General features: G+C 35.1%; 14 protein-coding genes and 2 long non-coding RNA genes across 37 annotated transcripts; 9 read left to right on the top strand and 7 right to left on the bottom strand.

The window, feature by feature from the left end:
• Positions 1-4,081: 4,081 nt before the first annotated feature.
• LOC106155060 (aryl hydrocarbon receptor nuclear translocator homolog) lies at positions 4,082-18,638 on the bottom strand. Of its 4 annotated transcripts, none has more exons than XM_087002374.1 (14): positions 18,465-18,638; positions 15,774-15,810; positions 15,275-15,343; positions 13,628-13,785; positions 11,375-11,454; positions 11,119-11,211; positions 10,619-10,766; positions 10,045-10,254; positions 9,563-9,746; positions 9,079-9,185; positions 8,695-8,845; positions 7,532-7,835; positions 7,097-7,157; positions 4,082-6,569 (listed from the first exon to the last, which is right to left on the bottom strand). In XM_087002374.1, exons 1-14 carry the CDS (start codon positions 18,505-18,507, stop codon positions 6,295-6,297), a joined length of 1,920 nt encoding a protein of 639 aa, XP_086858500.1. In that variant the 5' UTR covers positions 18,508-18,638; the 3' UTR covers positions 4,082-6,294. The 4 variants fall into 4 exon arrangements, with proteins under 4 accessions (XP_086858500.1, XP_086858503.1, XP_086858501.1 ...); XM_087002377.1 differs by having other exon boundaries at positions 10,060-10,254; XM_087002375.1 differs by lacking the exon at positions 13,628-13,785 and adding an exon at positions 12,969-13,126.
• A 6-nt stretch (positions 18,639-18,644) lies between these two features.
• Positions 18,645-32,468, top strand: LOC106155062 (homer protein homolog 2). 4 transcript variants are annotated; one of them, XM_087002384.1, is made up of 9 exons: positions 18,645-18,809; positions 26,621-26,777; positions 27,165-27,296; positions 28,196-28,345; positions 28,620-28,726; positions 28,967-29,123; positions 29,608-29,724; positions 30,272-30,352; positions 30,641-32,468. In XM_087002384.1, the coding sequence occupies exons 1-9, from the start codon at positions 18,805-18,807 to the stop codon at positions 30,839-30,841; spliced, it is 1,107 nt and encodes a 368-aa protein (XP_086858510.1). In that variant the 5' UTR covers positions 18,645-18,804; the 3' UTR covers positions 30,842-32,468. The 4 variants fall into 4 exon arrangements, with proteins under 4 accessions (XP_086858510.1, XP_086858506.1, XP_086858508.1 ...); XM_087002380.1 differs by lacking the exon at positions 18,645-18,809 and adding an exon at positions 22,193-22,367; XM_087002382.1 differs by lacking the exon at positions 18,645-18,809 and adding an exon at positions 24,380-24,674.
• Positions 32,469-32,696: 228 nt separating this feature from the next.
• On the bottom strand, positions 32,697-41,670 carry LOC106155064 (ubiquitin carboxyl-terminal hydrolase 3-like). 2 transcript variants are annotated; one of them, XM_013529692.2, is made up of 14 exons: positions 41,396-41,670; positions 39,499-39,559; positions 38,891-38,977; positions 38,509-38,592; positions 37,687-37,765; positions 37,341-37,432; positions 36,990-37,094; positions 36,311-36,424; positions 35,929-36,149; positions 35,675-35,725; positions 35,092-35,210; positions 34,371-34,490; positions 33,717-33,790; positions 32,697-33,561 (listed from the first exon to the last, which is right to left on the bottom strand). In XM_013529692.2, the coding sequence occupies exons 1-14, from the start codon at positions 41,481-41,483 to the stop codon at positions 33,354-33,356; spliced, it is 1,503 nt and encodes a 500-aa protein (XP_013385146.2). In that variant the 5' UTR covers positions 41,484-41,670; the 3' UTR covers positions 32,697-33,353. The 2 variants fall into 2 exon arrangements, with proteins under 2 accessions (XP_013385146.2, XP_086858505.1); XM_087002379.1 differs by lacking the exon at positions 35,675-35,725.
• Positions 41,671-42,667: 997 nt separating this feature from the next.
• On the bottom strand, positions 42,668-56,581 carry LOC106155065 (beta-hexosaminidase subunit alpha). 3 transcript variants are annotated; one of them, XM_013529695.3, is made up of 12 exons: positions 56,119-56,581; positions 55,533-55,645; positions 55,194-55,304; positions 53,382-53,483; positions 52,589-52,697; positions 52,153-52,357; positions 51,869-51,955; positions 51,280-51,352; positions 48,667-48,838; positions 45,998-46,088; positions 44,711-44,815; positions 42,668-44,156 (listed from the first exon to the last, which is right to left on the bottom strand). In XM_013529695.3, exons 1-12 carry the CDS (start codon positions 56,522-56,524, stop codon positions 44,090-44,092), a joined length of 1,641 nt encoding a protein of 546 aa, XP_013385149.2. In that variant the 5' UTR covers positions 56,525-56,581; the 3' UTR covers positions 42,668-44,089. The 3 variants fall into 3 exon arrangements, with proteins under 3 accessions (XP_013385149.2, XP_013385147.2, XP_013385148.2); XM_013529693.2 differs by lacking the exon at positions 48,667-48,838 and adding an exon at positions 47,482-47,668; XM_013529694.2 differs by lacking the exon at positions 48,667-48,838 and adding an exon at positions 49,878-50,049 and having other exon boundaries at positions 56,119-56,576.
• Positions 56,582-56,774: 193 nt separating this feature from the next.
• Positions 56,775-69,426, top strand: LOC106155043 (protein-lysine N-methyltransferase SMYD4). Its single transcript, XM_087002373.1, has 17 exons — positions 56,775-56,984; positions 58,270-58,420; positions 59,060-59,155; positions 59,553-59,676; positions 59,927-59,989; positions 60,199-60,265; positions 60,888-61,008; positions 64,474-64,598; positions 64,910-65,015; positions 65,256-65,316; positions 65,502-65,650; positions 65,898-66,331; positions 66,622-66,695; positions 66,837-66,955; positions 67,457-67,631; positions 67,916-68,029; positions 69,066-69,426. Exons 1-17 carry the CDS (start codon positions 56,830-56,832, stop codon positions 69,323-69,325), a joined length of 2,394 nt encoding a protein of 797 aa, XP_086858499.1. The 5' UTR covers positions 56,775-56,829; the 3' UTR covers positions 69,326-69,426.
• Positions 69,427-69,497: 71 nt separating this feature from the next.
• Positions 69,498-89,815, top strand: LOC112041946 (uncharacterized). Its single transcript, XM_087002385.1, has 9 exons — positions 69,498-69,658; positions 70,448-70,542; positions 71,071-71,140; positions 84,246-84,306; positions 86,686-86,881; positions 87,453-87,661; positions 88,026-88,087; positions 88,469-88,623; positions 89,092-89,815. The coding sequence occupies exons 2-7, from the start codon at positions 70,535-70,537 to the stop codon at positions 88,073-88,075; spliced, it is 594 nt and encodes a 197-aa protein (XP_086858511.1). The 5' UTR covers positions 69,498-69,658; positions 70,448-70,534; the 3' UTR covers positions 88,076-88,087; positions 88,469-88,623; positions 89,092-89,815.
• Positions 89,816-92,533: 2,718 nt separating this feature from the next.
• Positions 92,534-94,444, top strand: LOC106158610 (uncharacterized). The gene is made up of 2 exons (XR_001237927.2): positions 92,534-92,804; positions 93,877-94,444. It is a non-coding gene; the product is annotated as an uncharacterized LOC106158610 (long non-coding RNA).
• A 1,149-nt stretch (positions 94,445-95,593) lies between these two features.
• Positions 95,594-105,576, bottom strand: LOC106158609 (uncharacterized). The gene is made up of 4 exons (XR_001237926.2): positions 105,453-105,576; positions 99,262-99,381; positions 98,645-98,708; positions 95,594-97,897 (listed from the first exon to the last, which is right to left on the bottom strand). It is a non-coding gene; the product is annotated as an uncharacterized LOC106158609 (long non-coding RNA).
• A 1,432-nt stretch (positions 105,577-107,008) lies between these two features.
• On the bottom strand, positions 107,009-136,515 carry LOC106158612 (uncharacterized). Of its 9 annotated transcripts, none has more exons than XM_087010883.1 (36): positions 136,369-136,515; positions 136,187-136,263; positions 135,291-135,348; positions 132,123-132,197; positions 130,399-130,447; positions 129,107-129,132; positions 127,936-128,008; positions 126,755-126,827; positions 126,151-126,251; positions 125,710-125,819; positions 125,129-125,191; positions 122,593-124,030; positions 122,172-122,340; positions 121,537-121,671; positions 118,918-119,775; positions 118,226-118,338; positions 117,779-117,871; positions 117,412-117,536; positions 117,156-117,249; positions 116,888-116,989; positions 116,386-116,520; positions 115,982-116,062; positions 115,694-115,843; positions 115,230-115,334; positions 114,848-114,983; positions 114,503-114,633; positions 114,027-114,105; positions 113,698-113,859; positions 113,122-113,234; positions 112,461-112,849; positions 112,075-112,174; positions 111,640-111,762; positions 111,171-111,304; positions 110,762-110,913; positions 110,294-110,458; positions 107,009-108,665 (listed from the first exon to the last, which is right to left on the bottom strand). In XM_087010883.1, exons 1-35 carry the CDS (start codon positions 136,452-136,454, stop codon positions 110,298-110,300), a joined length of 6,069 nt encoding a protein of 2,022 aa, XP_086867009.1. In that variant the 5' UTR covers positions 136,455-136,515; the 3' UTR covers positions 107,009-108,665; positions 110,294-110,297. The 9 variants fall into 9 exon arrangements, with proteins under 9 accessions (XP_086867009.1, XP_086867033.1, XP_086867011.1 ...); XM_087010907.1 differs by lacking the exon at positions 110,294-110,458 and adding an exon at positions 110,011-110,036; XM_087010885.1 differs by lacking the exon at positions 110,294-110,458.
• Positions 136,516-137,893: 1,378 nt separating this feature from the next.
• On the bottom strand, positions 137,894-147,030 carry LOC106154932 (uncharacterized). The gene is made up of 16 exons (XM_013529495.2): positions 146,752-147,030; positions 146,002-146,111; positions 145,589-145,786; positions 145,160-145,290; positions 144,748-144,856; positions 144,388-144,560; positions 143,860-143,988; positions 143,545-143,641; positions 143,136-143,302; positions 142,868-142,963; positions 142,261-142,335; positions 141,866-142,001; positions 140,425-140,540; positions 139,581-139,772; positions 138,836-139,418; positions 137,894-138,560 (listed from the first exon to the last, which is right to left on the bottom strand). Exons 1-16 carry the CDS (start codon positions 146,766-146,768, stop codon positions 138,397-138,399), a joined length of 2,493 nt encoding a protein of 830 aa, XP_013384949.2. The 5' UTR covers positions 146,769-147,030; the 3' UTR covers positions 137,894-138,396.
• A 1,156-nt stretch (positions 147,031-148,186) lies between these two features.
• LOC106154933 (uncharacterized) lies at positions 148,187-156,490 on the top strand. 2 transcript variants are annotated; one of them, XM_086999634.1, is made up of 6 exons: positions 148,187-148,697; positions 149,410-149,485; positions 150,847-153,910; positions 154,574-154,633; positions 155,142-155,263; positions 155,909-156,490. In XM_086999634.1, exons 2-5 carry the CDS (start codon positions 149,446-149,448, stop codon positions 155,245-155,247), a joined length of 3,270 nt encoding a protein of 1,089 aa, XP_086855760.1. In that variant the 5' UTR covers positions 148,187-148,697; positions 149,410-149,445; the 3' UTR covers positions 155,248-155,263; positions 155,909-156,490. The 2 variants fall into 2 exon arrangements, with proteins under 2 accessions (XP_086855760.1, XP_086855761.1); XM_086999635.1 differs by lacking the exon at positions 155,142-155,263 and having other exon boundaries at positions 148,190-148,697.
• A 561-nt stretch (positions 156,491-157,051) lies between these two features.
• Positions 157,052-205,128, bottom strand: LOC106154930 (nuclear pore membrane glycoprotein 210). The gene is made up of 43 exons (XM_086999633.1): positions 204,925-205,128; positions 203,916-204,055; positions 203,585-203,716; positions 202,950-203,052; positions 202,553-202,703; positions 201,779-201,908; positions 200,985-201,113; positions 200,722-200,790; positions 200,360-200,466; positions 199,888-200,028; positions 199,524-199,664; positions 198,888-199,040; positions 198,436-198,544; positions 197,972-198,055; positions 197,454-197,599; positions 196,559-196,670; positions 196,266-196,325; positions 195,843-195,963; positions 195,351-195,453; positions 194,807-194,999; positions 194,276-194,382; positions 193,839-193,943; positions 193,067-193,168; positions 181,988-182,116; positions 181,617-181,744; positions 181,223-181,352; positions 180,958-181,020; positions 180,513-180,692; positions 180,185-180,265; positions 179,462-179,593; positions 178,811-178,966; positions 167,198-167,289; positions 166,636-166,995; positions 166,389-166,473; positions 166,049-166,181; positions 165,416-165,549; positions 165,033-165,174; positions 161,689-161,832; positions 160,817-161,070; positions 160,287-160,509; positions 159,806-159,931; positions 159,454-159,561; positions 157,052-158,937 (listed from the first exon to the last, which is right to left on the bottom strand). The coding sequence occupies exons 1-43, from the start codon at positions 205,089-205,091 to the stop codon at positions 158,807-158,809; spliced, it is 5,736 nt and encodes a 1,911-aa protein (XP_086855759.1). The 5' UTR covers positions 205,092-205,128; the 3' UTR covers positions 157,052-158,806.
• Positions 184,924-193,412, top strand: LOC106154934 (angiopoietin-4). The gene is made up of 4 exons (XM_013529499.2): positions 184,924-186,134; positions 189,114-189,266; positions 189,594-189,720; positions 191,995-193,412. The coding sequence occupies exons 1-4, from the start codon at positions 185,405-185,407 to the stop codon at positions 192,329-192,331; spliced, it is 1,347 nt and encodes a 448-aa protein (XP_013384953.2). The 5' UTR covers positions 184,924-185,404; the 3' UTR covers positions 192,332-193,412.
• A 168-nt stretch (positions 205,129-205,296) lies between the features above and the next one.
• LOC106154936 (adapter molecule Crk) lies at positions 205,297-211,922 on the top strand. Its single transcript, XM_013529502.2, has 8 exons — positions 205,297-205,657; positions 206,071-206,193; positions 207,342-207,498; positions 208,073-208,123; positions 208,478-208,606; positions 208,894-209,019; positions 209,480-209,560; positions 209,758-211,922. Exons 1-8 carry the CDS (start codon positions 205,623-205,625, stop codon positions 209,908-209,910), a joined length of 855 nt encoding a protein of 284 aa, XP_013384956.1. The 5' UTR covers positions 205,297-205,622; the 3' UTR covers positions 209,911-211,922.
• Positions 211,923-212,716: 794 nt separating this feature from the next.
• LOC106154938 (uncharacterized) lies at positions 212,717-217,491 on the top strand. 3 transcript variants are annotated; one of them, XM_013529508.2, is made up of 6 exons: positions 212,717-212,981; positions 213,369-213,580; positions 213,878-214,181; positions 214,556-214,840; positions 215,221-215,433; positions 215,912-217,491. In XM_013529508.2, the coding sequence occupies exons 1-6, from the start codon at positions 212,755-212,757 to the stop codon at positions 216,771-216,773; spliced, it is 2,103 nt and encodes a 700-aa protein (XP_013384962.2). In that variant the 5' UTR covers positions 212,717-212,754; the 3' UTR covers positions 216,774-217,491. The 3 variants fall into 3 exon arrangements, with proteins under 3 accessions (XP_013384962.2, XP_013384960.2, XP_013384959.2); XM_013529506.2 differs by having other exon boundaries at positions 213,872-214,181; positions 215,224-215,433; XM_013529505.2 differs by having other exon boundaries at positions 212,718-212,981; positions 213,872-214,181.
• Positions 217,492-218,660: 1,169 nt separating this feature from the next.
• Positions 218,661-221,494, top strand: LOC106154929 (uncharacterized). 2 transcript variants are annotated; one of them, XM_013529493.3, is made up of 4 exons: positions 218,661-218,890; positions 219,602-219,816; positions 220,123-220,248; positions 220,493-221,494. In XM_013529493.3, exons 1-4 carry the CDS (start codon positions 218,661-218,663, stop codon positions 221,161-221,163), a joined length of 1,242 nt encoding a protein of 413 aa, XP_013384947.2. In that variant the 3' UTR covers positions 221,164-221,494. The 2 variants fall into 2 exon arrangements, with proteins under 2 accessions (XP_013384947.2, XP_013384946.2); XM_013529492.3 differs by having other exon boundaries at positions 220,123-220,302.
• The last annotated feature ends 8,857 nt before the right edge of the window (positions 221,495-230,351 follow it).

Genomic DNA, 230,351 nt, shown 5'->3' with positions numbered 1-230,351 from the left:
ATGCATCAAATCACTATAGACTAATGCCTTCAAATTATTTAAGTAGCCTGGTAGGCCTACTGGTAAGCTTACTGTGCATATACGAAATTTCGGTCGTTCCATAGAAGAAATAAATACATAATAAGGTTTATCTACGATTAAAACAGATTTCTAAGAATGAAATATAAATTTGTAGTATTTTTGGTTTTAAATTTCAGCATAAAATTACGTTGCATTTACGTTGAATTGTGAGGTAGACAACGTTGTTTTGGCTAAATGCCAAATGCTCACGTCAGTAGATGACGTTGGTTGGCATTTTGCCAGTAAAATTGTTTTGGCAACAGACCTATGCACGTCTCTTTAAAATATTTTTCATATCCAACTAAACTAAGTAATCAAGTATTCTATCAATGACAACAATACTGAGTTTTGGTTTTCCGAATTATTTCTGTTATTTCACAAAATTTTCAATTGAAACATTTATCTAAAAAAGAAATGAAAGCGAGAGACTATTTTGTTTTTCGGATATCGTCAAGGTTACTGACAGATTATTACGCCATAGTATATAAAGCCAGCACGCTCCACGAGCGTCAGTTGACAACGAGCTTGCACAGTGAACAGACTTACGTCACTTCACAGCGAATTTCTAAGCAGTTTCAACTGTCAGTAGCCTCAGGCTTTCACCTGTTCTACATCATTTCACCACTGTATCTTGAAAGAGATATCGGTGAGTTTTTCTGCATATTAGATCTATGTATTCAAAATTCCATTTTTTTAGAAATTTGATTTTTTGATTTTCTGACCATGTCTTATTTCTGTTTTCAAAAAAAAAAAAAAAAAAAAAAAAAAAAAAACGGAGAGAATTTTTTCTCATTTGTTTATTTTATTGATAGACTCACCTTTGATCTGTTGGATTTTTATTTGGGTGAAACATTTTTTGCTAACTCTCGCATTTTAGTGAGAGGTAAATAAAACCCCAACAATTATGCCCGAACATGTACTACATCTCACATGCACGTCTCTGTACATTTACAATGACATAAGAATCAACAAATAGTTATGTACAGCAAAGATAATTCTTGCTCCTTTCAGACATGTGTACTTCCACTGTATCCACCCGTTGTAGGACCCACTACCACGCATTTTATTGCCCATGTGGATGTGGTGGCATATTAAGATCCAAAACTAAGGTATCAAATACAAAGCTAGCCACTATGGCTTCAACGCTGTTTACCTTTGCTAAGAATGTTCTAGAAAAACCTACGGTTAGGTCTAGAATCCCTGTAGCAGTTAACGGGTGTCTCCGTTCTACTGTGAGGGCTCACTGCCCAGTAGTTGTAATCCAAAGAATACATAAACCTAGTCGTATTCCTGTTGCTACTAAAGCTTTGTATGGTGGTGGTGAGGGGAGAAACGAAAGGGGGGAAATTATTGTGGCTGATCCTCTGTGGAGGATGAGGGGTAGGCGTGCTCGTAAAACACCTATGCCTAGATCTCTTTTGCGTTCTCCTTGGCACCCTATCAGTTACAGGCACACTTCAAGAAGTGTTGCCGATGCTTTGGAAAAGACAAAGTTGTATGGCACCGCTAAGTTGTGTAGTGAGTTTATACATCCCAGTAGAACTGGTAGAATTATGGGAAGTAAAAGTAAGAAAGACATGGCAAAAGTTGCACCCTCTTCTAAAAGGCGCTCAGCCTTTACTAGATTTGTATTGAGAATATTTGGTATGGGGTAATATGTTAGTACAAATACCCCTGTTTGTATATATCTTTTCTACTGTATATATATATTATGGCATTTAGTTGTTTAGAGAGAACATTTGCAAATTTACATTATCAATTTCAATATTTTTAGAATTCTATACAGAAAGATTTCTGGCAACCTTTTTACGAATTCAATCCTTACATTTGTATACAACTTCCTTTGTAAACACTTTGATGACTGTGTGGAAGATATAATATTTTGGATATCTTTGCATAAAACTTTTAGACTTTCTATTTTTTAATCAAATCTCTTAAACAAATATTTTAGAAAAAAAGGGCATTTAAAACAAAAACTTTTACTGGCTAAATATTATTTTTGAATTGGATTTTTTATCATCTTTGATGAACAGCAAAAACAATATTGTACATACTGGAGAATTTATGATCATATAATGCAGTAGGATCCATAATAAAACTAACTAAATAAATAAACAAATAGTTTGAAAAAAAGTGAACAAAAGAAAAAATAAAGAAAACCCTGAAATAAAATTTGAAATAAAAATAAGAAAAGAAATTCTTTCTGCAAAATAGATAAATAAATACATAAAGAAAGAAATGAGTAAATAAATAGATAATTAAATAAAAGTCTAAAAATTAATGAAAAACAATGAAAATCATGAAACAGAATTCGAAGTATGAATAAAGAAGTAAAAGTTGTCACATTAATGTTTATCTCCTTTATCAAATAAGATCATTTTGGTTTCATGAAGTAACATGTAGTGTTTATGTTATTTCTGGTTATCATTGACTACATACTCATTAGAACATCTCTGAGGAGGATTATGTTCTTGTTGGTGCTGGCCACACTGACAGGAACATTTGGAAAGTTCATGATCAACCCTTATTGATTTTGGCCAAATCTGTAAGGTCATTGGTCATGATCTTTTCATCATAGCATGTGTTTGTGTTGATGTAGGGCCCCATCAACACCAACACTGCTATATTCCTCTGGAAGTGTGAGTATGTAGGTCTATCATCACCAGTTATATCATTTACTCTGGAAAAAAAAAAGAAAACATTGTCCACTCAATTATTGTTTATTAGTGAAAATAATGAGAAAGTTTTAAATGTAAGGTCAGAACTGATTAATGTGCGAAGAATATAATTGCTTTTTAAATTTCTTTCTCCATAATATTGCAATTTATCTGAAAAAATTGAATCATGCATAATAAGTAGAGTATAAAGCCAATAATGTTCCACAGGTATGCAGTATTTTGATAAATCTCCATTCTTACATGTTAATATTATGCTCCTGAACTTTATTAAAATCTATCTTCCACACAGTCATTTTCTTGTGATTTGTATATATACAACTGTTTTCATGTTCTAAGGAACAATTTTTACAATCAGATTTTCTTGTCAATTGTAATACAGAACAATACTAAAATATGAAATAAAATATTTTGTCACTCACCATATATTGTTGTTGTTGGTAATGTTCCTCTCTTTCTCTCTCTCTTTCTCTCCTCTCTCTCTCTCTCTGTCTCTTCTCTTTCTCTCTCTCCTCTATCTCTGTCTCTTCTCTTTCTCTCTCTCTCTCTCACACACACACACACACAAGTATAAACAAGCATAAACATACAGGCACTCATACATAAGCAGACAATATAAAGCTTGGAAAAAAACTTGCATGTATCTATATCTCTGTATTTTAGCATTTAAGAAAAAGCAGCTTTTACATCTCCAAAAACTATCATTAGCTTTAATTTTTCACTGTTTATTCCTTTTTTCATGCTCAAAATTTGTTTTAAGGGTTAAATAACTTGTGGGAGAACAAAGTTTGGACAGACATGGAAGTTTGAGTTGGAATACTTAAGTTTATTGCTTTGTCTGTGGTACTTTGGAGATGAAAAAGCTGCATTTTCACCTGAAACATGCTAAGCCTCCACTCGGTACTGTACACACTCTACAGAAGCTGTGGAAGACATTTGAGAAAATTTTGTGAGTTCTAATTTTTAAGAATATTGAAGCTCCTTCCTACCTGCACAGTGTGCTTAGCCGAGTCCTATAGAGACAGACATACATTTCAGAAACCTGGCAAAATCTCTTTACTTCACCATAAAAGACATACATTTGCACAATTTAAGAACGTTTATGACCTTTCCAACTTTTTCATTAATAATAAATAAAATTTCACCTTGGGAATAATTTTGTTCATAATAAATAATGTGAACCAAAAATGTGGACAATTTACAATTCTAACACAGATTTCATCTGGTGGTGGCCTAGCATAGATTTTAACATTTTTAAAAACTTTTAAAAACTTAATTTAAAAACTGTGCAAATTGTCTGTTATTTCAGAGTGACAGAATTCAGTGATGAAAAATAAAACAACACAAATGTTTGACACATTTATTTATAGAACAACTACAACATTACACATTTACAGTTTTCAAAGCAAATATTTTACTGCTGTGCAGAATATAGTTTACTAGTTTTAATGATAGTTTATTTCACAACCTTTGATTAATTCTTCCATAATCCTATTAAAATATTTCCTATCTCATTTTTCAAAATCACTTTAAATTGTACCTAAATGCAGCATTTTACAAGAAATATTTCAGAAAATGGCATTGAGATGTAAAATACAGCACCCTTACGAGTGCTCAAATAAGTGCTCGAATACCCCCTCCCTCCCATCAACTACTTCATAATTCATAATTGTTGTTTGGACAACAAAAAACTTGTCATCAATTCTTAAATTTAACATATATATTTTAAGGGAAAAAGAAAGAACCAAGAGAAATGACTAGCAATTTATACAAGGCAATTATAAATAGTTCACTTCCCCCGGCACCCCCCCCCCAAAAAAAAAAAAAAAACAACATTTTATTGCTTGACATGGTACCTGAACTTATCAATACCATTTCTTAAATTGACCCTTAACATGATGCAATCATTGATAGCTAAATTAGTCTACGACCAATTCAAACATCACCTTGCCATCTTTCTTGAATTACGTAGGTAGACAATCCCTAGTCTTATAATAATTAAGAAGTTTCATTTATGCTGTATCAGCAATGAAAATGCCAAGGTGTACACACCATGATGTACAAACACTACCAGTATTAACCACCTGTACAATTGGTACAATACCAGAACAAGACTTGTAAAAATAGACATTTGCACCATGCACGTCCAACAATGATACACAGTTCCATCAATATGTAATAGCACATTTCAAAAAATGTGATCTCCTGATTACTTTCGTTGTTTATACTAAATTTAAATACAGGAAGCATTAAAGACCACACAAAACTGTATATATGCTTTCTCTTGATTTTTCATAAAATACATACAGCAAGATTATGCTAAAATGCCTTTATGTGTAATATATAATCTGGAAATAGACACCACAGTTGGCATATATTAATATATACGAACATAAAAAATTCAAAATTAAAATGACAGTAACAGCATGCTGACATATTTTTCAAAAATGAAAAACATCAAATCAATATCATTGATTTTGATATTTTATATTTTTCACAAATGAAAAATATCACATCAAAATCATAGATAAGTCTATCATTTTCCATGATAACTGACATTTCAAGACCAGAAAATCTACAATGGTAAATCACAAATATCTGAAAAATTATGCTAGTTGCCCATTTTTCTAACTATTGGATATTTATTTTGGATAAGCAGCTGTTTTTAAAGAATTCACACTAGTAAGGAAGGTTATATGGGAAGGTATCTTTGGCTTTTCCCAAAATTCACCACAACATCTTGAGGTGTGGGTGAACAAAACTAAAATAAAGCCATGACTGTTACTAACTGCAATCTTCATCTGCCCTGTGGCTCGACAAAACAGACCTGGCTTGTCAGTTGTAATTGCAAGAACTTTTCTGATAATAACTTTGACATAACAGGCAGCCCTGGCAAATGAAAAGAAACGTAGAAATGCTATTTGTCAATGATGGCATTAACATGTTTATGGCAGATGCTGCCAATAAAAAGAGAGCTGTACATAATATATATATGCACCCACACAAAGGATTTGTACATGATAAAATGACAGATTAAAAATGCACCATATTAAGAGTTGGACAAACAGCGAATACATAAAATTAGATAAAATGTACAATTTCCTTCTAAAAAAAAAAAAAAAAAAAAAAAAAAACAAACAGTTTAATCTGACAACCATGAAAAAATAACAATAACCCTCTCACCTCAATATTATATGAATGGGCTGTATTCAACAAAGCAATCAATTTCAAAGACTGCTTTGTGGTGACATACAATATATAAGTTGTGTAATTATGCAACTATTACCAAAATAGTTCTACCTACACAATATCTCATAATATGTTATGTATATATATATAGCAGCAACCTTGGAAACAGGTTGTCGAGAAATGAGAAATATACAATTGTTTTAACCTCTCAGTGTCTTTCAGATCCTTTCTATTTCTGTATCCAATACATGATGTTAAAAATGTCATCAGGAACTACTTAAAGATTCTCTTTAGGTGTATCTTTGCTCTTCATAGAAAATGACCTTACATTATCCTAACACCCCCAACCCCAACACTCCAGCACCTAGATTTACTCTGTGAAGGTACTGAACATCCCAGACAGGTCCCCAAATTCTGGGTTAGTGGGCTCCAGCATGCGGAACACCTCCCCGAGCTCCTCAGGTTGCTGCTGTGGCTGCTGTTGTTGTGCCTGTGCTGATTGTGTGGCAGTCTGCTGAGCGCCTGCCTCGCTGCCTGCCTGCCAGTGCTGCCACAAGGCGGTGGAAGAGCCAGAGCCTTGGTAACTAGGGTCCTGCGATGTGGCTGGACGCTGTCCCGAGCTCAGCTGGGTGTATGATGGACCACCTGCAAAAGTGAAACAATTGTGATGATGACAATTCTTCAAATGTTTCCCAGAGAGATACCACTGCTTCACAACCGAAAGCTGCAAACATCGATTCAGAAAGATGTACAATGTACTAAACAACTAAACTAAAGACACATTACAGTGTGTGGGTGTTCAAATTGGAGTTCAAAACTTCAAAAACCTTATCTTTAGTGAAATTCTGTGGGTAAAATACAGTGTATATACAGACATCAGTTATTACATCCTCTTCTGGCATAATCACAACAGTGACTTCAAACTATTATAGCTCACTTTACACTCACTTCACAACTAATTTACATTCAAGCTGATGATGATGATAAATATCCTGCCTTTGGGGATAATAAAACCAGATCTATAACATGTCATCAGAAAAACATACATAACTAAAGTGCATATAGGAATAGCATCATAAAGCTAAATGTGTACTCTCAAAGGCTTTCATTATTACCTTATATTATACATATAGAATACATTAAGTAATATAGGTTTATGTGGCCTGTGTTACCTGGAGAAGTGCTTGGACTCATCTGGCTGTAGCCTGCACTGCCACTGTATTCTGATCCACCCTGTAACAAACAAAAATGCATGCAGTACAAGAAAGAAAAAACCCTTAAAACATATTCAGACTCATCAAAGAGGATTTGATGGATGTTGAGAAATAATATGTAACCCTATGTGAAATATCAATTTGGAATTCCAGCAATATTCCAAGGGACAGCAAATAATAACTTATTTCAAAAAATATAATCTGAAAAGATCCTTTTGGAATGGATCCTAGGACATATCCTCATATAAATGTCAGATGACACTATAAAGGGTGATATTACCCATTCAAAACACTCTATTAAAGGTGTAATACAGAGTCCAGCCATTCAGAACTGAAAGCAGACCTAGTGCAAAGGACTAAATCAATACCATGAACAAAAATCCTTCAACTTACCCTCCTATATAAAACCTGTGAGGGCCAGCTTCCCTGTTGACTAGTTGACGGAATCTGTGTGGAACTTTGGGGAATGTTGGAATAAGACTTGACGGGGGACCTGTTGTAACTGTAACTGCCAGGTACCATGCCCGGGTACACCTCCCCTGTGTACCTACTGTCCCCGGCATTTTGAGCCATGCTGCTGATGCCTTCCGAGGCCCCCATGCCGCGGTGGGGAGAGGCGAAGGTGTTGATGGTGGGGGTGGGGTCTGTGCTCTGGTCACCAGGGCTTACCTGACCAGCACTCTGTTGTTGTGAGCTTCTGGAAAATTCGATAGTAATCAAAATTACACCCTAAAATCTCACATTTAAAGCTCGGACCAAAAACCTAGTGATTAAAAAAAAAATTGATAAACTTTAAAGTATGTTGAATTTTTAGGATTTAAATGCTCAATATTTCATTCATTCCCTAAAATTTAATGGGAGATCTAATTTACAGGCAAAAAGGTAACACTGTATTGAGATGCCTTCATTTGGAAAACCTAAATACTTTCAATTTCTCAAAAATATACAGTAATATTCTGGATATTCTATTTAATTATATACATTAACCATCTTAAAATGCTTAAAGTTCTCTGTTCTTGCTTGGTTCAAAAGCTGGGGCACATAATTTCTCCAGTCAAGTACATTGTATTCTTAGACCATTTAAGCTAAAAGTTTCCCACTCTTGCTTGGTTCAACAGTTGGGGCACATAATTTCTCCTATAAAGTACACTGTATTCTAAGACCATTTAAAGATGTACATTAACCATGTTAAAAAGCTAAAAGTTCACCATTCTTGCTTGGTTCAACAATTGGGGCACATACTTTCTCCCTAAAGTTCATTGTAACCGGTTTAAAGATAGACATTTACAATCTTAAACAGCTAAAAGTTTTTTTTTCTTTGCTTGGTACAACATTTGGGGCATAAACTTTCTCCTTAAAGTACATTGTAACCTGTTTTAATGTTATGCATTAACCATCTCCAAAAGCTGAATGTTCTGTGTCCTGCTGTGTTCAACAATTGGTGAACAAAAATCCTCACATTTACAAAATAATCATCAGAAGAATTATCTACTGTACTCTTCTTACAGAGATTCATTTACCAACTAAACTCCCACTGGGATATTTTCTGTTCTTACTTGGCTAAACTGTTGGTGCACACAATGTACTCTACTTCATCTGTGTATGGGTTCTGGAAGCTGAAGCTGCTGGTTCTCAGCCACACCCACTCTCCATTTTTGGCCCGGAAGCGATACATGATGGACATCACCTGTCCTTTCAGTTTTAGCACTGGAAAAATATAATAAAAATGTCAATATGAAAACATTATTCAACATTCACTATATAAAGGTAATTCTGGATATGGTTTTTTCTTAAGGTAAAATGGTAATATCTAAGATAATAATAATAATAATATACAGATCATTCATCAGGGAACAAATATCTACACAATTCCATATGGATAACTTGTCTTATATGACTTGATGTGATTAAAGTCTCTGTTAAGTAAAAGCATGGTGTACCCTGTTCAAAACTGTCCTTCATGTGGCCCTTGTCTTCAGGATGGTAGAAATCATAGGCAGACTTGCCCAACAGGTCAACAGGCTGGTAGCCCAATAAGTTGGCCACTCTGAAACAAATAGAGCAAAAGTACATTACAAATAAATTGTTTTAATCAAATATACATGTGTGTGCATGTGAATGCACCCATTTCAAAGGTCTTTCAAAACTTCTATCTCAAATTAGTTTGATTGTACAGTTAATGTTTAACTCGAGGTTTGAGGCTCTCACTGTTATCCAATTCACAGGATTGCGTTTGACCCAAAACATCCATATCTTCAATATTTCTGGATAATGTACAATTAGTGGATGACGGAAAGTTAGTGAATTAGGAAATTACATCAGTCTCATTTAAACAGAACATTTTAAATTTGACTTTTGAAAAAAAAAAATTACTTAATAACCAATAGTAAATATGAAGCAAGACTTTGTCTAACACAATTGTACCTCTGATCTGCAAATGTAAATTTTCCATCAATACTATGTCTAGATATGAACTCTGACGTAGCATTAGGACCAATCAAATCACTGCAATTTGGTGTGCCCGTGACCTGAAGTCGACCAATTGCCACAAGACAACAATGGCTGCCACTATGGGGCTCATCTGTCTCTGTTCTTTCTATTTGCACTCCTGTAAAATAAAAGTATGACAATGTTTCTTTTGTATAAAATGCTTAATAGTGGGTTGTTGAAAATGAATAAGAATACACGAAAATTCATATTCTAAATGAATAAATTAATTATAGCTTTAAACAAGGATGTTTTATACAACCTACATTTAACAGTAAGATTTTTATGTTAAAATATAAAAACCACACTTTCAACAAACTTCTTAATCCATAACACTTTGCATAAACCAGTTATTTGTTAAATATAATTTGGAGACAACCACTTTCATGTGACATACAGCAAAGAGTAACATCAATTACCTCTGCTGAAATTACCTGCAGGAGGCCAGTTCTTGATGTAGCCTGTGATATGCACCACTGCATACTGGTGCCCGTCACCAGAGGGCCCTAGCGAGTTCCTCTGGCGCAGTCGTATGGCATGACTTGTGGTCATGGTGTCCACTTGAATGGCTCCAAGACGCATTCGACATATAAAGCCTCTGCGTGATCCCATACATAACCTCATGGAGGCTGGAAAAAAATAAAATGTGATAATGCGTTCGCTCTTTGGATAATACTAGTCAAATCAATAATTATAAGTAAGTGAAAAACAGAGCAGGAAGCAATAGCAATTTCACTTTCTTTCCCAAATTAGAAATCATTAAGCATCTGGCTTAAACATACTATGAAATACTACCAGACTGCGTGATTGATGATATAATATTTTTGACTTGCATAACATTGAACATCTAACTTGAAAAGTCCTTGAAATGCTCTCTGATAGCAAATGTTGGGCTAAATAGAACCTCTTTTTTTATAAAAACAATTCATTTCAATAAGCAGTGATTCAGTTCTTGCTAAAGATAGTGTGAAGATTGCACAAACAAAACCTTACACTGATGCCCTTCTTTCTTCACTGTTCCTGTTTTCAAGTCCAGTATACGCCCTGTGTTCTGGGATTCTGTGGTGGACAGTTGCTCACGCACCTTCTCCACGTCATCAGGGTGTACCAGGTCATAGAGGGTGCTGGTGTACCAGTCAGACTGTGTCAAGAGAAAAGTAAACATCTTATCTATATATTTGATACCTATAGGGTGATATTTCCACAGACATTTTTTAAAACAAACATCTTTTAGACATTTACTTATATTTACCAATAATGCTTTGATTCAATGGTCCTTTTGATAAACAAACCTTCAAAAAATTGGGCTGCACTGTCTTAAATGATGATTCACAAATGTAGGAAATACTTACACGTGTAAGTAACTAACTTCGCCCAAAAATGTTTCCAGGGAGCATTCTTTTAAAGAGATGTATGCATCTTATTTTAACATCAGCATTATGGGCATTAGAAAAGTGAGCCTCTTGGCCAAGTCAACCATATAGTTCACTAACCTGAGACTGGTTAAGTACTGGTGTGACGGAGTCAGAGACATAGATCACACGCCCTGTGTCACATTGAGCTACGAACAAGAAACCATCAGCAGCCTGAAAGGGAAGACAACATCCACAATTACATGTAGCAAAAATACAGTAATACACGTGTAGACTTTTTAAAAAATAAAAATCATTATAACACAGTCAACTTAAGTCAAATGCTAAACATATTTCACAATCCATACCAATTCTTTTTACATTTGAAATAACTTACCTCCAAAATGAGATGCTTTAATTCCTGATCTGTGAGGAAGGACGGCTTGTAGGAACCATCACTGCTAGTGTTGCCTGTTCCTAGGAGAGATCACTGGCATCAATATCATCAAAATCACAACACCCCCTTTCTGAGAAATTTAGCAATAAAAGTCATCATTCACAACTTGTGTAAATAATATATATTGTTTGAAATACAACTTTTATCTCTATATGAAAAAGTACTGCATTAGCTGCCTATGAAATTGGTGGTTTAAATACAAATATTTAGCTTATGTAACAAGAAGCAATCGAAGCTGCTCAGCACTGCGACTCTCACATTTGAGTTACTGCTCCACTGCTGCCTAAGTGATCACAATAACATTTAAAAATGACTGATGATAAGAGAAACAGAATAACTGAAAATTGTTTCATCTTTTTTGTAAGAGATCATTATTTGAAGCAAGCAGGAAATGAAGATTCATGTGGAAGTCTTAAACAATACCGCGTCAACATCTCACAAACAAATAAAAACATGTATCTTGTGTTTTATAATGCAAGATTTGTGACTTATCATCAACATTTGATATCTCAAGTGTGCTTTTGTTTATCCTAAAGCACCTACATGAAATAACAGAACATATCTGCTAAAAAATACAACCTATATCAAACACAGTAAGCAGAAGAAAAGACAGAGCCCACAGCTAATAATGAGAATTCTACTACATAGAAAACACCATCACCAAACTGCCAGAATACCCATTTCATTGTTAGTAATCATTTCCTTATATTCAGTGAAAAAAATCATATTCTGATACCCTGTGCCACATTGTACATGCACTTACATCAAATAAAGTAGTTACAATACAGTGGAAAATCACATACAGTATATACTTATATTCAACAGGCATCCCTTGAACTACATATTTTAACTTGTAGGATTTTTTTTTTCGTGTAAGATATCCATCATTCAAAATGATGAAGTGTTCAATTGCTAGATAATTTATCATAGGCTAATTAGCATATTGTATTACACAGCTACTGACTGAATGAAAAAGGTAATTGTATTTTTAAAAGACATTCGCTTTTTCAGGGATGGGAACAAAAAATTGTTAAAACAGAAGGAAAGTTTTTCCCTCCCTTAAATTTATCCACTTTTTATCATTTTTCATGAAATCAAACTTTCAAAATCATCTTTCATACAGAAAATATAATAAAACCCCAAATGAAGAAAAAGTCCCATCCCTGCTTAAAGTGCATGCAGTTTGTCCGATCTCCCCACCCACTTATATAAAGGAACTAAAAAGTGCAGTCAATTTCACATACCACTGTGAGAATTGGTAAATGTGTTCAATTTCTAACACATATTGCATGTAATAATGCTTTTCTATGCATAATAATCACATATCTGCTCAAACACAGAGCTAAAATACTGGCAAAAAAAATGTTCTCATGAATATTATTTTGTAGTGCTACCCAGACTGAGAAATGTGCCTTTATTAATTTTACAAAAGAAAACATATAGAGACAGAAGAACATCTAAACAGTCTTCTTCCAAAGCAAAACTGATAAGCCGTGAAAGTAAAATTAGATAGCATTTAAGAAACCACCATTACCTCGTAATGTTTTCATGTGTGCTGCAGCAAGCCTGAGGATAGTCAGCTTATCTGGTTTGCGAGCAAGTGTGCTACATGCAGGGACCATATCACACAGTTCATTGACATATGTAGCCATCTTGCTACGTCTACGCCTCTCTATCTCACAATGGCTTTCCCTACAAGAAAATTGACAGTGTTCCCCAAAATGCTCAGTATACTTAAAGAGACATGGCCAAGTAAAGGTGGCGGCTGAGAACCTGGGGGCCTTTTCAACTGAAATGAAATGACTCAACTACCAGGACCATGCCCCTGAGCCCAACAAGTGTGCCCAATTTTCTGGACTCGCGAAGCTCCAATTTAGAATCGTGTGACTGTGCGTAGGCGTCAGCAAGATGACTGACATATGAGTATTATTGAACAAATACAATGCTCTCCATTTATATAATTAAGACATTGCAATTTCTGCCTGTTGAACTGTTTGCCATGGTCTTGGAAGTTGGGTTACAGAATACATAGCATGCATGCCTCACACCAGTTATACACAGTAGAACAAATGACAATTATGAAAGCAGACTGATCCCTGCCCTGTATACATCCTCGGAAGCCCCAGCAAGACTGCTCATGCACACAACCATAGTACAGGCCCTGGAACCACTGAACAGGTGCCACGTGATTACCTCGTAAAGTTTTCATGTACGAGCCCGCCATTCGCAGGATGGTCAGTTTATCAGGTTTACGGGCAAGGGAGCTGCATGATGGGATCATATCACACAGTTCCGACATGTAGGCAGTCATTTTGTTACGCCGGCGTCGCTCAATTTCACAGTGGCTCTCCCTGGTGGGAAAAACAGGTCAATGCAAAAGGTAAAATAAAAGGGTATATCATTAATGCATGTATGAGATATGAACAAATCCTATATCTAAAACATATCTGATCATAAAGGAACGAAAAGGTATATTTCATTCAAACTTATCAAAATTGTTGCTGGTGCATGCCTGAAAAAAAAAATGATAAAAACTAGCATAAAATTCATATGAAGTAATCTACCAATGGCATATAACCAGACTGTACCATATCACCCCTCATAAACATCACATCAAATGCCTGCACACAAATCTAGGCTCATTTATCACACAACATTTTCACCAAATACTAATATATTTTTGTCTGACTGTGAAAAAAGTCATGTTAAAAAGTAATCAATTTTTCAATATTATGTTCAATTTGTTCTTGTTTTGACTACAGAGTTCAATTTATCCCACGTTAGGGATTAGTCCTACCCAGTACCAGCCTTAGCTTTGACCCATGGAAATACTGGTGGTTTTACAGTGCACATGTCCTCCTCCATATCACCAACTCCTCCTCTGCTATATAACTTATATCTCCAATGCCTACAGTAAGTTCCTTAATGCCACATATAGCACCAGTCCTATAGCATTAACTCAGTGGACACAGAGCAAGTCTGAATACACTATATTTGATGATTGCCCCTAAAGGGATCTATTAATGAACAGGATGGCACTGCATTCCCTGTACTCTTGAAGGTTAAATGCATACAATATGAAAATAATGACCAAGGAGGGGGCACTAACAGTGCAACCATGTCATCAGTTTTTTTTCCTTTTTTGAATTAGATTTATATAATAATATCTTTGGATTTTTTCATTTTATTTAAACAATATGGCAAAGTTAAATCAATTGTTGTTTATTTAACTAATTATAAAATAATAAACTGAAATTGATGCAATGGAACAGAACAGAATATAGTCAAAACACATCCAAATTTTGAAAATGACACAAAACTTTTATCAAATATTCAATAAAATCTGCAGTAAAACATGCAGCTGCAATAGATGTTCCACAAATGTGACTTTCTAAAAGTCTTCAAAACATTTTCCAAAGGATCCACATGGATTTAATTCACCATCCATTTAACAACTGACAGACTGAGCTTTACAAGGAAAAATTCCTCAGTGCCCTCCCTCGCCAAGTGCAGCGTCAGTGCTAATGTTTGATAGCTATGCCATCTCATGAATAAGTACAGCATTGGCTAGAATACAAAATAGTTCAAATACACAAATAAATTCCTTCTTTGAATATCAACAGTGCAACCTTCATATTCCTTAGGTTAAACTGTTTACATAATCGTATATATTTGAACACTCTTTCACTTTTCTCAAATTAATGCTTTAATAAAAAAAAAAAAGCCTCTTACCTTTCAGTAAATTATATAAATACAATCAGTGCAAAAAATGCACTGTTAGTCATACCAAGTTGAACCTTATATTTAGACAATTTCACATAACACAAAATTGCACTTCACCTGGCAAATCTTTCCTTGTCAACTGTATCTTGGTCTCGTGAAAAACCTTGGCTATCTTCATCGTCAGAGCTGAAGAGATTGCAGAAAACACTTAATTTAATTTAATAGCACTTATATGAAAATCCAGCATCACTTTAACTGTCACAATAATAAATCAAACCTTTGGTATGTACCAATGTGTAGCTGATGATAAAGGCAAATGATACCTTTTCGTTCTTGAGCCTTACTTCACAACATTTATAACTTTCTAATGATGGTTTTATTAAGAAAAAATGTTAATATTAAAATTTCATATCCATCCCTGTGCTAACCAATAAAAATAACATAATATGTATCAAACTATACATCCCCATACCACACTACTGAATAATTGCACTGTTTAATGATTTAGATTTTTGTCATAATTTGATAACAATAACTTAAATTTTGCTTAAGAAAAGATACCAACAAACTGTTAAGTGCTGCTATCTGGTGGCCAAAAAAGACATCTCTAACTTACCCTCCTCCAGATGCCCTCTTCCTCTTTTTGCCTCCATCTGAAAATAGGAAAAATAAATTTTACTAATGGTGCAACTTTACAGTTTCCATTAATCAATAGTTGAAAATAATTGTTTTTTCTCTCTAATTTCTAATAGGGCAAATCTGTACAATAACAATTTCATTCAATTTAGTAGTCCTCTTTATAGACTCTATGTTCTTTACATTGATTTTTATGCTATCAAAGTAAAATCTTTTGCAATCATTACCATTTCTATAGTGCTTTCATCCAGCCATTGATTTATATTTTTCATTTATTTCAACATTTCTTTAAAAAATCTTTGGGTTGTCTTTAAGATAAATTAATCAAAATGATTTAATATCAATTACAAACCAAGCATATCAAAATAAGAATGTGCATATTTTTCAAGATCAGAATCTGAGCATATTTGCAACAAATTACCTATATGAGTAATATAATAGTTAGCAAACCAATCCATCAGTCCTCAAATACAGTACCAGTTAATTTGTGAAAGCACTTACAACTGCAAATGATATCCATTTGCAAAATAAGTAATCTGAATCCTATTCAATAAACCTGATGACCTATCTTATTACCTGGTCAATAGAAAACCATCCATTTTCCTAAATCACCATGGAAACCTGCCCTGACCTCACGCTTCCACCCATATTATGATGATAGCATACTCATTCAATAATATAACTATAATAAGTATACAAATGTTCAAAATTGCTAGATTTACATTTACATACTAGTAAACACAAACGTGAAACAATTTCTGATGTATCAGTTACTAAGAATTAAGTATCATATCAATAAGTTATGACGTCGTTTTTTCAAAGGGTAAGACATTTTCATATTCTGTACATGCTTATGACTACAACTTAAATCCTTGTCAAGGATTTAAACCTAGATTTATTTGAACAAAAGAAAAGTAGCCGATCATATCACTGGGTCTGGTACATCAGTGGCATCTCTATTTCACAATTTACACCTACTTATCACCAGGATCCCATCAAGGAAGAGTTATCACCCACTCATAGGACTATTATAGTTATAAATAAAGACAACAGAGGTGAAGTGATACATGCAATTTAGTCGAAAACAGGCTCCAAATGTCTGTAGCTGAAGCTGAATACATTTTTTGGAAGCGTCCCTTACTTTCTCTATTTTAAAAAACTTTCTTATCCTTAACTTTAAAAACCTTCTTGAAAATATCTGAACATGTGTGAGGGTTAACTGTAGGTATAACAAATAGTGATACAATTTCAAAAGACAATATTTTAATGGTATTGCAATATTAGGTTTACTTTCTATTGAACAATCAAACTGGCTCCTACAACTAGGGAACAGACGGGCTGCTTAAGATGCTTTCTTGGTAACATCCTTAAGACTTAATATGTTTTAGGTGACTGCATTAGACAACAATTATAAAATGCAATAAACTTAATGCAATTTCTTTGGATCCCCTTTTCTATTTCGGTATTGATATCAATAAACAAGCAGAGTTATCTGAGCAGTGCATTTGTACAACCAGACATTTGTCCCCTGTGTTGTTTGAGTGCAATTAACCTAATTGTATACAGGCCTATAATTGACTTGTAATGACCTCTCTATGTACTGACCACCTGAGTGTAGAGAATATCCCATTATGTTAATTAGAGGCCAATTAGTTTTCAAAGGATTTTCTTAATATAACTAGATATGGATGGCAACATAGCATTTAGATTTTGAGCATGAAATTCAGAAATAGTTAAGGTACATCTCTATTTATGTTAATATGCTTGCAAATTCTGTCATATTAAATGTACTTATATTATTTTCACTCACATAATAAAAAATCTTAATTCTAATTGAAAAAAAAATATATCCCATCTACCATCTATTTTCTGGTCAGTTAGCCAGAACAGACATCTTCAAGTGGCTGTTAAATCTTTTTAAAGAAATGAAATTATTAACTGTGTTCAAAATTGAATTTCTAAATTAAGGAAAAAGGAAGAACTATATGCATCTGTTCACAAAGCCTATGGCAGATAAAGAGAATGGTCCGATGAACATACATTTTTAGTATAAAATTGTATTTACCAGCTAATAAATGGAATGGTTTATCCATGACAACATTCAGAAAATACTCAGTGACCAATAGTTTTACTTGTTTCTCTCCACATACAATTATTTTGACCAACAAAACTTAAACAAATACCAATGATAATGCCAAACACTAAAGCCATGACAAAGATGACCTGATTTACCTACATTTCAAATAGGCAGGCAAAACAATTATTTTTAGGTAAAGCTTTTGGCAAATTTTATGTGATATGAAGAATCGATGTCTGCATTTTCACAGGGATTCTGTCCCTACTGACAACAAAGCAAAAGACCTGCCACAGAACACAAAGACTTTGACCACATTCAACACGTTTGCATCAACTCAATAAACACTGGAGTACCAGATTAATCAGGCATGACAACATTAAAACATTTTAGTGTGAACAACAAACGGACTTACAGTCAAAATAATACTGTTAAAAACAAATCACATAATTTTTATGCATTTGGAAAGATGCCTAAATAACAGCAGACCTATTTTGGCCAAGCGGCCTCAAACCACAAGAAATCTGGGTCCAGCAAACAAGGCCTCCGGCGCTATAATAAAGGCAAATATATTGACTAGCTACCCTATATTCTTACCTAGAGCCCCTGGGGGCGCCGCTGAGGCAGCTGCCATACTCATGGATAACCTGATAGCACAATAAAGCTTTGGAGTTGTTGTTATTCAGCTGGACCACGTATTACTTCGCCAAGTTCCTGGTTATTTTGCTTCCTTGATCCCGAAATATTGTAAGACAACAATAATTCCTCCTCGAACGTACCATGCGAGAATATGCGAGATGTAGAACAACGCATGCCCTGTTGCTACAATTGACTAACTTCCGGGCAGACTGCCGAGATTGAGCTGAGGCTGATCGGTTACAAAAGTTTACAGTTTTTGTTGCTGAAGTTTGATGTGTTGGGTATGATAGCTTAAAACATGGGGTAAGTTTGTCAGTTGCCGCTGCTGGTTGACAGCAAATATAAGTAGCGATAGTTACTGCAGACGCCAGTCAATTTATTATGTGTGAATTTCCAAATTCCATTCATTTTATCAAAAATCAAAACAAAACATTGCTACAGTCACTGAGTCAGACCTCAGCAAATATTGAAATACTGCCAAACTTAAAGTTTGTATAACTACACTTTGGCATTATTACACTTTGGCAATTTTAAACACGATGTTATATAAAGTTAACATTTGCTGTATACTGTATATCATGTTTCTGGATTGCCTACTCTTCTTGCCACAGCTTATAATCGAAGTAAGGAGAAATATTTACTTGCATACCGGTAGATGAGAAAAGTGGAAATGATTGTCAGCCACATTATATCAGTATCTCTCAGACCCCAGCACCAATGCACGTATATTCCTGAAGGTACGGGGGGGGGGGGGGGGACTAATGGTAAAGTGAAAAATGTGAAAGTTATGGGGCGGAGTGTTCCAAAAGTACCAAAAAAAAATGGTGCTAAAGTGAATTATATTGGACAACTTCATCCCCCTTTTAGAATCCATTTCCTGCCCAATACCTGACTGCTGGGCTGTAAATCAATGTTTGCCGATCCTAATGCTTGAGCTTTCAAAAATAAGAAAAAAAAAAGAAAAAAAAAAAAAAATATATATATATATATATATATATATAGAGAGAGAGAGAGAGAGAGGGCCCAAGTTTGTGTGCACTGCTGTCACTGACAGACTTGTTTATCATTGAATCAAAAAGCTACATGAAGTGCTCTCTCTATGCTTTTATATTTGAAGAATAAAAGATGAAACCAAAGTGTGGCCAACACTTGATTAAGATCCATAGAGAAGTAGAAACAATAAAAGTATATATTTAAAAGTATATTTAAGTTTAAAACTATATTGTACATATTATAAAATGTCTCTGGGTCATACTTTCTATATCTACAAATCCCTCAAAGCTTTCCCCATTCAAAGTTAAAAAAAATGATAAACCAACTCAAATAAAGTATCTGATGTCAATATTTCCAATGGATTTGTAGAGGTTAGTATAAAACTCTGAACAAGCATGGCTTGAATAGGATAAATAAGTAAAACTGGAAATCCAAGAGCAGGGACAGGTTAATTCTAACTGAGTAGGACTTTATTGTTATTTAAAAAATTTAATTGAAGAAAATTAGATTTGTTGCAAAAACTTCAAGGGTACCTTTAAGTAAGGGTTCTAGGCAATATAAAACTTCATTTTTTCACACCATGGGAATATTTTTCCAATATGCCAGGAGATGAATAAATTGTGACACATTTTAATGTAAAAAATATGCACATTTGTTAAGGAAATGCTGCACTCACACAGAAATGTCAGTTTTAAATTGACAAAAATGTTCAGTGACTCCACGAGATTGAGGTAATGATAATAGAACCTTAGAAATCAAGTTTTTTTTAGATATTGTATAATTGGTGTCCTTTACAAAAATGTCATGCTTGTAGAATATTTGGCACACACTCATATTAAGCACATGCCACAGATGAGTTTATTAATATCTGACCTTGTTACTTTGACAAAATAAAAGTCACTACAACATAGAATGCCTGGTCACTGTGATGGAATTTTTGGCACCCTGTGGCACCATTTGTCCAGCTAATTCATATATAGATTTACTGTATTTGACCATTTTAAATCATGGTATGCATTTTGCAGTTTAATCAAGATAATGATCCGATTTAGTATATTTTTGTTTTGTTTTTGAGTCTTGGTAGACCAGATATAAAGTTAAGTTTTTTACAGTATGAACATTTTGTGTCATTTTTAAGTTCAGAAAAGGAAAATAAGTAATTTGGACTCAAGTGGTTTGGATTGTCTTAATTTCATATTTTCTGTAGATGTGTGCCTTTTTTGTCATAATTGTGCTGTGAACTTTTGCAAGTTTTTCTATCTAGTTAAGATGCATTATAAGATAGAATCAATTTACTAGTATGAATTTTTTTTTTTTTTTTTGGGGGGGGGGGGCAGACATACCATGATCAAAAGGATTTTAACAAAAAAAAAATGTTATTAGTCTTACATAAGGAATGTATCTTGAGTTTAAGTTCCCTCTCAAGACTGTTAAAAATGACCTCAGCCAAGTACTGTAGTCTGTAGAAATTGATGAAAAGATGGTAATAGAACCACTTAAGAAGATAAGGAATATCTGCATTCCTAATGCATGATTGCAATGTCTAGAAGATATTATCTGTAAACTGTGACTTATCTAATTGTGGGGGCTGCTTTTCTCTGTTACAGACTGAGTAGAATTCCACTGATATGATATCGCAGCTAAAGCAACTCACGCCTGACCAAGTGCCTCTATTTGTACTGATATATCTGCAGCCATGAGTAAATAAAGGGACAATTAATGAAGGGAGTCTGTGCTAAGACTTGGAAGGGAGGCAGTTGTATAGAACAAGTCATATTTAATTCATATTCAGCATGACTCACTAAATCATTCATTAATTAATTTGGATTTACATACATTTTTATTAAGAACACTTTTCACTGTAGAATTGATTGCACATTCTATAGCATCATAGATTGCTATCTTGTACCAGTATTGATAAACTGACAAAAAAGCCATTAGATTTTAGAAGTGCAAGATAATGTGTACTAGTACTGAAGTTCAGGTAAAGTGCAACTTGTTAACTGATTCTTATTTCACTGGCCATCTGCTGTAAATGCCTAGCATTTAGATGCAACCACACGTGTGTCACTCAAATTGCAATTAGCCCTGAAATACCGTAAAAGGAAAGCAATCATAACAAATTTATTGCTGTATGTTATATTTACTAGTAATAGTAAGCACTTTGAATATTTCTGAAAATTTGGGTAAATTCTGATGTAAATGCACATGTAGCCAGGTGACCATATATGTATGGAACTGCATTGCATTTTTTTTTTTTTTGAAATTATAAGCAGCACTGGTAAGCATTTAAATTGGAGTTCAAAGTAAAGTGAAGACCAAATATTCAGCTAGATATTAATATTAACTATTACAGCTGCCAACTTGCCAAATGAAAATATTTTTTATCGTGTTTTTTTATTTTTTTAATCAAAGATTTTGTCTTAGGCCCCATTACAATAAATACCATCAGTCTATTAAGATCGATCCAACTGTGCTGGGACTCTCACTGAATGCAATCTGCAACAGATTTACAAGTCACCTCCTAGTGTAAAGTGGAATACAGAAAAGCTGGTGATTACTAGTATATATATATATATGAATATGTTGGAAACAAGAGAAGGCATCTTCATCAGTTAAGCTGATTGCACTCAGTGAGAGTCCCCACAGAGTTGGATCGATCTGCATAGACCGATAGGGTCTATGGGAATGGGATCTCGCTTATTGTAATTTATTTGCTGTTGCTTTTGATTAATGGTCATTAAGTGGTACTAATGTTTTTAGCCATAACATTCCGACTCTCACTTGAAACATGGCTGCTTACGAGGAGATACAGGACGAACTGATCAGGGCCTGGGTCATACAACAGCAACAAGACAAGATGAAGAGGCAAGATTTGTGTTGGTGTCAGGTTGGGGTGTGGAGGAATTTCTCTTTTGAAAAATTATTCTGTTAAGGTAGATTGTGTCTCAGCTTATTATTGGAGGAACTCATAGTGTCTACATATATGGGAAACATGCCTCTGTGTATTTCCTTATCTGTAACAGGGGCGGATCCAGTGATATTTTCTGACAGTCTTCCAAATTATCTTTGTTGATCCATACTCCCATTTTTGACCATCTTCCAAAAGAAAAAATTAGATTACTGTCAATGTAAACTTGAAAATCTGACCATCTTCTGGAAGACCCAGAAGACAGCCTCAATCCACCCTGTGTAACTATGTTGATGTGTCCATACCACTTTTCTTTTTTTTTTTTAATCAAAGATAAATTAGAAAGATGATGCATTTGAGTACTTGTTCAATTTGACAACTTGAGTGTAAATTTAATGTTAATTTTGTGATAGAATCTGCAGTCTGGGAGATGAAAAAAGATCTTTTTGGAACTCAACCCCAAGGATACTGGGGTTTTCAATTTGTGGAAATACTGGAGGTTCTCTGGATATGCAGGAAATCTACAGTTTTTTGTTCAAAAACTTTTAACATAGCTACATTTACTCTTTGGTCAGTTGTTCTTTGTGAGTTCAGTCAAAATTATTAACTTAATGAGAAAGTGGGAATGCAAAGGAGCTGGATTGTGAAAATCTTTATTTCTAAGATCTTAAGAGTGATACGAATTTGATTGAAATAACAAGGATTTACCAAGTTGCATGTGGGCCCAAAATTGATAACTGTTCTTGGATTTGTCATTTTGGCAGAATATCCACCATTGTTTCAACATAATGCATTTAAATCTAGGCAGTGATTTTACTTGCCTTCTGGAAACCTTTTCTGCTTCACAAAACAATAGTTTCTGTTTTCACAATATTTATTGCAGATTGTTATATTGAACAGAAAATGTCAGCAAAACCAAACAGACAAATAAAATTGTTTCTTTGTTGGTGGCACACTTAATGCCTGATGTCTTTGGTCAAGTCATGCAAATATGTTGGTAAGAATGCTCTCTTGTAAAATTGGATGCTGTTTGCAGAAAAGCATCTTGAACGTTCTTGATAGCATGTTTGAATGCTTGGCGTAAGGGATTTTCAGGTTAGCTGATTAGAGATCTATACCTAACGGAATTGGGATTTCGTAAACCCCAATGTGCGTAGGTTTATTTGAAATGTGGTTAGGGGTAGATCTAATTAACTCTTGAGTATGCAGAGCAAAAATGTACCTGTTGACTGAGAAGTCATTTTTCATTCCTCAGCTGGTAATGCATTATTATAATGTGAAAGTGGCTCCAGTGGGCCATTCTTCACCCTGCCTGGGCTTATGACAGTATGACTATAGTTTTTGTTATGAATGAATAGGGTAAACCTGTTTATGCACACAGTAATGAGTATGATGAAGCAGTTTGTATACAGACAAAGTAGTGTTGCTTGTAAATGTTTTCCCTTTGTAAGAATAATTATAGGGCTGTTTGGAATACAGTAGTTAAGAGATACGATGGTGCACCATGCTATATAGTAGCAATATGAAACTAGTTGGCTCTTCATATTTTTTTCATAATAGATTTGTTTCATTTATGTCATTTCTAAAAATATTTTTTGCTATTGATCGAGTTGGTCCAGCATGGTTGACCATCATTAAATGTTTATCTATAATGGTGGTTTGATATGCTTTCCACCTGTTTTATGTGACAAATTATGCGAATGGCAATTTTATTGTGTTAAATTAAGCAGTGACCCAGTTAAAGTTTTTGTGACTTATTGTCTGACTGGGTGTATTGCCTGACACTTGCAGTTAAAGAAGGTTATTAAAATGGAAGTTCAGAACCGCAACATTTTATTGGGGTTTCATAAAGGTTAATGTACCCCGTTACTGGATATACACTTCCCAAGTGTTTGGCATTCCTCCTAATATGTTTATTTAATCAGTTGATTGGAGTTACGTTTTATAAAGAATTCTTCATTATTTTAGACATTGATTACCTTAAGGTAAAGGTAATAGTTGTGCAGCTCGAGTAATTCAATTAAAGAAAGGAACCAGAAAAAGCAACTGCTTGTATTGATCAAATAGCTTGAGGATCAATACCTGGCAATTGCCAATACTGGTGTAATTCCTTGCTTCTCCCAGGGCAGTTAATTTTTGATATAAGAGCTGCGGATAAGTGTTATGCTATTGTGGTGGAAGTGATATTATTACTGTCAGGAGCTTGTGAAGGAATCTGGGAGAATGTCTTCGTCAGAGTCTGAAGAAGACAGTTGGGATTGCCTGTGAGTGGAAAATACTTAACGTGATTACCTTCATTTTCCATTTTCATTTACTGCTCCATTGCTCAAAAATTTTAAACAATCTACTGTATGTCATAGTCTCCAGCAGCTTTGTCTAAATTGCATAAAACCTGCGTAAGTTAAAAAAATGAGGATCTTGGAAGTGTTTCTTACACAACAAAGATGTTATTTGGCGTGATATAGTAATAACAGTTGGAACAGCAGTTGTTAGCACGATCAAATGTGTTTGAATGTGTAGCTTAGTTCTCAGTTGTCTTTTTTTACAATACAAGTAGTACATGTTAACTGTTACCACATGGGTTGAATTTGAATCTCTTGGATTCATGAAATGTCACCAGTCTGGTATTGGATGTGATGTGCATCCTTTTGTTATCGTGAGGGACTTCCCTTTGCACCATGGCCTCCAGAGAACACTGAAAACTGATACTAGAAACTGCATGTATGTACACAAAGGCATGCTGAGAGCAGAGAGATGACTTTCTAGTATCTTCTGAAACTCAGGGTGCTTCTTTGTTTCTTTTCCTGGAGACAGGTCTCTGGGTGTTCTTCTGGGGTCTTTGGGTGTTCGCTTTGGTCTTAGTATCCGGCTTGTTTTTATATATGAGGTAGTTCACTGACTGAAATGAGTTTGGTGTCAAGTATTAAAATGTTGACAGAAATTCCCTTAATTGTAGAAGGTTTGTATTTGTAATGGAAACTGCCCGAAGCTTGATTTGAATGGAGGATTTTAATGAGTGCTATGAAGACAGTGGTTTGAGGTGGGCACAGATATGTTCAACAACTGGCAGATATGTTCGATGATGTTTGTAGTTATGCACACATGTCAGGTCAACTGAAGGAAGCAGGTGATCGAGCTTGCTGTATAATTAGTCAGGATAATTCCATTTGAATTGACCATTTGCAGCAGTTCTGATCCATTGGGAATTCAGTATTCGAAACATGTTTTGCAGATTCTGATTTAGATGATATGGCTTTTTTAAAGGGACAATCCTACAAAAAAATGAGAATAGGTGAGGTTAGAAACTTCACATACTTGATGCAAATTTAAAGGTCTTTAGAAATATTACTATTATGTGAATTGATATTGAAGACCTTCAGATAAAGATGATTTCATATGACATTTAGACTACATAGATTGTTTCTTATAAGTCATTGTCTTCTTGTACAAATTTTTGTGGCATAAATATATTGAGTGATGGGTAATTACTAACAGTAGGCATTATGCAACTTTAATCATCTATTATTTGTGAGCGTATCCTGTTGGCAGTTATTTCTGTGGATTGTGTCATATTTTGTTAAAACTTTCATGAAAACAGCAACATTTTTCACGGTAGTAAGATTCTTGTGTCCAGCTAGTTAGACAGAAGACCATTGTAAAAACTATCTCAGCCATGTCACTGAGTACAAGGTATGACATTGGGGAATTCTTCAAATTATATATGAATTACTATTTATGGATTGATTTCAGTAATGGGTTATTACATGGTATCTCCCTCAAGCTCCGTAACTTATTTCCCTTCCTAAAATTTTTGTCATTTCCATTTATGCCAGTTTGGCCCAAGAGAGTTGAAAACTGGAGCATATTGCTTGTTTTTTCTTTTTTAAATGGAGATGAAGATTAGATTGAAAATGATTTATGGAGGGGGAAAATGTTACAGACAGGAAAAATACTGTAGAATGGCCTGTTCTGCAAATTATCTGTTCCTGGCTGTGATTCACATATATTTCAAATATTCCCCAAAGATATGCATACAAACTACAGAACAGTCCATGCAATATCCAAAATCGATACATTTATTTCTATTATTCACTTTTTTTGTGTGGTCTAAACTAATCACATTTACAATTATTATATATATATATAAAATAACCCATTGCTCTGGATGATTTCTTAGGACTATTTAATTATTGTGAATGTATTTTTCCAGGGAGCAGCCCATCTACACCACCAAGGCTCATGTGTTCCAGATAGACCCCCAGACCAAGAAGAACTGGATGCCCGCCAGCACAGTGGCTGTTAGTGTAGCCTACTACTATGACAGCAACAGGAACTCCTACAGGATCATCAGTGTGGAGGGAACCAAGGTTAGTGATTCCGGCTTTGTTTTAGCAGTGTGCTATATAGATTTTCTTTCATTTTGAAAATTAACTTGTGGAACGTGCTAAACAAAAGTGCCTAGCATGGAAACCAAATCAAGCTTCTGTTATCCAGTTACCACCATTGTTAAAAATTAAATATAAGTATATTAATAAATTGATTCTTATTAAAAGAATAAGTGCTTGACAGCATCTTATTTTAGGCCATGAAAACATGAAAATTAACAGAATTCTATTATTTAAAATGATTTTTACTAGAAAACTTATTAACTGTAAAAGCATTTCATAAGTCTTTAGTATGAGAGATTTACAAATTATATTAAGAACTTTTTTTGACATCAAATTGGCAAGGAAAATTTTATCTTATTATTTCAGGCCATCATTAATAGCACCATCACACCTAACATGACCTTCACCAAGACATCACAGAAGTTTGGACAGTGGTCAGATCCAAGGGCTAACACAGTGTATGGACTGGGCTTTGCTACAGAGGCAGATCTTCAAAAGGTAGGGGTGGGCACTTCAGCAAATGGCCAATGGGCACCTATATAGAGCCTGCTACCTTGATATCCTTATTTCCTTGTTTCCTAAAAGAAACCCTTTTAAACCCAGGTCAGAAAATTTCCATCATGACATTGTTGATTAAACGCCTTTGTTTTTTTCTCGTGTTTAATCATAACAGTGACTTAATTGTGGCGTGTTAAAAGCTTCAACAAAACCCCCTGCTGTGTTGTATATCATTCTTTATATATACACTTTGCACTTAGCTTCCTCGTATGGGTTGTTTGCCACGTAGGACCTGTTCTTTTCTCTAACAATAAGTCGGGACTTCCTTATCATGACCAGATTGGTGGGTTGGTGAGTGTGGTGAAAAAAGCTTTGTGATGGGGGGGGGGGGGGGGGGGGGGAATGAAAAATCTGTACTACTGGTACGGCTGGAAGACGTCAGCTAGATAACCACATGGTCACACCCTTGATGTGACAATTATTGAACTTGCAATAAACTGTTCAGCACACAACGTAAGGTTGATAAGTACAAACTATAGACAAAGTACTATAGAAAAGTAATTTTCCTCTATGGGACAGCCAAGAAACATGCCCTGTGAAGGAAGGCTAAGATTTAACCAATGCTGCTTGTTTTATGCACTTGCCACCATTTTGGATACATGTACATTTGCACCAGAGAATTAACATGCTCTTAAAAAAATAAAAAAATAAAAAAATCCATGTAAATAATAAGATAATTGAATATTGACTCAACACTGATCTATATTTCCATTATTATGTCTCAAGATATTTTGCAAATCCATATCTCAGACTAAATTTACATTTACACCCATTTTTACTACTATTAAAAAAATTTAAAAAAGATAAGATTGAATGATTTTTTTTTTTTTTTTTTTTAGTTTATAGAAAAGTTTCAAGAGGTGCGTGAGCTAGCTAAGCAGACACCTGGTGAGAGCAATGGTTCAGGAGAACCCCACTCCCCCCTGGCCACCCACCCTGTACATGCGGCACCACTACATTCCAGGAATTCCAGTGTGTCTAGTAATCAGGTGAGAGAAAGGTAATTCTTTGACAAAGAGCACTTAGCCTGATGTAGCCAAGGAAAAAGAAAAAAAATTGTGAGGCTTATTAGGTTCAATATTAGGCTAAATCCATTTTTGCTAAAACTATTCAGCAGTTTGGAGAAAAAGTAGAATTTTTGTAGACTTTATCAGCAGTGAAAAACAATTTATATCCAAAAAAAATCCATTGAAAACTAAGGAAAAAAATGAGATTTAAATTACATAATATTAAATATTGAAAAGGGGGATGTTACCTTTTCAGAGTGATGGGTCTGAAAAACAACAGCGTTTGTCTACCTCCGGTCTTCCTACAGTTGAATACCAGCTCAAGTATGAAAATGACAGGCTAAAGATTGCTCTAGCACAGAGGTAACTACTGTTTGGTAGCATTTTTAGCAGTATCATTTTGTATCCCCCAAAGCATTGTGTAAATTCTTTTAACATGTGTGTTTTTGTTTATTTTTTGTGAATATATTTATATTGCATGCTTTTAGAGAAAAAATTTAATTTAGATGTATGAATGTGTTATACAGTTTTGGGTTTGTTTTGTGGGTTATTGGTGTAAATTGGTATAAGTCTCCACGTTTAATTGCACTTCTTTCATTTCAGCTCTGCCAATGCTAAAAAATGGGAAATTGAACTCCAGACATTAAAAAACAACAATGCTCGTCTGACTACTGCTCTGCAAGAAAGCACTGCTAATGTAGAAGAATGGAAGAAACAACTAGCAGCATACAAAGAGGAGAGTGCCAAATTGAAAAAACAGGTAGATTTGGATTGCAAGATTATGAATGTGGAGTATTTAATAGAGAGTAGTTGTGAAGTGAAAATGGTATGATAGGTAATAACATGAAACATTTCCACTTGACACTGGTGACAACTCAAAATTCGTTCACCTGAAGGCCTTGTTAAAAGGTCAGAATGTCTTGATCTATTTTCTAAGTAAAATCCAGTATGAGAATTACTCTTTATTATCTTAGTGTAATGAAACTGGATGAATCAAAAATTTAACTTTGATTTACAAATTGCTTTCAGTTTCCAATTTTTAAACACCATGTGCTTCATAAATCACTCTTTGAAACACGGGGTGATTTCCTTGGTAGCTTGTAACAGATTTCACATTTGTTGTTCTCAGTTACCGTGATACAGATAAAAAGCTTCACCTTGTTTATGTCATTGATTCATCAATATTATCTGTTTTGTAACTTAAAGATGAAAATGTTATCATTTTTTTGTCGGTATTTCCACAGACAATTGAGTTAGAGCAGACTGCTAATGATGAGCAAATTTCTGGGCTGCAGCAGCAGTTAAAGGAAACCACAGAACAACTGCAGGCTGTTGAACAAGAAAGGGACAGCACTACAGAGGTAGTGAATATAAATATTTATTAGATAATAAGCATAGATTATGATCTTAAATTGGCGAGTTCTATGTCTGACAAAACATAATATTGACTGGTAACATCATTGGAGGATGTTTTGACCAACGAAAGAAAAGGAAACACATTTTATCAATCAGATAACAACAATGGCGGATGGCAGGGATGTAACTTTGGAAGGACATAGATGTCTTGGTCTTTTATCTTTTTTCTGTGGTCTGCAAAACAACATATTGAACTTGGCCATAGCCAATAATTGAATAATAGAAATAGTATTCCTGTACAATGACAGACATGTTTTTCTTTGTCTTTTGTAGTTTGTTCAGAATATTGTCAGGGTCAGGTGGGTTTTAATGTTGGCCACATGTATGTTTGGTATGCCTATACATGAAAGCATTTCTAAACTGGCTTTGTACAACACAGAACCCACATAAAAATACCGCTTTCAGCCTTGTTTTATATGTTGTTGCACAAAGTTGATTTAGAATTGATGTAACATAATTTCTCCTTCAATTCTTGTTTCATTTGTGTTCAAGGAACTGAGAGGGGCACTTAAAAGATTAGAAGAACTTAACATTAGGGTGGAGCAAAATGGAAAAAATGAAGCCCATATAAAGGTATAGAAAGCTATCAAGTATAAACAATGTACTGGTATAAATCATTTTTTAAAGAGAGAGAGGGAGATACAAAGGTCCATTCACACATTTCTATTTATTTTGTTGGAGCAAAAAAAAAAACAAACTAATTTTCTGTCAAAAACTTCATTTTTTAAGTATTCATTTAACTGAGTATTATCTGTGTTATCTAAATATACTGGTTTGATATCTTACTATTTGTTTCTAGTGCTTTTGACCAATCAGGAAATGGGGATGCCACCTGATATATACTGTACTTTTGTCTTCTAGGACCTAGAAAAAGAGAACAGCACTTTGCGCAAAAAGGTGTCTTCCTTGGAATCTGAATTGAAACAGCTGAAATTACAACAGTCTAAAGACAGGCATGAATTGTTGACGTTACATAAAGATATTGGAACAAAATTACAAGAAGTTACAAAGTTGCATGAAAAATTGGCACATCATCCGGTCCTGAGTCAAAGTGATGCCTAGATGGTGGCAGTGAGGAGATTTGCCTAATACTTTTATGCAGTTATAATTCTGAAGCATGGGCTTCATGTGCATGCATTGAACAAGTTTTAAATGTTCCTTAATAATTTCATGCCATGTAGTACAGCAATGATGAAGCATATTTATAGAATGGTGAAGAAATTTGAGTGCTAAGAGTGCTGTCCAAATGGAGTGTCATTGTACTTGCCAGGGTATCGAGATGTTTGATTTATACATATTATATATATGTGTGTATACACTTTACAGTATTGCTCTTTAACTCAATCACAAGTTAAGTGCATTTTTAAAGTTATATTTATAGGATTAACAAATTTATTCTGTATATCCCAGTATCCATCTGAAACTGCTGATTGCAAACCTTTAATGAAATTAGGGTTCTAGTCTGCTTAAAATCAAAATGTTGTTTTAGGATTAGGAATCTCTGTTATTATCTTTTTTCTTTTGTTATATATGTATATATAGTAAAGCAAATGAAATGAAGAGGTTGATTTACATTAGAGCACAATATGCTGCTAGGCTTCTCACAGCTGAATAGGATGTCCTTACAACTTCAGGTGTCTTCTCATTCAGTTGATACAAATGGTGCATTAGACGAGTTGCATTTGTCAATAATTTCTTTACTGATACATCTCCATTTTTGACAAAGATGTAGATATACTTCTAATAGTTGTGACTACTCACATATCACACTTGGACAGAATGATAAATGCAGCATATCATGAACATTGATTGATGCTATAAGATATTTTGATGCCTGAACTTTTTGATATTCATTAGTAAAACTACTACTTTTGACAAGCCTGTATTACAAAAGAAACTAAATACCAGTTGGCTACTAGATGCTGAATGATACCAGTCCTACTCGTTTGTTAATAGCTGTTATCAATTTAGTTAAGATAATCACAGATAATGGAAGACACAGGGTCAACATGTTGGTTGGGTGATAAGCTCCTAATGTTTTGCCAACTATGACTGCATTCCAGAGTAATTTTAATCAGAATGTTAAATTTCTACGATGTTTGTGAAAATTTAAGGTAAGATGGTTTTTTAATTTTAAGAAATCATTTGTGTCATTTCAGATTGATGCAAGTCGATAAATTTTCCGTTTTCAACTTTCCTCAGTAGTTACCCACCCCTTTCTGGTTTAGATACAAACTTGGAAATATTGTGCATAAGAATACATATTTTAAAGGCCATTTCTCTTACTGTGTTTAGTCAATTTGCAATTTCAAGTTTTTTTTTGTATCTGGTAGAAATGCAAGTTTCATAACTTTTAATACATGGGGTACCTTTACAGCAGGCTACCTGATTAGAAAATAAGTGGCTTTAAGTGAATATCCCCCAAAACAGCTTCTGAGATTAAGTATTTAAAGGGATTTTATTGCTGCTATTGACTGCTGTTTTAATGTTCCCACAAAGCAGTCAGGTAGAAACAAACCTTTGCCTGTATAACAAGTTATCATATATATATATCAGTGTTATTTTACCAAGACATCATTTTTGTCTTATGTATGTGGTTAATATTTTTCTATGCAATGCCAACTTATATAGCAGAGTAAGTTGCCCTATACAATCATTATGAATAAATGTATTTAAATATGTAACTATATCATTTGTTTTAGGGAACTTTTTTGTGATTGTTTACAAATCTTTACACTCTACATAAAAGGAGTACATTAATTTGGTAAACTGCAAATTTGCCCCAAAGGTCTGTATGAGCCATGTATTAGATTTCACAAGGTGAAAACATATCTGCACCTCCCCCTACCCAATATGCTTTGTTGCAGGAGAGGTTATTAGGCAGTGTATTCAGACATAATAGGAACATTTTCTGAGACAGCTTTAGAAATATTTATTTCTTGATCTTTTAACTGTTGATTACTTTTGAACTTGTACTGCACAATAGCTTAAACTTAAGTATCCCTGATTTTTTTTCTACTTCATCATTGTGACAATGTTCTATAAACATTTACGTACCCTAAAAAACTTAGGAATCTGACGTACAAAACCATAAATACCATGCAAAACTGAAAGAAATGTGAAGCACAACACTGCCTGCTTCTGAGGTTTTAAATACAAATGCAGACAATGCAGTTGGCAAACAATGAATCACATGCATGTTCAATGTATATGAAACTAAATGGAATGTTGGCGGATACTGATACTAGACTTAGTATAGTGAATGAAGCAGACCTGCACACCTGTAACAGGCCAGGCAATATGTTACAGGCTGGTTCAAATCCTGGCATTAGTTTTTGAAAAAAAAGTTAACAACGATGATTAATAATTAAGTCTGTTTAAAGTAACTTTAACATGTCAAATCATGAGTTATCATGATATTCTCTATAGTTATTCCAGCCGATACAGTTTTTCTGTGTATAACAATTTCATGCAAACATTACCGAGAAAGTGACAGGGTTCCATCTAGCATCGTGAACATTTGTGGCCACACATAAATCTGTGTGTAAAAACAGCCCATTCCAATTAGGCTATTCTACTGATCTTCTTTTGTCGTCTCCTCGCCATTGCTCCCAATGTTCACCAAGAAGTCAGGTAATTTGAGTTCTCGGCGCACATAGAACAGTATGTATGCCTTACATTTGGCCACAGTCTCCTCCTCACACACAGATACGTTACTGTCATTGAAGTGGTACCAACGAGAATCGTGGTAAGCATAGGCAGTGTAGTGGCCGGAACCAGCCCTGGAACAGAATACAAATCCCTTACTTCAGATATCAGTGTTAGGTGAACCTGTTTCAACTAGACATAGTATGTTAAGGTTTTGACAATTTAAAGAAAATCTGTACTGAATATGTACAAGAGAACAGTGAAATACACACAAAAACAAATGTCTTACCCTGATCCATGATGAACAACTACAGCAGCTAGATCATACAGATTACTACCAGAGCAGCTGTTCCTCGTTTCATGCTGAAATAAATTTAATTTATATTACTAAATGTAGTACAAAAACAAAATCCATTTTCAAAATGACCATACTGTTGCAAATTTGTTTCGTAGATTTAACACAACTGAGCATGTGTATATTAATGTTACACTTATGCCAGAAGGAAACTGACTAAGTATAACATCACTCTTATTTTTACCCATGAATGCGAGGGAAATTTTGCCACTGCTTATCTGTGATAACAAAGTTACGTATAGCATACATGGGGAAAACTGGACATACTGCAGGTCCAGAGGATCTGCACTACAAGAAATCTGCACTCCCTCCTATTTTTGTGCTCGTCCAAACTCGGTAATTTATTTCCATTACTCTGTGTTCACAAGTGATTTATTTTTATGTACAAAAATCTTGCCAGTCCAGAAGACCAGCCATATCAGAAATCCTGCAGGTCATATGGCATTACAAGTGGTCATGACCTGTTGGACAGGCAGTTTCCCCATGGATGCGTTAAATCAAAAACACTGGTTTTGTAAATCATTGTGAATCTGTGAATATAGTGTTGTGTGTCTTCATATTTTTATGTACAAGAGAACCAAATCTCACCATGTTATTAAGCACATATTCATTCATGTCCAGACCATGTATAGGAAAATTGACCAAAGTTTCTAGTTTCACTCTATAGTGCGAGCTCCAGCGAAATCTTTTAATATGTAAACAAAGTACCTGAAAAGAAAAGAATGGATTCTTAAACATTTAAGTCTGAAATCATTGAATGCTCAGCCAAATTTCAGCTACATAAATATAAGTGTACATCAGAATGGATGAAAATTTTTTACAGTTAAGAAAGTGAGTAAAACTTTTCTCATTATGACCATGTTTGGATACTTTTCACTTTTTCTCTATATGTAAAACATATAAACCAGTTTTCTAGGTCACTCTGCTGATGTTCATTTGTGTTGCCTCATTAAGCTTTCTAAGGCAATTCATTCTCTTTAAGCATTAGAATCTTCATTCAAGATTACCAATTACAAACATGTAACTGAGATTTGCAATTGATATTATTAATCAAAAAAAAAAAAAAAAAGGTTTTGCTACGAATGACATTGCTCCTTATTGTTACCATCAACCTGGATTTTGACAGAAAATTAGAACCCTTGAATCTTAGAAATTTCTCTTATACATCATGCATAAAATTTTTCCAATTTTTGCCTTAGGCAATTATTTTCATTTATGCTGTGTTAAATTATTTCCTTTAAGCTTATTAATGCCAAACCAAATTTCCCTCCAAAGAGTTTGAGCAACAAGAAAGACACCAGTGACTAACATTTGGCAAGCGTCTTATCCAGAATTGTTTAGTTGACCGCTGTTTCCGTTTGCAAGTGCCGCAATTGTACAGTTCTGACTCCTCTAATTCTTCTACCTCAGTAAAGTGGGACAAGCACTCTGAAAAGATAACGCACTAAAAGAATAAGGTCAGCTGTTGATCAAGCAAAAAGTACATTTTTGTCACATTTTTAAAAATCTAGTAGATATTGGACATATATTTTCATTCTGCGGGACCTTTTTTCTAAGACAGTGTTCATATTGGAGACCCATTCATCTGTAATCAACTAATTCAAAACCAATCTTTTAACTTTGACCTAAACTGTTTACATAACCAAAAGACTATCACCAACAGACAAAATCTGGATTCTTTTTAAAATAAAATATCATTTTCACTTAATATTCAAATCACAAATATCTTCATTTTCACTTAGTATTTAATTCACAAATATGTAACGTGTACACAGCACTGAAATGTAGGTGTAGAATAGTTTCTAATAATAAATCATAATTGTTTCTAACGTATTATTGCTACATCTTTGTATCTGTCAAATGTTACTGCTGTGTATACTATCTAAACCCACCTGACAAGTTGACAAGTCCTTCCTTACAATCAGGAATATCTAAAGAGAGATCTGGAATGGCGGAAACCACAGCCCAATTTATCAATTTATGCCACGTTTTTAAAGAAATGTCTCCTAATGAATAAAACAACTATGAACACAAAATCTTACATAGATGATTGCTATACAAACATTCTAACACATTAACAAATAAAAAATTCATGTCCTTTTTTGTGAAAAAACATCCGAGGGGCACACCAACAGATCATCCTTACCAAGGAAAGGGTCATGTTTCTTGGAATCTGTTCCACATATAAGACAGTTTACTTCATTTTGAAGTAGACCACCAAAGATGGCAGTCACAATTGTACTTTTTCCTTTTGGTCCTATGTATGGACTGGAAGGATTAGGGTACGGGAGAAGAGTCAAAAGCTCTGTGTGTAAACGGTCCAATAAATACCGCATAAACTCATGAGCATCCTGTTGTTGATAACCCCTGAAATTTCAAAGAAAATTAATGTTTATGTTATTAATAAAGAAAATAGAGAATATTATTCAATAAAAAGCCTTGAAACTAAACTATAAGAAGTACATCATAATTACTATGCATTCCAAATATTTGACAAAATTTATGTTCATTCTTTCTTTCAAACATACCTAAATCTAGGCACTACTTTCCATATAACAGAAAAAAGTGACTCTGGGGAGATTGCAGACTTGTTCCCTTGCCACAGTTGTATCAGTGTTTTTCTTAGTTCTTCTACCAACAAACTGCAAAATAAATGTAAAAGTCAGTAGTTACTATTGCAGATTAATAATGTACATGTCAGATGGACTTACAAAACTAAACAGCAAAGGCTGTTACAGATGTACAGCACAGTGGTTGCATCATAACTGCATTAAGAGAACAATCAATGCAATTCTTAGTAATTTAAACAACGTATCAGTTTTCACATTTACAAATTTAATGATGCAATTCTGCAAAATGACAAGCTGTTAAACAGAAATGTGAAAACTGAGTATCATCTTTTACTCCATTCATAATTCACAGTATGCAGTATGTTTGTGGGAAAGTAGTAATATCAACAGATCGTGTTAAAAAACAAACTGACACAGGAATACCTTGATTTTAGCTAAAAGCACCAGCATAACAGTTGCTGTCAGGTTTACTATATGATATCAGTTTTCCATGAACTTATTTTTAGTCTCCTTTACATTGGTAGCAATAAAACAATATCTGTTTTGTATAATACTAATACCATTTTGATATAATGAAGATTAATTCAAAACTGTTGAGAACAAAACTTTTACAAAATAAATTACTTCAAAAACGTACATGTCATCATCTCGTCCATTTCTATACCTGGTCACATTTGCTCGAGGCTTCTTCTTTTCCAGAGATGGCAATTGTTTTATGTAGCCACAGAACTGCTGAATGTTACTGAAACACAATACATCACTTGAATTCAGTATGCCTCATGACAAATAAACATGGCCAAATAAGCATCAGCTAGGGTTGTATCTCCCAAGGAAATCGAGACTGATTCAAGACTAAACAGATCCATTAAACCCAGGTGTAAACTGTAAGATAAGCTGATTTTGTTTATAATGGATATCAGAGTTTAAATACAACCTATACCTTCAAATGGCATGCACTAAACATATTCTCAAATTCTATGATCTATACCTAAGCGACTGCAGCACAGCGTTCATAAAACACGTATTTCCTAGGTTTCTAAGTCCTGAAGTACGAGGTTTGATAGCTTTAGCACCAGTGTCCTGAAAAGCAAGTAAAAAATTGAAGCATAAAAAGTAAGATGATAGGGATTCATGTGTTGCTTCTTCGGGCAGTTTAACATATGATAGAATTTAGGTGAAGGAATAATCATTGGTAATATTCGGATATGCTACATTTGTTATCTCATAATTATAAACTGATATGAAATATGTACAAACTGCCTTTATTCCCCAACCCAAAAAATACATTAGACAAAATAACTCGTGAACATCCTACATTTAAACCCATTTCTTACTGTTTTAATTTTTTTCTTTTTTCCTTCATTTTCTGTTGATTCCAATGAGTCACGCCTCCTGTTCTTCACTGTGTGAAACCTAGGAGATGAAACAAAAATAAACAAAAATACAGTTTCTGCTACCCACTGTTCTAAAATTGTTCATTTCTGACATCGAACTGAAATCTTCTATATTACGTGTAATAAAATTTCAATTACTTAATGTTTTCAATATCTTACTTTGTTTATAAAAGCTCCCTAGCAAAGCTTTTTGACCCTTACACCCCATTTCCATTGATTTTTAGATCGATCTATCCCTGTGGGGAGTCTCACTAGATTACTGTCAGCTTGGCAGGATTAAGCGTCTGTCCCGCCTACTAAAAGCTGTAAGGGGGTAATTAACTATGGTGCCCGCTCGACTGACTGCAATTTAGCGTGAACCCCCAGGGAGTTAGGTCGATCTAAAACTTAATCTTTAGATCGATCTAAATCTCTGGTAAAGCACCCTTAGTGCAATAATTTTTTTTCTTTGAGTTCTCAAGTTCCTTAATCTTTTAAAAACAAACAAAAGTTAAAATTGAAGATGACCTTCAAGGAAGGATGGGACCTCATTGTCAACACTCACAGTAGGTGGTCCTCCCCATATCAGAGACAAAAGTTACTTTCTTTTTATTGAACTCTTTAATTCTGAATATGATTGAGTGCTTTAATTAGATTTTATCCCATAATGGCATACTCAAAGGGCTGAGAACCCTCACCAGAGACAGCTATTTACCAAGCACAAGGGAATATTATCTGATTAATCTTAATTTACATTTAATGCATATGTTGAATCAAACTTACTTTGCTACTGATCGTAAATGTTTCCTAAGTTTGTCTAGGTCTCCTGAATCGGTGTCATTGATAACAAACTCATCACAGGCATAGCTGAAAAACGTGAGCATTCAAAGCAAAACTGACTACAAATGTAGCAGTGGGGATATTGTTATGGACAGAATAAATTGTTTTAAAGTTAAGTGTTTTTGTGTAATACCACTTTAAGAATACATCTTTTTTACATGACCTGTAGTCTTGAATAATATTACAAATAAATTGTAAAAATTTACATCTTTGGTTTAATAATATGTGACAGTTGAGTGCTACTAAAGTGTGTTGCTAGAGAGATGAAAAGAATTCTAAGGTTTTTCAAGGTGCAGATTGCTTGGAATATTTTATCTGTTCTTACCAAAAGGCTGCATAACTGTCACAGTCCATACACACTGAATGCTTCTGTCGCTCCTCGTAATGCAGTTTGGCATGAGCATTGACATATCTGAAAATACCAACAAATATGTAACAATGCTGCAAATTCAATGTTAAATTTTTTTTTTCTTTTTAAGAGCCAAAATAAATACATAGATCTACATTAACTCTGGTAATGTGAAGACAGTTGTAGTTTTTGAAAATCAATAGTTCTGGATACTTTTCAGCATTTCTCAAAGGCTCATGTTACATGGGCAGCCTCTTATACTACAAAATATCTATGCTGAATTTCATAAAAGCTATTAATCTTGGGTTTATTAGCATATCAAATTTCCTAATTTGCACAGAAGAGAAAATATTTCTATGCATCATTTACATATAAATCAGAGAAAATGAGTAAACCTATTACTGCTAAATATGCCTGCTACTACCTATAACAGAGAAAAATGTCAGGCTCTTTTGCCACATTGTTATAATGATATTTTTTTTTTCAATTATTATCATCCACTGCATTGCATCTATCATATTGATTTGTTTAAATATACTGAGCACCAATCCCTTTAATCAAACACATGACTGGTTTCCTATTACCTTCCACAATGAACTGCTCCACATGTCAAACAAAGCCATGGACTCTTGCTTGTCTTACATACTGAAACATAATAAACACGACTTCAAACAGAATGTCCATTTTATATATAAAAAAAAAAAATTTATCTATTTTTTAAAATTCTTATTCATTTATCTAATAATGGAAACTGCAAAAGAATATTTTCATGTAACTATTATCCAAACAGTTTCCTTGTTATAGAGCACCATATTGATTTTCTCTCCTTCTTGGCAAAGACCAATAATAATAATAGGGGTCGAAGAGTCATTCAAGGCGAGACGGTAAATATCAAGACTGGCCACAGTTGATATATCTGCTATCATATATACCTCCCATTATCCCAACCATGATACAGAACCTTACAGACACTGCATTATTATTCCTGGTATTTAAAATCTTGACAATGACTCACAACCACTAATTTATTTGATCTTGCATTTTCAACATCAAAAATTAAAAATTTGTGTAAACACTGAAGTTTCAGGAAGACCAGGTAATTACAGCTACCTACTTTTAAAAGGTTCTTCCACTATAAACAAACTTTATGAGGGGGTGCACCGATAAGAATAATTCTTATTCCACCTGGAGTACTGGCAAGCCTATATTATAATCAATCTGCTGTAGTTTTACCTTGCAGAGAGTACTAAACAAAAATATTTTCCAGGAGGCTTATTTAAGATCAGGTCGGGCATCCTAGGCTAGAATATTTGTTCTGAAGTATTCTATAGACTGCTTCATTTGGCATCAAAATAACAGATGGTTGCAGTAATTATGCAGTAGCTGTGCATAAGGTGCTACACAATGCAATATAAGACTTGCTTCTTGTTCCCACTGCTGACTCCACATATTTAAGGGAAACAGAGAAGGTAAAATACAAATTTGGACAATAATAAGATCAAGGGAATAATGCAGAATGTGGCAAGAACATGGATATTATCATATATTTATCCTCAAGTGGCAGAAACAGTTAATTTAGCACATATGTCTTATGAATCTAACTGGAATGTTTTTTCCCTGCACACCTTACTCATAAAGGCCACCTATAAAACTTTGTTGCTAGTTATTTGTTACAGACATCTGCCAAAACAGCATGACTTACACACCTTGAAAATGTGATGTCATTTGCCCACATATGCAGCTACTGACCAACAATATCAAGTTTCAAAGAATATCCATGAGATTTGAACATGGAAATGCGCAGTGCAACACTGTCATAAATTGGTAATTCCTTGACAATAAGTAAATCTAAACATAGCATAGAGCCATTCTTTTTTTCTCCACTGAACAGAGACATCACCGCCACACCATTTGTATACCTTGTGGGATCCCAAATGCTCTCTATCTAATAGATTCACTTCATAGCCTGGAATCTTGAAGATATTTTGAACTTGACAATGTATGTGCCTGCAACCTCACAGTGTCAATATTCCTACCATACATTCAGACTGCACTGACCTCAACAAACTAACTCAAGATCATTCTATTCAGACCTAATGTCATTCATATTAAGACTGTGGAGAATATTATCTCCAACGTATGTACAAAATTATACAGTATCCAAGGCAAATACATGCAAGACAGGATATTCAAGCAGTAGAGCTGTACACACAATTTCATCATTTTCAAGTAAATAATTTTTTCTTCACACATCACAGAGAGATTTTCTTCATATGGAGCTCCCATCGACTCCCAGGAATATTGTAAAGTAGCGAACTTGTTAAATATCAGTCACATGATCTCTTGGCTACACCCATTTTCTGAATGCCATTACACAAAACATTTTCCATCGCACTACAGTGACGGTCTTCGAACTGAATTTCAATATGGTGACATATCGCAAACCAAATGCGATGCAGCTACCCCTTTTGTGGCATCTACCTGAACAGTGAAACTGGCACGGTGGATTTTCGTCTTTCATAGGGGGCGCTGTGATTTTTACATTTTCGCTCAAATGAATACACTCCATGTGTGTTGTAGCTGATTCCGTGTGACATTCAGGATGATTCTGGCACAGACAATGCGGGTATCCAATGGTCCGTGATTCTGTGCTAGAATGCACTGATGGGCCTTTGCAGTAATCGACTCTCTTTCTTCTAAGCCTTGCGACTCACTAGGTGAATGGGATTTATTGCTGGGGTCAAGAGTTGATGTTCGTGCGCACAGTCTGACCTTAAATTTAAGTTTTCGGTGGATTTAGGACAACGAAACATACAGTGTGATATAACCTTGCCTAGGTATTCTGTAGCCGTGTAAACTAAGTAAAAATTCTTGGTAGTACATATGCTGCATTGCTGATTATATGGAACTATTTTCGACGCGTATACACAAAGTGACCTCTCAATCAGGAGTAAAGAATAAAGCAGGAAGTCGCGTAAACTCTCGTCCCAAGCGTGATCAAAACATAAGGTTTTGTAGGAGAATGCCAGTCGTGGATTGAGCGCACTAAACGCATTTATCTCTGTCGAAGAAAAACGTTATTTTAAGTCAATTGTATAGTGGAGACCAATATATCAATAGTGAATTCTTTTCAACTTCAGTTCAACGTTGGAAACAGTTGGTAGGCGTTCAGCCCTAAGCCGAGGCACTCAGACGGCTTGGACGAAGACCTCAAGAACCAAGTTCAAATGGGATTTTGAAATTGATCGCAGCACAAACTGACCACTTTGATGAGGAATAAAATAATAATAATAATAAACCACAATGTACATAATAAAAAACAATCATAATTCATTAACCACTTAGTTAAAATTACTTAAAAGTATGCGCAAAACCATATAAGTTTTGAAATACGTTTTATTGTGCTGCCCCTGGAATCATGTAAAGAAGTCTTCACGAACCCCATAAATTATGTCAGGCCCGTAGCCAGGGTGGGTTCGGGGGGTTCGAAAGAACCTTTTGGTGGGAAAAGGTCCACTTTGGGTAAATTTTGATCTAGGTTTATGAAGTTTTTTATGGAAAAAGGTCCACTTTTTCAGAAAAAGAACCCCCCTTTTGAAATTGCTGGCTACGGGCCTGAATTTTCAATGTGTGAGTGGGTGGGGAGAGTCAATTTATAATGACAATAAACAGCAACTCTTTTTTGTTTGTTTGCAGTATATTATATGAAGACAATGGCTTTCTGACAGTTGATAAATTCAAGTTTTCAGTGTATATGACGATACTCTGTATTGATCAGCATTAATTAATACGTATTACAATTATATAACTGTTCTTGTACTAATACGTGTACAATGTACGTTAACAAGTTATGATTGAGTCCCATTTCCTTCATTTAAAGTACTTATAACAAATAACAAATGAATACATATATTTGTAAACATCATCGCTTAATTTCTAGCAAATTACATGTATATATATATGTATTACATATGTACAGTAGCTACATGTACTAAGTTAAAATGCTTGTAAAGAATCAATGTTTGCATCAAATTTAATTGCTGCTCTCAGAGCAACTAGGCAGTAAAGCTAACAAAAGTACAGACAGAATGTAATTAATAGAATGAAGCAAAAATGTCTCCAGCTGCAAGCATTTAGTTCTAACTTGATCTTTACATATAATGGTAATTCGCATACAGGGTGTTTGTTCAAACAACAATATTAATACAAGGCCAAAATATTACAATAATTATGCTAATTTCAGTTAAGATTGTCTTGCTGTAAAAAAGCCAATCTTGTTCATACAGTCTACAACATATAAATAGGTCTTTTTATGCTTCAGCTGCTTGAAACTTAAACAACTCAAAAATGTATAAATTGTTGAGAAGAAAGTGGTGACACAAAAGTTAAGCTGATTGTCACCTTGAGGTAGGTCAATGTCCTCTACCTGCTCACTGAGTAACATGGGAACATACCATAATACATTTTCAACATAATTTAATTAATAATAAAAATTATTATTTACTCAGTGTCTGTTTCTTTACATCTTATGGTGACAATGACTACTTTGGTAACCATATAAAAGCATTTACGGGATGCCTTATGTATGTCAGTGAATAAATTGTCTAAAATTCAAATAACTTGTTTAAAGATTAATGTCTTTCATTCTTTATTTTTTCCTTCCTCTTTTAAAAAAGCATACATAGGTATAAATTGTAGACATTTTGAAGGAAAACCTCAAAATTGAAAAAGAAAAACTGCAGCGGAACTCCTTGCACTATTCCGAATAATAGCATTTACATTTCAGATACATTATTTAATATATTAATTCCATTACACATACACAATTTAATAAAAACAATATATTCCTTCACAATATGACAAAGATGCCTATTCAATATAACAAGGAGGATTTCATAAATGATTTAAATTTAATTAATAATAAAGAGGAATATCATATTAATATGTGTCAAATGAAAATTTATCTTGAAAATCAGTTACTTGGTTTCAAATAAAGATTGTAAAAGCAGCTTCTACCATTCATAATGGGCATCTTCTTACTGGGCTTATATAAAGTTTTAAGCATTATTAAGAAAAGCTGATAGTCCTTCAGAAGTTTTAGAATGCTGATCAATTTTTCCCCCTGGAATGTGGTGAATTGTCTCTTATTTGATATTATCGGTCTGGTGCTACTGACTAGTTGACTTGCATCTCGTATTTGCAGAACCCAGGACCATTGGCAGGTTCAGCATTCAAACCTCTCCTAGAAGAAACATTTAAAACATTATAATTTACAGTTACTTTTATACATGTTTTATACATATTTATTATTTTTAAAATGTTTCTTTCATCTGTACTAAAAAACAAACTACTAGGAAAACGAGCCTTTGCAATGGGTTCACTGCGTTTTTTTCCAATACCAAACAAACTTAAATCTGTGATGCCAAGAATCTGTATGATTGAGGAACATTGATATATACATAAGTACTGCCCACTACAAGAAACACTGATAAGAGACTGGGTAATGACTGTGTGTGTGTGTGTGTGTGTGTGTGTGTGTGTGTGTACATACATGAGCAAGCATGCGTGATGCGTGCGTGTGCTCTTAGCCTGCCTTGCAGCTTAACTACATTCCTGCCCATATGCGAAATTACAGAGACAAAAAACTAGAAATCAGAAAATGGCTAAACAAAAAGACTTAATGTGCTAAAACATTTTGCTTTCACTATTAATACTAGATAATTAAATGGAGGTGAACAGAAAGAACATTTTTATTTGTATATATTTGAATCTTTGATATTGACAAATCTCTCCAACCTGAGCATCCTGCACCTGTGTTCTTCAATACGGGGTGCAGCCTCTGCAGTGTTGTTGTATTGCTTGGGACTCCACAGTCTCTCTGCTACAGCAGAAGCTCTGGGCCTGAAAAGACAAGGGAAATGTATAATGACAAGAAGCTTTCTAATTTCCGGATCAAGTTATGATTATTCTGATAATGTCAATGTTTCAGTGTACTTTTCTCTTTTTACTACAGGCACATCTTTCTTTAAAATTAAAAAATTGTACTTTTCTGATAACTAGCATCACTCCTCTAGACATATATGTACATGTGTAACATCGGTCCATGTTGATACTCGGCCTGTGATGGCATATCTTGCTGACCTATGGTGTCTGTTTATTGTTTATCAAAAAATTGATTGAGATTTTATTGTAATCATCTGAGGATAAATATTTCAATATTGGACTAACGTTTTTAGAACACAGCAAAAGTGTACTGTACAAGACTTATACTAGCTTTGCCTTTTCAGAAAGTTCAAAGCAGAGATGGAAAAACTCACTGTTGACAAAAAATATGCATCAAACACAACAATTTTATTAAAATTATTGCCTTTAACAGCATAAGTTGCACCCTGAGCTTCAGAGATAACTTGACACTAACCTCTTCACAATAGCCTATCTTCATCGTGTCAAGTTACCTCTGACCACATTCGATAGCCCCCGCCGCCCGCCAATCAAATTTAAAGCCCGCACTCAATGACTCATTGAACAATCTAGCCAATGAACGCGAACGAGTCAAAGCGCGCTTTGTTCAAATCCGGACCAATCAAAGATAAGGCTGAATATCAGGGACTTGCCGTAACCTGTGGGCAGCACGCAAAATACATCATCCCTCAGTAGATAATGATGTAGGGTCTCAAACTGCTCTGGTTTCAATTCTGATATCCTCATATTTTGCAAATAATCAAGAGATAACTTAACACATTATTTTACGTAGTCACTCGTAGGAGACGCCATGCTTTCTTTGTGTACGGTTTTGCACTCGGAACTACTCGGATGTCTCCGCACTCGACAATAACTTTGTTGTTAGTATGGAGCTTGCGGAATCAGCCGAGGATTGCCGATTGACGGTCAACCAATCAGCGTTTTCACCAAACTTTGGTGAAAAATTTTGAAACATGGATTCGATTGGCTTATCTAAACTAGGTCAAACTATTTTCGTCAGAGGTAACTTGACACGATGAAGATAGGCTATAGTGAAGAGGTTAGTGGCAAGTTATCTCTGAAGCTCAGGGTGCATAAGTTGCGGCTTCTAAAAGTACCTACCAGAGTCTAGATATGAGATTGGTTCCATCTACATACTCTCCCCACATACATGCTTCACCTCCAATAACAAGTTTCTTTTGAGCATCTGTGCCTACAAAAAAAAAAAAAAAAAAAAAAAGAATACTTCAAATTGTAACTGAAAATGAAATCTGGCAATGGCAATGTTGCTCAGATGATGACAGAAATGTATAAGAGAATTGTTAATTATCAAACTGCAAAATTATTAATTTAACTATTTCAAAAAAAATGGCAGCTTCATTATTAATAATAAAAAATACAAGTCAAGTTATGGATGAGTACATGTAAATCAAAATGTGTAGAGAAGCATTACATCTTATAATATAACAAATATATATATAAACACATTTCCTATATGAAATGATTATAGTACAAATAAGAAAAAATAGAGAAATGGCAGAAAGAGAAACTGGTGGCTTTTTAGGAAACAGATAAGAAACAACAGTCAAAGGGTACAATTATGCAATTCAACATGTTTCTCTGGTAATAGGCAATTTCATAACATTATCCTTCAGATCCCCATGATTTTTCATTACAATGCTCTCATTATAATAGCTCGAGGTAGTGGTTATGAGCTCACAATTTTTAGTATATCCAAATCAAACTTTTGACACCTAAGGCTCTCCATAGTAATACTGGAGTGTACTATTTCTCCCACTACAAAACACTACCGTACATATAGTAAAAAAAAGTGTCAAAGAATTTCTCTCACAACTAAGAAAGGCGGGCATTAGAAATGATGAAATTAGAATTCCAAGAATGAATTATATAATAGATGGTTAATAGTAAGTGTTGTTAACTCAAACATAGAAGAGTTATTTAAAGAAAAAAACATTCCACAAGCCAGCACACATTCATTAGAAAATAGCAATAGGAGAACCAACTGAAATAAGATACCAAGAAATGCAAATTTGCACTGAAGACAGAGTGTTAGACTTTCTGAGAAAATGACATGCATATAAGGAACTCAAGAAGCTGTTAAAAGAAAATCTTGCGAATTAATGATTTATGGGTGATAAATTATAAGCTTGAAAGAATCTAAAAGTATGGTAGTTTGAAATGAACATTTTTATTTTCTTTCTTTCTTTCTTCTTTTTTTTTACAGCTTTGCTCTCCTGTTTTGTATTTTTGCAAGCTTCAGAACAAATGGTAAGATTATCTTTTATTTCCCATTTTTTTTTTCAAAGTTAACAAAAGTAGCTAAAAAGGCCATCACATTATCGTGAGGGTGTTTTCTTTCCAAGAGGCAAACTGATATCAGATGCTTGTTATCATATACAGAATATATCATTTAAACCACCTATATCATGTTTCAAATTAGCATACTGTACTGTGGCAATGAGGATTATCAAGCAATTTGTTTTCTGAATCTAGAAAATTGCAATTATTGGCAAAATTTCACAGAGATTATCCACTTCCATGAAATAAAATGTATAATCTTCTTATCCAATGAACCCTGTCCTTACCCTGAAAGTCGTGTGGGTCACATGCATAATATTTGGGCCAGTCTACACCGTAGGAGATATCATTTAGGTACCAGCAGGCAGAGAGAAGGGCCCTTAAATTCAGTCCAGTAACTTTGCTCAACTCTGCCTTGTAGGTGGCTGGATTGTGCCTGTCCTTCCATACCTCTACTACAGTATCAGGGTTCACCTAAACAGGCCCAGAATAATGATAGTCAGGCCCGTAGCCAGAAATTTCAAAAGGGGGGTTCTTTTTTTTGAAAAAGTGGACCTTTTCCCATAAAAACTTCATGTACCTAGATCAAACTTTACCCAGAGTGGACCTTTTTCCAGCAAAAGGGGCGGTTTTTTCAAACCCCCCAAACCCCCCTGGCTACGGGCCTGATAATGGTGATAATAACAATGGTAAAACAACCTTCATTTTGCATGCTGTCTTCTCTGTAAGACTAGGAGGAGAAATGGGAATCCACTCTTCTTTAAAAAAATGCTAGGTAAAATGGGGTATGGGGTTGAAGATGTGAAGAAAAAAGCATTGTGATAAGCTAAATAACACATAAAAAGCAGGTCAACTTGTGAGAATCGCAGCATGAACAGTTTGCTAAAAAAAAAGCCTACTTGTGAACTAGATGCATTCTTTTCAGTTTTGTTAAGTGTGCAAAAACCTTTCTGATAAGCATTTTATTATCTATGAACTGGAATATTGCTTTCATATTTTTTCTTTGAGAACTCAAACTCAAAGTTTATGACAATGCAAAATATTTGAAAAAGGGACTTTTAACAGCAATATGTGACAATTTCCATTCTCCTTCCCTGATGTTTTAAATTCTATGCATATATGGGGTATATATTAGTTTGCTTCCTCTTTGTAAGCGTCTGGCAAATGGCTTTGGTAAAAGTGCACACTGGTATATTACATGTATTAGTCCCCAACACAGAGTATAAGTATCATTGTTAGTAGATGTTTAAAACCAAACAAAAAAATCCAAACTGTTCCAGATAAGAAAAATCCAAACTATAGATAATAATCTGAAAAATAATTCAAACAATTAAAACTTAAACCACAGTCTTGCAAGTCTTCAGAGAAGGGAGAGAGGCACACTAAGAGTGAATTTTTTTTTTTTTTAATTTTCAGTCAATTCCTACAGAAACCTTCCCATGAGAGTATTGCTGCGCCATATCTTAACTTACCATTAAAATTGTGGGGGTCTGGCCTATAGTACTTGGGCCAGTCAGTTCCATAGGATATGTAATCAAGATACCAAGGAGAGGCCAAGATAGTCCTTAGTCCTATTTGAGTCACTTTGCTCATTTCGGCAGGGTAACCACCTTTCCAAACCTCCACCACTGTATCAGGACGTACCTAAGCACACATGTATACATTTACCATACCCAGCTCACTTAAGACTGAAATTTTACTCCTGTTTTGTTGTTATTGATACAGTAATGGATAATATGATATGTAAAAATATTTGAAATGGTGAAAGTGTATTAAAATGGGACTTAAATTTTGAAAGAAACTGGCACAAACATTACATGGTGAGATGCTTCATATTTTCATTCATTGAATATCACCGATTTTGAAAACATTAACCGAAGAAAACCTCACATTTCCATTTATCACTGCTATAAAGAAAGATGATATTCAATAATTCTTTATATGTAAAATCTAAAAATTATGATTTTGTCATTGGTAATATTCAATTACAATCTGACACACTTTTTTTCCTTTTCCTAACTGCCCGCTATCCTCTAAAACACACATTTTGCAAATGGTTTTTGAAGTTTTTTATGTCCTCTACCTAAGATACTGGTCAATCACTCCTCTAACTTAACAAAGACCCCAGCAGAACCAACAGCCCTTTGCCTTAAACAACACCAAAGAAGCTAATCCACTGATTTTTTGATGACCTTTACCACAAATTCAACACCACGTTAACCAGAAACATCCTTCAATGAAATATATTAATGACGCAACTTCCATAGCATCAAGATTTTCATGTTGCCCAAAAATGCTCAAGTGTTTCAAATGCACACATATCACTACAAGAAGACAATATTAAGGATGGTTATCTTTGCTGACTATATGGTAAATAACAGCATTCAGGCCCTGACCATGACCCACCTCTACCTTTACCCAAAGGTTAACTACCCACTATAAATATTGGCAAATAATTTTTTTTTCTTGATCTTCACGTAGATTTCATTTTTATTTATTGATCTAACACCTTAAACCATTACCTGCTGCCTGCCTTTGAAAAAAAGAAGAAGGTGTATGGAGTAAAAAAAAAAGGTTTTTAGTACTTTCAGCAACCATGTGAAAATATCACTTCTTTTTTAAAAGAACACCGACAGAAAGCCAGCCACCAGAGTCCTGCCATCCAAATCTCTGTTTAACTTACCATTAAAATTGTGCGGATCATTTATATAGTACTTGGGCCAGTCAGGACCATAGGATATATAGTTAAGGTACCAGGGTGAGGACAAGATAGTCCTAAGTCCCATCTGAGTCACTTTACTCATTTCAGCCTGGAAGCCCCCTTTCCATACCTCCACCACTGTATCAGGACGTACCTAAGCACACACATACATTTATCACACTAAGCTCTTTAAGTTATTAAGAGCACTTTTTCAGCTGAAATTTCATTCATTTCTGTTTTTTGTTTGGCAAATACAGTTGAAAGATTATCACAACATGTATCTACCAGTACACTATATCCTGTTATTAAATCAAGCTACTAAATAAATACTTCATATATATTTATTCAGGAAGACTAATTTTTTTGTATCTTCCTGTCTCTCATCTCATTCACCAAACACAAGAAGCTTGGTCAAATTGTACTAATCATTGCATTCATTTTTTTCTATGGTCAAAACCAAAATTCAATATTCTAACAAAATTTGAATTTCTGATGACTGTTCAGTTAAATATCAAGATTAACTATTATAATGCTGATTACATCCAGTGACTAAAAAATACAATTAATTTAATGACAAAAAATTTTAACCAAATACCAATTCATACATCAAAAGCATCCATCAATTACCACAATATTTAATGAAGATAGTAATTTTGTAAAGTTTAACATACTAATTAAGCAAAAGGGCTTTCATAGGATATATGTCTGCCAAAGGAAAAAAAAGACAAGAAAAATTAAAATGTCAAGAAGATGGTCATTTAATTTTTGAGAGGAAGGAGGGTGGGCTAATGCACTTCAATGTTACAGATAAACTTCTTACACATGGCTGAAATCAGATGGCCTTCTAATTAAAATTATTTAATTTTTTATTATCCTTTAAAAAGGATGCGACTACATATTTGGATAAATGATTGAAATATATGTTTTTCCTTCCACTGTGGTAACATTTGACTTCACATCTGATCACAACTGCTAAAAACATTTTACTGATGAGACCTGATTGATGTCTGATTTAGATTAATTTTTTTTTCTAAAAAATAAATCTAATCTTAAATTAAATCAAACAAATATATAGATAGATTCCACATATGGTTTTACCTGTCTGCTCTGCCTCTGTGTTTTACTAGTAAAATTAACTTAACTGCCACCACATTTAATCTTTAAAAGATTTTTGTCATTTATTAAACAGAATAATATGAAAGTTACATCACTTTCAAATCAAATATTTCATTTTGCCAAAATATTTTAAAGATAGTTTACTTTTTCCATACAAAGACATCATAGCATGTAAGATAAAAACTTTAACTGGTGGCATGTGTAGACTGATGGCAGATGTGAAATATCCTACATATCCTATATATCCTACACATCCTATATATCCTACCTTGACTCCATTGTCCACTACTTCCTGCCATATCACATACCCATCCTGGTCCGAGGACACAATGTTCAAGATACTGGAAATGTAAGAAAAGCCATGTAAGTGTCTATCACAATCATCTATTATCGTTTTGCTTATTTAATAAACTAGGGACATCATTTCATCCAAATTATCCTGGTCCGAGGACACAATGTTCAAGATACTGGAAATGTAAGAAAAGCCATGTAAGTGTCTACCACAATCATCTATTATCGTTTTGCTTTTTTAATAAACTAGGGACATCATTTCATCCAAATTATCAGTCAGAGAAGACAAAATGGTGTCTTACTTATACCTACTTTTAGAGAATTTTTTTTTGTATAATTTTAAATTGTTGTAATATATGTATACCTTTGAGCCATCTTGCAAAAATTGAATTTCTTACATGGTTTGCATGGTATGATGTATTACAAATGTACTTATATAAAGTAATCTTTATAACTTTTGAGTACTGCTGACAAGTGTTTTTATGCTTCTGCAGTGAAATAAATATAAGAAGAATAAGCAGAATTTTCCCTTCAGTCTATACTCATCTTGTGCCTGGTTAACTCACTTTTGCATATAGTATTGCTCCAATTTTGAGTAGTCTGTTCCATATCCCATCTTCTGCATAAACTGGGTAACAGCTGGGTTACTTTTCCTGTGAACATAATTTCAAATTGGCTTTTTTTGATTAAATATGTACATTTTGAATTCTTCAAATCTTCAGGTTATTAGAAATAGGTCCAAGTATAAACCAGATGTGGTTTAAATAGTTTAAGGTAAAATCAATGATTTTGATAGTTACAATTTATCATTTTAAATTTTCTTTCTTAACCTGTGACCTGCCATACTGACCAGCAGTCAAATGACACCTCATCACCTCCTAGGTGGACATATTTGTCTGGGAACACCTTAGTCCATTCCATGACAATCACTTTCAGGAAATCGTAAGTACTGTTCTTTGTGGGATCAATGGGACCATAGGAGCCATCAGGCTGCCCACTCTTGTAACATGGGGTCAACAGACCTGGAATGGCCGGGCCCCAAGACTCACTGTGTCCTGAAAAACGACTTTCCCTTTGAGTTTAAATTTTTGAGTTTAAAAAAAATGTCAATCAAAATAGCAAACTAATGTTTTTTGTAAGTCTGAGCAAAAAATTCCATAGGATTATTTCTTGTTTTGGTGGCAATAGTGTTAGTGATGAAGAGGGGGGATATGGGTGGGGTGAGGTGGGGTGAAGTGGGGTGGAGTGGGTTGTAGAGGTGAAGCTGGTCATCTATAATCACTTACCAGGTGTGTCAAACTCAGGTATCACTCTGATTCCTCTCTGCCTGGCATACTCAATTATCTCAGCCACGTCCTGCTGGCTGTACACATGGGTGTGTGGGTCATATGCTCCCTGTAATAGTCACCAAACATGAACTTATGTCATGGTCCCAGTTCATGCAAAACTTAGGTCAGTTGGCTTTGCTAAATCTGCTAAACTCAAAGAGACAGCTTTAGTCAACTAAGTTAAAGCGGTCTTGGATTTAGACCACTAAAAGGGACCAATACATGAGATTTTTTTTCTTTATCAATTTAAATAATATGAACGTTAACATTGTCATATTATGAAACAATGGCAACACATCAAAAATATATCAGGGCTAATTTGCTTATTTGAGCTGAAAGCAGAGTTTTTGGGGATGAAAATAAATATTGCATTCAAAGAGGCCTCCCTTACCCAAAGAGCTATCAACATCCTTTCAACACTTATTTTATCACAACAATAAGTATCAGTACTGCAACTTGGGACCAGGAAGTTTTCTTAGAAGACTTACTTCTGAATTCATTTTTACACAATGAATGACTGATATCATGAATACAAATTGTGACCTTAAAGCCAAGCAAGTATTCCAGATGGTGACAGTAAAATATAATGTAGCTGTCTGGTGTTTATAGTTATACCTTATAGTTCAACCTTATTATGCTGTCTGCAAAACACATCCCCAGGCACTACATGCCCTTGAAACAGGTAACAAACACAAAATGCATAAAAATCAACACAATAAAACTAATAAAAGATAAAACATATCCTACTCACCAAATTACTTAGTTCTGGAAAGTGTCTGCTTTGATATGGAAAGGACTGGTCATCGACAATGTGCCAGTGAAACACATTGTATTTGTTGTAGGCCATGGCATCCTAGAAAATATTAGAGAGAAAGAAAAAACTGGCAAAGATGATTTAAAACAATTACTTCTTATACAAGGGTATTTCCTTTATTTCATAAAATGTATATCATGCCCTATGAAAAATTAAAATGATAATTGTGTTTAGATATAAAACTTGGTCATTATAAGGTCCATCTTATATTCAGCAGCTTCTCCACATGCTGTAGGCCTATGGTTATATCCCGTTCTGATCATTTTGCTGTTTTAGGAGTTTACAAAGTTTGCCCTAATTTATTCAGTTCTCAGATTTAATTTTACTCACATAAAATATTTATCATGTTATGCAATGATTAATACAATACTTCACAACAGCTCAAAGCTTAAAGAGGAAGTGTTTGCCAAATGTTTTCACCATTGTATATTTGTATTAATATCCATTATCTTATCATATATCAATATTTATCGTACAAAATTAAAAAGAATTAAAATTCTTATCCAGTTGTCAAACATAACACATGATTCACATGCTTTTCAATGTGATAGTAAAGCCCTGATGACTGATGCTAATAAAATACATGAAATTAAATTTTTATCAACAGATACATGGAAAAATTGAGCAAATATCCATTTCATATCTAAATTTCCATTTCATCACCAAACCAAATCATATTTGATCATTTTTTAATCTGATAAGAAAACAAAATGCTAACATGTCTCACAAAGTTTTGACAATGTTGCCCACATAATAAACACAGAGCTTCCAAACACCTGACATGATTTGTAATTGTAGTGCACACACTTTAAAATTATTCAAAGAAACTGTAAAACAGAGTTAAGATAACCTGTATGAGTGTAAAGGCACACTGCATTCTTTTACAATGACAGAATCACAGAGTGGAAATGCAACTAATGCACAACCTATGATAAGGGAAGAAAACTGGGTCTAAGAGACGGAGATCAATTGGATGTTTTTGTGTTTTGACATTAATTATATTTTTTCATGCCTATGCTATCCCTTTCAAGATATATGGATCCAGGCATTTCCAACGAAATTATATAAATGTTTAACAAAAAATACAGAAATTTTATAATAATAATAAGAGCTCATTTATGTAAGTTGTGAATTTTATGAAAAAAAAAGAAGAATGAAACATACACTGTGTACACAATATATGTTTCATTAAAACTAGTGCAAGAAAACAGAACTGCTGAACCTTATTGTTGAATGTGCAAACTACTACCCACTGCCAATGTTCATGGGCTTAAAATTACAGCTTAAGGTCAGGTATATGTACAATGTAACTGCATGAGATAACAAATAAGGGCATAATTGGTGGGCATTCAACATTTTACAGTTTAAGCTGTGAAAACTGATAAATACAGTTAATATGATATGCTCTTGAAAAATTACCGATAAGCCAACAATCATTTATAGCCTAAATGGGGCTGTGGGTGCCTGGACCTTTGAAGACGCCCACCATCATGTGACTGTTTATCATCCCTTCATAAAGCTGGACAAAAATGTTTTGCACTGAATCTGATATAAGCTAAGTTCTTAATGTGAGGGCCTTTTTTCTTTTCTTTTTTTAATATGCATTTGCACTTAATGTTATAAATGAATACATTAAATGAAGAACCTAACATATTTAATGCATAAAGAGAAAACTATATTCAGTATAAAGAATTACATAAAACTTATGGGAACATGTTGTGCCTTATATGTGATGATGGTTGCACTTACCAGATTTTGCAGAAGAATCTTTTTTGGAACAAAATGCCTTGAAGTATCAATAAGAAGTCCACGATGAGAAAATCTTGGGTAATCTTCTATCTTGGTATCATTGATAGTGAACTAAAATGATGCAAAAATATCCCACTGAAGTAAAACAGTTCAGGTATAATTAAAATTTACAGCATATATTTGCAAAGTGTTTTTACTGAATCATTTTAATACTTTGTGAAAATTTTAATTTAAAAAGTACTAGTATATATATATATATATCCCATAAGAAGAAAAACATAACATAAAATGTTTTTTTGTGTTATATTTCTCAGCTGCATGATTAGACTATCATCTTACCGTTCCATCAGGAGTTTGGTACACAAGCTGACTAAAAGTTTCTAGACCCCTCAAAGCACCCCAAATACTGCGAGCAGTGAGGATAGCACCATCACTCTTCACAAACAGCTGATCTGTAAAATGCACCAATGGAAATATGCTCAAATATGAGAAAATGTTGTATCTGCTTCTTTGTTCCCCTTATCATGAGTTGCTAGAGGATATTTTACCAGTTTCTTGTAAAAAAATAATAAATAAATAATAATAATAATATTAAAAATTTGCAAGTCTATTGGTATTAAAATTTTGGTTTGTTGATCCGCACGTTACATAACAGGGAAACTTTTCTTTTTGCTTATACTAAAAGTCTATTGGTAATGGTATTGAACTTTTGGTTTGTTGATCCACACGTTACATAATAGGGAAAATTTTCCTTTTGCTTATACTAAAACACTGTATGTAGCCTTTTAGGAAATATATACTGAATTTCAATTTCAAAGCTTTACAGTGCTGGTCTACTAAACTGATATCAGTTGAAGACAGGCCACAAAAATCCCAAAATTTCCTCTTACACAAAACAACAACTAACGCTAATTTTTATACATACACCACTCGTCCATATCCAAAGATGGGTAAATTTCACAGTCGTTTTCCAAATTAACATTTAGATATGGCAGCTCTGTGCCAACAGTCAGTTTAGATTTACTAATAGGCTTGAATCGTAACGCATCATCTTGTCGGCCAGGGTAGAAGATCACGTTGTAATATCGAGTCATAGCAGCCACAAGTGTATCGCAAGTTTTCCCTGTGGGGTTGATTTTAAAGGAATCACTGTTCAACGTGTACGTTGTCGGTGTGGGAATGTAAAGCTGTGGAATAGGCCACGGCTTCCCTTCGGACGATGCCACGGATTTTAGCGTTGTTTTGTATCCACGCTGAACATTACTGTAGCAAGCTGTCAGTAATAGCAATGCAGAAACGATCAACAGTTCTAGCTTCCCAACTACCGCCATCTTCAGATATCCGAGAGTAACCTCGCACCTGCTGGCTGGAACGTAAAAAAGTCACATGACAAGTCACATGAGTTGTTAAGTGCTACTCTTGAAAGTCCCAACCTGGCAATTATGTTTTTATGAGTTAAACCAGTTAAACCAGTTAGATAGTAAAATCGTCTGCTTAAGCTCCCGAAATATTACACGCGATATTTACTCTATGTTCGGGTGTGTTGGTGTTTACATTTTACAGCGTGCGGTTGAGACTATGCGTGACCTACACTGTAGTTATTTACACGTGAGTTAGTGAAAGGAGTAAATGCAGAATGGATTGGGACCAAGTTACAGGTTTTTCAGACTGGTTAAAGGTATTGGACTGGGCTTTGAAACGAACTAAGTGCAATGGAACGTGGCCAGGCTTCAAAGCACTTAATTCAGAAGAGGAAAAAGTACATTTTTGTTTGAAAAACCGCTTACTTGAGTACGTCAACCATCCTCTCACTCAAACGCACAAACTTACTCCAGTAGGGCCCTTGCCTCAGTTTTCGGCCTTACAAGCTCACAGTGAGGCCGAAAGCTGAGGCAAGTAGGGCCCACAAGTATTATTTATTATTAAGCTAGAGACTTGAACTTTTACACGCAGATAGCTATACACTTAGTATGAATAAACCGTTTAAATTTAAAATCATTTACATTAAAAATATTTAAGTTTTACTTACACCAAGGAGTTACAACAGTTATAACTCCTTGCTTACACTACGGTATGTCTTTGATTTTTTTTTTTTTTTTTTTTTTGACACCACTTTTAAAAGTGAGTCAAAAGTTGTCCCACTTGATGTTCAACCCCTAAATAATGCCATGGGAACTTAAATTTGTTACCCAATAAATAAAGAAGCTAGCCTTGAACACAGTTTAAATTTTGATGCTAGTATTTTCCATAGTGGTCAAAGTGAAAGAATATTGGGACATAGGTGAAAACTGTATATGGGGAATGCAAATTGATACAATGTATCTTCTAAAGCATGTGAAGTAGAACTTGACCACCATTCGCTGAATGGGGAACGAGTTAGGGGAGGGGTAACAATTAGTCTTAAAAAATAAATATTTTCCCAAATTCTCCAAAAATCTGACATGCCTGGAATAACTTACTCTTTGCATATATTTTTTTTTGCCACCAATTTTTTTGAAAAGTTCAATTTAGGTTTCCCCTTCAAAACTTTAATTTAAAACAACTGGCGCCACCTGGTATCATCTGTACTCCCCAAGTCCCAGCTAGTCTCCTTTATAAAGCTTTAATCAAAGGCCCCATTTCCATTTATACCATCAGTCTATGTGGATCGTCCCTACTGTGAGGGAACTCTCGCTGAATGCAATTGGCTTACCTGAATGACACACGTAGCTCCTCCTGGCATTAATTAGAATGCAGATAAGTTTATTATACAAGTATGTTTGAAACAAGAGGAGGGGTGTCATTCAGTTAAGCTTATTGGATTTAGTGAGAGTTGAGTTGATCCACATCAGCTGATGGTGTTTTGGGGAATGGGATCAAATTAATCAATCTTCAGTGTTCTAAACTGAACATTTCAGTCTGAACACGTGTCTCATCCTGTAATGAATTTTAACAACCTACCTGATAAAGAAATTCAACTCTTGTTCGAAGTTAATAACACTTTCTGTTTTTGCCAATATAATACAAGTATAATTCAGCTTTTGCCTGTCATGTGTAATATGGGCAAATGTCAATTAATTGTTTTACAATGTATCAGACAGGTGCCATGGATTGAACCTTACTTTGATCAGGCTTCATCGGACCAGAGAGTAGAGAAGTCCACTGCCAAGTCAAGAGCATACCGCGAAGAAGGCAACTTGAAATTCAAGCATAAGATTAATGCTGATGCTTTGCACTTATATACAAAGGTAACTTAAACTAGGTCTTAAGTCAGGCTGTTAAATGGCCTCTGGATTTTAAATTCTTAATACTTTATTCTAGTTATTTTGCTGCAGGTTTATAACTATGATAAAATATGTTCACCCATTATTAAAATATCTTATCTATCAAATTTCTTATATTGAGTGACCTTGTCATTGATACAGTCTCACACATCCACAGCATTCACTTTGTACCAATGGGGGGTCACTCTTTGATAGTCACTCTACATGTTTCAGTACATTTTCTGTAAGTATCACAATGTGGTACATGTAGTATCTTGTTAATGTTCCTAAGACCTCATTCCTGTAGACACCATCGTTACACTTAATATGTGGATTGACCAAACTCTACAGAGACTTGCTAAGTGCAATCAGCTTAACTGAATGACATGCCTCCTCATGTTTCCAATGTACTCATTAAATCATTAACACAGCTTTCTGTATTCTACTTAACACCAGGAAGAGGTTTGTCATTCAGTTAAGGTAATTATAGTCATCAAGAGTCTCCCCAGAGTTGGGTAGATCCACTATACTGATGGTGTCTATGGGAATGCGGCCTAACTGAGCTGGTGGCACATACCCATGAGGTCTGTATATCTATTGATTCTCCATATACTTCTATTTCAGAGTATCCAATATGCCCCCAGCAACAAATCCAGTCCAGAGTTGGCCCTGGGTTATGCCAATAGGTCTGCAGTTTTATACCACATGGGAAAGTATGAGGTTAGAAAACCTGCAGCTGTCAACTGACCATGCTGCTGACCAGTGGCTGCCTGCAAACCAGGGGATTTTATGAAAATTTGACAAGAAATATAATTCCAAAATTTCCATCTATCAATTTTTCTACCCCCTGAAAGACATATTCTGTCTGTAAAATGATGTGAAATCTGGCCCAAACTGCTATCTAACTGTTATCAATGTCATAATCAAAGTGTGTTTTTTAACTTTGCTCATATACAGTAGCAAGACCAACATATTGTAGTAGATATGTTTAAGAAAAACATTAGTGTGGTGACTGAAAAATGAGATGATTTGGCCTGTGGCCATTTTGGTTAAATTCATTCTAGTATGAACATTGAAAGTGCAAACAAGTTTTTAATTATTTTTGATTATTTTTCAGGCCTGCCTAAATGATATCAACCGAGCTTTGGACAATGGTTACCCACAGAATCTTACATATAAATTGCTTCACAGGAAGGCACAATGCCATTGTGCATTAAATAGAAAATTTGAAGCACAGACAGGTAATTAAAGACTTGTTTTTAAATTAGTTATATCTTCTGTTATCATTTTCTCCCCCTGTTGTTAGAATCTCTTTGGTAACCCACAAAGTTGTAAATTGATTAATGGACTTACTGAATTAGTAGTTGTAAATTGACTGTAATTGGTGGGTAAAATCATTCAAACGATTGGGTTTTTTACAAATTTCATTTACTTTTTAAAGAGTAGAATAGATCAGTTTAATTGTCATACACAGTAAGTTTTCCTTTTCAGCTATAGAGGCAACAAAAGAGGCAATAGCCGGCTTGGATTCAGAACTTGCCTGTAAAAGAAGAGGTTATTTGAAATAATTTTTTTTTTCAAAGTAGATTTGTATGTGAAAGATTGAAAAATTAGTTTGAAGTACATATTATCTACAGGTAAATGATTACTGGTTTACCTTAACAGATCTGAGAAATGAAACATTTTGCCACTTACATATATAGCATAATGTTAATGTGGTATTGCTTTCTTAAATGCTTAATTTTCTGGGTTTTTTTATTCAGATACCATTGTGAATGACTTGTTGCTCTTGAACAAGAAAGTGGACAAAATTTCAGAAAGTTACATGTGGTATGGGTTTTGTGTTATATATGCTGTTTATTTTATGAGTTAAATCAAAACAATTTCAGACAGTTGTATACTTTTATTTCTCTTCTATTGTAAGTTATATTTAATCATAGTGGTCATAGAAAAGAGCTGAATAATGTGATACCACATTTGTGATGTATGAGCAGTTAACAATGCACCAACCATTCAGGCACTGTCGCACCTAGTGTATAGCACAAAATATGAAAAAAATATCACAAACACATGCAAGGGCTTCGTTAGACTTATGACAGATTTGTCTAGAGTATGAAAGCAAGCGCTGTTGTGTGTTCACAAATCTGGACTGAGATAAAATGTTCTGAGCATGTTCAAAAACAATTTTGTATGCTGCTTATATCTTAATATTAATACTCTTGAAACAGTGATTTTGTGTGCTCAAAGTTGTGGGTATAATTGATGTCACATACAATACCCATACATATTTCTTTATGCTAGCTGTGACAGTGCCTTTAGTAGCAAATGTGTGCACAGTGCATTATTCTATAAGTATATTTTGGTAATGGTTGTATATTATTATAATGAAATACTTATTTTATTCCTTGAAATCATTTCTTTATAAATTAAGTAATATCTGTAAAATTTACAGCTCTGCAGCACCACCTGTGCCTGAGTGGCCGCCATTAAGCCATGGGCCAAATCCTGTTATCCTGCAGGCATCTGCTGCTGTAGGGTGGAAATACAATGAAAAACAGGGAAGATATTTGGTGGTGAGTTTGTCTTTCTTTATTACCAATACAGCCCAGGTGTTTATTTTTAAAGCCAAGCAGGAAAGAATTCATTTGATTTTAAGATTGTTAGCATGCACATTTCTGTCTTCTGAATGGATTTTTAATGTGTCCAAGATGCAATTCTGCTCCCAAAAGCATTTGTCTATGTCTGCCAAAATCAGATCAAGACTTTCTTGATTAACACCATTGTTTTAATACTAATTCACGGAATGTTTGGTATAATCCTATTAAAGTAAGCTTCTAGTAGTAATACATATGCTTTGAGAATTGCATTTTTCACATGAAAGTAATTCATACAATCTTCAAATGTACGATTCCTGAGCTTGGCGTACCAATACACTTTGTGACAATATGGATCATTTTGCCACAGGCCATTTTAAATTTGTTTTTAGCAACAAATGCATACAAAATATATCCCCTTCCTTTTGGTGCTTGTTGTGATAAGTCCATAAAACTACTGCTACTTGAATCACTATTTTCTTTTCTATTCCTTTCAAACTTATATTCATTTCAAGTGCTCTACATTCCTTTAAATTGTTTTTGCAACTACGCCAAGTTTCAGAAACTTTCACAGGTCAGAAGCAAGCTATCAGACACTAATGACAATAAATTCACCTCTCATCAATGCTGTTATATTTACCTGGTATCACATATTACTCTGTGCTCATTTGTTATTTCTAAAAAAATGTAGGTATTTTCTCTCTAATATTTCAGCTGAATCTTTCTCTGTTATTCTCACACGAATGGCTTGTTCTAAGGACTTTGCAGCTACTGTGACTGTTCTTTTGGCATCACTCCTTTCTTTTATTTTTCAACTCATCCTGGTCCATGGCTTTTGTGGTGAGCTAGCTTCTGTTGACTATGGATAGTAGGTTTGACTGTAGTTATTGACTGTATCAGGATATCTTTTACAACTATTTGAATACAGCTTTTTTTTATTATCTTTATTTTGAAAGATGCTCTGTAAGTTGCTGCATTGCTGGTCACTGAGGCCAAAAAAAATTAATTACTTGGTTCTCGGGCCACTTTTTTCCAAAACAGATGAGGTCGGGAGTTTTTTTTCCCTTTTTTTCCCCCCCAAAAAAAAGGTGAGGGAGGAGGGCTTTTTTTTCTTAAGTTCGGAAACAGGTGAGCAAGGTCTTTTTTTTAATTAAACGATGCTTACTTGGCTTTACTTTGGTAAAAATGCTCATCATTATAGGTACACTCATATCATTATAAAAGTATACTTGACACCATACTTTAGAATAGTACAATGAAAGCTTAACCAATGCATCATACATGAATTTGTAAGAGTAAATTTCTCTAGTATAAGTGCAGAGGCAAGATGACAAAAGATCAGGACATTTCATATTTTGCAATTTCTAGGATATAAACACTGCTGCTACACTGAACTTCTAGTCACAAATTTATTATAATGTTGCATAAAACTCTCAACAACTTTAAAACAATAATATGAATGTTGTTGAAGTTAAAAACTAAAAGTTATCAGACTTTGTAAATGTCTGTCTATACTGACACCAAAGTTATCAGTCAGTAATATTCACTGTCTGTATGTGAACTCAACATCACAACAGTGTACACAATCAAGTTTACACCAGAACTACGTTTTCTGCAGTTTATTTTTCTTCTCTTCCAAAACGTTCCATTAACATTTCTTAAGATGGATGATCTGTGCATCCATTACAAACAGGGTAATGACCATCTTCAGTGACTAGATTGTTTGCTATTCCACAGAAAAAAAAAACAGATTTGTGGAAAACTCTTTGAGCTGAAGTGAGGAATTTCAATATTACTATATGACGATCAAGATTTGCCCTAACAAAAACCCTTTTAAACAGTGCAGATATTTTGGGTGCTCTAGTGGGATCTTCTGGTATGAGATCCTGTAACACACTGAAACATGAATATTGGTACAGATCTAACACCTGGTGTAAAAGATCAAATTCTTGATCTTGTGGTCTCTCGCAGTCAACACAGTCCTCACATCTTGCACGCTCAAGCAGTCTGTGCACTGGGTGAAAAAGGGATCCAGTGGCCTGCATGAGCAGTAACAGATTTGTAGGGTTTCTTGAAAGACGACATATGTTCTTCTGTTGTTTGGGTACCAAACACTTCATCAAAGCTTCGGTAATGACCATCATCACCTATCTAGAATCAAACATTTTTGTAAAAAACAGACATGAATAAAACATATGTTTTAATTTAAAAATTTATACACAAATAATCCAGTTTCTTATTAAAACAATGTTCTAAAACAATAACAAAGTTGGATATTGAACATGGTCCTGATGATCAGAAGAAGCCTAACAGAACTGGGATGTGAAATGCACGTTCTCTTAAAGTTTCCAGGCTTGGGTCAATGAACCATAAGCTATTTGTCAATGCATGCGTGATGTTTTTCCCAGTTTCCATGTTCTGGGGAGTGAAACCCAAGCCAGCTTTTTCCAACATCTCCCTCACTTTATTAAACAAAACGCGTTTATTTTTCACTACTATGGGGTCTTCTGCATAGGCGTCCAGGAGAGACAACTTGCGGTTAGCTGCAAGAAACACGTTAAACGCGTTGAGTTTTCTCACTGAGCCAGGTACAGATCATCAGTTTCGGTTTCAGGAATAGAATGAGGGCCAAATGTAGATCTTGATTCACCTGCAGAGGCCATAATGGTACAAAATACTTAAAGACTTCATAAAGACATCTTTTCCAAACTCAAAATGTGCTTCCATGCATTTCCCACTTGCGCATGCACAAATCGTGATTCATTCAATGGGGTCAAATAAGTTGTCAAGTGAGGGTCATTCGAGTTTATTTATAGAAGAGAACTGCAGAAACCACTATGGAAAGACATCCAAGAAGTTTTGCTTTTTCCCAAAAAGTTTGATTTAATTTTCTGTAGTCATCCTTTTTTAAATAGCTAGTGTCTCTGCTGTTCATATAAGTAAATAAATAAATCTTCTAGCTAGTGGTAATACAAGTTAATGAGGATTTTACAATGTGTGATTAAGTGTTTCACGGAATGCAACTTCAGGTGTACAGTGCCATGCTGTCAAATCTCTTTTTCTGCTAACTTTTAGTGAACGGCAAGCTAACAATCATTTTATAACAAGAAAGTTTGTTTTTCAACTCTAGGTGTTGGTAGTTTGGGCTCAGGAACACTGTCTTTGGTTTCAAACACCATATTAAGATCTTTTATCTTTTTACTCCTGTGTAAAATGTCTCTAAGTTCCCTGGTCAGAAGGAAAAAGTCAATGGATGCATAGTAGAGCAATTTGTATGATTTTCATCGCCTGAAAACTTATTGGGACTTGGTCTTAGATGAGTGTGTGCATGTGTGTGTTTTTGTGTGTGTGTGTTTAATTATTATTATGCCTCTGGCCATTTGTGCACATACAAAATACATTTGTGCACTTTGAAGTTGACAGTACATCTCTTTGGTTTTAAAGGCAAACCAGTCAATTGCAGCAGGGGACACGCTGATTGTAGAGAAGCCATATGCAGCAGTTCTGTTACCAGACCAGTATGACACACACTGCCACCACTGCTTTACCAAACTGCTGGGCTCTGTGCCGTGAGTTAACCTGTACTGTGTGCCTTCTCCAAAACACTATACTGAAAAAAAAAACCACTTATAAATAGTTGAATATTAATTATATATATAAACAATACAAGTGTTGCAGTTTTGTTTGCTTTTGATCATTAACTCTAATTTAGCTTGATTTACCAGTACCATAAGTGTCAATTAAGGTACTTTTTAAAACTAGTTTTATGGAATACTTTCCAATATTAAGTATTACTCATATGGGGCTGTTTTTTTTTTTTTTTAATTATAACAGCGTTCTTTTTTGTCAGTTTTGCTGCAAAATTTTCTCTTCATTACAGCTGTCAGCAATGTGTTGAAGTGCAGTATTGCTCTGAGGAGTGCAGAGATGCATCGTGGGACAGTTATCATTGTATTGAATGCCCTTACTTGGAGATAATGCACTCTGTAAGATGAAACATTCTAAAAAATGTTGACTTCTTTTTTGATAATTTATTAGTATTAGAGTGCTGTAATCTGTCCAATTTAAGAAAATATAGAAATTATCAGCCAAGGAAATAATCAAATTGTGTATTATTTAGTCTGGGTGTTGATGTTAAAAGTGGTCAAAGGGAGTAGCAGTATAAGAAAAAGTGAAGTTTTTCACCTTTCTTACATTTATATATGTGTTTCCTCCTTTCTCTGTAGATTGGCATAGGACATCTTAGTTTTAGAGTGGTACTGGTTAGTGGACTGCAAAAACTGTTAGGTAGGTGTAAAATTTTGTTGGATTATTATTGGAATCTACATAATTTAGCCCTGAAAATCCTTTAATGCATGTCTTTGAGGGCATACACAGACTGGTTGAATCATGAACTGAAGTTGACAAATTTTACTCCTATAATCCACTACAATGATAATAACTGTTTTCATGTTACATATCAATCATTTTAGCATTCAGAAGATTAAGATCTCGCATCTGCAGTCCATCTGAAGCAGGACTATCAGAAAATGGTTCGTATGGCACTGACTATGAGACAGTGTACCATCTTATGACACACAGTGAACATATGCAGCCAGAGGACCTTTTTCATTATGCTTTGGTAAATATAATTTTCAGTTATTACACACACTGTCAAAATAATTTAATAAAAGGGGTAATTGTGCCACATCTGGAGAAAAGAAGTGTCAGATTTGGGTAGGAAGCTAACAATGACAAAATTTAAGTCTTTAACCTTTTTTGTAAAGCTTATAAAATCTCGATAAAGAAATATATTATTTTTTTTCTTTTTGAAAAAAACTTTCTATAAATTTTTGTTGTAAATTAAACTTTAACTTGAATGTTTCCAGACAGCGACTCTTTTGTTAAAATGTCTGAAGAAAAGCAATTTTTTCATGAAAGATGGCCAATCAAAAAATCTCTACAAAAACCAGACAAACCATGAAAATGTTGAAAGTCTTAGCACTCTGACATTGGAGAAAAGCATGAATGATTGCAGTGCATATTCTGCTAAAAATGAAGCAGATGGTCGTCCTGCTCAAGACTTAAGTAACACAAGGCAGGCCACTGAGATCACATCTGATGATGAAGTTTACATTGGTGGACTCTTATTAAGACATGTGCTTCAGCTGATATGTAATGCTCATGCCATAACAGAGCTTCAGACATCCTCCCTTTCAACAGAATCCTTAGTGGACAGCCTTAGTCAAGTGAGAATAGCAACAGCTATATACCCAACTGCCAGCCTTATGAACCACTCCTGTGATCCTACCATTATTTCAAGGTATATATTAAAATTGTTTGCTTACTTTAATAAACATTTGAATTAATATTATTTTTAATTAACATTGATTTCAATAGTCACACATGGTACACATATGAACATTGTATAATGTGCATGTTTTTAAGTACAGGATAATTGATTTACAGCTTGTGGAATATCTTCAAGTGGCCAGCTGAAAATTTCTTGACTTAATATTTTTTTATCATAGTATAAAAAACTTCTGTGAAGAATTTTTGATGCATATCTTTACAATTACCATTGAATGCTAATTTTTACCACTGCACTTCAAGTTTTCAGAATGACATCTTGATAGTCAAAGCAACCAAAGATGTAGAAAAGGGCGAGGAGATATTTAACTGCTATGGTAAGAATCTGTTATTGAAATGTTCCAAATAGCTATATTCTATCACATAAGGGTACTAAATCTCCCATCTTTAAAATTATTGTTGTGTTTTTTTTTTCTTATTATCCTCGTTGAATCCATTTTAATTTTTTCCCCCTCAAGGCCCCAACTGTAGGAGAATGCCGTGGGCAGAGAGACAAAAGTGTTTGAAGGAACAATATTTCTTTGAGTGTACTTGCACTGCCTGTACAAAAGATGTGGCAAAGGAGGAGAAATTTAAGGTAATGGTATCTGTTTAATCCAATTTGTTCAGAACTTGGTTATAGATTTGATAGTAACTGCAGAGGCTGTATTGGTCTGCTTGCATATTCTAAGCACTGAAATATTATTCATTCGGGGACTTCTTGGTGAAAGCAATGAGGATTTTGTGCTTGTGTTTATATTTTTGAATTATTACCTCTACCTGTTTTTGTTTTCATTTGTCTGTTTGTTTGTATGTTTGCAACATTACCCCCCCCCCCAAAAAAAAAAAAAAAAAAAAAAATTATGGATGGATTATAATGAAATATTCAGGAAAGGTCAGGAATGGAATAAGAATGGATGAAATTTTTTATATTGATTAATAAATAATAATGAGAATTGAGCTGTCTTGGTGGTCTTCGTTCTTGGAGGTTTTTTCTCATTTTTGTTTTATGCCTTTGTTTATTTATTCTTTTATTGAGAAAACAAATTCAATTTACCAAAATACACAATAGAAATATACACGACAAACACCATTTTAGGCCCTGAAGTGCCCTAGCTGTGCAGGCCCTCTCACCTTCTCCAAACCAACACACTTATTCTCCTGTGTCCAGTGTGGCCAGCAGACCCATGCCACAGAGCAGTTGCAGGGAGCAGTACTGGCCAAGGAACTCTTTGTCCAAGGGATTGTTCAGCTAGAGCAAGGAAATTACTCTGGTAAACAATTACTGCTGCTCAAAAACATGACTTGTATTTTAGTGATTGTTGTTTCTTGTAGGGTTATTCAGTAGATTTTTGTAGAGGAGAATGTATGCGTTTTGATTTGCAATAACATCAGGTTCTTTGGTTTTAAAGGATTTAAATGATAATTGATATCATCTACTCATTCAGGGATCACTATGTCAGCTTCATATTTAATTTTGATATAAATAGGAAGAATTCATGCATATTGCTTGAGAATAACTCTTTTACTTATACCAATTTATTTTGACCCCTTGCAGAAGCCTTGCCAAAGTTGAAGGATTGTTACAAGTTGAGATCTGAAGTGCTCTATAAGTACAACCAGGACCTGTCAGAAGTTTGCGACCAGCTGGCAAGGTGCCATGCTTCCCAGGGTAATTTTGTTTAATAATGGGGTTGTGATATAGCTTCATTCCAATGCGTCAGTGAGAAGTACTAGGGAGATTTCATTTTCTGTAAATGTACATGAATGTTCTGGACCAGGAAGAAACGCTTGGCTTTGTACATAAGGAAATGAATATTTTAGTTGAGGACTACTGTTTCCTTCCAGTGTATTAAGAGAAATACTAAGGAAATTTCATTTTCCGCATATGCACAGAAATGTTCTGGACCAGTACCCCACTGTCACCTGACATGTTGCTGGTGTTGATTTTTGATGAATGCAAAATTCATCTGTATGAAAACTGATTGTGCTGTTGTCTGAAGGTCCATTTTTATATTTTGAAGGTTAAAAAGTGCGGGTTTCTCTTCATACCATTTATATTTGTCTTTTATTGAATAATTGGCAACCAGTGGGCTGGGGGGGACTGTTCAGCAAAGAAATTTGTCTGAAGCCTAGTATTGATAAATGGGAAACCCCTCTTGTCATGCACAAACAATTTAAACTAGCAGCTGTAACATGTGGTCTAAAAATGAAAAGAAATGAATATCATTTCATGGCAGTTTGTGGAACTTGTAGTTGGTGTGGAATAGGGGCATTGCTTTGAGAAACAATTTTTCTTCATTTTCAAATGGGAAAAATAAGGATAAAAAGTAAAAAGTAACACTATATATAATAACACTATTGTGCATTGCCAAGTAATGAGACCAGGTCCAAATGACCTAAATTTAAGTGACTTTGAGTGAGCAAATTTGTTGGCAGTGAATACTGCTTATTGGATTTAATAGAACAATCTTCAGAATGATAGAGAAGAGATTTGCAATGCCTGAAGGAAAGTAATCCTTGCTGTTATGTTGTCGATATCAGGAGTATATAAGCTCCACTTTTGTTTCTTTCAGCAATCCACAAACATGTTTTGGTGACATATGGTTTAAATGAAGAAAAATGTGGTAATTAGAAATACAGTTTGATAATTGATTAACCTTGCCATGGGTGCTGACATACATTCGAAGATGTTTCTCTTTTTTCAGGAAAATTCCTAGAAGCATCCAAGTATCTAACCAGAAGTGTAGAAAGTACGGAAGTTCTCTATGGAGCCAATAGCATTGAACTTGCCAATGAACTACAGAAGTATGCAGAAGTGTTGTACAATGCAAAGAAATTCAAAGAGGCACTAAATGTTACAGATAGGGCATTGAGTATTTTCAAACTGCACTATGATCTTGCACACACTTCTGTGAAAGAAATGATGGAATTAAAGTTCCATTTACAGTATGAACTCGGAAAATAAGACATTGCCTGTCATGTCCAGCTTTTATTGTCTTTGGAATTGTAAGTCCTGTTACCAAACAAATTTTATGAAATAAATACAAGGTTATCACAAAGCTTTAACCGATTTTATAATACACAGATTTACTTTCCGGAGTCATCGGGGTATTCCGTATATACGCGAATGCAACATTATCAGTACATGACCTTTGACCTACAGTAAAGATGCAGAGCCAATCAGTAGCAAGTTTCCATAACACGAGACCAAGGGCCAGTCTCACTCTTGCTGCTGGTAAGAATGGACATCAAAATTCGCCAGTGAAATTTCTTTCCAATTTAACAAAAGAATCACGAGGTAAGCACTCCTAATGTTACGCTTATTTTTATTCTTACATACGTTGTCTCTTGTTCTTGCTTGCTCTCTTTTTGTTTCCTTTCTTTCGTTTGATTTACACCACCCACCCTACAGCTTTTCATCAGTGGGGTACATTTGTACCCCCACCTTTAATAATTACATCTTTCTTTGCAGTTAATTTTCATTGTGTTATTATAATTTATTAGTCTTATCACATAATTATTTTTACTTTACCCATGGCAAGTAGCCCGGTGACTCCCTTCACCACAAAAGTTTTTCACCACAATGTATTTATTAAACAGAGCAAAAAATGTCCCTATTTCTGTAGAATTAAAAAAGAATTAACTATGGAAGTTTTATATTTGATTAAATTATCACCCCAAATGATTTTTCAGAGAAATATAGCTAAAATATACTTTGGAGAGATAGGTTTCTGGGCCAGCAAATTCTTATTAAATTTGTACGGACTTGTTAGGCAAAAACAAATGAACCATTTAGTTCTAACTTAAATTCACCAATCAATACAAAATTTGATAGACAAAGATGGATTATATTATTGGCTTACTTTAAGTAAATTTATACAGAACATTCTTTACAGATAACTGAATTTGATTTCAAATATTACTTTAAGTACATGTGAGAAAGAAAAATGCACTAAGGAAATGCATAATATAATTACATCAAAAAGGAAAATAACAGAGGTATAATATCTGTTCAATCATAATATTTAATTTTTCTCAACCTTAATTTTTTAAGAAATTAAAAATAATAAAATAAGATTTTCTACAGGCTTGGAGAATTTTGTCCTTACTTGGATCCAGGTTTCATGTACTGCAGACAGAGAAATGACCACTCCCAAACCAATAGACAGTGAACATGACTATGTGAGTAAAAAAGAAAAAAGTTGAATAGTATTCATAACTCAAAGACCGTGTTAAATAAAATTAAAAGCAATTTTTATTCCTGTACTTATCTCGGTTCCATTTTCATCTAAAAATGCACCCACAAATTGTATGACACATTATACCAACATCATTTATAATGTCTTTCACAGATAAGTATGCTGCTTTTTATCAATATTCAAAATTTGATTTCAGACATCATCTGCAGACAGAGATACAATTAGTATTTCTCCAACAAACCGCGAACGTGCTTACATGAGTAAAAAGCAAATGAAAAGCCAATAACATGTCCTTTGATTTTTCACAAATTAAACAGCTAACAACCCTTCATACGAGATACAGTCTCCATTTTGATAGTTTTTTTCATAAGGTCTAAATGTGATGAGAAATCGCAAGCTACATTTTCAGTTTTTACAAGTTTCACCCTTGCTTCAAAGATAATTGAATAAATTTCTTCCAGGTTTGTAGATTGTTTGTCTTTGGTATTAAAAATCATTACTTTGATTTCAGATTTCATCCACTAGAGCACTACAGACAGAAGAACACTACTCCCAGACAAATAAACTGTGAACATAACTATGTGAGTAAAGTGAAAAAAAAAATGGAATGTTAAACACACATTTTTTTACATTTTTTTAAACACATATTTTTAAGGGCATATTGTACATAATTCACAATCATTTTTATGCTCTACTTCATCATTACTATCAACATTACACACTTCTATACAACAGATAACGTCTTACTGGCATCATTTCAAGCCTTGTTAATTGTACCACCAGCGTAGGCGCTGGCGGTACCCATGGTTTTAGTCCCGACCCGTATTTTCCGCCGGCTCCGCCGGCTCCTGCGGCTCCTGCGGCTCCGCCGGCTCCGCCGCCAAGTCACTGTTACCGCTTCTCCTCCTAGACGGTAAGGGCCCCTGTACCCATCTCTTGGATTTAGGTCACCTATAATCTCAACTCGTTCCACGTAAAATTTGGGCTTTGTCGGTATTGGGGTCTAGGTGTGGCACTCATTGCAATGCACCCTTGTCTAAAAATGGCAAAATTAAATGCTAATTATCTACCCTACGGAAGGAGTTATGGGAAAAATTTCTACAGACAGCTTTCCAAAAGTCATATGTGTAGATTTCAAATATGCCCTTGGATTTGACCTTTGACCTTTATTTCAAGGTCAAACGGGCCAAAATTTTCAAAAAAATGAAATTTTTTACGAAAAAAATTTTTTTTGCCCTGTTATTCAGACACCACACAGACTTAACCAATAATATTATTGGAAAGTGTTACCCTTCGGGTCATCTTTCATCTCCTTGAATTTGGGGTCAATCGGTGCATTTTCACGGGAGTAGCGGCCATAAAGTACCGAAACTGAAAACTGTCTCTAATTCGGGAACCGTTAATGCTAGAGACCCATTCTTTTTTTGCATTTTGTAGAGCATGTAAAGCCCAACACTGGAGGTGGTCTCCATTTTTTTGTATTCCATACGGTTTTCAAGTTATGCTGTATCAAAAAGTACATAATGGTGGTGAAAGCAAAATGTGCAGTACGGTAATGGATAATAAATTTTGAACTCTGGAAAAATAATACATAAGGCTTGGCAAAGCAGACAACTTGTGGTCAAAAATGACATTATTTCATCAAATTTGAACTTCTGGAACTTCAGAGCACTTCCTATTTTAAGAATTTTGACCAAAATGATGTTTTCTTTATTTTAATTAATCTTTTCTGTAGGAAATTTATGGCACATTATGGTAACTCCAAAATTATAACATTTAGTCCCTGATATCTCCAAAACTGGCAGAGATAGGTCCATAGTTACTATTGAAGTTGAATGGGAAGTCATATACTGGCAATCTTAATGTGACCTTAAAATTGACCTTTGACCTACTTTTCACCATGAACTGAACTTTGCAAATTTTGCTTCCCTTATATCTCCAAAACTGGCAGAGATAGGTCCATAGTTTCTATTGAAGTTGAATGGGAAGTCATATACTGGCAATCTTAATGTGACCTTAAAATTGACCTTTGACCTACTTTTCACCATGAACTGAACTTTGCAAATTTTGCTTCCCTTATATCTCCAAAACTGGCAGAGATAGGTCCATAGTTTTTATTGAACTTGAATGGGAAGTCATATACTGGCACTCTAAATGTGACCTTAAAATTGACCTTTGACCTACTTTTCACCATGAACCGAACTTTGCAAATTTTGCTTCCCTTATATCTCCAAAACTGGCAGAGATAGGTCCATGGGTACTGTTGAACTTGAATAGGAAGTCATATACTGGCAATCTAAATGTGACCTTAAAATTGACCTTTGACCTACTCTTCACCATGAACTGAACTTTGCAAATTTTGCTTCCCTTATATCTCCAAAACTGGCAGAGATACGTCCATAGTTACTATTGAAGTTGAATGGGAAGTCATATACTGGCAATCTAAATGTGACCTTAAAATTGACCTTTGACCTACTTTTCACCATGAACTGAACTTTGCAAATTTTGCTTCCCTTTTATCTCCAAAACTGGCAGAGATAGGTCCATAGTTACTATTGAACTTGAATAGGAAGTCATATATTGGCAATCTAAATGTGACCTTAAAATTGACCTTTGACCTACTTTTCACTATGAACTGAATTTTGCAAATTTTGCTTCCCTTTTATCTCTAAAGTTAAGCTGTATCAAAAAATACATATTGGTGGTGAAAGCAAAATGTGCAGTACGGTAATGGATAATAAATTTTGAACTCCGGAAAAATAATACATAAGGCTTGGCAAAGCAGACAACTTGTAGTCAAAAATGACATTATTTCATCAAATTTGAACACCTGGAACTTCAGAGCACCTCCCATTTCAAGAATTTTGACCAAAATGACCTTTTCTTTATTTTAATTAATTTTTTCTGTAGGAAATGTATGGCACTTTATGGTAACTCCAAAATTATAACATTTAGTCCCTTTTATCTGCAAAACTGGCAGAGATAGGTCCATAGATACTATTGAACTTGAATAGAAAGTCATATACTGGCAATCTTACTGTGACCTTGAAATTGACATTTGACCTATTTTTCACCATGAACTGAACTTTGCAAATTTTGCTTCCCTTTTATCTCCAAAACTGGCAGAGATAGGTCCATAGTTACTATTGAACTTGAATAGGAAGTCAAATACTGGCAATCTTACTGTGACCTTGAAATTGACCTTTGACCTACTTTTCACCATGAACTGTTTTTTGTAAATTTTGCTTCCCTTTTATCTCTAAAACTGGCAAAGATAGGTCTATAGTTACTATTGAACTTGAATAGGAAGTCATATACTGGCAATCTAAGTGTGACCTTGAAATTGACCTTTGACCCACTTTTTATCATGAATTGAACTTTGCAAATTTTGGTTCTCTTTTATCTCCAAAACTAGCGAGATAGGTCCATAGTTACTATTGAAATTGAATAGGAAGTCATATACTGGCAATCTAAGTGTGACCTTGAAATTGACCTTTGATCTACTTATTATCATGAACTGAACTCTGCTAATTTCTTTCTCTTTTAACTCCAAACCTGGCAGAGATAGGTCCATAGTTACTATTGAACTTGAATAGGAAGTCATATACTGGCAATTTACTGTGACCTTGAAAATGACCTTTCACCTACCTTACGATGAACTTAAATTTGATTGTACCATTTTTAGTTTCATATATTTTTTGCAAATATTGAAAATTCTTGTTGATTGCATGTTTACAGCTTGTCAAGCACAAGACTGGTGGCTGTGTCCCTTATTTTGTGTATGTGGGGGTCTATACGAATGCGCTTGCTCCAGCTGGTGGTACAATATTCGGAGGCGGTATCGCCTCTCTGATCCTCTAGTTCTTATTAATTCCATTTTTGTTTTGATTCTATATTTTTGTCAGATTGATAAAGAAATAAGTACTGTGCAAAATTTGTTGTTTTTTTTTTTTTTTTTTTTTTTTTAATGTCAGGTTGATAGTACTGTTTGTAGTGGTCATTAATTAGTAACTAAAGAAATGAATAAACAGATGTTATTAATAAAGTTTGTAAGTTAATTTTCTTTCCAGTAATATTTTGAACAGCCTATTTAAATTTCTTAACTAATGATTTAATAATAATTTCCTCATCAGATCACTGTCAACATTGCGGAGGATGCCACAGTGAACATGAGGACAGTTTTGAAAATGGTGAAGAGGAGGAGGATTTTTTGTCATCATATTTTGTAAGTATATTATGCAGGTAATCACTGACATGACTCATTATTTTAATTTGCCTGAACAACACTGGCTTTAATTTAGAAAAACAATTTGATTAACCCATTCTCTAGAAAGGAGAGGGGTGGGGGATGGATCGAGGCAGTTTGGGCCTTAAAACTGTAACAAGAAAAATCGAGATGTAAATGGGGATTTTCAAATATTTATGGTAATTGTACCACCAGCGTTAGCGCTGGCGGTACACATGGTTTCGGTCCCGTCCGGATCGTTCCGCCGGCTCCGCCGGACGGCTACCGTTACCGCTTCTCCTCCTAGACGGTAAGGGCCCCCGTACCCATCTCTTGGATTTAGGTCACCTATAATCTCAACTCGTTTCACGTAAAATTTGGGCTTTGTCGGTATTGGGGTCTGGGTGTGGCACTCATTGCAATGCACCCTTGTCCAAAAATGGCAAAATTAAATGCTAATTATCTACCCTGCGGAAGGGGTTATGGGAAAAATTTCTACAGACGGCTTTCCAAAAGTCATATGTGTAGATTTCAAATATGCCCTTGGATTTGACCTTTGACCTTTACTTCAAGGTCAAACGGTCCAAAATTTTCCAAAAAAATAAAATTTTTTACGAAAAAAATTTTTTTTGCCCTGTTATTCAGACACCACACAGACTTAACCAATAATATTATTGGAAAGTGTTACCCTTCAGGTCATCTTTCATCTCCGTGAATTTGGGGTCAATCGGTGCATTTTCACGGTAGCGGCCATAAGATGCTGAAACTGAAAACTGTCTCTAATTCGGGGACCATTAATGCTAGAGACCCATTCTTTTTTGCATTTTGTAGAGCATGTAAAGCCCAACACTGGGGGTGGTCTCCATTTTTTTGTATTCCAAACGGTTTTCGAGTTACGCTATCAAAAAGTGCATATTGGTGGTGAAAGCAAAATGTGCAGTACGGTATAGTGAGGCAACTAAGCCAAAAAATTGTGCAATAGATGATAAAAGCATGAAACTTTCCACGATGAATGACCATTGGGTGTTTGTCTATTTTGGATCGGGGGGCAACTCCAAAATTCATTAGTACTCGGATGAGCGGCTTTCTTAAATATTCATCGTGGAAAGTTTCATGCTTTTATCATCTTTTGCACAATTCTGGATATAATTTGGACTTAACCGCCTGACTAGTAATGGATAATAAATTTTGAACTCTGGAAAAATAAAACATAAGGCTTGGCAAAGCAGACAACTTGTGCTCATAATTGACATTATTTCATCAAATTTGAACTTTTGGAACTTCAGAGTACCTCCCATTTCAAGAATTTTGACCAAAATGACCTTTTCTTTATTTTAATTAATTTTTTCTGTAGGAAATTTATGGCACATTATGGGAACTCCAAAATTATAACATTTAGTCCCTTATATCTCCAAAACTGGCAGAGATAGGTCCATAGTTACTATTGAACTTGAATAGGAAGTCATACACTGGCAATCTAAATGTGACCTTGAAATTGACCTTTGACCTACTTTTCATCATGAACTGAACTTTGCAAATTTTGCTTCCCTTTCATATCCAAAACTGGCAGAGATAGGTCCATAGTTACTATTGAACTTGGATAGGAAGTCATATACTGGCAATCTTAGTGTGACCTTGTTGACCTTTGACCTACTTTTCACCATGAACTGAACTTTGCAAATTTTGCTTCCCTTTCATCTCCAAAACTGGCAGAGATAGATCCATAGTTACTATTGAACTTTGATAGGAAGTCATATACTGACAATCTAAATGTGACCTTCAAATTGACCTTTGACCTACTTTTCACCATGGACTGAAGTTTGCAAATTTTGCTTCCCTTTTATCTCCAAAACTGGCAGAGATAGGTCCATAGTTACTTTTGAACTTTGATAGGAAGTCATATACTGGCAATCTAAATGTGACCTTGAAATTGACCTTTGACCTACTTTTCACCATGGGCTGAAGTTTGCAAATTTTGCTTCCCTTTTATCTCCAAAACTGGCAGAGATAGGTCCATAGTTACTATTAAACTTGAATAGGAAGTCATATATTGGCAATCTAAATGTGACCTTGAAATTGACCTTTGACCTTTTTTTCACCATGAACTTAACTTTGCAAATGTTTTTCCATTTTATCTGTAAAACTGGCAGACAAAAAAGACAACTTTCAAATTGTTATCGAAAGTTCATTCCCAATGTGAAAGAGATGAGGACGCGATTTTCATATTTGAGTCTTCGTTGGCCAAAGAGCAAGGAAGAACGTAATTTTCGTATCCTCAGTGGGGGATCGTTGCAATCGTATATTCATTCAATGGCTTTTGTTTGCGAAAGATCGTCAACTAGTGAGACAACCCCTCCCCCTTCTTTTTCCTTCCCATACGAATGCTCTTACTCCAGCTGGTGGTACAATACCAGGAGGCGGTATCGCCTCTCTGATCCTCTAGTTTTTGTAGTATTTGGCCTTGTACCTGTTAAATCTCTGCTTTCCATCCTAATACTGTATGAGCCATGTGACCCCAAAGTGGTTCAACCTGCTGAAATACATTGGGTTGGTGGCATTTGGTCTTTTTTACACCTTACTTTTGCCCAATATGAGAGAGCATCAGAAAGTTCAGAGCATATAAATAACTATAGTATTAGCAAGTTCAGTCCCTGTGAATTTTGGAATATGTGTAAGAGAGATACATGTATTTGGCATGTCTTGTAAGATGACACATCAAATTTAAGCATGAAAGTTACAAATCGTTTTATAGATTATATTTTCTGGGATCCCAAACAGCAATGCCCATATGATTTCCCAAAAAATAAGGGATCAGCAAGATTCTATCCAAGAACTCCAAGATTTCAATGAAGAGCTGGGGAATACATAAAGACAAAGGTTATGTGTATGTGCAGTATGTAAGTGGGAGTGAGTGTGACAATAGAATTTTTGAATATATTTTCATTAAGCCCAAACAGTACAAGATTCTTTTACATACATCACAAGAAAGAATTTATAATTTCTCCTTTATCCTCTGTGTTAAAAATAATTATAGGGGAATTATGACTACTAATATTTTCTCAATGTACTATTGAATATGTCAGAACTTGTCATAGCATCTATGAACTGTAGAGGCCTAGGTAGTCACGAAAAAAGGAAAGACATATTTCAGCATATTCATAGTAAACATTATGCAATATGCTGCCTGCAAGATACACATTTCACATCTAAGCAGATTTTATTAGATCATGTTTGGGATTTGATGCATATATTAGTCCAATTAGGAAGTCTAATGTGCGTGGGGTTGCGATACTTTTCCATAATACGTTAGAGTATAATAATTGATACTGAAGGAAACCTTTTAATTCTAAAATTGTCTTGGAGTATTCTACGATCAAGAGCAAAGTGGGTGGAGGAAGGTGAGAAGCCAACACAATACTTTTGTAGCAAGGAAAAAAGAAATAACATCAATAAAATAATAACAAAATTGATAGTCTCAGAAACAAATACGTTAACTGACCAATTTGATATTCTGCAAGAAATTGAAAAGTATTATAAAGAACTATTTGCATCAAAAATTAGGAAATCAGATGATGTGAATTAATCTACAAGTTATCTTGAATGATATGGAAATATGATATGATATGATATGAAAAGGGGGAAAAAGATTGAAGGCAGCATCACACTACTCAAGGCTGGTACAGCCCTTAAAAGTATGAAAAATGGTAAAGCACCTGGCACAGATGGCTTCACTGTAGAATTCTTTAAGCATTTTTGGACAGATCTTGGAATTTTTTTAAGTCCGCTCCTTCAATTTTGGTCTAAAATTGGGAGAATTATCTATTACTCAAAAACAAGGAATTGTATCAGTCTTACCAAAACCTAACAAGCCATTTTGTTTTCTCAAAAACTGAGACCAATAACATTACTGAATGTTACTTTAAAAAATTTGTCAAGTGTTTTAGCCCAACAACCTAAAACGGTCGTATTCAGATTACTACATGAAGACCAGAATGGCTGGGCATTTTATTGGTGAGAACACAAGACTCACATATGATTTAATGGAAACCTGTAAAACAAATAATATACCAGGTATGATTTTAGTACTCGACTTTGAATGGGCATTCGATTCAACTTCCTGGAAATTTTCTACAAAGTGTTAGACTATCTTAATTTTGGGCATGATTTCAAACACTGTGTGTTATACAAAATGGTTTCTTCTCAAGATAAGTCATGGATGCCGCCAAGGGGACCCACTTTCTCCTTATATTTTTAATTTGGGTGTTGAGATTTTAGCAGTGCTAATTAGAAATAACAATATAAAAAGGTGTAAAAGTTAAAGAAAAAGAGTTCTGTTTACTGCAATATGCTGATGATGCAATAATGTTTCTAAATGGAACTAAGGAAAGTCTAAAAACTGCCCTTGACCTTTTGGATCAATTCTTTAAGTTTTCTGGGTTGAAGCCAAATCTCGAAGAGACAAAAGCTATCTGGATAGAAGCAAAATGTGGCTCAGAAGAAATTTTATGTCCAGAATATGGTTTGGAATGGACAAATAATGACTTTGCCATCCTTGGAATTGTATTTAACCCTAAACTTGAAAAAAAATTATTTTGATAAAATAGCAAAAAATAAAAAAAGAAATTAAAGATTGGAATTGTAGCAACATCACACCTTTAGGTAGAATTATGGTGATTAAATAACTTTTATTGGCAAAACTGACCCACCTTTTATGTCTTTACCAAAACCTGATCAAGAGACTATTACTTAGTCGGAGAACATATTTTCTGCTTTCATATGGAACAATAAAAGGAGTAGGGTCTCTAAAACACAAATGGTCCAGCCCAAATTGAACCAAGAAGTCATGACATTATATTATTGAGTACTAATAAGACAGCTTTAAATCAAATGATACTTATTGTAAAATATTATATATATATATATATATATATATATATATATATATATATATATAGGAAGAGAAATGAAGAAGCTAAGTTAAATTTTATTGTATTGGAAAAAATGATGAGGTGATATTTTGAAGTAGAAAAATTCAGGCACATTAGTAAAGGTGAGAAAGAAAAGTTTAACAAAAAATGGGCATCATTAATACACTTGTTTCCGAAAGAAGACGAACGAATGAGGTTTCCGAAAGAAGACGAACGAATGAGGAGTGACTAAGTGAGCGAGAGAACAATTTACGTAATTCGTAACAACATTTTCTTTCTGGGAGAATAAATATATCTAAAAAAAAAAGACAAAGGTTACATTTAAATGATAATTTAGAATCACAGTCACTATGTGGATTGTATTATTCTCCTTCGAATAATAACATTTAAACTGTACATTTAACTACTGTGTAATAAGTCAAAATCTCTGAACAATGTGGAGCACTTGGAATAATTCTTGCTTTTTCCCCCCACGAAATTTTGCTCAACTACTTGACACTTTTCAAAGGGCTTATACTCCCATTATCAGAATGGTGGTGAAAAGTTATACCAGCCAGATGTAATTCCGGCCTTATGTAATAAGCATTCCCCTAGGCTTTGGCAAATGGTCCTAGAGGCCATAGCACCTGCCTGTGGATCTAATCTTAAAACGATAGAGCTGCAAAGAGTAGCTAGCTTGCTACATTTACATACGATAAGCTGTTTTAAGTAAGAAAAGGAAACACTAAAAAAAATACCCTAGCATAAATCAACGTGCACATAAATTTTAGCTCTAATAAATAGATGAGATTAAATACAAATTATGTAACAAGTGTATAATGAAAAATTAATTTCCATTTGACAAGAGAAGTCTATGCCCATGACAAACGAACAGAAATCCACAACCAAGGATGGCTACATGTAACAACAACAAATGGCTTTACCTATAAAATTAATTATCTCTTTCTTCTCATTATTTATCTTAATTACTCAGCAAACAATCATAAGCACAAGTGTATCCAAGTAGCTGTTTATGTACAGACACAGATGTGTCTGTACATATAGCCATCATCTGCGTCTGTCGTCGCTGTCGTCGTCGCCGTCGCCGTGCACTTTTACCGATAACACGATAAGTGGAAAACCATTTAGCCTTTTGATTTGAAACTTGCAGAACTGATGAATATTCATAATACGCAGGTCAATTTCGAAAATCAGCATGATCAGGTCACTCTTAGGGAATTTATGCTGTTTTTTCACTTTTTTCAACATATATACAGCACCGATAACACGATAAGTGGAAAGCCATTGTACCTTTGGACTTGAAACTTACAGAACTGATGAATATTCATAATATGCAGGTCAAGTTTGAAAATCGGCATGATTGGGCCATTTTTAGGGAATTTATGCTGTTTTTTCACTTTTTCAGCATATATGCAGCACAGATAACACAGTAAGTGGAAAACCATTTTACCTTTTGGCTTGAAACTTACAGAACTGATGAAAATTCTTAATACGCAGGTCAAGTTCGAAAATCAGCATGATTGGGCCATTTTTAGGGAATTTATGCTGTTTTTTCACTTTTCAATATAAATGCAACACTGATAACATAATATAAGAAAAACGGATTGGTCAATTGGCATTATATTCACAGGAGTGGTCAATCTTACTAAAACGCAGGTTGAGTTCGAAAATCAGCATAATCGGGCCATTATTTTAGAAGTTATACTGTTTTTTCACATTTCCTCAGATTCAATTATTAGGCATGTTAACAGTCTCATTATTGAACTAATTAGATGCGTAAAAGTGTTTGTTTGATATTTCCTGCATCTTTACAACATTGTTAGTTGATTATGTAAAAAAACATGGTAAACTTGTTATCATGTATTGTGTAATAAAGTGTCAAAAATGGAAATTAACTCATATCATTGCAGTTTGTCAGATTCAATCATCCACTATGTTCAGAATCTCAGAATGGAGGAAATTGGACATTTAACACTGTTCTATTGATACTTTTCCCATCTCATCAATTTTCTTAGTTGGTCATATAAAAATGGCAGTAAAATGTTTATTTTGTTTTATGTTAAAAAGTGTTAAAAATGGAAATAAACCCATTTCAGGACAGTGCTGTCTTGTTTACATTTTGGCATTTTCAAGATGTGACTTTGAAGTTCCATGGGCCTGAAGACCTTTGCTTGTCATGTTTTCTGAATGTCCATGTTACTAATATTTTATTAATAACATTTGATGGTTATTATGCTGTTAAACATTATGTAACGTTGCATCAAAATTTGAAGAAACCCCTATTTAGGGCACTGCTCCTATGATGACCATTTAAGGGAAAACATGTCACTTGCTGTTCTCAAACTTACAAGAAAGAAACATGGGTCTAACATACAGCCTCAGTAGGCAATGCATACTGTTTGGTAAATTTCTCTGGCAGTTTTTTGTGAAAATTTAATTTTTCACTTATTGGCAATTTCAAGGTGCAACTTAGAACCTCCACAGGCTTGAAGACCCATACTAGTCACATTTTCTGAAAATCCATGACATGTATATTTTATTATTAAAAATTGATGGTCATTTTGCTGTTAGGCATTATGTAATGTTGCATCAAAATAGAAGAAAACACAATTTTTGGTGCTGCTGCCATGATGACCATTATGGGAAAACTGTGTTACTTATGATTGTATATATATATATATATATATATATATATATATCAAACTCAAAGATTAAAAGTTTGAATAGCAGCTTCTTTGGAATTATATTTACCTCTGCCAAGGAGGTTATATTTTCACCCCTGTTTGTCTGTCATCAACATAACTCAAAAAGTTATGTACCGATTTTGCTGAAATTTTCAGGAACTGTCAGAAGTGGGCCAAAGAGGACAATAATAATAATCAACAATTGCTGCCTTGTAGATTTAAACCTACAGAACTGATAAATATTCATAATATGCAGGTCAAGTTCGAAAATCAGCATGATCTGGCCATTTTTTAAAAAATTACTTGTTTTTATGTACAGACACAGATGTGTCTGTACATATAGCCATCATCTGCGTCTGTCGTCGCTGTCGCTGTCGTCGTCCCCGTGGCCGTGCACTTTTACCAATAACACGATAAGTGGAAAACCATTTTGCCTTTTGATTTGAAACTTGCAGAACTGATGAATATTCATAATACGCAGGTCAAGCTTTAATATAACCGCATGGTCCATCTCCAACCGGAACTACCCCGCCTTACAGCATCCCTTTGAGCACAAACACATCCTATCTACTGCAATGCACAATGCACTACACTAAGATCTAATAAACGGTATATTAGATCTTATCACTACATAACACTATATAAATCTGTTTTCTAGGCATGGAAGTGGCAACAAACATCTGATTACCGCAGTAAACGAAGTTCTAACACCTACATCTACTAAATACACAGATTCTAAGTGCCCACAGCAGAAAGGATCCATTTTGAACTCGAAAAACAACCTCTTCTGTTGCTGTTGTGGGTGTATCCATACATATTGTAAGTCCAATCATGTTAAAAAATATTAATAACAGTAAAAAATGTATATATTAAAACATGTATAATGAATAAATAAATATTCAAGAAATAGATAACATTAACAGTCAACCATGCTAACTACTGACTTGACTGGTTAAATTTTGTTTGGACCAGTATTTTTTTTTCCTTGAAGTTTCCAAAATAAAGATCTTTGATTAGTATTTGTCTGGAATGTACTTATTATTCTAAATTTAAAAGAAAAAAAAAATTGACAAAATCAAGTGCTACAATCTTTTGCTACTATTTTAATAGTAATAAAATATTAATGAAATTGGGTAGAGTGCAGTCTTATCGAAAATTTCTGTTTGGGGCAGTAAATCCTGATAAGTAGCTGGTGGTCCTAGAGGCCAGTGAGATGAAAGTTTGTGACACAGACTGCTGTGCATTAAAATAGCTTAACATTAACACTGTTTGTTTGTTATATATTATTTTTTCTGCATACTTTTAAATTTCAGAGAACAATGTGGCATAAAGTTAACCGATGTGCCTAAACACTTAACTCTAGGCAATACAGAAAATAGTTAAGTATCAAAATGATAATTATTGATCTTCTTTACATTTGTAAACATACAGCACAATATGGGTATTATTGATTAGTTAATACCTGAAGACTGTACAACTTGCTCTCACTCCCAATAATATGGATTTGAATAATATAGCATTGAACAAACATGGGTACAGTGTACTTCAGCTTACAGAGATAGTCAATTAAAAAAAAAGATTTGTGCAAGAGGGGTATTTATAAAGTATGATCCACTTGTCACTGTGTTATCACAAGGGAAATCTATTGGCAATCATGAAATTGTCAAATATAGGACTCTTGCAGTTGTTAAAGCTGACTGCATGATTCTTCATATATATATATATATATATATATATATATATATATATATATATATATATATATATATATATATATAGCCCATGTGTATTGGGTAAAAACACCTGTGAGCACAAGAATGTTACTTACTCTACCTTTGTGCTCTTCCAGGCTGAGGAAATCCATAAACACGGTTGCGATGCAACTAAATGCCCCATTGTTGTGCGCTCAGGTAAGTGCAGGCTTTTTACCAATTTATGTTGTCTATCTATCTACATAGCTATCTATCTGTCCCATAGTCTGACGACCGTAGGGGCACAACAGACGAACTGCATGGCAACCAGAGCCCTCCATCCATCTCGATCATCCATCCTTCTCATAACCTCATAGAGTGGCAAGCCTGTCCACTAGCGGATGTTATCCTCACCTTCTGCCTCCTTCCACTGTGCCTTGCAGGATTGTCTTGACGAGTCCTGATAATCGTGAAACATATGGCCGTACCACTTCAGTTTCCTTTTTTTTTTCACAATGGACAAAAGATCTTCATATGGGCCAATGGCTTGCTTGATTCTGTTCTGTACCTCTTCATTGGTTATGTGGTCTCTGTCCGTGATTCCAAGGATCTTTCTGAAGCATCTCATCTCTGTAGCTTTTATCTTCTTTTCCAACTCAGCTGTCAGTGTCCATGACCATGCATACAAGAATATCGAGATCACCAGGGCGCCCATTAGTCTGATTTTTGAGTTGAGTGTAATGCTCCTGTCATTCCAGATGATCTTCAGTTTGTTCATCGCTGCTGTTGTTTGTGCTATTCTTGACAGGATTTCTGGTTTTGATCCTTCATCTGATACGACTGACCCAAGATACTTGAACTTTAATATTGACCACTTCAAGTTTCTCTCCTCTCACTCTGATGTCAGTGCTGATGCCATTACTGCTGTTTGTCATCAGTTTGGTCTTTTCTGCACTGATCTCCATACCAAATGCTGCCGATGTCTTGTCTAGGTTTGCTACGAAGTCAGCCAGTTTCTGTTCTTCCCCGGCCACCCGTCAATGTCATGGGCAAACCGCAGGTTAGTGATTGTCCTGCCTCCAATGCTGACAGTTCCACCATGTTGTCTACACATTTTTAATTTCTCACTTACAAAGTGATTCATTCCTGGCCAGAAAAAAAATGTTCTTTTACAATTGAAAGTGTACAATTCCTACCTTGATGTCCTATTTCATCATTAGTTAAAGGATAGCATAAAATGGGAGGATTAGTAAGTTTTTCTATAAACATTTCGAATACTTTTTGGTGCTCCTCCTTCCATACCCAATGGGCAGCTCCCTTCTTTCGTTGTTCCTCTTTTGTGAACTCATAGAGAGGTTTTGCTATTTTTGCGAAGTCCTTAACAAATCTACAGTTAAACTCAGCAAAACCTAAAAAACGTTGTCTCTTTATTGTTAGTAGGGGTCTTCCACTCTGACAAACAATTTGTTTTCTGAATCACATTCAATACCTGCACTTGAAACAACATGCCCTAAATTTTTTTTCTTTCTGTAAAAAATGACACTTTGAAGGCTTTAGCTTCACCCCTGCCTTTTTTAATCGACACAATACTTCTCTGACTCAAGCAATCTGTTCATTAATGGATTCTCCTGAAAAAATTATAATATCATCAGGTTAATTCATACAGGTTTTTAAAACCAAATCACCAGTAACACTTTCCAATCAAATGCTGAAACATTGCTGGACTATTGGTCAATCCTGTGGCCATCCTGTTACATTCATAAAATCCAAGTGGTCCCACTGTGAATGCCATCTTTGCTTTGTCTTCTTCTTTCAATATCCACCACACAAATCTAATGATGAAAACCAAACTGCGTCCTTTAGAGCATCTTGCATCTCTTCAATCAGCCACAATGGATGAACATTTCGTACCGTGCAGTTGTTTACCACATTTAAATGGAGTTGCAACAAATGACTCAAATTAAGGTTAATCACATACCAGTAACATTGTTCGCTATTTAATACAAATTTGCTCTACATCTACATCACAGCTGTTATTATTGTTTAGACTTGACGATTTCCACAGGTACACATTGCAACAATTACTTAAATTCACTAATTCCTTTAAAAAAGTAAAATCAAGCATACCAATGTAGATGCATGCATCATATTGTACTATATATATATATATATATATATATATATATATATATATATATATATATATATATATATATATATATATATATATTCCAGCAAACTAGACAGTCCCATTAATTAGACAGAAAAAAGGAAAAAAAGAAAACAAAAATAAGTGTTATTGGGAATTCATATTCAGAAATAATATTATTTGTCCCAAATGTTTTTATAACAATTAAAACCAAAACAATTGTTAAACTTAAGTTTAAAATTTGTCACTGATGTTAATTCATCAGCATGATGTGATATTGAGATATTTATGCTTAGCATTCATCTGTATAGGATTATCAATGGATCTTCAAAAGGAACTGCAAATAACTGTTTTGCAGTAACATTTCAAAACCAATGCATAGTATTGTAGGCTAACGTTTTATTTATTGATAGCTTCTTTTGTTGAACTCTCTTCTTACCTTTTTACAGATAGAAACTACCAAGGACCTAATGGTCAAGGGGAAACCCACAAAAATGACAAGCATTTTGGTACAAGATGCAACAGACATGATACCCATAATCGCTGGTTAAAGTTGGCAGCTGTGCTGAATTCAAAGGCAGGATCAGTTTCAATTCGTATGAAAAGAGTCTGGTATGTCACATCAGTCATTGCAGAGATGTGGAGGTAAGGAACTGTTATTTTTTGTGTTAATTTATACTAAACAGTGTCTATATGTTATACAAGTTATTTCAATAAAAAAATTCCATATCACTGTATATCAATCCATTCATAATTACTATGTCAAACTAAACCATGAATAGATGTCAATACCTACTTCACATTACTAGGAATTTATGTTGAAAAAACGGTTCATAAGTACACCGAAATTAAGTTCATTTCACTCAAAAAATTGCCCCCAGTGCAACTTAAATTGTTCTCATCATTACAATGTTCATGCAATTTAGCAACTTCCAGTGGTTGTACCAGCAAAAATGATGCCAAAAAATATCAAACACATCTCACTGTTTTCATTTATCCATGTCACTTCCCTTCTAAAACTGCACTTCCATACTTAGAACTTGAATACAAAACATACATGCATGCTTTCATCCCCAAAAGCAAGAATACATATACTGTACCTAGGTTAACACTCTCCCAAGTCCTGTCATTTCACTACAGTTAGATGTTTCATGTAATGTTTAACAACTACACTGTTTCAATTGATAATTAGGTATGCCTTCTCTGTTCATTCCAGATACAACCAAGCGTGGACTTGGAGCAAAAATGACATTTCCTCGTCCAACAGTGAGGATTTCCTCTTAACTCAAGAGTTAGAGGGGGAAACAGCAATGACAAAAGAAATTGCCAAAATTCTTTTTCTTATTACAACCAAGGAAGGCATATCAAGTGAATTGCCGATGACTATACATGCCACAACAAGGGAAGACAGAATTCTCAAAGCAGGTAAAGATGGTACATTTCCATTTTAGACTCTGATCATATCCAGTTATTACAGTTTGAACACAATTATCAAAATAACTTTTTTAAATATACAAAGTAAATTAAAGCAATTACTCTACTTTTCCTTTTGAAATGCACATAAAAAATGTCATTTGCTAAGACATTAAACTGCAAGTTTTCATTACTATATTAAATTATTTAACACCACATCATTATAATGTTTAGAACCCTCACATGAATGCACACTCCTACATCAAATGTCTAATAATACACTCTCATAAAACAATGCTTTCTCAGTGTGTATGTAATGACTAAATGTTCATAAGCCCTTGATGCATGTGATTGTTACTTTTTTTTTAATATACAGAACTCCATTTCCCAAATGCCCTTAAAGAAAATACAGGAATGTCTACTTAATATGTCCTAATGGTAAGTTTTTCTATAATTGTATCCTTTAAAATCATAACTACCACGTTATATAACATTGAAAATATTCCCTTTTGATTTACAATTTCAGTTTAATCCAATAAAAGTTCCACAAATTTTCATGAAGGCACAGGACTTATGCAGTGTGATTTTTCAAGTATTTAAAAAGGCCTTCTAATAGATGTGGCCTTGAACTTGGCTTAATTTCCATTAGTTAATAATATAAGAATCAGCCTCTAGCACAATAGTGAAATTTATTAACATTGGAAGTCTCAAGTAAAATACTTCTCTGCTTTTGATTGTGATACAGTTTGTATTATTATTATATTTAAAATGGTACCTTTCAATTATACTGTAAATAACAAAAAGTATGTACCTTTTTAGCATGTGACCAAATGGTTGATACTGGTATTACAGTTGAGGCACCATCAGAGTCAGATGCCAGCAACTAGATGGCAATTGTCATTTATTGCTGTGACTCTAATAGTGGTTGCAGCAATAAGACACGTCCTGCATTGGAAATCTAAGCAAAAGAAAAGGCAAGTTTTTAAGCAGAGATGTTTAATAATTGAAGTTTTCTTCACAAAAGGAATACTTACTTAAGTTTTTTTTTTCTTTTGTCTTTTATTTGACCCCTTAACATCATCCAGTAGCTGTGAAAATCATCCATCTGAAGGCAATTTCATTGTACAAAAGAAATATGGAAGCCTTATTGTGTCAACTTTATTATTATTATTATTATTATTATTATTATTCTCTCATTTAACATTTAATGATTGAGTGCCTCATGATGAAAGAGTAATGTGCTTTTCTGAATTTTATTAATGACAATGTCTGATTTACTATTTGTTAGCTCCTTTGCACATTCTATGTCCATTAGGATCTGCAAAAAATATACTACCCAGTAGCGTACTATTAGTAATTGATTTTGTAAAGAAAACAAACATCTTTCACACATGCAAGTGTTTTATTTTTGGAATTAACTTTTTGTTTTTGTTTTTTTGAAGGAAAAATCAAAATTTGGAATCCAATTTGGCATCCAGCCTGAGTAAAACATCCCATTTAGGCTATGTCTGTGCCCGGAACACATATATGCTGAGAGGAGACAGATACATAGGTAATCCAACTGCTATTGGCAGAGACAACAAGGGATACCAGAGCTCTACAGAAAGAAGATATGAAAGTGGCTCCAAAGACCACAAGAACATCAGACATCAACCAGCCTATAAGATAGGACAACAGATAGAAATATACCTCCACCAGATTATTGAACAACATTATCACAGACTTATATGTGGTTTTAAAAAGGAATTGTTTTATTGCCATTTTTTTATTACAGACTATAATAACAGAATTTATTTTAAACATCAAAATAGAAGTGCAACACACCCTAGACATTCCAGTAATTTCTTAGACAGAGAATTACTGTAGCTGACTGGTAATGGATACTTTCTAGGATAAAATACATACAAGATCTTACTGAAACACACTTTGTGTTACAATAAGGCGAACCGGGTGCTAAAACAACATGGTGGGTTCAACACATCCTACCAGCCTTTACCAAAGGGGGGGGGGATAAAGTGCATAAAGTGACATTTAACAATGTATATCTTGGTAATTTAGAAGCGACCAATGATGCTGTTTTTATTAAAGTGTCGGTCTTGTATAATTTCATTTTGCCAAGTGAGATGTAAAAATAAATGTATGATTTATATATATAAAGAGAAAGAATGTTGTGTGTATGTACAAGAGAGAGGGGGGGTTGTAGAGGGGCGTAACCAACAAGTTTATGTACAGCGTCCGCGAGAAAAATTATGCTTTATTGAACATTAATTTGCCCCGGAGAATTTACATGGGACAAAGCCATTGTTGGCGATCAAGTGATATTCGGCGACAGGCCAGCTCGTTGATATTGATATTCTCATAAAGTGGACAAGTGACCAGTTTTTATTTGGCGGTCAGTGTGTCTTGTCTTTTTTGGATCTGTGTAGACTGCTTTGGTAACTCCTTACGATAACAGCTGGGAATTTAAATTCATGCACTTATTCTCAAGATATAGGTCCATTTGAAGAAAACAGAAAAGTGAAAAATGAAGTTAAAGATATAGAATTTTACTTTATCTTGTGCCATAAAACGATTAATATAGCTTTCTGTGTAAATCTCGGAAAAATTAAAATACATGCCTTGCAGGAATGGGGAATTTTCGTATTCAGTACCAAGGTTTTAGTAACGAAAATTTTAAGAATAACCTTGAATAACATTCATGCGTCATTAATACTAACAAAAATGAAGGGTATTACGAGATTCGAATTTATTTTACTGACACATTTTGTCCTCGACCTCAAGTTTATTTTCCACATAACGAAGATCTAAGCTTTAGACCGTTTTCGTCTTTTTTTGTATGTGTGTGAGAACAGATAAATTTTGTAATTATTTTTAGTGATTAAGTTGCTAGATTGATGTTAGTAAAGTTCCACTTGAACAACAATTATCGACTTTAAAAATTGTATAATGGATTAAAAGCAAAGAAGCGCGCATACTTGCTCTTTACTTGCACAAGGTATATCCATTTTGTAAAGTTTAATTTTTCCATAAAGCAGATACGTCTACTTTGTCATGTTGTGAGTGGTAATACAGCGCACCAAATGATAATGAAAAAAAAATGCCAAAATGTAAACAAGACAGCACTGTTCTGAAATGTTTTTTTTTTTTCCCCATTTATAACAATTTTTAACATAAAACAAAATTAACAGTTTACTGCCATTTTTATATGATCAACTAAGAAAATTGATGAGATGAGAAAAATATCAATAGAGCAGTGTTAAATGTCCAATTTCTTCCATTCTGAGATTCTGAACATAGTGAATGATTGAATCTGACAAACTGCAATGATATGAGTTTATTTCCATATTTGAAACTTTATTACACAATACACTATAACATGTTTACCATCATTTTTACAAAATCAACTAACAATGTTGTAAAGATGCAGGAAATGTCAAACAAACACTTTCACGTATCTTATTAGTTTAATAATGAGACTGTTAATATGCCTAAAAATTGAATCTGAGGAAATGTGAAAAAACAGCATACCTTCTGAAATAATGGCACGATTATGCTGATTTACGAACTCAACCTGCATTTTAGTAAAATTGACCACTCCTGTGACTTTCATGACAATTGGCCCATCTGTTTTTCTTATATTGTGTTTACAGTGTTGCATATATGCTGAAAAGTGTAAAAAACAGCATAACTAGTAAAATAGTGGCCCGATCATGCCGATTTTCAAACTTGACCTGCGTTTTAGTAAGATTGATTACTCCTGTGAGTTTCATGATAACAGGTCTATCGGTTTTCCTTGAAATGTGTTAACAGTGTTGCATATATGCTGAAAAGTGAAAAAACAGCATAACTACTAAAATAGTGGCCCGATCATGCCAATTTTCGAACTTGACCTGCGTTTTAGTAAGACTGATTACTCCTGTGAGTTTCATGACAACAGGCCTATCGGTTTTCCTTGAAATGTGTTAACAGTGTTGCATATATGCTAAAAAGTGAAAAAACAGCATAAATTCTACAATAATGGCCCGATCATGCTGATTTTCGAACTTGACCTGCGTTTTATGAATATTAGTCAGCTCTGTAAATATAAAGCCAAAAAGTAAAACTGTCTTCCACTTATGGTGTTAACACTGAAAGTGCACGGCGACGGCGACGGCGACGGCGACATGATCGGCGACGACAGACGCAGGTGATGGCAATATGTACAGACACATCTGTGTCTGTACATAATAACTGGCTTATCACACGACGCCCTCTATTGGCAAATACTCTAACCTGTCTTAAAATACGGTCGCCGAAAAAAAACGTAAAACGGTCGAATGAAATGTGAACAAACCAAAATAATACAGCAGAACGTAATGTGAAATGGTACAAAAAAAAAACGTCTTCGAATGCAACTTGTGATCACTTGCAATAAATCACATAAGCGCCAAACGCAAATAACGAGAAATACACTGTAGGAGAATGAAACGCAAACCAGACCATCGTATTTTAATTAGCTCAAAGCAATTTGATTTGCCAATATCTGAAGCTCAGGGAGCACAAATGACAACTTGCACAAATTCTCTGCTCTGTATAGGCCTACATCCAGTATCTCAAAATATGAAAGTGGTGAGCATTTCTATATATCACCCTATTCAAAATGAGCCCAACCATTGCATTATTGGGACAATAGACAGGTGAGCGAGGTACATGTCTCTAAGCCAATTATAATCTCCCAGCGTTGAAGGTGCACGCCGATCTTTTAGTTCTTGTCACATTCTACTATGAAGGATTTAAGACATTTATAAATGATAAATCAAATAATCTCGATCATTCTAGAGCTCACAAGAAGCATTTTTCTCAATTGACCCACAAGAGTTCGCCTTTCTTGTGAGAATGAGGTCTACCGTTACCCCTCAATCAAAATGCGCCATACCTATTGTCATTTACATAATAATAGGCCGCTCAGTGCAGTCACTTGACTGCTGGATCTTGTTAGGAGAGGACGCAGGATAGGTGTGGTGAAGTCGGAGAGCCAAAGATTTCATTTAGCGTTGAACCAAATATGTCTTGTGAATGACATTCCTGTAAGAAGAAGACGCAGGATAGGTGTGGTGAAGTCGGGGAGCCGAACGTTTCATTCAGCGTGGAAACAAAAACGAGTAGTCTACGTCTTGTGAGTAACATTTATTCTACACAATGAAATTTATAAGGAGTTACGTCTTATGTGCATAATTCGATTATGCGGTATGTACGGCTTTTCTCAAAATAGTTCTACATGCATTACTTCTGTTGTGATTTGAATTTGATATGGCGAGATTTGCAAGAAACTTTCAATTCGAAATACTGTTGAAAATACCCTTAGTCGTATACTTATGATGCTCTTTGCAACAAGAAAGTATCGTTCATGTGTTTCATGTTTCTATGAGTTCTAATTACCACGAAATATATCTTTCTATTTCCACACATTCTAACGTAACGATGTATCTTGGTGGTTTGCTATATTTTAGATAAGATGTACGTTATTTTTGACATAACTCTTGGTGCTCCCTTACTGTCACTTTAATGCCACCGACTCACTGTACGTAAATTTGCTGCCTGAACAAATTTGTTACATATTTTAAAAACACTTCTTTAGTATTTGTGCTTGATGTAACAATGTGAAACTTCTCAAATATTATCAACTTTTTGTATTTCGTTTAATTTCTAGAAAAAATTCGTTTGCAACTGAAGCAGATTAGCAGCGGAAAATTTAAACAAGATTTTCAATATTATGCAAAATTCTTGATATCCATGTTTTTTTGTTTGGTTTTTGTAGTAACTTAATAGTTTTTCGCACAAAGTATATACAACGGTTGTTGTACTATTCATCAAGTAAGATTTGCTGTCCGCGTCAGATTATATGCTTTCTAGACAATTGCCTTAATCGGTACTTAATCTGTCCCTTGCTGGCATTGCTACATTTGCTTGAACATTTACTTTGAAAACGCCTTTTAATGGTATTGGACTGTATATCCCTGGTCGTTCTTTTTATAGCTGGTGTACTACAACATTCAAGAAATGTTATGAAATATCGAAGAATCGCACATCTTCAACTACAAACTTTTTGCATTTTTTTCTTTATTTACTGGTGTTCATCCAGCCTAAATGCCATTTCAACACTAGAACAAGTCTTTCCATTTTCAGTTTAGCAGATCTTAGTTAAAATTTCAATGCATTTTGTCATGAGTGTTATTTTCATTTTTCAGAACTGCCCCTTCCTAGGCCGATGCGACTGATAGAAGCTTACCTTCCGTCCATATTTAGGAGCCAGAGAGAGGCAAACACACATACACACAATCTACATGGTGAAAATTGCGGATACTGCTATTGTGATTTCCAGTGTTTAGTCCTACATATATTTATATATATACAAAGATCAATATCGCACCTTTTAAAAACTATAAAGTAGGTATTGATTATGATCCGTTTCAAGTTATACCTTGGGACAAGCTCAGATGTATCTAATTATATTTGAAAGCCATTTAGTTTATCTCCAATTTTCTCAAATAATAGTGTAACTATTAAATTACTTAAAGTGACACGTAATTATCAGTGTTTGTAAATCTCAAATTTCAAACTTGAAAGGAGAAGTGCAATTTTTTCCGTTAACGTTAGTTGAGACAAGAGTAAAATTATCTAATCAATCAACTTCTGCAATATTTGTTATTATTATTTACACTGGAGAAGCCAATTTTGTTGTTTGTCATTATTTGTATTACTTATCTGACACTTGTGTACGACAGTTTTGACCGAATAAATGAGCTATCCACTGGAGTTTTCTTTCTTATCTAAAAGACCCAGAGGTTAAAGTTAAATTGATACGCGCCGAACGTTCAGAACCTACAATGTACTTGATATGAAATGCATTCTTTTGATTCTTACATCCAGAACTAAAATGGTGCCCAAAAATTTTTTCTTAATTTTACAAGTTCAAATTTTCACATGTAGACCAATCTATCTAATCATGAAAAATGAATAGAAAATTTTGGAACTGCCAATAATTTTAGATTTTTCGTTCAGTTATTTACGTTCAGAATTTAAATTTTCATATTAATCCCGTCTACCAATTCCATAGACCGTACTTTTGAAGTGGTTCAAAAAATGCATACATATTTCAATGTAATTTAATTATACAATTGAATTTTTTAAAGCGTAAATTGTGATTAAAGGTAATGGAATACTAATTTGAGGAATAACGGTTTATTCCATATTTAAGGAGTCCATTCCATTTTGAGGGGTGTCAGGTTGGGAGAGTCTATTCTAATTTGAGGGGTGTCAGGTTGGGAGAGTCTATTCTAATTTGAGGGGTGTCAGGTTGGGAGAGTCCATTCTAATTTGAGGGGTGTCAGGTTGGGAGAGTCCATTCGACTTGAGGGGTGACAGGTTGGACGAGTCCATTCAACTTGAGGGGTGTCAGGTTGGGAGAGTCCATTCGACTTGAGGGGTGTCAGGTTGGGAGAGTCCATTCGACTTGAGGGGTGACAGGTTGGACAAGTCCATTCAACTTGAGGGGTGTCAGGTTGGGAGAGTCCATTCGACTTGAGGGGTGTAAGGTTGGGAGAGTCTATTCAACTTGAGGGGTGTCAGGTTGGATGAGTCCATTCAACTTGAGGGGTGTCAGGTTGGATGAGTCCCATTCTTATTTGAGGGGTGTCAGGTTGGGGGAGTCCATTCAACTTGAGGGGTGTCAGGTTGGGGGAGTCCATTCAACTTGAGGGGTGATAGGTTGGAAGAGCCCATTTTTGGGGGTGTCGGATGAGTCCAATTTAAATAAAAGGGGAGAGAGGTGGGCAAGTCTTTAGTTTGAAAGATTCCCATGTTTGAGGATTGACAGTTTGAGAGGGTTTAAGTGTGCAACATTTTTTATTAAGGTGAAAGGTTACCATAATTTTGTATTATATATCATTCAATAAAACAAAGCAATTAATATACTAGTTTATTTTCAAATCTTTCAAACACATACATAGTTTACAATAAACAATGTCACAATGATAAATTTTGAAAGCACAAATATCACATATCAAATTTGCAGAACATGTTTAACAAAAAGAACATAAACGCAAAACAAAGTCATCAGTAAAGTTCATGTACAAAAGTAGTAAAATGTGTGAATTATGAAAATGACAAAGTAACAGCCTGTCACATTAGCTGCTGGTCCTACACTTGGCCTAGTGTTCCAACATTTTGTTTGAACCAGATCATTTTGCAGAATATTTTTGCAGAAATTGTGGCCGGGGTGGGCATTAGGTATTTTAAGTTTTCAAAAGCACTTTTAATTTGATAATGTCTTTGTGAAATGTAACTGTTACATATTAATAATATTAATGCGATGGGCGGGGGGGGGGACTGTCCAATCTTATTGTAATTTTTATTCTGACCGGATTTTCGGAAAGCTAGATGTTAGGAAAACTGTTTAATTGCACAGACTAAAGAAAATATTGGAAACGTGCAAGAAACAAAAATACATGGTAAAAAAACTAAAGCATGTTCGATTAACCCAAAAATGATAATGTTAGCAAGATTTGGATGTCAACTTTTGACGGCAAAAAAATAAATAAATAAATAAATAAGTTGTCTGCAAATTGGCTACTCCACGATTTGATTAAAATTGTAACTTTATTTACTGCATGTTTAGGACTATGTGGATTTTAAAGTCAGGGACAAGATGTTTAATTCAAAAATAACTTATTTGGTTGAACTATTTTTTTTTTCGAAAATAAAAGTTAAGAAACTAGTGATCAATCCGAAAACAGATTATGGAGGGTTCATTCTTTGACAGAGAGTGGTTTGCGACAGCATCTTTGTACCTTCTCATTTTTTGCTTTGATTTAAAATTAAAGATTTCATAGGGGGATTTGGGTCGTTATAGCAAAAACCATCAAAATGGAATTTAACCATGTTGAGGAAACTGAAGAAAAATCAAGTCCAGGAGGCCAAAAGAATTTGTTCCAAACTATCATGCTGTACATAAAAACTGGACAGCAAAGCTGACAAATATACAGACACCGTACAGGAAGCAAAGCTGTCAAATATTCAGACATAATGCAGAAACAACTGCACAAAATAATGTTTTTGCCAATTTTGATAGACTGCATAATCGGCATCATCACTCTTACCCTCTTACATTATGACGAACAGGTAATATGGGCATTAAAAAACTAGCAAGTGATTCAGTTCCATAGGATATAAAAGCCACTGAAAATGCAAATGCGCGAAAAATGAAATTTTCATAAAAACTAAACCCATCATGCTTTTCGAAAGCAACCTGCCTCTTTACCAAACAAAGCCACTCCGTAAATTTAAAGTAAGACAGAAATACGTTTTGGCAGTTATGGGGCAAATGTCACCGAAGTTTTGCAAAAAAAAAAAAAAAAAAAAAAAAAAAAAAAAAAAAAAAAAAAAAAAAACAGAATAATAACGGTAAATGTAAACCCATCATGTCGATTTTTGAAAGCAATTTGTCCCTATACTAAACAGAGCCACCCAATTAATTTAAAAACAAAAACATGCTTTGGAAGTTATGGGGCGAACTTCACCAAATTTTTGCAAAAAAAGCAGAATAATAACCGTAAATGTAAACCAGTCATGCCGATCTTCGAAAGCAACCTACATTTTTAACAAACAAAACCACTCAGTAAAGTTAAAGTTAAACAAAAATATGTTTTGGCACTTATTTGGCGTACGTCATGTGTCGGACAGCAACAGTGACAGCGACGGCGACAGAGACGACACAGACAAACAGACCGTTCAGAATATATACAGACACTTACAGTGTCTGTATATAATTAGTCTTGAAACAAAATATCAAAAGACTGTATTTACAAGATTTACAATTTGTAAATATGGCCTGGTGGAAAATCTTTAAGATATATTTTTTCATCTTAAATTTTCAAATACTATGGTTAACAAAACACTGAAAATGTTTACAAAGGTTTCAAACCATTCAAATTCTTTAAATATTTTTAAAAAGATCTTCAGGTACCATCGCCAATCGCAAAGGTAATGCTTGCAGATTTTAAAGCGATAGAGTTATCATATTTATATAAACAATTCTTTCCCTTTATCTAAATCAATATCATTATCATAATAACTTCATATCAAAGTGAAAAACCACAGAAAATATCTTCATCCAGTTTTAATATAATAAATCCAGAAAGGGGTGTAGAGTTCCACAACACTATCCTAGGCTGCCTGCGGTCTTGTGTTGGGCTGTATCTCGGTGGGCTTCTGGAATAAGAACAAAATGTTTAATTTATGACTAAACATACAAGCACTTAAAACGGGATTTATGCATCTTTTACCAAAGAGACGTAGATATAAATGATTGAAATAATGTTTGCTTTCATATCATGACTGGAATGGAGTTTGCCTAACGTCAAAATTACCATTTAAGATAACAAATGATAAAATTAGAGAGAAATCTGAGAACTCAGCCCTCCGCCAAGGCAAAGTGTAGACAACAGCAACAACAACAGTAATAATAATGGTAATGATAATAATGAAAACAATTACATTCAAAATATGAATTCTTGTAAATACTGTAATCATTTCTTATCCTGAATAGCAGTCTATCATGAAAATTTCACCAGAATTTGTGAAAAACTATTTTGAAATTTTTTGCTTATTTTTGGGGACACGGCTTAACTGCAATTCAGTCTGGCTTATTTCAAAGAAGAGAAGAGTAAGCCAGGTCAATTCCAATGCCCTACAAAAATATCCTTTTAAAAGTTCTTTGTAGAATATATCATACACAAATTGGATGCAATTCAATTGAGTTGTTTTTTTTTTCATATAAAATTTAACAAATGAATTCAATGTAATTGGCCTTGTAACGTACTGGTATGAACAACACACAATGTGCTGGAGATGGTAGTCAGTTACCGTGTGAATCAATTATCTATTATTCATTGTTTAGTGAGCAATTGATACGTGCCTGTGTTTATGTGCATGCGTGTTGTTATGTACGAGGCATACCTATCTTACAAGATGATCTTCATGCTAAGCCGACAACAGCTTGCGCCTCAGGTCCAAGTCTCACCTGAAACAAATATAAAATCTATGGACTTATTCCCAATGAAATTATCGGTCTATGTAGATCGATCCAACTCTGCATGGACTGTACACTAAAGAAAAGTTGACATTTGTAACCAAATCCATAAAATTATTAAGTGTGACAACCATTTAAGCAACAGTGTATGACCTTAAATCGCTTAAATGCACAAAAAATTATCCAAAACTAATGAAAAAATAATGAAACCTATAAGACGCATAAAATTTGCCCTATATGTAATCAAAAGAGACATTTGACCATTTATAGTTGAGAAAGTTTGATCATAAAATTGATCTGGCCTACACATTGATGGGGCTCACTAATCCTTGGATCAGAAAGTCAAAGTGCAAGAAGCACCATTATCTAAAATAGTCAGTGTTCTCTGTGGTCATGTTTATATTTTAACATAAAACATTTTAAGCCACCTTATAATCTGCTCAGAATAAGAACAACGCGATTTCGAGCACACTTCGGTTTTCATCACATGAAACTTTAAATGATCTAAACTTGTTGAATACACAAAAAAGAAAACATGCATTACTTGCGTCAATTTAAACATGCCAAACTGCCTCCATCAGATCTTATACAGGGGTATCAAAGTTCAACTAGCTCTGTTGTTGAAAATGCTTGTTCTTAGTGGCACCCCGGGTTAACCAGTGAGCTGTGCAATATAATATAATATAATATAATATAATATAATATAATATAATATAATATAATATAATATAATATAATATAATATAATCCATTTAGTCGAGGGCACTCAATTTTATTTCCTGGTTTATCTTATGTTGATGCCCTGGTAAAGGCAAACTTTTTCACTTTAGAAAAGCGACGCACAGAACTTTGAAAATCTTTCTCCGAAAAAAAACGATAAATTACCTCTTAACCTCCAGATTATACAGATAGCTAAGACAATCAATTTACCTTCAATGTACCAAAATTCAAAACTGAACATTCTCGAAACGCATTGTATCCCGTTTTCTTTAACCAACTTTTAGAGGTCTGTATGTTATTTGGAACTCCATTTAGTCTTTATTCTGTCATTTATTTTATGTAAATATCTTACTGTTATTTTATATTCGAACTCATTTATATGTACAACTTCAACCTTTTGGTTTCTAATTAACTTATTATGTTATCATTATCACCAGTGGCCACCTAAAAGTTTCCTCCTGTACGTTTTAAATTTCAAAGCAGAAACAAACCCAAAACTAACAGATTCTAGGAGTCATAGATTTTTCATAACCAGCCACAGTCTTATGAAGGAAAAAAGTAACAACAAAACGCACCCATGACAACGTGAGATACATTTGTTTACATTTTAGGTGGCCACCTAGGTGGAAATAAGAAACTTGCTGAATTGAAAAAAATGTTTGACCAAACTTGGTAGACAACATAAGAAAGTTCATTTTAAAATGTGACAAATCCCAACCGGTTAACAAAAACAGTTGCCCATCGCTGAACCCTAATCCATGTGAGTAAGGCTGAGAGATAGAGAATGGTAACCAAGACTTTTTGTTTCTCAAAGTCATGGTATTTGTTGCTCCAGATGGAAGGTGGATGCACTCTAAAGGGCGCTGTTAACGGGACTAATTTAAAAGTTTACGTAACAAATGGACAGATATTAAAAACAGAAATGTATGAAGTGTTCTTCTTCCTTTCAATAATTTGTACTCCAGTCATTTTTTATATTAAAATATTAAAAATGAAATGAAAGATGTGAAAACCAAAATGGGTTTAGATTTTATTAATTCTAGAAGATGGCGTAAAAATGTTTAGACGATGTGCGAAGAACATAAATTAGAAATTTAAAATGTGAAAACGTAAAATGTGTCGTTTTTGTCTAAATGAAAAGGGCGACCTTTTATACAAGGTCATCTCAATTTTCCTGGATTGTAAGCAAACTGGAAATAAAATACTTCAAGAGCAGTAGTTTTAATATGTGGAGGCTTTTCACTAAAGTTTTAGATATTTATATAAACGTGCAACCCAAGCAAATCTGATTCATCTAGAAATATTGAAGTTATAAAATATCTGTGCAAATGTATCAAGATTATTAATAAGAGTTACTATACCTGGTTAGATGCGATTGCACTTAAATGTACTTATCAGCCATTCCACGAAAAGGGGTACAATTCCAAAACAAGAAATGCAGCGATATGAACTTTGCAAAACTGGAAAACTTTTTATATTATTTTGATGAAGAGGTATTCAGAGAGTAGTAGAAGAATTTTAACCCACACCATTACTGTATTTAAAGAAATATGCACGTGTAAACATGGTACAGTATTTTTTACGGAGGTTAGGTAACATCTAAATTAGGTTATATTTCAATCATGCCAAAGGTCACAGGCTCCATATTTGATTCAATTATTAAGAATTTGTATGTATTCAAAATATTATTGCCCATTTAAGATTTCTCTTCAATTATAGAAAATACGGTGCAAACACATTGGTAATAAGTGGCTCGTTTTCTACAAATACAAAGGCTGAGATATTCCAATTTAAATATTATATTAATCGTTGGGGACAGACTTGCTTTTTTATCATACTATTTGTTTATGAACAAAGTGCTATCAATCTATTATGATATTAGCATTGATCAATGAGCACACACATATCCAGTGTTCAAATGAAAAAGGAGTAATTTCGTAACGGAGGTTAGGTCATTTCACATAGGTCAGCGATCATATATTTGTTTTGATATTTTTAGCTTAAGGTAGACTTTAGAAGATGAATTCGGAATTTAAAGTATTACAGATACGACAAATTTACATAATAACATAGAAAAATTGATAAAACATGTTTATTCAAACCATTAAATGGCAAATGGTTACAACGAGTTGTTTTGCTTACTTTCAAGGACTACATAAATACATTTACCACTACTGGATACATTTCACTGCTAATATGTTGATCTATTCATCTGTAGAATTCACATTCCATATTTTACCAGAGTAAGAGTTTAATTTATAATCTTAGTAACAGGGGTAAGGTAAAACTCTAGTCTAAATTATGTCATACATGTACATTTAAACCGTTCAAAATCTTTCACAAGAAAAGCTTCGCGGTCATTAGATTTTTTTTCTTTCTCTCTAGTGTTTTTGTCGCTCTGCATTTGTAAGTGGCACATTGGTGTCTGTATAACAAAACATTAAACCTACATGCACATGATCGCAGTTATAGGCAATAAAAAACAACAAAATACCCGAGAAAGTTAATGCATACAATCAAGTAGGCGGACAATAGACACGTGTTTGCCAGTAACTGTCAATTTAAAGTAACTGGAAGCATCTAGAAGATGATAAAAACAATTATGTGCTACTGAAATAGTAAAATAGGACCTAATAATCCCGCAGTTCTACCTGATAAATGTAACTGTTGTTTCAATGCTTAATATATTTCGCCATGTGTCTCCCGCGAAAATAATGTCTGCTACATGCACGTTAGTACTGATGTCAGCTAGTACCATTTTTCTTGCCAAGACAGTCCTGAAAACTACTCATTTCGCTTAAAATCAGAATGATAAGTTCAAAAAAGCATCGTCAAGTGACAAACGGAAATCAATTCGATAAAACAAATCGCGATTTACCCTCGATTTTATAGCAAACTGGAGTAAAAACTTAAATCATTAGCCTTTCTTGATAGAATTATCAGCTATATATGTATATTTTATATCTATATTAATGCGGGGTAATGTCTTTAACAGCAAGCAGTATGAATGCATACTACATCAGAACATAGAAGTAGAACTACTTATATGATCAGAATTAACTCACAAAACCACAGAAATAACGTTTTAAAATATTAACAGTCATTTTTATAACAATTAACTTATTTCGTAACGGAGGTTAGCATAACGGACGTAAGGTGACACGCATTCTTTTTCAGTTTTTATCCTCGGGATAACTTTGCATAACTATTGAATGAATTTTTTAGGAAGAAGTTGGTCCTTGCTTAAGAAAAATGATGTTTTTAACTTTCTAAAGCAACATTTTCTTCAAATTTGGTCCGTTACTGAGGTTAGGCTCTTAAATGCGACACCCCGACTTTTGTGAGTTAACATTCTCTATGATGGAACGCATCATTCACAATTAACAAATAGCACTGTTTTATTAAACTTCATGTATTATGAGTTTGAAAAATGCACAGGAAGGCCATTAAGAGCATTTTCTTTTATTCTTACATTGACTTAAAAAAACCGTTACGGAGGTTAGGGGTTACTGAGCGACATTGATTAAACTATGACGGTGACGTAACTAACCAACAAATTCGACAGAGATCGCCATGTATGATAAAAAGAAACATGAATTCAAATTAGTTGATGACCAAAAACACTAAAACACGGGAAAATATCAACTTTTTCTTGTGGCAAATCAGCTATAATACCGAAGCGACACGTCGAAATCGTGCTTTTTGCGGCATATAGACCCCCGGGGTTCCCGTCAAAGCAAGTGGTACTATATTAATTGTTGTTTTTTAAGTAGAACACATCGGGTCCTGCTAAAAAAGGCTAAAAAAAGCAAAATTGCAGATGCTTTTACTACCGAAAATAAGCTGCGACAGGTATTATTCAGAATTGTACCCTTTTTCGTGGAATGGCTGTTATATTTTTATGTATGTAGCCTATACATGTCATCTTTGTGTAAACGAGAGTAATAAATGGATTGAATTGAAACACCTAATTTACGTAACTGAACAGCTCTATCATTCACTGAGCCATTCCCCAGGTGTGACAGAGTGATTCAAGACTTGTAAATTAATGCAAACAAATATAACAACACGCAGTAGAAATATAAAGAGTGCATATGATAAGAGAAACTTCTATTGATAAGCAATAATATGTACATATGTATTCTTTTATCATTATGTGATTTTAAATTTTACATTCGTTGAAACACAGAAGGGCCACTCACGATATAAACAAACTACGAGAGTATAATAAAATACACAAAAATTCAGTTACAAAAAACTGTCAAAGCATCTAAAATAAAATATAGCCGATATGAAGGAGATAAGCTAGAATATATGAAAAATGACAATACGCGCGTTTCTAATACTATTAGAGGTTCTCACGCAACAACAGTAGGCCTAATGATGTTAATTCGGATCTAACTATCGACATTATTTAAAACGGTACATTTTGGAGGACATCAAATGAATGGGTTGACAAATATGAATATCTTGGGTTTATTTAGAAGATTTTTTTTAGATTTTCAGTACGCTACAAAACTTCTTTCAGGATAAGCATCAAATGCACTTGGTTTAATCATAGGAAAATAGATATTATTTAACAGCTTGCAACTCCAATTTTAGAGTGTGGGTCAGGAGATTGGGGACTGTGAAAAGGCCATATGTAAAGCTTTAACTATTACATAGGTATTCATCGTTTTGCAACAAAATTTAGTCTATATGGTGATTCAGGTTGGATCCCAATGATATTTGGCAAATGGCTAAACATGCTTACAGTTTAGAAGAATTTGGTAATCAATCAAAATGAAATTCAAGTGAAACAAAATTTTCTTGAAGATTTTGAATTGGAAAAAAGTAACACAAATTTTCAGATTTGTGATACAGAAAAACATTTTTGAACGAATCCATTGTTGATATTGAAAACATCAAAAACTTTATGAAAAACTTTAAAAAAAATGGAAAAAGGACATCTTTAAATTTTTAAAATTCAGAACATGTGACATTTAAGGGGAAAAAAACTGAAGACAGGGAAATATTTATGTACAGATTTAAACGGGAAAATCACTTAAGGTCAATTTCGAATGGGAATTTGCCATTGCATTATTATTTGAATTATGTATTTTGTCCGTAGTTGGTAAAAAAGAGTCCATCTTAAATCTATCTATAAACGGGAAGACTCACAAACACGTCAATTAATGAAAGAATATGTCTTATATGTAAAAAGGAGCTAGATGATGGGAATAATTTTCTACTTCGGTGGATCGGTTACATAGAAGAAAGATGTAGATTTTATGATAAGTTGGGTATCCAAACACACGAAGCAAAAGAGTTTTTCTTTAGAATGGGAAAAATTGTTAGGTGTTTTGCAAAATTGGATTTTGAGACAGAAACGGTTATATATTCATCAAGCGTCTTACAAGCCAGAAGGGCTGTTTTTTTACACATGATACTAAAATGAATGAATAAATGAAAGCAAAACTACGTTTTATGGATTGAATTACGATACCACAAAATAGTAATTCTAAATTATTCAGAATTAAGGAGATGAACGAGTGACTTATGACCAGATTCTCGGCGTAATGAAAGAATTAGGCACAGAACTGTGCTGAGGACGGTGTAATAAGTGAAAGATCTATGCATAATACGGACACCTCATTTTCTGTTTAAGTAATCTAATTTACTATGTTCTAGTCTATAGTATGGTATTCTATTGTACAGCAGTTTGACTGCAGTTTAATTGCCGAAATAGCTCGGGTATACTTTATCGTAAATGTGTATTTCATTACGTATATCCTACAGGTGCGACATTGAGACAGTCATGAATACATGACAATACATGAAGTTGTTTTATAGATGTGACTTATGAGTCGTAGGACTAAAATGTAAAATAATGGACGAATATTCTGACTGGCCAAATAACACTGGACAAAACACAGCGAAGACTCATGCAACAAATAATTTGCGCAGCTTTTCTTTCATTCTTCAGTACCTGTGGTAGTTAATGGTGGGTATTATTGAAAAAGTGGCAATACTTACAATACACGTTTTTGCTTCTTCGTCTGATAAAACTTCAGTTAGGATAACGCCAAAAGTTCGCCCTTGCCACTGCACCATACATATCCACGCGTCTTCGTCCAACGGTGTCCCACTGTCAAGTGACTACCCTTGAAGACAGCTCGCATTACGATGAGCAACTTATTGTTATGCAAATTATAACAGGAAGATAGTGAAAGGTGAGAGGCTGTAGCTGAAACTGTTCACGAACGTTCGCACTCAAAATGCATGTAGATACTACTTGAGTCCATTTGTTGGTAAAATATATAATAATTTTTCATGTCGACAATTTTTTGAACGTTGATTGGATATTACATTTGTGCCAACTTCTGCTCCAATAGCTATTGTGGTTTCACGTTTTCTTAATTAATCTTGGTTGCACTCATTAACCTACTTTATTATTTTCATGTTATGGCAGTTATATAGTATGGGAAATGTATGGTTATCCCCCCCCCCCAAGTTTGTAACTTTGTGTCTTATTATTTTTCATCATTAATAAATGACAATTTTCAGTCAAATGGACTTTATCTTATTTACCTTTGAGCAAAAACAGAGCTTCGTTGTGCTTGTGGTCATTTGGCTAGATAAAAAACAACATAATTTAAGTCACACTTGACCAAAACAAATTAATAACGTGAATTCAAAGTGACATTTCTTAAATCAAACTATACTGCACAAACCAATAAGTTAAATCAAAGATGACCACTACAAAAAATCAATTACTTGAATTCAGTGACTTTACTTAAATCAAACTTTAATAAACAAATCAATAAATTGAATTCAAAGTGAACCAAACAAATCAATTGCTTGGAAACAATAACATAATTAAAATCAGAGTGGACCAATTTTTATTATTTATTATAAAGTATTATTTAATATAGCTCAATAAATAGCTTGCGTCTATTTTTGTGGTGTCGTTGGGTTTTTTGAAAATTGAAGAAACCTTGGTTAGTCTTTTGGGGCAAGTCATCATTTTTAGTTATTTTTAAACTTTTTCGTTTTATTTTAGCCATTAATAAAATCTTCAATTCAGTTACATGGATAATTAACTAGACGATATAGTGACAGGGCACAGTCAAATGTTTTACTGGAAACACGGCAAAACTGTTCTCTTAAAAAGAAATTTGCAAAACATTTATATATCTTTTACTTCATTTTTCACTTTTCTGTTGTCTTCATATGGACGTATACATTGAGAACGAATGCGTATTGCGTTTGACGTCTTTAGGAGACTTAATTTTAAGGTTAATTTGTAGATGAATAGATGGTGTTCAAGGGCCTAATTAAGTCTTTGGGGGGGGGGGGGGGTTACCGAACTTGTCCATCCTCGTATATCTGCCTTCACATGATTTTAGGACATAAAGTGCTATACGAATTTATACATATACATTAGTCATGTGCCTTTAAGGAATTCCAATATTTCGATTTTTACTGAACTTCTCCCTTCAAGTTCAGCCACTGTTCGGAAAAAGTTTCAAAATTGAAGTCCGCTACAGCGTTATTTTGAAAATCTGTAACCATATATCAAGAAAACAAAATTGAGCTTATTATTTATTTTAATCCATAAAATATACAGCTGTATAATACATACAAATGATTAAGAGATAAATTTGTGTAAATATAATTGAGTTTTGCAACTTTTGCTAGTTCAAAGAAATTACATGTAACAATTTATTGCATCTTAAAATATCTCACTTTTTTCTTCCTAAATTATAACCACTGCACTCAAATTCTCACAATCTTTATACTATGAACTTATAAATTTAATAATAAAATTTTTTCTAGAACTGCATAGAGAAACTGAATGATATCTTCCCCTGTTTTTATCAAAAACTGTGGTCCCTTTCTCTAACTCTATACATAAAATACTTGCATCACAAACTGTATAATAATCCAACAAATAATATCATTAAAAACTCTAGAATTCAACAACGGAAAATATTTCTTTAAAAAATACTTTCTCAAACATAAAGTGTATTATTTATATAAATGCTGGGTTCTTTATTTACATGCCCACTCCGTAACTGTTCCTTGAAATAGCCACATTTTTTCACAAAGTTCTGAATGGCACAAATTGTGACACAAGGGAGCAAGCGTTTGGAATGCAAGGAGAATATACATTTGTGAATATTCCAGTATTGATATGAGATAATTTCCACATCATGTATGATGAAGATATGTACTGCAATTGAACGATACAATCAAAGTGTCATCTGCATATAAATATTCATTATCATCGCATTTGGTGGTTAACAAGCAAGAATTAAGCCCACATTTGATCATTAAGTCATTTATGGTATAAACTGAGTAATCCAGTAACTTGTTCCCTTTTTCCTATTGATCCACTTCAAGGTTTGAAATATATGCTTTAAAACCTTTTTTCACAACTTCAAAATAAACATCATATATTTATTGGCAATATGACTCCAACTTTGTATCATTTATATATTTTTGTTCATATAATGTTGATTGTGTAAAAGCAGAGTATATCATAGAATTAAATACCCTGTGATGTTTTGTCTAATCTAAACTTTTTTAGATATGTACAAATTTTGCAACTACTACATATAGGCTTTTAAGTTGCTCTGCAAACTTGTTCAAAGACAATAAATGTACACCAGTTTTTAAAAAAGACGTATTTACAAGCATTTGACAAGCATATCAATGTGCTTTGAGTTAACATTAAAATTATTCTGAATAGCAGGTAAACATGCAAATACCTCAGCAGTAGAACTTATAAAAAAATTACACTAGAATTCTATTCTATAGCAATCATAATATTTACCACAATGTATGAAAAGTCATGCTGAGTATATCTTTTTAATTAACAATATTTGATCATGAACACTCACAGCTTCTTCATAATCAGTTATTATTTTTTTTACATAAACAGAGGTGGTAAAAATAGTGCACTGTTGAAACCACATTATCATGTGCCTGAAATAAGTAAGAAATATATAATGAATTCATCCACAAACAGATTAAACAGTCTATTAATGTCTGTATTGACAATTACTTTCTTAACAAATGTAGAGTGGCCTGCATTCCGTTGGTATCATGTGAAGAAATTTTCACGCTGTTGTACAAGTGGAGTCCCCAGGTTCTCTATGTCACTGTCACTTCCGTCACTAACTTCCACTCTAGTTGCCGTGACGACGTGTGAATCACTGGACGACCAGGTCTTTCTTCTTTGGGCTGAAATAGTTTTTAATCAAGAATAAAAACAAGTTCAATTGTTTTACAGTCATTTGTTCAATGCTGTGAAGTGTTTTCAGAGAAATCAGACAAACTTCTCAGTCAGCAATTTGTTGTACTTTTGAACACTAACAGAAACTGCAACATATTTAACACCATGCTTCATAAAATAAAGCATTTTCATGCAGCAAACCAATACAGTTTTCTATTCTATACATTCAGAACTGTAGAACTCTTCACTTTTTTTTTTATCTAAGTATGGTAAACAGAAAACCTTCATAATGCAAAAAAGCTACATTTGCATCTTAATAGCTTCTAAAAAGAAATAAAACAGGTGAAAATAACAGATTTCTGTGATAATACTTTTATCTTTTTTCTAATGAACAAATGTATTTGTATCCAACCCATCCACCTTGAGCATGCAGGAATATACAGAAGCACCACAGTTCACAATACACCATGAATGACAGAGCACAAAAAAGGACAACAACTACTGCAAATATGAACGCAGGCAGTTTGCTATATACCTACACCCAGCCAGTGTTACACATAGTCAAAAAAATCCGCGCAGTGCACAGGAAAAGTTTGGACTAGAAAAGAGACAAGAGAGAAAGCCCCTTAGAAGCACAGGTTACATGTCTTACTGTCTTAATCATCAACATCTGAAGCAAGCAATGGAAAAGCAAACTATGACTAACATATAAAATGCAGTCACTGTACTGACAGATACTAATACAACAGACCACAAACACTCAGCACATTTCAACAGCCAGCAAACATATAATTCAGTCTAGTTTTAGAACCGTCACCATATACATTAGTATAATACATGCTGAGCCCAATCAGGGCCAGAGCTGGAGATCTACTGTATTAGATATGTGATTGGAAAGATAAGTACTTGAAGAAAATACCAGTATAATTAACATCAGCTAATTACAACATTAATTCCCTGAGCCCTTCTCCACATAACCTCCACTGAAATCATTGATTTTAGGTAATAGTTGGAGTGTTTAGTATGTCCACCACCGTCAAATGTTGGTGTAAGAATTAGAATATATATTTGGTGAAGTGTGGTCCTTTCAAATGCTGCATATCTGCTGTCTATCATATTATATGGATAGGCTTTTTTAAAAAGACAAGGCTTTTTTTTTTAAAGACTGATTGTTGTTCCGAGAAAAATAACACATGCTTTATCACGAGGTGAGACCAAAGTAGGTAATGCAAAGTAGGAGGATATATATAGATATTCTGATATCACAATTGTGGGTAGATATACACAGGAGTTCCTCATGCTTCACTGACCCATCACATGATAACACTTAGCACATATATATTTTCCACTTACCACTCTTTGTTCCACTCATACATAGACTTAGCAAAATATAAAAGAAAGAGTTTTGGGAAAACATTCCTCAATTCAGAAGGTTCAACTCACGCAGATACTTAGCAAAATATAAATCACAGAAAATAATTTTGGGGAAAAACATTTCTGAATTCAGTATGAATTCATAAGAGCAGATATTTGGAATTCTACTCTGTGGTAACTGTGGCCTGCTTATTAGATGACAGCAACAGACATGCAAACAAATGTCGAGCACCAGTTTTAAAAGTGATTCGTATGTCTTCACCATCTTATAGAGGTGCCTCACTAGCCAGACTGGGAGGGCGTAAAGAGATTGGGTTAGCAGAGTATGGATCATTATAGTATGTGGCAGACACTTTAGGTGCCCCAGTGTCGTCACTGTCAGTGTCTTTCTGATCCTCTTTCAATATGGCTGCTTGTCGTCTGCTCTCTTTCATAGATAGAACGAAACAAAATCTTGGGTAATAAATCGTACTTATTCTATTATTTGTGTACAATCATGCCAAATGAAATGTGTATTTGCAGTTTGATATAAAAATGAACTGAATCTGGTTTTGTAATAAATTTTAACTGTTAAAAAAATTGGGACAGATACCTTGACCTTCAAGCCACATCTAAAAAATAATTCAATAACCAAACTAAGATAAGAATGAAGGTATTGTAAAGACTAATCTTGCTAAAGCCTTCTGCATTTCTATTAAAATCCCAAACCCCTAGAGGATTCATTACTTACCTGCTACTTGTCTGGTTTTCTGTGTCACCTCCTTAGCGAGTGCCTGGTTTAGAGATAGTAAATGCTCTCTGTGATGTTTCTCTTCACTGAACTTATCATGCACATTCTCTTGTTTGAAGGGGTCCAGTTCTGTTTCTGTCCAGTCTTGAAGACTGAAATGAGAAAACAGAAATGCTGTATACATATGTGTTTCAGATGAAAGGTGTGGTTTAATATGCTCTTGTCAAATTTTACTCATTTTAGAAATACCACACATGATATTAAAACTGACAATACTACCGAATTCTAAACAACAGCATAAGGCCAGGAGGCACAAATTATGATAATGATAAGCGTTTAAATTCACATTTTTGATAAGCCCTACTGGACAATAAAAAAAACATGGTAACACTAGTGTTGGATATTTCACCTTTGTGCAGAGAGCAACTTTTTTATTCGGTCAGCCTTTTTCTGACGCATTCTCTTTTCATCCTCTGTGAGTTCTTCCTCGTCACTCTCTGGTACATAACGTTCTGGTATTTCGATCTTCCCTGGGATGAATAACTGAAACAAGGATATTTTCTTATGGTGAAACAGTTTCTCTATCATATTCACATTTTGTTGTATTGTCTATCTGTATTCAGATTTTGTAGTCTTGTCTATGCTGGCAAATTTGTTACTTCAATCTTTCCACTGCATCTAAAAGTATTGAGCCTCTGATAACAAAAGGCATCTTTTCTCAGGCTAGTTTTCATAAAACCAATGCCCCTTTATCATTTGAAAGAGCAATATGATCATCTCAAAGGCTAAGTGAGCTGAACATTAAGTTTAACTCAAAATTCCAAAATCATATATTTATATATATATATTTCACTGCCATATTTGCACCATGAGCTTACCACTTCTTTTTCTATGGTGTCAATGCTTATGTGTTCATTTTTGAATGAGGTACTCTGTACATAATCTGGAGTAAAGTCTAGGGAACCTCTGCGAACTCCAGTTGCACTTTCAAATGGATCATTCTGCAAGTGTTGAATTGATGTAAAGTACATATTAACCGAACTTTGGCTTTACACAATTGAGGAAACAAAACATCTGAAACTTTCATCTTTATGCACATCTTCATACAAATTTCTTAGTTAATAAATTAAATGCAAAATACAACTTTCTCATAATTTACTTCATACTCAATCATAAACTTTCACCTCATTGGTTATGTGTGATTTTAGAAATTCTGTTATCTTTTACCTCATTGGTTATGTGTGATTTAAGAAATTCTTTTACTTTTTACGTCATTGGTTATGTGTGATTTTAGAAATTTCGTTATCTTTTACCTGATTGATTATCAAGTCTCCAGCAGAAGTCTGTACTCCTAGTTTCTTAGTTGGAGAGGTTTCCAGTTGGAGTGGTGCACTACTTGAGATGGTCAGGTACCTAAAATATATGGTAATATCTTCTTTTAACCTTTATACTTTGAGCAGAAGTAATGAATATCTCAGTATTTATAACAAACATAACAGATAACCTGGACATTTTAATACCCTAGAATTCACTGACCTATGTTGATTCCAAACTTTTTTGATAAGTTAGTCTGAATCCATTACGTTAAGAATATCATGTTCTAAAATGCATAAAAAAACAAAGTAACTATACATAATTAGGCTTTTTTGCACCCGAAAAGTCAACAATTGTCTCTCTATTTGTCAAAAAGTTTGACTACCTTGCCCCTGTTCTCCTGGGTGGTCCTTTCTTCTTCTTGGGGGGCACTGCAGGGCCCTGTTTAACAGGACCAGTGCCCTGTGTGGTATTGTACAAGTTAGGTGTAGAGCCAGTGCGATTGGGCCCCAATGATGGGTTCACCCTACTGAACCCCCCAGTGGAGCCCGAGGCCTGAAATGGTTTTGGTGCCAGTCCTAACTCGCTGTGCCTGCGAGCCTTGGATTCTGCTGAGAGCTGCATGGGGCGGACAGAAGCTGTGGCGGCAGGTCTGGGCATGTGACTGGTACTGGTATTACTATTACTATTACTGGGGGCTGAGGTGGTAGGAGTACTGTTGTTGGTAGGAGTAGGGAAGAGTCTCTCTGCTGCTGAAAGCCTCCTTTCTCGATCCTGTGATAAAAAAATGGAAAATAGTAACAATGAAACAAATAGAGAAGCAAAATAATAGCAATAATAATAATAAATAAATGGTGAGTTAACTTCAAAGCCCCTGAAAATTGATAAACTGACACAAACCCTTCTCCTTTTCAAATCTACTACCTGTCTAACAACCTTCGACTAATGTTAACATTAAGCTATGCTGCACACATATACAATGTTAGGGGCACCTGCGCACACTTCCTGCTCATGCCTCGTTGCTAAAAACAGCTTCTTTTCCCTACCTTTATTCTCTTCCCAGTGAAGAGCTCCTTAGGTGAAACAACACTGTTTTTGGCATGCTGTTGCAGTGAGGGGACTTCGTTCAACTTTCGTGGCAACGACTGAGACCGTCTACCTATGTGCAGAGATACCACCAGTGTTAGACATTGAACATGCATAGGCTCTTTGAAATAAAACATTTTGGCTGAAAAGACCAATCCCAAAGAAAGTGAATATAAAAGGAATACATGCACATGCATTTAGACAGTAGCCAGCTTATTACTAATATCAAAAGCTATCAATTATGTCATCAAAAATTGATAAATAAATAAATAAATAAATAAATAAATAAATAAATACATGCAGCTCAGCTAAGCTTGTTATCTGCTGTTATCCATGTTAATACGACATATTTTAAGTATTGTTAAGTTTGGCTACTACCTCCATGTATGCTCTGACACTTACTGCACCATTTACACAAACTTCTCCCCTCTTGAAACACTGAGCACAATGGCACCTCTAACACACTGGCACCTCCAACGCAATGGCACCTCTAACACAATACCACACCTACCACAATAACACACATGAAACCTTACCTCTTTCAGGCATGGAGTTGCTTCTCTCCCGTATTCCCTGCTCGGGTGCTTCTTGTGTGTCTGAGGGCTTCCTCCTTTCCCTGTCCCTACTTCTCCTCTCTGTCTCTCTCTGCTTTACTTCTCTCAGCGTTCTAGCTCGAGGCTTATCTTTTGGAAGCAAACCTGATGAGTAATAAAGGAATTTGTTACAGAATAATCTAACAGAGGAGCAAATCACAGACATACTGCAGCCTAAAATACACTATCTTGAAAAGTCTAAATGAACCAAATGAGCAATAAAAATAGGACTTAATGTAATTTATTGAAACTGATGTACTTTGTATACATACCAAAGAATCTTTTAGTGTTTTCATCTGCTTCACTGATGTCCCATGGTGTGTCACTGTCCTGTACACTGTCATCATCATCCTGAAATAAAAAATTACAATTACAAGCCCCGTCTCAGGATTACTGGTCATTACACATGACACAGCTTACATTTAATGTATTTGTTATATATACCATGATTAACATAAACAAATATCAAAATAACAAGCATATGTTAGAATATTGCCATCATGTGGCATACCCAGGGTGACCTCCCTACCACAAATATAGATGGAGCCAGTGCCACTCACTTGGGAGAAAATATCCTTCAACATGCTCAAAATTCTTCCATTGTTTTTGACACTAAGTTCAGATGATGTAGACTTTGCTTTAGACCGAATCTTTGAATAACCCTCTTTCTAATACATAAGGTGCCCAGATATTCTAAATATTGTTCTTGAGTATAGTATAGTAATCTATCCTCCCACTGTTTTCATACCTGATCTAAATAGGATCTTCCATTTCTCCTATCATAACCAGAGAGTGCAATGTTCTTAGTATTATTACTGTCCAGATCTGTTTCATTATAGGTACTGGATTTGTCCTGTGGTTTGTCTGAGCCTCTGACATCTGAAGTATTAAAAGAAAAAATATTTATATAAGACATGCAATTTCTTATCAATAATTGTTAAGAGAGTGCACTTTTACAAAAATAAATCTATTTGGTTCACTTATGAATGAACATATTGAGCTCAGAGGTTTTTTTGTTTATACTAAATTATAAAAATGTTGACAAGAGGTCCACCACACCTACTGATGTGTAGTGTTGTCAATTAAAACACACCTGTTGAAGAATTGCGTAGATTTTGCATAGTTTCTCTCAGCTTCTTGCCCTGTTCATTAAGCCCACTCATCATATCTTGAACCTTGGACAGCTCCTGTTCCAACTTGACTTTGGCTCGGACAGATTCATTATTTGACTGTAATAAAAACTCCATCTTTAAAAATGAATTTTCAATGCTGTTCATATTTCAGAGTATTCATTACAATCTTTGATTTCACAAGCAATGTAAAAATTTATACATTACCATGAAGTTACTATGTACTAATAATCTGACACTTTATTGTAGAAACATCTCTAAAAATGAGCTTCACCTAACTGGAAAATGTGTTAGAAAAGCCAGGTTGGTAGAACAATTACATGACTGTAATACGCTTTGACTTACCAGGGTGGGGGTACTTGTGCTTTTCCGAACTCCATGAATTTTAGACCTTAAGATCTTGACCTCATGTTCCACTTTAGCATTTTCAGTGGTAAGTTCTTCTAATACCTACAAAAGAACACATTTGCTTAAGGAATCGTTTTAGAGACATAAAGATGTTCAGTGAATCATTAAATTTAAGTGCGGTGGGGGTTACAAATGTGAATAAGAAAATGTTTTTCATTATCGCATTTCTATGTAAAGAATGAAACTGTGATAATCTTATTAAAATTCTATTATAATTGACCATCAACAAAAAATTAGTAGATAAGTGCATAAGTAGATACACTTTTGGGTTTTGAACCTTTAATGTCTGTCACCATGACTTTGAAGACAACGCAGAAAGCAAGATGATATTAGCCAATTTTTTTAATGGTTTGCATTTTGCAATCTGAATCAAACATAAGATAACTTGACTGGTTCCTTACCTTTGAGTTATCAGCCAGCTGTTGGCGCACCTTAGACAACTCTTTCTCGATATTTTTCTGCTGCTGTGACAGGCGAGCAGCTTCCCGGAGATCATCCTGAGAGTGGTCCAGCTGAGCCTTCACATTGTTTAATGCTTTCTCCAACAACTCCTGTAACAAATTGAGCACAGGTGATATCATAAATGGACAGGCGTGTTAATGGTTCAGTTACTGGTAATAATCTAGTATAATCTACAAATATGGGAATAAATCTGAACCTCTGTAATAAAGTATGCCGGTAATACTTACTTTATCCTCTTGTAGACTAGTCACCATAAATGACTTTTCCTGGAGCGAACGATCTAGACCATACAACTTCTGTAACTTTTCCTAATTAAAAAAATAATAATATCATCAACAACATTATCTGTTGAAAAGGTACTATGCATCTTCAATTCAAGTAATACAATCAACCATTAACAAGTTTTACACTTATCTGTTATAATATTTTCATAGGAGATGAAAAGGTTTTTGGCCATATTTGACAAAAATATCGCTTACAGCTAAAACTCACATTCATTTTCAGAGATTACAAGCTTATGCTGTTTCCAGTTACTTTATAAAAATGGTGAAGGCATGCTAAAAATACTTGTTTACAACAACCTCTCAGACTCCATGTGCTAACACTAAAAATCAGTAATTTCCCCCTTTACCTCCAGGTCCACCTCATCTTCACTGAGATGCTTCACCTCCTTTTCATAATCCTGGGCCAGCTTCTCTTCCTGCATCTTTCTTGTGAAATCCAGCATTCTTTTGGGAGGTGTGTACTCCTCTGGACTCAATAGATTCTGAAAAATCAAAAACAGTATTTCTTTTTCATTATACTCAAGCTGATTATAGTAATTAACTTTAAAGTAAAGTTTAACTTTGAACTTCCTGTAATCTGGAACTAGGAGTAGCCATTATTAAATAGGTAAAACACAAGTAACAATGATTAAATAGTAATAATGTTTCCAGGGGTGGATCTAGAATTTCATTGAGGGGGGTTTAAAAACCCTTCTGCTATAATTGTAATATCTCCTTATAATTAACAACGTGGAATTCACGTGGAGTCTTATAATATTTACCAAGTTATCTTTATTTTCAAGCTCAGTTTTTGTTAAACTAAACTCTCAAAAACCACTGCCCAATAAACCTCCAGTGTGTTGTTCTTACCCTCTTATACTGTGAAGCAAACATGTCATTGTCACCACCATATAAACTGCCCATTTTCACCAGATTGTCTACCAAATTCACCAAAGGTTTGTGTACCTCAAGCTGAAAAACCAACAATAATCATAACAAAGGTGTTCTTCAGTTTTATATCATGATTAATCACACTGACATGTACAATAAATGCTCATTTATAATAATTTTAATCTTTGGCATTTAGAAAAGAATTCCCGACTTGAAACTTTGAAAAAAGTTCATGTGAAAATCTGACCTGTTTTTCAATGTCTTCTAGTTGCTTCTTGATGTCCAAGTACATGTGGTGGTCTCGTTCCATATAATCTGGTGGCCGATTCCCAGTCTGGAGCCTGCAAGAGTAACATTTATGTTTTAGCTATGGTTCAACTAGGAGTACTTAAACTTGTGACAATCAATTACAAAGGACATTGCCATTACTGTCCAAATAAGAAGACGTACAGATTTACATCATCACAATCATTTCAATACCAATATGCACAGTATCCACTTACAATGCCTGGAAATCCTTCTCTCTCACTTTTGCTGTTTCCAACTGTTGTTTATACACATCCCTTGCAGCCTCCAGTCTGGACTGCTTTCGTCGTAATTCTATCAGAAGTAAAACCAACTCTTCATGCTGAAAAGATTGAAAAAATTTAATGAATTAAAGAATAATATTAAGCGGAGTTTTCGATCAAAATACAGTTAAGATTTGGAGTGGGGCCTATATTTGAATATTCTTCTAATGTTGGCTTCTTAAGGTGAAACGCAAGAGATTTGTCGAATGGAGTTACATGGTGCAATGTTTTTGCAGAATAAATAGTTTTCTAGTTTACACCATTTTAAATCTACATTCAAAACATTAAATTATCTACTTACAGATTTCCCAAGTAAATCACTGGCCGATATACTGAGTCTTATTTTTCCATTCAGGGCAAAATTCTTCCTGAGATTCTTAAAATTCTTGGTGGCCTAGAAGAGAATGGGAATTTGTAAATGTGGACAGAGGGAAATGAACTGAAAAGATCATAGTTCTAAAGTTTATCAAATATAAAGGAATTGCAATTTAAATATATGAAGTTTATACCTAAAGTATCTAATGGAGTCATAGTATGATCCTTAAATCCAACATTTTTACTTGGTTTTAAGTATGAAGCATCTTAAATATGACGCATAAACAGAATTCTCAGTTTTAAATATCAAGCATTATAGTTTTTCTACCAGGGACACAAGAATTCAGTTTTAAACATTACAAGTATCTTTTTTTTGCAACACATTAACTCAAATATTGAGCAGCTGCCCTCTCCTCTTCAACAGTCAACTCACTATAACATCCTGGTCAGACATGTCAGGTTCTTCCTTCACTGTGCTGATGTCCAGGCTTTTTAGTTTATCCCTGCCTCTCTGGGGGGCAGCACCTTCACTGGGATAACGCCCACCTATGAAATAATAAGGACTCATGCATAAAACCACCAACTTAATTAACTTTTGTAGTGTTTCTCGTACATAGTTGTCTATGTCCACACATGTCTCAAGCTTCTGTTTCGTTACTGTAGTACTGCAACAACCCAATTTAAAGACGTTAGTTTTTTGTTAATTCCATTATCTACTACCACCACCACCTATTTCTATAACATCTTTCTCTCACATCTCTTAATCCATTTTCCAATTAATTATTGGATTAAATGAGTTAAAGACAAAGGGGGAAATAGTTTGTGTGAAATACTCCAATGTTCAGTCCATTTTTTCATCTATTTAAACATTGTTTCCGATGATTTTTTATCATTTAGATTTTCATTTGAAACCAATGCTCTCCCTTGCAATAATGAGACAACATTCATAATCTTTAATCTCTGTGGTTTTTATACAACAAATTTAGACTGAATATTGTACACACAGTACATCACTACCTGCTGACCAAATACATACAAAGACTCAAACTGATACAAAATATTTGCCCCCTATGCCTTAGAGGATTGTAATATTATGTCCCGTATTATTTCTAGAAACACACCAACCTTCCCTAGCCAAGGTGGTGGAATGGGCTGTCATTTCCCCAGCTGAACTATCAGCCATGAAGGAGACATGGTGCGCACCTGTAGATGGCGACACCCTACTGCTGCCCATAGGTGGCGCTATATTGGCCTTACTGCTGCCAGGTGCTGCACTTGGTTGCATATGGGTTGCATCCATAGTGGACAAGGAGGTACTGACTTGGGGAGGAGAACTACTTTGATGAACACCGAGAACACCGTTAAGGTGAGTATTCTGATTAGGAGACCTCAGATCTTCTGACACATTTGAATGTGAAGGAGATTTAGAACTGGGTGAGTTTGGTTTGACAGGTCCAGAAGTGAGAGGTTTGTTGACAGTTTTAGGTTTAAAACTGCTAAGTGGCTGCACAGCCATCATTGGAGGAGATTTGGTTTTGGGCATGGGGCGAGACCCTTTGCCCTGGGGTGTTATCGTAACTATTTCAACTTTGGAGCGATTGGCCAAAATCTGCTCACCACTTGGGATGAGATGATCACTAGGAATTTGCTGTTTGAGTTCACTGTGTTCTCTGTCTTGCGACAGTAGGTCTTCTTCAGATGTCCCCCCTCTGATTTCTTTTCTCTCGTGGCCATAAGATTCAATTAATTCATTCAGTATTCTGATAGATTCATCTGTATTTGCAATTGTGGGTGTTTTGCCACTATGGACAGATCCCTCCAATATATCTCTGAATGAGAAATCAGGTATGGCCGAATCACTGAGATTTTCATCACCTAGAGATCTATGAGGTACTTTTGAGTTATCTTTATTAATGGTCACTGTGGATGCAACCCTTTCTTGGTGTGGAGTTCTTGTATCACCCCTTTCTCCATGCCTGCCTTCTGATAACAAAACAAAGCACATAACAACATGCAGAGACATGCACCAATACCAGCAAATCAAAGTTAAAACAATCCCTAGGACACAAGCCATTTTCTTTTTAAAAGCTTTAAGCCAACCAAGCAAAAGGAAGGAGTTGAATTCAAAGCAAACAGAAGTTTACTCGTATATAAAATAACAGAAAGATTGTAAAAATTAATAAATGAACACTGGATAGAAAATTTAGGACCAGCAAAATTTAGGACCAACAACAACAAATTTGGTAGCAAAAGAACATTTGATAAATGTAAAAAACTTGTTTTCTACCAAAGTAGGAATAATAATGAAAGTGGAAATAAAAAGAAGATGACATGTCTACCATTAAGTTAGTTGCTAAGCCACACGGTGCATGAATATAAGCTTGTTGTTATGTGACACAGCATTGTAAAGAAAAGGCAGACGACACAAGAACACCTACCACACTGCAACCAAATGCTGCACCCCTCAGCTGTCTACACTTCACCAACATAAAGCAGGCCAGAATCATACTTCTATTCCTCTGCCCAGATAATTTTTCAAAAATCACATCAATAGGGCATCATTTCATTTTCATTATCTGATTTCTGAATCCTGAATTAATGATAGAACCGGTTTTAATTTGAGGGGTGCTTATTGTGCAGAAAACCAAAAGCAGTGATTTTCAAAACCCCATTTAGTATTATTAAACAAATTTGTGATTGATTCCCCTTAAGCAAAAATTCTGTCTCTCACACAGCTTATAAAACCTTATACTGCATACATAACTAATTATAATAAATAACCTTAATAAAATTTTGATAAGCTGTCATTCTGTATTCCTGTATATTTTATTATTAAATGTCCAAGAGTCCCTTTTGTTATATAAAGACTTTGTACATAATTCACTTATTAACTCGTTCCATAACAGAAGCTAAATGAAAGTTCAACATTGTTTTCAGCAATAATACTGTATGTATTGATAAATTAAAGCTCAATAAGTTACACCCTGTAAGTCTATCACTGATAGAATGCAAACATTTAATGCAATGTTTTGAAGCTAGTTTAAAAGGCAAGTCCATCTGCAAAAATCCACTGCTGCAAAGCCCCACAATCAGTTGCAAGTGAAGTATTAGCATTAGTTGTGTAATTAATTATGTTATAGTCAAGTAATACAAAAGGCTTATTTAGAATGACTTGACTATTGTTCTATTAATTATTACAGTTGTCAACTAAAAACAAAAGTGTTTCATGTCTAAGTAGCTAAAATAAAAATAAATAAACTAAAATACTGACTGAAACAGAAGAAAACCAATACCTTAGTAAGTTGAAAAATATATTAACTCTGTTAACTGCTATCTGTTAAAAACCAAGATATGATCTATTCTACAACTTGTAGCCGATCTAATTTCATGATGTTCTTATCAGGTCTTTTAAATATCTTGACATAATTTTCTTCACTTTAATGTATGCGCATGACAGAACACCATAAATTGGCCCTGTTATAAGAATAGTACAAAGATAAGTTATAACCTATAAAAACTGCTATGCAGGATTCACATGGCACAATGAGAAATAATACTAACAATCTTTCAATGTGGTAACAGTTACTAGAAAAACAAATCCTCCCCTTTTTAATATGCCGCTGTAAAGCCTCACAGATTATAAAGTGAACAGTGATGGCCACAACTCATGTTAGTAATGTAATGTAACAAAAGACTGTCTGCGTCTATAATCACTTAACACACACAGATTTCACACCCATGTACCTGGAGGATCATTGAGATTTGAATAGAAATTATCCAGGTGTTCATAGTCTGCTTTGGCAGGCTGGCGATGCCCCTGCGCCACAGTGGGGTAGCCCCCGTAGTGAGCTCTTCTGTCATCTTGGTGTCCTTCATGCTCTGAAATGGGGTTAGTAACTCATGTTCTCTCCACCATAGTTCTGATAATTTTTTTTATTTTGTCACATGAGGTATCTGTACCCCTAGCGATACTGACTCTACTACCTTCCCCTTGTCTTTAACCAATGACCCCATCTTGTCAGTTAATTAGTATCATTGTTAATTATTAATCACATGCAATCATTCAAAATTTAATGCAAAGATTTTATGCACAGATCAGACTACTTTTTCAGGAAGTAATTAAGAAATATGAACCTGAATCCCCCCCAAATAATTGTATGTTTTTAAAAGTTGTATTATCTTACCAACAGTCCCTGTTCTGTAATACATTTAAATTTCAAGTAACATTTACTTATATTCTTGTCAAAATTACATTGGCAAAGCATCACACAGCCTCATTATGCCACCATGAGTTTCTGAGCAATTGCAATGATTCTCTATATTTTCTGTAATAAAGGACAATAGCTTAAATTTCAGTGTACCATAAAGAAATGGCCTACCTTTCTCTCTGGGTCTGGGTTGCATTCTTTCTACTTCATCTTTAGCTTTCAAATAACTGTCTGGATATCTTGGCATCTCTTCTCTTGGTTTTGGTTGTTCTTTCTGTCTTTGTTCCTCTTGCTCCACGTGTTGTTTGGCCCATAAATAGCTATCAGGAACACTGGGCTCCTGAAGGACATTTTTGTCAAGTTAGAATCAAGAAAAGTTTGTGTTCACATATTTTACTGAACACATTTAGTGCAAAATGTGCTTTTTAGAATACCAGGAATCATATTTTAACATATCAATTTAATAGCTGAAACTTTTATAAGAAGGGTTCAGGGAGCCATTTTAGGCACTACCTATTATGGTGATCAGAGAATAGTTCAGACTGTTTAAAAGTCAGCTTCAAATCAAGCATTAATAGTATATCTAAATTACCTGTGGCTGTGCTGGCCTTGTCTGCTGCACCTGTGGGTACTGGAAGAAATGAGGCTCATTCACGTGCCGCATGGAATTCTGGGAAGACTCCAACATATTTTGAGCTGTGGTTGGGGTCTTCTTTGCAGCAGCATCTTCTACCAGTTTGTCCCTGTATGCAGCAGGGTACGGGGGCCTGACAGGGGCAGGGGAATCTTCCTGAAAACTGGAGCTGAGATTTCTACGTGCAGTTTGTCCTGGAATGTTCTCATATACAGGCTGTTTAAGGTGTTGAGCCTGTGTCTGCTGAGGCTGATGCGAAGAATGATCTGGATTTGGGCTCTGGTCTGGTCGACTCAGACTACTCCTTTGCATTCTATTATGCCAGTCTCTCAACTGTCGTAGAGATTCTTGTTTCTGCAACTCTCTCCTAGAAGATTCATCATTATTACTCCTTCCTTGACCTTGAGCTGGTCTGTTGTAATCATACTGGCTGAGGGGCCTTCCTTGGTCTCCTTTTGACCTGCCTGGGCCACTATATCCCATGCCATTCTGAGCAGCATCCTTCTGGGATTCTTGACTGACATGGACCTGGAGTGGCCCAAGCATTTCTGAGGAGCCACCATGACCTCGGCCACCTTGTGTGTCCCTGAACTGTTGATCGGTTCTTTGTGGCCTTTCGTATTCATAATAAGCTGATACTGGCCTTGCTGGCTGAGCACTACCTGGCTGTTTTTGTTCGTATGGCATATTCTGTCGCTGCCTCATGAAATCTCCAGAATCAGGTCGACGTTGGACGTAACCAGATCGTACGGGTTCCTCACGATTTCTGAACTGTGACGGTGCTTGTTGCTGTGGATGCTGAGGCAATGGTGCACTATGTGTTGGTGCCCCAGGTGGGCCACCAGACGGTGGCAGATCTTGCTGAAATTGCCTTCTGTCTAAAGATATACTCCTATTGTTTGTTCCCAGTCTCTGTGGAGATCTCCCCCTCTCTGGTCCCGCCTGAGGCAGAGTGGTACTAGAGCGTGTTGCCGGGTAACCCCTGTCACCAGAATGAGGCTGGTTGCCTGGAAGATGTGGTGGTCCCGCAGAACCTGGGCCACCGTACGGTGGTGCCCTCTGTCTGTAATCTCCGTGTGAAGACTCTGATGTGTAGCTCCCTCTCTGCATGCCCGAGTCTGGCAGTGAGCGGCCATAGCCATTGGGAACTGACCTTGGATCGTAATTTTGTGGAATGTGACCATTACTTGAGGGGTTATAGTGGTCAAAGAGTCTGCCACCAGAGTAAGACTGGTCTCTCATTGCATCTGAGCCATCACTGTTTCTGCCAGGTGGTACTTCATGCACATTGGGTGCTGCAAGATGGTGGCGATGAGGTGGAGGTCCAAATCCAGCATCTTCACTGGCATTGGATACATTTGGAGATGGCTGGGGAGGGTTGAACTGCCTCTCCACACTGAAAGAAAAGGGAAAAGAGTAATGAGATTTGTTGCATATGCATGTTCCAGCACTTTTGATGTTAACAAAATTTTCTTACTTAAGTTCAATATTTGTAGCATATTGTTTATACTTTGACAATAAAGTTACATGAAATTAACAGCATGCAATATGGTTCTAATGCTCAGATCAATCAGTTGTTAATAATATTATCATCATCATCACGTTTCCATATTCAAGCACCATTATGAACCAAAATGTTACCTGCACCAGAAAAAGCTGTTCATTGATAAATCTTTATGCTGAAATATGTTTGGTTAAATGGGTTAGATGGTTACATTTCCTCATGATAAATAACAAAACAAAATTTTTTTAAAATTTTCTTATAATAAAAGCTGGTTGAAGCAATGTCAATAGATTCACAGAATCAATGGGTTAAGAGTGAACTAAAGCATCAATTCATCACAGCCGTGACACAGGATTAGCTAAGCAAGACAAGTACCCTCTACCAGGGCTACAGAGGAATTTTTGTAGATAGACATTCACAGGTATTTCTCTGACTCTTCAACAGCTGTGTACATATTTGTCCGATGAGGATTTTTACACAACTTTGTCATCACCAAGTCAGCCCCTGGTAGAGAGCCATGAATAAGGATAAACAGAAAACAAAAAGACTGGGGTATGTGTAAGAAGCCTATACTGGAGAACATCCACTCCAACTGCAATGTTGCCACTATACAAAGCAGAATTGATTATAATAGACTTCCATACAAAGTGTTGAGGCTATGACTGATTACAAGTCTTTGGCTGCAATCTACTTGAAAATAAGGTGTAACATGCACCTGAAACATATATTACTGAATACTGAAACATTTAAACTCTCCTTTTAATGTTCAGGAGAAGATTTGAAGAAAAATTTCTAAATTATTCTTTAATTTTTTGCAATTCTAAAAAGAACAGGGGGAATGCATCAAGTCTTCCCGAGGGCTAAAGGTCTGGTAGTGTGGATGCCATATGAAAAAAAAAACAACTTATGCTTTGTTAGAGGCAGGTTATGTAAATAAGCAGCATGTTTTTTTCAAAAAAAATATCACCAAATATTCTACCACAGACAGACCTGGCGTTGCTATGGTAGTCATGTGGGGGGTACTGAGAGGTCTGCTGCCATCGTCTTTGATAGCTACAGAAAATAAAAACATAAGACAAAAAGAAACATGCTCGTGTTACAGAACACTGACTAGATATCAAGAAGCAGACTTAAACTTGTAGTATTCTATTATTTTTTAGAGAATATATTGATCAGTGTCACAAAATGTGAGAAGATGCTTTAATGAGTTAAAAAGTCATGCTACAATTGCTAAAATTAGTACTGACTAAGGCTACAAAAAACGCAATTTATTTAAACCATCTACATCACCTAATTCATCAAACTAAATCCAATTTTTCACAGTAGCTAGGAGCTAGCAGTTCACTTGTATATTAGTACAGTGTGGCAGTGCCTTTTTGTTTGTACCATGCTTCAGTTGAGCATTCATACCTTTTTAATGTCTTTCTGATCCCTCCCTACTCCCATAATTTGCATTCCCAAAATATCCCATACTGTTTTGCAGAAATCGACTCTTTTTTTTTTTTCAAACCTATGTGTTTTTTTAATTTATACATTGCCCCTTCTTTCTGAATGCTAACACACAGTCTTACGTTGGATCTCTCTGCAAAATGGTGGCTAGGCTCATGGCATTCATCCATTTCTGCATCCCTTCCTTGGTCTCTGCAGCAAAGTAGTAGGTCCTCATGTTCTGATGCTCAGCCTGGAGGAAGATGGGTGACAAATAGGTTTCTTCAATGTGAGTATATACAGTACACAAAAAATACACTAGAGTTTTTTCAACTATATCTGGACATACAATATCTGTCAATGATCGATTCAGAAATGTCCATGTATGTCATCTCAATATGGAGTTCATTAATCTTAATCATTTTTAAATGTGCATGCTCTCTTGTTTCTTTAATATTATCCAAAGCTAAACCATACCATATCTAACCTTTCACAAGTTGCAAAAAGATAGGATAGGAATATTTTCAATACACTATATGCTATGCAGACATATCAAGAGGGTTTTTTTATGCACACATCAGTACCTTGAAAGCAAATTTCTTCCCTATTCCATCATCTCTTGCGCATGGGTTAATCTTGTAGCTTGGTAACAGAATAGAGCCTAAAGTCTGTTGTTCCTCTGGGCCTAAGAAAATGTTCAGATAAAATAAAATAAATCATAAATATTGCCCAAATCTTGCTGCAATTTCAATGCAGAGATAAAAATAGTCAAGTAAATTTAGGAAATGAATCTTAAGAAATCTGAACGTGAAGGAATGTCAAACATTCTTCTGTCTCATAGTATGTCACAGTGTTTGATGATATCTTCCTTCATTAAGTCAAGCTGCATATAAATTGTCTCTTGTATTCACAACCAGTCCATTTCATCCATGAATCATTTTCGCACATTTTATAGACTAAACAGTGTGAGGCAAATGCAAACAACAAAACAGACTATCAGCTATTCTTATATCTTGAGGCAATTGATATAATATCAAAATGTGCTTTTTAACTAAACAAATTGCCCACACTATATCATTTGACCCATCATAATACAGGTGCAATCCGTACAAATGACTCATGTATATGTATCTCTGTGCTGTGATCTGACATCACTCAGTGTGGTTGATGCTCTGATATCACCCTTACCTTTATAATAAAACAGACAAAAGTCGGACAGGACAAACCACCTTCTTTTCCACTGCTTAATGGTCCCTCCCTCCTGTAAAAACAGAATAACAAAGACGCGTATTGTTCCACTGGCTGCACCACTTCAATATGTGGCATCTTTCTTTGCCGCATACAGCACACATATAGGGTTATAGCCCTCCAGTCAGTTCCTTACTCTGACATTATTTTTCCCACAAAATAGTATCATAAACTCAGCTGTATACTCACTGTGCCACATCACCTGAAAGGGTACCTAGCCTCAAACCCAATACCTGCTCATTCACACATGTCAACGTAAAGCGAGCGAGCAACGATGATATTATGCAGTTTGCATGTAAACACACACCTAAAATGGCAAAATACATGTACTGAGCGCTACAGCTACTGCTACAAGCCCTGTCCAAATCACTCTAAGACAAGCTCTCTACACACACTCACACAGGTCACTTAATGGGAATTTTAAGTGGTTCGCTGTCCCTCCAGGGTTGAGGTTGCCCCCTTTATCACAGCCACTAAATCACATGGAGTTGTGACTAATCCAAACATTCACTGTAGGCTTATGTAACCTCCTACACTTCCAGCAATGGGCAGGTAGCAAAAGCTTTTGTCAAAGCCCATTACTTAATATATGGCATCTTTCTCCACTTGTTATAAAATTGTGCCAGGAGATTACTGATGGTTTATTGCATAGCCGTGTTCCATAAAACCAACCAACCGTAGTTGGACATCGAGGCTATATATTTATGTTCACTTCCCTGTATTAAGCCATTTTTTTCATAAAAATTGCTACCAGGACACCTTGTTTTATTTTTTCACATAGTTCAACATGTAAGATTACATCATCCTGACTTGTCAAGTATATAATGACCTGTCAATTGTATAACTTAACGTATATTTTATATAAACATGAAAAAATGCAACTTTGAACTTGCATAAAACTTGCATGTTTCTTACTAATAATATACATACTTAATCTTCGTAACTTAAACTTAAATATGTATCTAAACACACACTGCCACATGGTCAAAAGAAAGGTTTGTGTCAACCCAAACCAACCACTATAAATGTACGTATCAACTTTTTTTGTCACTGAAACTACAATATACCTAAAGACACACTACCACTACATGACATACTACTGTAGAGCATTTCTTGCCTACCTGTTTATACAGCCAGCCCTTCATAGAGACTGGGGCCTCCTCGCTTCGCTTGGCCATCGGAGAGTCAACAATCCTAGATAAGAATGAATAACATGCTCATCATTTCAGATCGTTTCACTTACCATGCAGATAATTCAAGCAGAAGAGAGAAAAAGGCAGGGGTCTTATTACAAGTCACTGAATAAGATTTTTCATCCTACACACAGCACCTGCGTATGTATGGGAGTAAGAATGGGGCATTCCAAATTTATTTGGCAAACTTTTGAACACTGTTGCAGAGTTGGAAGGAACTAAGTATGCACAACCGCATAGCATTTTCACTACATGGCTAACCAGCTTGCTTTACATAAAGAAAATTTAATAATTTGCTTATTTCTTTACCGATTTTTAAAATAATAGTTACACAGATGAAAATTTAAAACAACAGTTTGCCAAATTTAACTTTCAAAAAGTATAAAAGCAGAAACAGCAGCAAAAAACTCATCCATGTAATCAAGAAGACACAATATACATTTCTTTTAGGCGGTAAAATCTAATAACAGGTTAATTCAATATTTGTTTAAATCACTACGGAATTTAGGTAAGCTGAGCCAAGACAGTGAATGATTTCGTTAAAAAAAATAAAGTAAAATTCATCAATCCAGACAAGTTTGGATAAGCTTGAGTGAGTTCTCTGTCAGAGAAAATCCACTATAATTGAACTGCTACAACAAATTTGAATGGCTAGAAAGTGATGCCTTGCTGTTTAACAGAAAATGAAGTTGCGCCTCAACTCAGCCGTAAAATTACGCGCTGAATCATTTAGCAGACAGACAATGTGACACACAACAGTCAATCTGACTCAAGTACATCAAGCCAGACATTATTACGTAGTTACTCAAGGTAAATGGCACAGATACTGCTGAACAGCATTATAACACGACTATTAAAAAAATCCCTGAGGCAACCTAATCCAGTCTTCATATTACAAACACTGAAATCTCAAGCACTTAGGTTTTTTTATCAATTGCCTGTTTATTTCTAAATCAATAACCACTCAGACATAATCTAATATTCTGGATAATGATTACCACTGTGAATAAGACAAAATTTTCATTTTATATGATTTAAGTTAAATTTCACTCTTGTGATTCACGAGCAGCGATTAAATCTAGTAAGAAAAAATACTTGCTTTTTGCTTCCTTTCTTGATCAAACTCTGGAAAACAGAAAAAGCACCAAATCAAACCTTTGCATGAAAACAGGCACAAAACAAATCAGGACCAGACCAATGTTGCTTTGTGGGGAAAACAGGTAGTGTGCACACACAACATTCTTACTACCACTTATTAATTATCCTGAAGTATTTCTTCAGTTATTCAACATGACAGAGAAATATTAGAAGTTTGGGCTTTAGACTCCAGAAGCCTTGAATGAAACACCACCTGCAAAGCAACACAACACTATATCTATTTACTGTATGTTGTTTCTATCCAGGGCACCAGTTTGCACAATGAGAAAAAAGTGTAAAATCTAAACACACTCAGGAGGCAAACCTTTATGTTTTACATTTTGATCAAATAGCTGATATACTGGGTGTACCAAAACATTTTTTACCTTTTTTTACCTGATCCATTTATCTTCACAGAGGGCCCTCTTTAGTTAAACAATTTTTCAATATTTAAGTAGTGATATCATGATACTAGACTGGGTTAATTCTCAAATATACTGGCCTAGAAACTGGACATAATTTTGTGATATATACATTTAAAACCTGTGGTATTACTTTACTCATTCATACTACTGTAATATTCTAGACTTAAATAATGGATTTGCTTTTCTTGGTTTTCTTTTTAAAAAAATTGGGGGACATTGCCTTTGATTTGACTAATTGCACAGTTGTATGCTTATTTCAACCCCAAAATTGACATATGAGAAGTTGACTTTTGAGTAACTGCAGAATCTTTACACACAAGAATCAATAGAGTTTAATGTTTTGCTTATCAACCAAGGTTTTCTGACAGGAACAGTTGACTTAATGCAATAACTGCCAACATAAAAATACTCTCTCTTCTATAAAGATATTACGGATCAATTGAATTAAACAAATAGCTCTGTATTTTTAAATTTTCTGGGCACCTTGAATTCATTAAGATCTTTTTCATTACTGATTGTTGTTTCTTTAAAAAAGTAAAGGAAGCATTTTGTTTTTTATTTTCACAAATAGCAATGCTTTACTTAATATGACATTTGTACCTGTCCAGTAGTAAACAAAAATGATGAACATACACTGACTATTTTCATTTTTTAAAAAGAAACATCAACATGAAAACCAGACAATGTTTTAATTCACACCCTTAGCATATTTTTAAAACTTTGATAAGAATTCAAAATACTACCTATCTAGATATACTGAGAGTAGTAATTTTGCATAATGAGTGTAAGAATGTTTTGTGTAAATGTGATAATGTTTGCAATTACTTACCCCTCTCTTGGGTTCTATGCTACTTTTCTCCTTTGGACTTTCTATTTTCCTGCAAGTAGAATTAACAAACTCTATATTGTAAGTCTATGCTTAATCACACAAGAGCACCAAAACTATATAAAAGGCAGAAGACATTTGCTAAAAATTCAACCCCGACTAACAAGGCAACATGCATGATAATGTTTCCAACATGAAGTCACAAACAGTATACAACTGAATGCCAACCTGGCCAATTAACAGCCAAAAACAAGTTTAACTTTTTAAACAACAAGGCAGTGACTCAGGCCTGAAGCATGCTGCCTGGATTCAAAAACATGTTCCCCAACATTGTAAGCTACCCTGGTTGGAGATGACAATTAGTTAACAGGTGGGAATAAAACCCCATTTTTGGACTGATGTGAACAAAAAAATTCAAATTTACTGCAAAGCATTTTAAGTGTATATACTGTAGAAAGTGGTGTTCATCAAAGCCGGGCGTAAAAGCAGTTCTGGCATAATAGTCTGTCATTAATCCATGTATACAGAGGAGTTCACCTACTGTCAGTATATATTATGTTATGCTATGTCACATAAGCGGCTGCTGACATTATAAAGATCTCTTGTAAAGAGTGCATGTAAAACCCAGGCCAATACGGAACAAGCTCATTTTTGTGACACGTCACTGTTTTACCTAGTATTTAAAATGAGACAGGTAGATTTTTTTTTACCAATTCTTGCAGTGACAATGTGGGAAACAAAATTTAGGGAAAAAAACAATCTTCAGTCATGACAACATCTAACCTATATTTCTTATGGTAAAACAGCTGTATGAAAGACAGGCAAATAATGGTCAGAAAATGCATTATGCAGACATTACACAGATGGCTCTTAGGGGTTTGAAGTTTTAAGGACATTTTAAATGTATCATTCCCAATGAACTTCAAAATTAAGTCCCAATTAAGAATATTCGCAATTTTCTAAATTAAATTGGTGATGAAAAATGCCCCTCCCTTCTCTTAATTCTGAGTTTGAATTTAACTAACCTTCCCGACAATTAATCAATTAATGACATATTTCGATATTCAGAGGATTTATCTTGGGGGGGGGGGGGGGGGGGGGGGGGGGGGGGGGGGGGGAGGGCAGGGAAGTATCTACACGTCTTAAAAAGGGTATATCATTGAAATTGTACAAATAATGCATCACTGAGCAAAATAAATCATTTCTAAGCCATCCCCAGCCTTCACTGTTAAAAATACATTTATTTGTTTATAATTTGGATTATTTTGCTTCTTTCAAACAAGCTATACGATGCATCAACAAAAGGAGACACCATTTAAAGCTTTTGCTACTTTATAACCCTTATCAGGGATTCCCTAATAATAGCAGTTGGGAAGGTATCTCATTCACGATAACCAAATGTCTGTATTTATGAAATGAAACCATGAAGGGAAATATTAATATTGAACATAGGGAAAAGTGTGTGTATATGTGTGTGAGCATGCATGTGTGCATTTATTCTGAAAATGACAAAATACCAGAAACGTTCATAAACACATAGACAAAACTGAGCTTCCTTTCAATGATACAAAAGGCCAGCTTTTCTACCCTCATGTTCTCCTGGATCTTAGATATCTATGTGCAAGGACTAATGAAAGGCTTGGGTATAGCAAAAAAAAAAAAAAAAAAAAAAAAAAAAAAAAAAAAAAAAAAAACTGAGAAAATATTCAAAGTAAAATCTGTCTTACTGTTGAGGTGCTCCCTCCTCTGCCATGACCTCTCCTGTGACAGGGTGCGTAAATGTGCTGACTTGAGTATTATGACTGAAAATAAAAGAAACAGACACAACATTTATAAGAAGACCAACTACAATTACCACTGTGATAATACATAAAGAGCAAATGTAATACTTAATCTTAATAATATGGAATCATGCTTGCTTATTTTGTGACCAAAAATGAAAAATGACTATTCACTATATATATATATATATATTCACTATGATGTTGCCAACTTTGCCCATCAAAAGAACATTTTCACATTTATTTTGCATGCTCTTTGATACAGCATTTAACAATCTTTCACTTCATGTTATTAATTAACTCTCTAAATTGTTTTCAAAAATAAGAAGATGGTACTTAAGAGTGGGATCTCCTTAAACTATGAATTGTTATTAATATGAATTGTTTTGTGCCATGCATAATAATTTTATAACTTAAATTGCAATTACCCATATGCTACACACCTGATGAGCGCTGCTTTTTTCTTATAATGCATACTTAACAATCACAAGGGCACATTAATATAATATCACATCAGCCCTTGCCATAATAGCAAACATATTAACCTGGTTTGTATCAATACAATGATTCATACTCTACTAAACATATGCAGAGATTGTATTTTTAGGGGGTCTGAACCTTTGACGTGAAGTAACTTTATTCAAAGCACATTCCTCTGGCACCAAGCTATTGTTGCCTTGCGAAGGACATAATATCACCCATATATCAAGCCATGCATGCCAAGCTTACTACATTCTTACACAAACCCATTTATTGATGCCCATGATATTTAAAGTGACACGCGGAAAAATAATAGCTGCATACTTGGAAATAAAGAGCAATTATTTCAAGCTGCTTGGATAAAAAACCTAACAGTTGTCAAGCCATTCCAGAGTATAATTAATCAAAGAAAAACCCTGGTAGAAAAGCTTGGCTGACCTATTACATATATACACATCTAATGATCCACTTCAGGATTTAAAAAAAGGTATCTTTTTCAAATTCTTTAACACTTAAAATGCAAGGCGAGTGAAGCTGTTTTTATTACATTGAGGCTTTCTAACATTTTAATATACTAGCATTTCTAGTATATTCATCTGCAACACAGGTTGGTAATAAAAGCAATTTCAAAAACAAGTCATGACCTCTCTAAACTAACATACCTGCACATGTGCAACATGCTCCCAATTCAAACCACTCTTATTCTATCAATTCCAATAAACATCAAAAACCAGATTTTATGGAGTACGTTTCCAATTCACTTATGCATATGTATGAATGCATACTTCTTAAAAAAAAAAATTTTTTTCATCACAGTAACTGCATGCTAACTGATTGACTCGAATGCCCAAGTCTGAAGAGATGATTGAAGGGGAGAAGTGTAAAAAAAATAAAACACGGAGCAGAGCTGCCAGAGACGACAAAAGACAAAGAAATGTGGCACAGCATGATCGCTAACGACCTTTAATATGTCAGGAAGGGCTACATACTGAGCCTTAAGAATACTGATATGCTGTTAAAGGTACTCTTACTAGATCAATAATATATGTTCACTTACAGGTACTGCAATATATTCAAATACACAAGGGTCATTGCAGTCGCCACACAGGACTACTTGTAAATAACGTCTTTAATATCATTAATATTTAATGCTTCTCATTATCAAGCATTCACTATTGACTAGTTCAGTGCTTGTTAGGCAAAGTTCAACCCAAACAAGCATATCTATTATCCATAATTAATTTTATACAGCCATTTTAATAATATCTTGTCATTGTTACTTTATTTATCTTTTAATTGATTTCCAGCACATTCCTGCTTTTTTACCTCAATATTATATATTTGAGACACATCTGTTTCGCTTTGACCATTGTCCCATTATTCTATCATTTCTTTCTTTATGGACAGAAATCCTGATGGTTCCCAGCTGAACTTGAAACTGACTAATGCACATATATAGCAATATCTTAAATAACATTCCCCACAGGTAAAAAGAATCTCATTCTTTGCTGTGACAAACACATTACTTAGTTACCACTGGCATATTGAACCAATAGTTGGATCTAGACAAATAGTTTTAAGCCAAACTCAGATAGTCAACATCTTTCCCCTACCTGTACAAGTCTTCCTCTGACCAATAGAAACTCTGTACATCAAAACAGCCTTGCAGCATCGAGATATTTCTCACACGATAAGCCAACACTTCAAACTTACTTATCTTCATTATTCCGGTGAATTAAAATAAAGTGACAATACCCAAAGCTTATACGATTTAACATCCAAATAAAAATATAAGTGCTATGGTTTATCTAGGGTTAAACAAATCCCATTAAGGCTTACTCGATATTTGAGGAAAATGCCGTTTACACAGAGCGGCACCCAAGAACTCAATTTCGGGATAAATTCTACCTCTTTCAGAACTTAATATGGCTTGGCGACAAAAGGTGAGAATCAAAGGTGTTAAAGAAATGTTGTGAAGAGACAATATATGTGCATTAACTGATATTCTTAGCTTACATACTTTCACCTGAAAATCACTAATCTAGCTGACAGACTGTTGACCCTTGAATTTGATTTCTTTACTGTCAGGTGTAAAGGAATCTTAAGCCACAAACAAGAAGAATGTGATAAAAAAAATATAGTACAGTAATTGGTGTCACAGATTAACCCCAACTCGAATATCTTTCAGAATGCTCCCAGTAGGAGTTTGCTTCCCTGTAGCCAAGGTAGAGGATTTTATTCCATCTGACTACTATTCTACTATTTCAACACAATATTAAACTTTGAAAAAATCTGCCACTTCATCCAATTATCATTCCTTTCTATATTTATCTATATTTCTATATATATTTTTTTTTTTTTGCATAATGACAGTTGCATTTAAATTCAAAATATCACAGGGCAGATGATATTTACCAATGGAACAACAATCTCAAATGCTCCCAAGCATGAGCTAATTACATGAATCTATAGGACATATTAATAAGGTGTTTTTCTACATTGGCATGCATAACAATTTCTTATTTATTCATAATTCAAATAACCACCATCTTTTATAATCAAAAATGAAAGTGCAGTATTATTATGATGTACATCAATCATGAATCAATGGTATATCTGAGAAGTAATACTTACTCAATAAAATACAGGACACCATCTGAATTGAAAGCATGTTCCCAACCTCTTGGCAGGTCTGAAAATGCACATAAAAAAATTGAAAAAAAATTTAAAATTCAAATTTTTGGCTATTCCTCTAAATCATGTTTATTTTTACCAGCCTACTGAAACTTTTAGTATACTAACCATAAAAATAAATTGCAACATTTTATATCAAACAATCATTGCAAAAATATGAAAGAATGTTATTAACATATTTAGAACAATCTCATGTAACCTTTCTATTAATCTTGGTTAACCCATATAGCTGATTAATCCTGTGATACAAGCTTTCACTATGCAGAAGATCATTTCAAAATAACAGGGCGAAGAGATATAAAGCAATATCTAAGGATCAAGAAAAACATATTAAAAAATAAATATAGATAGCAAAAACCTTATTATTATTATTATATCGGTTATTATATTTATCATTTTTATTATCTTACAAATGAAAACAGCATCATTAAAATCAACTCAAAAAATATTTTAAATAAAAAACCGACAGACAAAAATTTGTTTTAAAATTTTTTTGTAAACACAGGTAAAAATCATTGACGTAAAAGTAATGCAAGGTGTTTTCTTTCTGTGGGCACGCCTTAGACGCCATATTATTAGGTTTTTAGGGCAGCCTTATTAGGTTTTTTCAAAGAAAGAGGGTGACTTAATGCCTGTACTGTGAGTACAGGTACAATACCGGGTGCAGGTGCAAACTCAGGTGTCAAAACTCACTGACACCTGTGAATCACCTGTCCGCCATCTTGACCTACTTTCCTGGTAGCAGTCGGCTTTTTAAAAAACCCAGCAGGGCTTGTGAAAATATAACGCCACAACAAACTGATTTCACAGACGCAATATATGAAATATATCCATACCTGAAGATGCCGTTAACCCTGTCTGCACCGGTTCTTTTGTCATTGGATGCAACCATGTTGTAGTTTTCGTATCGTCGCTGTCAAAAGATGAATATACACGTGTTATCAAAGTGCTTTCAGAATGATCAATAAATTTCAAATGTCAACCCATATAATAATCATTAAATATTCTGGGCACTTACTTTATAAAGAATACCCTGCCATCTTCCGTGACCCCGTAACTCCATGGGTAGGGAAGCCGTACTCGCAGAAGATCTGCGGCGGCCATGTTTGTAAACGACTTTGAGTACACCTACGCTGTTCCGGTTGCCTCCCTCTTTCAGGTGAAGCTAAAACATATTACATCTCTATTGGATTTTTGACTATGCAGTGACTATGATTTGTGGTATTTTGAAAAGAATAAGTTTTTTAGATATATTTAAGTTAAGAGCATTTATAGTCCGTAACAAAATTACTTAAGTTTTCTTTTGTAGGGGAACAACGCAAGTGGTGTAACAGCTAAACAAATCCAATGTGTTTATTCGTTTTATTGGCAGCATACCTGTCACATGAATCTTAAGGAATTCGATACACATTCAAAGTTCATAAAACTCATATGACGGAAAACACCAACGATAAAACCCACAACTATGTTCGACACTCGTTTATTAATTTAAACGGTAGGCTTATCAAAAATCATATTTTGAATGAGCAGGTATTTGTAATGTTTTAATATCAGTGGTACTAATATGACAACGGAAAACGTCCGGGGATGGGGCAACCGCGGGCAAGACAAGTATGCATACACTCTAAATGACACTTGACTACTCTCTGACTACTAGACGACGCATATCAGACACTGATCCGTGTGTTTATGACTGGGATAATTCTTTCACATTTTTGAACGTTAAACTTACCCAAAACATATACGGAATTTTTAATAAAAAATAAAATTCCCGTGCTCACGAATCATTACTTGACCCGTCCTTGCGCTTTTTTCGATGTTTTATTCCATTTTGTTTTCATTTATTGATTAAGTTCTAAACGACTAGCCAGTTATTTTATAAAACGCCCTGTCTCCCTGTACATTTCCATTTCAGAAGGGGGTATCGTCGTCAGATGCTAATATATGAGGGGTTTTACAGATAACATAGTTCTAAGGTTTAAAATGAGAAAGATTAGTAGCTTTGCGGGATATGTAGACATAAATATATAACTTTGAGAAATTTCCATTGCGTACAGTATACCTTTTAAATTATTGGACTCTGATGGGTAATGCGTGCAGTAGACGAAGGTACAGAATATGATCTACCCTTTATTTCGTAGATATCAGTTCATTTTATATCGTGTTATATAAATATTCTGATGTGCACCACAAAGGACCACCCAAGACGACAAGAAGAAAGCAATTAAAAACCTGAATGGAAATGGCTTTCTGCCTTTGTTTTATTTCAAGTTTTTTTATTGTTTCAATGTATGATAATTGTTATAAAAGAAACCCTATGTACCAGTTGATATAACGTATCTGCCCTCCAAACCCTAGCTTTATGTTAAGTATCTAACGGTTTATACTGTGTGGTGCATGTATACACAATCTAACATTAAACTTGTTTGTTACGGTCCTGTCTTTTAGCTGTTGATCGAATGAATCATTAACCTTTTAAAAGACAGGTGTAATAAAGTAATGCGTTGTAAAGTGTATCATTACCAAAAATGTTACAACTTGAGTGATGTCATAAATTGGTATTTTATGAAAAAGTAAATGTCACGCCTATTTGGCCAACTGATACAATTTGACAGAGATATATAACACAAGATAAGTTAAGCTCAATGTTATATCACATTTAAATATTTTTTCTTATGCGACAACAGGAAAATATGTCTGTTACTTCTGACAATAACCAATAAATTATATAACTAGAATTACAACACGTGCAGGTTATATTCAGCGTCTTTCTGTTCATGTATGTTGCGCTGCTAGGATAGATAAAGATTTTCCCTCCTTGTCAGTAGTCCTGATTTGAACATTGTAATCAGTACATTACCAAGGATGTCCTTGATATTATGCACGAATCAACACCATGTTTTGTCGAGACGGTGCGGTTCGTCATCACGATCAGAACTGAGGAGGCTGAACGCACAACCTTTAAACATGTTTTAAGCCATCTTATGGCAAATAATATTGATGTCCGTTTAGTTACACATGAGAAGAGGTACATGTACTAAGGCTACTAATACGGAGTTGCGTCTTCGTTGTACTGGTCATTTATGAAATTGGCTATTGACTCTCTTTTGTTCCTTTTATAAATTTTCTTCCGACAAGCTACTCTGCTTGCCACAAAACCAAGTAACAAGCCCACACACAGCATTCCTAATGCAATTCCCGCGACTGCCCCTAAACGAAAGACATAGACACATTTTTTAGAAAAGCGTAATGGTAAATGTATGCCTTATTGCAAAAGAATAAAATGGCTCGCACAATTCAAGTTCTAACGTTAATGTTGACATAACAAAATTCTGATATTTGATTCAATGGCATATAATATAACACTGGTATATATTATATAAATATATATATATATTTACGGTCAAGATATCGCAATACCAATAAAACGGTAGTTTGTTTTGTCAGTTTTCGCTATCATAGAATGAAACTTCACAATATCATACCTGGTCCAATTTCATTGTTTCTGTTGCGCTGTTCAAGAAGTTTCCTATATTCTTCAGCATCGCATTCAGTCTCGTTCGTGGGGTTATCTGTACTGTTAACATCAGCCGCCGAGGGGGTGACAACCGATGCCGTTGTTGGTAAAACTGTTGTCGTTGAGTCCGTTTCCGTTGGACAAGGAACCTGTACTGTAACCATCTTTGTGACAATTTTTGGTGTTGGTGTTGGTGGATGCGTCACTGTTGGACATGGTGCACAAGTGTTTTTTGTATAAGTAGGACACGTGCATGGTTTTGCTGTAACTGTTGGTACAGTGCACGGTTTGGGTGTCACACTAGATAATGTACTTGATGTGATAATTGATTTTGTTGGTTCAGGCGTCTTTGTTGAAGTTGTCAACGTAGATTTGGTTTCCGTTGTCGTGTCCATAGAGCCAGAGGATGTTGTCTCTTTAATCGGCGAAGGCGTGGGATAGGTAGTCGAAGGTGTTGGGGGTAACTGGGATGGCGTTGGCGGCGTGGGCAAGGCAGTGGGTTCCACAGCGTATGTCACTACTACCGCACTATCGCCTTGCAACAGGACAAGCTGAAGACACAGTGTAGAAATTGTTAACATGAAAATAAAATTTAATCACATCTATATCTGTATTCACGAGGAAGCGACATTTCAGAAGATGGACATTACGCCCTTGTACACTCAAGCTACCAGAGCACCTCGCAAGAGAGGCGGCATGATGGTCTGACTTACAATGGTTTTTCCTGGCCCCGAGATAAGGATTTTAAACTGTGGACTTTTTGAGCTTATTTTCTCTTGGATCACTTTAAATGCTCCATGTAAGGTTGGTTCTGGTTTTGTATTATATGCTTGTGGGTTGGCTAATGGCGCCTTCTGCAACAGCGTGGCTACGAAAAATATGTAGTCTTTTCCATCATAGTCGATCTGAAATGAAATTGGGCCAGATACGTTTAAATTTCGATTACTTTACGTTTTACACCAAAAGTGGAATATATTAATAGGTATGCAAATATTGCAAATGTTGCTTGCTGTCTGATATTGTTACTCATTCAGTCTTTGCAATTAGAGTCCATTTTGTCAGGTTATATATTCACTGTAAAGGTGTCAGGGCCGTAGCCTGAGAAAAATGCCAGGGGGGGGCAGTGAGCGGACACGAGGGGGCAAAGCCCCCTAGGGGGTGAGGGGGTGGGAGGGGTGTGGAAAATTTTTAAAAACTGCATGTATAATACTGCATTCTGGTGCATTTTAACTGTTATTTATTGCTCAATCAGAAGTCAGAAATTGTGGGTTCATTTTGCCATAAGTACAGTCATTTTTTCAACACAACACGCCAATTAGACCTCATTTCGTAAATTTTTTTGCAATTATTTTTTTTACCTTTGCAATTATTATTATTATTATTAATTTTTTTTTTTGCATCTCAAATCCCAGGGGGGCAGCTGCCCCCCCCTGCCCCCCCGGAGGCTACGGCCCTGGGTGTGAGAATAGGTTACCAAGTGCTCGCAGCCTTACCCACTTGTACAATGTAATAAAGCACGCACTCCGATGAAAGGCAAAATGCAGCTATAGCTCCTACCTGCATCTCGGTAAGTCTCAGAGGAGATATATTTGTCAGCTCCGTCAAATTTTTATGGATTTTTCTTTTTGCTATCTCGAAGCCAATTGCGTCTAGATCATGCTCCTGCGAACCGACTAAAAAACACAAAGGTAACAGAACGCTTTGTATTGGCCTTTGTCAATGACAAATCGATTAGATAAAATATTCATTGAACAGGAGAGGAAGAATGAATTTCCCCATGTTCGACATTGTACTGTTAAAAGTATGTTTTTCGATAGGCCATGTTCCAAAGTTGAATAACAAAATTGGTAGGTTTCACGACCATGCATTGTTTTAGTTGAGATTGTGTTCGGTTGTGACATATATTTTGTTCACTAAAACAATTTTTTTAAAAAAGCATTTATCGCTCTGACCAGTAAATCCTATATGTCATACAAGTTCAAGAGGCCTTTTTTATTTCCAGTATTCAAACTATATTCGTCAAAGGAAAAATTTCGATTCAGGAATTTCCCTAGGGTCTTTTTTATACCATACACAACGTTTACATTTACAACACAACAAAGACACCTTCCATATACACCATTCGCACACTGAGAATAAAAATTCTTGCAAATAATGATGGAAATTACATTTAGAAATTTTAAGGGAGAGAATCCTAGTAGGCTATAACAAATATTCTTTCCAGTTATATGAATGTTTTTACTACACTTTCTCATTTTTTCTTTAGATCAGCTGCCTTTTGAGGACCCTGTAGATATAAGGACCGAAAACCCATTTTCTTTTGCATTTCCAAATACTTTTTGCAGGCATCCTATGCGCGGTTTAATTTTATTCCGTCTACATAGAGTGAGATATTTCTTAATGTGAAGGAACAGTAGATTAAGACCTACACAATGGCTGTTGTCTAAGAATCCGATTAGAAACAAGGAAGATTTTCGGTCTTATTCAACAGAGTACTGTGTACGTAGATTCTGAATGAGAATTTGTCTCGTTCCATGCGACTATCAGTCTATTGAGTTCAAAACTCAAATATACACTTTGAAGGTAGGTATTAGAGCACTTAAAATAATTATTTTGACTTAAGAAACAAGTATTTCGTGCGTAAAAACGACCCTTTTAGCAGGGATAGTAATCCCGCTGCTTCAAAAGGATGTAACCTGCCTTTGGACAAGTGCACATCTATCTTAAAGTAAATATACAGATTCTGAAATCAATGAAAATATTCTGATAAAATAGGTTATCAAGAAAAGCGAAGTGTTAAAATGAGATCCCCTCCACGCTCCTTGGTGCAAAGTGTATTTTGAAAAAGATAAACTTATGGAAATTTTCCATAGTGGGTCCATAATAAATCAGCTGGCCTTGGGATGTTTTTTCTCCCACAGGGACTGGGTTTGCTATTTTGCTTTGAAAAATGGGGAAAAGGGAGAGAGAAATAAGATCTTCCTAAGAGCCTACTTACTAAAAAATCTGGCCGAAAATGTTGTTCTATTGGCATATGAAAAGCATGGTGTTATGTCAATGCTCGTCCAGTCAAACGATGTCATTTCCACCAGACTTTCTACATTAATGATTTTAACGTTTTCTGGGTGATCCCTCTGTAAAAAATTAAAAAAAGGAATTCAGAAAATGATTTGTTAAAAAACCTAATGAAAGACAGACAAAAACAAGTAACATTTACTCTATAGTTATTTGCAAATGATGAAAATTATGCTTTATGCTTTTAATCTTGGCTTTGGTTCGTGAAAATTTTGAAGACCGGCACCAGTGCGAATGTTTGAGCTTTATATATTAACATCCACTGAAAATTGATTATATCCATTTACCGCTTTGCAGTCCCTTCATGCGCCCACTTACCTCTTTCTGAATTATTTTGAAGAGAACGTTTCTTTCTTTTGCCACTGCGGTTGCTTCAATAACAGACCACATGGCCTATGTAGTGCAAAAAAAAATTTCAAATAACTTTAAAAACAGAGCCAGTTATTATTACTGTGCTATTGATCGTTTGAAAAAAAAAACGGATGTATGATGTTATATTGAAATGATTTCAGAAATACTTGTCATTAACAAAAAGACGGAGTAATTTCAGTGGCGGATTTGGGGGGATGTCGGGGGGTCCTGGCCCTCCTTCGGTTTCTGGAAAAAATCACATCAATATTCATCTCTTGATAATAGAATTTTGAAGAGCTGAATCATAGTTCTAAACTGCCCGTTTGCCTTCCAAAACACCGAACCCCACACCAAGGGGGCAAGGGTCGGCTTCGCATCCGAGGCCTGTCATTCTTAAAAAAAAACTGCCCCCCCCCCCTCTTCAAATAATCCTGGATCCGCCTCTGAATTTTAAGCTATTATCTGTTAAAATAGTTAGAGATTTAATGAAATAGCACTTATAATTAACGAATCTGATGATACTTTACGGCTTTTAAAATGCAAAAAGAGCGAAGAAACAATAACTTCAACACACCTCTGTGAAGTACCACTCTACGATGTACGTTTTCCCTGTGGCATCATCTTTATACTGACCAATCCACGTATCACACGTCACACCTCGAACCACGCGCTGTAAGAAATTTGAGTAAAGAGCTTTTTTCACAGTTGTTTTATAATGCTATCCTATGTTGCTTAGTCAACAATTAAACGTAAGATTCAGTCTGAAATGCTTCGGTTAAATATACACAAAATTTGAGCTAAGTTCTTTTTACATTAAGTTAAATGTATTTTGAAGATATTACCGTGCCCGTGTAGTAAATTTCACTGGGTTCGATTTCTGCAAAAAAATACTCCTTGGCGCTTATCATTCGCAGCTGAGCACCGCTGTTTGGCGCCGAAAGTGGGCTGTCTGGCTCTACAAAACCGACCTTGCAGTTTCCCGTGAGGTCATCAATCGTATACGACAAACCTGTAAGATATAACGTTTTTTGTATTTTTTTTTCACTCTGATCATTATTTGTGAAAATAAATTTCACATCCCCTCCCACTCCGATAATCATCTTACCTCGGATGTACTGTATACACACTGGTTGGGCCATCTATACATACTAAGCAAAAATTACATTTCACAAATGCATCAATTCTACTAAACCGTCATTTTAGAAACAGAATACTAATAGTAAAGTGAAAATCATAAAAAGAAAAAATTACCTCTGTCAAAATCATATACAGTTGATACAGGGTTTGAGTTGGCGGATGTGAATTTCTCTGAAACTCTTACTATTTTGTCCGTTATACTGTACCACATCTGAAAATAAAAAGAAATTTCATCAGTTGAAGCAAATAAGGCAAATAAGACTGACTTTGAAAATAAACGCTAAGTGCTTTGATATCAAATAATACCGAGTTTATTTAAAAATAAGCTGCAAGGCGTAGAATGTTTCTTAAAAGTAATAGAACATGATATGATTTTATGATAAAAAAACTTGACGTGACTAACTTTTCAATAAAATGGATGATAAATACCTTAGTGTAGATCACTTCTCTGCCGTTAGGTAGAATGGTTTCCGTGGAGAGGACGAACATTTCGGGAATAGTCGGGAATGGTCGGGTGAAGACGGGAATGTAGCCAGGGCAGTAGAGACCTGCTGGGAGCTGAAAGCAAAGAACTTGCCACTCGTACTGAAGTTTTACCTACCGAAACAAAGGGATTTCAAACCTCTAACTTAGCCACGTATGTATGGACCAAAAAGACGGTATGCGACAGATATAGCAGTTGAAGATTTACGCAGTGGCTTTACAACTACATTGTACAGTGCTGGTGTAACGAAACTGAAAGTCCGCCCTCTGTTTTGCTATAATGGTTAGGGTTAGCCTGACCTGAGTGGATGAAAATCTAAGGCGAGGCTTACCTGTACAAATGAATGGAAAAGCGGACTCTATCATGGGGGACTCTCTGTCACGCTACACCGGGGTTTTAGGTTGCACATAATGCATAAATTATGAATAGGACCCGAATTTTAAAAAAAAAGTTAAAAGAGCAAAATACCTTACCTGGAACGGATCCGGGTCTTTAGGTAGGGTTTCTGTAAAACTGTGATACTCGTAAACATGGTGAAAACTGTGATTTATTGAACCATCGCCATTGGTGATTACGCCAGCGACTTCTGCTCTCACTGGACTCTGAATATTGGCATTTTCTGACGCTGGCAACCAATTACCATAACCTGTAAAATGGGCAACAATAATTTAATCTACTTTTCAAGATTCGTATCCTATTTCCCATTCAGTTTAATGAGCATAGGCGCAAAAACAACCATGACTGAATTCAGGAATTAATCGTCCTTAAAGAAAATTGAATCCTTATTGCTATTAGTTTTCTCAGTTTTTCGATAATACATTGTTTCAACTAACGTGTGAAGTAATAGTCTAAGGTGTAGTTGGCTTTCATAGCAGACCACTCCTGGCAGCTTTTCCAATGGTCCACTGGAATGCCGCGGACTCTGGTTTTACCTTCGAACGTCTGGAAAGGCGAAAATCAAATGATAATTTTAAGAAGAAGGCAACACAGGGGCTATGTTTTACTAAAGGAAAAGAGGTTAGTCTAAACGAAATATCACACATTTATTCACTGAGACAAAAATTTCCTTTTTAAAACATGGAAAGTGTGGGGGGGGGGGGGAGTAGAAAAAGAGTATAAGCGAATTACACAGATTTGGAAACACAGGACCCTGTACGTTCTTAAACCATAAAAGTTCGAATAAACTTTAAAAGAGTACATTTATTATCCTCAAATCTTTTAACTAAAACAATTGGTGATTTCAACCTGAGTGAAATTTCTTCCAAATTTGAACACATCTCTGGCAGATGGGATATGCACACCATGGGCGACGGGTACGTAGCCGATTAAATTGGCGACGGCGTTCTGATCCAGCTTCGAAGTGGTGCAACTTCCATCTAAAAACACATCTCTTAAAACTAACTTATGATACTCTCAATTTCCGAAAAGTCGGGATAATTAAAGAATTGAGGCACAATACCTTGAAATCAATCTTTAATTAGCAACCTAATATAAAGTGTTGAACGCATTGTATGCTGCTATTTTAATATACATGTATGACTTAAATCACTGGTCGCTTCAGCCAAGCCATTGGAAGAAATAGATAAGAAGTCCTTACTTTTAGTTAACTTAAGCCTGATGAAAAAAAAAAAATAAATAAAAATAAATAAATAAATAAATAAATAAAGACCTCACCCTCTGTCCACGTCACAAGTTGATCAACGGTGTACTGGAACAAGTAATAACTGGTGGCTGATTGTTTGGTCAGTATCATTAACGCTCGGCCATTTGGCCCGTCAAAGTATTCCTGTGCCCGTATGGTAAGGTTTTTGTTGACAATGTTACATTCAACTTGGACGTAGTAAACCTCAGGCAGAACCGGCAAGATGACACCTATGATTGGGAATAGGGCCAAAAATTAATAAACAAGTAAATGAATAAGAATTAAATTCAATTTAAGACAATTAATCAAAATTTAATGATAAAAACCATAAAAAAAAGAGTAAAATATATAAGTATTGAAATGTATATTGTAGGCTGCGGATTACTTGAGAGAGAGAGAGAGAGAGAGAGAGAGAGAGAGAGAGAGAGAGAAATCGTATAGATACCTATAATAACTGAAGAGTTTTTTCCTGAATCGGAAGGACAAGTGTATGAGTCCGTTTCAGAGTAACATCTCGTAAATAACAAGGCAATGATGATTGCAGCACAAAATAAACTGAAACAACACCAAATCAACAATAGTTTACTTTACCACTATAAGGTTAAATTATTGTCAAGCATGCAGAGTCGTTTATTCTGCAATCTCCATTTGGTAGCTGTTCGTAATATAGATAGATAAACGCTTTTTACTCGAGTATCTATGTCAATATCTAACCTAAAGAGTTACACATTGAATAAATTGTCATTTCATATTAAAGCCTGTCTAAAAACTTATCCACGAGTACTCATTACTAATTTAATCTACACAAGATTACGGCGCAAGTGGGGGCGGATCTTGGGAATTTTTAAAAGAATGGGAATGTGAAGGCACCTCGAGTGTCCTGTGACACTGGAAATTCACTTCTGTGCTGTAAGCAGACTTCTGCTGTTCCCACTAGCAAATACTGGGTACGACAGAAACGTGGATGGCGGAGAAGTGTTTCTAGTGTCGTATGAAACTCAGGGTGGGCGAAAGAGACAAGACACTTATTCCTCATTCCCCCATTCGGGAAAATGAATGTAGTTTGAATGTGGTATTAATCCAGTGTAAATAAGTCAGCCTGATAAAGTGTGAGTTGGATCTTCTGATTTACCAAAACACTCTACCATAGACAGCACACACCGAAGGCACACCATAGCTAACTAGCCTATCTTACCTATATTCACGGATCATGGCTTACATGTAGAACTTCTCAAAATCATCTATAAACTAGGTTTCAACAACGTCGAGGATGCACCACCTAATGGCGTTTTAATATTGCCATCTTATCCACTCCCCCCTTAGTGTTGATTGGATATTATTGAACTTCGGTCTGAGGATGGACGTTCAGAGATAATCGTTATCTTTGTCGACCTAGTATGATTTGCAAGGTGAATTATTTATACTCAAAAATGGACAAGCCACCCGTCTTTTCCATTCATTCGAAACTTGATATGAATCAATATGTGTTGTAGGTGGATTTGTAAACTTTTGTTTGAATCAACACTTTTTTTAAAAAATGTTTTAGCTACTCCGCATATTGGTGGTGGTGGGAAAGAGGAGAGGGGGGGTCCATTTCGTCAGAAAAAAAGGCCGTTTTTTTATTTTAAGTTAAAGGAAACAGTGGAAATACAATATAAATGCGTTGAAAAAATTGTAGCTAATTGGAAATATGGGGAAAATGGCGATTTTCAATTACCTCATATTTTCCACATAAAGAAATTGTTTAACTTAAATACTTATATCTTATCATAGCTAAAATTGACTTCATTTGTTCCTTTTTTCTTAACATGTGCTTTCTATTTTCAAAAAAAAATATATATATATATATATATATATATATATATATATATATATATATATATATATATATATATATATATATATATATATCCACCTAAGTAGTCGAAAGATATATGGCAATTGCATTATTTCATTTATTTCATAGATGTTAGGAGTTGGCCTAATACTTATAACTTTTTACTTAAAATTTCTCACATTATGTTGTGTATAAACCTTGTCTCCTACAAGAAACGATCGTAAATTTTACGTGTGAATTAAAATACTGTTCGCCCCTAAGTTGCATTTTTTTTTCATAATTAGTTCAAACACAAAACTATACTCAATAGTGAATCCGAGTGTAGGTGTGCTAGAAAAGGAAAACAAGAGTATATTGACATGCAAAGTCACAATTCACAGGTTAGCAGACGGCTAGAATGAAGGAATGGGAAAAGTAATAGAATTAGCATTGATCTACTTTCCCGGTATGAACCGTTAAATTCAATTTGTAAACAAAAAGCAATGATTGAAACAGCAAAACCCCACATGCAGACTGTACGAAAGAAGAAGAAAAGTAACTCACCCCGGTCACGTTTGACTAATGAGAGGACATTAATCATTTTTATCGCATCGCAACAGGGGGACGTGTGGTCATTTCTTCTCCATTGTGTTCATACATACATGTAAAAAAATTAACCCTTCCCTAATATGTACACAGATCTGATCTACACAACCTAGCAATAAAAGAAACTGTACTTTATTTGGCAAAACATGATGTTCACTGCCCGCCATCACATTGGGACGTGCGACTGTACAGACAGACTATCCGACCGGTACACACGCTCTAGTTACGTTGTCATAACTCTTCGAGCGAGGCGTCAAGATATGTGCCCTGGATTCGATTACATGTCATCGGTTCAAGGTAGTTAGGTTCATATACAAAGCAAGCTGCAAAGTCAACATTCATGGGATAATATAGGTGTGCGTTTACTCAACCCTCGAGTAAAGAACGCACTGAAAGCTCTATAGACCACCTAGTTTTCTAACTAGGAAGTAAACCGGGTCAAACCAACTTGACAATTGTCCACACCTTTGACGGAGAAAGCTGAGGTCATAAAGCCTCAACGTAGACGCATGAGCAGAGTCACGAGCCTTCGCGGTGACGGCGTAGAACGATTTAGACTGAAAGCACGTGTTTTTGGTATAATCCAGTGAATCATGATCGAAAAAATATGTTGATTTCGTCACGGACTAGGACACCCAAGTGACGTTTGAACTGGCATCAAAACACTTTATAAAATAGGATCGGTGGAAAAGCGATTCTCACACAGGGAAGAGACAGCGGTAAGTGGCATTTTTTTCATTTTATGAACAGTTCTTACATGTACATGTATCTATACAACAAAATGGATCAGTAAGCCTTTCTTAATCAATCGTATTTGTTCGTATTTGTTCGGCGATGAATTAGGAATGGTGTGAATCTTTTCACCGGTTGTTATGTCTACCCGTTATGTCTCACCTGTGCATTGAGGAGTGTGTAGTCACTATTTCTTTAAAACTGTTTGATGGGGCGGGGTGGGGGGGGGGGGGGGAAGTGACATAGAAAGTGTATGACTGACATGACGAAGAACGCAGTTTTGTTTTGTTTTGTACAGATACTTCCAGGAAATGTGATTTGCATGCCCGAATATTTCTGCTGCAGTGTAGCATATAGGAAATAGTAAGCGTCGCGTTATGTCCCTGCTTCGGGCGTTTCCTTTATTTAACGGTCGTTACTTTCGTTTAAGGGTACCGCAAGCCTTCACGTGTAGAAGACCGCAATGTTTAAATGCCAAGCCGGAGCTTGACATAAATTCGAAGTTATGGACGACGAAGTCGTTATTGTTGTCCCTGCTAAACATATCATTACACCGTACATTCAAATTGGGTACACTTTATCTTTTGGCGGAACCTGATGTCACGTTTAGTGCCTGTCCTAATTTCGAGCTCCTGATACAATAAGTGTTGATTTTATGTGCTAAAAAGAAGTTCTATTCAAAATTTTGTTTCATTTTAGGTTGATGAAATACGACACTACCCACAGTCCTCAAACATGATTGTCGCGTGGCTGTGCGTTCTTCTAGTCGTTTCAGGTAAGAAGTTACAAGTGTATACCATCAAAGGTCTATTTTTTGTGTTAGGTAACTTTAAGTTCGGGGCGCATCAGCTCCCCTATAGTGCACAGAAAACGGCCGAGGAAGAGTAGGGAAACATAGTTTAAAAACATATCCCGAAAGAACACGTCAGGAAGCACTTCACATACCCAACACCGATTAGTACGCCTCCAGTGAAATGTGTCCCTGACTATTGGAGACCATGGTATCCCCTACCTTTTACCGAAATAGAATAAACGATTTTAGCCACCAGTGTTCAGAAATCCAAACAGCCAAACCTTATAATTGTGGAATCCACTAATACTTCTGTCCTTTGGAAACTGTCAAATTTAATAATTTATAATTAACCTTTCAGTAAAAGTTTCACTTAGTTTGCATTTCTGAAATCAGTTCTTTTTTTATCGTCTTTGTATATACTCTAGTATTACAGTATTTTTTCTCATTCACTGTTGAATAATCTAATATTTGATTGCAAAAATATTATTATAATTCCCATTCCACAGGACTCCCCTCATAACACCATTTCTTTAAGTAATATTTTCCACATTTTCGTATCCTGTGGAAAAAAAATTTACAAAGGTATCTCAGTAGTCAACAATCAGTACACCAGTTCATAAAATTGAAGGATACACCAAAATTTATTATTGGTTTATATTGTCAAAATGAAAGATGGAATGCTTGCTGCACTGTCCGTGTTTTGGTTTTTGTCACGACGAAAGCAATTCCATCTATTTCAAAGACTAGCATACTTGACAGTTTTCACAAGACAACCCCAAGGGATTTCGTGGGGCAAGGAGTAAAACAGTTCTCTAAATAAAAATAAGGAAATGTACGTGTATTATCATCTGATATTTCATTTGAGAACTTATTCGAAAAATGTATATAAACCATCACTAAATGTGCTTATTGTATCCCTGAGAAGCACATACACCTAATCATTTTATAGCCAATGAATTTAGAAGCCACGCCGCTGACTTATCTCTGTTGACCACGACGTTTATTTGCCTGCCTATAACATTCCTCTCCAAACAAAAGGAAGCACGGGGATGGTAATTTACCACAAAGAGAAGTATGAATTTGTTTCACAGAACTGAAATGGCCGATTCTTATACAAAATAAAGTTGATGGTCAACCGCAATGACATTATTCATCACGATAAAACAAAAATAAAAACATTATTATAAAGGAAGTTTTGTCATGTTCAAGAAAATAAAAATAAGAACAATTGGACATGTGAATTTGGATAGTTTGCAATTAGCGTGAAGCACATGATGCATATTTTAAATGGCAGCGGCTATTTTCCCCAAGATAAAAAACACGTTCTTTTTCGTCAATTTCAGGCCATGGTACAGGTTTTGCCCTTGCCCAGAGCACGACCCAAACTTCAGTTACTACGGCAACCAAGCCAGGAACCACAATGCCTGGAACCACCACCACCACCATGGCTGCTTCCGATATACCTAGTAGCAGTTCCTCTCCAGGGGGAACAGCTTCCACAACTGTTAAAAGTACAACCACTCGCACAACCTTACAAACTGCCACCTCCACAACAGGACAAGCAGCCACAACCTTACCTAGACAAACTACCACAACCACAACTGGACAAGCAGCTACAACCTTAACTGGTCAAACTACCACAACTGGACAAGCAGCCACAACCTTACCTGGACAAACTACCACTACCACAACTGGACAAGCAGCTACAACCTTACCTGGACAAACTACCACAACCACAACTGGACAAGCAGCCACAACCTTACCTGGACAAACTACCACTACCACAACTGGACAAGCAGCTACAACCTTACCTGGACAAACTACCATAACCACAACTGGACAAGCAGCCACAACCTTACCTGGACAAACTGCCATTGCCACACCAGGACAATTTGCTACAACCTTACCAGGACAAACAACCACTACCACAACAGGACAAGCAGCCACAACCTTACCTGGACAAACTACCACTGCCACAACAGGACAAGCAGCCACAACCTTACCTGGACAAACTGCCACTACAACAACAGGACAAGCAGCAACAACCATACCTAGACAAACTACCACTACCACAACAGGACAAGCAGCAACAACAAAACCTGTACAAATGACCACTACCACAACAGGACAAGCAGCAACAACCATACCTAGACAAACTACCACTATCACCACGGGACAAGCAGCTACAACCTTACCTGGACAAACTACCACTACAACAGGACAAGCAGCAACAACAAAACCTGTACAAATGACCACTACAACAACAGGACAAGCACCAACAACCATACCTAGACAAGCTACCACTACCACAACAGGACAAGCAGCAACAACCATACCTAGACAAACTACCACTACCACAACTGGACAAGCAGCTACAACCTTACCTGGACAAACTACCACAACCACATCTGGACAAGCAGCCACAACCTTACCTGGACAAACTGCCACTGCCACACCAGGACAATTTGCTACAACCTTACCAGGACAAACTACCACTACAACAACAGGACAAGCAGGGACAACAAAACCTGTACAAATGACCACTACAACAACAGGACAAGCAGCAACAACCATACCTAGACAAACTACCACTACCACAAGAGGACAAGCAGCAACAACCTTACCTGGACAAACTACCACTACCACAACAGGACAAACAGCTACAACCTTACCTGGACAAACTACCACTACAACAACAGGACAAACAGCTACAACCATACCTAGACAAACTACCACAAGAGGACAAGCAGCAACAACCTTACCTGGACAAACTACCACTACCACAACAGGACAAGCCAGTACAACTTTACCTGGACAAACTACCACAACCACAACTGGACAAGCAGCTACTACCTTACCTGGACAAGCAACCACATCTTCTACAATACACACAACCACAAATGGACAGATTACCCAAACCCCCACCACTACTACAACAACGGGAGGTCTCACAACCAATCCTCCAACCACAACCACACAAAACATGGGAAATAGATCAAATTTTTCATCAAGTTATATAACCAGCACACCTTCAAGCACTACCAAATATGCTTCAACCACATCATCATCATCTGAAAGTGCTACATCCAAAACCACAATACAGCAGGTAGAATCAACCACCCCTGGGCAACCATCTTCAATCTCCTCAGTAACAACACCTTCCTCCACTCAAACAGCATCAAGTGTGTCTACTTTTACAGGCTCATCAGCAACAATTAATCTTTCCTATTCAAGTACCACACCAAATAACACAACCAATACAACAAGCACTTCAAAAACAACTCAACAAGCAGTTGCAACCACCCCTTCTGTAACACCTACTGATGCAACATCGACCACACCTAGCATTAAAACCATACCAACTACAGGTGATCTTTTCCATCAAAGTACCAGAGCAACAACCATACCCATTAATTCAACTCTAGGTACAACAACCACTTCCTCGACTAGCACTACAATAAGTTTCAGTATACCTTCTTTAAATACAACAGCTACTGAAGTAACCACTTTGCCATCTGGGACCTCAAAAAATATAAGTTATAGTACACCAAGTTTCCCCCCCTCAAACAAAACAAATGCATCAGAAAGCACCACCCTTTTGACCACTTCAGCTACCAGTAGCACAATAAATGCAACTGTTAGTACCACTAACAAAATTTCTTCAGTTTCAGTAACTAAAACTCCAAACATCTCTACTACAGGTGCAACACTAAGTACAACTACTCTGTTTCACACTAATGCCTCACCTACAAGTACAACCAAAAGTACCACCACTTCTTTGGTTGAAAGCACAACAGCCACAACACCTGCACCTTTAAATACAACAAGGGCTTCTGAAACTTCTACTACCCCTAGAAGCTCTACATATAGTACAACAAGCACGGAAACAAGTGTGTCTCCTACAAGTACCAATACAACCATAACACCCACCCGGACAATCCTCAGTACAACAAGTACAGCTAGTAGTACCATATCTAGTACAACAGCATCTAGTACAACAACATCTAGTTCAACAACATCTAGTACAACATCATCTAGTACAACTATATCCAGTACAACAACAACCACTGGTACAACACCTACTACCACTCCTACTACCACGAGTACAGAACTTGGTACCAGTTCCAGTACAATTCAAAGTACCATAGCTTCTACCACTAACACATCCCCTTCAAGCACCACAATAAGTACTGCAAGCACCATGAAAATCATACCATCTACAAGCACCACTATGGAAAGTACAGCGTCACTTAGTACTACAAGTAATACCACACAATCTGGTGCAGGCAAGCCTGCTACCCAAACTATGGCAGATCAACAGAAATTGGCCCTGTACATAGCTGTGCCCATAGTGTTGATATTGGTGATAGCAGCAGCCATATTTGGATTGTGGCTCTTTTGTAGAAGGTAAGTGTGTGCTCATTGCAACCTTGAATATGTCATTGTCACCCTGAGTTTTAGAGGACACTCACCTCTTCACTATCAGCTAAAATCAGCAGAGGCATACTCATAGTTGTGAGGCAGGGTTCGAGTATCCTCTGAAACTTGCAGTGCTCACTGTAAGAAGAAAAAGTATTTTAAAGGGATCTAGGTGAATAGTTGGTCCAAGTTGTTCTGATTTATTGCATTTTAACTAATCTTGAAAACCCTTTGTCAACTTAACATTTGATATTCATTTTACATTGCGCACCTTTAGTTTAAATTGAAAAACTTTCGTACAGACTAAATAAAATATTCCACCACAAGCCAGAATTAAACCTCTGTGTGTAACATCTAATTGCCATGTCTTTCTTACCATTCAGTCTGGATGTTGTAGATATGGCATTTCAAACACAACAACAAAGCCAAGTTATCTTGGATACATAAATATTGTTCCTACTCTTTTTAGTGTTTGTAAAAAACAACAAAACTGAACAAGTCTAATGATAAGGAAACCACGACAACACTTAAATGTAGAAACATACTCTAGAATTTCAACCCAAGACAGCCTACTTCTTCACTTTTACTTGCAATACATGGTCACGAGCTGTAAATGTCTTATTCTAACTTCAAATCTTAAAATCATTTCAGACGAAGAGGAGGTTTGTCCATAACGGATAAGGATGACTTTAATATGCTCACTTATAGCAGGTATGTATTCCCTTTATACTAATTGGATACAGATGGAGGCCATTGCTTAGTTATTGTGGTGTTTTCCCTGCTATCACGCTCATTCCAGGCTGTGTTCAGCTGATACATACAGATTACATGCACACCCCAGTGTTGTTGAGCTTTCAGACCACATGAGCATTGTGTGCAAGATTGCCAACTTGATAGTCCTTGTCAAGAAAAATAAATTTCACAGTGAAAAATCTTTTGCTATTTGTAAAGACAAATTTGACCACAATTTAACCTCAGTGGTGCACTTTTTAAGTTTTTATTTCATGGCATAAACAGATTGACTAAAAAACAGCTTGAAGTAGTTTGGTGTGAGAATTTCCACGTCCAAGTGTAACCCACTGCCACTACAAAGACCAATTAACTCCCTTCAATAGTTCTCAAGCTTATAACTTAATTACATGCATCTTTTTGTTACCTGCTTCAGAAATTCTCTTCCAGTAGGTTTTTTTTAGTCCTCTTTAACCCTATTCATTTTCAGTGCAGATCCGTCTGCCACCATGACAAGATATAAACTAACCAACCACAAACGCACCTACTCAGATAAATGGCGTAAAGGAAAGGGAGATATTGATGTCTGGGACTAGACTGGTGCCCCCTGGTGTAGGTTACAGCATGCTTTCCTGCTTGCGCCTTCACATTCTCCAAAACTGCATAACATATTGACTGAAATATGTCATTAACAGTTACCTTTGGTTTTACTCTGATCATTCTTATTCAAGAAAAATACATTTCTAAAATACCAATTTACATCTTTTACTTCCATTTGTTGCTTGGTTCAGTTTGTGCATTTAAAATGCATATATATAAGGAATTCTTGTAAATGCAATGCATGAAATAAAAAACAACTGGGTTCATTTCAGGATTTACAGAATAGAAATATAGCAATTCTTGCAGTTTTCACATAAAGTATGCATCAAGAAAAAGAATGATAAAATGAAATTGTACTTCTTGTTGCCCAGTTTACTAATCACTCATTGATGAAACACATTAAAATGAGCTGTTCTGAATTTTTTTTGTGTATACAGTATTTTTTTTTCCATAAAAACAGCTTTGCAGAAATGAGGCCTACGTAAAACATTTTAATTAATATCAATGCATAAACACAAAATTTATCACAATCTGAGCCCCTAGCTTTACCTCCGAGTCATTTTTGCTTGCATTTAGTTTTTCCTACAAATACTTTCCCCTTACCTTTTTTCCTTTAAAATATATTTTATAATTTGGAACTAATATCCCTTTTTACAGGTTTGAAGATGCTGCCTCAGGGGATCCATATGAATAGTCTGAAGTACAGCATTTGTTCAAAGACTTGTAGCCTGAATATTAACTTCTTCTGTGACTTTCATGAGGACTGCAATTCCACATTCATAACATCAGGAGCACATATTATGTAATATGGTAATATCTGTCTGAATGGAACCCGCAGAGCAAACACTTCCAAGTTCAGTATGAAAATTGGTACCCACAAATGATGGAATTGTGATGTAGTGATAAAAATCCAACAGGATCTGTCATCTATCCCAGGGAGTAAAAGTCTGAAACTTAAGCAGGAAAACTGGAATGCTTCAATGCTGAAGCGCCCATTAGAGATGAAATAACACGGCTCTTACAATGCGATTCTATACCATCTCTTGTAATGTAGCAACAGCCTCAGATTTCAGTAGAAAAATTGGTACTCACCAATCCTAGAAGCACATTCACTGTATTTGTGATGCAGAGTGATGGCTCTTGCAATGTAATCTTGAGTGCCATATGTACAAACGTATCCCAAAAATCATGTCTCGTACTCCAGCGGCAAAATTGGTACTCAAAAATGGCTGGGAGAATGGTCTCCAGTAAAATAAATAAAATAAGTAAAGTTCATACTACAGCTGTACCCAAAATGAGCCACATTTTTTGCGGCCTTGTGTTATAAAATTTTGAAGGGATAACATGCATTTATTTTTGTATAAACATGTGAATAGAGGGGGAGGGATACATTATTGTATTTTTTTTTTTGGTTAATATAATATTATGTACAATTTTCCAATGTTATATTTTTGCCACTGTAAAGACTCAAATTTTAACTGTCACAGCAAGGTTTTTCTAGAGCACTGGGCCCCGTATCTCGAAAGCATCGCATATTGCGAATGGCTATATCAAATAGAGGCTACATCAATGCGCGATGCTTTCGAGATACGGGGCCAGGTCTTTATACTTATTGCTCTTTCAACTCTCATCTTTAAACAACTGATTGTATACAATGTAAAATCATATTTACAAACTTACTCAAGTTTTTTCTTGTATATTAATATATGAAATATATATTTTTACACAAAAGTTTAACCTTTTCTTTGTTATTGCTGCATTGCTGCATCCCTTACTGTGAATAACAATAAGAATACTAAGTTTAATTAAGAAACTATCACTTTATTTAGTTAAGTGTGAAATTGTTGTGCCCCATTTGTCATGAAGTGACAGAATATCTCGTCATCATAATTCTTAGTGTTTGTGGGTGTAAAAATTCACAATGTTTATATTAGAAAAAAAAAAAAGACCAATAGGGTTTTCAATTCTATTGCCTAGCTCATCTACATGCCAGTGATATTCACTATCACCCTGGGGCCATTTGAATACATTTACTCAACTATTAGCTACAAAAGCAATAAACTCACTATGTGCCACACACCAAACAATTTTAATGTTAATAAAGCAGTAACATTCTTTATTGGCCAGCATGAAACAGTAAAACTGTACAGTTGAACAGAAAATAGTAGCAAAATGTTCATTTTTACAGATGTTGAATGAATCACCAATTGCATTGTTTTTTAAGCAATATGTATAGCAATAACTATGAAGAAAGCTTGATCCTTTCATAAAAAATGTATCATTTTCAAGAAAAAAAGAAAGGTACAGAGATCTAAATTAACTTTGTACCACAACACTCATTTCACTCATATGTGCTGAAACTTCTACCTCCCCCACCCCCCCACCTCCCAGCAACAATTTTCACTTATGTTTGAACATGATGATGAAAAAAAGGTAACCCAAGGGGCACATCTACCACACTATTATACATTCTTTATGCACTCTACCACACACCTCACAATCAGTCTTCAATTACATCACATGATTTTACAGTTATATCTATTGTTGTTCACCAATCATAAGTTCACATAACTTGCAGGCACAGGGGGTGATATTTTCTGCAACACAGAATAAAGCAAGACTTAAGTGTTTTGATTGACCACCCCAGTGACTTAAATACAATGTCTACTCTAAATCGAAGGTAAAAATAACACTGAAACATTAAATTATGCTTTGGGTCTCAAAATTGGCAAGAGGTTGTAATGAATTTCCTACCCATCAAACAAATTCTAAAAAATAATTTCTAGACAGCATATTCAGAGAGATCAATGCATTTTGATTTTAATGTAATTAAGAAAAATTGGCATTGTGCATTATGAGAAATTAATGGAAAATATTGTAAATTTGTTTTACTGGAGTGTGTCAAATTTTCACCCACTGTGCCTTTAAGCACATTTAAATGTATCACATGCATCCCAATGACATTGCAAACTTGTTAATATGTACATCTTATGTTGCAATATTTACAATTTAAATATCATCTCATTGCTGCTTAGAGATCAGTTCCAGTTCTCTACCATTGCAGGTTATGGTGCGAGACCTGATAATGATGTTCACCATCTTAGTCCTGCATGGAGAGTGAAACGTTGGGAATTCAATAACAATTTAAATCTCCGATCATTTTTGATACTGAGGATAACATACTTTTTGCAAGGTATGCAATTTGTATCCACTCGACTAGGTCTGATACATTACCCCAAACAGTTGAAACAGATCATTTCAACATTTAGCCAACATTTTTTTCTTCTTTTCTACAACACTGTGCCAACATTTTTTTTCTTTTCTACAAGACTTTGCTGTCTTTTTTCCTCACCATGTTAAATCTACCTAATTTTTTTAGAGATCATTTTGTTATTATGCAACCAAAAAAATCTTTTACTCTGATCTTGCAGGCCTGAACTCACACACCACAAATCTAATCTTATCAACAAGATCCAGGACTTGACCCAGTACATTTGTGATGTTCCTGTTAGCTGTAGTTATGTGTGATGATCAGTTGTTTTTTCCTGTCCCGTGTCACTGGTATGGTGAACGGTGATGAGGAGAGCGTTTGATGAAGGAGGTATCTACGGAGTCCTGAGGGTCGTATCCAGAGCTCCACAAGCTGGGCCTGCCAGGGGAGGGGGTACGCTGCCAGGATGGATAGGCTAGAAGTAAGGAAAATGGATATATTCCATGGGACTGGTTTCAAGGGGGGAAAAACTCAAGTCAAGAAATGGTCTTAACTTCAAACCCTCTAACCCCAAATAGACCCATCGTAGTCCATTTAAATGATAATGACTTTATTTCACAAAATGTATGAAATGACTTATTCCAAGACCAAACATAACTTAACTTCAATGGGTAATATAGTAAGATTAATCCTCAGTTGAAGTCAACTAACATTTCAGTTTAAAATAGATAACTTTAAACTTAAATTCTGTTTTGAAATTTGGTCCAGGTGATAGATTGAAAATGAGTATTCAAATCTTTTTAAGTCAAATATTTGAAAAGACAGTAGGACCTAAAATAAAATGAGAGAGAGAGAGAGAGAGAGACCGACCAAAGGGCACCATCTACATGTATTAACTACATTACGTTATTTTGATCTGATATGCTCATCCCACTTTGACCCCTCACGTGCCATTACTATTTTAAGCATACAATTCATAAAAAGTATTTACCAGGTGACTGTGCATAGTAAGGTGAAGTGGGAGGGCTGCCTGGCTGTAAGAAAGCTCCAGACTGCGGCGGTGCTGCAGAATACTTCTGACCCATCACAGCATGGTAGCCTACAAAATGACACAAATAAGTACAATGTTTAGGAAAATATGTCTATTTTGTTATAAACAATACTTTTAATACATTCACTCAGTCATGAAATAGAACAGAAAAATCTCAAGAACTCCACAAATGTACCCAATGCAGTCAAAATATTAAAATACTGTTCTATTTGAACTTACCAAGTATTTGGTTTTTACAAGTTTACAGTATTCATATTATAATACCCAGAGGCTCACAGTGAAAGACACTCACCAATGACAATAGCTGATATAGTGGCTATTATACAAAGCAACATGAAGAGCCAGGTTTGGTAGTGATGCCCTATCACAGTGAGCAGACTGCTCCAGCCCGAGTCCTTCTGACCTTCTATTTGAGGAACTAAACAAAAAAACACAACAAAATGAAATGAAACAAAACAAAACAATATTTAGAATAAATTTAAGTGTGGACTGGAACTCTGGTATCCTCAATACACAAAATCAAATGGCTTTTAAGTTAACGCATAGATTTTATGGAGTTGTTCTATGTGGACTTGATCTTTGCTGACTGAAGAGAATACATTTCAAAATTTGAATATTTTATGGAAACCTATATAGTTTACCCACCCAACAACTTTGAAAATTTTGTGGCTTAAACTGCTTTGTGTACACATCAGATGTTTTAAGAGAAAAAATGCTGGCACTGTATACAATTAATCAAAATCATCAACCTTGGCCTATTTTCTAAAACTTGCCTCCAAGTCCATCCTGCCTCTGACCAATCAACTTCACCCTTACAGGCACTGCATAGTGCTGTCCAGTCAGGCCATTGGTCAGTTCCACTCTGAGTTCCAGATTCTCCAGTTCCCACAGGGCCACTTTCTCCAACAGTCTCACTGGATAGTGGACAATGGTGGGTGTCTGAGAGTCCGCTTCTTGTGACAGGATCTCCAGGAGAGAGGAGTCACTGGCAACAACCTTTGCAAGGACAGACAGCCATTTTAATGTAAAAATACTTGTTCAACATACTGCTGATGTTCTATTTTAACAATTTTTGGTCAGTCCAGTAAATCCCAGGAACTACAGACTCTGATTTCCAGTTATTATAAATTTAACACTAGACATCATATTTTACACAATTAGAAGAAATATTCAGCAATCAAGGTATCACTAAATATGCCAGATTTTTAAAAATGTATCACAAGATTGGTGAATTTAACAAAATCAAACAAAGAACCAAAAGGAAAAGTTATCAAAAATACTGGAATTATTCCAGCATCCCTACCTTGATTTCATCTCTAACTGGGCCCACTGAAGACACCCTAATACTGGACAGTGGCTGGAGGTTGCTTAGCAACAGCTCAGTGGTCATCACGTGGAACGCGGGATAAAATGGAACGCTGAGAAGAGTGGACATCACCTTTGGCTGGTGCTCTCTCTGGGTGACCGTCACCTGGAGTTGGACGTCTGTCTCCAAGGTGCTTATTTCCAGCTGCAGGAGGTCATTGTCCACCTGAGTGACCTTGCAACTGTACTGGCCTGTAGGGAAAAATATGGTACACATATCACTGATCTAGGATAATATGATATCTGTGGTACTTTATCAATACTAACCATTTCAAAGGAAATACATCAATGTTCTCAACAAAATAGGGCCTGGGACATGATGGTTATTAAAGATACTTAATTATCAATGCATGCTAAATGCCAATGCTAGTAACAAGAAGTATGGAGCTGTCAAATGTACAGACATAAAGAAGAAAACAATAGTGCAAAATCGCTTATTTTGTCAATTTTGATGCAATTACAGATTATGCTTAACAGCGAAATTAACACCAACAGGTAACATGAATGTTAGGAATTCAAATTCACACACTGAAAATGTCAGAATGAGAAAAATGAAAATGTCACAAAAAATGCATAAATTCAAGAATAAAAAAATCCAATCAAGCTTGTTTCCCAATTTGACTCGTTTTTGTTAAGGGGATGACAACAGCAACAGCAGATGCAGGTGATGGCTATATATACAGACCCATTGTATCTGTACATAAACAAAGCACTTTGATTCAAAATGAGGCAGACGTAAAAACTGTGGGTATGTTGTTTTTCATAGATAAACCTATGTCAGGATAGGTTTAGACATTTCTCCAAACTGACCTGTCTGAGAGTCAAAGTCAGGAGACACTTTGAACAGATCTCCCACACTGAGTGCAGAATGAGCCCTGCTCATGGTCAGTTCACATCTGTATGGGAACATCCCCTGGAACTTCTCACTGGCCAGAATCCCACTGCAGTTACTACCTGAACACATGGAAAAACAGAGAATCTTTCAAGTAGTTGCTCAAAAGCTTGACACCTGGCATTTATATACGAATTTTCGTAATTTTTGAACCCAGAATGGAACAAACAGAGAGCTCTGTCTCTTGTTTACTCTTTATTGTAAAATATATCAGTCATTCTTTGCTAGTGGTGCACTGCGGGGGGACCATAACAAGAATGTAATTTAAATTTAGATAGCCGACCAAATTCTCATGACATCGTTGTGTATGTTTCAATAACAAATCAAAGAAGCTGCATGAGCAAGGAGGATGTTGTTATAAAAGCAAAAAAAGAGAAAAAGCAGAAAATATATCGAAATTACCCTCAAAATGGCGTCCTTTTTTGTGGAATTTCGACCCTACCTCTATTTAGGAACAGTTTGTTTAGGGTTTGAATGAATTATTGAAGCAGGGAATACACCTACTGCAAGAAGATATAATAAACAGAATGTGCAAATGGTTATTTAAATAAAAATTTCTTTGAAGTCACTGAAAAATGATCACAAAATTAGCTTAACTTACGATACATGCGGTGTCCCACCCCGATGAAAATTTCATCTAATCCTATCTTTCCGTATTAAAACTGTTCAATCGTCCAAAGTAGTATGTCGGTTAGTTTGTGTCACAAAATCCATGATAATATCAGTTTTCTTAAGAATTTCACATTTATTGCTCAGCAAGGTCGATTTTTCTTCACCGCGTCCCAATGTTACATTCGCAACGCTGAAACTTCAGAGATCGATTCTTTAAAATGCCGCGTGAAAATTATACATCGATAGCGATCTTCTTCCATACTCACTAACTGATGACGTCTTACACACGAATGGCTTCTTTTGCACACTAAAAAAACCAGCTCAAACTGGCGGGTGGCCCATTCTGATAACATGTCACGCAATGACGCTGTCGAGATAGGATGCAGGGCACAGGTGTAATTCCCTCGATTTAACCGTCACAGGATTGTTTATTGGGATCTTCTTTGTATGAAGGTGAGAAATAATGAGTTTCATTCATTTTTCTTCAATTGTTTCAACATATTTGTGTACCGATTGATTTTTACCATTCTATAAGTAGGGTGACTTCGTCTGAACTTTCGTTTTGCGTCTGTGTCACATGGGGGACTAAAGGTCGGGGTCCGCCATATAGATAAACGTCCCAATAAAATATTCGCCCCGATAGATACATCTCTATACATACACGTCTCAATAGATTTACGTCTCGTTAAATTTACGTTCCGATAGATCCACCAACAGATTCCTATAAACCCACCTATCTTTAGATCCAGGTACCGCTAGATCCATCTATCTGACATCGTAATCGGCTAAAAGGCCCATATCAACTTGCGTTGTGAAATTTAGAACACATTTTTATGTTCTTTTTTGTTTTGTTTTGTTTAGAACACATTTACATGTAAATTCAGAACACTTTTTACATGTTCGAATGTTGCATTTTGAGAACGCTTTAAACAGTGTTCTGACGCTAGAACAGTAATTAAGCGTTGTGAAATATAGAACACACTTTTGTTCTTTTTATGTTCTTTCACTGAGTATTGTGTGAAAACGATCTAGTAGAATAATATATTGCTGACTGCGTATTGCCGTTTTAAAGAAGTGCATTTTATGTACTGAGTAGTATACCAACCATTTCGAGCAATAGTGTACCTGTAATGGATCTATCGGTATTTGGATCTAAATATACGTGGATCTATAGGTATGCGGATTTAAAGGACGTGGGTTTATGAGGACGTCATATCTATAGAAACGCAAATATATAGGACAGCAGAAAAAAATCGGATCTATTGGTATTTAAATCTAAAAAGACGTTTTTTCCGTTTTTCCTTTATGTATTTATCGGTAAAGGGAGTATAGGGACGTGTAATATTTTGGGACTAAATTTTATCCGTACGTACCCTAAAGGTCATATTGAACATGGTGACGCGGTGATACCGTATTCATGTTCTCTTGTTCTCGAAAACTCAATCATCGAAATTGAATTACTTTTTTTTAGTTTTGTCTTAAATTAAGCTGCTACACTGTATTCCGTGCATTTAAAATTTAACCGTCTGTAAAAACAGCAATAATGGATTACTAGCAACACTTACGTTACGCAATGAAGCACCGAAAATGGGTGAAGAAAATGTGTCTCAGTAATGCGTGTTTGCCACTCATAATGCACTGTGCTTTCTTTGAATAAGCAATAAACTATTTGTGATCTTAGGTTATCCATTGTTCGTTATCAGAGTTAACAGATTCTTTGTGTGATTTTTTTTTTCAGAATCCCAAGAGTGGATGCCTTAGTGAGCACAGAACAGATATCACCATTGGTCCACATATGTCAGGAAGAATGTTATAATTATGAACTTTGTGTTACACTGAACTTCATTTTGTTAAATTTTGTATTTTATTGTGTTAAAATAATAATAAAAAAATAATAATTCAGATAAAAAACTACAATCTGGAACATTCTTTAGATCAACTTTGTTCAGTGTGTGTCCCATGTGACAGAGTTACAGTAAATAAAATATGTGCATTATTCCTCTGTGTTTGTCAATTCCATTTTAAAAGCATGTGAAAGTGGTGTGCCCCTCATGATTGAAGTGTGTATGGATAATAGCAAAAATATTGTTATTATTTACATGATTATAAAAAGTTTTTGTACCCGCGTCAATAACGTTACCGTGACCCACATATTCACCATTTTTATTAATTATGAAATGTGGATTAAATGTGGATTAAAGTTTTGAAGCATTGAGACAACACCCCCTTATGATTTAAACTAAAACTGAAAACATTCCATTAGACTTTCATTAGTTTGTGCAAAATATATTACCCAGGGTAACGCGTCTTGGATTTGGTGGGTATAGCTGTTCAACTCTCCTGTGTGCCCTAAAAAGGGCAGCTGCTGTTTCCCTTTTTATGAAATGATAAACTGTGATGGTGTAGCTATCACATCGCAAAATTACAGCTTCCCAGAGAAAGTTTGAAATTTTTGGTCAAATTCAACATTTTGTAACCACTAGCAAAGAATGACAGATATATTTAAATGTTACAAAAATACAAAAATAAAACTGGAAGAAAATATTCCTGGACATGTGATAAGAACATCTTTTGATATTTTTTGAGGTTAAAACCAAAGCCACATGACTTTTCAAGTATATATTAATTCAAAAAGTCAACTTTAGCCTACCCATGATATTGCGAATGCCAATACCCTGCTCCTTGCTCAGTATGACTGGTATAGACCAACTTCTGCTTCTGCTTACAACATTGGTCAGGGACTTCAAATTGTCCTGGACAATGTGAATTGACTGGACTGGGGCAACAATTATCTGAAAACACAGCATATTGTTTCAAATTCTGTTGCTGGCAACTGTTAATGTCTCTCAAAGTTCATGCAGAGCATTAATCTCTACATCAAAAATTTTGTGTACTTTTGCAAGTAAATGGCAGCAATGATTTGTATCACAAGAGAAATTACTTTAGTCTCTTGTTCTATGTTAATGACAGATAAAAAATTAAAATAAATAACTATTAATAATAATTTTTAAAAATCTAAAAGAATTGACTCACCTCCGTGTATGTTGAAATGTCATTGGACACTGTGTAATGTACAAAGGTCTTCCCCACTTGTGTTGCCACGGCGATGCCAGACCTGGGATTCACTGTCAGAGCACTGCCTTCAGCAGACCACTCTCCTCTGTAACCTGACACAGACATTTGAAAATTTTGTTAACAGTTTGGTAATTATACCACTAAACCATTTAAGATACCAATTATGATAACTTTTTCCTTCATGTCCAACTGTATTTCACTTTGCATCAAATGTACTTGCAAAAAGGATCATACATGTATATGTCTCTCTTTGTGTACTTTCTTTTTGATTTTCTTTAATTTAAAAAATGGTTAACAAATGAGAGCAAAAGTTTTTTTTACAAAGCAATGATATACTTTGGTCTGACCCTGCAAAATTATGAAAATATCAACCAAAATTGGGCTCAAAACACCCTCAGCCACTCCCATCCCACCTTTTCCTCTTTATGCTGAATTTTTCCAATGTCCTTGTTCAAAATCAAGTCCTCGTTAAAACATATCCCACTATAACTGGCTAAATGACATTTTATCCTGGAATGAGCCAAAAATACCTATAATTTATATAAAAGACACTCATTTCAGCCCCCCCAAAAAGTGCTCATAGTTCCTTACCTTGTTCTGACAAGATGGAGCTGTGCAGACAGATCACCTCACCCAGTACCACCTCTGCCTGCATTGGTTGTATGGCATACCCTACATTGATCTTGATATAGTCTGACGTCCTGGGGTTTAGCTTATCCCAAACCTGTAACAAAAAAAAAAAAAAAAAAAAAAAAAAAAAAAAAAAAAAAAAAAAAAAAAACAGATTTTGATTTTCCTAAAAATTGTGTCAGTGCACTCGAAATGAAGTTTCTTGCAGTTTCTGACCTTAAAAAACATTGTTTAAGCTTTCTCTTGGAAACTGAAATAGTTCTACAGGTTTGTCTCAAAACAATTTTGTTGACAGGCTCACCTTCAACACTGTCAGGCCCACATCTGTTGTCCTGGCAACCAATGTTCCATTCACAGATCCTGGGGAAACTTGGAGCAGATCAAACCTACAAGACCATATGCTCAATCAACATGTGACATGAAGAAAATAGATACATTAGCTGCTGTTCTCTCCATGACGTACTGTTTTCCTAGATAAAAAGCTATTAAGTTGGAAAAAATTTCTCCATGAAAAAAATATTTCATATCTGGTTTTCTTAAATAAATACCTGCTTGGTCTGTACTTAAGCTTAGTATTGACAGCGTAAAACTTCTCGCCCACATCGTCATGGTAACTGATGGTATAGCGCAGTGTGGTCCCCACAGGAATGGTGTGGAGGTGTCCCTCTGATGTCCTGATCACAGTATCCAGATTAAACATCAAGTATGACACCGGTTTCACCTTGATGAGAATGACCAATGTCTGGTTGACCCCAAAGTCTTCGTGTGCAGTGACCAGAAGTGTGGCTTGACCACTGATGAGACCCGAGGTCACTTGACCAGTTTCGCTCACACTGACCAGTGGACTGCTAGTCCTCCCATCTCCTTTCTCTCGGATTATCTTGTAGGTTACCCTGGCAGTGCCATCTCTGTAAGTTAATAAGTTGTAAGTTAACTGACCACAAAAAGATTTCAAGCAAATGATAACAGAAAGTAAAAGTTAATATTTCTTTTTGTGTGTGTGTGTGTGTGTGTGTGTGTGTGTGTGTGTGTGTGTGTGTGTGTGTGTGTGCGCGCACGTAAAACATATTTTTGTGCAGCATTTTAACTTGAGTCCAGTGGAACACTCACCTGTTAGTTTTGACCACAGTCTCTGTGTTAGGAGTCATAATAAGATGTCCATCACATGAGGCAGGAGAGATTAAACGTAGTTCTCCAAACACCTTAAAATATAAGATATCATTAAAAATTCAAAAGGAGACTTTACAAACCAAAGATGTTACACTTTAACTTGATATTGCCCGAGTCAGTCTTATTCATGAAAATTTTGGAAAACCAATGTGAGACTCTTATAAGACAGCAAAGCTGTCAAATGTAAAGACACAAACCAGAAAATAATGATTCTAATACACAATAAAAAAAAAAAAAAAAAAAAAAAAAAAAAAAAAAAAAAAAAAAAAAAAAAAAAAAAAAGCTTCATATATTCAAGAAACTGTATCTGTGCAGAAAAACTGAGATTAGAGTGGTCGTGTGTGTGTGTGTGTGTGTGTGTGTGTGTGTGTGTGTGTGTGTGTGTGTGTGTGTCTTTATTTGAGCAAAACATATCAATTTACAACCGAGGAAACAGATTTTTAAATACCAACTAACATGGAGAGTAAAATAAAACCTCTGCACTTTTTAATTGTCAACAGATATAAGGTGGAAAGTTGTTTTATAATTAAAAATTTTGGAAAGAATTGTTCAAAATCAATATCAAAATACAAATCTGTGATCCCTACTTAAATACCGTAGCTTTTGTGCAAATGTGGTGATTAGTATCAGCATGACTTCCAATGAAATGAGACACAAGGAATTAAAGTGAGAATTAAGAGGGCAATTAAATGACCATGTTACATTCCTAACACATACTTAGTCTGTTGGTAACTAAAATGTTTGTCTTAAAACTAAAGGCTGCTGCTTATATTCCAAGCTCTACTGCCTCACAGTGGGTTTTACAATGGATAACAAAATGCCTGGCATATTTTTTGGTCTTGATTCATACTGGCTGTATATGTTCTCACTACCCTAGGAAGGGTATCAGCCTAGCTACCACTTGCACAGCTAAGATGGGAACAATGTCCTTGCTTTCTGCAACTTGACCAGGGGCAGACAGAAGCCATCTTCTGGGTCTTCTGCAAGATGGTCAGAATTTTTTGAGTTTACAATGATGGGTTTCTAGGTTTCTTCTGTTGGAAATTTTTGTCAAAAATGGAGGGTGGTTCAACAAAGATAATCTGGAGAACTATCAGAATATAACTCTGGGTCTGCCCATGTTTACTCCTCCTTCAACCCTTAGTGCCAAGCAGATACCATTTATCATAGACTCCATGGTTTGTTGCCAGTTGGGCTCCAACCAACCTCACGCTCTTGAGGTGAAAAACCACAAGGTCAGTAATGTTCTTCCTTGTTTTGTTTCATCAGTTAGTATCATTACAGGTTTTATATTCATGAAATGGTAATGATTTCCCATTTGTAATACAAATAGTACATTTGAATCTGCTTTTTACTGTACATTTTATTTAGCTTATTTCCTCTTGACAGACAATGCTGACATTCTGGTAAATGGCCAAAAACAAGGAGAAGAGGAAGTATTAATAAACAAATACCTGCTTTGAATTACACGAAACTGGATAAGAATCTATTATTGTAATTTTATCTAACTTTCCAAATAAGTAAATTCAACTAATTTGCACAAAAGGAACCTTTTAAATAAAGTCCGACAGTTACAACTGGGCATAGTGCCTGTTGACTTCAGCTGCTGTAAAGAAGCAAAAGATGACCAAGGTGTCTTCCATTTACTGTTTCCTGTTGCTGCTCTGTCTGGGCACATACGCCTCGGGACAATGTGGGTTTTTCAATAGTTTCACTTTTTCATATCCAACATGTTACAAAGGTTCTAGAATTTAAATCACAGCATATAAAGAGAAAGCTCAGGTAATTTCATTGTCATCAATTTAGGTTTCTTCCCATATTTTACTGTGTTCTGTATGAAAAAAAAAGTAATGTAAATCTTTAAAAAGAGATCATAAATAAATAAACAAGAAAGTGTAAAAGACAAGTGTTTATAAGTCATTCTTTTCTTCTTCACTCCAAGGTCAAATGGGATTTGTGACATCCGATTATTGTCGGGAGGGTCAAAACTGCCAGTGGTTGAAATATGTTAGCTTTAAAAAGCCATTTCCTAGTCCACCTGACGTTGTGACTGCTTTGGCTTTACTTGATTCCTGGTAAGGTTTTTTTGTTTTTTGTCTATATATTATTTTGCGCTCGCACATTTTAACAAATGTTTATTTTTATGCTCATCAAGGCAAAATGCCTTTTAAAAAGAATGGCTTAATTTTCATGACTTTTAATACGATATAATTGTATATATCTGCATGCCCACAATACTGAGCAACAACATTGGGACATAGGCATCAAAATTTCAACATGGTGGCGATCTTGTATGCACGCTTCAAGTTTCCACTTTTTGGCAAGTAACTCACGGAAAATGATTTCATGACATCCCTGTTTAACCACCGATCAGGATCACAACTCTGTGAAGTAAAGTGTACTCTTTCCTAATAATTTTTATGTGTGTTTAATGTTACATTTTCCAAAATTTATGAATATAAAGCAAAATATGATGCATGTTCTAAGCAGAAAGTGTGTTCACAAAATCGTCACCATGTTGCCCATGTCCCAATGGTTGTCACCCAGTAGTGTGGACATGCACACGTGTGTGTGCACGTGTGCTAATACTAGTGTCCATAGCCAAGTGGTTGTAGGTGTGCTATGTTGTTAGTTCTTGGCTTTTAACCAGAATAACCACATTACTATCTAGAGGAAATAATCAAGAACTTATGTACAGCATAAATAGCAAATTTGTTTTAATTGTTTTACAAATGTGCAAACATTATCACTTCATGAATATAAAATTTGTTTTAATTCCTATCTAATGAATGATAAGAATGAAAGAAAGGCATTTGCCAACAGAGTGAGTATGTGTCAGGCACTTTTATTTCTACTTCTCACCTAATTGCAAATTATGCTAAAACTATGTGCTAATTTACACAAAACCTGGTGAATCTTAAACTGGATTTGAATTTTTATTTCCATTAATTTGTTGGTTATTTGAAATGAATTACAAGTTTTTATTTATAAAAATGGGTGTGTCAACCATATGTGTGTAAAATTTAAAACGTCCCTGAAAAATTAACTTCTAAATCCAATTTCTCAAAATAAATTGTTATTTTAAATTAATTATCTATGACAAGGATGACATTTTGGGTTCTGAAAATAAGAAATAACCATTATTTCTGAATAGCCCATATACATGTGCTGCTTCATGTGACATCTTTGAATCTGTGCAAGTGCATTAGCAATCAAACCTTATCCACACTGTTAGTTTGATATGTTTTATGTATAAATGTACTGTTGGCTAAATATTTTTGAATATTTCCGATTATTTCTACACATTCATTTGTTTCAATTTAGGCGTGGTGGTAACATTCGTCTCGACATGCGACCAACGTCTATCTCTACTCATGGTTTTGTGATGAACTTTGGTGTTTGGGGCCAGAACACCAATCCTCCAACTCATATCTACCGTCTCAAAGCTGCATGGACTGCATGTCCCAAGGTCTAAACAAGCACCAAGCAAGAAACTCTGAAATCCAGTTTCTTACACACCAAGACACTGATATTTGGATGTGGACATGGACTAAATGAACTAAATTAATATTTTCAGTAATGAGCCCAATATAGGGCACGAGTCCTAAGAATAAAAATCTACCACATTCTGTTCTATGTGATTACTCCTCACAAAATAGGAAATCATTACAATAAATGATTTTATCACAACCATAAGTGTCCAGGGTTTTTTTTTTTTTAATATCTCAGACAAGATTTTGGGTTGAGGGTTATGTTGGCAGTGCACAAAATTGACAATTTTGATGCAATATCACATATTGATTAAAAGTGTATTTACCACAAATTTTAATTATGTACTGTAGGTGACAAGAACATTCAGAAAACAAGAAAGCTGTTAAATGAACAGACAAAAAGCAGAAAATAACAATGCACAAAATAGGATACTGTCAATTCTGATGCAATAATACATTACGCTTAACTGCAAAGTCAGCATCAAAGTCAGCATCAATTATGCACAGCAGGTAATACCGATCCTAAGAATCATGCTAGTAAGTTAAAAAAAATAATAAGTAACACAGTTTTCTTTTTATCATAACGTTTGTGATGACAGTGCATGAAGTACGCTTTTTGTCAATTTTGATGCAATATTACATAATGATTAAAGGTAAAATTACCACAAATTTTAATTTTCTTCTATTAATAACATGGACATTTAGAAAATTTGATTAAAACTGGGCTTCATGCCCATGGGAGTTCCAAGTCCAACATTGAAAATGCCAATATGTGAAAGATAACAATTTCACAAAAATGTACAACAGAAAAGAAGCCAGTTAGACTGCTTTTCCAACTCAGGCTGCATTTTAGTCCTGCGTTTCTTTCCTGTAAGTTTAAGGTGGGAGTATAGGTTGGACATTTTCTCTTAAAATACAGGTCTTAGCCTTTTTTATTCCTGTCATATTCATTTAATGTATCTTCAAAACATCTTATTATGCTTGAAACACAGCTCCAACTTCATCGTGTTACGTAATATTGGGATTTTGGGGACAAAAACACCATTTTTAAACAACTGATTTTCTCAGGCACCAGGACAGCTATAAACATGCTTTTAATGGTATTATAACACTTGAACAAAGTACTACAAAACGGAGTCAGGGATTTTTCTTAAGAGACTTATTGTTGATTTTATCTATAAAAATGTGAAATTACATCGAATTATTTAAGAATTTTTACCTTTAAAGTCAATAAATTGGAAAAGAGAGGATCAATCAAAAAAATCTTAAAAAGCACTTGTGGTGCATACATTTCTTAATAAGCATGGTGAATTTGGTCTCCCTCAGGTATACAGGTAGACAGTTATAGCTCGCTCCAATAACGCTATCTCGTTAATCTTGAAAGTGAAGAAAACGAGCAAAAACCCCTTCAGGGAGGTTAATTGTCCAAAATAGCAAATAAAATTGTTGACAGCTTTACCTGTTATCGTACTGACGATCGCAAAGATGGGTACTCTATTGCCAGTTGAAATTAGCTTGTTTGCATGCATTTGTATGTCAGAAAATCTTATTTTTGTATCAATCTCACCTCCTTTTAGTAACTTCAAGGGGTTACCGCTAGCACTGCCAGAATGATTGACAGGCAATCAAGTAAGCCCTAATGACTCAACCATCAGTGGCCACGTCAATAGACGTCGAGGCAAGTGTTATATTAGGGATGCGCTCTAGGATGTGCACACAGCATCATCGCAGGCAGTCTTGTCCACATTCGCCGAGCGAAAAATGGTTTGAAAACCATCAACAACAAGAAATACATGCAACCAGGCAAGGCTTGTAAGAGGAAATGTGTAAAGTTGTATTTGTCAGAAATTGGGATAATTACTGAAGACAAAAAACCCTGTCGGCTTTGACAGTGCATACATGCATCCAGAACTGTACCTCGCGGTATACCAGCATTTAGGTTGAAAATGCCAAGGCTTATTCTCCAGATCATATCTCATAGCGGAAATGAATAATTCTGAAAAATCAAAATGTTATAAATACTACTTCTCTTACATGATCTCAGCTTACTATTGTTCACGCGAAAAACAGAGTCTAGTGATATCATTAGCTCTATTTTCAAAGGATTTTTTTTTACACACGAATTGAAATTTTATGCCACCCAGTGAAAAGTTATGCTAGGATATGGGCCCAAGGCTTTTATTTACGCAAAGCAATCTTGTATACGATTCCAGTCAGTATTCGACCAAATGTTTACGTTGATGTCGCTCAGAAAAAGCCCAAAACACAGAAATCACCACCATCGTGACATCGTAATCATTAGTTATCAAGTTAAAGATTTGACAAACTTGCACTTCACTGCTAGGCCAGATGGCCCAAGTTGCATAGATCTATAAAATCTGATGACTGTATAAAGCTGCTGTCAAAGATGGATCGATAGTTTGACAGGTGCTGTCACAGGTAGCAAGCAGCAGAATGTTTCTCTTTTTTTTCGTATCTCAAAATGTTAAGAAGAAAATCGAAAGTACATCTATAACAACAAGCAATTCAAGGGAAAACGCGTATTTTGAGCAAATCCAATGTGTTGGAAAAGATTCTCCTTAGCGCTGATCACAATCAAGAGTGACTATCAAAACAGCTTAAGCGGAACAATAGGCAGTGCTTTGCTGATCGCTGTTTATGACAAAGGGAGTATGACACGTTCCTGTTTTATTGTTCTGCGAGTCGTGCTGATGCTGCCAAGGTCCTCCCACCGAGTTTACCCATGCCAACGGACCTTGGCAATGAATGTGGGGCACAGGCCAAGCCACCAGTGCCGATGAGTGCAGCATCAAAATCCTCAGAAAAAAACTTTTTTTGTTCAAAATGTAAAAATGTTATTCCATTAAACGTTAGATACACATTTAACCAATAATTAGACATAAAAAAAACTCAAAATGATGATTTTTAGCCGGATTTGGATATATCCACCCCTTAAGAAGAGTAAGTGACAAGGTTTTTCTTTAATGGTCACTATGGAGGCAGTGCCCAAAATAGGGTTTTCTTCAATTTTAATGCAATATAACATAATGATTAACAGCATAATTGCTATCAATTTTTAATAATAAAATAAATGTATCATTTGTATATATTCAGAAAATGTGACTAGCAAAGGTCTTCAAGCCCATGGAAATTCAAAGTCACACCTTGAAAATGTCTATATGTGAAAAATAAAATTTTCACAAAAAAAAAAAATTCACCAATAAGACAGATATTCCAATTGAAGCTTTATTTAAGTCCTGTTTCTTTCCTGTAAATCTGTGAAGAGTAAGTGGCGTTTTTTTTTTTTTAATGGTCACTATGGAGGCAGTGCCCAAAATAGGGTTTTATTCAATTTTGATGCAATATTACATAATGCTTAACAGCATAATGAACATCAATTTTTAATAATAAAATAAAAGTATCATAGATATTCAGAAAATAAGACTAGCAAAGGTCTTCAAGCTCATGGAAGTTCAAAGCACACATTGAAAATGTCGATATGTGAAAAATAAAATGTTAAAAAAAAAAATTAATAACTTCCAGAAAAAAATAACGAATAAGACAGATTTTCCAACTGAAGCTGTCTTTAAGTCCTATGCTTCTTTCCTGTAAATGTGAGATTAAGGGGTTGATTAGGAAATTTAAAATCCAGTCACTAAGTGATGTACTAAAATTGAGAGAATTAACAAGTTTTTTCATGCAGTCTTAAAGGTGAAATCCTGTTAAAAGCTGAGCTATAATCACTAAAGAGTAGCCGTGCATAATTAGGAATTTTGTGATCCAAAAAAGTAAGACTTCCCATTGAATGAGACACATGGAATTAAATGGAGAATGAAGAGGGCAATTAAAATTTATGGCCATGCTACATTCCTAACACATACTTCATCTGTTGGTAGCTAAAATGTTTGTCTTAAAAGTAAAGGCTGCTGCTTATATTCCATATTCCACTGCCTCTCAGTGGGGTTTACAATGGATAACAATATGCCTGGCATATTTTTAATTATCTTGATTCATACTGGCTGTATATGTTCTCACTTCCTTGGGAAGGATAACAGTCCAGCTACCATGTGAGGAGCTGAAAGCTAAGATGGGAACATTGTCTTTGCCTGCTGCAAACTTAACGAGGGGCAGACAGAAGCTGCCTTTTGGGTCGTCTGCAAGATGGTAAGATTTTTTATATTTAATATTGATGGAATTCTAATGTTTTTCTGTCAGAAATTTTTCTGTCGAAAATGGAGGGTGGTTCAACAAAGATAATCGGGAGGACTGTAGGAAATTACCTCTGGATCCACCCCTGTTTACTCCCCCATCAACCCTTAGTGCCAAGTACCAAGCACCAAGCAGGCAGACAGCAGGTACCTTTATCATGGACTCCATGGTTTGTTGCCAGTTGGGCTCGAGCCCACTTCCAGCTCTTGAGGTGAAAAAACAACAAGGTAAATAAGTTTTTTTTTCTTGTTTTCCTCCATCAATTAGTATTATCACAGGTTTTACATTCATAAAATGGTAATGGTTTCCAATTTGTAATAACAATAGCACATTTGAATCTGCTTTTTTCTGGAGATTTTATTCAGCTCTTGATTATTTCCTCTAGACAGAGATAATCTTGACATTCTGGTAAACAGCCAAATAATTGGAAAAGAGAAAGTGCAAATAAATACCTGCTTAGAATTACATGAAACTGGATAGGAACCTATTATTTTAATTTTATTTATTTTTCAAATAAGCATATTCAAATAATTTGAAGGAACCTCTTAAATATAGTCCAACAGTTACAACTGGGCATAGCGCCTGTTGACTTCAGCTGCTGTGAAGAAGCAAAAGATGACCAAGATGTCTTCCATTTACTGTCTCCTGTTGCTGCTCTGTCTGGGCACATACGCCTCCGGACAATGTGAGTTTTTCAAGAGTTTCACTTTTTCATATCCTACATGTGAATTTTAATCACAGCATATAAAGAAAAAGCTCCGGTAATTTTATTGTCATCAATTTATCTATTTTTTTTTTTTTTTACATTTTTACTGTGTTCTGTATGAAAGCAAAAAATCAATGTAAGACCTTCAAAAGAGATCCTAAATAAATAAATAAATAAGCGAGTTAAAATTAAATCTGCTGAAGTAGACAAAACACTTTTCTTAGCATTTTCCTACTACTACAGCAATCCTTTGGTTTTCAAAGGGAATGACATGCTGGCATGCATGTCCTTTACTTTCTTTTAAACTTCTTGTTTAAATATAGTCAATCTCAATCACTCTTTTCTTCTTCACCCCAAGGTCAAATTGGATTTGTGACATCCAATTATTGTAAGAAGGGTCAAACCAACTGCCAGTGGTTGAAATATGTTAGTTTTAAAAAGCCATTTCCCAGTCCACCTGACGTTGTGACTGCTATTGCTTTACTTGATTCCTGGTAAGGTTTCATTTGTTTTTTCTTTATGTAATTGTGAGAATGCGCACATTTTCACACATGCCTATCATTATGCTCATTAAGGCAAAATGCCTTTACAAAGAATGATTAATTTTTCATGACTTTTCAAAAACCATCTCTCTCTCTCTCTATATATATATATATTTATATATATGCATGTCCATGACAATGGGTAACAACATTGGGGCATGATGAACATCAAAATTTCAACATGGCGTCAATCTTGTGAGCACATTTTTTGCTTAAAATATGCATCGTATTTTGCTTTATATTCATAATGTTGGAAAATGTAAGATTAAGCACATGCACATACAAAAATTCTCATGAAAGATCCTGAATCAGCGGTTAAACAGCGATGACATGAAATTGTTTTGTTTTTTTTTTAATTACACTCTTAAAAGTGGGTACTGTATATAGCTAATTTAATTAGTCTCATTAACTATCCATGTGACCGGGTCATTACATCATCAGTGGAAATCTTCACTATTTATGTTAAGTCTCTGGGCCGAATCTGAACAGGGAAACTAGACTACATGCTGGCTGTGGTTTGGCTGTCATGCATGTTTCAAGGAAACAAAACAGAATTAGGTCAAAACATCTGTGATTATATACTCAGATGATAGGATTTATTTACACATTGTTGTAATTTACAAATTAACACATTATTTACACATTTCTTTGCGCTTCAAAATTTGCAATGGAGAGCAATTTTGTTTTTTCCAAAGAAGCATGACAATATTATTCTGATAGCTTTCTTTTCCATAATGTACAGCTGCAAAACAGACTGGTATGTCCGTGTCCCAGATTTAAGTGCCGTGACACTAAAATACATGCACAGCAATGTTTGTGGACACAAAATTGTTTGTTATAATAAGACATCCATATCCTTTTACATGAAAGCACCCTCATTGTAATCCAACACATAGGAATATTTTGACAGACTTTCAAAAATGATCACCCCCTGCTGTTACCCAGTATCGTGGGTGTGCAGAAATACACTTATCTGTTATTCACAGTCAAGTGGCTGTAGGTGCACAATGTTGGTATGTGGTACAATGAGCAAACACAAGTTCTTGGCTTTTAACCAGAATAATAACATTATTCCAGAGGAAATAATCAATAACTTATGTACAGTATCAAAGGCAAATTCAAATGTCCTACTTGTATAATTAAATGTTAAAATATTATCATTTCATGAATGTTAAATTAAGTTTTAATTCCTATTTAATAAATGATTAGAATGAAAGAAAAACATTTGCCAACAGAGTGAGTATGTGTCAGGCGCTTTTATTTCTACTTCTCACCTAATTGCAAATTATGCTAAAACTATGTGCTAATTTGCACAAAACCTATGGCAATTTTAAAAGGGATTTGAATTTTTATTTCCATTTATTTGTTGGTTATTTCGAATGAATTACAAGTGCATCTTTTATTTATAAAAATGGGTATGTCAACCGTATGTGCCTAAAATTTGAATATGAATTGAATGTCTCTGAAAATTTAACTTCTAAGTTTACTATTATGATATCCCGAAATCCAATTGATCAAAATAAAATATTTTCCAATTATCTATGACAAGGATGACATTTTGGGTTCTGAGAAAAAGAAATAACCATTATTTCTGAATAGCCCATATACATGTGCTGCTTCATGTGACATCTTTGAATCTGTGCATGTGCATTAGCAATCAAACCTTATCCACTGTTAGTTTGATATGCCTTATATATATAAATGTACTGTTGACCTCCCACCCTCTCCCACCAATATTTCTACACATTCGTTTGTTTAAATTTAGGTATGGTGGTAATGTTCGTGTCAACATGCGACCAACGTCTATCTCTCATCTTGGCTTTGTGATGAACTTTGGTGTGTGGGGCCAAAACACCAATCCTCCAACTCATATCTACCGTCTCAAAGCTGCATGGACTGCATGTCTCAATGTCTAAACAAGCACCAAGCAAGAAACTCTGAAATCCAGTTTCTTACACACCAAGACACTGATATTTAGATGTGGACATGGACTAAATGAACTAAATTAATATTTTCAGTAATGAGCCCAACATAGGGCATGAGTCTCTAAGAATTAAAATCTACCACATTCTGTTCTATGTGCTTACTCCTCGCAAAATAAGAAAACATTACAATAAATGACTTTACCACAACCATAAGTGTCTGTATTTCTTATCACAAGATCTTGGGTTGAGAGTTTGTCAATTTTAATACAATATCATATAATGATAATATATGTATTCACCACCAATTTTAATTATGTACTATAGGTGACAAGAACAATCAGAAAAAAAGTAACTAGCATACAACTTCAATCCCATGGTACTTCAAACTAACACAATAAAAATGCTAACGTGAAAAAAAATGCTTTGGTAGCTTCAAGAAAAATAATGGTAATAAATAATTCAAACTTGTCATAAATCACTAAGTTTGAGGATAATATGTCAAATGGCATTAAAGTGAAAAGTGCACGGCGAAGACGATGCAGACAACAGACGGTTATATGCACAGACAAGGTTATATGTACAGACACACTGTGTCTTTACGTTAAAAACCATCTACTTTTTGCTATTACAGGACAAGTTCTTTAATCAGAAATAATTATTACACATCCCAATAAACATACCTGTATCTGCACCTCATCCTCCAGTTTGACCCCCTCTTTAAGCTGTAGCATGCTGTCAGGGTGAGGCTTAGCCACCAGTTTCACTGTGACATGGCCTTCCTTGCGGGCAAACAGGTGAGTGGCAAAATTGCTCTCTGCGGGAACATGGAGGTTGCTCTAAAAATTAGTTGCAAAAATATCAACGAAGGCACTTGTTTACTGAAGGTCTCAGACAGCCGTCAATAATATGAAGTGCTAAATTTTAAAAGTTCATGCCAACCCCCCCCAACAAATATACATTGTCAAATAAATTAAAAATAAATAACAATACCATGTACTTAATGTATTTTTACTTCATCAACAATGAATCAGACAATACATTCTCCCTCACAGTATACCAAGTGATGGACAAAAAATCAGTCACTTTTCAGGAACACACTTCGAAAGCACCTCTCAATGGACCTCGTCTTGTGCCTGTTCTAGCAAGAGGGTGGCCCATCCTGGCCTCAAGCAATCAAATCTTACCCATATGCTAAATTTAAAAAAAAGTATTAAATACTTCACAACTTTCTTCAAAATCAAATTTAATGTCATTGATTTATTACAAACTTTTCCTGAGAGTATCCAGCATTTACAACCATTCCAACCCCTGACTGGCCATATATCTTATACCTTGTAATACACAGACTTGAGCTCCACAACCTCCTTGTTGTTGATGGTCCAATAGAAACTGAGAGGAGGCACTGCCGTCCCAAAGGTGAATGGAGTCTCGTGTTCATTCATACCCATTGCATACAGAGGCATCTGAAATAATCAACAAAGAATTAGGCACAAAAAATCTCTTGAAAATTAATAAGCATAAAATTTCCAATTAAGCACTAAAATCTCAAGGGAAATTTTGTAAGCATATAATAGCTATGTGCTACATTTTAATATTACCTCTGTGCAACTTGTGCTCTATCACAAGGCTAATTCTCGACAACACTATTGTTCAAAATTGATCGATCCAACTCCAACTCTCTGAATGCAGTGATACTAACAGATAAACATGCCTCCTCTCATGTCCAAGGTACTCATTTAATCACCAGCTTTTATGTATGCTATTCCATACCAGGAGAGGTTCTGCAGTTAATCTGGGCTCCGTATCTCGAAAGGTTCGCTATGTTGCGCACGTGCGCAAGCGTCTCGATTCCATGGCCCCGTATCTCGAAATAGAATCGGTTAAGGAATCGAGACACTTGCGCACGTGCACAACATAGCTAACCTTTCGAGATACGGATCCCTGATTGCATTCAGCAAGGGCCCACAGGGAGTTGGATAGATCTATAGTTTCACAGGGAATGAGTTCACACACATTCAGATTTGTAAGTGTATGACCATGTATCCACAGCCTACCTCTGTCCCTGTCTGCAGTCTGGTGAGGGGAGCAAACACATTGATACCTGCCAACTGCACCACATACACAGTCACCTGGTCCTGTAGAAACAAAAAAACAGATAACATTCTTTAAACAATATTCTTTAAATAGTATTCTTTTTTTTTTTTTTTTTTTTTTTGGTAGTAATACCTAACATTCTAAACAGCAAAATATTTACAGCTCTTCTCCTCATGGCTTTTGTTTTAATTATCCTGTTGTCTTATTAGCAATAATGCTCAATTCTTATTTATCTACTACTACAACAAATTTCTTGCAAATAATGGTGTAATAAATCTGTCACTTTACCTGTGAGTATATCACAGTTTCCCCAGTCTCTGAGTCCACCCCCACTGCCTTCCCAACCACAGTGGTGTCCCCAAGACTCTCTGCATCTATCAGGCCACCAGAAGAGATACTGGCAATGTTGGGGTCCAAGATGGAGTAGTCCACCGTGGACTGGGGTTGGGGACCCCCATAGCTGGTGACCTGGGTAAATGAAAAGCAACAGTCCCAGCACAAGTTTTTAAAACAGATACTGTTTGTTTCAGAAAACTTTTATTTTAGTCATTTTACTAACAAAAACCTTTATTAATATCTCTTCATAAATCAGGTACCATTTTGTTCAGATCACCAATATTTAATTACACTACTTTTCCACAAATCAAGATTCATTTTAATAAAATGTCAAATTCAACTTTAAAAACAACCAATACGCTATGTTTTTTTTTTTACACTAACAATTTTTACTCACTTGAAACTGTGCTCCAATAATGAGTGTTATGTTCCTTGGATCTAGTCTCAGTGGTGGGAACACCTATAGATGAGACACGGTAAACACCAATTACAATTTTAACCAAACCTTATTCCATTTCAATTTTTAATAAAATTTCACATTCAATCGAGTGGTTGTGCACAGAAAAAAAAATCAAATTCTCAATTTTCAATATGACACTGACATAAAACTTGAATATGATCATTAAAAAAATTACACAGCCGTTCTTCAACACTATTTTTACCTGTATATCTTTGGGTTCACTGGATATCAGTTCTCCAGACTTCAGGTTGGCCAGGTAAGACAAACTGGTCTGACCTAAACTCAAACCATGGACTATATAAAAAGCTGTGAACTCCTCGGTGTGATCAGGCCTGAAATATACTGAGATTTAGCCAGCTTTCCAGGCAAAAGTCTTCTTCATTGCATTATTCTCTACTACCACATTTCTCCTCTACTGCAATGAGCAACAACAAGTTGTCACACAAGACATGGTCTGCACATAATACCTTATAGTAATAAATCAATTAATGAATATTCATTCCCTTTTCAACACAAAGACAGTTTCAAGGAATAACCAAAGCAAGTTTGTGGTTGATTTTCTAGGAACTTCCCTGCACCCTTTGGTTCTTTCTCACCTGACAGATATGATTTCAGAGCCAGTTTGTGGTTTGAGGTTCATCAGAGGGAAGTAAGAGGCCGCTAATGGTTTTCCATCGTGGTCCAACACACGAACACTGGCGACTATTTTTCTTCCAAGCTCAACCTGAGATCGATAATATCAACATTACAATTTTACAACACATATATAAAAACTCTTTACATACTTTCAGTTCTACTTTTTTTATACCATGGCAACTGACAAAACAAGAGAAAGGCATTCCGTATCTCAAATACACTAATGTTATGCATAAATACAAGTTACACCTTGCATGGGTTTTTTGTTTTCGACATCCGCAACTTGTCAGCAGGATGTAGCTTTAACACACTAAGGGAATATTAGTCTCACCTTATCAACGACCTTGACCTGGATAAGGCTGACCCCTGATATGCTGACCTCTGACCTGGCGTGCTGTGGTTGGTCCAGACACAGATCAAAGGCTGTGATGGCAAGGAATCCATCATGAACTGGGCTTACCTGAAAGCAACGAGTTTAATATCTATAAGAGAAAAATTCCTTTTGATAAATATCCAATTTTCATTTAAACCACATTCAAGGTACACTTTTAACTCGATCATGTTACAAGACCTTCAATTATCTTTTAAATGCTTTATTGCTTTCTCTGCAACATCATTACACGTACTTGAGAGATCAAATCAGTTTGGAAACCCATGAACAGAATCAAGTTTCAAGAACAAAACCCCGCCAGTACTTTTTTCTCTTAAAAACAAGGACAATTTCATTGAAAAATACTGCTTTGATCACCACTCCATGCACTCCACAGTCTGGGCTGGCAAACTGATGTGTGGCAGAGCTTTCCAAAACACATTTCAATTTAGCTACTCTGGATTAAAGTAACAAATCCTTTCAATCATCCTAACCCAAACAGGAAACTAAATAGCTGGCTCGCATTACTACTAAGAAAATGCCCACATTTCTAAATGCCAGTGAAGGCAATGATATATTCTAAGCGCTCAGTAGGGAAAGTAATGATGATATGTGTACAAATCTATGCCCATTTCTCCTAACAACAAACCTTTGAAAATACTACACTGTGATCTACCTGTCTCGGGGCTAAATCAAAAGTGAACCAAGGTAAATGTATCTGGTTTAACAGCCTTTAGGTAGGAGAGACAAGTTACTACAACACATTACTCCCAGGTAATCTACTTGAGAATAAAATCCAAGAATATTTAGAGTCCCAGTAAAAAAAAGAGGCATTCAGTCAAATCACCTTGAAAAATGACATTTGATATAATTTTTTTTGTCATTTTCTCAATCCAGATCGCACTATAAATTGAGAGATTCGGAAGAAAAAAAAACTTCTGGATTATTTCCTTTGAAGTTTGCTGAAGTTTCTACATGCTTACACACACATTTGTTACAGATGTTAGTATAAGTATTATTTTCACTTCATATTAACTTGGGGGCCAGACTTGATAAGACCTGGCAATTAACTAAATGCATTGCCTAAACAGATGGGAAATACTTTTTTACACAGGGTTATTAGTTCAACAACAGAAGTCCTGAATATAGAGCTCTTCCGAGTGAATCTCCCGCTGAAATAATATTTACTCCCAAAATAAACGAGTCCATTGGTTCTTAATCAAAATATGAAGTGATTAATCATAAATCATTATCCTCAGTGAGTCAGTTTTTCCTGCTTCATAATCGTCATCTTAGAGATAATATTATAACGACAGCATCTTTCTTTAATCCTCCTGTTTTATGTATATATTGTGATAACATCAGCTTCAACTGATGAACATATACAAAATGAAGTTATTTTGATATACAATATAAATAACAAGTGGGTATACAATGATTAAGAGATAGTAAAACTGAAAGCCAAATTGCACAAACAAAGCTATTATATAAATCTCTTAGATTTTTTCTAACACGCTCATGTTTTTTTTTTGTCTAGTGTTATTGTATTGTAGCCTCATATTATATATATATATTGCAATAAATGCTATTCACTTAGTATATATTCAGTATGCTTCACAGTTCCTCTTCTTGAGCAACTGATATCATTACAACAAATACTCAGCAGTTCTTCAGAATCTTCCAACACAAAAATGAAAGTAACATAATAGTTGAGACAACCATTATAAAAACATTTCTTCTATCTTTTTAGTTATTTGATATAGACCATATCTATGAGTGTAATAGAATGGACATGAGGTGAAAAGTTTATCTAATTTCTCCAAGATTGCCCCGTCTACATGTTACTAGTACTTTATTCAGTGGTTTAGTTGCTTTGGGGTTCTGTTTGACTGCCTGTACTAATATATAGGTTATGCAACTTTACAAGATATGGACTAGTGTGGCACATTCCTTTTTGGTCTTGAATTGAATCCGTTTTTCCTTTTCTTACTCCAAAATTGTTCGCACAACATGAGTTAAGAATTTAATCTAAAGATATCGCTATGTACATTTTCTTTTTGAAAAAACTGTCTTTACTGCAGAAAATTAGAGGAAACAATAGAAACCAAACATTTCCAAAACAATTCTCTAAAAGAATTTTCTTTGCGTAGCAAAGACAGAGCTATTTTTGAACAGGTATATGTTTTTCTACAAATTTAAGTTTGATTTTTTTTTTCAGCAGCTATTAAAGCATTCCCCAAAACAAATTTCAAAGCCCAGACTGGCCCCTTGATATTGCCTTGTACAATCAGGATTTATGGGGTAATGACAGTGTTTTTTCTTCTCCACTGCTATGGAGAAAATATCTGTCTGTCATCAACAAGCAAACATTTGCTTTATGGCGGTTGCAATTTCAGTCTTTTGACTGACCTATTATTGTGAAATTAGAGGGCTTTGCTGACAGCCTTGAGGGCTGAACATCCAACATAACCACTTACTACTGCGACAGCGTACACACAGGAATGACACTGGCACTTAAAACTGAGCTACGTTTAATTTTGAATTAGTGCCGAGCAAAAGAGAGTGTCATACTTATTTTACCAAAGCTGCCGAGCTAGAGAAAATGACACTTCTTCTGTCAAAGTATTTCAACCATGTGGGTAAATTACATCTACTAAATTAAGGAGAAATTCTTGCATAATCTAATTTGGAAAAGGGGAGAAAAAAACCTGATCGACATAAACAGAGCTTCATTTAATTCATTGTGAAAGCAGTTGCTTTAATTGCTTATCAAATTTGTAGCCCAGACACAATAAGCCAAACCACTTTCTACTTGTTTTTAAGTGGAATATTAAACTAAAAAAAAAAAAAAAAAAAAACATACGAAAAAGAATGAAAAAAAAAAAACCTTTTGAATTGCTACATATACCCTATGACAACTAACCTGAGCTAGAAATGACAACCTCAGCAAAAATGTACCATAGAGGTTGCACAACTTGAAATTAATACAGTGCAAGAGTCATAAAATTCCACGAAAACCCAATCATAAAAATCCTCAAATTTTAAATCGTGCCCGAGCTTGAATTCCTCATGATACTTGGCTACAAAAGCATAAACAGTTATCTCTAGAGAAAACATATGTCTTGTACTCTGTGCCCCATACCATCTGGGATAATCCCAATATATTCAAAATACAGTAACAAGGCCACTGAAACCACCTAAGGCTCCACACCTGGATAATAACCATGCCAAGTGAAGCAAACAGCTTCTGGATAGGGCAGATGTTCAGTTGGAGCCCTGGACTGTGTATGATCAATACCAGGCAGAAGTCTGATGTGCAGACACTTCACACACCACTCATAACCTGGTCATTCTTTTTATAGCAATCACTGGGGCAGCATGGATACTCGGATAATTCCAATAATTTCAGGCATGATTCTGTTCCTCTTCACCTGGATTCGGTCAACGGCCGAGGCGCTGAGCTTACCAGAGAAGAATTTCACACTGTCCATAGTGCAAGAGAAAGATGGGAATACAGCATATATCTATAACATCCACAGTCTTCAGATGCCTGACTGGGAGCAAGTACCTGAAGAGATACTAAGAAGAATGTGTCCGTGTCACCCAGGAGATACTAATCAAACACCACCACCACCACAGCCAATAAATAATGCAAATCACAACAATAACAACAGGTATATTAATTCAACACAGGTGTCCATTTTGGAGGAGATGTTTCGGGAACAGAGTGCTATGAAGGATATACTGGAACAGCAAGCCAGAGAGATAATGGGACAACAATATCAACTTCGGGAATTCAAGATCAGACTCGCAACACAGGAGCGCTACTCACGGAGACTAGAGCACAGATTAGCCAGGTTGGAAAATAAAAGCAACTCTCACAACGAAACACAGCGGCAACAATTGCAGATTTCCTCTCAGGAAAAGGAAATACTAAATCTCAAGGCTAGAATGGAAGAAATAATAAAATTGTTGGCAAAGAAATCCCATGTATCCGATCCCATCAAACTTGACAAATTAGATAATTCAAGCAGCGGGGATATCATGCAAAGTGACATGCCTGCCTTAAGTGTTCCTACTCAAAGACCAGAGATAAAGTTATACCGAGGTAAGTCTTTATCTTCTTTCATTCCACAACAATGTATATATGTATCATTTTACCTGATGACATGCTTTTCCCCCTCAATACAAATAGCCCTTGTTGCTAAACAACATAGCCTAAAAATACAACATTTAATGATAGAACAAAAAAAGAAAGAATGCTTATGGTGCCAATTATGGAACGAGTGAAGAGATGCGTGGAATATTGCCTGCCTCACGTCTGTTAAGGTGTGAACTGCACCAGTGAACGGGTCAATGGGTTGAGACAAGGGTAAGTGCTTGACCAGGTAAAAAGCCATGGGGCAGCAGGCTTCAAGGTAACAGACTAACAGCAATGTTTTGGTCTAAATAACATGCTTAAACTTGTGGACCTTCAGACAGTGTATGAAGCTGCAAGACAAACTTTGTTTGTTTTTTTATGAATAAATTTTTGCTACTTGGTATCAAAAATTGATATAGTTCCTCCAATAGCAAATGCAAGTAATATACTTCTTGCAAGGTCTCTGTGACCAAATCTTATGTAAAACAAAGATTGTTCATTAATATCCAACAATATTTTGACAATTGTATATATCAATATTTCATTAAAAGAAAAAAAAAAAAAAAAGACTGCAGTCGCAAGTGTAACCAGCATATATGACATCAAAGTAAATGAGCACACCAAATTTTTTCTCAAGTAAAACTGCTGATAAAGGAACCCAATCCAACTGAAATCTTTTTACGTTTCTGGTCAATGCTACAGCAACAGAAATAGAGAAACGGAGAAAGAGAGTGCAAACAACTGGCTTCAGTGTAAATCAACCCTCAGCCTGCTGACATTTGCTCAGGCGAGGTGGGGTGATGGAGCTGTCAGACGAGGGGGAATATATGGCAATTATCACCAGAAACAGAATTTTTAAGATAGATAGTTCAAAGTCCTCATCAGCAATTTATTTCCTGGCTGCTTTTTTAAACTCACATAACAATTAGGTCGTTTCCTGAAAGACGGGATATTTTGCTTCAAAGGTATGTAACCTTTTAAATCTTAGAGTCCACCTTCTAAGCCTGTTCATGAGTTCATGATGAAAATGATGAAATCATTTAAAACAGTAAATTTTTGGATTATACAAAAAATATGTATCAACTGTAATCACCTCCCCCCCCCAAAAAAAAAAATTTGTTTTCTCTACACACAACACCATGAAATGATGTTCAATATAAACTTGATGCAAGTTCCAAACATAACCCAGATGCATGTGAAAGTATGGCGCACACATCTGTAGCCTCATTGCACAGTTATGAGTAGAATGGGCGACATTAAATATATATATCCCATTTTCTAATAATAATAAGAGGGTGCAGAAATTACATGGATACCAGCATAAGCATTCCTGTAGAATTCAGTCACACCATGTTCAACAGCACTTAGGAGAGCTACTATGGAATGCTCTCAGAGCGTATGAGAAATAAGTGATGTCATAAATCCAAATATTATATATATATAACTGCTTATTCCATCTTTAAATGTCACTTTGATTTTCCTGTTGCTTTCCTTTGTTAGGAAACTGGGTGGTATTTTAGAAGAGTTGGAGCTTCAGTGTTTTGTTTTACTTTCACAGAGTGAGAGAGAGCCTTCTTCAGAAAATTCACCATAGTTTAAGAATAGAAGCTCAGAACCCAACGTTTGCCATGTTTATATAAAGGCATCCATCTGCCTTTGTTTCCATCAAGACAAAAGAAACAATACAATCTTTGTGCATGGAATTCACCACCAAATTGCGGAAACTCCCCTGAAAATGTAAACTTAAGCAGGCAACAACTAAATAACAGACAGGCTGAGAAAAAATAAATGACGAAAAATTTGCCACCACAAAAATAACACATCTTATAAAGGAACAATCGCCAGATTTTTCCATCAAAAGTGTTGCCAATTATCATGCAAAATTCCCCTCAACAGCATTCCTAAGTATTCCAAATAACCCTGTGGTCTAGACAGATGTAACTGCTCATAGGAACAAAACATTTCCTTTTTTTTCTCCACAGGTAATCGTCTTAGTTGAAGCTTTGTTTAGCTAAGCGCAGGAACATTCTTAACATCAGCTGAGAAAATACCACCAAGGTTTCCATTTGTCTTTCAGTTAAAGGTTACATGCTTATTGGCTTTGACTGACAGAGCCCAGTTCTTTAGACAGGGGTACTTAGTCTTCTGGAATCCCAGAAAGATTACCACCTCCACTTGAGAGCATTCGGACGCCTGCATAAATTGCGAGTTATTCATGCACGAGATAATTTCTTCAAGTGGATTAAAAATAGAAAGATTCCTATCTCATAGCTTGCTGCATCCAGAAGTACACTGTACTGTATCTTTCAACTAACCTAACCCAACTATCTATCTATGCAGTAAAAAAAAAAAAAAAAAAAAAAAGCAAATGAGATCAAATTACTGTAAATCCTATTAAATAACTGCATTCCAAGAAATGAGAAAAATTTCAAAAATGATTGTAAAACAATATCTACATGTAGGTTATTTCAGGTCACTTGTAACTAAGTACTTGAACCTGAGGGTTGAGGGGTTCAAATAAAATGGAAAACACGTGGAATAATGTTTCCTAGGTGGCCATCTTTTTAAAAACTAAAAATTGATTGTTGCGCAATGATTCAATATAATACAATAAGCATGTACATAAAGAATGTTATAATTTTGCTTTACAAGAATATTGTGATGAATATCTATCTCTATATATATATATATTCTTAACTTGAATCATTTTAATTTTAAATATGGCTGCCTGACAAATAACTTGACAAACCAGCAATTCTGTAAATTCAATCAGCACAAATTTGTAGACAATACTCAATTCCAAACAAAATCTTGGTTGTTGAAGTCATTGGTTCATCAATAAGTTTGTCTTGCTGCCATGTTCAAAATAAAAGGGGTTTTCATTGAAAAACCAATGTGAAAATGTTGGTCCAATCTTAACAGTCTTCATTGCCAAATCTCTTTAAGATTGTTCTGAACTCTATGGCAATGGACATACCCCGGGCGGTGTATTTAAAATTCATCCTTCCAACAGCAGCGCACCCTTTGAAGTTGTGTGCGACGGCAAGTGGACAGTTATACAAAGGAACCACCTCCACAGCAGGACCAACTTTGATAGAGGTAGGTGAGAGTGAGATCTATCTAATAATTTCCCCTTTAACAGAGGGAGATGTTTTGCTGAAGTATCCATAGTGACCCTGGTGCAGGAAAAAACATCAAAAATGCCACAATGTAGAAAATTCTGCTGAAGGATGATTCTTATTCTATAATTATAGCTTTGATAGATCTTTGTAATCCTCCATTATTTAAATGACAGGAATATGTTACTTAAATATCTCTTCTTCAAAATCCTAGTCTGTCTGTATAGCAAAAATGAAAGTTGCTGGTAAAATAACACAGACGGGAAAACACTTTTAGTAATTACAATTTTTAAAATCTTTATTTCAGGTTGGAAAGATTACAAAGATGGCTTCGGCAACTTTGACTCTGACTTCTGGTTAGGAAATGACAAGATCCATCGGCTGTCTAGCGTCAAAACCCGGCCATTCATGCTCAAGATAGAAATCTGGAACATGTGAGGTTTGCTATGGTATCTATTTGTGTGGGGTCTGAACACGATAGCCACTTCAAATGATTAGGATAATTCTATTGAGGAACGAGATGCTGGAATAAGTATTTAAGCACCTGAATAATGTGCCAGCCCTGACGTACCCGGATGGCTAATAAGATACCAATTATTGAAAAGTCCACCATTCTTTGCTGCCACAATGATGACATGACAATGGGACAATTGAAATGAAATATCTGATAAATTTAATCTGGTTTTCACGAAATAATGTCTGTTGCAGTCAACTGAAAATTGAGTCCACACAAGCATAGACTGCTACAGGGTTTATTCCATTCATTTTTTTCTTTCCAATCGTAAAGAAAATGCACATAAAGATAGTTTAACATGAGCATGTTTACCAACACAGCTGTGAAAACTTACTGAACACACACTTTTCTTTTTAAAAAGGTTATAAAACACCACAGTCTTCATCCCACAACAACAAAAACAAGAAAGTGAGCTTTCTCGAGGAACTCATTGTAAACAAACAAATAAAAATAAATAAATATATAAATAAAAGAAAATTTCTGATATCACACACAGATTATTATTTTTAAAAAACCTGTTAGTCGAGACTAAAAGGATTAGGTGACTCAGGTTAAGTCAGACACCTGGCATTTGGCAGGTATTCAGGAAATTGTCCATATTGTCTTTGATGTAACAGTGTCCCCGAAGGGAAACAAGTCTGGCCTAGGTTTGTCACTGTGGTAACTGTGGGTGTTTTACTCAGCTGTCAATTATATTTAACCATATAACTTGACAACAAAAATGCCACTCTATTTTGTCAGAGAAGTCTACTTTCAAAGCCCCTCCCCTCCCCCAACCCCATCCCCCAACCCAAATGTTAATTTTTCCAGATGCTTTCTTTAAACCCGATTTCTCAGATCTTCAAAAGAAGTCCTGTTTGAATGTTCTCCTTCAGTCAATATCTCTCCATAGAATCAATGTCACATGGCACTTTTCAGCGTATGATGTTTTCCTTGCCTGGAGCCAATTTTATGAAAGATGGTTTAGAACCTTTGTTATTTATGATGAATCCATATCTCTGTACCTAAGAAGGAGGCCAAAGATAATTTCTATCCAGCTAAGTAGCTCCCTCAAGCATACTATCTGATGTTGACCAAAATTGCTTTCTCCGACCCAGAGGACCCATTATATACTGCTAGGGTATGCAGAGGCTTATTATTTTCCTAACCCTTTGCTTGAATAGACTGTGAAATAAGAATAGGAAGTCTGTAATAGGGAGAGTGGAGTGGAGATAGGAACAATTAGCACTGAATGCTGTGTCTGACATTCTTTCCTTTGTCAAAGAAGCAAAGGCGTTCATACCCGTAAAAGTTAAAAACCAAATTTGACTTCCCTTTTTGCTTTAAAGTTAAATATTTCAGCTGCATATTAATCATTTTAAGAACAAAAAATGGTGACATCTACATAGGACTAAAACACCCAAGTCTTCAGTTCAAGTACAGTGCAGCATGGCACTTCCATCAAAATTTGAAGAAAGTGAGGGAATTGGACTGCAGTATATGGTCTATTTTTATCTGAAACCATTAATTTAAATGCACAACCTGATATCAAATTTTTGTAAGGTCAATAAGGACATCCCATGGCATTTTAAATCTTCTACATGATCTAATTTGTGGTCATAAAAACCAGACACTTGATATATAACTGGCACAGCAGGAATACAAAAAAATACACACTGCAAACAAGCACTATTTCTGTATAAAAAAAAAGAAAGAAATGTACAAGGAATTCATAAAAGGAGGAAGCAATCAAGTGATAAATGTCAATGCAATTGAATAGACTATGGTAGTAGCATTGTTCTCTAAAGCAGCCGTTCAACAAAAGCCATTTTTATCGAGCATCAATATCTCATAAAACACAGGTTGCCTTCAAGGGGTAATCAATTTGATTATTGTCCAGAGACATGTTTTAATATGTTCAATAACGGTGATAATACGTTCATTAATTGTCACTAGATATAATAGGCAATTACAATGGAAAAAGTATTATCCATGAATGATATAAATTTACCAGAATGCTAGCTTCCGATTCAGCTAAAAAGGCAAGAAAGCCTGTAGTTTCCATAGCATTGCCTCTGCTTTAAACCACATAAAAAAATTTGACAAGAGATCTATAGATAGCTCAAAAGATTAGGATAAATCAATGATAAACTGCCAACCATTTATTAACACATTTTATCAAATAAAATTACACAAATACATTTTCCCCTTTCAGCTATGAATCCAAGAGCTTCTATGCACAATATGGCTACTTCAGAGTGGCAAACGAGGCCAAGAACTACTCCCTCCACGTACAGGGTTACTCTGGCAACGCAGGCGACAACCTCAACTACGGCTCCATCCTGGGACCATTTTATCACCACGGGAGAGCATTTACGACACTGGACAGAGACAATGACCGGTGGCATGCTGGGAACTGCGCCCAGACCAATGGAGGGGGTTGGTGGTACGACAACTGCCTGACTGCAGACTTGAATGGGGACTTGTACTGGTATCCCTTGGGAACCATCAGTAAAAGTGTCATGAAGATCAGACCTATTGATAACTCATAGCACTACTTGACACAATGAGATACCTTTCACAGTGTAGCATAATATGTTGGATATAACTTGGTTTCCAGTGAGACACAAGACCCTGAAATCTATGTTAGGGAAATAATTCATATAATACAATGACTCAAACTGCTGTCACGCCAGCTGACACCCAATATGACATGTATGGAAGATAACAATAAGACTACAAAAAGCACACTGGCATACCTAATTTATTTTCACAGCTAACACACTGCCACGCCCAATGTGCAGTCCCAGCTAACACTGTCACATCCAATGTGTTGTCACAGCTAACACACTGTCACATCCAATGTCTTGTCACAGCTAACACACTGTCACACCCAATGTGTTGTCACGGCTAACACACTATCATGCCCAATGTGTTGTCACACCTAACACACTGTCACACCCAATGTGTTGTCACACCTAACACTATCTAAATCCACATGCATTATTTGAAGTATAGCTCCATCACTGCCAAAACTCTCAGGTCTCGAGAAGTGTATTGCAGAGTATGTCTTTCAAATATCTTGTTTGTTAATGTTAAATACTAAAGGAAACAGGTCACACACAAACGCACACACACCAACAGACTCTCAGAGACATTACCCGATGAGAAACAGTTCTGTCAAGAACAAATGGATCCCCAAAGACTTCATGTTAATTAAATAACTACTGCTGTATCACTGCCAAGAATAATCCCACGAGAAATCATGATCATATTAAAGTCATCACCTGCACAATTTTCTTCTTGCCGTCGTAACTGACTTGTGCGATGTTTGGAGGGACAGAACTGATCTTGAAGTGTCCAGAGCCTTTTTCAACTTTCAACGACACCTGTGAGAAATAGAATAATCAGATTATACAAGGTGAAATGCAATGCTGAACTGTACTGACCACATCAATTCATCTGTTATTTATAAGTTTATGCTGTATGACAAGTCAAGCGAAGAAAAGGTTCTAGGTTTAACCATTTTATTGATATTTTAGTACTTAACTTAAAAATGAGTCTTAAATGCTTACATCTGAATACAGATGATCTGTAAATATTAAGTTGTAAATAAAATAATTATGAAACTTGTATTTATTAATTCTACTGAAAAGAAGGCTAATGTAATTATTAATACAATGAGTTAATTGTTTTACACAACAGCTATTTTTACCTCTTTTCTATTTTCTAACAATTTATGACTTCTCACTATTTAAGTACAAATGTGCTGAGGGAAATGCTAATAGCGATAAAATATGATTTCATGCCTTTTATCTACTAGCAAATATTCTTTCAGCTTGACAGCTGTGGGTTTACCTTAAGACAGGAAATTTCTTTAAGGTTCAACAGGTGAGTCATCAAAGGATAACAGACAATAAGGTTATGTTAAACAAATCCTAAAGCAAGTAAGTAAGCAAGCACAAAAAGAAAAGAAAAGAAATCTTGTAGAAAGAAATTATACAACTGAAATAATTCCAATTCTGTAAGAAATGACATGAAAATATGGCTAGTTCTTACCTTGTTGGAAGGATGATTGAATATTGAGATGAAGGCAGGAACTATGACAGAATCTTCAACCAACATCAGCTCTAGAGACCGACTAATAGGAGGATCAATGCTCTCCTGGGAAAAAATAATGACACTCATCTCACTGGAAATCCATGTAAACAGATTACAAATGACAAATTTTGCTCTAAAGTGTCTGCTCATAGAACATCAGTCAATATTTCACTTCAGATTTTGCATAAGGATATGCAAAACCCAATCATTTCACAAGTTCATATTTCATCCCAAAGAAAAAAAATTACCGATGTTTCATCTTAGGGTGTACCATTTATAAAATTTCAAAATATTTTCTGTGTCAAAAACCTCTATATCAAATTCAATCACATAAATTGTCAGAAACATTTTAGGTCACTTAACCAGATGACATTTACATGTTATCCAGCACATACCTCATATGTTATCCTGGCCAGCGTGAAGTATTTACGGTCATATCTTTGCACAGTAGCTGTCACGGTCAATGAACCTAGCTTTTCCTTCATGTACAATGTCTTGAAGCCTGGTCACAATGGGAGACGCCAATAAATAAGCATATTTTATCAATTCCATATTTTACGCTGACATTGGGTAATATATCTTTGGTTCAAATTCAAAATCAACATAATGGTCAGCTAAAAGGTATCAGGTACCCATTATTTATGTAAAAGATTATTTTAAATTCTCTCAAATCAGATTTATAGTAGAACTTTTGTAAGACTGGGAGAAGGAAGTCAGCAAGCACATGTCTCATGCTTAATATAAACACAACAAGTGTATGATACAATGCCCATGCATTTTGAAGTAAATAATATATTAATTTAACATAAATGATGTTATAAATGATGTATACAATAATACTGCAATATTAAGCATAGCTCTGACTGCAGTTTAGATTTTAATCTCCAAATTGTATTTTTAAAAAATCCCAGCAAATAAAAACTTACATCTGACCAATTTCCTCCCGGTCTCTAACACTGTCACATCTGTGTCCACTCCCTGGAGACTGTCCAGAGTGGCCAGAGAGTGGTCAGATACATCCCAGTCAAACACCAGAGAGGAGAAGTTGTCAAACTTTCTGCCCTGGCTGTCTGTGACCGTCACCAAGATGTCCAGGTTTTTGTAGCAGTGGACTGGGATCTAATTTGTTTGAAAGTTCATATGAAATAGCGGTATACTTTGAATCATTTTTGTGATAAAAAATCTATTTTCTTTTCATACTTTAAAAGCAGTTTTTACTGAGAACAGAGAACAAGAATTCAAATGCAAAAAAATTGTATTAAAATCACTGATTAAAGACTCAATTATGTACCAGCACATTCAGGAGAATGGGTATTAGGCATAACACAGGGAAAAGTACTTAAAATTATTTTATTTATGACTCCCCCCCCCCTTCACAAATACTACCTATACCATTCCATTTTGAGTGAATATTAATCATGCAAACATTTAAAACCATTCCCACACACAGTATGCATGTTGCAGACTTACAGGTTCAGCAGAGTCCAGAGAAATGGGACATGGGGGCAGGCCTATGTCTGCTTGCTTAATGTCTGGCTGGAGATGTAATCCTACTGGTGGGGCACAAGCAAACCTGAGACGATAACAGACACTTATATTACTGCAGTCATATACCACCAAAAACCTGATCAAGACAGTTCAGTTGGGGTTTCCAAAAATTATGTTGAAAACTTGAATACCTGAGCACACACAGATTTCCAAGGTTTTTTTTTTTAGACACTTATGAAATAGTTGTATGTGCTTAATATTTGGATTTGGGAGAACTTCATTAAAAACTTATATTAGATTGTCTATTAATGTCTAAATAACTAGGTGACCAACATCTACCCTTTTCAATTTATCCACATATCTTGACATTCTGAGATCTTTTATACACCAACTATCACTAGTAATATATATCAACAGAACTCCAATAAAAAAAGACCCTTGTAAAATCAATAATGACTGTCTGAGTAGTTTTACCTGATGGAAGCAGTCGCTACAGCTGGGAAAAGGTTTTGGGCAGTTTTACCGTTTCCAACACTGACTGTCAACTCTTGCTCCTCCAGACCACGGCACAACACATGGAAGATGTGTAATGTCTCTGAAGGCATGTATAATAACCATATGACTAACATCATATTCAATATCGGCTGTAATTTATATGATATCAATAAAGGAAATTGAGCACATTAGACAGGGACAATAAAATCACTGTTAACAGAATACATACGACTACTTTTTAAAGTAAATTGAAAAATTATCTAATGGGATACATATGACTACTTTTTAAAGTAAATTTAAATATTATCTAATTTTTTGTAGATGGTAAATACACTATCTACTGACAATGTCTATGACTGATTTTTCAACAGTGCCATGTGTTTGTATTAAATAATAACTTACTTTGTGTGCCATGACCAGGTAGATGGACAATTGACAAAACATCCGACTTCTCAGGCGTCACTGATAAATGACAAGTAAAGAATCATGTCATGCTTGCACAGACAAAAACATCCACTCATTTATTTCTTTAAAGTAAATATTAAATATTACCAACTCTGGTCACTTCATCAACAGCAACATAATGATAAAGTAAAGCAATATGACAGGTAAAAGTAAATTTTATACAAAAAATTATCTAATCATTGGTGGAATGGAAATTCTTAATGCCCCACATAGAACTAAATCCTAGTTACATGTTCTGAAGTATGTTGAGGAATCCAGCACCCAGGGCTGTGGGCCTCCATCAAATATCACCTCCTTGGACGCACCAAGAGTTACCACGGCAACACTTTCAGGATCTATTGCCTGGATAAGAAAAGTTTTCCAAATAGTAATAACTGTCAAAAATAGTAATTGGTATTTAAAATATGGAGAAATGTTTATATAATGAAAAAATATTTTTTTTACCACTCCTTCAGTCTCAGTGTAAAACAATACACAAGGTAGAGCAAGTTGTAAAAAAGAAAAAAAAAATGAGCTGAACTACATTTTTCAGGGACCATTATACTATGCTTAAAGGGATAATAACTCTTTATATGAGATTTATATTTCACAATAAAAACATTGTGAATAACTCGCAGAAATATAATATATTCTGTTTTACCACAAAAACAGCAGTTATAGCTATTATTCTGATATCTGAGCTGGTCTTCAGACCACATGACCTCCATTGACGGCTATACTCTGTTATAATCTCTTAAGAGATTTTAACAAAAAAACAAACTTTTTAGTAAAACACTAGGGACTAACTTTGAATGTAAAAATGGATTCATTAACCATTGGTAAGTATGGGAAAATTGTTGTTTACTCCAGGAAAATTCATTTTTTGGCCAAAACAAAGAGTTATTATCCCCTTAACCTTCAAAACAGCTGTTTTTACCTTTAAACAAAAAGAAAATAAACTAAATCAATTGCAAATCCTGCTTTTATGGACTTAATTGGTAAACCTATATAAATCTGAATCAATTGTAAATCGGGATTTTATGAACAAGTGGTTAATCAATGAGAATCATCTAAAAAACAGAGAATCATCAGCAAAAAACACAATGAAATGACCCACAGTAAATAAACTATCAAGTCCGTTTTTACCTGCAATGGCTTGTAAGCAGCAATGGTGACAACACTCCGCAACTTGACTTGTGCATAAGAATATTCAGCCACAATCTTAGTGTGTCCAAGTCTAAGTGCTCTCACTCTCACTGTCATACAGCTGTCAGGAAGGAGAGGTAGGGTCTCTGGAATATTTGAAACTTTCAAAATCGTTTGTGGATTTTTAAAAGGTTTCTTAAGCGTTAGGCTTATCTCTTGAAGACAACATTCATGACTTCAAGAAACAAAACAGTAAATTTCAGACCACTTCTGTGAACCAAATCTACACTGCCACTTTCATTTAAAATTTTACCAAATGCCTAACATAATGTTTAAATTTATTTATTCTTTCATTCACTTATTTATCAATACACATATTTTTTCCTGCACATTTTTCACTAATTTGATGAAAAATCAAATATTTGCCTTCTGAGAGAAGTTAGTAAGAATGACCAAATCATGTATCATTTCCTGGAACAAACACTTAAAATATACAAATTCAGAACTTGTCTCCTTACCGTCCACCTCCTCAAAGACAGCTGTGTCCATCACGGTCACATTGATGGGAACCTTCCTGCAATCATTAAAGATGTACCTTTCTCCTGAAAATAAAACATTTAAACTCTCTTCAGTGAGTAGCATACAAGATAAACTAATGTCAAAGATAACTTGGACAGCAATTATCACAGTTGTTTGCTACTACATAGACACTACATAAAGAACAGTTTTTTTTTCTTTTAGCTTTCTGATGAAAGTCTGGATAGCACATGGAACAAAAGACTGTGTAAAGGCCTGTGCCTCTCTTACAAGACAAAGCTAACACAACTGCTTTAAAAAAACAAACATATCACAGGGAAAAGTAATAGAGATAATTGTCCTCATTATTCTGGTGGATAAGTTTCACAAGCCATGTATTCGACATGTACACTACCAAGCAAAACTACAATACTAGACAGTTTTATACTTTTCTAAGCATTCTCACCCTTTGCAGTATCAGCAAATAAAGCCAGAGGTAAGTCCAGGTTGCTTCCTAATTCTGCCTCAACTTTGGAAGGAATAAACTGCAGGTCAACTGGTGGAAGCACATAGACCTGAAAATTAAATAGGTACCTTTGTAAATTGTGGAGAAAAACTTCATAATCACTTCCTACAAAACAGTTTCTCTAGATATAATTTCCCTAATTGTGTTGCTATATGAACAAAAAAAAAAAAAAAAAAAAAAAAATAGTGTGTCACTTACATCCAGAGTAGCATGGGCATAAGCAGATGACACCAGTGTGAAAAGTAATTATGATTGGATCCACACACGCTGCTGGATGAAAATGAATCCAGTAATACTGAATAATTGACATTATTACCTTGCTGGATCTTGTATATACTGTTTTTGCCATTCCATTAACCCCAGTTAGAGTCAGTATACATGTATATAATTACCTTGCTGGACCCTGTATGTGCTGTGTTTCTCACATCAGCTGCAGTTACAGCAGTCTCCCCAATGTTAGCAGTGGTGATCTCTCCCTTCACATTCACTGCTGCCACGCTACTCTTGGATGAGGTCCAGGTGTAGTTGCCACTCCCCCCAGTTGCCTGGAAATGAAATAAAAATTTCACTTTTTGCATATCTATTTACTCTACTGAAAATGCTAAGAAAATACCTTCAATTACTGTGGGGCAAAATTCAAAAACTTCTTTACAGAATTCAAAGTTTTTTTTTTTAGGTATCAAGGTGTAGTTCCACAAGAATACTTTTGTAAGTTGGTTTCAACATTTTTAAAAGGCCCAAAAGTTTGGTTTAATTCAATTTTTCCTGTGGTAGTTTACTCAAATAAAGTAACTCTTGGTCTAACCCGAATCATACCTCATTTAATTTTTTGTAAAATGGTCCCAGTGCTCTCATAAAAGTGAACTGCTACATATTTATCTTAGGTCAAATTAGACCGAAATTTTCAGAGCGAAAAATAGCAGTCACGTATGTTCTCCAAATTTAGATGCAGTATTAACTTCAAAACATTGTAACAAAAACAAAATAAAACTGGGATGCTCACTATTTGGGGTGTGAAATTAAAATACCTTTAGTGTGTATTGGTATGAGGCTCTAGTGATGGGATCCCATGGAAAAACCAGGATTGGTGGCTCCACCTGTATGGGGTCATAAATTTCCACTTCCTGCATTCCCTCAATAGGGGGCACCAGCATAAACTCCTTGCCGTCCTAAAATAGCGACAAAAATGGTCCACCAAATGTAAAGAAAGTGAAATGAAAACAGATTTCTTAATTTAAATTAGTAAATTTGCATTCTACAATGCCTAAGTATCATAAAACTCATAAGTTCAAGTTGTGTTAGGAATGCCACTTACTTACCTAGATGCAAACAGAGCATACCTAATACATAGCTGACACTAACAGTTATAACTATAACACTTCAAAAACTCACCTGAGTAATGATTGCTTTAAGTTTTCCTGATATTTCTGTTAAACCTTTCTTCACAGTATGTACTATGTGGTAGGAACCATTCACCATGGAGTGCTTTACTTTTATGTATTCTTCTGGGAAAACAGAATCTATCCTCACATTCTATAAGTGAAAGTAAGTTAAAACAGTAAAAGTTCATACAAAATAAAGTAATTCCACATAACAATACTGTTCATCTCAAGCTAGAATGCAATATAGTCACTGCCAGGGTAAATAAAAAAAGCTGTGTCATGTCTCTAAATTTTTTCAGTGTAGAATCAATCTTGATCAGACAGACATCTTTTCAGGCAGAAATCACACAGCTTGATTTTCTTGGAACAGAGCAAGTTACTCCTTGACAGGCAACCACATCATCTTTGTTACAAAATAATAATAATAATAATAATAAATAAATAAATAAATAAAATAGTGCACTGCATTATTATATACTCACATCAGAAGGATGTATCCTGTGACTGTCTATATCATATATCTCTATGAGTATAACATACTCCCTATTGGTTTCCAGGACCCACTTCCTGCCAGGGAGGGCCACAAATCCTACAAGGGAATAATTGAAGACAAGATGACATAGGTTTGTCTCGTGATCATGGTAAAAAAGTGAATTGATTCCTAAGAGATTAAACGTGCTTTTCTACCTGAGGCATGGCATCTCGATTATTTAAACACCATCTACTTTTCAACCAAATTCAAGAAAAAAAGTAAATGCTAGCATCTGTTTATGTATAAATAATTCTGTTAAATATGTTGAAAAACATATCTATAAAGATCTATCCCTAAATCAGAGATACATACCTAGATATCCTGGGTTTACTACATGGATTCCAGCTGTTGGCTGGTGGAATGTGTCTTTGATATTGATATCTGATTCTAAGTTAAGGAAAAAACTGCAAACATATCGAAAAATCCATGGATAAAATATTCTCCATAAATGTCTCTATAAAAATCCAGCATTTATTGATCAATAAAAAATCATCATACTAATGTTACTATTGGTACTATTACCAATATCATAATTCAAATATAGTTTTTAGTAAGTTGTATACTATAATGGATACTTCTGTCCTTGAGCACAAGTTCTGTGTCCCCCAACTGTGTTGCAGTGACAGTGGAGGTGGTTCTGTCCAGAGAGCAGATTTTATTGTCCAACAACTCCAGATAATACTGCTGTGAGGGCATTGGAATATCTGAAGGTGAGAATAAAAGCTATGATATACTATCAATACTCTGAGTATCAGTGTGATCAATATTTTTTTTACTGGCATGACAGTATATCTGCTGAGATCACGACTAGGAGAGAAATCAACATTGGATTAGAGTTTCTGGTTAATTCTTGTGAATTTTACTAATACAAAATGACTTGAGGTATGAATTATTTGCTGACAGTGCCACTGTTTTAGTTGAACTTTTACCCAAATCAAAATCCTCAGTCATAACAGTAATAAGTTTTAATAATTCTTTCTTTAGCTCACTTAAAACTAATCAAGGTGGCAAATTTTCTTTTGACACAAACTCACTTTTTCCCCCCAATTCTCACAGATATGCTTAGATGTCAATATTACTAATTTATAATAGCAAAATAACTTTTGCCACCAAATCAACATTACCAAATATTTACACACATTTCTATATCTAATCAAAGTGAACTATCTTCAGCATTTGATGAAAATTCCATATTAAGCTGTCTGTACTTTTTTTTTTTTAAACAATGTTTATTCAAAAGAATGAAGTGGAGGCAAGGCGCTGGAAGCATTATATGCTCTCCACAAAATTAAATAAGTAAATAAATAAAACAAATGGATAGGTATATACATATATACAACAGACAACAGCTGTCTGTACTGCCCTGTACCTTGAGCTTTGCCCTGCCTAATGAGTTCCACTGTATACTTGACCTGGGAATACTTGAGGAGGTAGACATCTGGAGGACTGAGGACCAGGTTGGCAACCACTATCAATCTCACAACCACAGGATTGACACTCTACAAATGGAAAGGGGGAAATATCTAAATTCTGTGTATTTATGCTATGAATTTTCACATTAGATACAAAGAAAATGTCAAGAGTGAATCTTTGTCAGTAATAATATCTAGATTTGTACATACTGATGAAATATTACAGTGTTGTTGTTGTTGTTTTTAAGAGAGACCCATCATTCAGTAGAATGTGTTCTGATGAGTAAATAAATGGCTAAGAGATCTCAATGCACTTGGATACAGTATTTTTTCTTATAATAAAAATAACAATTATATTAGTTTGTACAACCACTGTATATATATATATATATTATTTAATTCACATTATGGAAATTGTATTACCATCTCAGGTTTTAAAAAAGATGAAATAGAATAAAACAAAACCGGCAAAAAAAGAAAAAAAAAGAGTTAAGACTAATTGCTAAAATTTTTATGCTTTACTTATAAAAAATGATGAAGCAGTTGGATAAAAGCTTTTAAAAAATTGTTTGCTTCCTGCAAAAGTTAAAAGGCTACATTTGCTTGGAAGAAATTAATAAAGTTCATGAGATATGAAGGTGAATAGCATCCTTCATAATCTTTTCTGTTTTGGCACCACCCATAAATGTTTCTATATATGAATGTACATGAAAAGTAAACATAAAAGTCACCTTATAAGCTGGATCACTAAGCCTGGCCTGTACTTTTGCTGAACCAGTTTTGATCCCATGGACTAATATCATGTGTCCCTGCATGCCAATGGCCTCCATTTTACCAATATGAGGGGGAGTCTCATACACAGACTCTGTGAAGGTTTGAATTCTGAAAGATTAAGACATGTTTATTATTATTATTATTAAATACTAGTAATTCCAGATGAACTTCAAATTTAGTACTCCTGTTAAACCAAAGGAGGTCCTGTGAGGAAAACATTTTTTAAATAGTTCATCAAGCAATTGAAGTAATGTTATTACACAGGTGTCAAATTAATGACATACTTGAATTTAAAAAAAATATATTTATATTTATATTTATAAATAAATTAACTGTGTGTGTGTTTTTTTTTACCTGAGAACATTGTGTGCATCTATAATACTGCTGCTGTCCACATCTGTATCTGAGATCAAATTCCACTTAAATGCCACGCCCTCCAAGCTACTGAATGTGTTGCCTTAAAATCAATTTAAACAAAAATTAGTACAAGAACACACACATGCCACATACCACACACATGCCATAAATTTTATTTTTCATCTTTTAACTAAGCTTCCAGATCAAAATGTGATTGTCATGACAAAGATTTCACTCTCAGAGGTGACAACAGTCCATTTAGGTACAGTGAATACGAGTAGAGCAGTTTAAGATAAGCCTATATTTTTAGATTTTTTTTTGTGAAACAGGCCCAAGGTAGGTCCAGATTCAAGATGATAATGAACATATTCCTTTAAAATTTGACAAATCACTCATTTCCCTGATTAGTATTCAACATGTTATCAATGGCTAGACTGACACCAGCATACAAAAATTTCTACCAAATGTCAAAAACCATTCCCTTTGAAAGATGGAAAATTTGGCCAATTTTTGACCATTTTATCAATAATTTTAGACTGAATTGAGATATTAAATACATAATACATGCTCATTTCGCATAGGCTGTCTAACAAGGAAAGAAAAAATTGATGTTCAGTCCAATGTCTTCTTACCTTCCTCATCTAAGGCTCTCACTGTGAATGCTTCAGGAGAATCCTCCAGATACAGTTCCCTTGTTGTAGTCTCTATTTCAATTTTATGGATCACATCCACTATAATATCACAGCGTAATATCTGACCAGAGACTAAAAAAAAAAAAAATTTGAATTAGCACTGCCTTAACTCTTTTAAACTTAAATCTTTAAAATTTAAGTTATGCTGTTTAACATTACTCATTTCAAGTTTTAAAAAATTACAAAAAGGGTTCTATTTAGCTACAGAAAATATCCAGAATATCCTTATAAGTCACAAAAGCCATCTTTAATATCCTTTTTAATACCTCACCTGAGTCTTCTGCCAGGACAATAGTGGTCATTCTATGTGGAGATTTAGAGTTTGCACTGACCACAGCTTCTTTAGAGCACTGGCTAGGGTCTTGGACACCCAATGGGATCACTGTGGCTACCTCTGGACGGGAAGAACGCCTGGATACAGATAAATAAAGGAATATAAACATATATATTGTCCTTTTCTAAACAAAATACAAGCGATATTGAGCTCGCCTTAACTGACAGGTTACATGCCTATACGTCCCCGCACCGATACTCCCCTACACCAGTACATCCCCACATCAATACTTCCCCGCACCGATACTCCCCCACATCAATGCTTCCCCCATCGATGCTGAGGGGGATTTTCGGTGCGGGGAAGAAACGGTGTGGGGGAGTATCCACATGACCCCAACTGACATCGATGGCCCCTGTTAGTTTAACATGCTCAGAATAAATGCTTATCAGGCGTAAATTTCATTAGTAAACAATTACAAGTTCTCCTTGTCAAATATGTCTGTTAACTGCACAATTGTTTAAAGTCTTACTACACTAGTTAATAAATTAAATGTGATGATGTACTGCATAGGTTACAATCATGTCAAACTCTACAACCCCAATTATTTATTAGGGGGGAATGAAATATACAGACAGGAGCATTCGATTACAGACAACAGTAACAGAGTACTGTAGTATGGTCATTGCTAGATTGAGGTTGACAAGCCATTGTCTGATAGGGGACATCACTGGCAATGTCCCCTATCAGTTAAATCTAGTTCCCAATGGATATATGGTCTTTATCCCCTCGGGTCTAGATCGAAAGGTGGATTGACACTTTACAATATCTAGGAGCCTGGGAAACAGTAGCCACTGCTTAGTTCAAATAATCTTTAAATGTTGACCAAATTAATACTGATGACATATACCGTATGTATCATGCAATATAAATAAGTGCGGAAGTGACAAAAGCGTGTGTTTGTACATGGAAACACGTGTTTTGACAGATATCAGTGCATTAAACCTACCATGTGTAACATCCTTCGCTTACTTCTAAGGTAAAATTTGTGGCAACAGAGCTATAGTATGGAAGCAGAACCTTTGGAACATTAAGTTTGGCCGCAAACAAAATAGTCGAATTCGCTAAAAACCAAATAAGTGTCAAGAGAACTTTAACTTCGTAGGTTGGCGCCATATTGGCACCTTGACCTTCATTTGACTTTAGTCTTCATCATATTCAACAAATAAGACCATAAAAATTCTACCTTGGTGCATAAAGTTAAAATTATTATGTTGTCTGTTTTAATAATAATGTATCAATTATATAGGATGAAGAATACTACTAATGTTTACTAAAATTGAGAAATAAGATAACAGCGTTGAGACTATCACCCACCGTGATCTCGTTTTGGAAATCCCCGAAAGTGGTCGGCCATATTGAGAAAAATTGGCTACTGTACTTCCTGGAATATATGTTTACATCGTTATCGATGCGCTTCTTCTCAATGTGATTGACTCTCTCCCCGAATATTACCATGCTGGATTGAGCTGCAGTACGAGGAGCTAAAGGAAATTGATCAGTTTCGCAACAGTGTTGTGCTCAGTTGCTGTTTCGTCCCTGGCAAATTAGTTGTCAGGCTTGTTTACTTGCCCCCTCCTGTTGCAATTCAGGGGGCGTTAATAATCAAAAGAATTGTCTTATAACTGAAAAACCGAGAGAAAAACAATGGCAGCTGATTTTGATCCCGATGATAGGGACAGGTAAGAATTTGCTGTGGCCAGTCTTAAGTTCTTGGCCTGTTCTCATGGCAGTACGCCAGTAGACATTCGGACACGGAATTTAGTTTTCAATTTGACTTAAAGTTACAAGGAACTTGTTTTTGCGTTGCACCAGTGAGTTTAAGCAATCTAACATATTTCGGAAGAAGCAGTCAACCACTGATTTATCCGTAGATATTAAATTACGGTGATCACTGAATCAAGCAACAGTCGGCATCAATATCTAAAAAGAAACTTGATATGTGCTTTAGTTGATCAAAAACAGATGATGCACAGTTGAAACTGCAGGACTTTTGAGATTGTGCCAACTTTTGTGTACCAGTCATTTATATGCTTTAGTCTGTATATATCAATAAAGATTGCAATCCATTCAAAATCATGCTGTTTTCTTTCAGTTGGTATTTTGGATTCTTGAGCAGACAAGAAGCAGCAGATATATTAGAACATGAGAAAGACAGTGGTGTATTCCTAGTCAGAGATAGTAGCACAATCAGAGGAGATTTTGTTTTATGTGTCAAGTGAGTAGTAAACTGTCTCTCATATTTCCAGTTGTATCCCATTGCTCATTTTTTAAAAAAAGATGATCATCAAAAGTCATCTTTCAAATGAAAAAAGTAATCAGATCTGTCTATATCTGTGATTTGGAGGTGTTTGCAGGTTGAAACTATTGGAAGATATTTACCTTGAAATAACAGAACTTTTCTACATATATTACTAAACATTTCCATGAGGTTACATCATTACTAAATTAATGTGTTCTGGGTTTACAGTTTGATTTTTTTAATTTTCTTTTTCAGCCAAATTGCTTTTGTTGTTCAAAGCATTTTAATTAACTGTATTTAATCATAAGCTTTTATTAACCATAGATTTTTAATTGTCCAAAAGGAGGAAATGTGCATAAGTACCAATGTTTGTGCTATATTTCACCCAAGTTGAGAGATTAAGTTGTCTGGACATGTTGATTTGCTGATAATTATGTTTATTCACATTATCTAAAAACGTTAAGTGTTTAATCTGAAATGTCATTGAAAATATTTTCGACTATCCCACAATGGGTTGTAATCTTAGTCATAATCATTTCACATTTTTTGTTGTGCGACATTCTACTTAATAAAAAGGTTTCTGCCTGAATTTCTAGGTTCATATTTGTATTGAAATTGTACCCCAAAACCTGCTATACATAGTCATTAAAAGCTTATGATGAACTTTTGATATGCCACCTTTACATCCTCCTCAATTTTTTTTTACCTTTTATAAGGTTTATGGATGTTGCATGTATAGATATTGCTTTATTATTAAGTAGAAGACTGATATTGATGAAAAATATCCACTGTGAAAATATTTTACATTGTATATATATATCTTGACATAGTTCATATGATTTGAGTTGACATACTTTTATGAACTGTTCTTCGCAAGAAGAACTTGCTTTTATACACATCAAACTTTTCCATCCTAGCCTGAACACAGATGGTTAAGTTTCTTTTGTTTGAGAACAAGCTGCTCATGGAAACTCTCTATATACTTAGTCATTGATTACCATTAGAACTACTGCAAGTTACATAATAACAACCAGATATCGAGCTCCAACTTGAAAAGTATGCTAACCACTTTACTCTTCCACGATACATCTTAAACTCTTGATATGTGCTTTTTTATTTTTCAGAGAAGACAACAAAATCAGTCATTATATAATCAACAAAATTCAGGGTGTTGGTGGAGTAGCCAGATTCAGGATAGGTGACCAGGAGTTTCCAGATCTTCCAAGCCTGCTTAATTTTTATAAAACTCATTATTTAGACACAACATCTTTGATAAGGCCGGTAAGTGCACTTGTTTTAGAACAGTGTTTTCATCTTTGTTTTCTACTCTCTGATAAAACATGAGTTGGGTTATTAATCTGGCATTTACTAGTTTTTGTTTTGATTATTAATTGGGATTTGACATTTACAAATGTTCCCATGTTGAAATAAAATATTATGTACTGTTATTTATGGGTAGTGTACTATATAGAATTTGTCAAAATGTAGTGAGATAGGTTTGCAACCGTCTATTGTGAAATGATGGTAAAAGAGTAATTTAATTTGAAGTCTTTTGACCAAGGCCCTTGGTTGAAGGGTCTAGATATCATGCCTTAAAGGTAGAAAATTATATTGTCTAGATTCAGAATCCCTTTTTTTAAAATTGAATTTTGATTCGAGGAATTTAAGGTAAACATCGAAATATTTTATAAGCTTCAAAAAAGAAGCACATTCAGAAAAAAAATAAGCCCAGATAAAGAATAATTTATGTAGGTGGTTTGTAGTAAATGATTATGTTTATAGGTATTTTGCTTTGAACTTTGCAAAATGGGATAGACTGTATTGCAGTGTTCTATATCTCTTTTCCTATTTGCAGGCACCGAGAGGTATTATAAAAGTAAAGGCAAAGTTTGATTTTCCTGGAAAAGTAAGTGAATATAATTTATTTAGGTGGAGAATTTAAACTTTTTCTGATACCTAAGGTTTTTTTCATTATCTTTGTATGCATTTAATTATGTTTGCAACTATTTTCGTATATTTTTAACTCTTTTGTACCTCTATTTGTAAATCATGAAATAAAACCTTAAACTGCTAACAGCAAAATAAGTCTGATCTAATATTTAAGCGTGTCCTTGATAACATATTCAACATATTATATGCACACTTATAATCTAAAATTAACAAAAAAACATTCAAGGTTTATATTAGTATTTTCAGTATCTGATAGAAATTCTCTATGTAAGAAAGGATTGAAAATGTATTTTGCCTTTTACTTTTTTAGGACCCAGAGGATCTTCCATTTAAAAAAGGTGACATATTAACAATAATTCGTAAAGATGAAGACCAGTGGTGGACAGCAATGAACAGTGAAGGAACAAAGGGGCAGATCCCTGTACCTTATGTCCAAAAGGTAAGCTGCAATGTTTTGACTTTGATATCAGACCCAAAATGGATGTCATTGTTTAATTAACCAGTATCAAATTAAATATGCATGTTAGTGAAAGTCTCCCTTCCCTCCACACACACGCAGGCATGCACGCACACATGCACGCATGCACACACACTGAACTTTTATCCAAAATTGCTTCCACGTGCATTTCTCCCAATCAGGCCATGTTCCAACTGCTAGACTGTATTACCCATTGAAAAAGAGATGGCACATGAATTCTATTATAGACTAATTCTAATACTATTCAGATTGACCCCTCTGTTGAGGTAGCTGCCAATCATTTCCCAGTGGCCAATGCTGCAGCACAGCCAGCAAACCCTGCCCCAGACTATAGAGATCCAAAACAGATGAATGGAACACAACCTATAAGGAGGGTATGCTATACTTATTTTAATACCAGTTCAAAAAATGTACTTCTTATTTATTGTTATATCTTTTTATGTAAATTTTTAGAGATTCTAAGGAAATAAAGTACAATTTCTAATCGATGTGAATAATTTCATGATTTCTTTAGGGCAGCTGATGTTTCATTTGACATGTATTTTCTGTTATGTAAATGAAATACAGAGAAACAGGAGTTTTTTGTGTGATACTGCTTAGTGAACATTCCTGTTAGTGTTTTGTTATTTTTCAGGAAGTGTCTTATGCATTTGTGTCTAAAATCAAGTTTAGAAATATTTAAAATAAGCTAAGATGATAAAGTGGATATGCTTTTGGTTAAATTCAGGTCAAAATGGATTGGTTATTGTATTTATGTTGCTGCCAGATATTAGTTAGACTTTTGAGGCTTGTCAATACTTGATATTCATATTATGTACTTATATTATTGACCAGGATATACAGTTACCCTGTTTTGCAAGAGTAATACAGAGAAGGATACCCAATGCTTATGACCACTCTGCTTTGAAGCTAGAGGTAGGACTTAATGCTTTATGTTAATCCAGTCCATTTATTGAAAATGAATGCAAGCAAACAGTAAAGGTTTACATGTGAACATTTGTTATTTAACACCTTTCATGATATTTTTAATGTGTATTGCATAGTTTACTTCCTAATTGCTGGCCACTTATTCGCAAAAAAAAAAGTCTTTATCTTTTATTTTTTAATTTCAGGAAGGGGACATTGTAAAAGTAAATAAGATGAACATGAATGGAATATGGGAAGGAGAATTAAATGGAAAATCTGGAAACTTTCCTTTCCGATATGTGAAGTTAATTGACAAAGATGATCCAGATAATCCTGAGGATGAACATCTTGTTAAGTAAACTGTTGCAATATGATTAAAACGATGAAGAGGGTAAAATTTAAAGAATTTTCCCTTTTAAACCAAGGACATTGACCATGTGTATGGGCAAAGTTACGCCTGGATGCTGTGGTGGAAGCTTTTCACCTTGGAATGCTGCTTACCAGTGGATTGAAAAAAAAAACAACAGAAAAGTGGAAAATCAGAGGAACAATATATATAAAAATATATATATATATACCAGTACAATGACACAACATTCAGTGTTCATAGCAATTTTTTTATCTTTTTAAAAAGGCCTCATATTGGACTGAACAGTGCTGTGGAAAACGGTCATAACACGGTGATCAGTCATATTGGAAAAGAAGACTATATATATCGTCTCCTTAATCCTGTGTATTGCTAGAATAAGATGACCATATCCATCTCTCAGCGTTCCTCTTGATTATCCATAAACTTTCAGGAGTGTTTGCCAATAAGAAACGAGTATTACATTTGCAATTACTATTTAATGAAGGTTTTCCATTGTATGGAAAGACGCACTGAACCTGTGGGATTTGACTTGACTTTTGTTATCTTGAATGAATGGAGAGAGTTGATTAGGGGGGAAAACTAATTTTTACATTTTGAGTAATTATCATTCTTAAACATGTTTCACTTAACAGATGTCAGTGTATTCTCCCAAGTCATTAGAATGAGAATGGTTTAGTTAAAAAAGGTTTTCTCTTTTGTATCACAGATCATGATATGGAGCCAAATAATTGAAGGACACTTTGGTCAGAAGCATATATTTCTTCTAGTGATTGGAAAACTTTCATGAATGAGGAGTTACTTGTGATAAAGTTATTGAAATCCAATTGGAGCTGTGCTTTGCTGATTTTCAAGGTCACGTTGACCTTCTTCAGGTGCTCTAGCTTCTACAGTCAAATTTGAAATGGCTTAATATGTTGTCACTAGCAAGCTTATCTGCACTTAAATTATTTTCTGCTTGAGTAAGTGGCCTGAATTGAGTATACTGTGAATTGTAATTTCACTGTAGCTGGTGTAAATTCTACTAAAAGATATGGTGTGTGGCAACTTGAAGGGCTTCATCAAATTTTGCAGAATTGTATATAATGACTTCTAATGTAGCTTTTATTTGTGAAATGCATTTTGAATGATAAGTATTATTAGCGACTTTTCAGTGCTTGTATATAGCATTTAAAAGAAAGGCAGAGAAAAGGAAATGCCAAAGTTTGAAACTGACCAAACCATTTGTATCAGTAGTTAACAATAGGTTTGGATGGTAGAATAGTTATTGAATTATATTCTTGTTTAAGTAGTAATTCCTTCCATTAAATCCAGAATGTGAGATGTGCACAAGGAAGCACAGTTATTATAAACACACTGCTAGGTAAAAAAATTAGTGTTTTAGATGGGAAAATATCTTCACAATTTGAGAGTTGGTTAGAAATTAGAATAACAAAATAAATTATCTTTAAACAGAATTTCACACAACTTATTAATGTTAACCCTAACAGTCTTCTGTTATTTGGTAATGAATATTATACACCAACCTTGCCCCCAGGCTACATGATCAAGTTGTTCATTCATTAGTTAAGAGTTTTTACAAATAGGTCAAAGTTAACATTGTATACCACCTGTAGTGCACATGGTGTTTATGATGACGTATAAGTTTGATATCATCTTTCATTTGTGTGCAAATCTCGCCAAGAGCTTGAAAGTTGAGTATAGCATCTATGGGCTTCAGTCACATTTATTGTCTTCCCGTTATACAGGTGTAGCGCATATGTTCTGGTCACCTGGCACTGCCGTGAGCCCGCTTTTCTTTTTAATATCAGGTGCACTACACAAAAAGCTGGGAGAACTGATTTTCACCACCACCACCGCCACCACCAACGATTGTGTATATGCTGTATATTGAAATGTTATGTATGAAAATGAAGTATTTCGCTCCATATCTGTACTTTGTGGTGCGGCTGCATGACATGTACTGTGTGGGACAGAAAATAAAATGTTATTGTTTAAATATGACAGCATGTTTGTGTTGTTTTACTGCATTATTTTTCAAATGTGAAATGCAAAATGTGATTAAGTTAATCCGCAATTTGAGGATAGACGACATTCAATATAGCTGATAAAATTGTTAAATCCAACAATCGTGCACACGTGCGTAAGAGCTGATAATTTTGAATGCCATTTCAAAGAAAGGCGCATGTATGGAAACGAGGCATCGGATGGGTATTGTAAGTGGGTAGCAAAAGAGATGGACCTCAAAAATCAATCAGAATCTACTTTACTTGTAAAAAAGTCATTGCATGCAAAAAATGAGACTATTTATCTATAACAAAAGATAAGATTTAAAATGCACTAATATTCTTGCGTTAGCAATTCTTTTTTTCGTTTTTTGACATGTAGGATGGATCCAATGGGAGAAGCTTTTTGTTAGATGTAGATATTTTGATAAAAAATCATGTGAAAGTAAAGTATATATTAATTTCATCATAAGTCCTTTTCTCAGGATTTTTTTTCTTTTGTGAGTGTATGTGTGTGTAACCAAGTAAGTTTGGTACGAAATTAAAAAATTGTTTTTTGACTTATGAGTGGGTTTCAAATTCCTCAATAGCTAACTGTGCCTGCATTTTCCTGCTTCAATAATAGATATTAGCCTGAATGTGCATAGGTATCTTTGCGCTAAATTTAGGATAATATTTTTCACACACTTTGTTACTACCCGTGAAATAGCCGATGGCCCACTTCTCAGTGAGCTCTTTGGAAAAGCAGTAGAGAAAAGCCAACCTGCTGCACAGAGTCGACATCTATCCATCTTGGATCAGAGTGACCTCTAGCGGAGTATGGTGGCAGTATGGCAAGCGGCAAAAGGAAGCGACTATCTAGTCCCAAAACATCGCAGAATCGGAGAGGAAATGCCACGGAAGATTTCCGTGCCTACATGGCTGATGTTGTCTCCAAAGGGCAAATTTGTTTGTCCATTGCTCTTGGACACGAGCTACGTCTGTTTGATTTACTGGGGGGATTCGACGAACCGAAGTCGTGCTTGGATATAGCTGAGGCCGTCGGAAGCGAAGAGTCGTAAGTGAATAGTCCGAATGAGTAGTGGTAAACTTCACAGAAGTGTACTCTTTTGTTAGAATATGGAAGATATATTAACTATTGCCACTGCACTCACTACAGAAAATGTAGATAACAGTAAGGGTCTTTCTGAATTTAACTGGTTGAAATACTTGCAAGTGATACGCGACTGGCTGTTGTCCGACACAGTAATGCTCATCAACGGCTCATTAATATTTCTAGAACCAAAGATTTAAATGCTGACTTGCCATATTAGTAGATCTCTATGGCTTTTTTCAATCTTCAAGTGATTTTATGTAACATTCCATTCAATATTCTTTTCAGCTAGTTCTTCACTGCAAAAAGTGTAACATCCAACAATAAACATTACCTCCCTTTGTCTTCTAGGTATATCAAATCTTGGTTGAAGTCAATGGTGTCAGGGAAAATAGTGGAGGTTGTGGAGAGTGAGGAAGGGGAAACATATTACTATTTACCAAAATATCGTCTTCCATTTCTAACATCAACAGAGAACAACCTGGCCGGTCTCTCTAGACAGTTTCCTGTTAAAGACCATGTGTATCCAGATGTTAAATCAGGGAAAAGGGATGAACCTGCTGGTGAGAGACCGTTTTTTTTTTTATATTATATCTAAGCATGTAAATATAGTTGCTAATGAGGAAGGTTTTCTGTATTTATTTTTCAACTGTCACCATATCAAAATGCCTATCCTATTTTATGATTTCTACTATATACATTGTCCAGTCATAATGAATTGTGACATTTCAACTTATTGAAATAGCATTATAATAAGCCTGCTGCTCACCTTGACTAATGGCCTTAGTCAGTTGGACTTGAATTTATTTATTTATTTATTTCTTTATTTATTTATTTATTTATTTATTTTCTAGTTGTAGGGTTTTCCTACCTGGTAGACTGTGGGGGCCACAAAAAAGTCATTAAGATTGAAAGGAAGGCGGATATCTATAGTGAAATAAAAGAAGCGTTTAATCTGCTGCCAGAAACATCACTCACTTTACAAGTATTCAATCATGAATGGGAGGATTTTATTGATATTGACTTCTTAGAGGATCTCCCAAACAAGGGGAAAGTGATAGCTATTGCTACAACAGATGTGTCAGTTATCACTTCATCTTCAACAGGAGCCCTCACACAACTGAAACCTCTCACTCTATGTGCCCCTGTGGAAAATATTGAAAGGTATGTATTCTGTTACTACAGTCAATCATCATTTGACAGAATATTGCAATCATGGTATTCTAGAAAATTAGTATTAAACTTAATTGTGACTTCAGAAATTGTCAGTTTTCTCTATTCGCTTTCAGCGTACCTGTATTTTAGTCATGTTGAACTTCTTAATTTTGTGCTTTCTAGGCAACCTTACAGTGAGATCATTATTTTGTTGTGATTTTTAATGACTCCATACTTTATCTATATTCATGTATTTTTCTTTTTTGAGTGCTCACTTTGTTCACTTGCATAAAGATATATTGGCTTAAAAAGTAACACATACAGCATCCCTTAAAGACTAAGTGATCTTCCATATATTCTCAGTTTTAGGGAATATTTTTCAGTACTCTTCCTGAGAATCCCAATGGTGCAACAGAGAACATTAATCATGAAATGGAGCAGACTAATTGTGTTCCACTTGGAGACGAAGAAAATGACTTATCAGATGAAGCGGAGACATTTTACAAAGTGGCAGATGGAGTGAAAATAGTTTTGTCTGATGATTTTACCGAGGCTGTATCTACAACAGAAGAATCAGCTGTCAGTGCTGCAGAAGCCCTTGAAGAATTGGAGCATCAAACTGCATGTCACTGTGCTCCTAGTGCAGAGCTTGTGGAGAACATTGCAGGGTAATTTTTATATACACATTAACAGCTGCCAGAATGGAAACAAACACCATTTTGAATTGATGAATGCTGGGACCTTATTATCATTTCTAAGAATTTTTTAATGTAAACAGTGCAAATATGGTTGAAGCATGCTTCTTTTGTACTTTTTTTAGAACGTGCAAAAAAGGCAAACTCAAATGCATTTTCTGAGTAATTTTTCTTGGGGGGGGGGGGGGGGGATGCTGGTCCACACAAAAAAGTTAGAGAACAATTTGTGATTCTGTGACTCAATTGTACCTCTATTCTTATTTTTAAGTAAAGAAGATATTTAAAGGCTTAATATCACATAAATTTGGCTTTAAGACTGTGCAAACAGGTTAAATTTTGGGAATATTTTTCAGTAGTCTCCCTCTGAATGGGCATGTGGCAGAGGATAAGTCCTGGCAAACACAGCACCGCCAGCCTCTCCCCATTCCTTTTGATTATGAGATTCCACTGGACAAAGTATCCTCAGCAGTGAAAGCTGCTCTGGAGGGAATGCAAGACCTCAGTGATAGTCAGAAAAGTGCATTACTCACTGTGTATGAGGATGCCACTAGTAGACTGGGGAAATTGTAAGCACTCTCTCCATGTCTTAATTTACATGTAAACTATAATAACTGTTTTAAACATTTGTTTTGTTTAAAAAGATATATTACCTGTTTTTTTTTTTTTTTTTTTTTTTTTTTTTTTACCTTGTTGAGATTGCCAAAGTTTATGTCATATTGTATGTTAAATTTGAGCAGTCAGCTTTGCACAGTACAATTAGGCAAGTGTATTGGTGGTGTTTGTACCATTAACCTTGGTAATGTGGATTTTGCCTTAAACTACCACTGCTGTTGGATACTGCTTCTCTTTTCAAAATACTTAGATCTTTATAGCTGCATTGAACTACAAAGTTGGTTCTCCCTGGAATGTTTGAATGAGAAAAAATTAGCAAAGTGATTATTAGCCATTTACAAGCATGGCACAAACTTATGGTGCATATAAAGCCGATCAAATTCTACACACACTATTAAACAACAAAAGATACACAACAAATACATTTTTCAGAGATAGAGCAAGTGATGGAGAAGAGAATAATGAACCTTTGCCGCCCTTGCCCAAAAAACGGCCTGTAAAACGGAAGAAGCTGAAACAAGTCCCAGACAATGCGCTGCACACATCTGCTGGCGAGGAAGCCAATACAGTTCTGTCAACTACACCAGAGAAAACACGTGTAAGGAAGCATAAGAAGTCTAAAACATTACCGGAGGGTGCTCTTGAAGGCTTTTTCAAGGCTAGAGCAAGTGCTAGAAAGCAGACTACTTCAGACAAACAACCTGTAAAGAAGAAGAAATTCAAAACTTTACCAGAGGGTGCACTGCAAACCTTTTTCAAGGCTAGAGCAAGTGCTGCCGAGGAGACTAATGAATCTTTTTCAACTACAACAAAGAAACAACGGAAAAAGTCGAAACGAGTATCAGAGGACAGACTGCAATCGAAGCGGGGGAAGTACAAGGCGTATAGTTTGGCAGAAAAGCAGGAGCTTATTGAGTTGGTAGCCATGTATGGTACCTGCAACATTGCCAGAACTGTGAATATTCCACGGTCAACTATCTGCACTTGGAAGAAGGATCTTGCCGAAGAGGGTGTGGTCAGAAGGAGCAACGGGAGGAGAATAGGTGGTGGTAGGGCCTGCATTCTGGGAAAGGAGACGGAGGAAAAACTTGGCAACTGGTGTGTGGAGCAGATGGACCTGCATATCCCAATCTCTTTGGAGGCAATCTGCAATCAAGCACTTAAACTTGCTGCAGAAAGAGGCATTGACTTCAAAGCTTCAAGGGGTTGGGTCAGAAGGTTTTTGTTCAGACGGGGCCTGTCACTCAAGAAAAAGAAAAAAGACGCCAGCCAGACAGCACCTACATGTACCTAGGCATCCTATTGGCCCTTCAGGCCACCAATGGCTAAGAATCTATCATAATAAGGCAGAAAACTCTTTTAAATAGATGTACATGGATGCAATCAAGTTTAGCAATTAATGTAGATTATGATAAGAAACCTAAGCCAAGACTAGTTAAAAATTCATTTATGAAATGTTAAAGAAAAACAAAAAAAAAGTTTCGTTCAAAAGTAATTGTATATTCTTAGATCATGATTTCCCCCAACAGGAAGAAGAAATTAGTAGCTACCTCAATAACTGCATTGTATTATGTCAGAATCCATGACACCATTTCTACAGGAAAGGAATATAATAAGTCTGTTAGTGACTCCCTTGCTGACTTTTTTCAAAGACTTAGAGGTTAAAGAGGTTAAAGATGGAGGTGCACATTAATTGTTCTCCACATTATATTACAAAGATCTACAAGGATAGTGCAACTGGGATTACATCATTACATGGTATCACTGAAAATGGGAGAAGATTGTACCTTATGTTTAAAAAACGTCACAATTCTTATACGTGCTTTATGAGTTCATGTCACATTTGTATTATTTTTAGCAGGTCAATTAAGAATTCGCTTGTCTCGTCCTCTCAGTAGTAGCTGCTATGGTCTGATTAAGTACATTCTCCTAAACGTGAAATAATCATCAATATTTTTAATCCATCATTCTTCGTCATCATCATAATCGCAATAAACGTTTTACCAACTATATTACAACTATTGTATCTTTCCATGTAAGAATTCTAAAGCTACGTATGTAACCTTGTCGTAAAATAAACTATTCCCGGTGTTCAGTTCCCACAGGTGAAATGTCTAAACTTTTCCTTCTAAATATAAATCCAATCTTTTTTTCCGACTATCAGCTTGCCTTTCATGTCTCATCTTTCTTTTTAATCAATCTTCCATGTTGTGATACAAGAACGACATTGCAAATGGTGTCCATAGTACTTCATTCAGTATTCGCTAAAATACTTTAGTAACGAAGGTTTTAGTAACGGAAGTTTTGAAAATAACATCCCTTTATTTGCACGTTATTAATAATAGACTGTGCTAAAGAGGTATTAGGAGATGCACGTTTATTTTACTGGCATTATGTCCTCAACCTTGAGTATATTTTTCACATCTGGTAACGAAGGTTTTGCAAATTGAGAAAGGGGTTTTGCCGTGTTTCGTGTCAAACATTTGACTGCCCTGTCACCATATCCTCTAGCTAATCATGGATGTAACTGAACTGAAGATTTATTAATGACTAAAATGTTACAAAAAACGTCAAACTAAAAAAAAAAGACCTCAATTTTAAAAAGTTATTTTTTTAATTTTAAAAGCAGGGCGACACCGCGAAAATAGCCGCTAGCTATTTATTGCATTATTTAAATAAACATTCTTAGACATCATACTCGCTTTCTGAGAAGATGCAATATTTTAGTTTAGTAAAGATAAACTAGATCCATTGGAGAATGTGAGATGGTGGGACAGTAACGAAGGTATTAAATTTAACCCATTTATGTGTTTTTGTGTTAAAATAAATAAATCTAGGAAATGTCTTTTCTGTGATTAAAATTACTAGACTGATGTAAGTTAAAGTTCACTTGGACAAAAAATTCTTCTGCTCGCTTAAATTTAATAAAATAAAAAATGTTAAATGGGTTTACATATAAAGAGTCAGTAATAGTGTTCGTCCTCCCCTAGGCGCGCTTTGTTCAGGGCTGTTTTCTTCAAATTCCAGATTTGCACGTAGGTAGGCCAAAAAATAGGTTAACACGATTTACCTGGGTGTTACCTGCACCGACATTAAAAAGTGGGTCGCGATATTTGTTTTCTGATCAATATAGACTTCTCACAACAAGTGCATTTTAGAACAATCACGCATACTATTAAGTATGGCTGGAATGTCCAGTAAAAAGAGGTGTAAGGAAAGCCTCTATACCCAAGAACAAGATCGAGATGCAACGGAAGATTTCCGTGCCTACATGGCTGATGTCGTCTCTAAGGGACATACTTGCTTGTCCATCGCGCTTGGACACGAGCTCCGTCTCTTTGATGTACTGGGGGAGTTTGACGAACCAAAGTCATGCAGAGTCATAGCTGAGACCGCCGGGTGTAAAGAGGGGTAATATTATAGATATAAACATACATGTATATGTAACAGCTAGTGGATGGTTTCAATACCAGTGGGCCTACCAGGGCCATACATTATTGAAGATAGATATAAGGTCGCGTCATCAATATATATGACCTTGTGAATAACCTTGAACCCATTTCTGTATATGCGGCCCAAGGAGACCATTTTCAGAAATTAAAATGACAAAAAATGCAATGATCATGCGTTCATTGGAACAAAAGTAAACCTCCAATTCAGGCAGTATGAACGCAAAATTTTTCATTCATCGTTTTAGTATCTGCTTCTCTTGGCGCGAAATCATTTTAGGTCTACTCATATTTTGCCCGGGGAATTTGAACAATATATACATGTATACTTACCGTGCGTTGTTCAGACCAAAAACATGTTTAGATTATTATCAGATTTATTTTACCGACAAGATTGGTCTTTGGGATGTGATGCAGACCGTGTCTACTTGTCTAGATTATCCATTTAGGCGACAAAGTCATTTTGAACAACAGGCAAATACAAATAAAATAACAGCGATAAAATTTTCTACAGTTAAATTATGTCTGTAATATCCTGTTCAGAAAATTGTTGGTCTCAGATAGGAAAAATGATTTAAACTAAAGTTAAACTTGATTATCAACATGCGTGGAAGCGCACAAACACACACACACCATCATTATGAAATTCCACCGCTTTGCCTTTGTTTTATAGGTATATCAAAGCATGGTTGAGGACAATGGTGTCAGGTAAAATAGTGGAGGTAGTAGAAAATGAGAAAGGAGAAACACTATTCTTTTTACCCAAAGATCGTCTGCCCTCTCTGACGTCAACAGAGAACAACCTGGCTTGTCTCACGAGGCAGCTGCCCATCTACAGCACTGTGTATCCAGATGTGGTGAGATGTGTGAAAAAAGATGGACCAAATGGCAAGTAACCGGACTGCTGTCTTACACTTGCTCACTAAGAAAAGAAAACGTTTAAAGTGTTATATTATAGTTTTGAACACATTGAGAATTGATAATAAGAGGCTAACTAGTGCATTGGATTCGTCAAAGGTGCTAGGAAATGCCCTGTGCTAGGAAATGCCCTTTTATTTACTTTTTCTATCTTTTTTTTCTTCATTAGCACAATTAAGTTCTTCATTAGCACAATTAAGTTCTTCATTAGCACAATTAAGTTGGAATTTCATTTATAAAAAAAGAAACGAATACTGTGTATTTTGTATATTACAGGAGTGGACTATGAGAGGTTTGCCGCTCTTGATGTTTACTGGGAAGAAACAAACAAGATGATGCACAATTCAAGAAAACATCTCAGTTTTATTCTTAATCAAATTCCTGGGCTCATCACACAGCTAGGTAATGGTTCATGTATAGTACGAATAAGGGAGAATTTAGCTAAATCACTCTTAGGTAACGGTGTTTAGTTATAAGATAACAAATGCGTGTATAATGTAATATAGAACTAACTGCGCCAATCTTTTATGATCAATGAAATTTATTCTCCCTCAAGTTCTGTTTAAAGAAAAACAAACTCGATATTATACCTGCACATAACGTAAAGAAATAATTTATTATTATTATTATTATTATTTTAAAACAGAAAATGGAACCACGGTTTGTGATGTTGGCTGCGGTCCCGGCCACAGAGCCAACCTTATTGCTGGAATGTTTCCGAACACAAAAGTTACAGGGATAGACATTTCTGAAGAGACAGTAGCCATTGCTAAGACCAAAGCTGATGAACTTATGTTGCCCAATGTCACTTTTATGTCTGCTGACGGAACATCTCTTCACGAAAATTGGGCGGAGACATTTGGTTACGTCACAATGTCAGATGTCATCCATCACGTAAAAAATCAGGAGAAAATGTTAGCAGAAGTCCATCGAATCCTTACACCAGGCGGCGTTTTCTCCCTGTTTGATTTCGACGTTCATGAGCGTTTGGCTGACAACTACGGTAAGTCGTCCGCTTCAGTGATGTACGCCTTTAATTTGTTATATGACTTGCCAGCTAGTTTGGGGGACGACGGGGAGTCGGGCGAAGGGCACGGTCACCATGGAGAGGTCTTTGCTCATGGCCACGCGTCCGATGACGGTCACAGTGGCGATGACAAGAAGCCTGAGACTGTCCTTGAAGGTCATTCTCTTGAAGAGGTCTGCGAGGGATTTGAGAAACCAATGAACATCCTTAGAAAAGTTGGATTTGAGATTGAAATCAAGCAAATAGCAGAAACGCTTGAGTGTCATATTATCGCCACCAAGAAGAAATGAAATTGTTGTTGAATTACCATGAACCCGCCGACACTGACCTTATAGTGCATCTAAGTATTTTTAAAATTTTTATGTGATTCTCATTATTCCACAATAGAGGATTTCCACTATTTTTACGATGTAGCTACTTTTGGTCCATGAGAACGCGAGATACAGCGGTTTAGCAGACGTAGTCTACAAGTAAATAAAATATTTTATCAAGTAATTTTAAGTGAAAAATTTACCTAGAAACATATGGAACACATCTTTGTCAAACGTCATATCTATCAATTTAGACGAATTCATTGTTTAAAAAGGTAATAAATCCTAAGCTTAAAATGTACACAATTTACTCTGTTTTATGTTGTTTTAAAACATATTTAAATATGAAAAAAGATAATGATATTCAAATCGCAGAGTGTAATTAAAATGAGCCCAGTGAATGCATTTTCGTTTAACTTAGTGGTATAAAGCAACTAATTGTTGAGCAACAAAACAATGAAAATTAGGGTTTAAATATTGCTTTCGAAGCGAATGAAATGGCAGTGTTGATTGCGTCATTAGAGACGGCACGGAGCACAACATTGCTAACGTACTTTTCTAGCGAGCTTAGCTGAAGTATTCTTTCACATATGTAGAAACCTGAAAGAAACCTAAAGAATTCGAAAGGGTTAAGATGATGCAATAAAATTCGATATTCCAGATCATAAATACTGGTATGCGTGGAAATTGCCATGGAAACGACTCCAAATAGTCCAAAATCAGTTAGAAAATCAACAAGGATCAAGTTCTGACAGATCACTTACGTAAATGCATTTGTTTGTATCACAATTAGGAAATAGGAAATGAGTCGGATCACGCAAGCAATGAAAAAAGGAATCACCTATTTAACAACTGCAATAAACAATAATACGCCGTGAATGTCATTTCTGACGTAATTCCCTTTTCCGCATTCAATGTATTTATAACATAAGTATAAAGGTTTTATAAAAGCTGTAGGATCTGGGTTTTTTTTAAAGACTTTTTTCCTCTATTGGACATTTGCCATCATACCAGCCTACGTTTTTTTTTTTTTACTATGTTCTTATCATTGTAAAACACTTCTTCTCACATTTTAAAGGGTCTTAAGTTCACGCTGACCCTACACAAAACAACCACAATATTCCATAACAAAGTGTTTGCCTCTATAATTACCTTGGCTATAATAAAATAACGTGTTGTAAATGCTGCGGTTTTCTTTGACATGATCGATTGGCTATGTTGACTGGCGTCAGGCGCTATTTCCTCAGAGACGGAAAGATGAACACCTACCTGTTGCGCAAAAATATCCGGATGCAAACCAACTAAAACGACGAATTGGAAGAGGATTGCCATTTAACTACGTCCCAAGCAAGGTGCAGGTACGTACAAGTGGAAGCCTGCGAATAACATTTATTACGGTCTGTAAGTTTGTTTCTATTTACGAGTTTTCAGGTTTGGGACTTTAATTTTAATTTGATTGCAACATGTCTAAATGGGATATCCAAGCTTAGATAAGATATTTGAAATCGCAAAACTTACATTTGTATCAGCCGGAATCATGAAAAAAAGAAGTGTTTACAAGATTTTCTGCATACAGTGTATATGACATACATGTATGAATTAGGTATACATGTGTATTACTCTGTTTAGAAATAATTTGTTATATTTTATCGTTAGCCTATAACGGGATTGGTTATATTTTGCAAAGCGTAAAATATCATGTATTTTATGTACATCATGACACCAAATTCTTGGATCATGCTGTACATTAGACCAACAACTTCCTCTCGGTATATTTTGCGATGGAAATTGTTTTGGTTGTCTGGTGTCTGGTGATTTATACTAAACTTATTTAAAAAAAAAAGAAAAACAATAATTTGAACTTATTTTTGTCTTTAAAGTATGTATTGCTCAGTCGATTCCGCCTTACTTCTACACCATTCATCTGTTAATTGTTTTCATCTTTTGCATCTTTATAATTATAAAGGAATCTTTAGACTGAAGAGGGAATTGCATTTGGTGCGCAATCGTACGCATCCCTCTCTTGCTTAGAAAGAGTTTTTTTTACCTCAGTTTCCTGAATGACAGGCAACAGCCGAACTTTAGAAAGAATAATTTGGAAAAAAAATAAAGCCCATTCGAAACGCCCACTTAGTAGAATATCTTTTTAATCAGTAGTTAAACAGAAAGTAAGACTTGCAGTATCCGGGGGAGGGGGGGCGTCTCAAAAGTTTCCGTAAATATATATTTGTTATATTGTCTACATATAGATGTTCTTAAAAACGTCGGTAAGTGGTGCGAGACTTCAATTTGTGAGAAACCAGTAAAACATAAAGCCGCAGTCAAAAAAGTCATAAAACGATAAAACGATATATTATCGAGTCACGTCTAGCTACTGACACGAAAAACTAATTTAGAATGGTTTAAGTTAAAAGACTAACGCATATGACGAAATAAACATGTCTTTTTTATATAATGACAAACAATTATGGATGAAAAAAATGACCCAATAATAGACACAATTGCGCTTCGCTAAAATTTATCAAAGATTACTCTGAAATAAGCAAAGCAGGAACTGCAACTGACACATTTTTCAGAGATTTTTTTTCACACAATAAGGGGGTCTACCCTCTTCCAGTGTCAAAGATTGGTTTTTTACTGGATATTCACAGATATGTCGCAGGCTAATTCTTAACACGGTTCTTTGCTTGTGCTGGAGAGAAATGCACAAAATGAATCTGTAGCCCCGGTAGAGGGTAAAGGGGGTGTATAGGTGAGGGTTTTTATGAAGAACTTTGATTGGCAGAAACTGCAAGATCTTTTGAAATTGCCCCTGATGAATGCACAGCTTTACTTTGGTGCATTTTAGGCGTAATCATAAGCTGGTTTTTCCTAGCCTAAAAAAGGAAACTTTCTGATAATCTGAAATCATATCCTGGAACATAATGTCTTGGTGAACAGGAATGCGGACCTAAAATAAATAGGCTCGCTACATTAACATCTAATGTCCCTCTTTCTGTGGAAAAAAAAATACCCGAATTGTCATGGCGCTTAATATTGCGAAAGCGGGATCTTTGGCGGTGGCCCTTTGTATTTTGACAGTGTCTTCATGAATATTCAATTAGGCTTTAAAAACCACTATTTGTTTGGGAATTATATATTAATACAGTTTTTCAGGTCTATTCAATGGTGAATGTTATTACTCAACCTTCTTCATTGTTAACTTCTAAATCATATCATTTTTTTAATCAGAGGGACCTTACAATAAATGCGGCCGTCAAACATCATGCTGGTATTTTTCCTTTATTCGTACTTTCGAGTGTTTGAGTCGATGTAGAACGAGGACAAATAAATAATGATGTTTTATTTATTCTAGTTATTATTATTATTATTTTTCTATTTATTAATTATTATTATTATCATTTATATTTTTGAACGAGTTGAAGCTGCCAAAAACCGGGAGGGAAAATAAATGCAAATGATGATAATAATAATAAATTTGCTTATTGGGATTATTTTCTTTCTGGAATTTCCTTTTCATTCTATCAAGATGGCGAATATTTAACTTCGCATCCCGTGAGAGAGCTGGGAACACATGAAAAAGTCTCAATGGATTATTTGCACATTTGCTTAATTCTATTGTTATTGGCCGTTTATCACCGGAGTAGAACTTAAATAAAGAAAGTAACTTTCTTTATTAAAAAATTCCAATATACAATGATCTGATCTGGTAAATACAGTAGAAACAAAACAAAACAACAGTTATATTCAATAATGAGATTGTTCATTATTAAAAAATATAGATAATATCTTGTGAGACAGTTGAATTGTATTTAGCTTAGGTTTACAATTTCCAATGAAGTAGGCCTAATTATCTTTGATTTCCCTTTCCGTTTAGGTTGTTTCCTTACCGAATTTGTTAAATGGAAAATCGTTTAGTCCTTATTCTGATCCCATTCCCTAATATGGTCACTCACAGATGTACACTGATATGTCTGTTGTCTTATTTGCTGTCTGTGAACAGTCATTTTGTCTAGGAGGGGGTCTCCGATGTACCCTATGTAGTTATCACCTCACTCATTGCAAGTTACTACATATATTTTATTTGCGCTAGTGCAAATGAAGGGGTACTTTATTTGGAATCTCCGTCCATTTTTTAAATGTTACGTGTTTACCCTCTTCAGTAAGTGAGCAGGCACCATATCTGCTGTTTGCTTTTACTAATATTGTTGAAGCGTGTACATTTGTATTTGAATTGTTTTTGAATTTTGCTTTTGTTAAGATTTGCTGAAGTGATGGGCTTTGCCTCTTTACTCTTTATGATCTGCATTTGAGTTGATATATCATTCATTTTGTCATCTTGTTTTATCAAAGGTAAGTTTAAATAATACCTCTGGATTTCTTTTGTTGTTTGTCGATACAAATGGTATGGCATCCTTCATTATTTTATCTTTGATGATCTCCAATCTCACTTTTTTGTGCGGCTTTTTCAATGTCAGTTTGTATCAGTTTTCTTGGGTATAGTCTCTTTAGGAAAAATCGCTCTATCTATCTATCTATCTATCTTTCTATCTATCGATCGATCTATAACGATTGAAAAAATAATTGAAACAAAAACGAAATAATTGAAAAATAATTGTTTAGTTGGCCCTTGGACATAAAATAATTTTTATGTCCAAGGTTGGCCTCATTGTTTAGTTGGCCTCTTTGCAACCCCCACTAATGAAAATATGTGCACCATTTGTTTGGATATTTATTAATTGTGCTATAACATTATATAATTACTCAACATTATTAAATGATACATAATAACTGTAAACCATTTCTTTTATTAGAGGGACCTTTCAATAAAAGCGGCCGTCACCGGCCAAATTTTGAACGCCATACTTGTGTTTGTCCTTTACTTATGCTTTCGTTCGTGTTAATGAGGAGACATAAATATATATGTATCCCAACGATGATCATTGTTTCTCTTTTTGATCTAGTACATATCGCCTCGAGTTGACCGGGGTCCGAGCATTTACCCTTTAAATTCTTCCGCCTTCTTGGAAGGATCATTTTCTAAGAACGAGCAGGTGATCAGGTGATACGTGCCTATGTTGTTTGTACATACCAGAAGACGAAAGCCCCATCCACTCTGTTTCTTTTTTCATGTATGAATAGTTGCTATAACAAAAGCTCTATGTCTGGAATGTACATATTTGTATATGCTGTACATAGGTATAGATATTCAGTGGATCCTCTTGCCCGGATCTCATCAAGTAGAGGGGCTTACTTTCGCTTCCTCTTCCACCAGTCACAGTGTGGTACGTAGGATTTTCTTTCTTGGAATTGCTTAACGCTGGAATGCTATGGAGTATCGAAAAATGCCCAGGTAAGGGAAAGGTTACAATGTTACAATAATGTTGGGTTAATCTTAAAGGAGTGTGTGTCACGTGCAGTGATATGCTAATCATAATGTATGGCCACTGCATATAGACTATATGCGCTGACGTCACTAGGGACCGGACTTAGACTAATGTTTGGCAGACCTTAGACCTATTTCACGATAGGAATTGTCGGAAATCCCATTTTTGGCAAAACCTGGTCAGAATTTTAACCAGCTTCATAATTCCACAAATAATGCAGAAGGCCCTTTACCTAGTTTTTTCTTCGTTCTTTATTATTTGTTTCTTCCCCCCCCCCTTTTTTTTTGGGGGGGGGGGGGGAGGGCGGGGAGGGCGGGGTGCACTTTAAGAGTTTAGAGAGAATCTAGGGATTGCATTCAGCAAGAGTCCCCGCACAGCTGGATCAATCTACATGTACGTAAACCGATAGTTTCGATGGGAATGAGCCCTAAGACGTCGAGAATATGTAGAATATACGAATAAGGAAATAGATTATGCATTCTTGCCATGGCCTCGATGATATTTTTGACGATATCATTTCAGTCCAAGCACAGACAGCCTCTTAGTCCGAATGATTAATCATTTATTTAAAAAATAATCAAAATTTTGATAACTTGGCAGTGAACCGTGTGATAAGGGTGTTTTCAGTCCGTTCGAACTTTTCACATTCCTCATGATAAATCATCGCGTGGCAGATAATATATTTCTGTACTTTATTCCTGTGTTACTATACCCTTTTTTAATACAATGGTGCTTGTGCCTCCTCGTACTTTAAAAAAAAAGCATGTTAAGATTCTGTGTACCACTGTCGTTCCTATTTTCATGCAAGATATCCTCTAACGGTGTTTTAAAGGCAAACAAAATGCTGAATATGGGTATATAGCTGAAGATGCAAATGAAGGACTAAACCGAACACTCAACTTGGATAAATAAAGAAAAAGTGATCCTAAAACACACAAATAAAAAGGATTTTATTTTTAGTTTGGATGATCGGTAAGGGCAAGGGGGATGTGTTTTGTCCATCAAAGTTAATTGGTTTTGAAATCCAGGTTTTCATATCATAGGCAAAGCTTATATGGTCTTGTATAATTAATTCACGGGTAATTTATAGTACTTTGATCAAATAGATCGTTTGAAAGCAATTTTCATTAAAAAAAATAAAAGTATGGAATATTTTATTGATTATTCTATTTTCTCATGCGTTGGAACAGTCTACTTCTCTTGGTTTGCTTGTTTAAGGTAGATAAAGGATACATTTAGTTCAGATTAATTAGTTAGGTTAAATGTAGATTAAATCGCGATAAGTGAATGCAACGTCTGAAGGGAATGGGTTTCCAAGAACTGCGGGACGTGACGTCGCCACGCTGCAGAAGTGAAACCTCATTTTCGGCACTTATTCGTTCAAGAGAAAATTGGTCACGCCATAAAATCCCTTACATTGCGCACCGTATTAAGGGGAAGAGGAATGGCGCGGAAAAAAGTCTTGAACACTGCTTTTTGTTTTGTCATCGTAATCGATCTTATTCGTATTTGCGTATGATTTCAGCATCTACACAAAGTTGATGAAATACAAGATTAAATAGTGAAAACTTTGTATCTTTGATGTTCGGTTTGGCATACTTTAAAAGTTAACATTCTAGTTTGTCTATAATCACAATATACTCAGTTGTTTATGACTCATTCACTCCTGTTTTGCGATAACTTTTTTTCGGATTTAATTGCCAACTTTCGCTCAAAAGATCTGAAGACTGCGAAAGTAATAGTTTATTGACGTTCGTTTATTGAAATTGAGGCACGATTAATTTTGCAAAAACAATAAAAAAGCAATTATAATGATAATGATGATAAGAAAGTTTAGACAAAGTTTAGACATGAAAATTTAGACAAAACATTACTGTGCTCGAGTGCAATTAAAACTAAAGCGTAAGATTTTGCGTATTTACGGTAGCGGTGAATATAAATAGCTTATAAGCGCTCTTAAGACCCAAACAATGCAAGAATAAATCAAATTCAAATTGAAATTTATCCGTCCGGGTGTGCGACACGGAAGAGTTGCCAGAGTTGTCAGAAAACGATGAAATAATTGGATTGTAAACTTGACGTAGTGTTGATCTATTTTGAAAATATGAAGAAAACGTTAAGTGTTCAATCTTCAGAGAACGGGGTCATCATTATCCGTTTTAATTAAATTTTTGGGAAAAAGAAAACGTTCAAGGATTGAGTTCCTGCCACTTTGAAGTATAAGATGGGGGCCACTGACTCGGGGGTTACTTATGACTAAGGTCGTTGTCATAGAGATGCCTCATTTTGGTGCATGCATTCTGTTTGGTTTCGCTTTCGTAAATCACGATTTCCAGACAAGTAAAGATAGGTTCCAATTCGGAAACTTCTCAACTGAAAACTTGTGAAACTTTTAGACTACAGAGCACCCTATATAAAAGCCGAAGCATATTTGAGACCTTTAAAAGACCCGATGCGTATGCCGCTACACGTTTTGAAGACGTATTTTTGACGTTCAAAGAAAGAAAGAAAAGATATTGTTATCTCTCAGTAGGTGAGTAAAATATGTTCGAGTTTGATGAGTGTAATTTTCTGGACTTCAAAATCATTTCCAAACTGGAAGCATCCCCTCATAAATAGACATAAATAAATGATTAAATATATATTAAGTAAAGAATGAGTTGACGAGAAAACCATGAAGAGTGAAGCCCACACATTCATTGTCAAAAAAAAAAAAAAAGCACTTGACGTGCCTTTGCTGCTAATATCTCTGCGAGTCGGGAGTCAAGGCAGGAAAAAACGAGGGCAGAATGAAGGGGAAATTGAGCAAGCTGGATCGATGCTGAGACGGAAACGTAGTTTCTCTAATTTCCGACGCCAGTAAAGACTTTCCGCAGAGTTTTTCAATAACAACCTACGAGGAACAAAATAAGTATCTTAATAAGTTTCCTCTCATCAAAAAGGTTATCGTCTCCTCGGTGAAAAAGAATTGAGAAATAACATTTTTAGATTTCTTTTTTTTTTATTCTTTCTTACTTGGGCTTATTTCATACGAGAGGTCACATACTCTTGAGCGCCAATATCCATTTGACGTTTTGATCTATTTTCCAATATTTATTGGTATAAAATGCACCCCCTTCTCCTCATCGGGCTTCCTTTCTTTTCCACCCAATTTTATCCTACGAACTAAGCGCTCATTATTATAGTGTTTCTGTGCTTCCAAGGACACTTAGGTAGTGTGTTTTTATGTTTTTATCCGTAACCTTTAAGTAAAAACCATTTGAAGGTGAACAAAAATGAGATATTTCTTCTTTTGTTTGATATTGAAAATGTCTGACTGGAGGAAATTATTCCTCTTTAGCCGTATGCCAAGCCAAGTGAATATGGGAATCATTCATCTGAATTATAGATAAAAAATACACATAATTTACTTCAAAAATGGGACAAAGCAAGCTATTCGCGTCAATACCCTTTTTACTAAACTGTATTTGTCAAGTAAAGCGAGAAAAAAAATCACCCTGGCCCCCTCCCCCCAAAAGACTTATAGTTAAAGGACAAAAACTGTTTTCTGCTCATAAAGCGACATGATTCTCTTGTAAAAAATATAATCAGAGTTGAATTCATATGTTTCCTAAGAAGAATACACCGTGACGGAGTAATCGAATTAGTCGAGGACTCCCAAGATACAATGTGTTTTCATTTCAAATGTTCATCTGTTGTGCACTGGCAATAACTATTATCTGTACACTGCATTATACATTATCGATAAACAGAAAACATATGAGAACGGGCAAAGGTACA

The sequence above is a fragment of the Lingula anatina genome, chromosome 1 (genome assembly GCF_051362555.1).
Source record: "Lingula anatina isolate TDL-2025a chromosome 1, LinAna3.0, whole genome shotgun sequence".
NCBI classification, from domain to species: Eukaryota; Metazoa; Brachiopoda; class Lingulata; order Lingulida; family Lingulidae; genus Lingula; species Lingula anatina.
This window is presented reverse-complemented; position numbering and strand designations above follow the sequence as displayed.

Bases quoted from the DNA above. Each gene is read 5' to 3' on its own strand.
- LOC106155065 (XM_013529693.2), bottom strand. From the start codon at position 56,524: ATGGCGGTAGTTGGGAAGCTAGAACTGTTGATCGTTTCTGCATTGCTA. The intron at 55,646-56,118 runs GTATGTATAAAA...TGCATTTTACAG, and splicing joins TTTGGATATGGACGAGTGGT to ATCAGCTGTTTGTGAAGAGT. The intron at 51,353-51,868 runs GTGAGTTAACCA...TTACATTTCCAG, and splicing joins GAGCAATACTATATGCAAAA to TATCTTGAACATTGTGTCCT.
- LOC106154932 (XM_013529495.2), bottom strand. The intron at 143,642-143,859 runs GTATTTATCATC...TTTTATTTTCAG, and splicing joins GAGAAGTGATCTACACTAAG to ATGTGGTACAGTATAACGGA. The intron at 139,773-140,424 runs GTAGGAGCTATA...ATTTCATTTCAG, and splicing joins TGAGACTTACCGAGATGCAG to ATCGACTATGATGGAAAAGA.
- LOC106155043 (XM_087002373.1), top strand. From the start codon at position 56,830: ATGGATTGGGACCAAGTTACAGGTTTTTCAGACTGGTTAAAGGTATTG. The intron at 56,985-58,269 runs GTACGTCAACCA...ACAATGTATCAG, and splicing joins TTGAAAAACCGCTTACTTGA to ACAGGTGCCATGGATTGAAC. The intron at 66,956-67,456 runs GTAATGGTATCT...ACACCATTTTAG, and splicing joins CAAAGGAGGAGAAATTTAAG to GCCCTGAAGTGCCCTAGCTG.
- LOC106155064 (XM_013529692.2), bottom strand. From the start codon at position 41,483: ATGGAGTGTATTCATTTGAGCGAAAATGTAAAAATCACAGCGCCCCCT. The intron at 37,766-38,508 runs GTAAGTTTGATT...TTCATCTCCTAG, and splicing joins CATTTACGATCAGTAGCAAA to GTTTCACACAGTGAAGAACA. The intron at 33,791-34,370 runs GTGAGATTTGGT...AATTTATTTCAG, and splicing joins AATATGTGCTTAATAACATG to CATGAAACGAGGAACAGCTG.
- LOC106154929 (XM_013529492.3), top strand. From the start codon at position 218,661: ATGGCTGGAATGTCCAGTAAAAAGAGGTGTAAGGAAAGCCTCTATACC. The intron at 218,891-219,601 runs GTAATATTATAG...TTTGTTTTATAG, and splicing joins ACCGCCGGGTGTAAAGAGGG to GTATATCAAAGCATGGTTGA. The intron at 219,817-220,122 runs GCAAGTAACCGG...TGTATATTACAG, and splicing joins GAAAAAAGATGGACCAAATG to GAGTGGACTATGAGAGGTTT.
- LOC106154934 (XM_013529499.2), top strand. From the start codon at position 185,405: ATGGATACTCGGATAATTCCAATAATTTCAGGCATGATTCTGTTCCTC. The intron at 186,135-189,113 runs GTAAGTCTTTAT...AATCTCTTTAAG, and splicing joins AGAGATAAAGTTATACCGAG to ATTGTTCTGAACTCTATGGC. The intron at 189,267-189,593 runs GTAGGTGAGAGT...TCTTTATTTCAG, and splicing joins CAGGACCAACTTTGATAGAG to GTTGGAAAGATTACAAAGAT.
- LOC106154930 (XM_086999633.1), bottom strand. From the start codon at position 205,091: ATGGCGCCAACCTACGAAGTTAAAGTTCTCTTGACACTTATTTGGTTT. The intron at 204,056-204,924 runs GTAGGTTTAATG...ATCTGTATCCAG, and splicing joins AGCGAAGGATGTTACACATG to GCGTTCTTCCCGTCCAGAGG. The intron at 195,964-196,265 runs GTAAGTTATTAT...ACATGCCTTCAG, and splicing joins ACCTGGTCATGGCACACAAA to AGACATTACACATCTTCCAT.
- LOC106158612 (XM_087010883.1), bottom strand. From the start codon at position 136,454: ATGGCCGCCGCAGATCTTCTGCGAGTACGGCTTCCCTACCCATGGAGT. The intron at 116,990-117,155 runs GTCAGATTTTCA...TTGGTTTTTCAG, and splicing joins TAGAAGACATTGAAAAACAG to CTTGAGGTACACAAACCTTT. The intron at 112,850-113,121 runs GTAGGGAAAAGA...TTTTTATCACAG, and splicing joins TCACTGGGAAGAGAATAAAG to GATCGAGAAAGGAGGCTTTC.
- LOC106154936 (XM_013529502.2), top strand. From the start codon at position 205,623: ATGGCAGCTGATTTTGATCCCGATGATAGGGACAG. The intron at 208,124-208,477 runs GTAAGTGAATAT...TTACTTTTTTAG, and splicing joins AGTTTGATTTTCCTGGAAAA to GACCCAGAGGATCTTCCATT. The intron at 209,020-209,479 runs GTATGCTATACT...ATTATTGACCAG, and splicing joins GAACACAACCTATAAGGAGG to GATATACAGTTACCCTGTTT.
- LOC112041946 (XM_087002385.1), top strand. The intron at 71,141-84,245 runs GTGAGTAAAGTG...GTGCTCTTCCAG, and splicing joins TAAACTGTGAACATAACTAT to GCTGAGGAAATCCATAAACA. The intron at 87,662-88,025 runs GTAAAGATGGTA...TTTAATATACAG, and splicing joins AGACAGAATTCTCAAAGCAG to AACTCCATTTCCCAAATGCC.
- LOC106154933 (XM_086999634.1), top strand. From the start codon at position 149,446: ATGATTGTCGCGTGGCTGTGCGTTCTTCTAGTCGTTTCAG. The intron at 153,911-154,573 runs GTAAGTGTGTGC...AAATCATTTCAG, and splicing joins TTGTGGCTCTTTTGTAGAAG to ACGAAGAGGAGGTTTGTCCA. The intron at 154,634-155,141 runs GTATGTATTCCC...ATTCATTTTCAG, and splicing joins AATATGCTCACTTATAGCAG to TGCAGATCCGTCTGCCACCA.
- LOC106154938 (XM_013529505.2), top strand. From the start codon at position 212,755: ATGGCAAGCGGCAAAAGGAAGCGACTATCTAGTCCCAAAACATCGCAG. The intron at 213,581-213,871 runs GTGAGAGACCGT...TTTATTTTCTAG, and splicing joins GAAAAGGGATGAACCTGCTG to TTGTAGGGTTTTCCTACCTG. The intron at 214,182-214,555 runs GTATGTATTCTG...AATATTTTTCAG, and splicing joins CCTGTGGAAAATATTGAAAG to TACTCTTCCTGAGAATCCCA.
- LOC106155062 (XM_087002380.1), top strand. From the start codon at position 22,291: ATGGCTGCTTACGAGGAGATACAGGACGAACTGATCAGGGCCTGGGTC. The intron at 26,778-27,164 runs GTTAGTGATTCC...TTATTATTTCAG, and splicing joins TCAGTGTGGAGGGAACCAAG to GCCATCATTAATAGCACCAT. The intron at 29,124-29,607 runs GTAGATTTGGAT...GTATTTCCACAG, and splicing joins GTGCCAAATTGAAAAAACAG to ACAATTGAGTTAGAGCAGAC.
- LOC106155060 (XM_087002374.1), bottom strand. From the start codon at position 18,507: ATGAGTATGGCAGCTGCCTCAGCGGCGCCCCCAGGGGCTCTAG. The intron at 15,811-18,464 runs GTAAGAATATAG...TCCTATTTTCAG, and splicing joins GGCGCCCCCAGGGGCTCTAG to ATGGAGGCAAAAAGAGGAAG. The intron at 10,767-11,118 runs GTTAGTGAACTA...CTCTTGACACAG, and splicing joins CAGTACTTAACCAGTCTCAG to TCTGACTGGTACACCAGCAC.